Source organism: Bos taurus, chromosome X (assembly GCF_002263795.3).
Source record: "Bos taurus isolate L1 Dominette 01449 registration number 42190680 breed Hereford chromosome X, ARS-UCD2.0, whole genome shotgun sequence".
NCBI lineage: Eukaryota > Metazoa > Chordata > Mammalia > Artiodactyla > Bovidae > Bos > Bos taurus.
The window spans coordinates 117448868-117737225 of record NC_037357.1 but is presented as its reverse complement, the minus strand read 5'-3'; the positions used below and the strand labels follow the sequence as shown (position 1 = coordinate 117737225).

At 38.8% G+C, this 288358-nt stretch overlaps 1 long non-coding RNA gene and 1 other non-coding gene across 2 annotated transcripts; one reads left to right on the top strand and one right to left on the bottom strand.

Moving 5' to 3' along the window:
- Nucleotides 1–105933: 105933 nt before the first annotated feature.
- LOC112445096 (uncharacterized) lies at nucleotides 105934–276519 on the top strand. The gene is made up of 5 exons (XR_003033492.2): nucleotides 105934–106079; nucleotides 187913–188021; nucleotides 188862–188945; nucleotides 189107–189211; nucleotides 273156–276519. It is a non-coding gene; the product is annotated as an uncharacterized lncRNA (long non-coding RNA).
- Nucleotides 153520–153621, bottom strand: LOC112445220 (U6 spliceosomal RNA). The gene has a single exon (XR_003033590.1). It is a non-coding gene; the product is annotated as a U6 spliceosomal RNA (small nuclear RNA).
- Nucleotides 276520–288358: the final 11839 nt, after the last annotated feature.

The window sequence follows — 288358 nt, the reverse complement described above, 5'->3', positions numbered from 1 at the left end:
TGTGAAAGAACAGTAGAAGGATTTTAGTGTTTATTGCATCAATATTTTCTTTTATTTTGCTTTCCTCTAACTCTCTCACCAACCTATTTCCATTCACACATTATGATACATAGGCTTATGTACCCAGTACCCTAAGACTAATGTCAGTTGTAAAAGTATGGCATGGCATTTTACAAAAATTGCAAAACACGTATTATGCAAATCCTCCTCAGCATCTTGAACATTAAAAGAATGAAGAATAGTATCTTTCTTTATAAATTCATTTTCTACTGTCAGAGCCAAGACTCATATGACCTTGCCGCTCACAATTAGGATTGCAAAAGAACTCGCTTTGACAGGCAGCCAACGCCATAAGAGAAAGAAAAGAGCAATTCTAAAAGTCAAAAACAGGCCGTTAGACTGAGGCAGGCCATGAGGCTCTTCTTTTGCAAGCAAAACTCATCATTACAGAATGACACCTTTCAGGACTGAAATTTTCAATCCTAGAAAAAATAATAAGGTGAAGTTGGCAAACAAAGATGGGGCTTTCATGCAAATGTCTTTGGTAATTAAGGGGAGGGTGCTAAATGTGCAATATTCCATCTAAGCAGAATTGTTTCTAAATTCAGGGGTATGTTCACACTGCAGTCTATGAGGCAACAGCTGTTCTTAAGAGCACGCTGTCAATGTTGATAAGTTACTTTTAAAACGAAATCTGTTTGCTGAGCTCATGTTGTTTGGGAAACTATAAAGAACAAAATCTTTAATGCATTTTTTTTCTTTGAAAAAAAGGGAAAAATCCTATCAATTGCAAGCAAAAGCAGTTTTTGCAAAGCCCACAACCTAGAGCGATCCTAGGGTAGGATCATTTCAATGAGGGAAGGAGGGAATTACAAAGCAGATGGAAACTCTGCATCCTTAATCTGTGGGTAACAGTGTAAATTCTGCAAATGCACCAATTGCATTGTTTCATTTTTTTGTTGGGGTGACTTAGTGCAAGACTGAAAGATGTTTTGAATAGCTGCCCTTGTGTTTGTTTTCCAGGACACATGATTTATTGTGGGTCTGCTTGTTGAGAGTGATATTCTGGCCAAAACACTTTGGACATCGTTCTTTATTTCATGTGTTAGTTTGGGCATTGTTTAACTATCCGGGTAGAACAAAGCATGTCATCTAGTGTCTGATGGGACTATACAGTTCTGGCCTTAGGGAAAATGTGTGAGAAATGATTTTCTCTCTTGACTGTGCTATGCTTCTTCATCCTACTCAATTCTATATTTGTTTAATCTTATTCAAGGGCCCAAACCAGGCCAAAGACAGACCCAGTCAATGACATTGTTTTCTTGTAACTTTTGTCTTTTTTAGACACTTACCAGTTTTTTGTCTCATCACCATGGGGGCCTTTGCTGGGTATAGAATCAGAGTGCTAGAGAGAGAGAGTGTGTGTGTGTGTGTGTGTGTATATATATATATATATATATATATATATATATATATATATATTTAATATAAATTTGTTTATTTTAAGTGGAGGCTAATTACTTTACAATATTGTATTGGTTTTGCCATACATCAACCTGAATCAGTTCTAATGAGGTAGAGAGTACATTTTTAAAGTTTCCTTGTCCAGCTTCTATTAAATACACATTTCTGTCTCCTATTTTTGACTGATGATCTAATCTCTGCTCAGACATTACATCTGGGGACAGTTTTAATTGTTAGAAAATACATTTTCTCTCCTATTAAACAAAAAATAGTTTTACCTGGAAATTTTTACCATTTGAGCTACCCAGGAAGCCCCCAAAGTGAAAGTGAAAGTCACTCAGTTGTTACAAGTCTTTGTGACCCCCAAGGAATTCTCCCGGCCAGAATACTGGAGTGGGTAGCCTTTCTCTTCTCCAGGGGATCTTCCCAACCCAGGGATCGAACCCACATCTCCAAAATTGCAGGAGGATTCTTTACCAGCTGAGCCATTACCTAATAGTTACAGTTTTACCCTCTGCACTAACAGAATAATCCCACTTGGTTGCATAATTAAGGACTGTGAACTCAAACCTTAACACCTTGACACAGCAAGCCTATCAAGAACTCAACTCGTGTTGGAGGCATCTGCCAAGATGGTGAATCAGAAACATAAAAAAGAGGGACTTCCCTGGCAGTCCAGTAGTTAAGACTCTGTGCTTCTACTGTAGGAGGCACAAGTTCTATCCCTGGTTGGAGAACTAAGATTGCACATGCTGTGCTGTCAAAAAAAAAAAAAAAATCAAAATCAAAGACCAAACAAAAAACTCCATATGACCAAGGAACCTTTGTAACAGCTCTGAAAGTAGACCTTTGGTTCTCTTCCATATAAGAAAGAAATAAAATTTATATTTTGAAAAACAACAGCAGCAACAACAACAACAACAAAAAGAACTCAACTCAAATTTTGCACTGGAGAGTTAGAGTCTTTTTAGGATGTTCAACTTGAAGATAGTAAGGACTGAGCAAAACATGATCAATTTTGTATCACATGTGTACCCAATGATTATTGGGTAGAAGAGTAATTCAGCTTTTTGAATATGTCCCCAAAAGGCAAAATTGGAACCAATGGCTGGAAACCAGTGGCAGGCAGAGTCTATAGATTAACCAAATGATAAACATGACCTGTTCCTCATTAGGAGAGCATCTCAGATTGAATAGTTGGATTTGGTGACTTCTAAGGAGCTATGGGCTTCCCTGGTGGCTCAGATGGTAAAGAATCTGCTTGCAATGCAGGAGACCCTGGTTTGATCCTTGGGTTGGGAAGATCCCCTGGAGAAGGGAATGGCAACCCATTCCACTATTCTTGCCTGGAGAATCCCATGGAGCCTGGTAGGCTACTGTCCATGAAGTCACAAAGAGTCAGACATGACTGAGTGACTATCAGATCACAAGGAGCTATAGAACTGTTACAAATCTAACAGGAATATTAAAAAATAGTAATATATTTAGAAGATATATAATATTGTATAGATATGAAATATGAGGTGGGAGTATAATGGAGAACTGTTAGAGGAGACTGAGAGAAGAAAAATAAGTTGGTAAATTTAAGATAGATGATCTGGCTCATGAAAGTTAATATAATAGTAATTTTTTAAAAAATCTGTTTTATCATGATATAATTTATGTAAAATAAATAGACCAACTTTGTTTACATGGTGATGAGTTTTGACAGATTTAGGCATTTATGTAACCATCCCCACAAAATACAGGAGATTTCTACACTTGCCCTTTGTTCCCTTTCCCATTCCTTTGTTCCCTTTCCCATTCCCACGCCAGCATTATGTTTTTGAGATCTTCATGTACTTCTGTGTGTATTATAGTACATTCCCTTTTTGGGGGGAGGCCATGTGACCTGCGGGATCTTCCACAACCAGGGATTGAACCAGGCCCTACAGTGAAAGTGCTGAATCTTAACCACTTGTCCACCAGGGAATTCCCTCAATAGTTTATTCCATTTTATCGCTGAATAGTATTCCATTGTATGGATATACTGTAACTTGTTTATCCATTCATCATTTGATGGGCATTTACATTGTTTCCAGTTTTTGGCTATTGTGAGTAAAACTACTATGAACATTCAGGTCTGAATATTTTTGTGGATGTATGTTTTCATTTCTCTTGGGTAAATACTTAGAAGTTGAATTTTTGAGTCATAGAGAAAGTTATGTTTAACTTTATAAGAAAACGCCAAACTAATTTCCAAAGTAGTTGTTCAGTTCAGTTCAGTTGGTTAGTTGTGTCCGACTTTTTACAATCCCATGGACTGCAGCGTGCCAGGCTTCCATCACCAACTTCCATCACCAACTCCTGGAGTTTACTCAAACTCATGTCAGTAATGCCATCCAACCATCTCATCCTCTATTGTCCCCTTCTCCTTCTGCCTTCAATCTTTCAGCATCAGAGTCTTTTCCAATGAGTCAGTTCTTCACATCATGTGGCCAAAGTATTGGAGTTTCAGCTTCAGTATCAGACTTTCCAATGAATATTCAGGACTGATTTCCTTTAGGATGGACTGGTTGGATCTCCTTGCAGTTGAAGGGATTCTCAAGAGTCTTCTCCAACACCACAGTTTAAAAGCATCAATTCTTTGGCACTCAGCTTTCTTTATAGTCCAACTCTCCATACTGGAAAAACCATAGCTTTGACTAGAGGGACCTTTGAAGGCAAAGTAATGTCTCTGCTTTTTAATATGCTGTCTGAGTTCAGTTCAGTTGCTCAGTCATGTCTGACTCTTTGCAACCCCATGAATCACAGCACGCCAAGCCTCCCTGTCCATCACCAACTCCCAGAGTTCACTCAGACTCACGTCCATGGAGTCAGTGATACCATCCAGCCATCTCATCCTCTGTCGTCCCCTTCTCCTCCTGCCCCCAATCCCTCCCAGCATCAGAGTCTTTTCCAATGAGTCAATTCTTCACATGAGGTGGCCAAAGTACTGGAGTTTCAGCTTTAGCATCATTCCTTCCAAAGAAATCCCAGGGCTGATCTCCTTCAGAATGGACTGGTTGGATCTCCTTGCAGTCCAAGGGACTCTCAAGAGTCTTCTCCAACACCACAGTTCAAAAGCATCAATTCTTCAGCGCTCAGCCTTCTTCACAGTCCAACTCTCACATCCATACATGACCACAGGAAAAAACATAGCCTTGACTAGACGAACCTTTGTTGGCAAAGTAATGTCTCTGCTTTTGAATATGCTATCTAGGTTGTTCATAACTTTTCTCTCAAGGAGCAAGCATCTTTTAATTTCATGGCTGCAATCACCATCTGCAGTGATTTTTGAGCCCAGAAAAATAAAGTCAGCCACTGTTTCCATTGTTTCCCCATCTATTTGCCATGAAGTGATGGGACGGGGTGCCATGATCTTAGTTTTCTGAATGTTGAGCTTTAAGCCAACTTTTTAACTCTCCTCTTTCACTTTCATCAAGAGGCTCTTTAGTTCTTCTTTGCTTTCTGCCATAAGTGTGGTGTCATCTCCATATCTGAGGTTATTGATATTACTCCTGGCAATCTTGATTCCAGCTTGTGCTTCATCCAGTCCAGCATTTCTCATGATGTGCCCTGCATATAAGTTAAATAAGCAGGGTAACAATATACAGCCTTGACATACTCCTTTCCAGATATGGAACCAGTCTCTTGTTCCATGTCTAGTTCTAACTGTTGCTTCTTGACATGCATACAGATTTCTCAGGAGGCAGGTCAGGTACCAGTGTATATACCCAGCAGTAGTATATGAGAGTCCAGTTCTCTCATATACCTGTCAACATTTGGTATGGTCAGTCTTATTAATTTCAACCATTCTAATGGGTATGAAGTGCTATATTACTGAAGCTTTAGTTGGCATTTCTCCACTGAATAATGATCTGAATCTTTCCTTGTTGGCTATTTGTATATATTCTTTCATGAAGGTGGACCTGCCTTTTCTAAGGTAACTGCCAGATATAACAATGGTAGGGTATTTTTATATGTAGAGCAGGGCTAGGAGACTTTTTCTGTAAAGGATCAGATGGCAATTATTTCCACCTTTGAGGTCCATATGTGCTGTGTGCTAAGTCACTTCAGTCATGTCTAACACTTTGTGACCCCATGAACTGTAGCCCTCCAGGCTCCTCTGTCCCTGAAATTCTCCAGGCAAGAATACTGGAGTGGGTTGCCCTGCCGTCCTCCAGGGGATCTTTCCAACCCAGGGATGGAATCTGCATCTCTTATTTCCCCTGCATTGGCAGGCAGGTTCTTTACCACTAGCATCACCTGGGTATTCTTGCAGCTACTTAGCTCTGATATGGTAACATGAAAGCAGCCATAGACTGTATACCCGTGTGTTCTGATAAAGCTTTATTTACCAAAAAAAAAAAAAAACCAAAAAAACAACCAAACAAACAAGATGATGGGTCAGGTTTGGCTGAACCCTGGTCTAGACGAATGGTATAAATCCATTTTGTGGGAAATAGCTCCTCTGCTTATACCACCTTTTTCAGAAGTTAAAGACAGCCTTGAGTGGAGATGCTCCTCTGCATTTAGCTATGCTAAGCAAATGAGAATTGGTAATGGTGAGAGCTAAGGAAAAGAAGGCTGGACACCCTCAGAATGACCTTCATATATCCTGAGTAATTTTTTTTTCTTTTCCATTTTATTTTATTTTTTAACTTTACAATATTGTATTGGTTTTGCCATATATCAACATGAATCCACCACAGGTATACATGTGTTCCCCATCCTGAACCCTCCTCCCACCTCCCTCCCTGTACCATCCCTCTGGGTCGTCCCAGTGTACCAGCCCCAAGCATCCAGTATCATGCATCAAACCTGGACTGGCAACTCATTTCATATATGATATTGTACATGTTTCAATGCCATTTCCCCAAATCATCCCACCCTCTCCCTCTCCCACAGAGTCCCAAAGACTGTTCTATACATCTGTGTCTCTTTTGCTGTCTCGTATACAGGGTTATTGTTACCATCTTTCTAAATCCCATATATATGCGTTAGTATACTGTATTGGTGTTTTTCTTTCTGGCTTACTTCACTCTGTATAATAGACTCCAGTTTCATCCACCTCATTAGAACTGATTCACATGTATTCTTTTTAATGGCTGAGTAATACTCCACTGTGTATATGTACCACAGCTTTCTTATCCATTCATCTGCTAATAAATGACCCAATCAAAAAATGGGCCAATCAAAAAATGGGCCAAAGAACTAAATAGACATTTCTCCAAAGAAGACATACAGATGGCTAACAAACACATGAAAAGATGCGCAACATCACTCATTATCAGAGAAATGCAAATCAAAACCACTATGAGGTACCATTTCATGCCAGTCAGAATGGCTGCAATCCAAAAGTCTACCAGCAATAAATGCTGGAGAGGGTGTGGAGAAAAGAGAACCCTCTTACACTGTTGGTGGGAATGCAAACTAGTACAGCCACTATGGAGAACAGTGTGGAGATTCCTTAAAAAACTGGAAATAGAACTGCCTTATGACCCAGCAATCCCACTGCTGGGCATACTCACTGAGGAAACCAGAATTGAAAGACACACATGTACCCCAATGTTCATCAGAGCACTGTTTATAATAGCCAGGACATGGAAGCAACCTGAGTAATTTTTAAAAGTGTTAGTTATTTAAAAATGCAAGGTTTATAGGCAGGAAGAATTAGCATCATCACCAGGAAGTCCTTCTGAGAACAGTCCAGAGGAGTGTGGGTAGCTTTGCCTTTCAGCATTCTGGTGCCAATTTGTACTACAGTGAAAGGAGATTTTTGCTCCAGTGTTCAGGTCATATACATGAGAACTTTGTCTCAGCAGTGATAAGTTGTTGTTAACTTTTTGATGATTCATTTACATATAAACTTTGAATCTTGCTAATAGTAAGTTGGGGTCTGAAATGTTCATCCCAAGAAGAATCTCAGTTCAGTTCAGTTCAGTTCAGTCGCTCAGTCATGTCCGACTCTTTGCGACCCCATGAATCGCAGCATGCCAGGCCTCCCTGTTCATCACCAACTCCCGGAGTTCACTCAGACTCAACATCCATGGAGTCAGTGATGCCATCTAGCCATCTCATCCTCTGTCGTCCCCTTCTCCTCTTGCCCCTAATCCCTCCCAGCATCAGAGTTTTTTTTCCAATGAGTCAACTCTTTGCATGAGGTGGCCAAAGTACTGGAGTTTCAGCTTTAGCATCATTCCTTCCAAAGAAATCCCAGGGCTGATCTCCTTCAGAATGGACTGGTTGGATCTCCTTGCAGTCCAAGGGACTCTCAAGAGTCTTCTCCAACACCACAGTTCAAAAGCATCAATTCTTCGGTGCTCAGCCTTCTTCACAGTCCAACTCTCACATCCATACATGACCACAGGAAAAACCATAGCCTTGACTAGACGAACCTTTGTTGGCAAAGTAATGTCTCTGTTTTTCAATATGCTATCTAGGTTGGACATAACTTTCCTTCCAAGGAGTAAGCGTCTTTTAATTTCATGGCTGCAGTCACCGGTGATCTGTGGTGATTTTGGATCCCCCCAAAATAAAGTCTGACACTATTTCCACTGTTTCCCCATCTATTTCCCATGAAGTATTAGGACTGGATGCCATGATCTTCGTTTTCTGAATGTAGTTACACCTAAATCAGAGTTGGGTAGAAGAGGAGACATTGTTCTCTATGTAGAAAGAAGATCTATTTGATTTCACTTATCCTTCCAGAGATAGACCATGTTTGGCAATCCAAAAAAGAGGGGATATATGTATATGTACAGCTGATTGACTTTTCTGTACAGCAGAAACTAATACAACATTGTAAAGCAATTATACTCCAACAAAAATTTTTGAAAAGAGGAGGCCATGTTTTTCCTAGTTGACTCCTAATAGCTTTTCTCTTATCCATTTGATAGTTTCAACTTTTTAAAAAAGCAAATACAAAGTTTAGATAGAAAAGTCAATAATGTAAAGGAGATGTATGGTCATATAAACAGATTTTATGATAAGCTTAAATGACCCCCAGGAAAATGGAAGCCAAACAATTTTATCTACTCAGACATTTTCAGTGTCTGAAAATCCTGAAATTTCTCCACTGGTTGGCCACACGCCTGCCTATTTGGCCATCCTTTTGTCCCGCCTGCCAGACTCACCATTTTCCTTCTGTAAGGTTTAGAGAATGCTGTTATTTGCTGGCAGAAAGTGCTTCCAGATAGTCCTCTTTCCCTCTGCAACTCCATGATCATTCTTCTCAATTTAGAATTTTTGTCAAGTACTTACTATGTGACCAGCTCTGTACCAGATTCTGTGGGGTATACAAAGATAATAAAACACTTGATTGCTATTTTCCCCGTCTTTAAAATCTCACCAAATATGAAGCAAAATTTTATCTGTTAATTTTCTTTTATATATTGATTAATTTCCTTTAGGCTTGTAATTTTCTGGGCCTCAGAAGCTCTTGAAAGTTTTGTTAGAATTTTGTATTTGACTCACTTATCTATCATGATTAATTTTCTTTTTTCAGTAATCAGAGAAGGTTAGAGACCATGGTCATCTTCAAGGTAGGGACATATCATTTATATCTTTATTCACAAAAAACATGATGCATAGTATATCTCAAGGTAAATTTCTTGAATTAACCTGAATTGGCAGAGAAAAGACAGATTTGTCTTGGGTGAAATTTTGGCTTTGTGCTGTTCTCAGTCATGTCCACTTCTTTGTGACCCCATGGACTGTAGCCCGCTAGGCTCCTCTGTCCATGGGATTCTCCAGGCAAGAATACTGGAGTGGGTTGCCATTTCCTCCTCCAGAGGATCTTCCCAACCCAGGGATTGAACCCTTGTCTCTTACATCTCTTGCATTAGCAGGTGGATTCTTTACCACAGTAACTGATTCATTAGGTAAAAGAGAGGAAGCATATCTAAAATACATATATTTTTTCACGTGCAATAAATCTAGTGGTAAAGCACTTTAGGAATTGTTACTTACCAAAATATTTTGAATGATTTAAAGAGTTAGAAAAGAGTAGCCAAAGTACTAAATATAGAGATCGTGAACACAAATATTGATAGAATATGTAGAGATGGTTAGAATTTAGTTAGAAAATGATTTGTTCAGGTAAAGAAAAAGAGGGTGAGACAAAATGAAATCCTTCATCACATATTCCAGCCTGTGAGGAATAGAGCCAGTAGCTAGTTTTAGGTGCCAGACCCAGAATTAGCCTCTGCTTAGCTTGAACATGTGAACAGATTAGAACATCCCATGAACATTCTGAGTAAGACTTCTTTAAATTTATTGCAACTGACCTTCAGAATTCTGGCATTTTTCTTTTATTCCTACCACTTTGACTCTGAACATTTCAGTTTGTAAAGTAGATTTTACCACATGTTACCTATGGATTCTAGGTTAAAAAATAAATCAGAAATATCTCAGACTTACAGGTGTGCCTGCTTACTCCTTGAAGACATTAATAACTCAGAGAATGGAAGCCTTCCTTGTCCATTCCAATCTCCTCCCTCTCCATCAACCCCCAGTTACTTTAACTGAGGCTAGGAGGGTAGGGGAGAAGCTGTGTGCTCCCTCCTCCTTTCTCATCCCCACCCTGCTTATTCATCTCTGAACTCCTGCATTAGAGGAAAAGGTATACATTTTGCTCTACAAATTTATTTATTCATTTTCTCTTTCAGGTTGTTGGTTTGACATTGGCATTTCAATATACTCTATTTTGCCTTGGTGTATAGAACATAGAGAATCTTTTTCATTATGTTTGGTTCTTCCATCTCTACCTGGGATGTCAGTGTGGTTATAATGCAGATACATACACATGGGATAATGTTAATAATTCCAGAAGCTTGAGATTTCCAGGCCTTGGTAGCAGAATGTCCTTGAAATTGTCATTGAACTTCGGGCAACCTTTCAAGATAAGATTCTGCAGCTAGTGAAATATGATGGGGTTTGTCTCTATGGAACACATGTATACCTGTGGCGGATTCATTTTGATATTTGGCAAAGCTAATACAATGATGTAAAGTTTAAAAAAAAAAAAAACAAGTGTAAGTGATCTCTTCAAATGTGTTATCTTTTTTCTCCAATGAATATACTTGACAGGGGTGGAAAGGGTAGGGGAAAATAGCCTTACTGGCTCTCTGATGAATATATGCAAAAATAAATCTTTTTTCTATATTTCCCTTGAATAAACATGGCTTAGATATTATACCATTTTATATAACCTTCCAATTTAGCTACATTATTATATACATATGCACTGAAAAATTACTATGAGATGTATAGTCAAAAAACACATTTCAAAAGTAGAAATGCATTTAGACTTAATAGATATTTAAGTGACTCGAATTGTGGAAGAATGTTTTGGGGAATAACAACACAAAGTATTTATTCCCCTATTAATAATGCAGGTATTAATGAAGCATGACTGAGTAGATTGTAATATCTGAAAGTACATTAAAAATATTTTTCAAGGTAAAATATGAGATTTTTCTACAACAGTTTATTAGTTTCAGGACTTTGCTTGTGTTGGTTTAAATGAAGCAGTGGAATTGTTCTCAGACTTAAAACATTAAAAATGCTCAGTGAATGAGTGGGGAGCCTAAATTTGATTTATATATTAGAAATCTCATCCCACTGTAGGGATATACTAGGCAAGACACTTGAATCAAGATGAAGAGAGGCTGAAACAACCTGGAGAACAGAAGTGGGTGGCAGATAGGGGCCAAGAAGGCAGACAACATGGAAACTCCACTCTGACATCTAAGGAAGCTGAGGTGGATAGATTAATGTGTAGAGTTAGAGAATATGTCTTGAAACCCAACAGGATGTTGTAGCTCTCAAAGAACCAGAACCCTAAAATAGCTCAGGACTAGGGGGTCTTCCTCCCATGTTATTGTGCGTGAGTCCCCTGAGGATCCAATTAGAATGCAGATTCTGACTCACCATATGCGGGGTAGGACCAGGGGTGCATTTCTATCTAGATCCCAGGAGCTGTTGATGCCACTGATCCCAGGACCAACTATGAGCAGCAGAAGCCCACTTTTTCAGTTCAGTTCAATTTGTCAGTCTGACTCTGTGACCCCATGGACTGCAGCACGCCAGTCTTCCCTGTCCATCACCAATTCCCAGAGCTTTCTCAAACTCATGTCCATCGAGTCGGTGATGCCTAAGCCATTGAATATGGCTGAGGAGAAACCGTTCTCCCATTTCAGACACTCCTATGAATGTTGAAAGAGCACAGGAGCAATGATGGAAGTGCCAACAACCCCTGTAGTGGCAGCATTGGGCTGTCTCACAGGCTTATGGATAATAGTAATGATAATAAAAGTAATGATGGTGATGATAGTGACTTATGTTTACATGAGGGTTGCTGAATCCCAGACATGATGCTAAGTGCTTTACATGCAGTTTTCATCTTTTCCTTTTTAATTAATTTGGCTGTGGCAGGTCTTAGTAGGAAAGAGCTTCCCTTGTAGCTCAGTTGGTAAAGAATCTGCCTGCAATGCAGGAGACCTGGGTTGGATTCCTGGGTTGGGAAGATCCCCTGGAGAAGGGAATTGCAACCTACTCTAGTATTCTTGCCTGGAGAATCCCATGGACAGTGGAGCCTGGCAGACTGCAGTCCATGGGGTCGCAAAGATTCGGACACGACTTAATGACTAAACCATCACCAGGTCTTAGTTGCGGCATGCGGGATCTTCAGTCTTCATTGAGGCATGTGGCATTTAGTTGCTGCATGCGAACTCTTAGTCACAGCATGTGGGATCTAGTTCCCTGACCAGGGATCGAACCCGAGTCCCCTGCATTGGGAGCTTGGAATCTTAGCCACTGGACCACCAGGGAAGTCCCCGAAGGTTTCATCTTAATCCTCACACCCACCCTGTGAAAGAGGGTTATCTACTGTTTACAGATAAGGAAACTAAAATTTAGAGGATAAGTGATGTGTCAAGATCACAAACAACTACTCAGGATTCAAACCAGGGTGATGACTATAGAATTCATGCTTCCAACTATTTTTTAAGTGCTTTCTATGTGCCAGGAATATTTAATTAAACCTAAAATAAGGTTCAGAGAGAGAAAATGATTTACCCAGGTCAGAGTTATTTGTGTTAGGGTAGGGATTCAAAGTTGGACTGTGTGACTCCAAAGGAGAACAAGGTTGGAGTAATAACAGAGAAAAAGCTCCAACAGTCACAATGGAGTATTTTCGAGTTATTTGAGAACCATCAAGAAGGAGAGGATTTGAACTTCCCTGATGGTCTAATGGATAAGACTCTGTGTTCCCAAAACAGGGGGCCTAGGTTCGATCCCTGGTCAGGGAACTAGATCCCACATGCTGCAACTAAGACCTGGCACAGCCAAATAATTAAAAAAAAAAAAAAAGAAGAAGAAGAAGAAGCAGAGAATCTTGGGAACTTGTAGTCTAAGTAGCATTATTTTGAGAGGCTCAGGAACCAAGGACATTTTCATTGTTATCTAAGCCCTTGTGTTTCCTTCTCAGCTCTGGCATCACCTTGGAAAACAAGGTTTTACAGTATTATTTAGAAAAGAATAATGTATTTGAACAACCATACAATTAAATAATTCCACTTGCCACTTACTTGACTGATTGCAAATTAACATTGCCAGTATACTAGGCAATGGAGTTGGTTAGCCAAGGAAGGTTGGATGAATGTAGATGTATGTCTATGTGTGCATACTAAGTTGCTTCAGTTGTGTCTGACTCTGTGCAACCCTGTGGATTGTAGCCCGCCAGACCCCTCTATCCATGGAATTTTCCAGCAAAGAATACTGAAGTGGGTTATAATGACCTCCTCCAGGGGATCTTTCCAACCCAGGGATCAAACCTGTGTTTCCTGCATTGCAAGTGGATTCTTTACCACGGAGCCACTGGGGAAGCCCAATCTCCTAATAAAGAATGGTGCTGAAAATAAATGATTATATTCTACCAAAATGTATGCATCTAAATTAGTTTGTCCCAGGACTTACCTGGTGGCCCAGTGGCTAAGACTCCATGGTCCCTGTACAAGGGCCCTTAGTTCAATCCCTGGTCAGGGAACTAGATCCCACATGCCACAAATAAGAGTTTATATGCTGTAACTAAAACCTGACACAGCCAAATAAATGAATATTTAAAAAAATAAATTAATTAGCTTGTCCCTCTAAAGCATGGAACAGTACAGTGTAGTCATGTATGGATGTGAGAGTTGGACCATAAAAAAAGCTGAGTGCCAAAGAATTGATGCTTTTGAACTGTGGTGTTGGAGAAGACTCTTGAGAGTCCCTTTGACTGAAAGGAGATCTAACCAGTCAATCCTAAAGAAAATCAGTCCTGAATATTCATTGGAAGGACTGATGCTGATGCTGAAATGCCAATACTTTGGCTGCCTGATGCAAAGAACTGACTTATCGGGAAAGACTCTGATGTTGGGCAAGATTGAAAGCAGAGGAGAAGGGGATGACAGAGGGTGAGAGGGTTGGATGGCATCACCAACTCAATGGACATTAGTGTGAGCAAGCTCTGGGAGTTGGTGATGGACAGGGAAGCCTGGCATGCTGCAGTCCACAGGGTCACAAAGAGTCAGACACGACTGAGTGAACTGAACTGAACAGTGTATATAAATACTAAATTCCTAGATTTGGATTCACCTGACTTTTTATTTTATCTTTACCTTGAAATAACTTTAGATTTATAAAAATGTTGCATATATAGTACAAAGTTCCCATATACCCTTCACTTAGTTTCCCATAAGATTAATATCATTGGAGTATGATTAGAAAACCAGAAGGTTAATATTGGTGCACTGCTATTAAGTAATCCAAAGATCTAATTTAAATTTTTATTATGGTCCCACTAATAACCTTTCACTGTTCCCAAAAAACCTTTTGAACTTATTCTCAAAGATTGTTCTTTTTTTTTAATTTAAATTTATTTATTTTAATTGGAGGCTAATTACTTTATAATATTGTATTGGTTCTACCACACATCAACATGAATCCGCCACGGGCGTACATGTGTTCCCCATCCTGAACCCCCCTCCCACCTCCCTCCCCATACCATCCCTCCAGGTCATCCCAGTGCACCAGCCCCAAGCATCCTGTATCAAACCTGGACTGGCGATTCGTTTCTTATATGATATTATACATGTTTCCATGCCATTCCCCCAAATCATCCCACCCTCCCCTCTCTCACAGAGTCCAAAAGACTGTTCTACACATCTGTGTCTCTTCTGCTGTCTCGCATACAGGGTTATCGTTACCATCTTTCTAAATTCCATATATATGCATTAGTATACTGTATTGGTGTTTTTCTTTCTGGCTTACTTCACTCTGTATAATAGACTCCAGTTTTATCCACCTCATTAGAACTGATTCACATGTATTCTTTTTAATGGCTGAGTAATACTCCATTGTGTATATGTACCACAGCTTTCTTATCCATTTGTCTGCTGATGGACGTCTAGGTTGCCTCCATGTCCTGGCTATTATAAACAGTGCTTCGATGAACATTGGGGTACAAGTGTCTCTTTCAGTTCTGGTTTCCTCAGTGTGTATGCCTAGCAGTGGGATTGCTGGGTCATAAGGCAGTTCTATTTCCAGTTTCTTAAGGAATCTCCACACTGTTCTCCATAGTGGCTGTACTAGTTTGCATTCCCACCAACAGTGTAAGAGGGTTCTCTTTTCTCCACACCCTCTCCAGCATTTATTGCTTGTAGACTCTTTGATAGCAGCCATTCTGACTGGCATGATATGGTACCACATTGTGGTTTTGATTTGCATTTCTCTGATAATGAGTGATGTTGCGCATCTTTTCATGTGTTTGTTAGCCATCTGTATGTCTTCTTTGGAGAAATGTCTGTTTATTTCTTTGGCCCATTTTTTGATTGGGTCATTTATTTTTCTGGAATTTAGCTGCAGGAGTTGCTTGTATATTTTTGAGATTAGTTGTTTGTCAGTTGCTTCATTTGCTATTATTTTCTCCCATTCTGAAGGCTGTCTTTTCACCTTGCTTATAGTTTTTTTTGTTGTGCAGAAGCTTTTAATTTTAATTAGGTCCCATTTGTTTACTTTTGCTGTTCTTAACGATGACTGTCAAGGAATAAGGAGAGGAGCAGAGACAGGGAAGAAGGTGTGGATGCAAATTGAGAATGTGTACACCCATGCTTTGCTGGGGTGTATTGAATTGTATTTCTTAAAAGATATTGAAGTATTAGCCCCTAGTAGCTTGAATGTGACCTTTTTGGCAATAGGGTCTTGGCAGATGATCAAATTAAGCTGATGTTATTAGGGTGGGTCCTTATCCAATATAACTATATTCTTATAAAAAGGAAATTTGGACCCAGAAGCAGTCACACACACAGGGAGAATGCCATGGGAAAATGAGAGTTATGCTGCTGTCAGCCAAGGTACTGCCTGGAGCTAGGAGAGGGGCCTGAACAGTTCTGTCTATGGTGCCTTTAGGGAGAGCGTGACTTTGTTGTCACTTTGGTCACAGACTTTTAGCCTCCAAAACTGAGAGACAATAAAAGCCTATTTAAAAACTTCAGTATGTGGTACTTCATTATGGTAGCCCCCACAAACTGTTAATCCCTTTGCTCTGCTCAAGAAACCAGCTGAAGCTTGGATATATCTTCCATATGTGCACTGATCTTACTATAGTGGTTAAAGGAACCTGGAGAAGTAATTGGCCAGGCAGAAGCAAGAGGATGAGGGAATGTGTGCGCAGACACTGTGAGGGATTGCTGACACGTGCAGAGAAGCACAAGGGAGGGGCCCAAGAGAAGATCACAGAGCTGGGGAGGGTCCATGGAGAATCTAGTAGGGATCATGTGCAGGTTGGGTAGAAACCACTTGAGAGGAAATTGAGTTCAGCTGCTCACTGCACTCTGTCACCGCCTCCACTATCACCTTGCTGGGGGCAATATGGGTTCTGGACTATCTTGCCTCATTGTTGTTCAGTTGCTCAGTCCTGTCCAACTCTTTGCGACCCCATGGAGTGCAGCACTCGAGGCTTCCCCGTCCTTCACTATCTCCCAGAGTTTACTCAGACTCATATCTATTGAGTCGATTATGCTATCCAACAATCTCATCCTTGGTTGCCTCCTTCTCCTCCTGCCCTTAATCTTTCCCAGCATCAGGGTCTTTTCTAATGAATCAGCCCTTCGCATTAGGTGGCCAAAGTATTGGAGCTTCAGCTTCAGCATCAGTCCTTCCAAAGAACACCCAGGACTGGGCTCCTTTAGGATGGACTGGTTGGATCTCCTTGCAGTCCAGGGGACTCTCAAGAGTCTTCTCTGGCACCGCAGTTCAAAAGCATCAATTATTTGGTGCTCAGCCTTCTTTATGGTCCAACTCGCACATCTGTATATGACTATGGGAAAAACCATAGCTTTGACTATACAGACCTTTGTTGGCAAAGTGATGTCTCTGCTTTTTAATGTGATATCTAGGTTTATCATTGATTTTATTGCAAGGAGCAAGTCTCTTTTAATTTCATGGCTGAAGTCACCATCCACAATGATTTTGGAAACCAAGAAAATAAAACCTGTCAGTGTTTCCACTTTTTCCCCTTCTATTTTCCAGGAAGTGATGGGACCCGATGTCATGATCTTAGTTTATTGAAAGCTGAGTTTTAAGCCAGCTTTTTCACTCTCCTCTTTCACCATCATCAAGGGGCTTTTTAGTTCCTCTTTGCTTTCTGCCATTAGAGTGGTATCATCTGCATATCTGACATTATTGATATTTCTCCAAGCAATCTTGATTCCAGCTTGTGCTTCATCCTGGCATTTCGCATGATGTACTCTGAATATAAGTTAAATAAGCAGGGTGACAATATCCACCCTTGATGTACTCCTTTCCCAATTTTGAATGAGTCCGTTGTTCCACGTCTGGTTCTAACTGTTGCTTCTTGACCTGCATACATGTTTCTCAGGAGGCAGGTAAAGAGGTCTGGTATTCACATCTTTAAGAATTTTCTAGTTTTTTTGTGATCCACACAGTTAAAGGCTTCAGCATAGTCAATGAAGCAGGACTAGATTTATTATTATTATTTTTTGAATTCTTTTGCTTCTTCTATGATCTAGTGGATGTTGGCAATTCTCTGGTTCCCCTACCTTTTCTAAATCCAGCTGGTACATCTGGAATGTCTTGGTTCATATATTGCTGAAGCCTACCTTGCCATTCTTTGGGATTGGAATGAAAACTGACCTAATCCAGTCCTCTGGCCACTGCTGAGTTTTCCAAATTTGTTGGCATATTGAATGCAGCACTTTAACAGCATCATTTTAAAGAATACTAACTCAGCTGGAATTTCATCACCTCCACTAGCTTTGTTTTTAGTAATGCTTCCTAAGGCCCACTTGACTTCATGCTCCAGGATGTCTGGCTATAGGTGAGTGACCACACTATTGTGGTTATCTCAGTTAGTAACACTTTTTTTTTTTTTGTACAATTATTCTGTGTTTTATTGCCACCTCTTCTTAATGTCTTCTGCTTCTGTTTTAGGTCCTTACCATTTCTGTCCTTTATCGTGCCCATCCTTGCATGAAATGTTCACTTGATATCTCCAGTCTTCTTGAAGAGATCTCTAGTCTTTCCCATTCTATTGTTTTCCTCTATCTCTTTGTTCATTGAAGAAGGCCTTCTTATCTCTCCTTGCTATTTTCTGGAACTCTGCATTCAATTGGGTATATCTTTCCCTTTCTCCTTTGCCTTTCACTTCTCTTTTTCCTCAGCTTCTGTAAAGCCTTTTGGAACAATCACTTTGACTTCTTGCATTTCTTTTACTTTGGGATGCTTTTGGTCACTGCCTCCTATACAATATTATGAACCTCTGTCCATAGTTCTTCAGACACTTTCTACCAGATGTAATCCCTTGAATCCATTCCTCACCTCCATTATATAATCATAAGAAATTTGATTTAGGTCATATCCGAATGGCCTAGTGGTTTTAACTTCTTTACTCAATTAAGTACAAGCTGGGAGTCAGCCAATCAGAGCAAGGTACAGGCTAGAAGTCTGCCAATCAAAGAAAGGTTCAGGCTTGGAGTCAGCCACTCAGAACAAACTACAGGCTAGGAGTCAGCCAATAAGAGTAAAGTACAGCTAGCATTCAGCCAATCAGAGCAAGATACTGGCTACGAGTCGGTGAATCAAAACAGGGTACTTACTAGGTGTCTATCAGTCACATCAATGAACAGGCTAGGATTCAGCCAAGCAGGGCATTGTACAGGCTAGGAGTCAGCCAAACAAGGCAATGAACAGGCTAGGATTCAGTCATTCAGGGCAATGTACAGGCTAGGAGTCAGCCAATAAGAGCAAAGTATAGGCTGCTACTGCTGCTAAGTCGCTTCAGTCGCATCCGACTCTGTGCAACCCCATAGATGGCAGCCCACCAGGTTCCCCCGTCCCTGGGATTCTCCAGGCAAGAACACTGGAGTGGGTTGCAATTTCCTTCTCCAGAGTCAGCAAATTTGAGCAAGGTACAGGTTAGGAGTCAGCCAATCAGAGAAAGATACAGGTTGTAAGTCAGCCAATCAGGAAAAAGTACAGGCTAGGAGTAGGTCAATCAAAGCAAAGTATAGCATAGGTTCAGCCAATCAGAACAAGGTACTGTCTAGAAGTCAGCGAATCAGAGTAAGGTACTGGATAGGAGTCAGCAAATCCAGCAATGTACAAGCTAGGAGTCAGCCAATCAGGGCAATGTACAGTCTGGGAATCAACCAGTCACAGCAAAGTACAGGCTTAGAGCCACTAATCAGGGCAAAGTACAGGCTCAGATCAGATCAGATCAGTCGCTCAGTCGTGTCCGACTCTTTGCGATCCCATGAATCACAGCACTCCAGGCCTCCCTGTCCATCACCAACTCCCGGAGTTCACTGAGACTCATGTCCATCGAGTCAGTGATGCCATCCAGCCATCTCATCCTCTGTCGTCCCCTTCTCCTCCTGCCCCCAATCCCTCCCAGCATCAGAGTCTTTTCCAATGAGTCAACTCTTGGCATGAGGTGGCCAAAGTACTGGAATTTCAGCTTCAGCATCATTCCTTCCAAGGAAATCCCAGGGCTGATCTCCTTCAGAATGGACCGGTTGGATCTCCTTGCAGTCCAAGGGACTCTCAAGAGTCTTCTCCATCACATGAACAGTATGAAAAGTACAGGCTGCTGCTGCTGCTGCTAAGTCGCTTCAGTCGTGTCCGACTCTGTGCGACCCCATAGACGGCAGCCCACCAGGCTTCCCCGTCCCTAGGATTCTCCAGGCAAGAACACTGGAGTGGGTTGCCATTTCCTTCTCCAATGCATGAAAGTGAAAAGTGAAAGTGAAATCGCTCAGTCCTGTCTGACTCTTAGCGACCCCATGGACTGCAGCCTACCAGGCTCCTCCGTCCATGGGATTTTCCAGGCAAGAGTACTGGAGTGGGGTGCCATTGCCTTCTCCAAAAGTACAGGCTAGTAGTCAGCTATTCAGAGCACCAAAGGATAGGAGTCATCCAATTGAGTAAGGTACAGGCTAGGAGTCAGCCAATCGGAACAAGGTACTGGCTAGATGTCAGCCAATCAGGGCACTGTACAGGCTAGGAGTCACAATCAGGGCAACATACAGGCTAGGAGTCAGCCAATCAGAGCATAGTATAGACTAGGAGTTAGCAAATCACAGAAAGGTACAGGCTGAGTGTCAGCCAATCAGGACAAGTACAGACTAGGAGTCAGCCAATCAGAGCAAAGTAGAGCCTAGGAGTCAGCCAGTCATGCAAGATACTGGCTGCTGCTGCTGCTGTTAAGTTGCTTCAGTCATGTCCGACTCTGTGTGACCCCATAGACGGCAGCCAACCAGGCTCCCCCATCCCTGGGATTCTCCAGGCAAGAACACTGGAGTGGGTGAGATATTGGCTAGGAGTCAGCAAATCAGAACAAGGTACTGTCTATGTGTCAACCAATCAGGGCGATGTACAGACTAGGAGCCAGCTAATCAGGGCAAGGTAAGGCTAGGAGTCAGCCAATCAGAGCAAAGTACAGGCTAGGAGTCAGCAAATCAGAACAAGATATTTTCTGTATGTCAGCCAATCAGGGTAATGTGCAGACCAGGAGGCAGCCAATCAGGACAAGGTAAGGCTAGGAGTTAGCCAATTAATGCACTGTACAGGCTAGGAGTCAGCCTATTAAAGGTACAGTTTGGGTATCAGCCAATCAGGGCAGTGCACAGGCTAGGAGTCAGCCAATCAAGACAAAGTATAGGCTAGGAGTCAGCCAATCAGAGCAAGGTACTAGCTACTGCTGCTGCTTCTGAAGCAGTCGTGTCCGACTCTGTGCGACCCCATAGACGGAAGCCCACCAGGCTCCACCGTCCCTGGGATTCTCCAGGCAAGAACACTGGAATGGGTTGCCATTTCCTTCTCCAATGCATGAAAGTGAAAAGTGAAAGTGAAGTCGCTCATCGTGTCTGACTCCTAGCGACCCCATGGACTGCAGCCTACTAGGCTCCTTGGTCCATGGGATTTTCCAGGCAAGAGTACTGGAGTGGGTTGCCATTGAGTTCTCCAAGGTACTAGGTAGGCGTCAGCAAATCAGAACAAGTTACTTTATATGTGTCAACCAATCAGGCTTTGTACAGGCTTGGCACCTTCCAATCAGGGCAAGGCAAGGCTAGGAGTCAGCCAATCAGGGCAATGTACAGGTTAGGAGTTGGCCAATCAGTGCAAAGTACAGGCTAGGAGTCAGCCAATCAGGGCAATGCTGAGACTTGAGTCCAGCCAATTAGTGCAAAGTTCAGGCTAAGAGTCAGCCCATCAGGGTAATGTATAGGCTAGGAGTCAGCCTATCAGATAAAGGTAGAGTCTGGGTGTCAGACAATCAGGACAAAGTATAGGCTAGGACTTCCTGGGTAACTCAAACAGTATAGTAGTATTTGAGAGTTGGGCTTCCCTGGTAGCTCAGCTGGTAAAGAATCCGCCTACAATGCAAGAGACCCCAGTTCGATCCCTGGGTTGGGAAGATCCCCTGGAGGAGGGCATCGCAATCCACTCCAGTATTCTTGCCTGGAGAATTCCATGGACAGAAGAGCCTGGCAGGCTATATAGTCCATGGCTTAGCAAAGATTCGGTGAGTGTTAAGTGAAACAAAGTTGAGTGTTAAGTCACTCACTTTCAGGAGTCAGCCAATCAGAGCAAAGTGCAACCTTGGAGTCAGCCAATCAGAGAAAGTTACTGGCTAGGAGTCAGCAAATCAGGTAAAGTACAAGCTAGGAGTCAGCCAGTCAGGGCAACGTAGAGGCTAAGAGTCAGCCAATCAGAGCAAGTTAGTGGCTGCTGCTAAGTCACTTCAGTTGTGTCCGATTCTGTGCGACCCCACAGATGGCAGCCCACCAGGCTCCGCTGTTCCTGGGATTCTCCAGGGAAGAACACTGGAGTGGGTTGCCGTTTCCTTCTCCAATGCATGAAAGTGAAAAGTGAAAGTGAAGTCGCTCAGTAAGTGTCCGACACTTCGTGACCACATGGACTACAGCCTAGAAGTAAGCAAATCAGAACTAGGTAATGCTGAGTGTCAACAATTCAGGGCAATGTACAGGCTTGGAGCCAGCCAATCAGGACAAGGTAAAGGCTAGGAATTAACCAACCAGAGTAAGGTACAGGTTAGGAGTCAGCCAGTCGTAAAAAGATATTGGCTAGGAGTCAACCAATCAGAACAAGGTACAGGCTAGGGGTCAACCAATCAGGGCAAAGTACAGGCTAGCTTTCAGCCAATCAGGGTAAGGTACAGACTAGGAGTCAGCCAATCAGGGCTAAGTTCAGGCTAGGTTTCAGCCAAAGTACTGCTGCTGCTAAGTCGCTTCAGTTGTGTCCGACTCTGTGCGACCCCATAGACGGCAGCCCACCAGGCTCCCCTGTCCCTGGGATTCTCCAGGCAAGAACACTGGAGTGGCTTGCCATTTCCTTCTCCAATGCATGAAAGTGAAAAGTGAAAGTGAAGTTGCTCAGTCGTGTCCGACTCTTAGCGACCCCATGGACTGCGGCCCACCAGGCTCCTCCGTCCATGGGATTCTCCAGGTTAATGTCTGACTCTTTTTGACTCCATGATATGTGAGTTTTTGCAACAGAAATTTGTTTCTTTCCGGGGAATTCAGTTCAGACTCTCTGACCCCCATGAACCAGCTTCCCTGTCCTTCACTGTCTTCTGTAGTTTGCTCAAATTCTTGTCCATTGAATCACTGATGCTCTCTAACAGTCTCATCTTTTGTCCTCCCCTTCTCCTTCTGCACTCAGTCTTTCCAAGCATCAGGATCTTTTCCAGTGAGTCGGCTCTTCCCATCAGGTGGCCAAAATATTGGAGCCTCAACCTCAGCGTCAGTCCTTCCAATGAATATTCAGGACTGATTTCCTTTAGGATGGACTGGTTTTATCTCCTTGCTGTCCTAGGGATTCTCAGGAGTCTTCTCCAGCACTGCAGTTCAGAAGCATCATTGTTCTGTGCTCAGCTTCTTTGTTCCATGGCTGGTTCTAACTGTTGCTTCTTGATCTACATACAAGTTTTACAGGAGGTAGGTAAGGTGGTCTGGTATTCCCATCTCTTTCAGAATTTTCCACAGTTGGTTGTGATCCACACAGTCAAAGCCTTTAGCTTAGTCAGTGAAGCAGAAACAGATGATTTTTTGGAATTCTCTTTCTTTTTCTATGATCCGATGGATGTTGACAATTTGATCACTGGTTCCTCTGCCTTTTCTAAACTTTTCACATACTGTTGAAGCCTAGCTTGAAGGATTTTGAGCATCATCATGCTAGCATGTGAAATGGGTGCAACTGTACAATAGTTTGAACATTCTTTGGGATTGCTGTTCTTTGTGGTTGGAATGAAAACTGACTTTGTCCAGCTATGTGGCCGCTTTTTCATTAGACATAGCTTTTAATGATGAACCTTCCTTGTATTCTTTCTGCTGTCCTTGAACCCAGAGTAATCAATCATAGGTGTCTCAGTACTCTTAAGTTCAATTTCAAAGGATCTATTACAGATCCAATATCATAATAATAAAAAAATTATAAGATGTTTGGCACAAATGAAATATAACTTGAGTAGAGATATTACCAACATTAACCTGTAGAATCAAACAGCAGAGTTATTTTTTTTTAATTATTAATTTTTTAAGGTGACTGTTGAAGACATAGGTTTCTTTCCAAATTTGGACTTTCCTGGTGGCTCAGATGGTAAAGCGTCTGCCTACAATGTGGGAGACCTGGGTTTGATCTTGGGTCGGGAAGATCCCCTGGAGAATGAAATGGCAGCCCACTCCAGTATTCTTGCCTGGAGAATCCTGTGGATGGAGGAACCTGGTGGGTTACAGTCCATGGAGTTGCAAAGAGTCAGACAGGACTGAATGACTTCACTTTCTTTCACTTTTCCAAATTTGGGTTTTTATGAGTTTTTATCATAAGTCTATTTGAAAAATCATGTGTATTTTTATAGAGCCACACATTGTGTTACTTTATTACCAAATATGTTCTACTGCTTGGCACGTATAAATAGGAGTAGACGTGAGCACTGCAAAAAAAGCAGGAAAAAACGCATGTGCAGAAGACTCAGTAGTGGGCAAAAGTAAGCTATACATGTTAATCTGAACTCATCAATTAATCCAGGGATCAGAAATTTGTCTTTTATGAGCATTGTTTATTTTCACAAAATTAAGCTGATAAAAGGAAGAAATCTTTTTTTTGATTCTGTGTGTGTGTGTGTGTGTGTGTGTGTGTGTGTGTGTGTGTATAGGTTATACATTTTTCTAAATGTAGCTCACAAGGTAAAACCCAAATGGCAAATTGATTTTACACACAAAATTTCAGAACCAGGCAGATGTTCACAGATAGGAACCTAAGGACTAAATGACTGGGTGTGTGTGTGTATGCACACATGTACACATGTGTACAGATTTTCAGAGCCCAGTACTTTTCTGTAAAAATAATCTGTGTTATTACTAGAACCAGCCCTGGGCTTCTGGAGAAGGAAATGGCAACCCACTCCAGCGTTCTTGCCTGGAGAATCCCAGGGATGGTGGAGCCTGGTGGGCTGCCGTCTATGGGGTCGCACAGAGTCGGACACAACTGAAGCGACTTAGCAGCAGCAGCAGCCCTGGCCTGCAATACTTGTGTGATCTTTCTGCCATGCTTGGTAATGGAAGACTTCCTCAGGCCAGAGCTCTTCTTTAGAATGTGAGAGTGGTATACACCTGCACTTCTGCCTCTTCTGGGGTTGGGGAGTTATCTGGGAATAGCCTTTAGCCAATGTTAGTCACTGAATCTTTGGGCATAATCATGGGTATGTTGAAGACTGATTCTGCAACTTGCTAGAAACTTTTAATCAGGCTTATTTTCTGGGGGAGATGGCTGGAGAAATGCAGGCGGCTTAGGGGTTAGGTTGGCTCCAGCAGGTCTTATGATAATGGGGCTTGTTGTCTGGGACAGCCTGGTTTGCTGGAGCCTAATAAGTTCATCTGGAACTGAACCAGTCTGGGGAATGAAGCAAATCTAACAGCTGTTTGATTTCCTGCGTTTAGCTAGCTGTGAAGCTTCCAATTTACCTGGCAGTGTGTGTTGAATAAATAGGAAAATTTTATCCAAAATTTTTATCTCAGAGTTAAAATTCCCAGAGAAATAGTTAGCTTTCCAGGAGTCCTCTCCAAGTTGTAATAAACCACCTGCCTTCAGTTGGCAGAATCCACAGAAGTAGAATATTGGCCAACACAACTGCTCACATTTAATTTAATTTAATTGCTTACTCTTGCCTCCTCTCAGAACTCCATATACAGATTAAGTGGTCATCTTCTTAGTTTTTAAGGTGTTAGTGTTGGGTCTCTTGAGTTATGTTTGTTTTTCTTGAAGAGATGTAGATATAATAACCTTACTTGTGGATAACTGGAAAGAAAGATATCAAAACGCTACTTAGAATCTATCTGATACAAGAAATAACTTTAGAAACCTTGTGATTGAGTGTGAAAATCTGTAACTGATTTTAAGAAAACACAAATTTCATATAGGATTACATAGGTTAATATGCAAAGAGAGATGGAAGGAAATTAGGCAAACTAGAAGGAAATTTTTAGGTATCTGACGTCATCTTCAAGCAGAATGTCATGATTACCTGGCATCTGCATAATATACATCTTTTCTATTATTTCTTCTGTTTTTCCTGCTGTTGATTTTAGAATATGATTGTTCTCTTCTCATGTCTGCTTTATCTATAAATGTAAGTAACCCACTTTATCTATAAATGTATGTAGGGCTACCTATGTAATGGTAGCTTCATGTCTTAAAATGAAGCTTCATGTTTCAAATCATGGTGGTATGGGGATCTTGTTGATCAAAAGGAATACAGGATGGAGTGAGGTTAGGTGGTGGAGTTTATAGGCATATCAGTTAATACTGAAAAAGTTTGTCCTACCACAAAAGATTACCAGAAGAACTCAAGGAGGTCTCAGCTGCTTTGGGGAAGATTCCTGTTACCAGAAACAAAAATAAGTATCAATAGTATAAATAAATGTGTGGATATAGGAGATGTTGGGTAGAGGTGGGTCTTGACTTGGGACGCTGCATAGCGACAGTTCAGGTTCATATGGGCAGAAAGGAGGGGCTGAGCACTCTGCATGGCAATGAAAAATAGGTAAATAGAAGATTGCGGAGCAAAACTGAGGGTGTGTTATTTCTAGACATCACAGACACACAGGTTTAGTTTTTTGCTAGTATAAATGGAATTTTTGCCCATTGTATTTTCCAGCTGGTTACTGCTGGCATGCAGAGAAACTAATTTTTTAGCATGTGTATAATACGAATGACAGCTTATGCAACTCTTTATTTAGTTTTAATAGGTTTTTTTTGGAGTTTTCTGGAAAGACAATTTTGTAAATGATTATAAATTTATGTCCTTTACCTAGCTTACCTAAAATTACTTTGGTTTTTATTTCATCAAAAATAGCTATTAACACTTAACTTTGACCTTTTGGTATTTGTGTGGATACACATGCAGTTTCTGGTGGTAGAAGGTCTTCATATTACATAATCCTTAAATTTCTGGAATAAAACTCTATTTTGGAAGATTTTTCTTTTGAAATGTCTGTTTTCCATAGAGTATATTTTAATTTGATTTGCTGATGACTTACTGGGACTTTTTATTGGATATAGTAATTGTTTGTTTGGTTGTATGTGTGCATGTGCATGTATGCATGTCCATGTGCTTCTTTGCAAAGCTTTAGGATCAGAGATGTATTAGAGTCAAAACGAGTTGAGGAGCTTTGCTTCCTTTAGTCTGATCAGATATAATTGAAAAAAACATAAGAATTTTATGTCCATTTAGTATTGCTTGAAAAAAATATAAGAATTTTATGTCCCATATAGTATTGCATAAACATAAAATTATCTGGTACTGGGCTAGGTTTTTCAAGTAATATTTGGTATAATTAACTTGATTTAAATTGTTTGGTAAGATTTATCTCCTTTATTTTTACAAAACATGTTTTTTGTTGTACTGATACTCTATCTTCTCAGTTACCATTATCAACTTTTTTTTTTTTTTTTTTTTGCCACAGGGCTTGTGGCTCTTGACAGTGAGAGAGTAGAGTCCTAACTACTGGACCACCAGGGAATCCTGACTGCTTCTCTAATTGGGAATCTTTTTTCTTTCATATTTCTTGTTTCTTGAACCTAACATTTGGCCTTTTGCTTTCACTCTTTTGTGTATTAATATGTGAATTTTGATTGCCTTTCATAGTATACTGTGTGCTTGGACCTATGAACTTTCCCAGCTAAAGAGACAGTAATTTCAGTTTTGATCTTTTCATTAACCCCAGGGTTCTTTGGAAGTGTTAAATTTCTAAACAAACAGACTTTGTTTTATACATTTCTTGTTTTACTGATTGCTCTATAAAGAAAGCTGAGCGCCAAAGAATTCATGCTTTTGAACTGTGGTGTTGGAGAAGACTCTTGAGAGTCCCTTGGACTGCAAGGAGATCCAACCAGTCCATTCTAAAGGAAATCAGTTCTGAATATTCATTGGAAGGACTGACGCTGAAGTTGAAACTCCAGTACTTTGGCCGCCTGATGTGAAGAGCTGACTGATTTGAAAAGACCCTGATGCTGGGAAAGATTGAGGGCAGGAGGAGAAGGGGACGACAGAGGATGAGATGGTTGGATGGCATCACCGACTCAATGGACATGGGTTTGGGTGGACTCCAGGAGTTGATGATGGACAGGGAGGCCTGGCGTGCTGCGGTTCATAGGGTCGCAAAGAGTTGGACACAACTGAGCGACTGAACTGAACTGAACTGAACTAAGAGAATGAGGCCTGCATAGTTTCTATTCTTGTAAGACTTTGGTGATCCTTGGTGATTCAATAAAATTTTGTAAACATTCCATGTTAATTTAATAATTGAGTTTCAATTTTGGAGATTCAACATTTTGTGTGTGTGTGTGTGTTATAAAATAACTCACCTATTAAAAACCAGTGAATAATTAATGCTCATCCTTTATGTAAAGGAGGATCAAAAGGGAGTTGTTTTGATTACAATGAGTCTTGATTTTGTACTCTGACAATAATTCAGCTGCCTGTGAGATTTACCCATAGGCCATGCCCCATGAAGTCATAAATTCCAGGTTTGTTTACCATAAGCAGCCAAGACAGATCAGGTGTATCCTGTGAAAACATTCCAAATTCTCTTAGCAAATAATATCAGTGTAGAAGATTTGGCTAGATTGTTTTTCTCCCCAGGAAAGAGGGGATGGAATATGGACAGGCTATTAGTATTTTCCTTCCTAATTGTTAAAGACATAATTCCAAATAAACAAAAGGGAAAGTGTTTAAAATCTGAAAATAAAATTCCAGGTGCTTTCAAAACAAACTCAAAGCAGAAATAAAGGTAATAAAGAGGAAATAAAGGCTAGAGATACTAAGTTAATCCTCAGCAAGGATAGAAAAATGTAAGTTAATATGTCCCTTCTCATCTCATTCTCCCCTTTACTCCTTACCTCCCTGCCTCCATGGTTCACTCTACATTTCTCAGGCTTGCCTAAGTTTTTTTTTTGCCTGAGCCTTTGCATGGCCTGATCCTTCTACTCCAAATATCCTTCTGTCAGTGTTAGTCACGCATTCGTGTCCGACTCTTTGCGACCCCGTGAACTGTAACCCACCAGGATTCTCCATCCATGAGATTCTCCAGGCAAGAATACTGAAGTGGGTAGCCATTCCCTTCTCCAGGGGATCTTCTCGACCCAGGGATTGAACCTGGGTCCCTGTCATTGCAGGCAGATTCTTTACTCTCTGAGCCACCAGGTTATTGGATATCTCATTCCTTCTTGTAAATGACAGCACCATATAATCATTGAGACTGTACATTTTGAATCAGATTCTGTAGATTCAGAGACTGCCTCCACCACTAAATAGCAGGGTTATGTAGCCTCTCTATGCCTCAGTTTTGCCATCTATAAAATGGAGAGAAATACACTTATTTCCTAGAATTATGAGAATTAAATCTATAGTTTGTGATACATAATAGCTATTAGTTATTATGGTCATTCATAAGTTAGTTACTTGTTCACTCTTTGTCTTATCCACTGTATTATTTATGTATTTTTGGCTGTGCTGGGTCTTTGTTACTGCACATGGACTTTCTCTAGTTATGGAGAGCAGAGGTTCCTCTCTAGTTCTGGTGTGCAGGCTTCTCACTGTGGTGGCTTCTCTTGTTCTGGAGCAGGGGTTCTAGGGCACATGGGCTTCAGTACTTGTGGCTCTGGGGCCTGCTTGCCCTATGGCATGTGGGATCTTCCTGGTCCAGGGATCAAACCCATGTCCCCTGCACTGGCAGGCAGATTCTTAACCACTGGACCACCAGGGTGGCCCTCAGTGTGTAATTTAAGTATTTGAAAAGTATTTATTATCTCTGTGAATTCTTTTTTTTTTTTTTTTTCAGCATGGAAGTTAACTAAACTCACCATTGGCAATGCCCACCAAATTGATTATATAGATGTTGGTGTCCACAGTACTCAAACAGTTTCATTATTTTGAGAGTGAAAAAACACTCTAGAACAAGTTAATGATACTATCACTAAGTGCTCCATCAGCACCTCTCTGATTGTACCTAAACAAGTTTTCCACAATTTTCTTTGTGATTTAATGTGAACATTAATAGGCTGTTACCTTAAGCTTTATTTTTAGTCTCAGAGGCAGCGTTCCTTAACAAAAGACGTATTGTTTTGGATACTGTAAGCTTCATTACACTCGACCCTGGCTGCTCTTTACAGTTTGGATCAACATTTATTGACCAACATGATCCAGTTTACTCATTTGGATTCAGTCAATATGATTGACCTGCTATTAATCTCAATGGAAGTCAATAAATTTATATTCAGACATTAATGACTTATTGGATTGAAAGCTTTATGAAGCGATTCAAGGCGATATCTTGTTAGCTACATTAGTTCTGTCATTCATTTGACTTGGTGATTCTGGCCTTGACTGAATAGAAGGTTGAAGCTGAGTTTTAGCAAAGTTATAGAATTAAACTGAATTCAAAGATGTTCTGGAAGAGCTTTTGACATCAAGCATTGCAAGCTGCAGAATGGGTAAGGATACAGATGGCAGCATTTTAAAATGATGAGATTTTTGAAGGGAGCCTCCCCAAGACATGCCACTTCGGCATGTGGATTATTTTGAACTAAAGGCGGTGGAGACCCTGTGAGATCAGGAGAAACCACTGCCCCTCCCTTAACTACCTAGAAGAGTTTAAATTGGGGCGTCTTTTCCAGGATAATTATTAGCAGAGACAAATTTTATCTGAGTTACCCATCTATATAGCAGGGGGAAAAATCTAATTACCAAACATCTGCTCTTGTTCTTCTTGTCCTGCTTTCCTCCCCTTGGAAGCCCCAGGCCCCTTTCCCATTCCTTAGCTCAGGTTGGCATATATACCTCACTTTGTTGTTGTTGTTGTTGTGTAGTCACTAAATTGTGCCTGACACTTTGCAACCCCCTGGTAGCCCACTACGTTCCTCTGTCCATGGGATTTCCCAGGAAAGAATAGTGGAGTGGGTTGCCATTTCCTCCTCCAGGGGATCTTCCCAATCTAGGGATCAAACCTGCGTCTCTCCTGCATTGGCCCACAGATTCTTTGCTGCTGAGCCACCTGGAAAGCCCATCTGTCACTTTACCCTTCTATATTGAAATTTTCGTGTATGTGGGATTTCTGTACATACAAAATTTATCAATTTTTATTTCTCCTGTTACTTGTGTCGATTTGATTATTAGACCAGCAGAAGGACCTTTGAAGGCTAGAGGAAAATCCTTTCTCCCTAGTACTTTCAACCCATACATTTTAGAGACCTGACAGACTAAAGGCATTTGTGTACAATTACATTTTTATGCCTTTTTGTTTACTGCCAATACTTTTTCATCAGAATATTTAATTTCATTCCTCCTGCATCCACCTCCTTTATGCATTGTTTATAATTGTGAATATATATTCTTCACAGCAGGGCTCTGTGATTTGAATAGTTGGCTGCATTCAATACTAATAAAGGGTTGGTCTTTATTAGATTTCTCCACCTTTGTGTCCTAGCACACTATACATAATATAGTATTTGTCAAGAGACTAAAAGAAAAAGTACTATAAGGGGATTTAGATGCTTCTCTGTCATTTTTAAAATGTTTTCTATGATCTGAAATACAATACAGACTTATTTCTGTATTTTTGATTGGGGGTAGAGGCTTGAGGGGGAAGGATGTGACAGTTAACAGTAAATAGTGTTACTTTCCAAGTGTTTTTGGATTTAGGAAAGAAAGCTCATTATACCAGAATCAAATTAGAAGAGTAAATAAAGCCACCATGCCAACCTTACCATATTTTCATAATGTTCTGCCTGCCACTAGACCAGTGGTTCTTCAACCAGGGGTGATTTTTCTTACCTACCGGACATTTGACAATGTGTGGAGACATTTTTGTTTGGCACAACTGGTTAGGGGGCAGAGGGGTCAGGTGCTGCCAGCCTCTGAGGAGTGGTGACCAGAGATGCTGCTAAACATCTTCTAGTGCACAGGACAGCACCCACAGCAGAGTTGCCTGCTCCGAATGGCCAAGTTGAGAAACCCTGCCTTGGGGGAAGCACCAACTTTTGCTTTAGCTCTGGTCATTCAGAAGGAGCATCCAGGATTCATTTTCCCTGCTAACTCACATTATGCAAGCCTGTTTTTAAATTCCAATCTGTCTGTGTCAGACACACAGCAGTCAGTCTGCTTCTCTGTATGAGGAAAATTGTTTTCTACTAACTGATGACCTCAGCTTAGCAGTTTCTTTTTCAGCCCATCAAAGCTCACAGTCAGATTTGCAGCAGCTAGTGCACTTCTGAGGAGCTTTACGACATATAAAGACCCTCTTTGGCATTCATACTGTGCTGCTCTATTGTTTACAAGCTAGCAGTAAATTATTTATGGATATTGCTGGAGATAGGACTCACTTGCTGTCTCTTTTTTAACCCAAAAGCTATTTTTTTTAATCTGGTGGCAAGATTTTATGTGAAAGCTATTTGAGGGGGTTATGTTTTCTTTGCATTTATGTGACAGATTTTACAGCACCCATCCCATTGACTTTTTATTACTTTAAACTTGTTCTGGAAATTATTATTAACTACGTCATGAACTCAACAGATAGTATTTTTTCCCTTAGAACTCCCACTTTAATTTTAGGAAGGTTCTTCCTGAGCCAGCATAGAGAAAAACTGAGAAATATTTCATTTTGGATTCAGTGCAAAGCAAAAGATCTTTAGGTTACTTTGGAGACCAGATCTCTTAAAGGTTTTAGTTTGTCTGAGGCTTTAGTTTGTTTTCTATTCAGTTGATTACCAAAATAATCATTCTAGGGTGTGCAGTTATTTCTGGCAGCATCAGTGTTCTTTAGTTTTTTTTTTCCTTGTTAGTACACATAATATTATTTCTTAATGAGTTTCCACTGACATTTTCAACCACTGCCTCTGATTTTTGGACATTTTTTCTTATCTAAGAATTAAATTGACAAGAGATGGATTAATACAGGAGAATCAAACAAAAGTTTAATAATATGTATACATGAGAGAGGTCTGGGAAAACTGAGTAACGCACTGAAATGGCTTAAGCCCTCATCTTAAATACCATCAGCTAAAGACAAAAGATGTTGAAGGTGGGGAAAGTTAGTTACATAAGGTTCCCAGGAAAAGCACAGTAAACAAGGGTATGGTTGTTACACAGATGCAAGTCATTTGTCTTCTCCAGCGATAAGAATTTCTAGAGATTTGACCGTCTTCCACCCTTTTGGTACAAGAGTAAGACACCCATAAAAATGTAAATTTCTGTCAGAAAAGTAACTCTTGTCTGGCTTTCAGAATCTTTCCCTTGTCTACTGTTTCTTAGCAAGTAACCAGCTTAAAATAATTAATATATCAAAGAGACATATTTTAGACTGGCAAATTCTGCACCCCTAGAGTATGATAAAGCCATGGGCAACAAGAAATAGAAGAATTAAAGAAAAGATAAACATTTTAATGTTTAAATGATTTCTTTGTGTTTCCTAAGCATCATAGTAGAGTCTGGAGATTTCCTAGTTTAAAGGTTTAGTTAAAAACACTATGTGATTCTCTGTGGGTTTCTGCTATAGAGAGGTTTAAGCATCATCTGGCCTACTGGATCTTCCAAGAAGCTTGATCCTTGCATGCAACTAGATTTTACAGAGTGAACTCTTTCTTTGGTGACAAAGTAAAATTTGTAGGTAAGAACTTAAAATTACAGTCTCATGAAAATTTCATTGCTAAAGTTATATAAATCAGCCAGCATGTAAGGTTGGTTTATATATGATTATAGGACTGTACATCTTGGTACTGAGTCCAAGCTTGCTCTAGTCGCCACAGCACAGGCAAATAAAGTGAGAGATGAGGTATTGAGGCAAGGAATACGACTTTATTCAGAAAGCTGGCAGACTGAGAGGATGGCAGACTAGTGTCTCAAAAAAAAAAAAAAAAGTCAAAAGCCATCTTACTGGGATTTGGATGCCAGTTTCTTTTCTAGAACAGAGAAGGAGAGGAGGTGAGGAAGTAAAGTTAAAAAGGTCATTTATCTGGCAAAATAGGAGGGCATGTGTTAATTTCTTCTTTTCTGCAGTCATTCACAGGTGGACAGGGTCACATTGTCTCCCTGTGAGTTGAACAAAGGCGCTTTAGTTTAACATCCTGGCAGAGGGGCAGGGTCCCCTGAGGCAGGACATTATGTATGATTATAATAACAAAAGCCACGAAAAGCAAAGGTTACAGTCAAAGAAACAGATCCAACATGGAGTCAGAATTGGCTCTTTCTTGTTATAATCTGGGTCCTTCAGTAAAAAATAAAACAAAGCAAAGCAGTTAAAATGGGGGAGGGGGGCAGCCTACCAATACAACTATAACAAAAAACCTCAGGTTTAATATTTGTAATATATTGAATAACTCTGGGCTGACCATATATCCTGATTTATGACTGTTGATTTTTTTTAGTGCTGCTTTTCACTTTCAAAAATGTTCCTGTTTGGGTTGGAAAGTATATCATTATCCAAAGAAGCATGGGTGACTGTTTTCTTAAGGTAATTCAGTTCACCACAACAGTTTTTTTATCTTCCTCTCACAAAAATAAACCATCTTTGATGTTTTAAAAGACATTTAAGACCATTTTTTCTTACAATCTTGTTGTGTATAGATGATTTTAATTATTTGAAAGGGTTTTGTTAAATATAAGATTGTAATTTAGTTTTTGATAGATCATTATATCTTCTGTCTTTGCAACGATTTGTACAATTTTCCTATGCTGTAAAAATAGTAACAAATTATTGCTCAATTGATTTTGAGAACTTGTTCTTTTAAAGAGCTTATATAGGAAGATAATATTTAAGATTCCTGACACAACTTGTTACTGAGTTCATAGATGTATTTGAATGTATCTCTTCATTTATTTTGAATCTTGAAGAGGAGCAGAATTTTCCACCTCAAAAATGTTTCCTTGGCATGATGATTGTTTTAAGGTAATTATTTTTAAGAAAAAGCAGACATAGGAGAGACTTCGAAAACTGAGAAGTTACCCATTTATAAGAAATATTTACATGTATATGGAAATCTCCATTTGTAAGGGCATCTGCCTCTCTCTACCAGGAAGAGAAAGATGGCTCTAAGTCTCTAGAAACTCTTATTAATGGAAAAAGCAGAGAATTAATCTGCATTACAACTTTACCCTTGTTTACTGGGCTTTGCCTGAAAACCTCCAATAACTGGCCTTCCCCACCCTCTGATATCTTCTTTTGTCTTTAGCTGGAGATGGTATTTAAGATGGTGGCTTGGGCCACTTCAAGGAGTAACTCAGTTTTCCTGGATATCTCCCGTATATATAGGAGGGATACATGTCATTAAACTTATATTTGTTTTCCTCTGGCTAATCTGTCTTTTATTACAGGGGGCATTTCAGCCAAGAACCTAGAAGAGTAGAAGGAAATTTTTTTTCCTCCCCTACAATCTCATATCATCATACCCCTTGAGAATCTGATAAAGGCTAAGAATATTTTCCCATCTTGATGAAAGTAAAAGAGGAGAGTGAAAAAGCTGGTCTAAAACTCAACATTCAAAAAACAAAGATCATGTCATTTCGTCCCATCACTTCATGGCAAATAGATGAGGAAACGGTAACAGACTTTGTTTTCTTGGGCTCCAAAATCACTGCAGATGGTGACTGCAGCCTTGAAATTAAAAGACACTTGCTCCTTGGAAGAAAAGCTATGACCAACCTAGACAGCATATTAAAAAGCAGAGACATTACTTTGCTGACAAAGGTCCATATAGTTGAAGCTATGGTTTTTCCAGTAGTCATATGTGGATGTGAGAGTTGGACCATAAAGAAGACTGAGCACCAAAGAATTAATGCTTTTGAACTGTGGTGTTGGAGAACCATCTCTCCCCATCATCAAACCAATGTACTTAACTGCTTACACTCTGGCTGGACTGCGCCCTCTTTGTATTCCTTGTCTGTAAACACAGCTCACCATAAATCCTCAATGGATTCAGCTGTAGCTTGCTACAGCATCCATTTCCTGAAATATAATTTCTCTGCTATTCCTGAATAAACTCAAATTACCAGAATTTGAGTTTGCTTCAAGTTTACCTCTTTATTAAGCTTAACAGAATGAAAGAATGCTTTGGGATCTGAGTTAGATACTTCATATCTTGTCACTTTTCTTTTGTCTTTCTTTCTGTGTTTTTTCCTGTTTTTTCTTTCCATCTTCATTTGTTGGGAAATGTTTGCTATTCTGTAAACTTTGTAGCAGATCATATAGCAGAAGTGTTAGCTCCAACATTTACAAGCCGTGTGTCCTGGGGTTATTTGCTTAAGCCTCTTTGAGCCTTGCTTTCCTAATGTGTAAAATAGTATGTATATCATGGATTGATATAACTCTTCAGAATGATTATCTATAAACCTTCTCAACTGCCTGCCCACAGAAAGTGAATTTTCTCAACAAACCATTTTTTTGTGTGTGCTGGTGAAAGTGAGTTTTTCTTATTTGGTCTTATATAGAAATACATAGGCTCGGCAAAAAACTGCTCATTTAGCTCCAATCCACTCATGTGTCCTGATAGGCAGGGTTGGTGTGCTTTAAGAAAAGCTGCACTATCTCTAACCCTATTTGAAACCAAAGTATTTTTCCAACTAACTGTGTTATATTGTCTAAAATTCCCATGCATATGTGCGTGCTAAGTTGCTTCAGTCATGTACAACGCTGCGACCCTATGGACTGTAGTCCACCAGGCTCCTCTGTCCATGGGATTCTCCAGGCAAGAATACTGGAGTGGGTTGCCATGCCGTCCTCCAGGGGACCTTCCCAACCCAGGGATCATACTTGCGTCTCTTTTGTCTCCTGCAGGTGGGTTCCTTACCACTAGCGCCACCTGGGAAGCCACTTATCTGTCCTTACATCAATGATAATATTTGATTATAAAAATGTAAGATGAATCTTGAAATCAAGGAGTGTAAGTTCTTTATTTTTAATATTGTTTGGGCTTCCCTGGTGGCTCAGATGGTAAAATTCCCATAGTTCCCAGTAATTCCCTCTTCCTTCTTTGGGGTAGAAATTAACTAAAATTTTTTAAGCCAGTTACTAAACAAAGGGTTAGGAAATAGACAAAAGACAGATACTAATGATGATGAGGGTGTCAGATGGAATCCAGACCATGTGTGGTGTACCTTGGGGCAAATAATACAGTGAGCATTGGGAAAACACTGGGCAGAGAGCAGTGGGAAGCTCTAGAATATGAGAGGTGCACAATTGTTGGATTATCTATAGAAGGAGATTAAAGACAAATCTTTCACACATCATCATGATACTTCCTGGGCTATTACCCTCTTTCTCCATTTTTGAAGTTTATAAGTCTCAAATTTGGTATGTTAGTTAAATAAGACACTTGTAGATAACAGAGAAACTACATTGCTAATGTGATTTCATTTTAACTGAGACTTCCTAATATAATAGTAATTTCTGAATTGAGCACAAAAGTCTGCAGTGTCCTCAGAACAATGAGGACAGTGGCTCGAAGAGATCTGAGATCATTTTTTACCACCGAACCTTACTTTTCTCATTTCTCAAATGCAAATAACTTAATCTAGTTTGAAGTGATTTCTGCATTAAAAGACATGGTTTTGAAATGTGGCTTGTTCAGGGACTGGCACATAATGGGCACTAGATAATTCCATGAATATGAAATATATTGCCTTTTTAAAAAATTAAAAGTTTTACTCTAAGTCAAAAAGATACATGGACCCCTATGTTCATAGCAGCCCTATTCACGATGGCCAAGATATGGAAACAATCTAAATGTCCACCAAAGATGTGGTATGCATGCATGTTCAATGGCATATTGCTCAGCCATGAAAAGAAAAAAATAATGCCATTTTCAGCAACATGGATGGACCTAGGGATTATCATGCTAAGTAAAATCAGTCAGAAAGAGAATGACAAATACATGTGGAATCTAAAATATGACACAAATGAACCTATCTATGAAAATGAAACAGACTCACAGACATAGAGAACAGACTTCTGGTTGCCCAGGGGGAGGCAGGGTGGGAGATGGATGGATTGGGAGTTTGGGATTAACAGATGAAAACTGTTATGTATAAGATGGATAAACAACAGATAGCCCAGGGAACTATAGTCAATATCCTGTAATAAACCATAATGGAAAAGAATATGAAAAAGAACATATGTGTGTATGTATAACTGAATCACTTTTCTGTACAGCAGAAATTAAAACATTGTAGATCAACTATGCTGCTGCTGCTGCTAAGTCACTTCAGTCGTGTCCGACTCTGTGCGACCCCATAGAGGGCAGCCCACAAGGCTCCCCCGTCCCTGGGATTCTCCAGGCAAGAACCCTGGAGTGGGTTGCCATTTCCTTCTCCAATGCATGAAAGTGAAAAGTGAAAGTGAAGTCGCTCAGTCGTGTCCAACCCTCAGCGACCCCATGGACTGCAGCCTACCAGGCTCCTCCGTCCACGGGACTTTCCAGGCAGACTTGCCATTGCCTTCTCCGAAATCAGCTATACTTCAATAAAATTAATTTTTTTAATTGAAGTTTAATTTTGACTAGGAGGCTTGGCTTTCTATGAGTTAAGTTATTTCTATTTCTTTTTTAACTTGTTTATTTTACAGTAGTTCTCAACCTTGCTAAATATCAGTCACATTTTGAGTTCTGAAAAATTATAGCTATCTATGGCCATTCTTCATCTGTACTTTTATTGATTTATTTTTAAATTCCTGTGCTTCTAAAAGGTTCCCTGATGGTTCTAATTATGTTCTTGTGAATAAATCTAGGTTGCTTGAATATTTTTATCTGTACTGCCTCTTGTTGGTTTTTGAATCCCCAAATAGCCAGGTTAAAATGAGAATGAATCTAACAATTCAAGATAAGTTCACTACCATCTCTATCTCCTGTTACATGTGTATGTAACATGCCTTTGTATCCCCTGTTTCATCTGCTGGTGCTCTTCTAACTTCAGACTCTGCGGGTGATGATGAACTCACATCATCATTCTTCTCTGTTTTTGTTGATGATGTTGAGCTCTGAGAGGTGTCCATATTCGGATATGATTGGCTTTCTGCAGAAAATGTCAATATCTTGAATTTAATAGAAAGATTTCATATATGCTTGCTCATGCAAATTCTTTCTTTAACTGAATGATCAACTAAACAGCCAAAGGATACTCTTCCCCAGGAGATTCAAGGGGAGACCTTTTTTGTTTTCAGAAAGCTGTGGTTGAGCTTCAGGCAGTTGAAGCTGAGATTCCTGTGCTCAAAATGTTGCTTCTTCCTTCATTTATTTTAGTTTTATTTTATTTATTTATTTATTTTTTACCATTTGACCTCTTTATTGTTAAGGTAGCTAAAATATCATAAACAGGTAGATTCAATTACAAAAAAGCCAGCATTAGTCTTCAGTATAGAAACTACAACAATATTAAGTTGTTTTGTGTATGGAACAACTCTGACTTAATGAAGCCAGTTGAAACTAGAATTATGCATAGATCAAAAGATTTTAAATGAACCTTTTGGAAACTTAAGATGTTCTTATTTTCCTTTGCCCTACTTGGACAAGATTATGCTGAATTCATTATTTTTAATTTGTGTTTTATTGTTGTTTATATTATAAATACATAAATAATTTTATTATAATCATTTTAAAAGCACAAGTAAATTTTAAACCATTTTATTGTAGAATGTTTAAAACATACACAAAAGTAAAGAGAATAATATGATAAAATCCAATGAAACTTGCTTCACCATTTTTCAATACTTTGCCTTTTCATTTACTCCCTCCTTTTTTAGGCATATTTTAAATTTCAGATAATGTGTCATTTCACCCTTGACTACCTCAGCATTTATAGTTATTGCCATTTTTCCATTGAATACCTCAGTATTATATTTCTGTTGCAGTTATCGGTTGCTGTGTAACAAGCTGTCCCAATACTGAATGGCTTCGTCTGGCTTCAGCACTGTGGCTTTTCTATATCATGTCATTTGGACTTTGTTGTTGTTCAGCCTCTCAGTCATGTCCGACTCTTTCTGACCTCATGGACTGCAGCACACCAGGCTTCCTTGTCCTTCACCCTTTCCCAGAGTTTGCTCAAATTCATGTCCAATGAGTTGGTGATGCTATCCAACCATTTCATCCTCTGTCATCCCTTTCTCCTCCTGCCTTCAATCTTTGGGCTCACTTCTGCCTTTTCAGCTGGGTGTCAGCTAAATTTGAGCTTTGGGATCCAAATGACATCACTTATATATCTGGTATTTGGCAGTGGCTCAGACGGTAAAGCGTCTGCCTACAATGCAGGAGACCCGGGTTCAATCCCTGGGTTGGGAAGATCTCCTGGAGAAGGAAATGGCAACTCACTCCAGTATTCTTGCCTGGGAAATCCCATGGACAGAGGAGCCTGGTAGACAACAGTCCATGGGGTCGCAAAGAGTTGGACACGACTGAGCGACTTCACTTTCACTTTCACTTTTGTTCACATGGCTTCTCACCTTCTGGTAAGCTAAACCTGGCCTTTTCATTGCAAAGTTGTCTCAGGAGTCCAAAAGAGAGATAAAAGGTCTCTTAATTTCTAGTGTTGGAAATCATACACTACCACTTCCTGCTGGGTTCTATTGATCACAGCATTTTCCAGGGCCAGCCCACAGTCAAGGGGAGGGAAATAGATTCCATCTCTAGATGGGAACTGGGCAGAGTCACATTGCACAGAGGCGTGTGGGGAATGAGAATAGTTGTTGCTGCTATTTTGAAAATTGAGTTTATTCTTTAGAGCAGTTTTAAGTTCACAGCAGTGTTGAGCAAAAGGTGTAGAGTTCCCATGTACCCCCTGCCCCCACACATGCATAGCTTCCCCTATTATCAACATCTGCCACCAAAGTGGTACATGTGTTGAAACCAATGAACCTACATTCACACATCATTATTATCCGGAGTCCATAGTTTACATTAGGGTTCACCCGGGTGCTGTATATTCTATAGGTTTGGACAAATGTATAATGACATGTACCTGCCATTATGCTATCATACAGAGAAGTTTCACTGAGCTAAAAATCCTCTGTGCTCTGCCAGTTCATTCCCTCCACCCAACCCCTGGCAACCCCTGGATTTTTATCAGTTTAAAACATCTCCATCATTTTGCCTTTGCTTAAATGTCATATACTTGAAATCCTATCATATGTAGGCTTTGTAGATTGGTATCTTCACAGCATAATATGTATTTGGAGTTTCTCCATATCTTTTCATGGCTTGAGAGCTCATTTCTTTTTTAGTGCTGAATAATATCCATTGTCTAGATGTGCCACATCTAGATCAAAATTTTGACCAAAAATTTACTAACTGAAGGACATCTTGGTTGCCTCTGCATTTTAGCAGTTATGAACAAAGCTGCTCTAAATATCCACATACAGGTTTTTGTGTGGGTGTAAATTTTCAGCTCTTTTGAGTAAATACCAAGGAACACAATTGCTGGCTTACATGAAAAACTATGTTTAATTTTGTAAAAACTGTCAAACTGGTTCTAATTTTGTGTTCCCACCATAAAAAAATAAGAATTTTTCTTGATGTATGTGTAACTGATCTTTTTGTTTTTAATATCAGTATTCTGGTAAAAGAGTTAACAAATGTAATATTTTCTTTTTCAAACTAATTTTTACAGTAGGTCCTTGTTGGTTATCTATTTTAAATACAACAGTGTGTACGTGTCCATCCCAAACTCCCAATCTGTCACTAACCCCCACTCAACCCTTTCCCCCTGGTAACCATAAGTTCGTTCTCTAGGTCTGTAAGTCTGTTTCTGTTTTGTAAGTAGGTTCATTTGTATCATTTTTTTTTAAGATTCCACATATAAGTGATGTCGTATGGCATTTCTCTGTCTCATTACTTCACTCAATATGATAATCTCCAGGTCCATCCACATTGCTGCAAATGGCAGTACTTCATTTAAGCAACATGTTTGATCAGTGAGTTCAGATGTTATCAGCTTTCTCCAACCATTATAGTTTGCCATCATCTTCTTATCTAACGGCTTTAGTGGCCATTCATGCTATTTCTCTGCTGCTGCTGCTAAATCGCTTCAGTTGTGTCCGACTCTGTGTGACCCCATAGACGGCAGCCCACCAGGCTCCCCCGTCCCTGGGATTATCCAGGCAAGAACACTGGAGTAGGTTGCCATTTCCTTCTCCAATGCATGAAAGTGAAAAGTGAAAGTGAAGTCGCTCAGTCGTGTCCGACTCTTTGCAACCCCACGGACTGCAGCCTACCAGGTTCCTCTGTCCATGGGATTTTCCAGGCAAGAGTACTGGAGTGGGGTGCCATTGCCTTCTCCCTAGATGTATTGTTTTATTAAGAACTGCACAATGGTGATATTCAAATTTTAGAGTTTATTTTGCATTTATTAGATAGAAGGTTTATATACAGAAGGACTTGACTCATCAGCTTTTGGGGTTACCCTGAAATATAGTTAGCATCAGAGAGGCAGGACAAATGTTTCTTTTCTTAATTTATCAAGTTTTAGAGTGATGAATTTACTACCCTGACAACTTCTAATTATTATTTTTAGTATCATTATGAACTTATGAATTTGTATACATGTGTCATATTCAAATCTATTGAAGTCATTATTCTCTTTGATGCTCTAATTATCTCATCTTAGTCCACCACAAGCTCTTTCATCTTGATATTAACTCATTGATTTTTAACAGCTTTCTTGCTTGCTGACACAGTAGTATCCTAAGCTAATTGTGTACATTTCCTGTTCCACTCCTGAATTTAGCCATTTCTCCAAGAATTCCTTAGACCTTTTAATGGAAGATACAATTTAGAGGCTACATTTGGAAACTATGGTAAAATAGGTAAATTTTGAATGTTGGCTGTCTGGTGTTTCTTAGGCTTTTGAGTCTGGTGCACCATAAAAATGCTTAAAGTTCATAATCAAGGTGTCCTCATTATCTATTGTTAAGACTCAATTAAAAGGATTGTCCCTGAGGTAGAAATTTACTGACCACAAGGCCTAAAAGGGCTGCCCTTTATTAGCCATTTATTAGTCTGTCTGTGGCTGGAAAGGGTTCAAGCACTCTGGGATGGGAGGACAGATTCAGTGAGAGATTCCTTTGAGGCCATAATTCAGTACAATGTAAATACAAATGTCTCTGTCAGTAAGGGCTGAAAATGTCTTTACATTGTAAGAAGGGACCACTTCTAACACTATGTCAAGGTTTGGTTTCTATCAATCACCAACTTTCCCCTCACCAGTACCACACTTACTGTCCTATTTACTCACTGGAAATTGGGAGAAAAAAGACATATTCCAGGTTTAAATCTGCTGTGCATATACAAATTTTTATTAAACTAGACAAAGTATGGAGGCAAAGAGTTTCAAGTGACAATTTTTGTGTGGAACTAGCTACACATTTTGATTTCATTACCTTGAATAAAGTTATGCTGTACTTTGCATAAATGTGTTTATTCTCCTATTCGCATTGGAAAATGACCTTTCACTCAGTACTGATGCCAGCTGCAGTGCAGAAAACATTGTATAACTTAGTGGTCCTGTGACAATATTCAGTCAGGTGCAGTATACTGCCTCAGTCTGTCTACTTTCTCATTTTCAAGAAATGAGAAAGGTCAAAGATTGCTGCATTCTGTGATTTAAAATTCAAATGGAGAGCTTTCTCTTGTTCTATGAACCACATCATTATCTGTGATTGGTGTGTCCTTTGCCTACCTAATTTTTTTCCTAGTTTTTTTTTTTTTTTTATCACTTGTGCAAATGACTAGAATAAAGAGAAAGTATCTGTGAGAAATTTTCCAAGTATTGGATTTCCTTCATCTATATCAACATCTGTATCTATATCTACATCTATTTCCACATCTGTGTCTATAGCCAGCTAACTAGACAAGTAAGAATTTGGTGAGGTTTTCATCATGTTTCTTTTTTCATTGTTTGCTAGTGCTTATCAACCAGTGTCCCAGCATACTAATATTGTTTCCTAAACTCCTTATGGAAACCATTCATGCTGCTGCTGCTAAGTCACTTCAGTTGTGTCTGACTCTGTGACCCCATAGACAGCAGCCCACCAGGCTTCCCCATCCCTGGGATTCTCCAGGCAAGAACACTGGAATGGGTTGCCATTTCCTTCTCCAAAACCATTCATAGAAAGTAACTATTTATGGGCTTCTGAATGTTTACCTATATATGTACTTGATGTCCAACCAAACCTGTAATGTGAAAGATACTGGTCTAAATGAAGACTTACATATAGTACATTCTCCATGCAATCCATCATGAACTTGGATCACTGGCCTCTGCCCCCTGTGATTTAACCAGGTTCTTATATTGATGGCAATGTTAACTTAGTACTTTTGTAGGAAGAACAGAACATATCAGTTTATTATCCAGTATGGTGTCAGAGGCCCTTACAAATATTTTGGCTCTACATATATTTCAGCTGAAATAAACTGCCGTTAAGTCTTTAAAAACAGCTCCATTGACTCAGCCTTAAACCACATGACAATCCATTGTGTAGCACCAGGGCGCAACAGTCCCCTTGTCTTTGCATTTTATTTATGAATTTTACATGAAATCATTACCATTTCTGTATTCAGTTTTTCTGCAGTGGCGGAAGCAGGGCTCTAAACAGGCTGTTACATCTCAAAGACACATTCATTAGGCCTGAATTATGAGTTCAGCACATCCTGAAAATAGGAACTTGCTCAGAACCTCCTCACAGCTGTCGTTTTGCTTCTCTCCTGCAACTGCCACTGCCCTGTATAAAGTGATGACTCTCTTCCACACCCACCAGATGTTTGTGCCCCCGTTTTATGGTGTCAGCCTTGAATACCAAAATCTTGGGTTTTGTCAAACCAAAATAGGCGGCTTTTAAGAAAGATGAAGAAAGAAAACACAAGGTTGTTGACATTAATGTAAAGGTGCTAGAAAATTCTGTCTACTGGTTCAGTCTCTATTCAGAAGGTATAAAAAGATGAGTATTTTATATTATGAAGAGATTAAGAGATCTGACTAACATTTTTTAAGAGATGGTGGCATATACCTATAAAATATCATGTGTTTTTGTACTAACTGGAAAGCAATAAATATCACCAATAATCTCTAGAACCAATCATTAAAATAATCTCTCATTGTTGTTTAGTTGCTAAGTCATGTTTGACTCTTTGAAACCCATGGACTATAGCACTCCAGGCTTCCCTGTCCTTCACCTTCTCCCAGAATTTGCCCAAACTCATGTCCATTGAGTTGGTGATACCATCCAACCATCTCATTCTCTGTCGTCCCCTTCTCCTCCTGCCTTCAATCTTTCCCAGCATCAGGGTCTTTCCCAATGAGTCAGCTCTTCACATCAGGTGGCCAAAGTATTGGAGCTTCAAAATAATCTCTTAGGTAAATCCCTAATCATATTTGCATAGTATCTTTCCATTCTTTACTTTTAGTCAATTCATATCTTTTAAGTGGGTTTCTTAAAGAAAGCACATAGATGGTTCTTTCATTTTCTTATCCAGTCTGACAGTTTGTGCCTTTTAATTGGAATATTCAGGTCATTTTAATTTTATGTAATTACATATCCATCTAAGTTTAAATCTGCCATCTTGTTCATTTTTATTTGTCCCATCTGCAATTTGTCCTTTTCCCTCAACTTTCCACATTTGCTTTTAGATAAATAGAGTATGATTTGTTTTTCCATTTTATTTCCACTATCTGTTTCTTAGCTGTGACTCCTTGGTTTATTTTCTCAGTGGTTACTCTAGGGCCTACAGTATGCTTTTTTAATTTGGCTGCAACATGCCCTGCTTGCAAGATCTTAGTTCCTCGACCAGGGATTGAATCCAGGCCCTTGATAGTGAAAGTGTGGAGTCCTAACCACTGGACCACCAGGGAATTCTCCCTCCCCCACTTTTTCTGCATGTTAATTTATCAGCTTATCATAGTTTACTTTCATATAACAATATACCATCTCACAAATAATGTAAAACCATTACAGTAGTACACTTTGATTTGCCCTACTGTCCTTTGTGCTCTTCCTTTCATACTTTTTATTCTATGTATGTTTAAAACTCTATAATAGTACCTTATTTCACTATTTTTTAAGAATTTTTTTCATCTTAAAAATAGAAAAAAAATTCTTTTTTATTTACCCTTATATATGTCTTAATTCCTTTGAGTAGCTCCAAGTTTGTATTATGGTTCTCCAGAGACTGTGGAAAATTCTGAAAGCGATAGGAATACCAGACCACCTGACCTGCCTCTTGAGAAACCTATATGCAGGTCAGGAAGCAACAGTTAGAACTGGACATGGAACAACAGACTGGTTCCAATAGGAAAAGGAGTATGTCAAGGCTGTATATTGTCACCCTGCTTATTTAACTTATATGCAGAGTACATGATGAGAAATGCTAGACTGGAAGAAGCACAAGCTGGGATCAAGATTGCCGGGAGAAATATCAATAACCTCAGATATGCAGATGACACCATCCTTATGGCAGAAAGCGAAGAAAAGCTAAAGAGCCTCTTGATGAAAGTGAAAGAGGAGAGTGAAAAAGTTGGCTTAAATCTCAACATTCAGAAAACTAAGATCATGGCATCTGGTCCATCACTTCATGGGGAATAGGTGGGGAAACAGTGGAAACAGTGGCTGACTTTATTTTTCTGGGCTCCAAAATCACTGCAGATGGTGATTGCAACCATGAAATTAAAAGATACTTACTCTTTGGAAGGAAAGTTATGACCAACCTAGATAGCATATTAAAAAGCAGAGGCATTGCTTTGCCAACAAAGGTCCATCTAGTCAAGGCTGTGGTTTTTCCTGTGGTCATGTATGGATGTGAGAGTTGGACTGTAAAGAAAGCTGAGTGCTGAAGAATTGATGCTTTTGAAGTGTGGTGTTGGAGAAGACTCTTTAGAGTCCCTTGGACTGCAAGGAGATCCAACCAGTCCATCCTAAAGGAGATCAGTCCTGGGTGTTCATTGGAAGGACTGATGTTGAAGTTGAAACTCCAATACTTTGGCCACCTGATGCGAAGAGCTGACTCATTGGAAAAGACCCTGATGCTGGGAAAGATTGAGGGCAGGAGGAGAAGGGGATGACAGAGGATGAGATGGTTGGATGGCATCACTGACTCAATGGACATGACTTTGGGTGAACTCCAGGAGTTGGTGATGGATAGGGAGGCCTGGTGTGCTGCAGTTCATGGGGCTGCAAAGAGTCGGACATGACTGAGTGACTGAACTGAACTGAGAGACACAGAACCACAAGGATATATAAATATAAGAGATTTATTATAGGAATTGACTCATGCATTATGGAGCTGACAAGTCCTGTGATCTGTCGTCTGCTACCTAAAGGCCCAGGAAAGCCTGTGGTTAATTCAGTCCAAGTCCAGGTTAGAAGATGGATTTCTCAGCTGTAGCAGAGATTGCGAATTCCCACTTTCTCTGCCTGTTCGTTCTTTTTAGGCCCTCAACCGATTGTATGCTGCCTATGTGCTCTGGTGAAGGTGATTGTCTTTACTCGGTACTGATTCAAATTCTCATCTCTTCTTCTTCTGGAAACACCCTCACAGACACACCTAAAAATGTTTAGCCAGCTAGATCTGAGCATCTGGTAAGCCTAGTCAAGTTGACATACAAAATTAACCATCACAGAATTAATCTGTTATTCTTTCCCTTCTGCCTTTAAAACTGATATAACGTTTTCCTGTAGTATGGGTTTGTTGGTGATCATTTCTCTCAGGTTTTGTATGTGATGACATTTACTTGTGTGTATGTGTGTGCTTGGTTGCTCAGTTATGTCCCACTCTTTGCGACCCCATGGGCTGTAACCCACCAGGCACCTCTGTCCATGGGATTCTCCAGGCAAGAATACTGAGGTGAGCTGCCATGCCCTCCTCCAAGGAATCTTCCCAGCTTAGGGATTGAACCCAGGTCTCCCGCATTGCAGGCAGATTCTTTGCTGTCTGAACCATCAGGGAAGCCCAAGAATACTGGAGTGGGTAGCCTATTCCTTCTCCAGGGGATCTTTCCAACCCAGGAATTGAACCAGGGTCTCCTGCATTGTAGATGGATTCTTTACCAGCTCAGCTACCTTTCTTATTTCACCTTAAGTTTTGAAGGGTATTTTCATAGTACCTAGAATTCAAAACTGATATTTTTTCTCCCCACATTTAAAAAAATATCTAATTTTCTTCTTCCTTACATAATTTCAGATGAGAAGTCAATGAATTTTGTGATTTTGTTCCTCTAGAGGATTTTTTTACTTTCTCTCTTTTTTTTTTTTTAAGATTTTTTTTGATGTGGACCATTTTAAAAATCTTTTTTGAATTTGTTGCAATATTGTTTCTGTTTTATGTTTTGTTTTTTTTTGGTCACAAGGTCTGTGGGATCTTAGCTCCCTGACCAGGGATCCAATATGCACCCCTTGCATTGGAAGGTGAAGCTTTAACCACTGGACAACCAAGGAAGTCCCTTGACTTGCTCTTTATCAATGGTTTTCCATCAGTTGATGAAATGACTTCATGTTATTTTCTTTGTGTTTTTCTTCGGGCTTGTTAAGCTTCTTGGATATGTGGGTTTATAATTTTAATTAACTGAAAAATTGTTGGTCATCATTACTTCAGATATTGTTTTTGACTTACCAACCCCCCATTCTTCCTAAGGCTATCATTACACAGATGGTAGGTAGTTCTTGATATTGTCCTACAGAGCAATGAAACTATGTTTATTTTTAGTCTTTTTCATTTTGTGCTTCATTTTAAATAGTTTCTGATGCCAGATATTCAAGTTTATTCATCTTGTATTCTGCAGTGTCTAATTTGCTGCTAATTCTTTCCAGTTAAATTTTCATTTCAGATGCTGCAGTTTTAATCTTCTGAATTTCCATCTTGCTCATTATTTTATCTTCTACTTCTCTCAATTATGTTCATATTCTCTTTAAAATTCTTGAGCATGTTTATAATGACTGTTTAAAAGTCCTTGTCTATTAATTTTACCATCTCTTATTTCTAGATCTGCTTATTTTGACTTATTTTTCTCCTGGTTATGTGCCATATTTTTCTGCTTTTTAAACATAAGTACTAATTTTTAAAATAATTCCAGACATTTAAGATTTTATGTTAAGTGTTAGATTTGTCCTGGCAGGCAGTTTTGGCATTTGCATATCTGCTTGATCCTTTAAAGGCTTGTTTTAAGTTTTCCTTTGGACAGGTCTTGAAAGTTGCCTTTTTTCTAGAATTTGTTTAGCCACACTACTAAATCCTTCGGGGTTTATAGGAAATACTTTCATGTGTTTAACAAGGTCTTTCCTCCTGGGCTTGTAGGTAATTGAACAATTCTCAGCCCCTTGTGTGACAGTTCCCATAATTGTTCTTTGGTAGCAATTATTCTTTGCCTGACCTCAGGGAATTCTATCTTGTATGTACTCAGATTAGTATTCACATTAAGAGTCAAGAGGACAAATACAAAGATTTCTAGAATGTGTTATCTGTGTAGCACTTTCTGGTTTGATTGCTATTTAGTCACTGAGTCCAGTCTCTTTGTGACTCCATGGACTATAGCCTGCCAGGCTCCTCTGTCCATGGGATTCTGCAGGTAGAATACTGGAGTGGGTTGCTATTTCCTCCTCCAGGGGATATTCCCAACCCAGGGATCGAACTCACATCTCCTGCATTGGCAGGTGGATACTTCACCACTGCGCTTCCTGGGAATCCCAGTTTGGTACTTTGTTCCCCAAATTCTAGCCACCTCAGCCTCTCCAAATTACATTTTTGTCTCCTCAACTTACTGAGACTAAAAAAAACATTGTTTGGTTTCCCCTCCCCTTATTAGTTTGGAAATTTCCTCCTGGCAGAGAGCTGAGTTAGTCATAGAGCTCATCTCATTTCCGTTTTCACAGGGATCACATTCTTGTGCTGTCTGTTGTTCAGTGTTGTAAAGCAGGTATTTCTTATATTTTTTCTCAGTTTTATCATTGTTGATTATGGGAGAGCAATTGTTACAGCAGCTCTTTTTTTTGTAGGCAGTGGTGGAAATCCATGTAGTTTGTTTTTACACGGAATGATCTTTGTACACATTGATCCCAGGCAACAAAGCCCTGTAAGAAAAATAAATCAGTGTAACTAAGTCATAAAGATTGCCTACATTTATTATTTTTGGAATCATGGGATAGCAAAGCAGACCAACTGGCTAATTAAGGACAACTACAAATAATAAAAATAAATCACAACAAAAACCTCTTAAGTACACTGGAGAGCAAACAAGTTAGTGAAGAACCATCAGGCCCAAATGAGTGAAAGTGGAGAATGCAGAAAGTTAAAAGTGACCTTCAGTTATGTTTTTGCATTGACAGCATTTGCCAGTCTGGAAGAAACAGCTGTGATATTGAAAGCAGGTTTGGTGGTCTTGCTGAATGATCAAATTATATGTCAACAGTTGATAGAAAATGAGCAAATGCTTAGCAGGTATTTCTGAAAAAGGAAATTTAAATAGCTATTACACATATGAAAATGTGCTAAACTTCTTTGATGATTAGAGATAAGTAAGTTAAAACTACAATGCGATAATAGTATACACCTACTAAAATGGCAAAAAGTAAAATGTATAGGGATGTTAAGTATTGGCAAGGATCATGAGCAACGGGGACATGACTGGTTTACTGGTGTGAGTATAATTTGCGTACAACCACTTTGGAAAATTTTACATCTAGTAACTTTGAATATATACATGGTATATGATTTAGTCATTTCTCTCATATATACTTATGTACCTGTGCTTCATGACTCTTAAACCAAAATGTTCATCATCATGCTATTTGTAATAGTAAAAATTAACCCTGAAATAGCAGTTGTGTATCAACAGGAAAATGAATATCAAATATATGAATGTCATTGTTGTTGTTCAGTTGCTGAGTCATATCCAACTCTTTGCAACCACTTGAACTGCAGCACACCAGGCTTCCCTGTCCTTCACTATCTCCCAGAGTTTGATCAAATTCATGTCCATTGAGTTGATGATGTAATCCAACCATCTGGTCCTCTGTTGTCTCCTCCTACTGCCCTCAATTTTTCCCAGCATCAGGGTCTTTTCCAATGAGTCGGCTCTTCGAATCAGGTAGCCTAAGTATTGGAGCTTCAGCTTCAGCATCAGTCCTGCCAATGAATATTCAGGGTTGATTTCCTTTAGGATTGACTGGTTTCTCCTTGCAGTCCAAGGGACTCTTAAGAGTCTTCTCCAGCACCACAATTTGAAAGCATCAATTCTTTGGTGTTCAGCCTTCTTTATGGCCCAAATCTGTCATCCATATATGACTACTGGAAAAACCAGAGCTTTGACTATACAGACTTTTGTTGATGAAAGATGTCTCTGCTTTTTAATAAGCTGTCTAGGTGTGTCATTGCTCTTCTTTCAAGGAGCAAGCATATTTTAATTTCATTGCTGCAGTCACCATCTACAGTGATTTTGGAGCCCAAGAAAATAAAATCTGCCACTGTTTCCATTTTTATCCCCATCTATTTGCCATGAGGTGATGTGACCAAATGCCATGATCTTCGTATTTTGAATGTTGAGTTTTAAGCCAGCTTTTCACTCTCCTCTTTCACCTTCATCAAGAGGCTCTTTAGTTCCTCTTCACTTTCTGCCATTAGGGTGGTATCATCTGCATATCTGAGGTTATTGATATTTCTCCCTGGCAGTCTTGGTTCCAGCTTGTGATTCATCCAGCCTGGCATTTTGTATGATGTATTCTGCATACAAGTTAAATAATCAGGGCAACAACATACAGCCTTGACATACCCCTTTACCAATTTTGAACCAATCCTTTGTTCCATATCCAGTTCTAACTGTTGCTTCTTGATCTGCATACAGGTTTCTCAGGAGGCAGGTAAGGTGGTCAGTTATTCTCATCTCTTTCAGAATTTTCAACAGTTTATTGTGATCTACACAAAGGCTTTAGTGTAATCAATGAAGTAGATGTTTTTCTGGAGAAAACTTAGGTGAAGTTACATTTTTCTGGCTTAGATTTTCTTTAACTTTTCTTTATCAAATCTTCTCTGTCATTTTTCTGTATCAGCTATGTTTTCAGATATCTGTTAAAATTTATCATTCTGTTTGATGTTTGCTAATCTGGATAGACAAAAGTTCCTCATTATTTCTCTGTTTGCTCACAGGTTTTTTTGAAACTTTTTTCATATATTTTATGTCTGTTTATTTTATGAATTACTTGTTTTTTTTTTTTTTTTGGTCCATTCTTCCATTGAAATGTTTATTTTTGCAATTAATTTACAGGAGTTATCTATATAAAAAGGTTCCCCACCTTGGTCTTTTGTATGTATTTTAAGTATGTTTCCCAGATTATCATTTGCCCTTATATATTTGTTTATGTGGTAGCACTTTATATAAAACATTAAAAATTTTCAGGTTATAAAATCTCAATATTTTTCCTTTATTATTTTTGCTTTGGGGCTTATTATTAGAAAGGGCCTTCTTAACCCTGAAGATTACATTAAAATGCATTTCTGATCCTTTGAAACAATTTAAAAATGTTAGTGGTTATATTTTAGAAGTATTTCTGCTCAACTGCTAATATGAAGAGTTTTCTGTTATTTAATTGAATTAAACATATTTATTAAATGCCCACTGGCTATGAGGTATTTTGATGAGGGTATACAACCGAATGGTTTTCCTGGTGGTTCAGTGGTAAAGAATCTGCCTGTCAATGCAGGAGATACAGTTTTGATCCTTGAATGGGGAAGATCCCCTGGAGAAGGAAATGGCAATCCACTCTGGTATTCTTGCCTGGGAAATCCCATGGACAGAGGAGCCTGGCAGGCTACAGTCCATGGGGTTACAAAAGATACACTTCCTGTGCTTGAGAAATTCATGTCTAGTGGGCAATCAAGATATATAGACAATCATCATAATGAGATGTGATGACTGTGTGTTTGGAACTGTTATAGGAACATAAAATTTGGAGGAAATTTTGTTGGATGTCTGAAACGGATATTTGGTCAATAGTGTCTGAGAAGCATATTTTGTCTATAACATTTATAATGGCATATGAAGAAATAGGTCATAAAGGTAACTTATTAATTATAACTTACTGGACTACTCATCTCCAGGTGGCTATATCTCACAAGCCCACAAATTCTACATTTATTTATATATTAAAGATCTGCTGGCTATATCATTGGCCTGTTTATAAGGAGGTTCAGGCAATATCATTCATTCATCTGGCAGGTGGGGAGTAAATTAAAGACCTCATTTTAAACCTTTCCTGCACAGGGCTTTTCCTCTTACATCTTTGAAATTACTTCTTCAGTGGCTCTCTATTGGACTGCAGGAGTTGACAAGATTGCAAGATACTTTCTGTCATTTGAAATTTTGCATTTGAAAGCCTTTCCCTCAACGTGGAATTGATCGTTAATCTTGGAGTTGCCTAATTATATATTTTATTATCCTTGTTCAGTGTTTCCCTTTTCTAAACAAGTATTGTCTGAGAGCCTAATATGTTCCAGGGCCTGTACAAAGTATTTTTCATAAGTTATTTCCGTGTAACATTAAAGACTCAACACTTGAAATTGTAGGGATGGAAATGTTTCCTTTCTTCCCTTCTAGGTTCTTGGGCTGATCTAATAATCTGTTGTTGTTGTTTCTGTTTAGTCGCCAAGCTGTGTCCAACTCTTTGAGACCCCACGGACTGTAGCTCACCAGGCTCCTCTGTCCATGGGATTTCTCAGGCAAGAATGCTAGGATGGGTAGCCATTCCCTTCTTCAGGGGATCTTCCTGAACCCAGGTTTCTTGCATTGCCGGCAGATTCTTTACTGTCTGAGCCACCAGGAAAGCCCTGATAATTATGGGAGCCCCATGAAAATAGGAGACCCAAACAGCAGCAAGGTAATTTGAGGCTCAAATACCATTCGAACTAACAAAGAAGCAGGGGTCTGGGAATACAAAGGGAAGGAAGCCTTTTGGAAAAGGAGATATTTGGAAAACAAAGATTGCCCTGTTACACAAGGAAGTTTCTTAGGTTAAAAGGAATCTGATAATAACTCTCTTCCTGGTACAGGGCCTTTTTCCAATGTAAATTTAGGCAGATGAGGGGGAGGTGAGGAGCTTTTCCTGAATCTTCATGGTTTTGATCATCTAGTTCAAAATCATCCTCATGCCGAAGTGGCATATTTGGGGATGACAGATTCTGCTCCCCTTCACAACCTTTGCTGTGCTGTGCTGTGCTTAGTCGCTCAGTCGTGTCCGACTCTTTGCGACCCCATGGACTGTAGCCCGCCAGGCTCCTCTGTCCATGGGGATTCTCCAGGCAAGAATACTGGAGTGGGTTGCCAATCCCTCCTCCAGAGGATCTTCCCAACCCAGGGATCGAACCCCAGGTCTGCCACATTGCAGGCGGATTCTTTACCATCTGAGCCACCAGGGAAGCCCTTTAAGATAATGGTATTAAAGTCTTCAGAGAAGTGAAAGTAGGTGGCTATAACTTTCACTTGCTACAGTGAATAGAAGTGATTTTTCTTTTCAGCACTTCTACAATAGGCAATAATAGTGACATTGGAAACATAAGAAAACTATTATTTTACATTTATCTAATGCTTTTAAGAAACAAAACTGAAATGGGCTTGTATTAGGTAGAGCTGTGTAAGAAAGCAGCCTAAAACTTACGGTTTTAAGACAACAACCATTAATTTGACTCATGATGCTATAAATTGGTAATCTGGGCCAGGCCAAGCTGGGTAAATATTTTTTCCTTCTGCCCTCTTCAGTTTTTAAAAAAATTATATGTTTATACATATGTTTATAGTGGTAAGTACACTTAATGTAAGATATATCCTCAGCAAAATTTTCAGCATACAATACCACATTGTTTGTTTATGGCTGCGTTGGGTCTTCATTACTGTGTGCAGGCTTCTCTCTAGTTATGGTGAGCAGGGGCTACTCTCTAGCTGTGGTGCATGGGCTTTTCTTTGCCGTAGCTTCTCTTGTAGTGGAGCACAGGGTTTAGAGTTCCCAAGGCATGTGGACTCTTACTGGAGTAGGAATAAAACCCATGTCTCCTGCATTGCCTGGTGTATTCTTAACCACTGGGCCACCGGCAAAGTCCTTCAATACAGTGTTGTTAATTATAGGCTCTGTGCTGTAGAGTAGATCTCTCTGAGTTACTGGTCTTGCATAACTAAAGTTGTGTAAGCTCTGATTAATGCCTCGGCATTGCCTCCTCCTTCCAGCTCCACCTGCCTCCCCACCACCATAGCCGCATTCTCCTCTCTGCTGATACAATTTGACTATTTCAGGTGTATCGTATAACTGGGATCATGTAGCATTTGTCCTTCTGTGTAAGTAATGTTTTTTTTTTTTTTTTTTCTTTTGGTCTTACCTGGGCTTCCAGAAGCATCTGCATTTAGATGCAGGTCCATTGTGTGGCTGCAAGCCTGGTGTGCTGCAGTCCATGGGGTTGAGTGACTGAACAACAGCCATTATGTAGTCCTGCTTTCAGGGCGGGTTGGCCGTCAGTCAGGGTGATAGGGAACAACTGTACTCTGGGTCTCTCATCTCCCAGAAGACTAGCCCAGGCTTGTTCACATGGCAGCAGTTTCCAACAAAACGAAAAGTCTTGATTCACAGGCATTTTTCAAATCTCCCAAGGACCAAAGCAAGTCACGTGATGCAACCCAGAGATTGTGTGAGAGGGGAAGGCCAAAAGATACAGAGGAAGAGGCAACACATTGTGGGCCATTATTGCAACATCCTACCACTAAAATTTCTATTGTTTGGAGAATATTTTCTTTCTGGAATTTTTTTGTTTCCAGGTCCTCAAATTAACATCTCATCTACCTCATCTTCTAAGTCACTCTTGTCCTTTCCAGTACACACACACACACACACACACACACACACACACACATATTTTGTGTCATCTAACAGAAACCCAGTATCCTTGATGAAGAACACACAGACCAGTAGCATGCTTCAGAATGAAGACAGTGATGTTGATTTCTTGCCCCTTGCTCTTTGAAACACCAGTAAGTCTTGGAGACTATGCAACCAGATTGCTCTCAAAAATAAAATCCTTAAATTAGCCTTTTAAAAGGAACAAAAACTGCCTGTGGACTAGCCATCAACAGAGAATTGCTGACCGCAGCAGGCAGAGCAGCGAGGCACTGCTGGGCAAGAGCCGCAGCCCAGACACCCGCTACCCTTGCTTCCGTAGCTGTTCAACAGGGGGCCCAGGCAGCTTTCAAGTTTGAGCTTCTATTTGTGCTCTGCTTCCATGTGAACTTCCAATTTAGGCTTTTTAAATGGAAACTCAATCTCAAAATCAGTTTGGATGCCAGAAAAGCAGTTTTTGAAGAGGCAAGGAAACGAAGACATTATATTTATATTAAAAATGGGCAGATGAGGAACTGTAATAAGAATTTCAAGAGGGACTCTTATTCTGAGGTGCCTTTTTTTTTCTCTCCTGTGGTAGTTTCTTATTTATCACTAGATACCTCAGAAACTTTGATTAAAAAGTTTTCAAGGTTGCTCTGGAAATGTATATTTAGAAAAGCAAGAAAACTATACCATCAGCTCATTTGCCTGAATATGAATTATATCGACTTGATTTCTGTCTTGCTGTTGTTCAGTCGATAAGTCATGTCAAACTCTTTGCAGCTCCATGGACTGCAGCACACCAGGCTTCCCTGTCTGTCCATCACCAACTCCCAGAGCTTGCTCAAACTCATATCCATTGATTTGGTGATGCCATCCACCATCTCATCCTCTGTCGTCCCCTTCTCCTGCCTTCAATCTTTCCCAGAATCAGGGTCTTTTCCAATGAGTCAGCTCTTTGCATCAAGTGGCCAAAGTATTGGAGCTTCAGCTTCAGCATCAGTCCTTCCAATGAAAATTTGGGGTTGATTTCCTTTAAGATTGACTGGTTTAATCTTCTAACAATCCAAGGGATGCTCAAGAGTCTTCTCCAGCACCACAGTTCAAAAGCATCAATACTTTGGCTCTCTGTCTTAGCATGTTGATCTAAAAATATATGTTTAGATTCAGTCCTTCATTTGGTGTCCTCTCATACCACTTTCTTATTCAGGCTGGTGTTCACCAAGCATTGATCTGATAATTCACAAGGGAGCTTTGCAATGGTACATGTTAGTGAAGGAATCCAGCTAGAACTCAGTGGGAGCTAGTTGGCCAGTCTAAACTTCTGAAGGATTCTTCTTCTGAAGACACTAAAAATAATAGTGAAAAAAACCTGCAGATCATATCTACAGATATGAATTTGGAACATAAAGACTTTTTATCCTTATAACAATTAAGTGAATTTGATAATTTCCCCCTATTTTCTAGAAGGAACTGAATCTCAAAGAAAGTAAGCATTCTTTCTGAGCTGGTGGAGTGGTGAGGCTGTGATTTGAACTCGAGACCTGATGATATTCTTTCCATGGCTTACTGCTGCTGCTGCTGCTGTGTCGCTTCAGTTGTGTCCGACTCTGTGTGACCCCATATACGGCAGCCCACCAGGCTCCCCCGTCCCTGGGATTCTCCAGGCAAGAACACTGGAGTGGGTTGCCATTTCCTTCTCCAATGCATGAAAGTGAAAAGTGAAATTGAAGTTGCTGCCCATGGACTGTAGCCTACCAGGATCCTCTGCCCATGGGATTTTCCAGGCAAGAGTATTGGAGTGGGTTGCCATTGCCTTCTCCTGCTTACTTCTAGTTTCCCATAAAAATCAGTAAACATATCCTATCTTCCATATGCAGAAGATGGTAAGCAGTTGTATGTTAAATCGAACTAAATTTTCATTTTAAATATCTATCACCTTGGCTGATTTAATATACTACTTACATTACCTTCAGGCTTCCCTCATAGATCATTCAGTAAAGAATCTGCCTGCAGTGCAGGAGACGTGAGTTCGATTCCTGGGTCGGGAAGATCCTCTGGAGAAGGAAATGGCTACCCACTCCAGTATTCTTGCCTGGAAAATCCAAAGGACACAGGAGCCTTGTGGGCTGAAGTCCACGGGGTCGCAAAGAGTCAGGCACGACTGAGCAACTAACACGTCACACTTCTACATTACTTTCTACTAAAATTACTTCTGGAAGAATATGTAATTTTAAACACTTTTTTCTTCTCTTTTAACACACAGTTCCTCTTAAACAGTAGCAGAAGACGTGTCTTTTTAATTTGAAACTTATCATGGACAGATATTTTTGTAAAATACAATAAAAATGAATCACTAGAAAAATAAAATAACAAAGATAGAAAATACAATCTGAGTTTTAAAAAGGATTATTTGATTCAATAGACATCAAACTGCATTGCTAAATTACTAAGGAAAATTTGTAAGTACACTTACATTCAATTTATACCCTTGTCTCCTTGCGGACTGGTAATAAAGTTACTCAGTCATGTCTGACTCTTTCAACCTCATGGACTGTAGCCCACCAAGCTTCTCTGTTCATGGAATTCTCCAGGCAAGAATACTGGAGTGGGTTGCCATTTTCTTCTCTAGGGGCTCTTCCCAACCCAGGGATTGAACCCAGGTCTCCTGCATTTCAGGCAGATTCTTTATCATCTGAGCCACCAGGGTACCCATATCAATCCACTAGTCCATGAAGCCACTTTAACTAGTACTATCCTATACAATTATTGCCCTCTCATAAAACACCTTGTTTAGTGCTCACTTTGGTGACACTTATTCTAAAATTGAAATGATATGGAAAAAATAAAGCATTTCATATGTTTGTAAATGGATAAGTAGTCTCTAGTGTCTGTTGTGAAATAAAAACAAAGTGTAAAAGAAGTATGGATAGTATGCTGCATTTTGCATAACAAAAAGGGAAATAATAAAATATATAAGTATCTCCTTATTTTTCTGAAAATTTACCTAGGATATATATAAACTGGATATCAATGATCCTGGTGGGAGTTATTAGAATATATGGCAGAAACTGAGGACAGATTCTGTATTATATATTTATGTTATAGATGTATTAAGTTTCCTGAGTTTTATAATTGTGCTGTGGTTGTGTATCAGTATGTTCTCACCTTTAGGAAATACACACTGGAACATTCATGTGTATAGGATCCTGATGTGTACAGCCTACACTCAAATGCTTTAGGGATATAATGTTAGCAATTGATGTATCTGACTGGGGGCTGTGAAGATGTTTTTGGTTTCATTCTTGCATCTCTTCTGTAAGTTTAAAATTCTTTCCAAATAGACAAAGGATACTTTGTGAACTTTAAAGATAGATATTTGGAACTGGAAAAAGAAAGGAAAAGAAAGATGAGCACCTAGGCTTTTCGTCCAGTTACCAACTTCCCACACTTACTACTGCATTATCCTGTTTTGTTTTTTTTTTAATATAGTTGATTTACAGTGTTTCAGGTATATAACAAAGTGATTCAGTTTTACATATATATTCTTTTTCAGATTTTCCTTTCCATTATAGGTTAGTACAAGACACTGAATATAGTTCCTTGTACTATACAGCAGGTTCTTGTTTGTGTTGATATACTTTTAACCTTGTGACCTTGGGAGGAATAATACAATAAATTTTAGACTGTATTTACCCTGGCAGAGTTGTGTGCAGTATTTAAAAATCATGCACTAGATGTTTCATCTAATTAATCTCCTGCCAGACGCTTAATCTCCTGTGAAATTCAGCTGCCATGGAAATAATTTGACAAAGTGGCTTCAACTGTTAATAGTTAGGGTATTTGAAAATGTGGACTGCATTTATAGACTCCCCCAGCCTCTGTAGCTCAGAGGTAGCCTAAAAAGCAAAACCAGTGTCCAAGTGTGGCCAATTTTGAATTTCTTCAGATTTCTTTGGATTTCCCTTTTATTTGTGGAGGTACCAGACAGGGCTTTCTAAATATTATTTCTCTTGTCTACAACTTCTAGGAGTGAGTTTCAGATATTTGAATTCTTTACTATCCTCTGTTTGAATAAAATAACACCATGGAAGATATTAGATACTTTCAGCCACCACATTTGTCAACAGTCAGCTAAAATGAGACATTTTGAGAATGCAAAAATGAAGATGTTTCTAAAAGTGGGGCATGGCCCTGAGGACTACCTGATATTTAATGAGGTTCTGCATAGTCAGGCCACTCAAATGGCTGTTGTCTTGCTCTGTGTACACCCCCTGGCCCACCAGAGCCTGCTTCACCCTGCAAAGAGCTGACCTTCTAGGAAGGTACTTGCCCCAGGTCCCAGCTGGTGATTGTTCTCATCAAAGGGACGGTGAGGGGCGTGCCCTCTACTGGTTTCCCTGGTAACTAGTGAGCCTGCTGCTGCTGCTAAGTCGCTTCAGTCGTGTCCGACTCTGCGACCCCATAGACAGCAGCCCACCAGGATCCCCTATCCCTGGGATTCTCCAGGCAAGATCACTGGAGTGGGTTGCCATTTCCTTCTCCAGTGCATGAAAATGATAAGTGAAAGTGAAGTCGCTCAGTCGTGTCTGACTCTTAGCAACCCCAGGGACTGCAGCCCACCAGGCTCCTCCGTCCATGGGATTTTCCAGGCAAGAGTACTGGAGTGGGGTGCCATTGCCTTCTCCTACTAGTGAGCCTACCTGAGGTCAATTCCCCTCTAACTGCTAACCTCTCCTTCCTCACTTCCAGGAGCGAAGACTGCCTGCGGTCCTGTCCTGCCCGCCGTCTGCTGCAAGCTCTGGGGTGTCCTCCAGGACCTTGCTTCAGACAGGTAGGCTCCCTCATCCATTAAGCCACCGATGTCTCTGTTGCTGACTCCAGACTCTTTCTTTGGTTTCGAAACTGGGCAAGTGCAGGCGTTGCAGGCCTGCAACCTGCAGCCCAGCAGGTTCTTAGGGCCTGGATTAGGCTCAAGACCAGGGTGAAAGTCAGCAGCGGCAGTGCATGCACATGCAAAACCCAGCTCTGACCTGAAAACAGTGTATTTGTGTTGCAGAATAGGGGTAAGGAGTCAGACCCAGAAGGGAAATAGGGCGTGTGTTTTGAGCTGCTGAGTATAGGAGAATCGACTGCAGGGGAAGGGCCTGTGGGGTCAGAAAGTGTAGGTTAAATGGCTCATTGCCTCCCTTTAGCAGTCAGGTGATGGCTCTCAGTCATCTTTTCGTTAGGGAACAGGGTTTCTTCGATGCCGTAGAGGGTGACTTCGCCTGATTCATGCAGTAGGCCGTGCTGTTCCTTTTTTTGTGTGTCTGGATTTATGTTTACTGGGGCTTATTTCGGACCTCTGAAGAGCTTTTCCTACCCAGGTTCCAATCACAAGTGTCTTCCTTTAATGAACTGGTTAATGCCTTTGACATTTTGAACAATATCTGTGCATTCAGTATGAACAACGGAAGCTTAAAGTTTTAATTAGCCTTTGTTGTTTGCCTACTCTAAATTCCCTGGAACTCTCCTGATAGATACTTCCTGTTAATAGCTTGAGTTGGGATACTGGTTTGGAAATGTTGAACCAGTCTGTTTTCTGTCTTGTTCATCCTTAACTCCGAGTCATCCTAGAGCATCAGGGACAAGAGACACCCTGCAAGGACTCCAAGTCATGACATTCTCCCTGTTGGATAGAGATGATCCCCATAGGGCTAGGATGCTGGTTGTCAGGTTCACTGCTTTAGGGCAGGAGTGTACTGTGAATTATGTCTGCTGAGACCTCTGGTTTATGCAGAGAGGTTATGGAGAGACAGTACAGCTGCACTGCAGTTTCTTTCTACTTCCACCCTGCATCATCGAGGGTGTGGAGCCCAGGCCATCACTGAGGCTCTCCTAATGGTTTACAGCCTGCCACATACCCCATCCTGTATCTGGAGTAGATAGCTGAAACTCCTCATGTTTTGAAAACCTGTCTTTCTCTCCATTGCCTCAAATTTAGCTTGAGTTGGGAGGAGAGGCTGGGGTGGGTGTATGTGAGAGATGTTTGTTGCCCAGTCTTTTTCTTCTGCTTCACAATCCATCAAGGCCTGCGAGGTGGTTGATGGGTTTGCTGAGGCTGCTGTAACAAAATTCCACAGAATGAGTGGCCTAAATCACAAAAATTTATTTTCTCATGACTTTGGAGTCCAAGGTCAAGTTGCTGGCAGGGTGGATTTTTTTTCTCTATGTCCACACATGATCTTGTTGCTGTGTGTCCAAATTTCCTCTTCCTATAAGAACACCTGTCAGACTGGATTAGGGCCCACCCTAATGGTGTCATTTTACCTTAATTACATCTTCCAGTTCAGTTCAGTCACTCAGTTATGTTCAACTGTTTGTGACCCCATGGACTGCAGCATGCCAGCTTCCCTGTTCATCACCAACTCCTGGAGCTTGCTCAAACTCATGTCCATTGAGTTGGTGATGCCATCCAACCATCTCATCCTCTGTCGTCCCTTTCTCCTTCTGCCTTCAATCTTTCCCAGCACCAGGGTCTTTTCTAATGAATCAGTTCTTCACATCATGTGGCCAAAGTATTGGAGTTTCAGCATCAGTCCTTCCAATGAATATTCAGGACTGCTTTCCTTTAGGATTGACTGATTTGATCTCCTTGCTGTCCAAGGGACTCTCAGGACTTGGATTACCTGAGAGGAAAATACTTTAATGTCTATCAATATTATCTCCATGCCAGCTTAGGTCCACCTCCCAGGGAGTGCTATTGGCAGCAGATATCAGAAACCTATGACAGAGGAGAGGGAACCAAAGACAGACATTTAAAAAGGGAAGTTAGCTGATTTATTACAGATCAGGGTCACAGAGAAGAAGAAATTACAGTTTCATGCCACGGGGCTCTGTGCTCTCTCTGCTCTATGTCTTGGTCCCACCTGTAATGGAGGCTTAAGCCCAGGTCCTTCTCTGTCTGAGCAGGAAACTGAGATTCATTCTATTTAAAGTCAGCTGACTGGTAAAAGAAAATATCATATCCTTAACATTCAAAGAAACCCAGATCATTGAACTGAATAATCCAAAATTGAGCAGTTGAATATAGTAGCCACTAATACAGGTGTTATTTAAATTTAAACTTTAATAAATAAAAATTAATTAAATGTCAGAATTCAGTTTTTCATTTGCACTAGCACATTTCATATTATTGGACCACATGTGGCTAGTCGTCACCATATTGAGCATCACAGATAAAGAATTTGCTGGTAATTCCATGGCTGTCCAGTGGTTAGGGACTCAGCCCTTTAACTGCCAAGGGCCTGAGTTCAATGCCTGGTTGGGGAACTAAGATCCCACAACCACGTGGCATGGCCAAAGAAAAAGAAACAAGCTAAGATGTTGTTCATGCATGGTGAGACCAATTTCCACATTGATTGGAGTTCTGATGATCTGTGTTCACTTTTGATTTCTGAACTTCCTTCACTGATGATCAGATTTCCCAACAAAGAATTTGCAACAGTCCCCACTCCCATGGGGACCCAAAGTCTTAAGGGAATTTAAAATATTTGAAGAACCATCTCTGCCCATAAAGGAGACTAGGGATCAAATAATGTCCTTCTATCTACAGTGTAGTCTTTCAGGCATAAAATTTAGTGGCTACATCATTGTTTCTGAAAAAGAGAAAACTGTTGTTAAGTTGGTTAAGGCCCCATGTGTGTCTACTTGACACTATGGCGACAATTAATAATAGCACAAATTATTTCCCTTAACTTAAACAATTTCATATTCAGTTTTTTCCTAACTATAAGATGACTAAGTTTGATTGCCATTTGTCCTCTAGCTTTTGAGTCTTGTACTAGAAACTATTTCAGCTCAGCCATCTCATAATCAATTCCATCCAGAGGAGACATATCCCTGCCAATTGGGGATGCTCCAGGAAGAACAAACTAAGTGGAACTCAATGCTCTAGTGCCTTAGAAAGTCATAAAAGTCAGTGCTTGTATATTTCTTGTTTACAGAAAATATATAGTCCTGTCATAACCTTCAGGCTTTCTTAGTCAGATCAGCCAACCCACTGCCCTGCTTGCCTTCTCTCCTCCCAGAAATATTTGTTATAACTTACTGCAGAGATGATACATTACTAATTTATTATAACTTCGTGGGAATGTCATCAGCCATGATCTCTTCCAGGCATGTTAGCAGTTTAATCATTCTCTCTCATTGATGAATAAAAGTGCTGTAGCTCAATGTGTAATGACTTTCAAGCCAAAGAAAATGTGGTGGTGCATTTTTCTTCCGTGTTTTCTTCTAGAAGTTTTATAGTATGAATTGTTCCATTTAGATCCTTGATTTCTTCATAACAGTAAAGGGATTCCTTCTAAGAGTTCATTATTTAGTATGATCTCTTTGGGGCATTCCAAAGATATATCTATAATATGAAGAGATTTCCCTCGTATTTCCTGTTAGCCTGATGGACAACTTTGAATCATCTTCCTTGATGTCTCAGCTGCTTGAATAATTCCTTTCAACCCCCTGGGTTCTTGTTCTCTTTCATCTGTTTTTCCTCTTTTTTCTGACTTCTACCTGTTGCCTGAGCTCTGCCACTCGTCTTCCTCAGTGCTCTGATTTATTCTCTTCTTGTGGCCTTTAGAGTAATGTGGCTGTTTTAGGGGAATAAATAATAACAGATAACGTGGTTTGTTCTAATCTAAAATCAGACTCCTGTTACTTGAACACTGAGGTGTGTGGCAGAGAATAAGTTTGCAGGCCAGTAAAACACTTAGCCAGTCTGTGCTGAGCCCTGCAGACCAACACAGTAGAAGAGCCTGCCCACCTCCTCCTTATAGTCCACCTGGGCCACCCAAGTGGCGTGCAGAACATGCAAGCTCTTCACAGAATCCTGTCCCCATAAAGGGAGCCTTGCAAGGCTTCCAGCTCTGCATGCCCATCTTTGTATCCTAATTTCGTTAAGCGAGAAACTCATCTCACCTCCTTTGTAAAGAAGTGAGGGAGGGAAACTGGGCATGAGCCCAAGTTACTTTCCCAGTATCATTCTCTCCAGGGGAATGGAGCAGAAAGGAAAATACGGGAATATGAGGAGAGGCACTAGGCCTCCCATTATAACCATTTCTCCAGTCATCACTTCCAAGTACGTATCTGTAGCACAGACCTCTCCTCAAATTTTCCACTTCCGTTTCTATGACTGAGATGTATGGCTAGCAGGTCAGGGTCAGCACATGCAGGGTATTAGCATGTGTTTGTCTGCTCGTTACTCTTCACAGGAGTGGTCATCTCCACCTCCCTGATTGTTCAGGCCAGGAATCTAGGAGTCTTCTTTTATTTCTCTCTCCATCCTATGGGTTCCATGTCCAAAATAAGTATTAGTCTCATCCATTCATTGGTGTTCTTTCTGCCACAAGCCTTCACAAAGCAATGATCACATATCATCAGGACTATTACAGTATTTTTATTTTTCCTTCCCTGCCTCTGTCCTTTCCACCAATTCATGACCCATGCAGTAGGCACAGAGAACTTTTAACCATGTAAATCAGAGATGAATGAGTCTCTGTTTTATTTTATTTTTTAATATTTTTGTTTATTTGGCTGTGCTGGGTCTTAGTTGCAGCATGCAGGATTTGGTTCCCCAACCAGGGACCAACTCAGGCCTCCTGCATTGGGAGCTTGGAGTCTCAGCCACTGGACCTCCAAGGAAGTCCCAATGAACCTCTGCTTTGGTAGCTTCCATGGCTTCTGATCTTCCTCAGGATAAAATACACACTTCTCCTGTGATTCCCTGTCTCAGGAGCTTCTTTATTTCCTTTTTTGCCCTCAGTCAGTCATTATTTTTGTTCAAGAAGTGTCTAGTAGCTGTCTTCCCCTCCTCTGCTATGATACCTACCAGCTCTGTGAAGGCAGAAGCTGTATTCCATCTGGTTCATCACTGTGTCCCCAGAACTGTGGACTTTATGTGAGAGAGTGCCAGGCTAGGGGACATGCTCTGGATACATGATTTCATTTGATGTTCATAGCAACCTAAGTGAAGTGAAGTGAAAGTCACTCAGTCATGTCTGACTCTTCGCGACCCCATAGACTGTATATGGACCCCATGGACTGAATTCTCCTGGCCAGAATACTGGAGTGGGTAGCCTTTCCCTTCTCCAGGGGATTTTCCCAACCCAGGGATTGAACCCTTGCAGGTGGATTCTTTACCAGCTGAGCCACCAGGGAAGCCCTAGGAAGGTTGCTAATATGAGGGAAAAGTACCCTGAGACTTAGCATGGCTAAATAACTGGCCCAAGATTACACAGCTTTTAAGTGATAAGTATACACGTGGTATATGAACCCACTTTTGTTCGCCCTAAAGCCTGCATACCCCACCTCTTGCAATTCGGTTATCTGCACATGTAAATTGGGGGTGGGGAGAAGCAAAATATCTACCCAACTCTTTTCTTTCCAAAGGAGTTTACCCAACAAAGAGCTCGGCTCAAAAAAAAAAAAAAAAAGGCAAAGCCAAAAACAGAAAAGAAAAGGAATAATTGTCCTTTCTATAGGTCTATAGGGAATATTTTAGCAGGTCAAATAATTAAAATTTAGGAAACTGTCCCTGCCTGTAAGAGTAGAACATTTGCTGTTTAAGAGAAACAAGCAGAATCACAGTTGAGTACAATGGGGGTATTACCACCATCTGCAGAAATGAGCTCACCCACGGGCAGTGAGAATCAAATCCATTCCTTTATTTTAATGAAGAAATCAGGAAATGATTTGTGGGGCACTTACCGTGCATCAGTCAAGGCAACTTTGTGTTGTAAGAGTTACAAAGACACTGCCTCTGCTCTCAAGGAGTTTACAGTCCAGTAGGAAAGACAACTGGGTAAAGAACTAAATGAAGTACAGGTCAGATTAAAATAAGAGCTGAAACAGAGCAAGAATTCAAGCATCTTTTTGATGCACAATTTGTATTTTGAGTACTGAGTATACTCATGCATAAAATATCTGATAAGCTTGACGGTTTGTGTTTTGTCATTTTGTTTTACTAAGTCAAACGCTTTGCTTCTTACGTTTTTATTTGCCATATATCTCTCTGTATATGAGACTGAGAATGTGTTGCATGGTGAAGAGAGAGACTGGTGTCCTGGTGTCTATGGTGTGTACCAACTCTGTCTCCTGGGGCAAGTTCATTAACTCTGTAAACCTTTCCTTCCTCATTGGTGAAAGAAAATAATAATGGTATCCCCAGGGTTTGAGGGGAAGATTAAATTAGACAGTGTCTATACAGTTTTCAGGGTTTGAGAAGTTACTTTCTCCACAGATAAGCCAAAAGCTGATTAAGTATGTAGACTTAAATCTGTTTATCAAAGATTACAGATCTTGAGAAGTATTTTTTTAAGTCTTTATTTCTAGTGTATATGATTGCTTTAGGGCTTCCCTGGTGGCTCAGTGGTAAAGTATCCTCCTTCCAGTGCAGGAGACATGAGTTCGATCCCTGGTTTGGGAAGATCCCCTGGAGGAAGAAATGACAACCCACTCTAGTATTCTTGCCTGGAGAATTCCATGGACAGAGAAGCCTGGCAGGCCACAGTTCATGCAGTCACAAGGAGTCAGACGTGACTGAGTGATGAAACTGCAACAACATGATTGATTTATTTTCATAAAACTTTTGATGGCCTTCATAAATTTCATGATTGAGATATGTTAAAGGACTAGCCATGCCCTGCCAAGGAAACTTGAATTTCTCTAAGGGATTCGGTCACTGAGTGGTGATGTCTTCCAAGTGGTAAATCTACAGCCAGGATCCCCTTAGGTCCCCTTCATTTTTACTGACAGCTCATCTGTCATACAATCTTCCCACATGCTTTGATCAAAGCAAGCACTCGTTGTTTTGCTACACAAGTCAGTTAGCCTTATGCTACCACATTAGACAATGGTTCTTAATCAGGAGTGATTTTGCCTGCCAGGGGACATTTGACAATGTCTGGAGATATTTTTGGTTGTCACACCCAGGGTAGAGGGGGGTGCTACTGGTTACCTAGTGGGTAGAGGCCAGGGGTGCTCCTTTACTAAACTTCCCATGATGCACAGGACAGTGCCCCCACACCCATAACAGAACTTTCTGGCACCAAATGTCGGTAGTACTGTGATTGAGAAACCCTGATATTTAGGTAATTTCTACCTGGTGACCCAGCCAGAAACATGGGAGGCATCTTTGATTCCCCCTCCAGCCCCATGATATATAGATTTTACATACAGGACAACCCAGCAAGAGAAAACTTTTCATCTACTCATCCTTTCCACTTTCCATGATCATTTCAAGCCAAAATAACTATAGCCTCCAACAGTTACAATCTCCTCTGAAAGAATCTTTGTAACTTGCTCCTTCTAATCCATAATCTTTTCTGTCTTCAGAATTACTTTCCTAAAATGAAAGGTTGTAAATGTATCTACTTATAGTCTTTCAAGATTAAATGAAAACTGCTAAGGACAAACTCTAGAAAGGCCTTCAACATTAGAAACCACAAGGGCATCTCTTGAAGACTACCTCTTCCCAAACTATTTACACTCTAGGCTCCAGGTGTGTTGGAAGGTCTACCTTGCTTGAGTGCTCTTCCTATCCTTGGCTTTCTCAAGTCTTCATTCCTTTGGCACCCTGGGCCCTCTTACATCCGGATATGCACTCCCAGAAACTCCCAGTCATCCTTTTCAGGTCCTGCTCAGACATTGCCTGTTGGGAAGCTTTCTGTAACTGTGTGTAGAGTAAATACCTTTTCTTTGTCAATTCCTCTAAAATAGCAAAAGTACTGGTATCCTAGATTGTGAACTTCTTGAAAGCAGGGCTGTATTTTAGATCTTAGTGTCCCCAGAACCTAGCAGTGTCTGGAACACAGTAATTGTACTTTGTTAAAAGAATAAAATCAAACTAATATTTATTTATCTTTTTAGTTTTACATTTTTATTTTTCTAATTTATTCTTTTGTTTATAATTGGTGAATTCACTGTTTAAAATGGCCCCATTAATTAACAATAAACATGTCTCAGGTATAAAAGATGGAGCTGGGCTGTGAAGGTGGTTCAGTCTTCAAAAGCCCTTTGTCTTCCCAGGACACCAGGCCATCTGCAAACCTGCTGATCATTCTTCTCGTTCCTGCTCAGCCCAATACGCTTTTATTTTTCTAATTAATTTTTATTGAGGTATAGTTGCTTCAGAATGTTGTGCTAGTTTCTACTGTATATCAAAGAATATCAGCTATATGTACATATATCCCCCCCTTTTTTTTATTTACTTCCCGCTCTGATCACCACAGAGCCCTGAGCTATACAGTATGTTCTCATTAGTTATTCATTTTTATAGATTATTACTTAACAAATTGAAAAAAAAGGGGGGGCTATATTGGAGTGTCAGCCAGAACCAGATGCAACACTTGGAGATTAAATAATTTGAAGATAACGTAATGAGAGAACTTTATATGTGGGAATAGAAATCAGGAGAGAAAGTGCAGTGAATCTGGGCAAGCTATATCAGGAGGTGACACCACTGTGGCCTGAATGAGAATGGGGTGGGAGCTGTCACTGGAACCTAGAAACTGGGGGGGGGTGTGGAGTGAGGGGTAGAGAGACAGAGACAGACAGAAGAAGGGAGGATAAATGGGAGAATAAATGAATGAATGGATGAAAGAATGAGAGAGGCAGCTCCTAGACAGTAGTGGTCAGATCTGCAGGGGATCCCTTCAGCTGAACACAATAAAATGTGGAAGTAAATGGAGCATGTTGATGTGGTCCCCACAGATCAGGCTCCAAGGACCAAAATTAGAATGAAGGATGGAAAGTAGATCTGGATAAGGTAACTGGAAAATACCCAGCACCATGACATACCGAAGAGAAGCGTGGCTTTTGAAGTCTCCCAAACCTTAGTTTTAGATCCACTTGTTTGTATTCTCTCTAGGTGTGTGATCGTGGGTAACATGTTTACATGTCTAGACTTCAGTAGTCATTGTAACAATGCTTCTTTGAGATTATCATTAAGATTAAATGATGTACATATATATGTGCCTTATAGATTGTCTAACATAGAGAACTAATAAGATGAAGAGGTCATGTTTCTATATATATATTTTTCAAAGGTTAGATTTTTTTTCTAAACTAGGTAAAGAAAAGAAAACCATGTGCTTTCTCTTTGCCAGTCCTCTCAATCCCTTCCACAGATGATGGAGCCACAGAAGAACTAGTGCCACGAATGGAAAGCTTGTCCCAGATCATCCTGAGTCAGTATTATTGCCACAGGCTTTTGTGTATATGTACATACCAAATGAAGCTGGAAAGCTCCAAACTGCCTGCATCTGTACCTTTACTAGCGGTTTGTTATTTTGTAGTGATGCACAGTTTGCTCAAGAAGTATTTACATTTTCCTCATATAGACTATCTGCTTTCAGAAGTTGTCCAGTTTAAATAGCGGGAATTCATCCACTGAAGACACACAATTTGGTTGAAACATCTGTTTGATATTCTGTGCAACCAACTTCATCTATTCATTATACAAAAAGAACAGAGTCTTATAATAAACTTTTTTTTTTTTCTGGTCACGGCAATCACGCAGCTGCAGGAAACATGGTTTATCATTAGATAATCACATCCTTGGGGATTGGACGCACCCGACTGTGTCTTATGCTTTCTATGTTGGAAATTTAATTTTCTCATAAATGTCAGAACGGTTGCCTTGCCACATATTGCTTAATTAATAATTAAACCATAATTCCATCCTCATAAACTATATTTAAATCTATATGCTATAAGTATGTATACATAATATGAGTGGGACTAAACAGAGATAACAAAATCTTTTGTATCTCAGATAACTGCATTTACATTTCATACCCTAGTATTAACTTGTACTCGTTGGTACATTTATTCCATCAGTGAAAACATCAGCTCATAAAAATGTAATTGAAGAAACATCACCCAATTCTTAATGTCCTCCCCCTGCTTTCTCATATATATCATCAGCCCAAATTTTTTAAGATCTCAAGCTAAGGGTAAGAGTGATTGTGAGTAATAAGGAAAAGTTCTGAAGATCTGTGATAAACTACCTATTATATCACGTGCAATTTAAGTCAGTTTTTGAGCAAGATGGCCCTTGAGCATGTGTCTCCAGGGTGAATCCTTGTCACTAGGAGGCAATAGAGTGTGGGAGTTCTCAAAAAGATGAGTGGGCTTTAGAGGTGGATTGCTAAGGCCACTTCACACTGGAATTAGTTTTAGTTGATAAGAAATCAATTGGTAAGTTACAGTGAAGTTACTATTCTTAACTATTCAGTATTTTTGTTATTCTCATCTCTTCTCTTTATGGAAGAGATACACATGCTAGGCCTAGGAGGAGAATGAGAGCCACACAGAGTAAAGCTATTCCCTGTGGTTGTTCAATTGCTCAGTCATGTCTGACTTTTGTGACCCCATGGACTGCAGCATGCCAGGCTTCCCTCCTTCACTATCTTTCAGAGTTTGCTGAAACTCATGTCCATTGAGTCAAATGATGTCATCCAACCATCTTGTCCTCTGTTGTCCCCTTCTCCTCATGCCTTCTATCTTTCCCAGCATCAGGGGCTTTTCCAATGAGTCAGCTCTTCTCATCAGGTGGCCAAAGTATTGGAGCTTAAGCTTCAGCATCAGCCCTTCTATTGAATATTCAGGGTTGATTTCCTTTAGGATTGACAGGTTTGATCTCCTTGCAGTTCAAGGGACTCTTAAGAGTCTTCTCCAGCACCACAATTCAAAAGCATCAGTTCTTCAGTGCTCAGCCTTCATTATGGTCCAACTCTCACATCCATACATGACTACTGGAAAAACCATAGCTTTGATTAGACGGAACTTTGTCAGCAAAGTAATGTTTCTGCTTTCTTAAGACGCTGTCTAGGTTGGTCATAGCTTTTCTTCCAAGGAGCAAGCGTCTTTTAATTTCATGGCTGCAGTCACCATCCCCAGTAGTTTTGGAGCCTAAGAAAATAAAGTCTGTCACTGTTTCCATTGTTTCTCCATCCGTTTGCCATGAAGTGATGAGACTGGATGCCATGATCTTCATTTCTTGAATGTTAAGTTTTAAGTGAGCTTTTTCTCTCTTGTCTTTCATTTTCATCAAAAGGCTCTTAAGTTCCTCTTCACTTTCTGCCATAAGGGTGGTGTCATCTGCATATCTGAGGTTATTGATATTTCTCCTGGCAGTCTTGATTCCAGCTTGTGCTTCCATACAGATTTCTCAGGAGGCAGGTAAGATGGTCTGGTATTCCTATCTCTTTAAGAATTTTTCACAATTCGTTGTGATCCACGCAGTCAGAGGCTTTACTGTAGTTAGTAAAGCAGAAGTAGATGTCTTTCAGGAATTCTCTTGCTTTTTCTAAGATCCAAGGGATGTTGGCAATTTGGTTCCTTTGCCTTTTCTAAATCCACCTTGAACATATGGAATTTCTTGGTTCATGTACTGTTGAAACTTAGCTTGGAGGATTTTGATGACCTTGCTAGCATGTGAAATGAGTGCAATTGTGCAGTAGTTTTAACATTCTTTGGCATTGCATTACTTAGGGATTGGAATGAAAACTGACTTTTTCCAGTCCTGTGGCCACTGCTGAGTTTTCCAAATTTGCTGGCATATTGAGTGCAGCACTTTCACAGCATCATCTTTTAGGGTTTTCAATACCTCAACTGGAATTTCATCACCTCCACTAGCTTTGTTCGTGATGCTTCCCAAGGCCCACTTGACTTTGTACTCCATGTTACCTGGGTCTAGGTGAGTGGTCACTCCATCATGGTTATCCAGGTCATTAAGATTTTTTTTGTATAATTCTTCTGTGTATTCTTTGCACCTCTTCTTAATAGCTTCTGATTCTGTTAGGTTCATTTCTGAAAGGTTCATTTCTGTCCTTTATTGAGCCCATCTTTGCATGAAATGTTCCCTTGGTATCTCTAATTTTCTTGAAGAGATCTCTAGTCTTTCCCATTCTGTTGTTTTCCTCTATTTCTTCTCATTGTTCATTTGGGAAAGCTTTTTTATCTCTCCTTGCTATTCTTTGGAACTCTGCATTCAAACGGGTATATCTTTTCTTTTTTCTTTGCCTTTTGCTTCCCTTCTTTCCTCAGTTATTTGTAAGGCCTCCTCAGACAACCATTTTGCCATTTTGTATTTCTTTTTCTTGGGGATGGTTTTTATCACTGCCTCCTGTACAATGTTACAAAGCTCCTGCCATAGTTCTTTAGGTATTCTATCAGATCTAATCCCTTGAATCTGTTTGTCACTTCCACTGTATAATCATAAGGGATTTGATTTAGGTCATACCTGAATGGTCTAGTGGTTTTCCCTACTTTCTTCAATTTAAGTCTGAATTTGGCAATAAGGAGTTCATGGTCTGAGCCACAGTCAGCTCTTGGTCTTGTTTTTGCTGACTGTATAGAGCTTCTCCATCTTTGGCTGCAAAGAATATATTACTCGTATTTTGATATTGATCATCTGGTGATGTCTGGTGTAGAGTCTTCTCTTGTGTTGTTGGAAGAGGGTGTTTGCTATGACCATTGTGTTCTCTTGGGAAAACTGTTAGCCTTTGCCCTGCTTCATTTTGTACTCCAAGGCTAAACTTTCCTGTTACTCCAGATATCTCTTGACTTCCTACTTTTGCATTCCAGTCCCCATGATGAAAAGGACATTCCCTGTGGACACCAGCCTAAATCAATTGAATTTCCAGCTGGCAGCAGACATGGGTGAGCCCAGCCTAGACCAACTGACAGTCAGCCATATAAATGTTTCTTGTGCTATGCCACAAGATGATGGTGGTTTGGTTTGTACCATGATTATGACTACAGTGAACTTCCCCTTGCCTTTTTCATCTTAGTCACCCCTTCCAACATTAGTGCATATTTGGTGGGTAGTAATGGTTGATACCATTCACTCTGTTCCCTGCTATGGGCAAGGTTCATTCCGTATGCTACTCTGGTTCTCACATAATTATTACCTAATTTTAGTGATAAGTCAGAAGTTCAGAGACATGATCATTTCATTGCTTGCTTGACATCTCCACCTTGTGTTCTTACAGACATCACAAACATTCATTCAAAAGTGAGTGCCTTATCTCTACCCACCCTCATCCCCTACAACCTTTTTAACCCATAGTCTTCCCACCTGAGTTAATGGCAGTTCTGTCTGTCCGGTTACTCAGCTACATAACCTTGGGACTGTGTTTGACTTTTCTCTCAGACCTCAAATCCAATTTATCAAGAAATCCTATTGAATGTATGTTTGTATTACTTATAGAATCAGATGCTTCTCACCACACCCACTGCCACCACCCTTGTCCAAAGCACCACCTCTTGCCTGGATTACTGCATTAGTCTTTTATGTAACCTGGCCACTTTCACTCATGTCTCTGTGCAGTGTTCACATAGAACCTAGAGTAATCTTCTGAAAAATATTTGTTAAATCATATCACTCTTCTGTGAAAAGCATTCTCAGGATAAAACTTAAGGTTCCTGCAATGGAATACAAGACTCTAAACAATTTTTCTTCAGTGGAATATAAGCTCCACAAGGACGGGAGTTATTATATTTCGCTCAGTGGTATTTCCACAGGGCCTGAACAATGCTAAATACTATTTTAGGTGCTCACTAAATATTTGTTGATTGAATGAAGAAAGGTAACGTTGAGCACAGGTCTTTCATTTAGTAACTGTCTGATTGGAATGTAAATTCAGTTTGATCTAACTGCAGTACCATTCCATGTTTTCATCACTTGTCTAGTGTTCAACTTTTATGTATTGTAGACAGATATTTTAGTCTTTTCCCTAATGACTTGTTTGTCTCCTTTTTTCTTCCATGCTTTAATAAATTTTACTGGGTGAAAAATGGATTGGTGGTTATGGTGAGGACGAGGGTAGTTTGCTAAGATATTTTGTGTGCATGATACTAGGATTGAAGAGGGAAGGATATCACTGTTATCTCCTCTTAGTGGCAAAAAATGAAACTACAAGGTAAGGAAGGACTGGAAGGGGCTCTGTCGGGGAGCTTGCCTCTCTTCTTTGATAGTAATTTTTGTTTTTATGTAACTAAAAAAAATTTCCATTATACGATCTGAAAGCCATGTTTTCTAAGCTTGTGACAGAATGTATTACAGCATTCTGCCAGGAAATAGGAGGTTAACTTATCTTTCATCATTTCCTTTTATTCTGTCAATACCAGAGATGGAGACTCACTCCTTTTGCAATAAGCCTTCATATTTTGGAGATCATGATTAAAACACCTCCTGCTTTTCTTTGATTTTAAATAATGTTAAATCATTCAACTGTTATACCTCAATCCTATCATAAATCTTTAGCCATTTTCATTACTTTACTGTAAGTACTTCAATTCTCCACATACTAAAGGTTAAAGGGCCTCTATTGGTAGTCTTCAGTATGGGATTTTACTATTTTAGTGTTGAATGTATAAACACAGACATGATTAATTACACAGACTCTTCTGAACTGAATGCTTAACCAAAATACAGATACAGATGCATTCATAGTATGTGTGCGTGTGCTAAGGGCTTCCCTGATGGCACTAGTAGTAAAGAACCTGCCTGCCAGTGCAGGAGACATAAAAGACATGGGTTTGATCCCTAGTTGAAAAGATTGCCCTGGAGGAGGAAATGGCAACCCACTCCACTATTGTTGCCTGGAGTATCCCCTTGGACAGAGGAGCCTGGTAGGCTACAGTCCATAGGATCGCAAAGAGTTGGACACAATGGAAGCGATACTCATAGTGTAAATACTATTATAATGCTGCTTTATGTCATAGTGATATTTTTACTTTGGTTTTTATATTATTATTTAATCTTTAGATCACTTAAAAAAACCCTCTCTTTATCTACATACTTAATACTTTTAAAAATAGTTTTAAGTAGATTTTCAGGGCCTTATGTCCTGTGTACCATCATAGTTTTTAGATTTAGAGCACTACTCTTAATTTATGAGTGAGATGACTTTTGTGGTAACATTGCAAAAAAAGAAAGATCCTTGAGTACCACCGTAAAAAAAAAGGTACTTCTATGATATTTACTTTGTTTCCACATATGTTACCTAACTGTTTTCTTTCCACTGGGCTAAGAAACACTATGATCTGGGAACTGAATTCTCAGAGATTCCTTATAAATATAAGCCCTCCCCTCCCCCAATAACATAAAGACAATGAGTCAACAATTTGTTCATGCTTCTTTTCTGATCTTAATGTTTTTAAGAATTGAAGAGATAACCTACATCACTGGTATGAAAGGCCAATTATAGCATAATCGCTTTTATATAAATTTAACCAATAAAAAAAATTCTTGGATTATCCCTAAAATGCAGGATAAAGATGTACTTGGTTCACCTTGATTAGCTGTTAAGACTTGCAGATTTATGTGATGGGAAGAATATAACTTGACTGAATTGTCCATTTTGACATCCATGCTCTCTTGAATAAAAATGAGCTAAGAAACATGTTTTATTGAAAAAAGGAAAGGGACACATTTTTCCTAAATCTCTCTTTGGCTTTGAAGAGATGATTTCTAAGAAAGATACTTTGCCTTTGTTTCTAGAAGAATTATTTTACAACCTGATTTTCTGTAAATTAAATTGTCATAAATCCAGTCAATTTACTTAGATATGCTTGATCTTTTCTTGACATTTCTTCTTCCTTAAGCATTAGTGATTTGCCATCAGAGTCCATCTTGGAAAATTTTGATTAGCCAATGTCTAGCTGATCATATCCATTTTTTAGAAGCAATATATATCATGGAAGTTGATTTTATAGAACAAGGCAGAGGTGCTACATTTTGTTGATTTTGTAAGACAGATTTGGAAGTCACAATCCCATCAAGATTCAAAGGTAGGGGCCATCTATCCGACCTCTTTATGAGTAATGGATGGATGCTCTTGAGTCACCTTGAATTTATAGGCCGATTTTGTTTCTATTTCCTTTTTCCTATGGGTGGCCTCCATAATGTAATAGGATTCTCAAAGTAATTTAGAGATTGAAACAATTTTCATGACCCAATGGAGAGGTGCAGACTTCTTTACCACCCACCTAAGGGCACAGTCTTGGAAATTAAGGACTAGTATGATAGATGATACTGCTTGATGTTACATAGATTGGTATTTCTCGAGCTTTAATGTATGTCAAGATCACCAGAGGATCTTGGTAAAAATGCAGATTCCGAATCACTAGGTCTGGGTGGAGAGCAGGCCTGGAATTGGTCTTGAGGGTCTGTATTTCTAACAAGTTTCTAAGAGATGCTGCTGTTACCAGTCTGAGGTTGGCTTCACTTTGAGCAGCAAGAATATAAGTGTTTTCCCCTATTGTAGCTATGGATCTTTCTCTTGCTAGAGATATTATCATATATTATAATATAGTTATTAATAAATAACAGCTTTAATTGCTAATAGTTGCACACTCGAGTGGTATAACATGAGGAAAGTACCAGCACATAGAAGCTACAAATAATTCATTTATAAATCCTTAATCAACCCAGATATTCTCCTGAAGTGACACACCAGCAAGGTCAGTCCTTATTCATGGCAGCCACACACAGTCTGGGCTGTACATGGCACATTGACAGTCCTGCTGTTTGCATAGACCAGGATGTGAGCATTGCCTTGTGGAGTTGTGAAGTACGGTGGCCCTGACTATTCTAAGGAAACAAAGGAAAAGAAGCAATATTATTCAGAAAAGTCATCCCAATTTTCACTACTGTTATTCCTTCCATTTGTTTTGTCTCGAATCATTGATCCTGAATTGGGCTCTAGTCTTGTTAATTCATTGACTTCTAACATGTAGTGTTGAATAATACTATCGGAAACCCAATTTACCCCCTTCATTCCCAGTTCTTACCCTTTTATCAAGATTCTAGGTCAAGGATACTAGATTCTTAAGTATTGTTTGTATTTATTATTGTTCAGTTGCTAAGTCGTGTCCAACTCTTTGAACCCCATGAACTGAAGCATGCCAGGCTTCCCTGTCCTCCACCATCTCCTGGAGCTTGCTCAAACTCATGTCCAATGAGTCAGTGATGCCATCCAACCATCTCATCCTCTGTCATCTCCTTCTCCTCCTGCCTTCCATCTTTCCCAGCATCAGGGTCTTTTCTAATGAGTCAGCTCTTCTCATCAGGTGCCAAAGTATTGGAGCTTCAGCATCAGTCCTTCCAGTGAATATTCAGGGTTGATTGCCTTTGGGATATAACTGGTTTGATATCCTTGCTGTCCAAGGGACTCTCAAGAATCTTGTTTGTATAAGCAGTAGTAAACACATAGAGGACTATTTTCCAACCCCTACTCTAGGTCACATGGTAGTTGTGGATGAGGACATCTACAGCCTTGTTGATGGGGTTGGAAGCTGCATGATCTTTGCTATAGTCTTGTGAATTGCACACTGTCCTCCCAGAAGTTATCCATTATATATAGAAAGAGCACTCTCACTTTTTAAATTAAGCAATGTGCTTTGGAAGCAACAGTAACAGATTTCATGAAATAATTACATTTTGATTCAGAAACTTTAAGGTCTACCCTGTACTGTGGTCCCAGAAGGGCATAGCTGACTAATGACAACACTGATTTCTCTGAAGCAGTTGCCTGACTAGTATAACTGAAATTATTTTAGCAGGTGTCACCAGTTTGTAATTTACAATTGCATCTCAGATGTGCATGTGACTTTCTTTTGTGCAGAACCTTAGTTCACAAATCCCCATTTCTACTAATTTTTCCAATCGAAAGTAACCTAATTACTTCCAGATTTAAGTGTGGTTAGCTCAGGATTTAAACTTAGTTACCCTAATATTTTCCATGTTCCTATTTTCACCTCTGCTTATGGATATTCTAAGGCCTTGGAGAATTTACAGAGAGTTGTTACATTTTCCTGATTGTATCAGTTAGCTATTGCCACGAGATAAGCCACCCTGGAACTCAGTGTCTGATATGATAAACATGTTGCTCACGAGCCATTAGCTACTTGTTGTTCATGGTCTTGGGGATTCATTTAGGTTTCTGCAGCCCCGCTGGGCTAGGGCTTGCCCACACATTTGTCAGTTGTTTGATCTAGGATGACTTTCGCTGGGCTAACTGGGCCCTCCTGGGAGTGATCTTGCATTCTCCCGCAGGGTAGCCTGGACTTCTTCAGGTGGCAGTGGCAGGGTTCCTCAAGAATACATAGAAGAGTGAATAACTCCTTGAGGTTCAGGCTCAGAATCACTCACTCCTATGCCCTTCATTCAGTGAGCCAATTTCAAGTCTTAGTAGCTCAGTCGTGTCTAACTCTGCAACCCTGTGGACTATAGCCTGCTAGGCTCCTCTGCCCATGGGATTTCCCAGGCAAGAATACTGGAGTGGGTTGCCATTTCCTCCTCAAGGGGATCTTCCTGACCCAGGGGTCGCACCTGAGTCTCCTGCATTGCAAACAGATTTACCACCGAGCCACCAAAAGTCACCAAAAGAAAGTCAGTCACAAAGCCAGACCAGTTTTAAGAGTTGGGGAAATAAATTCCACCTCTGAATGGGAGTTGTTACAAAAGCAGATTGCAAAAAGTGTAAGTACAGGGAGAGGTGAAGTATTGTGACTGTTTTTGCAATCAGTTGACTGCACTTGCCCTAGGGGAGGAGACTCAGGTTTGTTGTGTAACACTCCCATCCTTGCCCACCTCTCTCTAATGTACTTTGCCTGCCCCGCCCCCGCCCCCTGTTATTCCACCTCTGACCATTTGCTTAGATCTGTAGTCGGGGGCTAAATTTCCTATGATACCCTTTGATCATGATGGCTGCACACTCTTGTGTTCTCTTTAGCCTGACACCAAGTTCCTTTTGGATGTCCAACTTACACAGAAGAAAACCCGTTCATTAGCATTTCAAAATAATACTCTGCTTTATGAGTTAAAACTTTGCCATTTCTAGCTGATTCCGATTATGATGATTGCTTGGAAGATTGAAAGTTTAGCTGAGCCAAGCAATTTCACTGAATTAATTTCAATTTTCAGAATTTAAGGCAAAAAGATCATGTCTAAACTCATTTGTAATGGATGAAAGGGTACTAAGTGGAGTGTCAAAAATTACACACTTGTGTTGTCACTGTTCTTATTCCCTTTTGTAAAATTTCATGAACACTAATGGAAGGAAACACCAGTCTGAATTACTGGGTAAATATCAATAGCTATACTAAAACAAGCTACAAGTACACATGAAGAATAGACTAAATTACCTATGTATCCTGTTTCCCCAAATCTAGTCCCACAATCATTGTCATCATCTCTGGTGCTCTACTTACTTTGTTTTTATTTTCTGGTCTATTTTGAAGGATGTTAGATTAACTTCCATCGGTTTTTACATAGTAGCAGGCCACTGGCTAAAAACCAGAAGTACATCAGTTATTACCCATTAAATAATGGGTTAACCAAAAGGTTTATTTGGATTTGCTACAGAATGGTCCAGACACCCTTTTTTTCTTTATATTCTGTTTGACCACCTCCATGTGACAAGTTTACTGTGGGCTGTCATTAAGCTCAGTCTATGATGTGGATGTGAAGTGGCCCAGAGGTAGGTAATATGGTATTGAACCTAGTAAAAGATGTCCCAGAAGCACATGGTGGACTCTAGAATGCACCCTATATTAAAGCCAGCCCTAATAGATACAGAAGGCGAGTATGGATATGACGTTGCTCACAGAATAATCCAGACAAGTGCATTTGGGTGGCTTTTCTTCATTGCCCTGGGCTCGCAACTGCTCACCCTTTCCCAGGATGCCACCAGTCATGTGACTCATGCTAGTTTGTTCACGTGAGCTGGTCAGCCAACAGGATTCTTCTTGTTGTTGTCAGAAGCATTTTTATTTATTCTAACAAGGAAGGAAACGGACATTTATTGAGAACTGACTGAATGACAGTTTCAACCCCATGGATTTGACAGAGTCTATCCTCATTGTGCTTCCTGTTAGTGGTAGGTATCAGGTCCTTCTTTTCTGTCTCTCTTCTAAAAAAATATATTTATTTAGCTGTACCGGGTCTTAGTTCCGGCACACGGGATCTTTGATGCCACGTACTAGATCTAGTTCCCAGACCAGGGTGGAACCTGTGCCCCCTGCATTGGGAGCAGGGAGTCTTTACCTCTCTGGACCCTGAAAGAAGTCCCCCTTCTTTTCTCTTATTCGTGTTTCCTCTTCTGGATGCTCTCAGCACAGATTAGCTATTGATCATAGATGAATGTTACTTAGGATTTAGGTTGTGAAATACCAGTGTACATTCTGAATCATGACAAGCTTCCAAATCTTAGAGGATGTATGTAAATTATCATTCTTGGGAGTGTTTAGGTCTGTATATATAGACCTGGTCAAGTAAATTTTGGCTGTTCATTTTTTAAGAGTGAGGAAAAAGGATTTAGTTAGCTATATCACTCTACATTTCTTTTTTTCTTTTTGCTAGTCTTTATGCATGCTTTGTATTTACTGATGGATAGCAAAGAGTTAATTTCTAGATTTTTTTTCCCCCCCCTGGGAGATGAGCATCTCCTGGAAAGACGATTTTGGTTGCTGTTTTTGTTTTTGGCAAGCTGCAGTGGAAATGACAGAAAAATGTAAGAATGATAGGGGGAAATAATTGTAGTTGTTAGGCACATACAAACAATAGGAAGGACAATACTTATAAAATTGAAATCGCTACTCTCAAAGATGATACTGAGCAGTAAAAGCTAAGAGAAGGCAGTATTTGAGGGAATTATGGACAAAGACAGATCTCCCTGTATATCATTTGAAGCAAGGGAGGCTTGCACAGAGAATATAATGTTGTTGGAGCTGCAATGCGTATGTGCTCTCTTTCAGAAAAAGACAGCTGATTTGTATCATAGCTCCTGAAAGTAAAGTTTTACTTGAAAAGAATTTCACATTTTGGAAACTGGGCATCTGTAAGAATATTTGCCACTTAGGAACAGAAATTGCATCTTTCCCCTAATTCGTCATCAGCCATCTACTGAGTACTTCCTACACGTGAGGGTTGGTGGCTGGTCCTGGTGCTCTTTCAAGGACCCTAGAAAGCCCACCTCCTCTTGAGGGATTTATCGTTGTCTGGAGTGGATTACTTGAGCAAACCTTCCTTTCTTTTCCAGGATGCTCTTATTTTTTAGATTTTCTTTCTGGCTCTCTAGATACTTTGAGCCATTCTCCTCTTTGAGGGGCCCTCCACTTCCACCTTTCTCTTGCTGTTGATATTTCTCAGGTTCAATTAAAATCTCCATTTGCGTGATCCTGCACCCATGGACAGACGACACAAAAAGTCTTATCTCTAAATTGAAAAGTGGCCTAAAATTCCATGCTATAATGACTAGGGTGACCATAGAATTTATTGACACAACTTGGAACATTTGTGGGGGTTGAAAATCAGTGCTGTTAATTTTTTTTCCCTCGGGCAATTACCATAAACAAAAAGCATCCTGGGAAAATCTGTAGCTGTGGTCACCCTACATGTCCCCAGGAGCCCTTTGGATAGCTCTACTTGGATATCTTTCAGGCACTAGATTTGATGAGCTGAGTGAACTCCACTTCCTGCCCTTCCATTTCTGCTCCTTTTGCATTTTCCATCTCAACACAGTCATCTTTCCAGTTGCCCAAGCCAGAAATACAGTCAGTAGCCATAACTTTTCCTGACCCCTCACCTTCTCTTTTATGGGTCACCAAATTCCATCATATGTTTCCCTTAATAAAGACTTCTGAATCTGTCCTCTGGGTCTACGTCTCCATGCCTGTTGCTGCTGATTTAGTTGAGGCTCTCAGTTTCTCAGCTGGCTTAGGAAATAGCCAATTAAAGAGTGTGCTGCAGACCTTCTGACCTGAATTCCTTGAATCCATTCTTTGCATTGCTTATAGATTGTGCATGTAAATATATATATCACTCCTCAGTTTAAAATCTTTCAAACTTCCTCCAGATTTCCTTCAGGATGATGTCTAATTTCCTTAATAGGACATTAAAACCCACCATGACTTGGCTCTTATGTGCCTTTCAGCCTCCTTTCTCATCGTTCCTCACCCGAAGCTTACCTTGCTGTTTGTTCCTCCCTCAGCACCTGGACTAGCCTTCGGTCTTCCTCCTTTCTCTCATTTGGGATCACTCTTCACATCTCTTACTTGTTGCTACTTTTCCAGTAAACTATTCTTAAACCTGTCTTGAACACTGGGTTTTATTCTTCCTTAAAGAGCAATTCTGATCACAATTTTCCCTCAAATGTTCAATTCTTTATTATGTTCTTTTCATCTTTAAAATGTATATACAGTGAAATACACAGGTCTTCACTGAACTATTGGATGAGTTTTGACAAATGTCTGCACTCATTTATCCAGCACCCCATCAAGATATAAGACATTTATGATCACTCCTCAAAGTTCCCTAATGCCTCCTTCCAGTCTGCCTCTGTCAACCATTATTCAGATTTTATTGCCACACATTAATTTTGCCTTTCTCTAATTTCATATAAATTACTTATTTTCATTAAACAATAAACCAATATTAATACTTATGAAAGGCATTGCTTTATCAGATTTTCTAGTACACACATGCCTGTGTGCTAAGTCCCTCAGTTGTGTCTGACTTTTTGTGACCCCAAGGACTGTAGCCCTCCAGGCTCATCTGTCGATGGGATTCTCCAGGCAAGAATACTGGAGTGGGTTGCCATACCCTCCTCCATGGGATCTTCCCAGCCCCCTTAAATGTGTAATGTTGATATAGACAACTTTCAAGGTGTTTCACTGTATACTTGCTATCACCCTCAGAAATTATGGTCATGGTGTAGGCTGGCTTTACATTTTCATAGACTGCTTAGGCCTATGTTTTGGAAATTCAATTGCACCTTCTTTTTCTCTTATAAAAATGATGAAGAGACTGGGTGTCTGCCTCATTCAGCAAGATTCTGCTTAATAAGGCATACTTGTAGTGTTAGAAAAGATGCCAGTTATGAACCAGAATGCATGAAACTTGAGCGAGACTCCTAATGAGCTCTGTAGGGGCAGTTGCACAATGGAATTCCAAATAAGGAGAAACTAATTGTCAGCCAAATTTGCAGTTGAGGGGAAGGATCAGCACCTGTATTAAGGTCTTCTCACGCATCACTTCTTGATTGAGGCCATTTTTGTAACAGGGACTTCTCCCCAAAAGTGGGGCAGGAGAATTCTTCATCAAATTGCAAAGCAAATGGATTCAAATGAGGGCAAGCACTGTATCCAGTTCACCACAATTAATGGTTCCACAGCACTAACAACAGTGTCTGACATAGAACAGACCCTTAATGAATAGTTAATAAATAAATGAACAAATCATTTTGGCTATTCCTAATGCATGGGAGTAGCTGTTGAATTTTTGAGTATGCTATCATATTTCATAATCTTCTGAGGAAATGAAGTACTTTCTTTTCTTAAAACAATATTTGTTCAGCTCCTCAGTGAAATATTGTGTGTAGAAAATGGAATGGTTGAGACGTTTGGAAGGGCTAATGATGAAGAAGTTTTGATAATTTTAGATGGTCTGTATTTGGAGCCAGACTCCTTCCACCTGACAGAAGCTAAAACTGCCAGCAGTTTTCAACTTGTGATCAAGAAACTGAATTGCCACCCAACCACAGTTCAGTCCCCATTCGACAACCATCTCCACGCACACAGCGCCTTTCAATTGTGAACCTCTGAAGGGCTATACTTTTGGAAAAAAATAATAATTTTCATTTTCCTCAATGTAACCTATAAACCATATGTATACCCCATATTTTTATGAAATTGCTATAGAACTGAGAAAATAGGTATTGACCGAGGCAAAGGACCAATTCTAACACTTTTAAGCATGGTGTAGTAGTTTATCAGACTATCTGGAGTTGTAGCTTAGCTGGTGAATGTTGCAGATTGCAAAGTCACTCTGCCTCTGAGGTCTTTTTTGAAAGTAAATTCTACATTAATGGGTGTCATCGCACAATTGTTTATCCTAAAGAGAATGTGTCTACTCAGGCAAGTAGGTATTTTGTGTGTGCTTCCTTGAGGAGCTAAAAGCCATTACTCCTTGATGGTTCAGTGGGTTAAGAATCCACTTGCAATGCAGGAGACACAGGAGATGTGGGTTTGATCCCTGGGTCAGGAAGATCCCCTGGGTTGGGAAGATCCCCTGGAGTAGGAAATGGCAACCCATTCCAGTATTATTGCCTGGGAAGTCCCATGGACAGAGGACCCTGGTGGGCTACAGTCCTTGGGGTCACAAGAGTCAGACACAACTGAGTGACTAAGCAGGCAGGTAAAGTAATAATTACACATGTTCATTAAATATATTAAAAATGTAATTTGGAAATCTGATATGGGATACTGGATGGTGGAATTAAGACAGAAAGATTAATCAGGTGAATGGACCAGAGAAGAAAAGTAAGAGTTGTGGCTTGCGGAATCATCTTGACAAAGCCATTGGACTTCCTCAGATTTTAAGTTCCTGGTTTGTAAAATGAGAGGGTGAAGTTATTCAGTCTTTGAAATCTCTGTATCTCTAGCTGAAATGTAAGCATCCTCACAATGAGAATAAGACAGTTTGTAGCTGGCTTTTTAGAAAGAGTTATGAATCCACTTAAATCAGAAACTAAACACCAGTGAACAGGACCTATATAATGGCTGAAGCACTGCCATTACCAAGCACCATGGGCCCCATGGCTGGGGTAGATGACTCTTAAGCATTAGTTCATATATATACACACACACACATACATATATATATATACATATATATATATATATATATTTGGAGGAAATTTGAAAGTCTACAAAATTGTCAAGGAGGTGAATTCCTTTGGTTCCTGTTAAACTGTACTGTAAGGTATTCTGTTTGTGTCTCAGCAATGGTGAAATTACCCTAACGTTTCTTTGCAATGAGTATTGAGTAATTAAATATGGAAGTGTTCTATTTCTCTAGTGGGAAAGTCATCAGAAGGAGAGAGACCACAGGGAAGAAGATAGGAGAACAGAATCCTGGTGATTAAAACCAAACAAGTTCACATCAAGATTGAAAGGGCTTGTTTTTAGGGCAACACAAGTTCTCAAAGCACTTTAAATACAACACAAGGCAACTTAGTTACTTTATAATTATCAATTAGTTTTGGCCAGGGAAATGAAGTGTTCTTATGGAGACCTTTTCTGCTCAGCAAGTAGAGTTGAAATGTAGGAAAACAGAGCAATGAAAGAAGCTCATGCTGTGTGTGGGGCTGAAACACTGCCATTACCGAGCACCATGGGCCCCATGGGCTGGGGTAGATGACGCTTAAGCATTAGTTCATATTTTTCCAATTAAGCATAAGTTGTGTTTCTTTATGTGTTACAAAAGAGTTAGTCATTTAGTCCCCATAAGGAGTATTTTATCAAAAGCAACGATTATGGCTAGAAACAAAGGAGCCTGTAACTGGATTATAGGCCACCCTGTTTCTAACTGGATTCAATTCCATACATAGCTAATTGTGATGTAATGGTGATAGCTTTTGGAATGAAAATAGTTGTCAATAGAATAGGAAGCTGGCAAGATATTATGAATGAAATGATGAAATGAGCCAATTTATAACATAAGCATTTACTATTTAGCTTGAATTTTGTCTTTGCCTGTTACCTGTTCAGTTTATATGAATTTGTCTTTCTGGTCTTAGTTTATGGTTATAGACTTGAGATTTACTTGGAAGAGATACATTGGTAGGTTGCTGCTGCTGCTGCTAAGTTGCTTTAGTCGTGTCCGACTCTGTGCGACCCCATAGACGGCAGCCCAGCAGGCTCCCTTGTCCCTGGGATTCTCCAGGCAAGAACACTGGAGTGGGTTGCCATTTCCTTCTCCAATGCATGAAAGTGAAAAGTGAAAGTGAAGTCGCTCAGTCATGTCGGACTATTAGCGACCCCACGGACTGCAGCCTACCAGGCTCCTCCGTCCATGGGATTTTCCAGGCAAGAGTACTGGAGTGGGGTGTCATTGCCTTCTCCCTCATCAGGTAGGTTAGATACCTTCAAATTTCAACTTTAGATTTAGGTGAAAGATAATGTATTGTATCACAATGTTATTTTAATATGAATTCTCTATTTTATACCTACTAATATGTACATAATCTATTGCCCTCAAAAGGAGTCTCCCATGTACATCATTCCAAGACAGATCAGGAGCTCCTGGTTGTACAAATGGTAGATGAGGTGATGATGCCTCTGTAAACTTAGAAGGTGTGCTTCCCTGGTGGATTCATACAGACTTTGCTCTTATATGGGCACCAGATCAGATCCAATAGCCCTTTAAATGGGAGTGCAGTCTGCTTGTGGCAGTCATCATTGCCTCATTAGCAACAGAACATGGTGGTTGTGAATTCGAGACCCATCACCTCCACCAACTAGTTATGTTTCTCCTCTGAAAAAGCAGAGGTAAGAATAATGCAATCGAGGTTTGTTGTGGATAAAACAAGGAAACCAAAGGTGGATGGCTCAGTAGACCACCTGATGTGTAGTACATTCATCAGTGCCAAGGGCTAATCTGACCAGCCAGCCAGAGAATTAACCCTTCTCGTCATGTTCCCTATACGGTTTCATGTGCATGTGATGCTCAAATTTGGGTCAAATTAGGAGTTCTTCCTTGTTAGAATCCTGCTTGAGGGAATCACGGGATGTTTTGTCTATTTACTTGTTAATTTTTTTTAACAAATTTTATTTTTTAATTTAAAAAAGCTTTTTTGGGGGGCACACTGTGCAGTGTGCAGGATCCTAGTTCCCTGACCAGGGATTGAACACGTGCCCCCTGCACTGGGAGCATGGAGTCAAAATCCCTGGACTGCCAAGGAAGTCCCTCTGTTTTTCAGAAGTGAAGTTAGTCGTGTCCGACTCTTTGCGACCCCATGGACTGTATCATACCAGGCTCATCAGTCCGTGGGATTTTCCAGGCAAGAGTACTGGAGTGGGTTGCCATTTCCTTCTCCAGAGGATCTTCCCCACCCAGGGATCAAACCCAGGTCTCCCACAGTATAGGCAGACGCTTTACCATCTGAGCCAGGTGAATCTAATATTTTTCAGAAGGCGACTTTAAATCCTGAGAGACATGGTAGAGTTAGTTTGGAGTTGGGGATGCTGCTCAGGAACAAACATAGTCCAGGGACCTGAACCCTGAAGGGTATGCCAGGAATAAAGCTGAACATACAGTCAGATTTAGATTTTATTGTGAGAACAGAAGCAATGACAAAGGAGATCGGAGAGAAGTGTCTTTAGCATGAGCCTCTCCATGGCTGGCGTGTGTGTGAGAAAAGATACACAATGGGCCGAGGCCTGTCTTGGTGGCCTCTGATCATTTGAAAGGCAGATGAAGCTAGTTTCATCCCAGCCTGTGTCACCAAGTAGAACAGGGCAGGTAATGAAGGTCCATGGCAAAAGCCAAATGAGAGCCGGGCTCTGCGTTGCATGGGCCGGCTTCTTAGAACATGTGCGGCAATGGCCTTGGCATTGATAAGAGGACCGCGGTGCTGTCAGCTTGCAGCCACAGCTGCTTCTGAAGAGGGAGCCCTAATTTGGAACACTATTTCTCCAACCTGAGTCATCACAAAAATCCCCTGAGCACTTCTTAACAGTATGAATTTCTAGGCCTGTGTACAGACATCTAGGGTAGAGGCTTTCAATGGATATTTTCTGTATGTGTGTCAGGTGACACTGAAGATAAAGCAAAAATAGGCCAAGCATAATTTGGACTTATATACCAAATATTTCTTAGGCGTATCAGAATGCATGATAGGGGTAGGGCCAAAGACAGTGGCTCTGGAGAAGACTGCCTGGGTTCGAATCTGTGCCTTCGTCCTCATTCCTATACAACGGGAAGAGAAATCACTGACTCTTGGGCTTGTGTAAAACACTGGAAGAGTGTCCAGCACGTGATAAACATTTAATCACTATTTGTGATCATTATGATGTTCTTTGAACTCTCTACCAGGAATGAAACTGTGTGGGCTCACTCAATGAGAAGTAACAAGACCTAACATTTCTTCTGTAGGTCTTTCATGGTTTTAAAATGTGTGATCTTATGTCATATTCATAACTTTGAGACCTGGGCCAGGGGAAGCCCTTTTAGTCTGAGAATTTGAGTTCACATATGCTCCCCAGATCTTCTGAAGTGTCCAGCTGGAAATCCCAGAGTGTGTCTCACTGCTTGGGGTGATGACACAATGGCAGTAAGTACTAAGCTGCGCTTTTCCAACTTGAATGTTCATAAGAATCATCTGGGAGTTTGATAAAATGCAGATTCTGATTCAGTAGGTTTGATGTAGGCCTGAGATCCTGCCTTTCTCACAACTTCCATGTGATGCTGACAGGGCTGCCCTGTTGACTGCACCTTGAAAAGCAAAGCGTTCTTTTAACATCTTAACATCCCAGATGTACATCTGGCATATGAGCTGCACTTAGGCCTATGAGGAGTGCCCTCAGGGCAGTAGACCTTTGCTTCCTGGGAGCAAAGATGAATGATTTTTTTTAGAAAAACAATGTAGCCTCAGTAAACTCTTATCCATATGGTGAAAGACAGGCCAGCTTGTTCTAATTAAGCAAACTGAATGCTATTGTATGCACCTTGCATGATCTTCAGTGTTTGGAGCACCGAAGTTCGGTAATACAAGTGTAGCACAAAAGCTACACTGGATATAATTTACTATTACTGGTACGGAGGCGTTTTTGGGTCTTGTTGATATGTTGTGATCATTACCCTGGCAAAGAGCAAGAGCTGGTTAACAGAGATGTCCAATTGATAGAATGCTACGTAAAGCGGCTTTCAGGGTACTTTGGGTGATGATATCCAGGTGCACCTGGCGAGGTGCCACACCAGGAATACACGGACCAATACCCATTAGCTGTCTTTGAACCATCCAGTTAGATTCACAGTTTATCTATTCCGTGTCATAAAAGCCAAATGAACAAGTACAAGCTATTCCATTAATCTGTAATTGAAACGCTGTGTTGCGTAGAGATTGACTGGGTATCCGCTTCAGTATCAATCATATTACAAATAAATGCTCAACTGCACAATTCTTAAAATGTGTACTACAAAAGAAATCAAACCATGGGGGTGTTTGTGTATGGTAAAGCCTTCAGATATGTAGGGGAATATATCTGAGTGTGAGAGAATTGAACTACAGTTCATTGGCCTTTAATAAAGTTATTTAGCTCTAATCTTTGGATGGATATACAAAAATCAGAAGTGCTTAATTCAGATAGATTCCCACTAAAATGAAAAGGACAAAGAAAGTCTAGAATTCAAGGAAAGTAATGCTGTACAAGCTTTATCAAATCCTCCCTACCAGCATTGTAATTCTCAATAAATCTCAGCATGATAGTTCAAAATAAAAATGGGGATGTGACAAGACAGTAACTCTTGGAGTGGTAGAGTAACCTGGAGCGGTAAATGCAGTAACTTTCTCTTCTCTCAGTGCTTTCCCTGGGATTCTCCAAGGCACCTGAGAGAACCAAGGGGTAATACACTTTATTCTTATGTGTCCAGGAACTGAATTTTTTTTGCTTCCTTTTGTAGCATTTTGATTATTGAACTTCATGTATATATATATGAACTTCACGCATATATATATGATTATTGAACTTCATATATATATATGAATTTATATATATATATATATATATATATATATATATATAAATTTATTTGACTGTTGCCAGGTCTTAGTTGCAGCGTGTGGGATCTAGTTCCCTGACCAGGGATTGAACCCTGGCCCCCTGCACTGGGAGCAGAGTCTTAACCACTGGACCACCAGGGGAGTTCCTACACTTCTCTTTTAACACCTTAACCATGAAGTGAGAAGCTAAGTATGACTGGCTGTGATAGCAACCATGCCGTGTAACAAGCAACCTCAGAATCTCCCCAACAAGTCTGCATTGATTTTTCTCTGAGTTGATGATTCGCTGCAAAGCAGCTAGTCTAGACTGGGCTCAGCGTGGGTAGCAGCCTCCTCCTTCTGGGAATCAAGGTGATGCCGAGGTACAAGTGGACAGGAGAAACGCCCACAGGGTTTGCCACCACTCAAGCTGGGAAATGGCATGCAGTCATGTCTGCCTTGTTCTCCCAGTGAGTGAAGTCCAAGTCCGGGGTGGGGAAGCCGACTCTTTAAGAGAATCATCTGCAGAGTTAGAGTGCCCAGGTACTGGGATGGTTAAGACTGGGGTTGTTTATGTAATATACCTTGGAAGAGATAAGGACCTGAAACTTAGATCTGTTTTAAGTAAAAACTGACCTGTGTGAGGAGGAAGAAGAGGTAAAGATGATAGAGTTGCCCAACAGATTATAGGCTGCTCAGTGCAGTGTGAATTTCAGCCAAACAGTAACTGTTCCTGCCATTTTAAATCTGTCTCTTGTGCTATTTGGTGATTGGCTGGAGGTAAACTGCTTTCTGTGGAGTCCATGCCATATTTTGGACTTACCTACACTATGCTTCTAGAAAGCAATTTTATATAGGGCTTCTCTGGTGACTCAGGGCTCCCCTGGTGGCTCAGTCAGTAAAGAGTCTGCCTGCAATGCAGGAGAGCCATGTTCTATCACCTGGGTCAGGAAGATCCACTGGAGAAGGAAATGGTAACCCTCTCTATTATTCTTGCCTGGGAAATCCCATGGATAGAGGAGACTGGCAGGCTAGTCCATGGGGTCACAAAGAGTTGGACAGGACTGAGTGACTAACGCATTGATCTTATCTGACTCTTAATTTTCTATTGCTAAATAATAAATTGCCAGAGACTTAGTGGCTTGAAAACAGTCCTCATGTATTGTCTCGTGGTGGTCTCAGTCCAGCACAGCATGGCAGGGTTCCCAGCCTAGGGTATCACGGGCCGAGGTCTAGGTGTCCACCAGGCTGTGTTACCAGGAGACTCTGAGGGAAAACCTCCTCCCGAGTGCATTCTTGTCCCCGGCAGAGGATTCAGTTCCACGCAGTTGGAGAGTGGAGATCCCCATCCCAATGCAGACCATCAGCAGGGCCACTCTGTTCTTAAGGGCATGTTCATTCCTTGACACGTGGTCCCCTCCATCCTCAAGCCCAGCAACAGCACCTCAGATCTCTGACTCCTCCACACTCAGTCAAGGAAAACTGCTTTACAAGGGCTCATGTCATTATGTCAGATCCACTTCAGTGCTCTCTGTATCTTTTTTCTTTTTTTTGAGACTTCCCCGTGCCATATCCTAGTTCCCCAGGGATTGAACCTGGGCCCTCAGCGGTCTAAGTGTGGAGTCCTAACCACTGGACTGCCAGGGGATTTCCTGCTCTCTGTATCTTAAGATCAACTAATTACAAAATTACTTTCCGGCAGTGCCTGGGTTAGTGTTTGCTGGAGTAACTGAGTGAAGGCGAGCAAACATCAGCAGCCAGGAATCTGGCACTAGCATCTCCAAATTCTGCCTACCCAGAGTGGCCATGTCCAATAGGCGGCTTCACAGACTTTGTCCCATTGAGCCATGCATAGCACTGTCTCATAAGCATCTCTTGTTTCTTCATCACATTAATCTCCCAGTGCCCTGACTAACCTATCCCAGACAGAACTCTGCTCTATCATTTAGTGACTCTTGGTATGGTCCGCTGCAGTAATTTTCTTTTGTCAGCTGCTTTATTCTATTGCATATGTATTGCACCTGGCAGGCAGGAAGAACATTTAAAACATTTTTGTCCATCTCTGGGACAAATTTGCTGGGATCTTACAATTAACTTTTATTCAGTTAATTTGTGGCACATATTTTCCCCTGTAGTTCTCTCTCCTTTTTGTGTATATCTTATACATTAAAACAATTCCAAAATGGCATGAGCTACACACATAATCTTGCTGCTGGAATAGAGGTTTGCTGCCCTTGTCCATGCGGTTGCTCATTGATGTCAGAAATTGATTCCACGTTAATTTCTTCGTTGATGATTAACAACTCAGATTTATGCAGGCTTCTCATTTTGCTGCGTGCTCTGAGATCTATTTTTCCTAAGGACTCGTGATTTTTACAAACATCATAATTATGTTCTACTCCATTTATTCCAGAAGATGGCGCTGCTGCTGCTTCGCCAGCAAAAGAGCATCATAAAATAGGACACAGAAAGCCTCGGTGGCTATTTTAGCATTTCATAATAATACACCAGGCATCCATATTGGCAAAAATATATTTAAAACATGACATTTGAAAATACGTACTGTATTACTTTTCTTCCTTATGTTTAGTTTTATAGAAGAAATCACAGCTCACTCATTAAAAGAATTGTGTTGAGGCAGAAGGGGTGGAGACCCTCTGTGCTGCTCTGTCACCATCAGGGCTCAGTTGATGACTGGACTGAATAGTTATACTTTTTGAGAAGACGGCAGCAGTGTCTGATATTAGAGACACAGATGCCCCACAGAAGCTGTCTTAACTGCTTTTACTTTTTTCTTAATTATAGTTGATTTACACTGTTGGGTTAGTTTCAGGTATACAGCAAAGCAATCCAGTTATGCATGCATCTATTTTTTTTTTTCAGTTTCTTTCTCCTTATATGTGACTCTGCTTTAAACAGTGATATCACCAATGGTTTCACTTAATGCATGAACTGTGCACACTGTCATTCACTGAAACTTGAGCTTATGCCTTTAAATTATTTACGTTTTAAAGACTTCTTTTTCTTAACTACATTAATACTGTGAAATATTCAATAAATGTCAGAGACTGAACATTCTTTTATGCCTGGAAACGTCACACTGAAATGTAAAATTTGGTATTCAGCTGTCGAGGTGCTGGATGTTTTAGCAGTGGATCAAATCCTCTTAACTAGTGCTGTAATAGTCTTCTCCCATTCTCCTTTCATGTGAGGCCATGAAGAAATAAAATGGAGGGAAATAGGGACTAAACATTTACTACTGACATGAAATCAAGACAAAAAGTGATTTCTACCTAAAATAAGAGGCTTGGAAACAAATGGACAGTGAATGCTTCAGGGAGGTGGTATATTTCCTTTTAAAATATCTTAATTCCAAGAATTACTCAATATACTGGATATTTTTATGAATGTTGATGTTCATATCATGGCACATCTTTTTTTTTAATTTGCTACATTTTAATCTATATCCAGTGAATTTTATGGTATCTTACTAGATATCTTGGTTTCACTAGCTCCTAGTCATTCACTTGTTCTTTCAACAAATATTTATTTCATGTCTATTTCATGACTGGCACTGCTCTAGGTTCTACACAGTATAGAATCCCTGTTCTAATGGAGCATACGGCCTAGTGGAAGAAGGCAGGAATTGTGGGTTGCATTGTGTCCCCTGGGAGATAGGTTGTAGTCCTAAACTGCAGTATCTGTGAATGTGACCTTATTTGGAAATAGTTTCTGAGTAGATGTAATCAAGTTAAAATGAGGTGGTACTGCAATAGGGTGGTCTGCAGTCCAATGATTGGGGAAATTTGGACACAGACACCAACCAGAGGGGAAAAACGCCATGTGAGGACAGAGGTAGAGATTGGAGAGATGAGTCTAGAAGCCAAGGAATGCCAAGAATTGCCAGAAACCCCTGAAGCTTGGAAGAGGCAAGGAAGGATCCACCCTTAGAACCTTCGGTGGGAGTACCTGAGCACCTTGCTTTTGGAATTGTAGCCTCCAAGATGTTGAGAAACTAGACTTCTATTGTTATAAGCTACCCAGTTTGTGGTAATTTGTTACACCAATCCTGGGAAACTAATACAACAGGTAAGAAAAAAGTAGCAAATTAGATAATATATTAAGAGGTAGTTTCCAAAAAATAATGCTAGGAAGGGGGATAGAGAGTATCTGGCAAGTTGCAATTTTATTTTATTTTTGGCTGTGCTGGAGCTTCATTACTGCATGTGGACTTTCTCTAGTACTCTGTCATGGTGCGCAGGCTTCTCATCGCGGTGGCTTTTCTTGTTGTGGAGCACAGGCTCTAGGCATATGAGCTTCAGTAGTTGGAGCACTCAGGCTCAGTAGTTATGATGCATGGGCTTAGTTGCTCCAGGGCGTTTGGAATCTTGCTGGACCAGGGGTTGAACCTGTGTCTCCTGCACTGGCAGGCAGATTCCTATCTACTCTACCACTAGAGAAGTCCCAAGTTGCGATTTTAAATAGAGTAGTCAGAGGAGACCTTGCTGAGAAGGTGACATTTGCACAAAGAATTAAAGGAATTGATGGATACAGCCATATAATTATTTGAAAAGATTGATTGGTCCAGGCAGAGGAAACAGCAGGTGCAAAAGTTCTGAGGCAGGAGAGTTTTGGTGTTGTATTAGTTTCCTAGGGCTGCTGTAAAAATGACCACAAACAGGGTGGCTTAAAACAACAGAAACTTATTCTCTCACAGGTCTGGGAGTCAGAAGTCTGAAAGCAAGACGCCAGCAAGGCCACATGCTCACTGAAGTTTCCATAAGAGAAGCCTTCCTGGCTTCTTCCAGCTTCTGGTGGTTCAAGGTGTTTGTTACCTGTGGTTGCATGAATCTTATCGTTTGTCTTCACATGACTTTCTCCTCTGTGTCTCTGGCTTGGCCTTCTCCTCTGTATATCTGTGTCTCCTCCTCTTCTGTTATTTATAAGGATGTATCATTGGATTTAGGGTCTCCCCATATTATTCAGAATGATCGCACCTCAAGATGCTTGCCTTCATTATATCTGCAAAGAGCCTTTTCCTTTTTTATCTTCCCCCAGATCAGGCTGTATTTACAGGTGATGGGGGATACATCTTTTTGAGGCCACCATTCAACCCACTGCATGTGTGTTTGGGCAGCAGGACGGAGGTCAGCAGGGCTGGACTGGAGAGGTGGAGAGTAAGAGAAGTAGGAGATGGTGTTGGAAAAGAATCCAAGTAGAAAGGGTAAGGATAACATGGGGCCTCAGAGATCGCTGTCCAGGCTCCGGCTGTCACTCTGAGTTAGAAGGAGTACATGGGCTATTCATTAGGAGTTGATTGCTTGACAAGTTTAAGGTTTAAAAAATTGGGGAAAAGCAGCTAGAGTGTTTGGTTGTGTGCCTTTTGTTATTTCTTCATCAAGGCTGAAAAACTGTAGTGTTTTTCATTTGAAGCTCAAGCAAAACTGAGAAGGTAAACAGCTTCCCTAAGTCACTTCCTAGACTAGATCACCACCATTCACCAGCGCATCTTTGGACCGGTCATATCTCAGTTGGAAGAGGGAAGATAAGCACCCCCCGCACCCCGCTCCCTGGAAGGTGCAGGTCAGCTCCCGTGTCTGTCTTCTGCCTTTGAAGGTAGAAGTCTTTTAGCTCAGCATTCCAGGTCACAGTGCCAGGTCAGTGCTTTCATGCAGTCTGTATTTATTGTGTATAGATTCCTTTTCTGCCTGGAGGAGAAACATTCAGAGTCCATCCTCAGTGCAAAGAATGTCCTTATGGCATGGGCTAGTTTTTCTGTCCACACTGACTCTGCATTTATTGCCTGTGATCTTCTGTGCAAGCAGGGATTTTCAACGTGGTCTTACTGAGCATTTCAGGCCTGTTGTACAGTAAGGCTGACATGATAACAAGAGAATAAAATACAGCATCGAAGGCAGCTATTGTTGTTATTATTTTTTTTAATCAAGTCCCTGCCACTACTAGTGGCTTCTATGATCTATTCTCAACCCAGCAGCCAGAAGGATTTTTGTTAAGCATATGTCAGTTGTTAGTCCTTTGCTCAAAATCCTCCTATAGCTCTGCATCTCACTCAGCATCAAAATCAACTTCTTTACCGTGGACTTTGAGACCCTAAGGGATCTGGCCCCTGTTACTCCTTAAACTTCCTCTCCTGCTGCTGTGACATGCACCCCGCCCCCGCCCTTCCTGTTTCTGGATTTTGCCAAGACTGCTCCAGCCTCAGGCCCTTTGCACAGCAGCCAGGAATATGTGTGCCTTATTCAGGTCTCTGCATAAATGTCACCTTACAGAGAGGCCTGCCTGCCTTGATCAACCTGCTTAAAGCAGCCCCCACTCTCTTGCCACCAGCTGCTCCCTCTTTGTGCCCTTACCCCATAGCATCTATCACTGTCAGCTTTATTAATGTATCGCTTTATTCCTTTCTTAAGCTCTGTGACATGACGAAAGTCACTGCTTCATGCTCAGCACTGGAACAGTGCCTGGCACATACTGGGTGTTTAATAAATATTTGTTTAATTAATGAATACAATGTGCCCGACATACTGTGATACAGTATTAATACATTATCTCATTGTATCCTCACAGAGAAAATATCATGTTATTATCCACATTTTACATGTTAGAAAACTGAAGCTATAAGCTAAGTAAATTTCACAAAATTACAAACAGTGGTCGAGATGTAACTGAAATCTGGACATTCTGTCTTGCGAATCTGGGCTGTTAAATGGTCCATTTTATAGATAGTATAATAGGACAGAAAGCTTGGGTCATGTTTTCAAGGTCACAGTGCTAGAATGCAATAGAGCCAGGGTTCAGATCCAGTTTTGATCAATCGTAAAGTCCTTATTTTTTATCACTATAGTAAATGTGGTGAGCCAAATCCATGGTTTATCTTTTTAAAAGATTATAGTAAAAAACTCCATGTAACATACTGTCTTCACCATTTTGAAGGGTACAGTTTAGCAGTGTTAAGTATATTCACATGGTGCACCAGATCTCTGGAACTTCTCATCTTGCAAAACTGAAACTCTATCCCCATGAAGCACCAAGTCCTCATTCTCCCTTCCCCCAACCCCTGGTAGCCACCTTTCTACTTTTTGTTTCTAAGAGTTTGACTACTTCAGATACCTTGTAGGAGTCGAATTATACAGTTTTTGTCTTTTTCAGACTGACTTATTTCTTCATTTCACTTAGCACAATGCCTTTAAGTTTCATCCATGTTGTAACATGAGATGGGATTTCCTTCCTAAGGTTGAATGACATTCTCTTGATGTATGTACCATTTTTCTTTATCTATTGATCCTGGGACAGACATTAGGTTGCTTTCATCTCTTGACTGTTTTGATAATGCTGCATTGGACACGGGTGCATAAAGATCTGTTTGAGATCCTGCTTTGGAAGTCTTTTGGGGCATAAACCCAGACATTGCTGATCATTTTAAAAGTTCTATAACTATTCCAAAGAATATTAGTGAGATTTGTAACCCTTTTTTGGCCCTAGTCTTATAATTTATGAAAAAAATTTTCATCTCTTTGATTCTGTGACTATATTCTTTCAGTATTTGAGGTCAAGTAATCTAACATCCATCTATTCTAAGATGTCAGACAAGTCTGTTAATCATTTATTTTCAAGGAAAAAGGACTCACCCGCAATTTATTTTACATTTTATTTGTCTGCTCAACTCCTTAGTGATAAATTTGATGAAAGATTCTAGTGATAACTTCCATTTGGTCTTACCCTAAACCTTAGATTGCTATTCATAGCCTCAGAAATCTGAACTTCTATAGAATTTCCTAATATTTTCCCCTCTTTCCTGCCTTTGGAAATGTATTTAAAATTAAAAAAAATTTGATTTGATGTAATAAAGGAGAAGGAAATGGCAATCCACTCCAGTATTCTTGCTTGGAGAATCCCAGGGAAAGAGGAGCCTAGTGGGCTGCCGTTTACGGGGTAGCACAGAGTTGGACACAACTGAAGCGACTTAGCAGCAGCAGCATATGTAATATGATTGCCATTGTAATGATAGTTAAAAACCTCTATCATGTCACATAATTATAATTTTTTTGTAGTGAGAATAATTATTATAACATCTAGTCTCTTTCCAAGGTTGATTATAACAGAATGTTTTCTATATTCACCACACTGTGCATCAGACCTCTAGGAGTTACTTGTCTACTAGTTGTAAGTTTGTATCCTTAAACAACATCCATTTTATCCCCTCACCTCACCCCCTGGTAACCACCATTCTACTCCATATTTATGAGTTCAGCTTGTTTAAAGCCAACATATAAGTGAGATCATAGAGTGTTTGCCTTTCTCTGTATGACTTATCTCACTTAGCATAATGTCTTTAAGGTTGATCCATGTTGTTATGGATGGTTGGATTTTCTTCTTCTTCATGACTGAATAGCATGTCCTTGTAGCTATTAACCACATCTTCTTAATCCACTCATCTGTTGATAGGCACTTAGGTAGATTCTGTATCTTGACAATTGTGAATAATGTTGCAGCCATTATGCGAGTACATGTATCTTTTTGATACTCTGTTTTCATTTCCTTTGGATATATACCCAGAAGTGGGATTGCTGGACCAACTGTAGTTCTGTTTTTAATTTTTTGAGGAATCTTCAGACTGTTTTCCATAATATTGGTACCACTTTATCCTCCCAGTGACAGTGCACAAGGGTTCTCTTTTTCTACTCACTTGCCATCACTAACTATTTCTTTCATTTGTCTTTTTGATAATAGTCATCCAATCAAGTTTGTGGTAATAACTCACTGTGGTTTTGATTTTCATTTTCCTGATGGTTAGTGATACTGAGCATCTTTTCATGTACCTGTTGGCCACATGAGAAATGTCTATTCAGATCCTTTGACCATTTTTTTAATTGAGTTACTTGTTTTATGAGTGTATAGTTTGGATCTTGACCCCTTTCAAATATTTTCTCCCATTCTGTAGGCTGCCTTTACACTCTGTTGTTTGTTTCCTTTGCTTTGTAGAAGTTTCTAATACCTCAAATAAAGTGTAAATAGTAAAGGGAATGTGGACATCTTTGTCTTATTCCTTATAGCTTTCATGCTCATAGTGTTTCTTTCTTAAATAAAATGCTGGATTTGGGCCCTGTGTATAATCATATTTAGAAACATAATCATTTAATCATTAATGGGATGCTGAGTATTATTGAGTACCTTTTTGGCCTCTGTAAAGTTTATCACATAATCTTTCTACTGAGCCCTGTTAATACAGTGAACTGTTTTAATAAGTTAAACTTTTTGAGAAAACTCTACTTGTCATATAATGAATTCTGTTTGCTAATATTTCATTTAGAAATTTTGCCTTGGTAGTCAGAAGTGACAGTGATCTATGCGTTTCATTATTGTCCACTTTTTCTTAAGTTTTGGTATCAATGTTTCATTCCCTTTGTAAAAATACTTTGTAAATGTTTCTTTTTCTGTGCTCTGAAACCATTAAATGGCATTGCATTTCTTTAGCCTTTGCTGAGTTGACTGTATTCCCTTGTATCTGGGCCAGATCTTTTGGGGAGGGGGCATTATTTGATGTCTTTCTCTGTTTCTTCTACTTTTGTTGGTCTCTCTAAACTTTCTCTGTTAGGATTAATTTTAGTAAATTATATTTCTTAAAAATTATAAATTTAACCTACATTTCTCAGATATTTGCAAAGAATACCTTAGTTAAGATTTTTCCATCAGTTCTAATCCTGGCAAGAAACAGATGGTATGTTTAACCTGAGTATTTTGAGGAAGGAGAAGGAAACGGCAACCCACTCCACTGTTCTTGCCTGGAAAATTCCATGGACATAGGAGCCTGCCAGGCTCCAATCCATGGGGTCGCAAAGGAGTCGGACATGACTTAGTGACTAAACAAACAATTTGGAAGAAAGTTAAATTGAAGGGCAGTGAACAAATATGTGGGCAAAGTTTAAGAAAATCAAAGAGCAAGAGTATAGAACTCTGGGCTTGTAACAGTGAGGAACTCTCAGTGATCCAGGGATGGGGTACAGAGAAGGTCTGATTACTGGAGCCCAGAGAGGGTGGTTTTCTAGTGCTGGCCACCTGGCAGGAGCAGTAGCTTTTGAGAGGAATGCAGCCTAGTGGGAGGGCCCTTAGGGGAATAAATAGCCCAATGTCATTTCCTTACCATTCTCTGATTCTCCATTTAGCCAAACCCAGATGGAAACCAGGGGGGCCAAAAAGCTTGCAATGGTCATGAGTCAGCCCTCCCTCTACACAGAGCAGGGAACAGAAAGTAGGGAGGGGTGATGGGAGCAGTCTAGCACAATTTTTAAAATTTAGTCTTTTAGTTATTGTTTTATCCATGCCATTTCTTATTTTGTATATTTTGTGCTTTCTTTTCTTTCTTTCTTTTTTTTTTTAAAACTAACTTTATTCATTTATTTCGCAGTACCAGGTCTTAGGTTTGGCACTATGGGATCCTTGATCTTCATGGCTACATGTGGGATCCTGTTCCCTTACCAGGGATAGAACCCCGGCCTCCTGAATTGGGAGCTTGGAGTCTTAGCCACTGAACTACCAGGGAAGGATTATTTTCCTGATGAGGTTAACTAGTGGCTGATCTGTAAATTTCTTTAGAAAAGCTTATTGCTTCCATTTTATCTGTTTTCAACCTAATTGAATTTTGCTTTTTTATCTTTATTATTTTATTTCTATTTTTTCTTTTATTTTTAAAATTTAGATCCCAGTTTTAGTGAAAGGAAGTTAGCAAAGAAGTGGTTCTGTGACAATGAGCTAAGTTCTATAGTCATTTTTCATGAAGTTCATTGTGTGAATTTTCTTCTATTTTCTATGCTTTTCCTGTGATCTACAAGGTGACATACAATTTTGATAAGGAAGAGTTTAATTTTTCATAATTCCAGTGCTCTAAAGAAGAGAGAATATAAAATATAATAGATTTTTTATGACTTGCTTTGAAAAGAGAAGAAAGCTAATATTCTTGCTGTTAAATTCAATAAAGGGAAAATTGTGATCCTTAAAACCAAAAAAGAAAAAGATGATGCTCCGTCATAGTCAGTGATATGTGCACTTAGAGTAGCTTGGAACTAGCTGTGTGCATTTGCTCAGCTCTCCTCGTGACCAAACATATTTTTCTGATTCATTCCATTTAAACATTTGGTTTATATTTTTGACTTATGTTCAATATGTCAATAATGTGAATATAGGCTTGCTACATAAATTTGTTGTTGTTGTTCAGTCACTGTTGCTGCTGCTGCTGCTAAGTCGCTTCAGTCGTGTCTGACTCTGTGCGATCCCATAGAGGGCAGCCCACCAGGCTCCCCTGTCCCTGGGATTCTCCAGGCAAGAACACTGGAGTGGCTTTCCATTTCCTTCTCCAATGGATGAAAGTGAAAAGTGAAAGTGAAGTCGCTCAGTCATGTCGGACTATTATCGACCCCATGGAGTGCAGCCTACCAGGCTCCTGCGTCCATGGGATTTTCCAGGCAAGAGTACTGGAGTGGGGTGCCATTGCCTTCTCCATCAGTCACTGTTATGTCTGACTAAATATTTTCACCAAACTCTGATACTACTCTTGGGGAAAAAAAAAGTTTAAAACTCTCTTAATGTGTTAGAAGCTCCTTCACCAAAGGATGATAATAAACTATGATGTTAACAGTCTGAGCAAATCCTTTGTCATCTGTGAAGTCATTATGCTGAGCAATAGCTGACATAATGAACCACTTACTTGTAATGGCATGTATGTTTTTTAAAGCAAACTCTCCCCAACTAAGGCCAACTAATGGGTATGTGTCCAAAAAAGTATGTTTCAGAAGCAAAATCTCACATGCTTATTTTTTCCTCCTCTGGACCTTGTTTTTACATTGAGGAATGAGCTATTGTGCTAATTATTGTCTGGAAAGTTAATTACTGACAGTTGAATATACTTCCTAATATTGATTAGCTTGAAGGGGTATAGTGAATTCATTAAACACTTTTCTACTTTATTAAGCTTAAGAAATGGTGAAGCAGATTTCAGACTTAGTCAAGAAAAGAACATAGAGAAGGCTGAGATGTCTGATGTATAAAGGTTCCCAGAAACTTACGTAACTACTAAGGAATCAATATATGCTTATTGAATGAAAAAAAAAGTAAATTTTCGTAGTTTGAGTACTGATGGAGGAAAAGAATACAAGAGTGAACAAAGGCAAAGTGGAAAATTAAGAGATAACTCATGCTGAATTTCAATGTGTGATATCAAGAAAACAAATACAATATATTGTGAAGTTCATGGGAATATAATTTAAGGTTGTAATATTAAAAGTTGCTTGAATTAATAAGAAAAACTTACTAATGTTACTCATTTGTGAATAACTCAGGGAAATGAGGGCTATAAAATATGTTTCTAGTCATAGCTCTATATATTGTTATTAAAAATGTTTGTTTCTCAAGTCCAATGGGAAATATGTATTGGAAAGCCTAGTTAGAATAAGGCATACACACACACACACACACACACACACACACACATATGCATGTGTACATATACACACATAAATCATTTCCAACTCTTTGTGACCCCATGGACTGTAGCCTACCAGGTTCCTCTGTCCATGGGATTCTCTGGGCAAGAATACTGAAGTAGGTAGCCATTCCCTTCTCCAGGGGATCTTCCTGATCCAAGGATCAAACCTGGGTCTCCTGCATTGCAGGTGGATTCTTCACCATCTGAGCCACCAGGGAAGCCCGTGTGTGTGTGTGTGTGTGTGTGTGAGTGTGAGATCAAACTATGAACTTTAAAAATAAGTATGGAAATTTCATATAATTAGATATTGGGTGGCCTCTGAGATCATGGTAGTCAAATCTTTAGCACCACTCCAGGGTTTTAGTAGTTTGTTCTATTTTTTTTTTTTCAAAGTTTCACTTAAATTTTCTCTCCACGGTTTTGTTACTGCTAGATTTCATCAATAAATGTTGTCACTAAAAATTATTGTCAAGCTGACTTTTTGCACCAATGGTATAATTTAAAATAAAGTCATTTCCTTTTTTCTAACCTTACGAATGGGCTTTTTAACAATAATATCACCTATCTACTCATAGCTATCTATTCAAAGCTAACTCAAGGATAAGATATTGGATTCATTTTGGTCTGTCTGCCTCGTTTTTAACAAATAATTTGGAACACAAGAATGGAAACTCTTAAGATATGGCGCATACTTCAGAGCCTTAGAGATAGTGATGTATGTTTAAAAGGGGTTGGTACATACAGCCTGGTGGCTTAAGGGAGCTTCCCCAATCCCCAAGGCAATCGAATTTTACTTTATTTCTTATTTTTAAAAACATTTATTTATTTATATTTGGCTGTGTCAGGCCCTGGTTGTGGCAAGTGGACTCTGTAGTTGTGACACATGGGCTTAGTTGCCCCACAGCATGTGGGATGTTAGTGCCCCAGTCAGGGATTGAACCTGTTTCCTCTGCATTGGAAAGTGGATTCTTAACCTCTGGAGCACCAGAGAAGTCCTGACAATTGAGTCTTAAATCACGTCTGACTCATCTAAGACACTTGGAAAAAGATACTCAATTATTAGCTCTTGTGTTCAAACTCTCATTATGGATGCATCCCGGGGAAGACTGAGAGATAGGCAAAGAGGGCAGGACAGGGAGCACGAGATGGCGGTTCCTGGAAAGACTTGATCCATGCCTTCGGTGGGAATATCTGAGTTCTCTTCATACCTTGTCTAGGCAGGACCCTCTTCGAAGGGCTTTTGTGCAGTGATCACAGGGAGAGTCCATGAAAGTGGCTCATCCTGTAATCTGGGTGAGCAAGTGCCATTCCACCCTGTGAAACCAGAGCCAAGGGTTGTGTGGAGCATCCAGCACTCCCTTTCATGATGGATCTGCTACACTGTGGAGCCCAGGACAACGTAAATCACAGATAAAAACTACCATTGAAGATCAGTATCTGAAGAACTTAGGGATAAATCAGCCCAGTGCATTCTTGTCAGAAAAGAAAAAAGCCAAGCTCAGGGTAATTAAAGTAAAAGGTCACATACTGGTATAGTAGAAGATCCAAACCCTAATCCTTATCCCCTGATTCCTCCTCTTGGATCCTTCTTGTATATATCATTCTCTCCATTCCCTGGGACGAAAATCAATGAGTTCTACGCCCCAGTTCATTCACAGCTTCTTCAGTGCTACCATTACTACTATTTACCTCTACTACTAATTCTAACTAACAATGATAAAGCCCCCACTATATGTCAGGTCCTGTTCTCAATTACTTACCTATGTTAGCTAATTTCAGTTTCACACAGATTCCAGGATAGATTCATCATAATCCTCCTGTTATAGGTGAAGGGATTGAAATTTAAAGAGATCGAGTGTCGTGCTTGAGGTCATAGCCCTAGTTGATAATTATTGTAATAAAATAAATCCCTTAAGCATTCAGATAGTCCACTCTGATTGAATCCATGAGATGTAGAATTGCGTGGTAGATGCCGTGAGCTGCATCTGTCTTGCCCCCTACCCACCCAGTCTTCTCTCTCTCTCTATCACACACACATGCATATGTACAATCAATGATGTATGTTTAGAACATGACTGAGGATGTTTAACTAAGATTCTTCTGACAGGACCCTTTGCAGGACATTTGTCTGGTGAGCAGGACCGTGACTCGCACAGCGGTTCTGAGAATACTCTTTTCAACCCTCCATTGTTGCTTCTTTCTTCACCTCTCTCTCCCCCTTTTCCTTCTCTTCTTCCTTCCCTCCGTTACACTCTGGCTTTTCCATTTTTCTCCTTCTGTTTCACCAATTCTTCTTCTTCCAAGTATTTTCATCAGCGTTTCTGTGATCCTCCTTCCTGAACATTCCCTTTATAATTATCTAGGTCATTTGTTCCTTTTCCACAAGAGATAACTCCTTAGTTGTTTTTTTTTTCCTATTACTGGAGACATAACAACTAAAATGCTGAATCAATCTCCCAAATAACTTACTGCTTTTTTTCATTTGGATGTTGACATTAATTACAGTAATCTGGGTCCTGTCTTTACTTGTAACAAACGAGACCCAACCCTTTCATCCTTATCTGCTCGCAGCCATGCATTCTGAAGATCAATAAATTTGTTCACAATGCTGGAAAACAGATGTGATTTTTTTTTTTGCCATTCCTCTGCTGTTTTTTGTCTTACTCTGTTTCAGCATTTTAGAGTGCTGTAGCTTTCAGACATAACTGTGCTTGAGGAAACCAAAACAAGCACCATGAAAAGGATAGAAATGAAAAACTCTTTTAAAATAATATTTTCAAAGGAACAATGACAGGAAAAATAATTGGAAGATAACTCTTTTATTAATAATAACTTATAAATATTTTGATAGATTTGAAGTTTGGCTGGGGAGATATTAACTCGACTGTTCTCATAAGGATATGAAGCAGAGAAAATGAGAGTGGTTTTGAATTAATTGTCATGTGATAGAATTTCTCTAGGAAAAATAATGCATAAATGTTTACAAAGAGGTAAAAGGAGTGGGAAATTAATCAGCTTGTGTCGTCTTTTGCATTCACTTTTCTAAAACTGAAGTATTGAGAAATATCTGAAAGTGGAGATGAGATTCCTCTTCAAATGAATACTATCAATCACTTGAAAAGATTCAAAAATTGGATGAAAATTACTCAAAGGATTATGATAAAGAGAGCAGAGGAAGGGATAGTTTGTTTCGAAGTGATGCTGACTGGGGGAGAGAACGTGGCAGTTAGTGGAAGTAGAAATGGGCTGACCTTTTGGAACAGAGGTGACTAAGGTTGGACGCCCAGAGCTATTTGGGGAGAAATAAGTCAACAGATGTTTCTAGCAGCCTATGGCAAATGAAAAGTTCAAATTGTTACGCAGAACTGAGGTGGGCATCATGATAACAAACAGAGAACAGCAGCATTAGAAGTAGCTATTGGCCGCCCTCATCTGGAATAAATTTGCATAGTCTTCTGCAAGTATTGGGGGAGTAACAGCTATTAAGCTAGTGTTTATAAACAGAGATAACTCACAAGAACTAGCAACTACTGGGGCCGCTGGTGGTGAGAGAAGAAGGTAAGGAAGGTTCAATGTTTCCTGTTGGTCCAAAACAGTTTTCAGACAGTGAAGGTGTTCAGAGGACAATATGTAAAACTCTGCTTTTAAAGTTTATCCATAACTCGGGGACATCTTGTTAGTTAAATGAGAATTTTAAAAGTGTCTTATGAGAGATGTAGACTTTTAGAAAAGAGAAAGCATCAAGTAACATTATGTACAAAAATTTTATGTGTTTATTTTTACTGGGATTTGTTTTAGGGGAAAGAGTCATAAAACATCTTCAGTAATTGTTCAGAATGTCTAATTCATCAGTTGGAAATCAAGAGATTTTATGCCAGGAAATGTCTTGTGGTACTTTACAGTAAGTATCAGTCAATGAAATCTGAAAATCTTTATAGGTATGGAGGTGGCAGTTATCGTATTAATTTTACCCAGGAAGAAAGAAGAAAGGGCTGAATATTACCCCTTAAATCAATGAAACAGTTGTAGTATTGCAGCCCAGAGCTCTGTGTCCATTCTTATATTCATTTCCTGTGCTGTTCTTCAGGAACATGTTTGCATCTCTCCAGTTATAGAGACCTTTGCCAAATTCAAAGGTTCATGGAGGCATGACACAACTGCATTGAATCATTTTAAAATAAGGTGTCTTAACCATTTCCATAGAGGGCTCATTCCAGGAAAATGTGAAAACTTGAGATAAGGTGATTGAACTAAATAATAAACCCATTTTGTTGTTGTTCAGTTGCTAAGTTGTGTCTAACTCTTTGTGACCCCATGGAATGTAGCCCACCAGGCTCCTCTGTCCATGGGATTATTCAGGCAAGAATACTGGAGTGGGTTGCCATTTCCTTCTCCAGGGGATCTTTCTGACCCAGGGATTGAAGCTGGGGCTCCTGCATTGCAGGCAGTTTCTTTACTGCCTGAGCCTTCAGGGAAGCCCAATAAACCTGTTAGATGATTCTTTCTAAGGCTTGGGAGACATGCTTCAGAGAGGACAAGAGTATGTTGATATGAGAAATTAATATATGATTATAGTGTGACTGAAAATCAATGGAGAAAGTATAGATTGGATTGGGTTGTAGATAACATTAAAACTAGCTTATTTTATGTAAAACATCATGAATATATATATAGTCAAGTGGATTAATAATTAAATATGAGAGGTAAAACTATAGAATTAGGAGGAGAAAAATTGAAGACTATTTTGGTAACCTGGGATGAAAAGAGCTTCTTAAATAAAATTCCTAAAGTTCATGTGCCATTCTGAAGAAAAATCTGATAACATTTAGTAAAATGAAGTGTTAACATACCCTATGTCCTTACATCTGTATCCAGGATGTGTAGCTCAGAGAAGTTTCATGCAAGTCCATCAAGAAGATATTTAAATTTGAAATTTGTTACAGGGTTGTTTTTGGTAACAGGCAGTTAGAGATAGCTGCTTATCATGATAATTAATCCTTTTGCAGTATGTATGTGTATCAGATCATCGCATTGTACACTGCAAACTTACCCAGTGTTATACGTCATTTATATCTTGATCAAGCTGGGGAAAAAATAGCTGGAGACTACTAGATGCAGGCCCCAGAGGGAAGTGATAAGTACCATGTGGAAAGATATGTGTAGCAGTTAGATCCAACTAGATAAGCCTACCAAGTGATCAATAGCTCTTGAAAAGGATAGTGCTGAGTTAAAAAGAGAAAACAAACGAACATGCATGCATATAATATAATACAGAGGAAAGAATGAATATCTCACATATTAGGAAATGAGTCAGTGGTAGGAGATGAAAATAGTACATTGGGGATAAAAGAGAATCGATACAAGAAGAAGAGATGGGTCTTCCAGGGAGGAACGATGATGATGTGCAATGAATTATAGAGTATGATTAATTCAAACCCATGCACACCAAAAGCAAACAGCCTAATGATTAATGACTTATAAATGCAGATGAAGTAAGTGTCATTTGAACAAGGGGAGGTTTGTTTGTTTTCATGACCTCAAGTAAAGCACATGGCATGATGGAGAGCGGCATCCTGGTAGGATGGAGAAGCTTTGAAAGATACAGTATACAAAACAGGTTGAGTCTTGGGTTGTGGCAGCACAATGTCAGCTGTGCACATGATTTAAACTGAGTCTCGTGCTCCTGATTTGTATGTGAAAATGATAATAATTTATCACACACACATCAGTGGTGCTTTATGCATTTTTAAAGGTCAGAAAAAATATTATAACTGTTTACAGTTCATAAATGGTTTTTAAAAAATATAAATTTATTTATTTTAATTGAAGGTTAATTACTTTACAATATTGTATTGGTTTTGCCATACATAAACATGAATCTGCCACAGGTATACACGTGTTCCCCATCCTGAACCCCCCTCCCTCCTCCCTCCCCGTACCATTCCTCTGGGTCGTCCCAGTGCACCAGCCCCAAGCATCCAGTATCATGCATCAAACCTGGACTGGTGATTTGTTTCATATATGACATTATACATGTTTCAATGCCATTCTCCCAAATCATCCCACCCACTCCCTCTGCCACTGCTGCTGCTGCTAAGTCACTTCAGTTGTGTCTGACTCTGTGTGACCCCATAGATGGCAGCCCACCAGGCTCCCCTGTCCCTGGGATTCTCCAGGCAAGAACACTGGAGTGGCTTGCCATTTCCTTCTCCAATGCATGAAAGTGAAAAGTGAAAGTGAAGTCTCTCAGTCGTGTCTGACTCTTAGCTACCCCATGGACTGTAGCCCACCAGGCTCCTCCATCCATGGGATTTTCCAGGTAAGAGTACTGGAGTGGGGTGCCATTGCCTTCTCTGCCCTCTACCACAGATGGCTTCAATTTTATTTTGTGTATGCTGCTAGATCCCACATCTGTCCAGCTGTGACTTTCATTTCTCTTCAGAATCAGACTTAACTTCTCACTTGATATCTCTACTTGGATATTCAGCAGATACCTAAATTCAGAATGTCCTAAACTGAATCATTATTCTCAGTTCTTTCTGCCTGTTCTTCTTAATTTTCCCCTCTCTCTGTGAACAATATTACTGTCCACATACTTCCTAAGACAGACTCCTCAGAACTGAACCGCTATCTTTCCTCTCTCATTTAACCCCTCTTCCAAACAGTAATGATGTATGTTAGTTACAGCTTCTTAATTGCTCTTATTCATCCTCAAAATGACTATCTTTTTTTGGTTAATGTATATAAATAATTATTTCTTTATTTTTTAAATATTGATTTATTTATTTTAATTGGAGGATAATTACAATATTATGGTGGTTTTTGCCATGTATCGACATGAATCAGCACATGTGTCCACCCATTCTGAACCCCTCTCCCACCTCCCTCCCCACCCCATCCCTCTGGGTTGTCCCAGAGCACCGACTTTGAGTGCCCTGCTTCATGCATCAAACTTGCAATGGTCCTGTGTTTTACATATGGTAATATATATGTTTCAATGCTATTCTCTCAAATCATCCCACCCTTGCCTTCTCCCACTGAGTCTGAAAGTCTGTTCTTTACATCTATGTCTCCTTTGCTGCCTTGCATATAGGATTGTCGTTACTGTCTTTCTAAATTCCATATATATGCGTTAATATTTGTGTTTCTCTTTCTGTATTTGTGTTTCTCTTTCTGACTTACTTCACTCTGTATAATAGACTCCAGTTTCACCCACCTCATTAGAACTAACTCAAATGCCTTCTTTTTTATAACTGAGTAATACTCCATTGTGTATATGTACCACGACTTCCTTATCCATTCATCTGCCAATGGACATCTAGGTTGCTTCCATGTCCTAGCTATTGTAAAGAGTGCTGCAATGAACATTGGGGTACACGTGTCTCTTTCACTTCTGGTTTCCTCGGGGTATATGCCCAGCAGTGGGATTGCTGGATTGTATGGCAGTTCTATTCCCAGCTGTGTAAGGAATCTCCACACTGTTTTCCATAGAGGCTGTACCAGTTTGCATTCCCACCAACAGTTTGTAAGAGGGTTCCCTTTTCTCCACACCCTCTCTAGCATTTATTGTTTGTAGACTTTTTGATGGCAGCCATTCTGACCAGTGTGAGATGATACCTCATTGTGGTTTCATCCTCAAAACAACTCTTGAATCCGTTACCATTAGCAGTTGCTTAAATAGCCTCAAGGAACTCCTTTAACATTTAAAAAAAATTTTAGTTGAAATATAGTTGATTTACAGTATCATGTAAGTTTCAGGTGTATAGCACAATTCAATTATATATTATACACACACATACATACACCTATATGTATTCAGTTGCATATATATATTTGTTCTTTTTCCTATTCTTTTCCTTTATAGGTTATTACAAAATATTGAGAATAGTTTCTGGTGTTATACAATAGGTACTTATTAATTATCTGTTATATACATAGTAGTGTAAGAAATTCCTGATATTGACCTTCTTTCCTATAACATTTCCAGTCTTTTTTGGAATGGTTTTTTATTTTATTTTATTTTTTTGGCCACACCACACTGCCTGTGGGATCTTAGTTCCATGATTAGGGACTGAACCCATGCTCCCCTGAAGTGGAAGTGTGGAGTCCACTGGACTGCCAGAGAATTTCCCTTTTGAACAATTTAGAGTGATCTTTCTAAATCCAGATAATAATACTTCATTTCCCTGTTTAAAACTCTTCCATGACTCCCCACTCCCTGGTCTATCATGTCTAATCTAAACAGCTGATTGTGATTTGACCTTTGCTTATCACCCTCTCAGCCTTCACATGTCTTTCAAACAGTAAGTCATGACACCATGGTATCTCATGACCTTTGTGTTTTGGGTGTTGACTGACACTTTTAAATGAAAAACCATAGGACAAGAAAAAAGTACATTGCTTGTAGTCTGGCTAAGTATTATGTCATGACCTTTTGATTCACACATCCATACATAGACACACCTGTACATATATTCAATACATACGTAGAGACTCTAGATGGAAAATTTAGTTTTTATCCTGACACCCAGAATCCTCCATCTTTCTGTCATTTCTCTGTGCTGACAACCCAAGTAGACTGCTTGTATCTCCCAAAACATATATGGGTTTTCTTTCCTTTTGTGATTTCTATCTCTGCCTCCCAAAATACCTTGCTTCCCGTGACCTGCACAACTCTTATTCTTTCTATATTGATTGAGCTTCAGAGTCACCTCTTCATGGAGGTTATTTTTGATTCTCACATGGTCCCCAAAGCAAGACATAATGTCATTTCCATGTAATCCTCTAATATTACATGCTTATACCTATTTTCCCTCCTTTATAGTATCTTGTAATTTTCTGTTTAGGGATTCTTTTCTTATGAAACTGATAGCTCCCTGAGAACAGGGAGTGTGTGTTACTATCATCATTTTGATTACATCTTCCACAAAATTGATGGAGCAGAGGAGATGATCTCTAAAATTCCTCCCAGCTCTTAATTTCAAGATAAATGTAATTCTCGACTTGACATTTTAGGCAATATTTAATGATAAAGTGCATAGGTATTGACTGGTCTGATTTGGTTGTCAACGTGGCTGGGCTACTATTTATGATTTGTCAGTTTAGACACGTTTGTGTCTGTTCCTGATTGAATCTCATACAGCTGTGACATGGGACATTTCCCTGTTTGTCCCCAATAGTTACCGATATATAAGATAGAAGAAAAAAATGTTCATCTTCTGTGACAGGACGGGAGCACCTAAGGTCTTTCTGTAGGTTGACAAACATGCTGATTGAAATATGAAAGATTCAGCCATGTGTCCCTAGGTATCCAGTTATATGGTAGAATGAAGATAGCACATCTCATTGCCTTTTGTTAAATGCTTTTTTTTTTTCTGTTTTAATCCAGATGTTCTATGTTTTATATGCACACACTTAACAGTGTCCTTGCACTAGAGATACTTTAAGTGATAAATGATATGTTTCTCAACATCCAGTCATCCAAATACCTAATAAACTATCTTTCCCTTAGTATTTTCAATAAACTAAGGTTACTATGTTTCCCTAAGGGAATTTCGCAACTATGGAATTAATGACAGTGCCAGAACCACCAATTTTGTTATGGCCAAGAGCAAAAGTGGGGGAAAGAGCTTTAGAAAACGAACTACTTACCTAATGAAAACAAATCAATGGTTAGAGAAAGGACATTGTTATAAAAGCCCTGGCTCTGCTGACTAACCATCCCATTTTTCTTTTTAGAAGGAAAAAAAAAATTCCAAGAGGAATTCTTCAGAGCAGACAATTTCTTCTCTGGACTTTGCTCATACATATTTTTATTTATAAACTTAACGTTGCCAGACACTGTTTGAAATTCATTGACTTTTATCACTCAAGTTTTAAAATGCCTTTGTAAGTCCTAGATTTATTCAAAGAACTATTGGAGCTTGGAATGAGAGAGTGTCCTGCCTTGTCTCCTTGCCCTCGCCCTCTGTAGCTGCCAGCTTCGGTCTAGTCCTCTCTGCTGACCACACCCCTTCCTCTTTGCTTCTGCAAGAGTGGCTTCTTATCTCCTTAGGTCAAGACCATTCTCTCTTTCCCTTGAGGAAGCCAGGAGACAACCCAAAATGAACCTAAAAATGCCTCGACCTCCATCCATTCATTCATTCATAAATATTTATTTAGCACCTACTATTTGGAAAACTGTATTCTTGGCACCAGAGATCAGGGGACAGTCTAAAATGCCTGCCCTCATGAATCTTAAACTCAGTAGGCTCCTGCGGCTAGCTTTGCATCATCTAAATAATCTATTAGTAGACTGTCTTAACTGCAAATGCCTGTACTTGTGAGATAAATCCAGAAGGTACTTCGCTCAGGAAGACTGGATTTAATGAAATCTCTAAAAGCTGAATCTGTTAAAGTTGGGTTATGTAATATTAAGATACAGGGAGATACATTAATAATTCCTCTTTGTATTCCTATGACCATGATGTTAAATGTTTTCATATATTGCTGAGACACACACACACAGAGTTTGGTTTTATCATTAAAAAAAATAAACACACACACACACATAGAGAAGTGGCACATATTTGTAGTTCTCTAAGATCTGGATTCCAGTTTCACAGTCCCTATTCATAATCGGACAGTTTCCGGAAAGCTGAGTCTTTGTTACGCTTTTGAAAACTGGAGTTCTGTTTCCTTCTTAATAGAGTGGTAAAATTCCTAGATTGACAAAATAATTAGGGGGCCATGTAGGAAGACTGCCTGTTTACTTGAGGCATCCTTCATGCTATTTTTCTGAGAACTTAGCAGATCATCTCAACTTCCTTTTAAACTGTTCCAATGATGAGAATTTAATTTCTTTATATGTAACTTCATTCTCTATTAAGACTCTTAGTCTTAGTAGTTTTTTCTTTACTAACTTGAAGCCTGTTTTCTAAAATATTCACATATTGGTTCTAATTCTTCCTATCAAGGACCCTATATGCCAGCTTCCCATGGTTTTACCTTGGCTCTTCTTACTTGAGGGGTCACTCCATATCCCTCATGATTGCTAGATCTTCCTCATTTTGTTCACCTTCCAGGATGAGGTGAATTGACTTTCTCTAGTTCAATACTCCTAGTAAACTATAGAGTGCGAAACAGGACACGTGGTCTGGATGTAGTCTGTCTAGTGTAACTCTTTCTTACCATCAAATCCTTGACAGTCTGCATGCACTTATGTCCTGTCTGTATGCTTTATGTTCATAACTTTTTTCCCCAACAGGCCCCAGCATGGTGAACTTGTGGTGAGCTACACATAGAATATATAGAAAATTTAGGGTCACAGTGAAAAGCTAACAATAAGGTGAAATCCACAAGGTCTATCATGACTTTATTTTAATTATTACCACAGGGGTTTGCTGTGCCAATTACCTTTTTGTTTAGCACTGCCCAGTCGTGGCAAGTGCCAATAAGGAAATTTGCACCTCCAAGTACAGTAAAATATGAATTATGGAAAAAAAGAGTGTTTTAGTTGTACATAAGGGGTAATATATTAAAAAAATGTGTATTCTCTAATGATACACTTCAGATGAAGAAACTAGCTATACTCTTGAATATATTAGATGTTTCTGACCATGACATGACTGAGCTACTGAACTGAACTGACCATGTTACTCTTATGTTCCAAAGATAAAGCCAAGTTTTGTAGACTAAAACAGAAGAATCCAGAGAGAACAAGAACTAGTTGAGGAGTTAATTATAAAAAGAAATGGTTCTCCTGAAAGATGTGTGGGTTGTCTTAGTCACTTCAGGCTGCTATAATATAGTGCCATAGACTGGGTGGCTTATAAACAATAGAATTTATTTCTCACAGTCTGGAGGCGGGAAGTCCAGGATCAAGGCACCAGTGGATGTGATATACGGTGAAGGCCTCCTTCCTGGTTCAGAGATGGCTTTCCTCTTGCTGTATCCTCACATGGTGGAGAGAGGGAGAGAGCTCTCGGGGTTTTCTTTTATAAGGGCACTATCCCCATTCCTGAAGAATCCACCTCATGGCCTGATCACTTCCCTAATCAGTACTCCACCTCTTGATACCATCAGGGCTTAGGGGTTTGTTTGTTTGTTTGTTTTGTTTTTTATTGGCTGTGTTGCGTCTGCAAGGGCTTTTCTCTAGTTGCAGTGCACGGACTTCTCATTGTGGTGGCTTCTCCCGTTGTGAAGCTCGGGCTATAGGGTGCATAGGTTCAGTAGTTGTAGCATAGGCTTAGTTGCTGCACAGCATGTGGGATCGTCTGCATTGGCAGGCAGATTCTTACCCACTTTACCACCAGGGAAGTTCCCTGGAGGTTAGGTTTTAACATAGGAATTTGGGAGGTGGGAGCACAGACAGTCTATAAAACATGATGTAGTAAACACCACTAAAGTGTGTTTTTAATGGTCCTGAAAATGACAAAGCCAAGAAGAAAAATGAAGCTTAAAAATGATAAACTGTCATCATTAAGAAGCATCCATGTTGTTGATTGTAGGCAACAGAATAAAAGCTCTGTAACTTTGTGAAATAATTAGGTGGTCATTCATGCATATACTATATTAATCTCCAATTGAACAAAACATACTGAATTATATCAGAGAACTGTTATAATCAGGTATGGGTAAATGGCAAATGTCAGTTTTTAACCTTTTAATCTTTGCATTATACAGTTCGAATATCAAACATGTTCTATGAAGACAGATTTAAACAGATCTGTCCTGTGGGTATAAATTTTTTATAATGTCCTGGTTAGTCCTGAACTAGGTCTCTTTGGGTATCAGCTGGTGATTATATAGAGAGTTTGGTTTTTGTTTTTCCTAAGGGAGAAGAGAGACTCCCTTACATTATATGGGAGGCTGTGAGTGTATTTGCATATATGCAAATTCTGCAACATTATATACTAGGCTTCTCTCATAGCTCAGTCGGTAAAGAATCTACCTGCAATGCAGGAGACCCAGGTTCAATTCCTGCATCAGGAAGATCCCCTGGAGAAGGGAATGGCAACCCACTCCAGTATTCTTGCCTGGAGAATCGCATGGAGAGAGGAACCTGGAGGGCTACCGTCCATGGGGTCACAAGAGTCAGACATGACTGAAGCAACTAAACCAACCAATATACAAGGGACTTGAGCATCCACAAATTTTGATATCTGTGGAGGGGTCCGTGGATACCGAGGCACAATTGTACATGTACAGATAGAAAAATGCATAGAGAGAAATAACTTTATAAAAACTAGATCATATTATATATACTACTTTAAAGAAAACTGTTAAATTTGACTTGATTTATTTAACTGAACACAAGGGAAATGAAGTGAAACTAAAGTTATTGTTTGTATTCTTCAGGACAAGATGTACAAGTTCCTAAATTATCCATTTAAAAAGACCTAGATTAAAGGTTATATAAAGCAAATAATTGACTTTTATTATGCCCTTTTTAGAAGCTAAGTTTCATTTTTAGGTGGTATTAGCTTTACCCTCTTTATTAAAGATAATGTAGTTAACATTCTTAAATTATTCCACCTTTTGATTTTTGTAGTGCATTTATTTTTAAATTTGCAAAGATATACAGTAGAATCTTTAAACACTGATTTTACAGGCTAACCTTTAATCTTTACAATCACAAGCAGATTTACTAATATTTATTATGTTTACAAATGCTGGATATTTAAACAAATTGAAGTAAAATCTGTAGACAAGGAGAAACTCTTTAGAATTCTTGATCTCTTTTCCATCCACGCCTGGATTTTATTGTTTTGAATTCCCAGAGAGCTGTAGAGTGAATCAATGCACAGTATTTAGACAGAATGGAATTGACACTCCAGGAGATCAGAAATAGTTTTGAATTCTCTCCCAATGCCCCATTCACATAAGTATTTGATAACTAGCTTAAAGGCAGAATTGTTAGAATACCGTTATCTGCACATATATTTGCTTTTGTTCCTTCCATGTGTCTAGGGAGTTGTTTTCAAATAAGTGCCAGTATTTAGAATATTTACCATTTTAGGTTGTAGGCACAAAGCTGTATATGTTGAACTCTATTAGGACTTTTAAGGGTAACTTTTACCTTATGGGGCTTCTCTGCTGGCCAGATGGTAAGGAATCTGCCTGCAATGCAGGAGACCTGGGTTGGATCCCTGGGTCAGGAAGATCTCCTGGGGAAGGGAATGGTTACCCACTCCAGCATCCTTGCCTGACAGAGAAGCCTGGTGGGCTACCGTCCATGGGGTTGCAAAGAATTGGATGCAACTGAGTGACTAACTCTTATCTTTCACACATATTAATCTCCAAGTTAAGTCACAGTGCTTTACAACATTTAATGTGCATATACACATATGAATACATGTGTGTGTGTGTGTTGTGGTTGTGCTCAATCATGTCTGATTCTTTGTGACCACAGGGGCTATAGACCGCCAGGCTCCTCTGTCCATGGGATTTCCCAGGCAAGAATACTGCAGTGGGTTGCCATACACTTCGCCAGGGCATCTGCCTGACACAGGGATCGAACCTGCGTCTCTTGCATCTCCTGCACTGGCAGGCAGATTCTTTACCAATGAGCCACCTGGGAAGCCATATATGTGTACATGAATATGCATACATGTATGTATGTATATACGGAGAAGGCCCTGGCACCCCACTCCAGTACTCTTGCCTGGAAACTCCCATGGATGGAGGAGCCTGGTGGGCTACAGTCCATGGGGTCGCAAAGAGTTGGACAAGACCAAGCGACTTCACTTTCACTTTTCACTTTCATGCATTGGAGAAGGAAATGGCAACTCACTCCAGTGTTCTTGCCTGGAGAATCCCAGGGACAGGGGAGCCTAGTGGGCTGCTGTCTATGGGATCGCACAGAGTCGGACACGACTGAAGCGACTTAGCAGCAGCAGCAGCATGTGTGTATATATGTGAGCATGTTTACATATACATATGTATTCATGTGTATTTGTGTGTGTGAGAGAGAGAGACGGTGACAGAGAGTGTGTGTGTAGTAATTGCTCTGATCATTTAAGCTTGATTCTATTTTAGTTTTCATGTTCCCTATCAGTCCTTTTCACTCATAGTGATGCAAATCCCAAATAGAGCAGGGAAGTTTCCATGACTTGAAGAGACAGAAAGGCTGAGGTGTCTGGGGCTTGCAGGGCAAGGCATGAATGAGGAGAAGCTTCATGAGGAAAATGTTTCAGGAACCTGCACCAGAGTCCCCTGGAGTCTCTTCCTGAGAACTGACGTGTGTGGGAGTAGAAATTCCATGAAGCTGGGCAACAATCAACCAGAAAACTGTAAGCTGAACAGCTACTAGAAGTCAGAGAGCACCAACAGTTAGCCTCAGACCACTGTTCTAGTCCCAGCTGTTTTTGTATTCATGGCATCACCCATGAGACATGGGAGTGAGCAAGCCTTAGATGATTCCAGCACCCAGCCTTGGCACCATCCTTGCTTGCTCTGGGCTGGCTGTGGTGTGTGGCGGCTTGAAATGGGGTCTCAATTCCCTAACTGGGAATCAAACCTGGGCCGTGGTGGTGAAAGCACCGAATCCTAACCACTAGACCACCAGGGACTAGCAGCTAGAAGCAGGGCGTTGGCTCTTGTCTTCTTTGTTTTTTTAAAGAATTTCAGCAAAAAGGTGGAAATTGGTAAAGCGGATAAAAGCATTTATTAAGAGCAGAGAATGTGTGGAAAGATACATGGCAGGCTGAAAGGGAGTCGAGTGCTTTAGGGGTGGTTTAAATCATTGATGGCAGAAAGTGAAGAAGAACCAAAGAGCCTCTCGATGAAAGTGAAAGAGGAGAGTGAAAAAGTTGGCTTAAAACTCAACATTCAGAAAACAAAGATCATGGCATCTGGTCCCATCACTTCATGGCAAATAGATGGGGAAACAATGGAAAGAGTGAGAGACTATTATTTTGCGGGGCTCCAAAATCACTGCAGATGGTGACTGAAGACATGAAATTAAAAGACACTTGCTCCTTGGAAGAAAAGCTATGACCAACCTAGACAGCATATTAAAAAGCAGAGACATTACTTTGCTGACAAAGAATCATCTAGTCAAAGCTATGGTCTTACCAGTAGTCATGTATGGATGTGAGAGTTGGACTGTAAAGAAAGCTGAGTGCCAAAAAATTGATGCTTTTGAGCTGTGGTGTTTGGAGAAGACTCTTGAGAGTCTCTTGGACTGCAAGGAGATCCAACCAGTCCATCCCAAAGGAAATTAGTCCTGCATATTCATTGGAAGGACTGATGGTAAAGCTGAAACTCCAATACTTTGGCCACCTGATGAGAAGAGCTGACTCATTGGAAAAGACTCTGATTCTGGGAAGGATTGAAGGCAGGAGGAGAAGGGGACAACAGAAGATAAGATGGTTGGATGTCATCACTGACTCAATGGATATGAGTCTGAGCAAGCTACGGGAGTTAGTGATGGACAGGGAAGCCTGGCATGCTGCAGTCCATGGGGTCACAAAGAGTCAGACACGGCTGAGAGACTGAAATCTCTGATTTCAGTTCACGGCTGAACTGAAATCATGATGGGGCTTCCCTGATGTCTCAGCAGTAAAGAATCAGTCTGCAAATGCAGGAGATACAGGTTCTGTCCCTGGAATGGGGAAGATGCCCTGGAGAAGGAAATGGTAACCCACTCTAGTATTCTTGCCTGGAGAATCCCATGGACAGAGGAGCCTGGTGGGCTACAGTCCATAGGGTGGACTACAGTCCATAGGGTCCCAAAAGAGTTGACATGACTGAGAGACTAAACAACAATAAGAGCAGTTTTCCAAGTTCCCTCTGGCCAGTCATCTTGCTTTTTCTGACTCTGTGTCCATAAGTGGTCTGGCTCAGGGCCCTCCTGGATGTGTTATTGAGCATGAATTCCAGCACAAGGGTCTCTGACTGGTTGGCAGAACATATTATAGGCTAGCACCCTCTCCCTTCTCTGACCCCTCAGGAACCTTTCTGTGCATGCATAGTTTGAGGAGGTTTTGAGATCAAGAATGAGAAATACAGAGCCTCTTGATCTTTTTACCCAAGCAGGGCGCCACTGCTCTCTAATCCAGCCATTATCTTTATCTTGATGTGTGTGTCCTCAAGAGACAGATGCGAGCTGCTCAGCCTGGGGCCCTGGAGAAGGCAATGGCAACCCACTCCAGTACTCTTTCCTGGAAAATCCCATGGATGGAGGAGCCTGGTAGGCTGCAGTCCATGGGGTCATGAACAGTTGGACATGACTGAGCAGCTTCACTTTCACTTTTTACTTTCATGCATTGGAGAAGGAAATGGCAACCCATTCTAGTGTTCTTGCCTGGAGAATCCCAGGGATGGGGGAGCCTGGTGGGCTGCCATCTATGGGGTCGCACAGAGTCACACACGACTGAAGTGACTTAGCAGCAGCAGCCCGGGGCCCATCTGTCTCCTACCTCAGGTGGCTGCTGGGTTGAGCAGAGACAGACTTTCTTGACTGAGTCCTGCCCAGAAAATTCCCGAGCAGAGAAAATGTTTTCAACCACCACCACCACCACCACCACCACCACCAACAAATGCGATCGCCATTTCTCACTCAGCACTAGATACCCAGAACACATCTTCTTTGCTTTCAGTTTGTAATTGCTACATACTTTTCTCACTTACTGTGTTCTTTCCGAATGCCACAGTAAACGTGGTTCTTTGGAGAAGAATTCCTCTTTCACCTTCACCTGTAACTCACACTTTACCTCCAATACTTACCCTTCTAAATCAGGGCAATCTTCTAATTCCAGGAAGTGCTTCTCTACATCAGAATGATGCTAAGTGCCTGCTAAGGAGATGGGTGCCTGTGAAAGTGCTGCTGGAAAGCTTTCTCTTGGGTTAGTCTCCCCCTCTTGAAGAGCCAGTGAGTGAAGTTGTCCTCAGAAGGAAAAAGTGCTGTAATAGAGTCCCCACCTTTCCTCCGTTCCAGGCTCAGACGCCCTGATGGGGTTTTCTGGTCTTCTTTTACTCACTTACTACCTTCCAGCCCTCCTTCTCTTAGCCAGAGTGGCACTGTCCCCAAGTGACTTTTCTCCAAGCTGAAAGTCATGTCATACATTTGAAATTATTTTGGTTCAGCTCCAGAGGAAGAATCTTCCCTACTCTGTTTCCCTTTGGGCACAGAGGTCACTATTCCCTCCTTGTTCTTAGGCTGGCTCATTAGCTAGGATATGCTCGATTTTCCAAATAATCTATTATGACCGCACACACAGTGTATGGGAAAAGTTTTATATACTTCAAAAACCCTCCTACAAAGAGAATTTAAGAGCCAAAGGTAAACTGGGAAGTTATTATCTGCAGATATGATAGAATCAGGGCAGGCCCAACTTAAGGACTATCAACATTTATTTTTAAATAAAGCTCCCAGTTTTATTTATTTTTAATTTATTTTATTAGTTTTGGCTGTTCTGGATCTCTGCTGCTGTGCACAGGCTTTCTCTAGTTGTGACAAGCGGGGACTACACTCTAGTTATGGTGTGTGGGTTTCTCATTGCGGTGGCTTCTCTTGTTACAGAGCACGGGCTCTAAGGTGCATGGGCTTCAGTAGTTGTGGTGCCCGGCTTTAGCTGTCAGACCAGAGATTGAACCCGTGTCCCCTGCATTGGTAGGTGGATTCTTAACCACTGGACCACCTGGGAAGTCCTATCAACATTTTGAGTGGGATAAACTGTGATCGTGGGGCTTGGTTCTGTACATTGTAGGATGCTTTAGTAGCATCCTTGGTCTCTACAATGTAGCATCCTTGGTCTCTACAAGTAGCATCCTTGGTCTCTATGATGCCAGTCATAGACCCCTAGTTGTCACAAATAAAGATGTCAATGCCAGTAGTTCATGTGGTGTGCAATATCCACCTCCAGTTGTGAACCACAGATTTAGAGCTAGTCTCCTATGTTAGCTAGGCTGTGCTATGTTTTATTAGTTAGGTTAACTCTGGGAGAAGGTGATGGACAGGGAGGCCTGGTGTGCTGCGATTCACGGGGTTGCAAAGAGTCAGATATGACTGAGTGACTGAACTGAACTGAACTGACTGATGTAAGGTCTTAGTGCAAAATGTTTATAATTTTTAGTCACATCACAGTCCTTTGCAGGTCAACTCCCTCTTCTCTACCTTTTCCCCAAAGAAGGCTGTCTGGGACAGCTTCCATATTGATTATCTAGGCCTCTGTGTTGCAAATTTGGGTTTCAGTTCAGTTCAGTCACTCAGTCGTGTCCGACTCTTTGCGACCCCATGAATCGCAGCATGCCAGGCCTCCCTGTCCATCACCAACTCCCGGAGTTCACTCAAACTCACATCCATCGAGTCTTACTGCAATTTTACAACCTTAAGTGTTCTTCCCTTCTTGCTGTATGGATGAGAAAGAGAGAAGAGTTCCCACTTTTAATGGCCTCAGATGAGAAGTGATGCATGACTTCTTCTCATGTTACAGTTGATGACCTAGCAGTCATATCACCCCAATCTAAGTGCAATGAAGAAAATAAGTTTCCTGTGTGCAGAGGCAAATAGTGGCGTGGTAAACTAATCTCACAGTCATTGCCAAGCATATCTTATCTGAAAATGGTCCCTTGAAAATAATTTTAAAACTTTTAGCTTTCAGTGTCTAGTGTGAAAATTACAAAACGTATAGAGCAATAACTCACCAAAGAAATACAAATGGATAATAAACATATTAAGTCAACATATTCAATCTGATAATATCAAAGGAGAGATTTTATTTTCTCCTATAATATTGATAGGGGCTTCCCAGGTGGCTCAGTGATAAAGAATCCACCGGCCAGTGCAGGAGATGCAAGTTCAATCTATGCATCAGGAAGATCCCCTGGGGGAGGAAATGGCAACCCACTTCAGTATTCTTGCCTGGAGAATCCCATGGACAAAGGAGCCTGGTGGGCTACAGTCCATAGGGTTGCAAAAGAGTTGGACAAAACTGAGCGACTGACCACATGCATAATATTGACAAATGTTAAAAAATAGTAATAGTGCAGACATGCTGATGAGGATAAAATAAGATAGCATTCCTATATTACTGGTGAGATGGTGAATTAGTAGAAAATTTTGTGGAAAAAAAATTGTCATTATTTATCAAAGACCTTATAATGCTCATACTTTTTAAATGTTAGTTGCTCAGTCATGTCCTACTCTTCGTGACCTCATGGACTGCAGCCCGCCAGGCTCTTCTGTCCATGGGATCCTGCAGCTAAGAATACTGGGGTTGATTGCCATTTCCTTCTCCAGGGGATCTTCTTGACCCAGGGATCAAATTCAGGTCTCCTGCCTCGCAGGCAGATTCTTTACAGTCTGAGCTACCAGGGAAGTCATGCTTTTTAAATTGAGATACAATTAACATATATTAGTTTCGGATATGTAACACAATCATTTGATATTTGCATATATAGTTAAATGATCATCACAGTAAGTCTAGTTTACATCCATCTCCACACATAGTTAAAAATTTTTTTTTCTTGCATTGAAAAATTTGAAGTTTTACTCTCTTAGCAGATTTCAAATATACAACTCACTATTATGAATCATAGTTGCTATGCTGTACATCACATTCCCAGGACTTATTTATTTGATAAGTGAAGTTTTTACCTTTTAATGCTTATACTTTTTTAAGATTTTTTTTTAAAAGTCTTTATGGAATTTATTACAGTATTGTTTCTGTTTTATGTTTTGGATTTTTGGCCATGAGACATATGGGATCTTAGCTTCCTGACCAGGGTTTGATCCCACACCCCATGCATCGAAAGACAAAGTCTTAACCACTGGACCGCCACGGAAGTCCCAGTGCTTATACGTTTTTATTCAGTAATACTACTTATAGAAACTTTTGCTAGGAGAAAATCAAATATCTGAGATATATGAGAAATGATTTTTATTAAAGCAATTTTATAGGAATAAATATGACAAGCAGCAAATATATGCAAGAGTCAGGGAATGAGTGAATATAAATTTCAGACACCCTCTACCCCTCTTAAATTCTGATCAACTGAAAATAGTTATTGGAATCAAAAAGGGTTCACATTTCAACTTTATGACAAGAAAAGCTGGAATGGAGAACAGGCCAGGGCCTATGGCCTCCATTTCCTAGCCTACATCTTGGGACCTTCTTGTCTGTAAACTATTGAATCAATATGTCAGAGAGAAGGGAGAAAGATGTTAACACCTGGGATGGGCCTGCCAGGAGCTTGGGGGTAGGTGGTTTCAGAGAGAGGGGTAGACAGGCAGGCCTGAATGTGGCCCACGGAGTATCAGGCTCTAAACAGGCTCCATTCAGGTGACCCATTCCTCCTCCTAAAAGTGATTAGTGGAGAAGTGGATAAAAGGTCAGAAGTTCCCTGGTGATACTGCCCCCCTCCCCATCCCACTTCCTACCTCTGGACGATGAAGCAGAAATGTTCTGAGTCTGACAGAATTTAAGGGAGGTGAACTTCACTCCTACATGCACATTTTGACTGCAGACAAGTTTCATGCTGGTTAAAGGTGCCATCAGCTTAGGTCTTCAAAGAAGGAGGAAGGGCTGGGGAAATGGTTAGACTGAATTTAAGGGTCTCTTTAGTGGTGGGTCAGCAAGATAAGTAAAATTAAGAAAAAAAAGATGCATATATGTCTGGAGGCTAGGGAGGGTGGGAAGTGTGTGCAGAAATTACTTGCAGGGTTCAGTTCAGGCAGTAAGCACTTGGCAAATGTATAATGGAAACCAGAGCACTGACATTTATTGTGCTGTGTCAGTCACTCAGTTGTGTCCAAATCTTGGCGACACCATGGACTGTAGCCCACCAGGCTCCTCTGTCCATGGGGTTTCCCGGCAAGAATAGTGGAGTGGGTAGCCATTTCCTTTTCAGGGGATCTTTCCAACCCAGGGATTGAACCCACATCCCTTCATAGGCAGACAGATTCTCTATCACTGAGTCACCTGGTAAGCCCAACATTTGTTGAGCAGCTCCTATTCTAGGATTTTGGCAAATATTTGTTTTTATTTGTGCAGATAGACATACAGATGCAAGTTACTAGGGGAAGAGAAGACCCTGTGTACCATCCACCCCTCAACCTTACTGAGTGTCACTCCTGACTAAGCCCCGAGTAGATGTCTACAGGTCGCTGGTAGTTGATGACAATTGGCTACATAGTGAGGCCAAGGAACTGATTTTCTTCTTGGCAGAGACCATTCACTGTCACCTACTTTCTAATATTTCTGCTCCTCTCTCACTGCTGACTTGACAACTGGAACACTGTTCCAGCAGGGTATTTACTTTGTTGCAAATTGAAGCTTTCATTTCCATATCTGTGTGGAAAATCAGATAACTCAACCTGTGCACAATATATTCTGAGCAAGGTAGTGCTATCTATACTTTGTGAGGGCTTCCCCAGTGACTTAGTGGTAAAGAACCCACCTGTTAATGCAGGAGACGTAAGAGATGCGGGTCCGATTCCTGGGGTTGGGAAGATCCTCTGGAGAAGGGAATGGCAACCCACTCCAGTATTCTTGCCTGGAGAATCCCAAGGACAGAGGAGCCTGGCAGGCTACAGTCCATAGGGTTGCAAAGAACCGGACATGACTGAGTGACTAAGCACGCATGCATACTTTCTGAACTATTTTTGTGTTTCATTGACTTTTATTTTTGAGCATGGGAAGATTTACCTATGCCCTCGCATGGTGAGTCTCAACATGTGCTCCCAGACCAGCCTCCCCAGCTGCACCTAAGAATGCACATCTTGGATCCCATCTCAGATCTGATGGACTAGGAACTGTGGAGTGGGATGCAGCACTGTGTTTTAACAAATCATCCAGAGAGCTCTGACACATGTTCAGGTCTGGGAACCGCTGGACTAGAGTCTTGCTTTTTAAAGTGTGAGTGGTGAAACAGTAGGAATTCCATTTATGCCTATTAGAAATCTGGAATCTTGGGCTACGGTCCAGAATTAATCAATCAGACTCTACACTTCAAGATCCCCAGCAGTTTCCTGTGCACATTACATTTGAATAACCACTGAGACACCCCCTGCCGCCCCCCACCCCCGCCCGGATCCAATTACTAGGCTTTCTTAGGTTTCAGTTTCTGTGAGATGGAACCCATGCCTTGGTTATGTTTTCTTAATGCTTTACTGAAGCATACTATACATGCAATATACAGTCTAAGCACCATCTTATAGTCATGGTGTTAATATTTTTAAAAAGTCCCTTAGGTGATTGTCACGTGGAGCCAGGGTTGAGTACCCATACTGAGCAGGAAAAGCATTAAAAACCTCTTATTCTTATTAACCTTTTTCCTTTATCCATGGAACTCACATTTTAATTTCTCTGTTCTTTTTAAGAGTCTGTCTGCAATTTATGGTAAAGTAATTACACTTGTCTTTCCTCAATAATGTGGACACTAAGCACAGACACAATTAGGATGCTCTAAGTGTGTTAACTTTTCATAATATTCTTTGAGGAGTCCTTTCTCAAGGATGCCAAGGATTTGAAAAATTTTGCCCGCTCGACTTCATGAATATTTAGTGAAGAGCTGGATTAAACTGGGCTGATCACCGAACAGGTGCAAAGGGACCTGCTTAATAAATGAAGTATTTCTGTGGCACCAACCTAGTTTTACTCGTTCGCATGCATGTAGCACAATTTCTCTGTTGGCCCAGATGTTGATAAGCAGCATGAGAAGTGAGGGGGCCAATCTGAAAATCTGGATAGGAAGCATTTGTTCACAGTCACAAATATTTGTGACTTAAGTGACTCAAAGGGTAAAATACACTAGGCCATGTAGCCTCTTTCCCACACGTAATAGGCACCAGAAACACAGTCTAGATTATGCAGCCTCGGCAGAGTGAACCAAGAGCAGCACTGATCCAGTTTATGTGGTTACAACTGTGCCACTGACACCCCCGCTCTTGCTGCCTGTTGGGCTGAAAGTGAACAGAAATATGAAGCCACAAAATGAATATTCGCCTTTGAATGTGCCCACCTTCACTATTAAAAGGGAAGCAACCGAACAAGCAGCAGTTATAGCTTTGAGTAGCATTCTTTTTACAAGAGTGAGAAACAAGCTACTTTAAACAACAGGAACAATTGTTACAGAGGTCTGGGTTCTGAGACCTCATATTAAATGTGAACAGAAGCATCCATAAACAAGACATATTGACAGAATATAATTTAAACTATGGCTCCCTGTTTGTAGTCCCAGTGATTTGAAATTCATCACTAACTAAAACATTCAATATTTCTATCTCATAATTCATGGAGGTTCTAAAAGCCTGACATTGCTGAGAGTCACGAGCCTCCTAGTTCTTTATTACTTTAAGACAGCGAGCGATAGTAATGAAATGGAAAAAGGAGGGTGGAAAGCTTGCTGGGGCTAAGGAAGGACTGGGGGCATGAGAGGGACCTAAAAGTCTGGAAGGGCATGTTAAGCTTTATTATGCATTAAAATCTGGGGTTTATTTTCATGCTATAAAAACCTGAAAAGGGCATGGAGGAAATAAAAGCCCCAGACAATGTAAAAAAAAAATGGAAGCAGTATTTTGATTTTAATGAAATCCACATTTATCAATGAGAAAATAATTAGTGTTTTATGGTAATTAAAGATGAACCAAGTATTGGGAGACTCATGCATTGCTGGTGGAATTGTAAAATGGTGCAGCTCCTTTGGAAAATTTGATAGGTCCTGAAAATGTTAGATACAGTCACCATATGACTCAGTGATTCCACTACTAGGTATATACGCAAGAGGAATGAAAATCTATGACCACACAAAAATATGTTCGTGCATGCTCATAACAGCCTTATTCATAATAGCCAAAAAAAGAAAGTAACCAAAATGTTCATCACCTGATTAATATATAAATAAAATGTGTTATAGCCACAGTATAGAATATTATTATGCCCTAAAAAGTAATGAAGTACTGATAAATGCTACATGGATGAACCTCGAAAACATTTTGCTAAATGAAAGAAGCCAGTCACAAAAGATCACATGTTATGATTTCTTTTATATTAGTATTAAATATCCAGAGTAGGCAAATCTATAGAGACATAAAGTAGATTAGTGGTTCTCCAGGGCTGTGGTGGAAGGGGGGGTGGTGCTTAAGGGGGAACAGGGTGTGGGATGACTGCTAGGGTCAATAGGGCTTCATTTGAGGAGTGATGAAAATGTTCTTAAATTCAGTAGTGGATTTATTTACATAACTCTGTGAATATAGGAAATGGTACTGAATTATATACTTTAAAAGGGTGAAGTTTATGATAAGTTAATTATAGTATCAATAAAGCTATTAAACAAAAAAAGATGAATTAAGTAATGATGCCAAAACACTGATTACTTCAAAGAAGCTGTGACATGGATAGCAGCCAAAGTACTACAGAATCTATCATCTAAAATAAAGGCAATAATGAAGATGAATGGGCAGTATGTAATTCTATCAGCTGGCAGAAATACGAACCTTTTCAGCCAAAGTTTAAACAGTGTAGAAAAAGAAGAATGCATATCATGTCTATAAAGTTCAACCTCAGCTAACCAAATTGGACTCACTGAAATCAACAAAATAACTTCTCTTTGAGGCTATTAATTAGTACTATCTCTCTTACATTGATCCAACCAGTCCATTCTGAAGGAGATCAGCCCTGGGATTTCTTTGGAAGGAATGATGCTAAAGCTGAAACTCCAGTACTTTGGCCACCTCATGCGAAGAGTTGACTCATTGGAAAAGACTCTGATGCTGGGAGGGATTGGGGGCAGGAGAAGGGGACAACAGAGGATGAAATGGCTGGATGGCATCACTGACTCGATGGACATGAGTCTGGGTGAACTCCGGGAGTTGGTGATGGACAGGGAGGCCTGGCGTGCTGTGATTCATGGGGTCGCAAAGAGTCGGACACGACTGAGCAACTGAACTGAACTGAACTCTTACATTGTCTAATTTTCTGAGGCAATTCTTGTTTCTTTAATCATTATTATTATTGGTATACCTAAGTAACGTCCCAGATAAGACAGAATTTGTGAGGTATTAGTTGACTACATGGCTTACTTTATGTATTACCACAGACAAGATTACTTAATGAAGTAGTTAATGATGATTACATAAAACCATTATCTTTCCCAGGGAATCCTAACTATATTTTCTCCAAGAATTTTGGACTTAAAAGAGGTTTTGAATTTTAGAGTTGAGATTTCTTATAATATCCTTTCTGTCACAGTAGTTATATGAAGCTAAAACTTGAGTCTTGTGAAAAGAGAAGAACAGTAACTCCCCTGTACCTGAACCTTTGGGCTTCCTGGTGGCTCAGATGATAAAGAATCTGCCTGCAACGTAGGAGACCTGGGTTCAGTCCCTGGGTTGGGAAGATCCCCTGGAGAATGGAATGACTTTTAAAGATGTGAACGTGCATCTGTAACCAATCATGTCGGTTAGTTTACATGTCTGGTGTGCAGTGTCTCGTGCGTGCGTCCTCTACAAGTGGTTGTGCTTTTGTGTATTTTACTGTACTCTGTAAAGTACAATAGCACAGTATCTTTACTTCAAGAACAGGGTGTCCAGAAGCAAATGTAAAAGGAAGGGTGATGTAGCTGGTACTGCTAAGAAACGCTAGCTATTCTACTGTACTACTGTACTTTTCAAAGTACTCTACTATAAAAAGTGGGGTTTTTTGCATGTTTTTTTATGTATCATTTGTGTGAAAAGTATTACAAATACTTTTTCATGGGACCACATCATATGGGGATGGAAATATAAACAATCATACACAGATGAAGTAAAGATTAACTAGAGGCAGGAACACACATTTAGGTAATTTCACTCAGGTGGGTAAGTCTCCAGAGAAATTTGGAAGGGGTTTACAAGACAAAAAAAATGATGAGGAATATGCTCAGGAATATAATTTGGATCATATATTTAAAAATTTGCTTCCTCCTTGCCTCAGTGGTAAAGAATCTGCCTGACAATGCAGGAGATACAGGTTTGATCCCTAGGTCGAGTAGATACCCTGGAGAAGGAAATGGCACCCCACTCCAGTATTCTTGCCTGGGAAATCCCATGGACAGAGGAGCCTGGTGGACTATAGTCCACGGGGTTGCAAAGAGTCAGACATGACTCAGCAACTAAGCAACAACTACAACAAACATTAAAGGATTTACGTGGACTGGTGTTCAGTTCAGTTCATTCTCTGAGTCATGTCGAACTCTTTGTGACTCCGTGGACTGCAGCATGCCAGGCTTCCCTGTCTATCACCATGTCCTGAAGCTTGCTCAAACTCATGTCCATCGACTCAGTGATGCCATCCAACCATCTCATCTGTTGTCCCCTTCTCCTCCTCCTATAGTAGTACAGTACCAGCATCAGGGTCTCATGAGTTGACTCTTCGTATCGGGTGGACAAAGTATTGGAGTTTCAGCTTCAGCATCAGTCCTTCCAATGAATATTCAGGACTGATTTCCTTTAGAATGGGCTGGTTGGATCTCCTTGCAGTCCAAGGGACTCTCAAGAGTCTTCTCCAACACCACAGTTCAGAAGCATCAATTCTTTGGTGCTTAGCTTTCTGTATGGTCCAACTCTCATATCCATACATAACTACTGGAAAAACCATAGCTTTGACTAGATGAACCTTTGTCGGCAAAGTAACGTGTCTGCTTTTTAATATGCCATCTAGTTTGGTCATAGCTTTTCTTCCAAAGAGCAAGTGCCTTTTAATTTCATGGCTGCAGTCACCATCTGTCGTGATTTTGCAGTCCAAGAAAATAAAGTCTGTCATTGTTTCCCCAACTATTTGCCATGAAGTGATGGGACCGGATGCCATGATCTTAATTTTTTGAATGTTGAGTTTTAAGCCAGCTTTTTCACTCTCCTCTTTCAGTTTCATCAAGAGGCTGTTTAATTCCTTTTCACTTTCTGCCATACTTATGACAGTTCTGGACACTGCAGATCTCCTAATTCTCCAACTTACTTTGGTCAGTTGTTGTAAGAAATAAACAATGTAGATTTTCTACATTTTCTCACAGATTCTAATATTCCTTCTCATCTCTAATTGAAGGAAACCTAGGAACACAGAGCTGGGCAATCAATTAGCTTTCCTTCAGATGTAGCTTTTTCAATGCTTGACATTTGTTTTATGGAGACTAAAACAATTTGGAAATGGGTCAGTGGAATTGGGAGTTATCAGGGAATTCTAACTGAAATGTGTTATAATTATTTGTACTTTTGTATTTTATGAGCTAAATCTTGTGGGATATAATATACTCATTATGAAAGTATTTTGGATAGCTAATATGTCAACTTTCTAATCAGAATAATGTTGTTCAGTCACTAAGTCATGTCCGACTCTTTGCAACCCTATGGACTGCAGCTCGCCAGGTTTCCTTGTCCTTCAGTATCTCCTGGAGTTTGCTCAGATTCATGTCCATTGAGTCGGTGATGCCATCCAACCATCTCATCCTCTGTCATCCCCTTCTCTGGCCCTTAGTTTTCCCCAATATCAGGGTCTTTTCCATGAGTTGGCTCTTCACATCAGGTGGCTAAAGTATTGGAGCTTTTATATTTATTTGATAATTCTGAGTATTAATTTGGATTTTTCTGCAGGTATCTTGTCTGGGTTGGGACAACTTTGAGTGGAAAGTATATAACTAAGGTTGTCTGTAAAACTCAGAGTTCACTAGAATTCTTGTGCTCTGTATGAACATTGATGAAAGGACAGGAAATTAGAAAGTAGTTAAAATAACAGATCTCAAAAATGGGGTTTCATGTACATATTTTGGTTCTTGAGAATGAAAACTGGAAGATTTTATGCAAGAACATTGGAACTCTTTCATTTTTTTCCCCACTGAGTGCATGAGTTTTGTTTGTTGATCTAAGTGCCGTCTGTCTTTAATATTTTTGTGTTCCTCTGGGACTAGTTTGAATCTCTCTTTTTAGAGAGGCTGGCTCAGGTGGAGCTGATACAACAGGTTACCTTAACCTGTGCAGTTTCAGGCCAGCTTCAGGATAGTCTGGCCACAGATCCAAATAAACAAAAAGAAATACTTAGGAAAGGAGATATGAAGTCTTTCATGGGGCAGGGGAAAAAATCACTGTAATTTTAATCACATACATACTATATAGCATGGCATTTTTAAGAGTGGGTAACTCTAAAAGACTTACCACTCAAAGGACATAAAAAGACTGACATAATAAACTCTCATCGTAGAATCTAAAGATAAGTAAAGGCAGAGTTAAGTTTGAAAAATCAGTATGAACTCTTGACCTTCTGACTCTCCCTTTTTAAGGGAGCTCTTTCTTTTTCAATAAAGTTACCTCGGTCATCTCTGATGCCATCCTGGCTACTCAGGTCATTAAATGCAACATTCTCCTGTGCACTCTATTTCCCCCTGTTTTTGAACCCACCTTTATATCCTACTAAAAGGAAAAAATTCTCACTTGGGGAAGAAAAAGTAAAGATGAGCTTCAGTTCAGTTCAGTCGCTCAGTTGTGTCCAACTCTTTGCAACCCCATGAATCGCAGCACGCCAGGCCTCCCTGTCCATCACCAACTCCCAGGGTTCACCCAAACCCATGTCCATTGAGTTGGTGATGCCATCCAACCATCTCATCCTCTGTCATCCCCTTCTCTTCCTGCCCTCAATCTTTCCCAGCATCAGGGTCTTTTCTTTTCTTTTTCTTGATTTCTTTATCTTTATTTTCAACTTAGTTGACTTTGCAGGGTCTTTTCAAATGAGTCAGCTCTTCACATTAGGTGGCCAAAGTATTGGAGTTTCAGCTTCAACATCAGTCCTTCCGATGAACACCCAGGACTGATCTCCTTTAATATGGACTGGTTGGATCTCCTTGCAGTCCAAGGGACTCTCAAAAGTTTCCTCCAACACCACAGTTCAAAAGCATCAATTCTTCGGTGCTCAGCTTTCTTTATAGTCCAACTCTCACATCCATACATGACCACTGGAAAAACCATAGCCTTGACTAGACGGACCTTTGAATACTTTATTATCATCAGAAAGCTAGGATTCATCTAGAGCAGTGGTCCCCAACCTTTTTGGCACAAGGGAAGTGTTTCATGGAAGAAAATTTTTCCATGCACCAGGGAGGGGGTATGGCTTTAAAATGATTCAAGCACATTAATTTATTGTGTACCTTATTTATATTATTATTATTGCATAAGCTCCATCTCAGATCATCAGGCATTAGATCCCAGATGTTGGGGACCCCTGATCTAGAGTGTTTAGAAGACAAAGTGGTCATCATAGAAAGAGCTGCAGTTTGCAAAGTAGTGAAAATTTGACATTAAAAATGGATAGAATGATTAAAGTCAAATAGAATGAGTTTATAAGTCCTGGTTTCATGTTGATACTGTAAAGAATAAGAGAATTCAACATGTGTTGAATGTAATTGTTATGCATTTTCAATAGTGTATATAAACTGTTATATGCCAATTAATATAAACTATATAATTCCTACACTGGACTAATAGACTATTAGGCTGTAAAACACAGACTTTAAAAAATAGAGGAATAAAAACTTTAAAATGAGAATGCTGAGTGGGAAGTAGAATGGGAAGTAACAAAGGGGATTTAAAAGGGCAAGCTAGTGTACCAGAGAAGAGAAGAGCATACATATTACCTAAGAGAAGTAGAAGGAGTGACTTTATACATTTAAAATAAATTTTAGAGATTAGGCTGACCTTTGGGAGGAGAGAGAGAAGAAAACAAGCATAGCTGTGGAATGGTTTGCATTTTTTTTGGCCACAGGAATGAAGGCAGTGAAAAACATATTAACAGTAAAGGTCAAATGAAATGGAGTTCTTAACCAGATAGGAGGTGAACTGTGTATGTTCCAGTTTTGTGACAGTGGCAGTGGGTCCCCATCCTCATGCTAATGGAAACATGATTAAAGGAAAAAAATCACATTTAAGTGGTATTTGTTGGGAAGGATAGATGTCTCTCTTTGGAGATCTAGATGTAAGGTTTAGGACCAAATTTGGCAAAGATTTGTATGGGAGACAGAGGAGTAATGTCATTTGGTGAATATGAGTTATGTACAAAAACATGAACATAAGCTTAATGAGGTTTCTAGGTACTACAGTCCTGCATCTCCTATTCTCTCTGCTCAAATTAGTGGGATTTTCAAATAATGTAGTATATCGTCCTAGACATTACACTTGTTGGCTTCACTGCTTGAAGAATCCCTTAGGAACTCAGCCTGGAAAAAACCTGGGTCATGTGCCTTGAATTCAAAGTAATACAAGCAAGCAGGGGAGTTTCATTCTGTCAGTCAAGATAGGGTCAAGTAGAACAGGGGAAGAAGAATCACAAGTCTTTTAGTAAATGCTCAGTTTGTTGTTGTTCAGTCGCTCAGTTGTGTCCGACTCTCTGCGACCCCATGGACTGCAGCATGCCAGGCTTCCCTGTCCATTACCAACTTCTGGAACTTGCTCAAACTCAAGTCCATTGAGTCGGTGATGCCATCCAACCATCTCATCCTCTGCCCGCCCTCTTCTCCTTTTGCTTTCAGTCTTTCCCAGTATTCTCACTATCCTCATTATCAAATAGCAAAAGGCAAAACCAGAATAGATGTGTAGGCTCCTTAAACACTAGCAGGTCAGAGTTCATTTCTTTAACATGCATGGCCACCAGGCCTGATGTGGTGAAATGATTCACCCAAGATCACCCATGTGTTCAGGGCAGAGCACACCGCTTGGCTTTCAGTTCAGTGTTCTGTCCCCTCTAATGTTAACAAAGAACAAGTGACTTCATGTGTGATCTAAAGATGACATTTTAAATGTTAACAGTTTCCCACATAGAAATGATGTACACACAAAGACAACCAAAGACTTAGAAAAGAGAGAGTAAATCAGAAGAGAAATATTAATATGACTTATGTCAGAATTGCATAGACAGACCAATTTGTCTGAATTTTACCAAAGTTGGTTCCATTCACCACGTTAATGATGTGTAGAAATACCCAAATGCATCAAAATTTAGTCCTGGCAAATGAGAGAGGCCAGCTTGATTTAATGGAAAATCTGATTTCTAAAATATAATTAAAATTAATGGACTTTATTACTTTCAGAAAAACATAGTAACTAGTCATCATATACAGTGTTTTTATTTTTTGTTGTGCCAAATTGCTCACATCAGAATATTTACTAATTAGCATTTTATTCCATATAGGGACTGCAAACATTTTAAAAAACAGTTTGTTCTTTTTAGTATGTTGAATACCTCTCTTGCTCTTTTTTGTAACAAATTGCTGTGAAAATTGCTGTAATAATTGCAAAGGTAAACACCTACCTCAAAACCATAATTTTAATTTTTATGAATTATATTTTAATAAGCTTTTATTGAATTATAATGTGCAAAAAGAAAGTAGGTGCCCTGGTGGTCCACTGGTTAAGACTCCATGCTTCCACTGCAGAGAGCATGTGTTTGAATCCTGGTTGGGGAGCTAGATGTCACATGCCAAGCAGCACCGCCAAAGAGAAGAAAGAAAGCAAGTGTCTAGCTCAGTGTATTATCACAAGTTGGGCACACACATGTAAACACTACCAAAGTCAATAATATGTACTAGCACCTCTGAAACCCTCCTTCAGCCTTTTCTTATTTGTTAGCTCTACCATCGTTGTTGTTTAGTTGCTAAGTCATGTCTGTGTAACTTTTGCCTGTTTTTGAACTTTATGTTATAAAGGGGATGGTATGGTGTGTATGTTCTGGAAGCTGCTCCGTTCAACCATCTTCCTTCCGTCCTTTCTTCCTCCCTCCTTTCTGTCCTCTCTCTCACTTTGGAGGCCCTTACCTTTTACCTAAATAGTTATTTGCTCATTGAATCCAGACCTGGATACTGGATGTGCTAAGTTGCTCAGCTGTGTCTGACTTATGACCCCCATGGACTGTAGCCCAGCAGGCTCCTCTGTTCATGGAATTTTCCAGGCAAGAATACTGGAGTGGGTTGCCATTTCCTTCTCCAGGGATATATATACATATATATTTCTGTTTGGCCTTGTTTGCTCAACTTTGTGAGAGTCATCCATGATGTTGCATGTGGAAGTAGTTCATTCATTTTCTTTGCTATTCAGTTTTCCATTAAATGATTACACCAGATTCCTGGTCACTTTTACTGTTAAAGGACATTTGGATTGTCCCATCTTTGGGTATTTTGAATATTGCTGTTGCACATGCTCTTGAGTGTGACTTTTCAGGGGCTTATGTATCTATTTCTCTAGGTTATAGTAATAAGAGCGTGACTGCTAGATCAAAGTGTGTGAGTATGGTCAGCTGTAGTAGATATTAAAAACTGTACCAATTTATACTCCCACCTGTAGTGCATTATAGTTAGCACATATGTATGTCTTAGAGTTGTCAAACTTTGTAATTTTAGCATTTCTAGTGAGTGTGTAATAGTATGCCACTGAAGTCTGAATTTGCACTTCAATCATTACAAATGAAGGTAGGAAATATTTATGTTTATTTACTACTCTGGGATCATTTTAAAAGGGCCTCTTCATTTCTCTTTCCCTTTTTAACATCAGCTTCTAGGTCTATATCTTTTTTATATGTAGGAATTATTTTTATATTACAATGATTCTGTATCTATTACATATTATGGTATGAGTTCCTTGTCAGTTATGTGGTTGCGAATATTTTCCCCTATCCATGTGTTTAACAAATTGACACAGTATCGTTTATTATTATAAAATGATCTTTTCTCCACTTCAGTTTCATCTTTTTGACTATGCAGGTGTCCATTTATGTTTTGTTCTTAGGTACTTTCTATTATGTTCTAGAGTTTTATAGGCTATCCTTGGGAGAATAACATAGTCTCTTAATTACTGAAACTTCATAACAAGTCTTCATAGCAAGTAGAGTAATTCCTTCAACTTATTTGACTTCCCAAGGATTTTCTTGACTCTTTACATTTTGATGTGAAATGTAGAGCACGTTTATTAATTTCCACAAATAAATTTCCACAGATGCTAGGTTTATAATAACTCGGATACAGATTATTTTGAAGGAGAATTGATATCTTTCAACATTTAGTGTTCCAGTTGATGACCACAATGTATTCCTTCATTTATTTAGGTCTTCTTTAACTTCTAGTAATAGTATTTTTGTGTAGGGGTCTTACATTATTTTAATTTATCTCTATTTTATTGTCATATTACAAGCAGTATTGGTTCAAAACAGCTTTTAAAACTGTTTGTACAAGTAAAACATACATACATAAAGTTGAATATATATGTACAGCTAGAGGAACTTTCACAAACTGAACACACCTGTGTAGCCAGCACCCATGCCAAGCAACAGAACTTTACCAAAAGACCTTACTGTTCTCCCAATCAGCACCTATATCCCTAGGTATATCCCTTACCCTGATTTTTACCAGCAGAAATTAGTTTTGCCATAAAACTAGAATCATATAGTATGTCCTCCTCTTGGTGGTTACTCTTTTGCCCAATATACTATTAATAACTCGTGCATATAAGTACATGTAATTGTAGATCATTTGTGCTAATAGTTGTATAGTGCTTCTTTATGAAATTTATTGCAATTTAATTATCCATTTTACTCTTGATGGGCATTTGGTAGTTTTCAGCTTGGTGTATGTGCTGGTATTGTCCCTTCTATTTTAGCCAACCTAGCTGATCTGAAGTAGTAGTTCATTGTGGGTTTAATTTCCATTTTGTCAGTAATGATATTCAGTATTTTCACATGCTTATTTGCTATATACCTTTGTAAATATCTTTGTAAATTGTCTTTTCTCAGTTTTTTCATTGATTTTTAGGATTGTAGAATGCTTTGTATATTCTGCATACAAATTCTATTTGATATGTGCTTTGTGAATATTTTCTCCCAGTCTGTGTATATTTTCTTATGATGTTTTCTGATGAAGAAAATTATTTTAAAAATGATGCCCATTTCATAAATTCCTTGTGTTATAGTTAATGCTTGTGTTGTCCTATTTAATAAGCACTGTGTCCCTCAGATGTATGAAGATAGTTTTTAGTAGTTTCTTCTAGAAGTTATATTTGTAGCCTATATATCTAGGTCTATGATCAATAGTGAATTAGTTGTTGTGTTTTAGGTTAGAACAAAGCTTCATGATATTTTTTTCAATATATACATATTCAGTTATTCTACGGTTGTTGGTCAAAATGATATATTTTTTGTATTGAATTGTTTTAATGCCTTTGTCCAAAATCATTGCACTGTATATAACATCAACAAAATCTACAAAATAGCAAACAGAGCAAATAAACGAATTCAGCAGTGTTTCAGAATAATGAGTCAATGTGTAACAATTTATTTTTATAGACTGAACAATTGAAAATTAATAATTTATAGAAATAGATGATAGCACCAAGGACTCAGTGGACATGAGTTTGAGCAGATTCCAGGAGTTGGTGAAGGATAAGAAAGTCTGTTATGCTGCAGCCCATGGGGTCACAGAGTCAGACATGACTTAGCGACTGAACAAAAATAAAATAGCATCAAGAAATATAAAATACTTATGGTCGATTTTAACACAAGATGTAAAATGTTTCTGCTGCTGCTGCTGCTGCTAAGTCGCTTCAGTCGTGTCCGACTCTGTGCGACCCCATAGACGGCAGCCCACCAGGCTCCCCCGTCCCTGGGATTCTCCAGGCAAGAACACTGGAGTGGGTTGCCATTTCCTTCTCCAATGCATGAAAGTGAAAAGTGAAAGTGAAGTCGCTCAGTCATGTCCGACTCTTAGCGACCCCATGGACTGCAGCCAACCAGGCTCCTCCATCCATGGGATTCTCCAGGCAAGAGTACTGGAGTGGGGTGCCATTAATACCTCTATAAAACAGGATATTTTTATAGTAATAATAATAAATTACTTTAAACATTTAAGAATTGCTGAATTAATGTAAATAAGTCCCATGTTCATGGAATCGAAAACTTACTAGAAAATGTCTTCAAACTCATATATAGATTCAATACAATCCCAATCAAAATCCCAAGAAATTGAAAAGGTTACTCTAAATTTTATGTGGAAATGCAAAAAGTATTGGCTTTATTATTATTTTTTATTTATTTGTTTGGCTGCACTGCATGACATGTGGGGTCTTAGTTCCTCAACCAGGGATCAAACCCATGCCCCCTGCAATGGAAGCTTGGAGTCTTAACCACTGGACCACCAGGGAAGTCCCTATTGTTAAAGTTGACAAAGTTTGTAGAAATTGACAAGATTACTCCAAGTTTTACACTTAAGTGCAAACAATATTGGCTTTAAAATGTTCTTTTATACTTATTGTCCTGGTTTATAGAAATTCAAATGACTTTTAAATATTAATCTTACATTTGAGATCTTGCTAAATTATTATATATGTGTGTGTGTGTGTACACACACACTCCTTCTCATTTGGAGTTCCTAAAGAAACATATAGCAAATATTTTATTTATTTATTTCCAGTTCTTATAATATGTGTTTCTTTTTCTTTCCTTGTTAGCACTGACTAAAATTTCCAGTATAATACTGACTAGATGAGATGCTAACAGGTATTCTTATTTTATCCCTTTATCAGAGGAAAATCATCCATCATTGTATCACTAAATATAATGACTGTTCCCCCAATAACTTATCTAATTAGGTATTTGTCCCTCTATTTCTGGAGAAGGCAATGGCAACCCACTCCAGTACTCTTGCCTGGAGAATCCCATGGATGGAGGAGCCTGGTGGACTACAGTCCATGGGGTCGCTAAGAGTCGGACATGACTGAGTGACTTCACTTTCACTTTTCACTTTCATGCATTGGAGAAGGAAATGGCAACCCACTCCAGTGTTCTTGCCTGGAGAATCCCAGGGACCGGGGAGCCTGGTGGGCTGCCGTCTTTGGGGTTGCACAGAGTCGGACACAACTGAAGCGACTTAGCAGCAGCAGCATTTCTGGGTTATAAGTTTTTTTTCTTCACTGCATGTATTGAGAAGCTGTGTAGTTACTTTTTTAATATAGTAGCTTATGTTGATCAATTTTCAAAGTTAAACCAACTTGGCATTCTTCTAATGTGCACTTAATAGTTTATCCTCTTTATATATTACTGGGTTTGATTTATTAATGCATTGTTTAATATTTTTGTGTTCATATTTATGAGAAGAATTGGCCTTTAATTTTCCTTTCTTGTAAAATCTCTGTTCTGTTAAGGTATCTGGATTATGATGGTCATAAAATGAGTTAAATAAATTCCTTTTCCCCCTGTTCTTTGAAATACTTGGTTTGAAATGCATGTTATTTCTTCTTAAATGTATGGTATAATTACTGATCAAATTTATCTGAGCCAGAAGTTTTCCTAATGATGGGAAATACTCATATTTTCTATTTCTTGTGGCAGTTTCAGTAAATTCTGTTTTACAAGGAAATTGAGTCCATACCATATAGTTTTAAAATGCACTGACTTAAAATGTTTCATAATAACCTCTTATTTTTTGAATGTCTCTTTCCCTCTTATTGCATCTTTGAGATTTCCATTGGCATCATTTTTATTATGCCGGAAAAAAAAAAAAAAATCCCCTTGGTAATTCTTTCTGTAGGAGGGAAGACCTGTTTATGATGAATAGTGTTTTCTTTGTCTGAAAATGGTTTTATCTTTTATTTTTGAGGAACATTTTACTGGAAATAGAAATACAAATTGGCAGTCATTTCTTTCAGTCCTTTGGTCCCATCATCCCATTGTTCTTTGATTTCTCTCATTTTGTTGGGAAGTCAGCTTTCAGTCTTGTTTTTACTCCTTAGAAGATAATATATTATTTTCTCTCTGGACACTTAGTAGATTTGCTTTTTTGTCTTGACTTTAATCAGTTTTATTACAATATTTCTATAGATAATTTTATTTGAATTTGTCTTGTTAGAAATTCATATTCTTTAATCTGTGGCTAATGATTTTCATCAAATTAGGAAAATTATCAGGAATTATGTCTTCAAACAGAGATTCAATCCACTTTACCTCTCTGTGAGGCATCAAATTCTAAGCTGACACACTTTCTGGATCTTAGTTTTACAAATGCTCACTGCCTTGGTAGTGTTCTAATGCCTATAAATAGCTGTGTACTTTTGTTAAGTATTTTATCCATTTTGTTGTTCAGTTGCTTAGTCATGTCTGACTCTTTGTGACTCCATGGACTGCAGCATGCCAGGCTTCCCTGTCCTTCACCATCTCCCAGAGTTTTCTCAAACTCATGTCCACTGAGTCAATGATGCCATCCAACCATCTTGTCCTCTGTCATCCCCTTTTCCTCTTGCCTTCAGTCTTTTCCAGCGTCAGGGTCTTTTCTAATGAGTTAGCTCAGTTTCAGCATCAGTCCTTCCAATGAATATTCGGGACTGATTTCCTTGAGGATTGACTGGTTTGATCTCCTTGCAGTCCAAGGAACTCTCAAGAGTCTTCTCCAACACCACAGCTCAAAAGCATCAATTCTTCGGTGTTTAGTCTTCTACATGGTCCAAATCTCACACCCATACATGACTACTAGAAAAATCATAGCTTAGACTATACAGACCTTTGTTGGCAAAGTAATGTCTCTGCTTTTCAATACGCTGTCTAGATTTATCATAGCTTTTCTTCCAAGTAGCAAGCATCTTTTAATTTCATGGCTGCAGAAACCATCTGCAGTGATTTTATCCACATTTTCTGGTTATTCTTGGTAGAAAAGTTGCTCTGAATCAACCTATTCTCTCATTGTTAGAAGTCAAGATCTATGGAATACAACTTAAATAGAACCCAAATTAATGGGGTTATTCAAGGAAAATCTAGGAACACAGTAATTTGTTAGTTTCTTCATCTGTCAAAAGTTATAAGTATAAATTTTGTTCTTTCAATGTTTTATGATATACTAATTTCTGTATATTATACTATATATTACATATTTTACTAAAAATGTGTTGTTTTAATGTAGTCTTTATTGTTTCTATTAGGAGAGTGTACTTTCGCTCCTCTAATTTCTCCCTAGGGTTTTCTTAGATAAATGTTGCAGTACAAGCATGGGAACTTAAAGGGAAAAATCCTTCCTTACTTCTCTCCCTAATAAAGTTATTTGGATTTATTTCTAAGCTAACCAAAGAGTGTCATCGAAGTACGTAGACTGTGAAACCACAGTGTCATATTGTATCAAAATGTGATATCATATGGAAGTGATTTCTTCCCATAAAAATCTCTTGACTACTATTGAAGTGATAACTGAAATTGACTTATTACATTTTTATTTCAAATGTGTTTTGCATTGCTCCTCCTTAGACTCAGGCACCAGCCACTTGTATGCTCAAGTATATATGGGCTTGTATGACAATGAACTTAAAGCTTTAAGGATTGGTTTTTGCTTAAAGGTTAGACAGTTTGAATCACAATTTGTACAGAGAGGATAGAGAATTGAGAGCCATGATTTAATCGCTGCTCATTGATTTCTCAGGTCCAGACTCTGAACTGATGATTAAGTCATAGGAAGAGAGTGCTGAACTCAAATTAGAAGTGGTGAGCATCAGAGGCTATGGTCTTTCTTCCTCTGGTGTTGCAGGAAACAAAGAGCATTTCATTTAATAAGGGATTGGAACAGGAGAGGAAGATCATGACAGTTTCCACTGTGATAGGCAAGTTTCTTCTATGTGCACATATGGGTGAATCCTTAGTGAATTGTGTCTTCAAGATGTAATGTATTTGCTTCTTTATTTAAAGCATACTGATGGTAGACAGTAATCAGAATATCAGATGAGAAATCAGAACTCAAACTGTCATTCTGTCTTTATTGTTGACACTCTTTAATGAAGCTTTCTGTGACATTCTGCCCCCGCCCTGCCCTACCAGTTGATGATGCTGTCAATAGGGTAATTTACCAGCTGTTTCTATTCCTGGTAAGTTGAGAACCCTTGTGGGGATTTCCATATTGCACAAAGAATAATTATTTAACACTACTCTCCTAACCTGGGTAATAATAATAGCTGGAAGCTCAATTCTTTCCTTCATTATTCATTCACCAACTCATTTGATACTCAGGTCCTGAGCACTTTTGGGGCTCCAGAGACTCTGTAGCTCCCTAGAACTTCCTTTTACCTAGATCTCTACTCATGTCCAAAATAGTCATCATTGCTTTGATGGTTCTCTCATGCCTTCGACCAGATAATTTTTAAATGTATCCATTTGTTTTAATGCAAAATTTCTAGTTCTTAGCAGAGTATTGATTTTTGACCCCTAAAAACTACTCTGTACTCACTTTGTGTCTTTTCAGAGTACAGAACCATAAAAATGACTGTGTAGTGCAAAATCATGAAAAATGATCTTAATAATCAGTTGAGAAAATTGTGATTATTCTCACACCTTTGAAAATTCTTATCAAAATATTCAGTTCAGTTCAGTCACTCAGTCGTGTCCGACTCTTTGCGACCCCATGAATTGCAGCACACCAGGCCTCCCTGTCCATCACCAGCTCCCGGAGTTCACTCAGACTCAGGTCCATCGAGTCAATGATGCCATCCAGCCATCTCATCCTCTGTCGTCCCCTTCTCCTCCTGCCCCCAATCCCTCCCAGCATCAGAGTCTTTTCCAATGAGTCAACTCTTCGCATGAGGTGGCCAAAGTATTGGAGTTTAAGCTTTAGCATCAGTCCTTCCAAAGAACACCCAGGACCGATCTCCTTTAGAATGGACTGGTTGGATCTCCTTAAAACTGTCTTATTTTCAGTTTAAATGTATATGGAGATAAAATAATAATTGTGTAGTACTGTTACTTAAAATGGAGACATTGAGAATTAAGTGTTGCATTTCTCTTGAACAGATTATCAAAAGCAATTTGAATAGTCCTTGCTTTCTTCTTATCATGTAACTTGTATCACAGAACAAGTCTTTTCTATGCTTTGGTGAATTATCATACTTTTCTTCTAAGAGTGGATCAACTTCCAGTGTTTTATTCTTTTTTCATTCAGTGTCATGAAATATCTCCAAGAGTTCCCTAGAACTCTTGTAAAGATTTTGTTGTTGGCATCACTTCCCGTGGACCTTAGCATCCTTTTTGTCACAACCACTGCTCTTGATTATATCAAAGTTCACCTTCCCAAACTTCCTCTGACTGCATCTTGAGAGTCCCTTCAGTGGTGGTGATACCATTCCCACAGTCAACTATTTCTTTCATAAATCTATGTATGTTCTATTTGAATTTCACTTCTAGGATGATCACTTTGTGGGTTTTTTGTTTGTTTGTTTATACTAATGGGTTTATTTTTACTGCAACTCTGTATGATAGGACATATTTTGTGCATTTTATAAGAAAATTGAGGCAGGGAGGGGTTAAGTAACTTGCTCACGTGTATGTACGGAGTTAAGGGGGGAGGTGAGGCTTAAACCACAAGGCTTCTTCTTACCTCTTCATTGGTCAAAGGCTTTGTGTGTGATGGGAACCATGCTCTAATATCACTTTCATTTTTTAAAAAAATTTATTGGAGTATAGTTGATTTGCAATGTTGTGTTAGTTTCAGGTGTACAACAAACTTTCTATTTCTTTGTTGCACTTACATTTTGTTGCCCAATTCCCTATTTGGATAATCCATTAAAGCAATGTCACATGGATTTATCATGGGGAAACAAGAGGCAACACAACTATATACTTTGCTATGTGTGTGAACTGAATAATAGATGCTCAGTGACTAATCACTGACAGATTTAAAAGAAGGGACTTGATTTGTCCTTAATCATTATATAAAGCTGTTTTCCAGAATCATCTGTGAACTGAAGAGCTAGCATCTTGGTTTGTACTTTAGTCAATTTCTCACAGTTAATATACTGTGGTAACTGAAATTTGAATTGTTTTGTCTAGGACTGGTATTTTTTTTAACTAAACTGGGATAATGGAAATTTTTGTGTAAGAGGACCATGTGAAGGGAAAATTTTATGTATAATACAAGTATTTTCTGCTGAGTGTAAATCTCTTACCATGAGTGAAACAGGCTGGTGAAGTCACCATGAAGTGACACTTTTCTCAGGCTTTTGAGCAGGCATTTCAATAGATGACAAATTCAGTTGCTTGACTTTTATGGCCTGCTGGCATCTCAGTATTTCTAGTTCCTCTTTGCATAATAAGAGATTCCTTTATTCAAATAACATTTAATGAGGTACTAAGTTTAGAATGCCGTGTTGGCCAAATAGAATATGAAACAATTCAGATACTTGACAGTTCACAAATGCAGAATGACTCATGAGTGTTAATGGAACCAAGAAATTTCACTTAACCTGACTGTGGACCAGGTCTAAAAGGGAAGCGAGCCAGGTGGAAGATTGTGAATAAAATGAGACAGAGCAATTGCAGGCGGCTGTAACTGTGCACTGAAGGAGAGAATGGTGCTGCTGGACACCAGCTGTGGTGCTGCTATGCAGATGAGCCAAACTGAACTGCCAGTGTTTTATCATTTTCATCTGGTTCATTCATTACTTATAATCACCAAATTATTTTTAATATTTTCACTTAGGTAGAGTAGTGTTGGAGGGATATCAGTTATTATATGAAAGCCAAACAAAATATGTCCCCTGATGTGACATTGTGAAGTTGACTGTATGGCACAAAATAAATAATGTTCTGTAACTCTGGCTGTTACTATCACCACTGACTCATGGAAAGAGCTGAAAGCCACTTACATTTTTTCATGATTTGGCTTCTAAGCTGTTTAAGAATAATTATAAGCGCCTGCCCACATCACAGAGATCTGGGATTTATGTATTGGTTTTTAAATACTTTGAAATTTTGGGGTAAAATGTAAGATTATTTTAAATATCATTACTAAGTTACTACTTGAATCAAATCATTTTAGTAATAGATACTATCTGAATTTTAAATAGTTTTTAATATTCTGTGCATGCCCAAATGAATAATTTAGATATCAATGCAAATTAGTAATTTCACAGAAAGTGGTAATATGGGTAATAGGACTTCTAATATTCAGGGGTGTAATTGTGCTTGTAAGTGCTTTGTAGAGGATATATTAGATTAAGTCATATGAGGACCATTTTTGTAGGTCAAAATGTTAAAGTACTAGGAATTTCATGTAGTTTAGCCTAAATTAAGGCCAAAGATTAATTCTATTTCCATTCTTTACCCTAGCTAATTATTTTAATCTCTAAATCCTACCTAATTTCTCAATTTTAAGTTGGGTGTGATATAGTCTGCCATTTAAAAGGTGTAAGAATGAGTGGGAATATTTTTGTCTATACATCCCTCTGTATGTATCTCCTACTTGTCTGTCTATAAAGACTGATAAATCCTTTATTTACTGGCTCTGTGAAGTTGACCAAGTTATTCAAGACTTTTAACCTTATTTTCAACTGTAGAATAATAATAGTAAATACTAAATCAAACCACTATTCAGATTAAAGGAGGCAACTTGTATTAAGTATATAAAATAGTACCTGGCACTTGCTGCTGCTGCTGAGTCACTTCAGTCGTGTTCGACTCCGTGCGACCCCATAGACGGCAGCCCACCAGGCTCCCCCGTCCCTGGGATTCTCCAGGCAAGAACACTGGAGTGGGTTGCCATTTCCTTCTCCAGTGCATGAAAGTGAAAAGTGAAAGTGAAGTCGCTCAGTCATGTCTGACCCTCAGCAACCCCATGGACTGCAGCCTATGAGGCTCCTCCGTCCATGGGATTCTCCAGGCAAGAGTACTGGAGTGGGGTGCCATTGCCTTCTCTGACCTGGCTGTTTAACAAATGTCGAGTATTACTTTTATACCTTCAGAGCAGAAATAAAGCATTATTCCTCATGTTTAGTCCTATCTTTACTTTTCTGTCTAATCAGAAAACTTTCTGTCGTATGGTATTGGTGTGATGAATAAAATACTCTGATTAAGAAAAGTACCATATCTATCATTCAGTTGTACATAATAAGTAGGCAGCTAAAATGTTTAATTAACTTAGTTTCTCATTTAAGAAAATAGATTACAGTTCACTTCCAGATTATTTGAAATATAATTTGTTTATCAATTACTATGAAAGTATTTCAGAATGCTGTAAAGCCTGAGGGTCTTATAACCATATGTTATGATTGCATTATGGATTTGTAGGTGAGTCAATGTTATCAATGGAGTCATGGATACAGCAGAGTGTATTGTGTGGTCTGATTCATCTTTAATTCCTTAACAAAATTTCTTTCATTATTGGAAGGAACAGTTTCCTTTTTCTTTTAGTAACCTTTTCTCCATAAGTGGTCATCTAAATGGAGTGTCTCATATTAGAAGCTACTGCTGTGGTGCCTTTTCTGCAAATATCAATGATAGCTATTGGAAGAGCACTGGTATCCATGTTGATCTTGCCCTGTTTGAAAAGCAGTTGTGCCAAGGCTGTCTTGTTTGCCTCTATTTGGTCACACTCAAATTCACTATCTATCTGGCTTCTGACTCTTGGCTCTTTCTCTGCCATTATGACCCTGCTTCTCTCTCTGGACTTGGTGCCTCTTTCTGGTCTACCTGGCTTTGACTCTTGGCTTTTCCTCAAAGACTTTGGCCTGGCTTTTGACAGGAAGCTCTTCAGAGCATCCTGAATGTACTGCTTTCTTCAGAGTCTATTTCCTTGCCTCTAATAAGCTGGACCAACAACAAGCTGGCTTGACTGGCCAGTGGATTCAGTGATGCCAAAAAGCATTGAGAAATGGTCATGTTCACCCGGGCTCTATGAGGAGCTTTGAACTGATGCAGAATCATTTCCCTTAACAACCGTCAATTACTCTTGGGGGAAAACAGACTTTGTAAGTCAAAATAAATGCTTGACATTTTAGGAAAAACGTTATTTGAAGAATAGAGTTTTATGTAAAATTCTAGGGGTTACATGGCTGTCATTTGTCCCTTTCTCTATTCTGCATTACTATCAAATACCACATTTTTATAGACATAAAAAATGTAGCTATATACTTATGCTGTAAAAAAGCTTGGCACTAATGCCATCTTCTATCAATGTTGATGGTTATTAGAAAAGTCTTGCTATTTCTGCCACACAGAAGAAAATGCAAGCAACATAAACTTCAAAGTGTCAGATTAGAGAGCTTTCATGATACTTGAAAGGTATCTTTCAAGGGGCTTCCCAGGTGGCAGAGTGACAAAGAATTTGCCTGCCAACATAGGAGATGCTGGAGATGTGGGTTTGATCCCTGGGTCAGAAAGCTGCCCTAGACAAGAAAATGGCAACCTGCTCAAGTATTCTTGCCTGAAAAATCCCTTGGCCAGAGGAGCCTGGCAGGCTACAGTTCATGAGGTCACAAAGAGTCAGACGTGACTGAGCACAGACTATGATATTTGAGGTCAGCTTTCCAACAAGCATTTTTGTAGGCATGATTAAATTCTGTGTGATTTTCAAGTATCACCATAGAAATGAAAAGTTTCTCATTGTTTTATTTATATGTTTGACATAAAACACACTCTCAAATAATAAAATACAATGGAAAGTGTTGACATTTTCAGTTTTCAATTAGCAATGTTGTTTTTTTTTTTCTTTTTCAAAAATAGACTTTATTCTTTAGAGTAGTTTTAGATTCACAGAAAAATTGAGTGGAAAGCACAGAGGGTTCCCATCTATCCACCATCCCCCACAACACACACAACCTCCCCCACTCTCAGCATCCTGCACTGAGTGGTACATTTGTCACCATCAATGAACCTTCATTGACACATCATAATCACCCAAAGGCCATAGTTTATATCAGGGTTCACTCTTGGTGTCTTACATCCCATGCTGTGCTGTGCTTAGTCACTCAGTCACGTTCGACTCTTTTCGACTCCCATGGACTGTAGACCACCAGGCTCCTCTGTCCATGGGGATTTGCAGTATTGTTTTAAGCACTTCCTTTGAAGTAAAAATTTGCACAGTTTTAACATTTATAAATGAAAGCATTTGTACTCCCGTGGCAGATGCATGTTGATGTATGGCAAAACCAATACAATATTGTAAAGTAAAAAAATAATAATAATAAATTAACAAAAAATAAAAATAAAAAAAATTAATGAAAACATTTGGCTGATTGATTCTCATGGTTGAATCATGAGAGATGCTTATTTCAGGAAACTGAAAACTGCATTTTTTTTTTCTATTACTGAATCTGGTTAGTGTCCCTGTGTAGCCATTTGTTTTAAACATGTCAGCTTCTTTACAGATTTATGGTCATGGTAGGGGAGGGAGAGAGTGAGGTGACTTAAGAGAGTAGTATTGAAACATACATATTACCCACCAGTGGATAGCTGGTGGGAATTTGCTGTGTAATGTAAGGAACCCAAAGCTGGTGCTCTGTGATGACTTAGAGGAGTGGGATGGGGAGAGAGATGGGAAGGAGTTTTAGGAGGAGAAGGAGACATATGAATACCTATGACTGATTCATGTTAGTGTATGGTGGAAACTGTCACAACATTGTAGAGTAATTATCCTCCAATTAAAAATAAAATAACATTTAAAAAATTAATGAAATTTTGCCTTGAAATTAAGGATTCTAAGTTCAAAGCCAGTCTTTAAATATTGGTAAGGCTGGTCAAAAAGTGAGAAGCAGTGTACAAAAGTTTACATAGAGCATCAATTGTTTCTGCCATGCAAGAAGTTACTCTTTCAACACAGGTAAAACACTGAGTTGCCTTGGGGAAAAAAAAAAAGTGAGGTTTCTTTCTTTATTTTAAGCAATCACTGATTGCTGATGTTATAATATTTAAGTGCTCTGGGAACATCCGTAGGTAAAGCCAAGGTCAGTGTTTTGAATATGGGACCAGGATTGAGACATTTTTCTAAGGTCAAAGACTGACGTGAAACTGGGGCCAGTTATGTTACAGAAGAATCCAAACCAGTTCTAAGATCATAGTTGACTGGTCCTTGGCAGAGGCTGAAGCCTTTCAGAGACAGCAGAAGCTCAAGCAGTTGTGTTCAGTGGGGAGCTCTGGTGGGGCGTTGTGGGGACCCAGACTCTAGGAAACTAGGCTGCAGGCAGTCAGTGAAGTTAGAAGAGTGGCTGCAGGAACAGTGGTAGAAAGTAATCAGATATGATCAGGGAACAGTGAAGGGAATCCAGCTACTGAGGATTCAGAAAAAACAAATGGTCAAGCCAAGTTTTTGTTGCTGCACGTGGGCTTTCTCTAGTTGCAGTGAGCAGGGGGCTACTCTCTAGTACAACATTAGTACTCAGCCCGGAAAACAAGCATCAGAATTGGCTTCTCATTGTGGTGACTTCTCTTGTTGCAGAGCACAGGCTCTAGGTGCATGGGCTTCAATAGTGGTGGCGCACAAGGCTTAGTTGCCCCGTGGCATGTGTGATCTTCCCAGACCAGGGATCCAACCCGTGCCACCTACATTGGCAGGCAGATTCTTAGCCACTGAACCACTGGGGAAGTCCTGTGTTAGAGTATTATGATAAAAGAAGCCAGATTATTGTAACATGAGCCTTGTCTAGGATGCTGGCAGCAAAAGAGAAAATTCAAAGGTAGGTTTGAAATGGATCATGAGGGAAGAATTGATTGAATTTGTGGGTTTGTTGGAGGTTGGGAAGGGGCCTGTGAGCTTTTTAAATTTAGTGTGCCTGAGACCAGTGAATAGAAAAAGATAGGCTGATAGGAGTGGCTATTTGCGATGAGGAGGATGTGTTTAATGTGATTGTAGAAATGGTGATATAAACCAGTGTGCCATATGAGAAATGTTACTGCATGTCTCTCTGCTGTGAACGTTCTTTCCTTTTCTACATAACCATTTTGTTGGCAACAGTAACATTTCTGTAGCTTGCAGTCCTGAGCGAACTACTGAGATGAAAATGAAGAAGGCAAAACATTTAAACTTAGAAAGAATAATTGCCCTTCTTAATAATACTCATTTAAAATTAAAAATAAAGGATGTTGAAGTATACAATCTTTAAGCTAGAAAACTGAATTCAATTAAGTATATTAAAATACTGAGGCTGTAGACAGCTCCAGGGCATAACATATATGTGGCTGTGTGTATGAAATCAGTACATTAGAACGTTACATTATACAATCTGAGCAGCTTTCCTTGATGATATCAAAAAAGCATTCAGAAACAAATTTTAAAATAACACGATTTGAAAGTCAACAAATATGACTAATTAGAAGTAAAATGAAACCAAATATTCTATTCCCATCAAACAAATGTAAAGCCAAAGAACAAAATGACGAATGTACAAGACTTACATGAAGAAAATTATGAAACTTTAAGCAGAGTCTTAGAATTGTTAAATGGAGATACATACTATTTTTCCAATGGATGCCTTAGAATTATAAAGATGATAATTATACCTCATCAGTTTATACATGTAACACAATTCCTATAAAAATCCCAATAGTATGTTATTTTTTCCTGATCTTGACAATAGGGATTCTTTAGTTTGTTGTTAAGTCGCTAAGTCGTGTCTGAATCTTTGCCATCCCACGGACTGCAGCACATCAGGATTCCCTGTCCTTCACTCTCTATAGTTTATCTGAACAAATATACACATGAGAATAGCATGGGCAAAATTTTAAAAGAAATGTATAGAGAAATATGTAACATTGCCATAATATTTAATCTAAAGCATATTATAATGTATTAGAAAACTACAGCGATTAAAGTATTAGTTTACATATAGATAGAAAATTGAGAAGATGTCAAAGTATAAAAGTAATCATAATTTGAATATAAATTTATCATACTATGAAGTTAGCATTTCAAATCAGGCTTTAAATGTTGGACTCCAATAAATGATATAGAAGCAACAGGTTAAGTATATAAGATACAATTTAGATGGTTATATGTTACCTTAGAGAAATTGCAGATATGTTTAAAAATGTTGTTGTTATTTAGTTGCTAAGTCGTGTCCAACTCTTTTGCAGCTCCATAAACTGTAGCCTGCCAGGTTCCTGTCCATGGGATTTCCCATGCAAGCATACTGGAGTGGGTTGCCATTTCCTTCTCCAGGGGATCTTCCCAACCTGGGGACTGAACCCACATCTCCAGCATTGGCAGGTGGATTCTTTACCACTGAGCCATCACAGAGGCCCACGTTAAAGATACAGATACAAAAATTAAGCAATGAAATGTGTAGTGAAAGTCGTATTGAAAATGTTATAATTTTGACACAAGGGGGCGTTTCATTAGGAGGGACATGACAGTAAACAACAGATACCATGAAGAGAATTATAAACGTGAATACCTATGTTTTAATAATGTCTATTTACCTAAATACAGGTAAAGTCTCCTGGAAAAATACAGCATAGTGCAATAGACAGAAAGACTGACAATAAAAATTCTTACCAGGTAATAAGAAAAATATGTATCCTCAAAGCAAAAGATATGAGACATGAAGAAGTAATCCACAAAATACAAAAACATGTAAAAATCCCAAATCATTGTGGTAATCAGAAAAATTTGAATTTGCAAATATAAATTAGTATAACCTTAATATTAAGATAAAGACAAGGGAATATTACAGTAAAATCTCTCATGAAAACTGACAGACAAATTCTAAACAAAATATGTTTATATATCTGTTATGGGTTAATTACTGTCCATTTCACCTTCCCACCTCCCTTGGCAACCCACATTCCTATGTTAACCTCTTAACCCCTGGTACCTCAGAATGTGACCTTATTTGAAAATACGGTTTTTACAGAGGTTAAGAGGAAGACAATAGAATGGGCCCTAATCTGACTGATATTCTTATATAAAGAGGAAATTTGGAGACAAGTATACAGGGAGAGTGCCCTGTGAACACATGGATGGCTATCTGCAAGCCAAAGAGACGGGCCTGGAACATATCCTTCCTTCAAAGTCCTAGGAAAGAAGCACCTCTGCACACACCTTGATTTCACACTTCCAGTCTCCAAAACTGGGAGATAATAGATTTCTATTGCATCACCTAGTTTCTGGTACTTTGTTATGGCAGCTGTAGCAAATGAATACAACTGCTAATCTGGCAATGAAGAAAAAGGATAATAGATTAAAATGGAGGATTTATTATTGGGGTGAAAAAGTAATTTATATCTAAAAGTCAATGTGATTCAATACATTAACAGAAAAGGGGAGAGAAATCATGTGATTATAAAATATGTTAGTAGATCAGGAACAGTAGGAAATTCCATAATTTTATAAAGCATATCTAAAAAAATTCTATAGTAATCCATATAATTGATTGCAAAATATTGAAACCTTTCCCCCAGAGACTGGGAATGAGACAGGATACCTGCTCTGACCACTTATTTTCAACATTATAAAAGAAGTTTGAACCCGTGTAATAAGTAAAGAAAAAGAAATAGTAGGCATATAGATTAGAAGAAATAAAAATATGGGTTGTAACTGAAGAAATAAAAGTGGAGTATAAATGAGAAAAACTCAGAAGCATCTTCAAACAAACATAATTACTTAGGAACTTACAACATTTACAAAAGTCAGTTATAGCAGAAGCAAACACATAGGAAATGAAATGTTAAAATATACTACTTCCAATAGCATAAAATACCTAGGAATAAAGTTAACAAAATATGCCAAAATATGTGCAACTAACTATGTACAACATAAAGTACAAAACATTCTCAAAATAAAATCAAGACCCAAATAAATGGAGGGCTATAATAAATTTATGGGTTGGAAAATGCAATGTTAAGAGATGGCAGTTTTCCCAGTTTTTTTCTGTGGACTCAATGGAATCACAGTCAAAACCAGAGCAGATTATTTCTTTACTTCTGAAGAATCTAACAAAATGATTCTAAAATGTATATGGACATCAAAGGGCCAAAAACTAGCCAAGACAGTCTTTAGGGAGAACTAAGTGGGAAGATGTTCTTCCGAGATACCAAGTCCTATTATAAAGCTATGATGATTAAAACAGTCTGGTGTTGGTACATGGTGTGTGTGCTTAAAAGTTCGACTCTTTGTGACACCATGGACTGTAGCTCACCAGGCTCCTCTGTCCGTGGGGATTCTCCAGGCAAGAATACTGGAGTGGGTTGCCATGCCCTCCTCCAGGGGATCTTCCCACCCCAGGGATCAAACCCAGGTCTCCCGCCTTGCAGGTGGATTCTTTACCATTGAGCCATCAGGGAAGCCCCCAAATATGGAATGTTTCATGGATATGTGTGTCATCCTTGCACAGGGGCCATGCTAATCTTCTCTGCTTCATTCCCATTTTGGTATATGTGCTCAATTCCAGATTGATTTCAGTACTAATAACAAAATTAAAGCCACCAAATTTTTAGGGGAAATAGAAAATATCTTCATGATTCTGGAGTCAGTAGAGATTTTCTGGACAAGATTTGAAAAATATTACCCATAAAGGAAAGAAAAATGACAAATTAGAGTACACTAGGATTAGGAACTTTTGTTCATTGAAGGACACTGGTAAGAAAGTGAAAAAGCAAGCCAGAGACTATAATAGAATATTTTCAAGATCTATATCCAACAGGGACTTGTTTTCGAATACAGACAGATTCCTACCAATCAATTAAAAGCTGTGCCATAATAGAAAAATAAGGAAAAGAGTTGAACAGACAAATCACAAAAGAGGACATCTAAAAGGCTGAGAAATATGTGAAAAGGCTCTAAACTATCACCAGGCATTAGAAAAAAGAAGACGGGGAGGAGGGCGGGGAACAAACAACAGAGTTTGCTTTCCCAGAAGTCTTTGCATAAAACTACTATTTGTATCTCATCGGCCAGAACTTGTCACTTGGAAAACTCTAGTTGCAAGAGAGGATAAAGTACCTGGCTTCTCTAATTTCTCTTGTGTTACTGGCCAAAGAGAAGGAGGCTGAATATTAGTGGTGAATAGCAGGTGTCACCATCTGTGATTGAGTCAAGTGAAGTGTCTAAGAGATGTATCGAATATATGGATCTGGAGGGCAACAGAGAGGTCTGGAAATAGTAAGCAAGGTTCATAATTATGCAGCTGCTGCTAAGTCACTTCAGTCGTGTCCGACTCTGTGCAACCCCATAGATGGCAGCCCACCAGGCTCCCCTGTCCCTGGGATTCTCCAGGCAAGAACGCTGGAGTGGGTTGCCATTTCCTTCTCCAATGCTTGAAAGCGAAAAGTGAAAGTGAAGTCACTCAGTCGTATCCGACCCTCAGTGATCCCATGGACTGCAGCCTTCGAGGCTCCTCTGTCCATGGGATTTTCCAGGCAATAGTACTGGAGTGGGGTGCCATTGCCTTCTCCATAATTATGCAGAGGGTATTTCAAAGCTGTCACTAAATAACTAAAGAAAATAAAGGTGAAGATAGAATGCCAGTGCAGAGAAAATTTTAAGAATCTGTCAGAGGGAGTCACAGTGGAGTTTGAAAGACTGCAGGAGAAAAGCCAAGTGAGAGCAGTGTTTGGGGAGTGAAGGGAAGTGAGTTGCAGGGAGAAATTAGGCAAAACTTGAAATACTAAGGCTGAATCTGAATAGGCAAAGTCTGAAAGAGTGCTATTGGAAGTCAAGAACAGGTGAAAGTGTGAACTTAGGCTAATCAGAGAATATTTAGGAGGTTGAGGGCATTTTCTCTCCAGTTCTCTAAGTATTTTATGTCAAGCATATGGAATTTGGGGGTTCAGCATGATTTGAAGGTATTTATTCAGACGATAATAGTTGGAACAAATTTCTGAATTTAACACCCTCCGCAGTAGTTACACTGTCTGGTCATGGGCCCCAGGATTGAGTGTCACATCTTAAGCTCACAATGGTCACTTGCGCAAGTCCTTGAGACAAACTGGAGAGTTTCTGAGTTTGTGGTCTCAGTGCTGCTTTATTAGCCTGATGGGAACCGGGATTGATATTAGCATGGTTCTCATTGTCTTCACTGAAGGTGATAATCATTTATTTCTCCCAAGTTTCCTAATAGCCATAAATGGCCTTGCTCCTGCTGTGCTGAGTTTAGTTGTGAAAAAAAAAAAATCAGTCATTTGTCTTTTAGCACATTCATCAATCCATTCTCATATCCCTGCTAATGGTACTGATTTTCACATGTACTATATAAACTACTGCTAAGTCACTTCAGTCGTGTCCGACTCTGTGCAACCCCATAGACGGCAGCCCACCAGGCTCCCCCATCCCTGGGATTCTCCAGGCAAGAACACTGGAGTGGGTTGCCATTTCCTTCTCCAGTGCATGAAAGTGAAAAGTGAAAGTGAAGTCGCTCAGTTGTGTCCGACTCTTAGCGACCCCGTGGACTGCAGCCCACCAGGCTCCTCCATCCATGGGATTTCCCAGGCAAGAGTACTGGAGTGGGGTGCCACAGCCTTCTCCGACTATATAAACTACCTGAATAGAAATGGGAAAAAAAATAATCTGCTGGTTGAACAAAATTGTTATTTTCAGTGAGATTTTGTGCTACTCATGTCATTTTAAAAAACTTCCATGGCTTTGGATTAAAATAACAAGTTTACAAACACCATAAAGCGAGTTCCTAGTAAAGAAGGTAACTGGTAGAGTGTACATTGAATATTCTTTCCAAAATACATTGAGGAAAAAGGGGTATATAAGATAATTTGTCTCAATGAGAATTTTTCACTTTATTGTGTTGTGTTTTAAGTGGCATTTTGCTTCAGGTTGATTTCTTTCAGCTATCAAAGTTGTAACCATTCTCTTCCAGCTTATCAGATGGTATATGCTTGGCAAATATTACATGATTATAAAGAAACTGAAGAGTTGACATGGAGAATTGCATTTCTAAGAGCATATACAAGTCTGCAGAAATCTAGTCTACCATCTCCCTGCTCACAAATTTAGTTCCTGGTTCCTATAGTTTTATCTCTTCATATATTCTCTCTACCTCTGGGAATATTTACATTTTTTAAATATTCTATTTAAATTAATATTTGTGATTTTTGGTAAATAAAAATTTCTCCCAATTAAGATGACCCCTTCTACATGCAGATCCCTTAGACATTGTGACAGCCTGGAACCAGAAAGACAAGACTGAGTCTCTACAGTTTGTTTACAAGTTGCATTATAACATGTGGCATTTGGATGGGTCGATGAAGTTATTTTTATTTAGACTTGATTTATTTTTCAGTATGGAGACATAGTGAAACATTTGCTTCAGGGTCTTCATTGGCAGTACTGAGGTTTCCTATAAGGATGACACAACTTGGAGAAGTAGCAAGCCCCAGAAATTCTGTACTTAGGATTTATCCACTGCAGTATCAGCTTCCCACTTTATACAGCCCTGTAATTGATGTAGTTCATCCTGCTTTCCTCTCATTGTATCAGTTTGTATTTAGATGTATGTAAATAAGACATCATTTTTGAGCAGTTCTCAGAAGAAATTGAACATGATTTTGCTCTTCAGATTCCTTAATTTCCTTCTTTCCCTTCCTTTCTTTTTTCCTTCCCTCCTCCTTCTTTCCCTCCCTGCTTTCCATCTTTACTTCCTTATTTTGGTCTTCCTTTGATAAAGATTTAAAAATGTCTACTATGGGTACGAAACTCAAAAAGCAGGCACAGGCTTGGCCTGAAGGTACTTAGAGTCTGACCACTTTCTTCAACAGGTGCCTGAGGCTTACACAATGAAAGTTTCAGGCAATCCAACTGGATTTGTTTGGAAGACTCTTTTAAAAACATATTTATTTATTTGGCTGTGTCAGGTCTTAATTACAGTGCATGGGATCTTTGTTGCCTCATGTGGGATCTTTCATTGCGTCATTCAGACTCCAAAGCCTGTGGGCTCAGTAGTTGTGGTGCAAGGGCTTAGTTACTCTACGGTATGTGGGATCTTAGTTCCCTGACCAGGGATCAAACCTATGTCCCCTGCATTGCAAAGTGAAAGTCCCTCAGTCGTGTCTGACTCTTTGCAACTCCATGGACTATACAATCCATGAAATTCTCCAGGCCAGAATACTAGAGTGGGTAGCCTTTCCCTTCTCCAAGAGATCTTCCCAACCCAGGGATCGAACCCAGGCCTCCCGCATTGCAGGCAGATTCTTTACCAGGTGAACCACCGTGCAAGGTGGATTCTTAACCACTGGACCACCAGGGAAATCCCTGCTTAGCAGATTCTTGACTGTGATTGAGATTTTGAGAATTGTGAGGACTGTGTTAAAAGTCCTTCATAGCTTTCTAAAGCATTTTTGGAAGGATACATTTACATGTAATTAGTATACTTCTCATAAATCATGCCTAACCAAGACCAGCTGGATGGCAGAAAGAGTTAAATCTACTAGCTTGCTTTGCATTTTTTACTACACTCATTTAAAAATAAGTAAAATTTGGAGACTATTCTTCATACTTTAACAGCCAGAATCATCTTTGCCCTCATCCTAATGAGTGCATTTTTCTACATTTTTGTCTCATATTTACACTGTGCCTCTGTTTCTTGTCATTGCAGCTTGGCAAGGGATAAGTGGGAAAATGTAAAGATTAAACATTCTATCTAGAAGAGTTTTACTTTTCCATTCATAGTCTAAGATCTTTTTTTATTAATGATTTTTAAATACATGAGTAAATTTGATGTTAATTCTATGCTTACATGAAGATCTTCTAACATCAAAATAAATTTTTGTAGCTACATCTTGGCTTTAGTGAGATGGAGTTTAGTGATGTTGTCAAACAGTTGTTTGATTAATTTTATAAAGTCTAGTGGTTTTCATCTTTGCAAAATTTGTTTGCTGCCAGTCGTGCTGATTTTTCCCTCAGAAATTTGAAATGGCAGCTGAATGTTTTACTAGGTTTCTTAAGAACTTTTTACTGCTAGGATAGCTGCTGGGCCATAAAACTAGAAAGAGAACTAGCATTTGGCAAGATGGTTACTGCATGAGGTTAGGGAGTTGGAAAGTTCCATTCTCACTCTGCTCCAGGCAATTGTGCAATCGAAATAGATTTTTACCCGTTTAACATGCTGTTCATCTTCAAGAAAACATATACTGCTAATGTGTTAATAGCTTCATTTGACCGAGGAAGGGATAATTTGTTGTCTGAGAATATAGTCAAAGGGCAAGTGGTCTTTGCTGGACCACAGGAGTGGATGAGCTATAAGCTTGCCCACTGTCCTAGCCATCTATGGTTTAGACGTCTTCTCCTGCCATGCTGTTTAGATTTGGATTCAGTGGAAGCTCATGGAGTTACTCACAAATCAGTAGAAGTGGAATTTCCTTCTGCTTTTCTTTCTTTCTTTCTTTCTTTTTTTTATCTGCACACTTGCTGGTCTTTCTCACATAACAGTATGGATGACAATGAGAAGACCTGGAGGGATGGTATGGGGAGGCAGGAGGGAGGAGGGTTCAGGAGGGGGAGCACATGTATACCTGTGATGGATTCATTTTGATGTTTGGCAAAACTAATACAATTATGTAAAGTTTAAAAATAAAATAAAATTTAAAAAAAAGAATAAGTTTAATCAGGGAAATGAGAACATACGAAAACAGAGGCAAACAGTCAAGGAGACCAAATAATAATAATGTAGTCATTAAGCATAGTCAAGGACGTTTAGGAAAAAAAAAAAAAAAGAGTATCTCATTTTATTCCATTTCTCTCATAGTGATCACTTTCAGTTGTCAAATTCTGTTAAGTTAACTTCAGGATTTTCCATTTTCTTCTGATTTTACTTTATTCTTATTTTTTAACAATAAATCTATATCCTGTCAGTGTTCTAAGGAATATTAAAATATATCCTTCACAAATCTTAAGTATCACAGTGGATTAAAAGAGTCATTGTGACCATAACTTAGATTACTTTTTGCAAAGAAATTAGCAGGTATTAGAAAATTATGATAAAATGGTGGGTATATTTAGAAATAACGTTTAGGTACCATTAACATCTTCATCATTTTTAAGAATGGAAATATTTTCTGTACTATGCATAACATCTCACATCTCCGTTTTTAACAATAATCACTTTCTTTTTAAATTAATGGTGTACAATTACACAATGGAGTATTACTCAGCCATTAAAAAGAATACATTTGAATCAGTTCTAATGAGTTGGATAAAACTGGAACCTATTATACAGAGTGAAGTAAGCCAGAAAGAAAAACACCAATACAGTATACTAACACATATATATGGAATTTAGAAAGATGGTAACAATAACCCTGTGTACAAGACTGCAAAAGAGACACCGATGTATAGATCAGTCTTATGGACTCTGTGGGAGAGGGAGAGGGTGGGAAGATTTGGGAGAATAGCATTGAAACATGTATAATATCATCTATGAAACGAGTCGCCAGTCCAGGTTCAATGCACCGTACTGGATGCTTGGGGCTGGTGCACTGGGACGACCCAGAGGGAGGGTAGGGGAGGGAGGAGGGAGGAGGGTTCAGGATGGGGAACACGGGTGTACCTGTGGCGGATTCATTTCGATATTTGGCAAAACTAATACAATATTGTAAAGTTTAAAAATAAAATTAAAAAAATAAATTAATGGTGTACAATTAAAATAGAACAGTCTTTTGGACTCTGTGGGAGAAGGAGAGGGTGGGATGATTTGGGAGAATGGCATTGAAACATGTATAATATCATATATGAAACGAATCACCAGTCCATTTTCGATGCAGGATACAGGATGCTTGGGGCTGGTGCACTGGGATGACCCAGAGAGATGGTATTGGGAGGGAGGTGGGAGGGGGGTTCAGGATTGGGAACATGTGTACACCCGTGGCAGATTCATGTTGATGTATGGCAAAACCAATACAATATTGTAAAGTAATTAGCCTCCAATTAAAATAAATAAATTTAAATTTAAAAAAATAAATAAAATTTTAAAAAAAGTAAATGCAGAAAAGTAACAACAAAGTAAAACTCCCTGAAAACATATAGAAGAGCCAAAACAAATCAAAACATCTTTCAAATAAATTTTAAGCATGAAGATAATTGTTTAAAATAAAGTGTTGTCTATGCCTTTTATATTAATGATGTTAATTTTTAAATAAATTATACATGCTCAAAATTAGAACAAAAGTACAAAAAAGGACTCATCCAAAATAGAAATAAAAATTTTCTTAATAAATGGAATTAAACTATAACATTTTTCATTCCAAATATCTTATTAATAGATATGGAGAGAAGGATATCTGGAAGGATAGAGAATATTCTTATAAAAATAAACTTATACTGTGCATGCAAATTTGAAATCATTAAATTTTATCTGAATTCAACAGGAATAAAAGAGGTAAAGGTGTTGGCTAAACTTCCTTCCTCAAAGGTTATGACTTCCCCCAACAACTTGATTGAGATACAGTTGACATAGAACATTATGTAAATTTAAGATGTACATGTTGATTTGATACACTTATGTATTATAAAATGATTACCACCGTAGGTTATCTAGCACCTGCATGATGTCATGTAATTACCATTTTTTTAAGGTTAGAATATTTAAGATTTATGAGATTACCAACTTTCAAGTACATATATCAGTATTATTAATTATACTCACCCTGCTGTACATTGCCTTGATTCATGGACCTGACATTCCAGGTTCCTATGCAATATTGCTCTTTACAGCATCGGACCTTGCTTCCATCACCAGTCACACACACAACTGGGTGTTGTTTCTGCTTTGGCTCCATCTCTTCATTCTTTCTGGAGTTATTTCTCCACTGATCTCCAGTAGCATATTGGGCACCTACCGACCTGGGGAGTTCATCTTTCGGTGTCCTATCTTTTTGCCTTTTCATACTGTTCATGGGGTTCTCAAGGCAGGGATACTGAAATGGTTTGCCGTTCCCTTCTCCAGTGGACCACATTTTCTCAGAACTCTCCACCATGACCCATCCGTCTTGGGTGGCCCTACACAGCATGGCACATAGTTTGACTGAGTTAGACAAGGCTGTGATCCATGTAATTAGATTGGTTAGTTTGCTGTGATGGTGGTTTTCAGTCTGTCTGCCCTCTGATGGAGAAGGATAAGAGGTTATGAAAGCTTCCTGATGGGATAGACTGACTGAGGGGGATACTAGGTCTTGTTCTGATGGGTACTCCTGCTCAGTAAATCTTTAATCCAATTTTCTGTTGATGGGTGGAGCTGTGTTCCCTCCCTGCTATTTACCTGGGGCCAAACTATGGTGGAGGTAATGAAGATAGTGGTGACCTCCCTCAAAAGATCCCATGCATGTACTGCTACAGTCCGTGCCCCCAACCTTGCAGCAGGCCACCACCAATGCACACCTTTGCTAGAGGCTCCCGGACACCCACAGGCAAGTTTCCTGTGGGGTCACTGTTCCTTTCTCCTGGGTCCTGGTGCACAAGGTTCTGTTATGCCCTCCAAGAGTCTATTTCCCAGTCCTATGTAAGTGGGTTTAATGGTGACTTCCTCCAAGAGCACTTATGCCATACCCACACCCAGAGCCTCTGTCCCTGCGGCAGACCACTGCCGACCTGTACCTCCACAGGAGATGCTCGAACACAGTTCTGTCTCTGTCTCTCTGGGGTCCCTGGGTCCTGGTGTGCAGGGTTTGTTTGAACCCTCAGAGCGTCTCTGAAGGGAACAGGGTTTGATTCTAAACGTGAATTCCCCCTCCTACCGTCTTGCTGGGGCTTCTCCTTTGCCCTTGGACGTGGGGTAGCTCCTCACAGCCGCTCCAGAAATTGGAAGTGATCGAACAAGAGATGGCAAGAGTGAATGTCGACATTTTAGGAATCAGCGAACTAAAATAGACTGGAATGGCTGAATTTAACTCAGATGACCATTATATCTACTACTGTGGGCAAGACTCCCTTAGAAGAAATGGAGTAGCCATCAGAGTCAACAAAAGAGTCCGAAATGCAGTACTTGGATGCAATCTCAAAAATGACAGAATAATCTCTGTTCATCTCCAAGGCAAACCATTCAGTATCATAGTAATCCAAATCTATGCCCTGACCAGTGATGCTGAAGAAGCTGAAGTTAAATGGTTCTATGAAGATCTACAAGACCTTTTAGAAATAACACCCCAGAAAGATGTCCTTTTCATTATAGGCGACTGGAATGCAAAAGTAGGAAGTCAAGAAACACCTGGAGTAACAGGCAAATTTGGCCTTGGAGTACAGAATGAAACAGGGCAAAGGCTAATAGAGTTCTGCCAAGAGAATGCACTGGTCATAGCAAACACCCTCTTCCAACAACACAAGAGAAGACTCTACACATGGACATCACCAGATGGTCAACACCAAAATCAGATTGATTATATTCTTTGCAGCCAAAGATGGAGAAGCTCTATACAGTCAGCAAAAATAAGACCAGGAGCTGACTGTGGCTCAGATCATGAACTCCTTATTCCCAAATTCAGACTGAAATTGAAGAAAGTAGGGAAAACCACTAGACCATTCAGGTATGACCTAAATCAAATCCCTTGTGATTATACACTGGAAGTGAGAAATAGATTTAAGGGACTAGATGTGATAGAGTGCCTGATGAACTATGGATGGAGGCTTGTGACATTGTAGAGGAGAGAGGGAGCAAGACCATCCCCAAGAAAAAGAAATGCAAAAAGGCAAAATGGCTGTCTAAGGAGGCCTCACAAATAGCTGTGAAAAGAAGAGAAGCAAAAAGCAAAGGAGAAAAGGAAAGATATAAGCATCTGAATGCAGAATTCCAAAGAATAGCAAGGAGAGATAAGAAAGCCTTCCTCAGCAATCAATGCAAAGAAATAGAGGAAAACAACAGAATGGGAAAGACTAGAGATCTCGTCAAGGAAATCAGAGATACCAAGGGAACATTTCATGCAAAGATGGGCTCGAAAAAGGACAGAAATGGTATGGACCTAACAGAAGCAGAAGATATTAAGAAGAGGTGGCAAGAATACACAGAAGAACTGTACAAAAAAAGATCTTCATGACGCATATAATCAGGATGGTATGATCACTCACCTAGAGCCAGACATCCTGGAATGTGAAGTCAAGTTGACCTTAGGAAGCATCACTACAAACAAAGCTAGTGGAGGTGATTGAGTTCAAGTTGAGCTATTTCAAATCCTGAAAGATGATGCTGTGAAAGTGCTGCACTCAATATGCCAGCAAGTTTGGAAAACTCAGCTGTGTCCACAGGACTGGAAAAGGTCAGTTTTCATTCCAGTCCCTAAGAAAGGCAATGCCAAAGAATGCTCAAACTACCGCACAGTTGCACTCATCTCACACACTAGCAAAGTAATGTTCAAAATTCTCAAAGCCAGATTTTAACAATACATGATCCATGAACTTCCAGACGTTCAAGCTGGTTTTAGAAAAGGCAGAGGCACAAGAGATCAAATTGCCAACATCCGCTGGCTCATCGAAAATGGAAGAGAGTTCCAGAAAAACATCTATTTCTGCTTTATTGACTATGCCAAAGTCTTTGACTGTGTGGATCACAAGAAACTGTGGAAAATTCTGAAAGAGATGGTAATACCAGACCACCTGACCTGCCTCTTGAGAAACCTATATGCAGGTCAGGAAGCAACAGTTAGAACTGGACGTGGAACAACAGATTGGTTCCAAATAGGAAAAAGAGTATGTCAAGGTTGTATATTGTCACCCTGCTTATTTAACTTATGTGTAGAATACATCATGATAAATGCTGCACTGGAGAGAGCACAAACTGAAATCAATATTGCTGGGAAAAATATCAATAACCTTAGATATGCAGATGAGACCACCCTTATGGCAGAAAGTGAAGAAGAACTAAAGAGCCTCTTGATGAAAGTGAAAGAGGAGAGTATAAAAGTTGGCTTAAAGCTCAACATTCAGAAAACGAAGATCATGGCATCTGGTCCCATCACTTCATGGCAAATAGATGGAGAAACAGTGAAAACAGTGGCAGACTTTATTTTTCTGGGCTCCAAAATCACTGCAGATGGTGATTGCAGCCATGAAATTAAAAGACACTTACTCCTTGGAAGAAAATTTATGACCAACCTAGACAGCATATTAACAAGCAGAGACATTACTTTGCCAACAAAGGTCTGTCTAGTCAAGACTATGGTTTTTCCAGTAGTCATGTGAGAGTTGGACTATAAAGAAAGTTGAGCACTGAAGAATTGATGCTTTTGAACTGTGGTGTTGGAGAAGACTCTTGAGAGTCCCTTGGACTGCAAGGAGATCCATCCAGTTCATCCTAAAGGAAATCAGTCCTGAATGTTCATTGGAAGGGCTGATGTTGAAGCTGAAACTCCAATACTTTGGCCACCTGATGCAAAGAGCTGACTCATTGGAAAAGACCCTGATGCTGGGAAAGATTGAAGGCAGGAGGAGAAGGGGACAACAGAGGATGAGATGGTTGGATGGCATCACCAACTCAATGGACATGAATTTGAGTAAACTGGGAGTTGGTGATGGACAGGGAGACCTGGTGTGCTGCAGTCCATGGAGTCTCAAAGAGTCAGACAGAACTGAGCAACTGAATTGGTGTGGGGGAAAGGAGATGTTGGTCAAAGGGGTACCAACTTCCAGTTATCTAACGTACAGCAGTTCAGTCATTCCCCACATCAGGGTCTTTCCAATGAGTTGGCCCTTCCCATCGGGTGGCCAAAGGATGGGAGCTTTAGCAGCAATCCTTCCAATGAATATTCAGGACTGATTTCCTTTAGGATTGACTGGTTTGATCTCCTTGCTGTTCAATGGACTCTCAAGAGTCTTCTCCAACATTAGAGTTCAAAAGCATCAGTTCTTTGGTGCTCAGCCTTCTTTATGTTCCAACTTTCACATCCATACATGACGACTATTAAAACCATAGCTTTGACTGTACAGACCTTTGTTGGCAAAATGTTGCTGCTTTTGAATACATTGTCTAGGTTTGTCATAGCTTTTCTTCCAAGGAGCAAGCATCTTTTAATTTCATGGCTGCAGTCACAATCTTCAGTGACTTTGGAGCCCAAGAAAATAGTCTGTCACTGTTTCCACTTGTTCTTCATCTATTTGCCACGAAGTGATAGGACCAGATGCCATGATCTTAGTTTTTGAACATTGAGTTGTAAGCCAGCTTTTGCACTCTCCTCTTTCACCTTCATCAAGAGACTCTTTAGTTCCTCTTTACTTTTGCCATTAGGGTGGTGTCATCTGCATATCTCAGGTTGTTGATTTTGTCCTAGCAATCTTGATTCCAGTTTGAGGTTCATCCAGCCCAGAATTTCGGACGAGGTACTCTGCATATAAGCTAAATATGTAGGGTGACAATGCTAAATATGACAGGTGACATACTCCTGTCCCAATTTTGAACCAGTCCCTTGTTTCATGTCCAGTTCTAACTGTTGCTTCTTGACTTAAAAGTTTCCCAGAAGGCAGGTAAGGTGGTCTGGTATTCCCATCTCTTTCAGATTTTTCCACAGTTGGTTTTGATCCACACAGTCAAAGGCTTTGGTGTAGTCAATGTAGCAGATGTTTTTCTGGAATTCTTTTGCTTTTTCCATGATCCAGTTGATGTTGGTGATTTGATCTCTGGTTCCTCTGCCTTTTCTAAATCCAGCTTGTACATCTGGAAGCTCTTGATTCATGTACTGTTAAAGCTTAGCTTGAAGGATTTGATCATGACCTTACTAGCATGTGAAATGATTTCAATTGTGCAGTAGTTTGAATATTCTTTTGCCTTGCCCTTCTTTGCTATTGTAATGAAAGCTGACTTTTTCCAGTCCTGTGACCACTGCTGTGTTTTCCAAATTTTCTGGCATATTGAGTGTAGCACTTTGACAGCATCATCTTTTAGGAATTGAAATACCTCAGCAGGAATTCTATCACCTCCATTAGCTTTATTTGTAGTAATTCTTCCTAAGGCCCACTTGACTTCACACTCCAGGATGTCTGGCTCTAGGTGAGTGACCATACCATTGTGGTTATATCAGTCATTAACACTTTTTTGGTACAGTTCTTCTGTGTATTCTTGCCACCTTTTTTTAATATCTTCTACTTCTATTAGGTCCATACCATTTCTGTCCTTTATTGTGCCCATCTTTGCATGAAATGTTCCCTTGGTATCTCTAATTTTCTTGAAGAGATCTCTAGTCTTTCTCATTCATTGTTTTCCTCTATTTCTTTGCATTGTTCACTTAAGAAGGCTTTCTTATCTCTCCTTGCTATTCTTTGGAACTCTGCATTCAGATGGGTATATCTTTCCTTTTCTCCTTTGTCGTACGCTTCTCTTCTTTTCTCAGGTAAGTGTAAGGCCTCCTCAGACAACCATTTTGCCTTTTTGCATTTCATTTTCTTAGGGAGTTATAAGCATTATTAAAATATTTGCCTGAGAATAGCTTTGTAATTAAACAAGTTAGATTTAAATATTTTACTATGGAATTTCTTCCTTAGGTTTAAAATTTTTTCTTGATGTATTAAAATTCAGTGTGAAAATTCAAGGATCATAATTAATAATTATGAAATTAGTGAGAAAATAACTATATGATTGGAGTCTTATTTAATATATCATCATTCAGTGCATTCACATCCTATTTACTTTGACAAAACTCCTTCCCATTGCTTATGAACCAGGACAATTGGAGTGGATTTTATTTGCTCTTATATCATTAAGGAAAATGAACTGACTGGCCTTTGAATTCAGGTTCTAGTTCTTTAAGTGTTAAGGTAAGCATTAAACAGACTATAAAGTATAAAAATCTCAAGTGTAATTTCTCAGGATACAGACATTATGGGTCTTTTATGGGTATTTGAGAGTCAAAACTAACAAGCAGAGGATTGTAACATATGTAATAACAGTATCACGTGCGTATAATACAGAATTCTTTAAAATACGTTAAGTCACTGTTAGATTTTATGAAAACCAGTTTCATATAGATGCTTTAAAAAGTCACAAAAAATTGATGAGGAGATGGATTTCAAATAGGTACTGTTTGCCATTAACCTATTCTGTGGTTTCTGACCCTGTGATTGTTCTCCTTTCTGTACTTTATATTTCCAAGACGAATATCACATTCCCACGACCTGCATTATTCCCCTGCACTCTGGTTTGTTTCCTTGTCTATTCTTGAATTAAAAATGATGCCACTATCATTTAAGAAAGGACACTGTTGACTTGGAAAAGGAGTTTTATGGCTTCTGACGGTGTTGCGCTTGAACATCTCTATAGCTTGTTTCATAATCTGCCATATGGTTTAGTTCTTCATAATTTCCTCACCCTCATTACTAAATTGTAAATTAATTTAAGGAAGATCCTGTGCTTTAAATCATTTTCTATCACCTGCCAAAAATGGCACTCTGATTTGCCTGTAATAGATGTTTGAATAGGATTTTCTTGACTTGTACGGCTGTAGATGGGGCTTCTGGATGGCTGAGTGGTCAAGAATCCTCCTGCTAATTCAGGAGACATGGGTTTGATTCCTTGGTTGGGAAGATCCCCTGATGAAGGAGATGGCAACCCACTCCAGTATTCTTGCCTGGGAAATCTCATGGACAGAGAAGCCTGGTGGGCTACAGTTCATGAGGCTGCAAAAGAATCCATCATGACTTAGCAAGTAAACAACAGCAATGGCTGTAGATGCATTCAGCTGGCTGATGTTATTGTGGAGTGATTTCCTTTCTGGCCGATCATTTTTGTTAGAATTCTAATCAGCAATACACTTGCCATAGTGTGGGGCCCAAACCTCAGGCAATCATTACTTGTAAAAGAGGCTGTTCGACAATTTCATGTGTGTGCTTTGTAAACTTCCTCTTTATTCCCTGCCTTATTCTGAGATGTTAAGGAGTGAAATATATAAAAACTGAAAACAATGTGGGTTTTGCGTATATTTGTAATAAGAACAGGTAATGGCATTTTTATATCTACAAATTGGATAATTAATTTCCAAGTTAGGCACAGTCTATTGCTTTCTTCCTTCTGTTCTTTCCCTCTTTCTCTTTTTCCTTCCTCCTTTCTTTCTCCTGCCCCTTCCTTTTTCTTTCCACACCTTAGAATAGAACTTAAAGGGATAGGCAAATAAGCTAATATGAATCACGTATTTGAAAATTGAGAAATTTTCTGTGCAAGTCATCAATAGGAACATGTGATGTGTACTGAGTTGGGAGGTAACGGTTTCTGAACGTGATTACAAAAGGCCTGACTTAGATGATGTTCAGCCAATACTGGAAGGATGAAAAGGCCTGGAGGCCTGTGTAGGCAGGATCGTCTAGGTGAAGGGAATAGCATGTGCAAATATATAGTAGGGAAGAATCAGTTTTGAAACTGAAAAGAGACCAAATATTTCTCTTCAGGTTTTATTTACATATATTCAATTGCTTAATGACAATTACTCTTGTTTCAAAAGGAAAGTGAACCATAATTTCTTGACCATCTACTATGTGCCAGGCTCTTTTCCTGATGCTTTGCATTTCTAAATGAATATCTTATGAAGCCCTCATATTCTGGAGGCTTATCAGCAAACTCATCATCTTCCCATTTCTACATGCTTCTTTTGAAATTCCTTATATTGGTGAGCAACAGCTACCATCCACTCAGTTATGCAAGTTCCAATTGTAAAACTTCTTGTAGATCTTCATCTCCCACACGCAATTTGTCTGCATATTTATTCACTGTGCTCCACAATAAATTCTTGACATATCGATCTCCATCCCTTCTGCTACCATTCTCAGCAGACCCTACCCACAGTATTGAATATCCTATTCACTGTTCTCTCCTCCTTAATTTTACCCTTTTTCAATCCATCCTCCAGCATCTCTCAAGAATGACCTTTTGAGAACAAATATGACATCAGCTCTTTGTTCAAACTATGTCATTGGCTTCTCATCACCTTTAGAGAAAAAAAAGTTGCTTGGCATGACATACTGTTCTTTTCATCCTCCGGCCTTCACCTACCTGATCAACCAAATTTTCTGTAACTGCTCTTTCATATCCTCTCACAAACCTCTTGCCCAAGAGCATTCTTATACCTTCATGTCATGTACACCATTATTCTTTCCACCTAAGATGTCATCCTTACGTTAGTATCTCTAATATAAAGACTTATCTAAGTCCTAAAAGTCTCAGCCCAAGGTTACCTTCCTTATGATGAGTTCCTTGTTTTTTCTCTAGGCATTTCTGAACATCTTCCTCCTCTCTTCCCTCTACATATTATAATTACACTGATTACTATTCTACTGTAATGGTTTACAGGTCTGTGTCCCTACCACCCGATAGACCCCTTGTTTGCAGGGTCTGTCTTTTTATCTTCATCTTCTCAGCCCTTGTGTCATACCTGAAGTACAGTAAATATAAATATTCATGGAATAACAGTCTGACCTTCTGACCCAACAAAATACCTCTCAGTCTTCTCAGCAGCTCCTCTCTATTTTACTAATGATAATCTGCGGCTTAGATGTCTTCAATTATTAGTAACTTGTAGACTTAGCATTTAGTATCAGGATTGTTTGCTGGTGGGGTAATGACATCCTCCTTATCAGGGGCTGTTCCTTTATTGGTTGACTACACTTAACTAACAGATCCATGAAGACATTCTTTAGCTTAGCTTCAGGAGTTCCTGAACTTTGCTTGACCAAATCCGTCAGGCACATCAGGATGGAAGCATATGGAATCAATAAGCAAATTCCCACTCATGTCTTCAATCCTGTCCACCTAGCCTTAGTTCTGCCAGATTCTCACTCCTCCTGGATCCCAGGAGGCCACTGCAGGGAGGAAAACATCTTTTTAACTACTTGTCCCCCCTGCTCTTGCCCTTATTTATGAACAAGCAAAGCTATGGTGAAGTGCAGGCTGACAATAGAGACTCTAAATAAATAATTGTTAAAATGTTACAGTGATATTTGAACCAAGTTTACAACATAGTGCTTTCCCACCATTATATTTCATGTTTTCTAGGGTTATCACCTCAGTAGAAAGAGAAGAATTTTTCAAGATTTTTTATTTTTGGCTGTGCTGAGTCTTTGCTGCTGCACGCAGGCTTTCTTCAGTTGCTTTAGTGGGGGCTACTCTCTCGTGGTGCACGGGCTTTTTATTGTGGTGGCTTCTCTTGTTGAGCACGGGCTCTAGGGCATGCAGGCTTCAGGAGTTGTGGTTCACGGGCTCCAGAGCACTGACTTAGTAGTTGTGGTGCATGGGCTTAGTTGTCTAGTGGCATGTGGGATCCTTCCAGACCAGGGATCAAACCTGTGTCCCCTGTATTGGCAGGCAGATTCTTTACCACTGAGCTACTAGGGAAGCCCTGAGGAATTTCTTAACACAAGTAATAATACATCTATCTTAACTGAAGGAAATACTGAAGTCTTTAACTGGTCTTCAACCAGTGTCATTAAAGAATGTACAGTCTTGTCAAATGTCCACCAGCTAAGAAAGTCCTCACTTTGCTTATTGAGAGGTGAAAATTAACTGCTAATTAATTCAAAAGTCCTCTAGTCTCAGAGATCTGAGAGCCTATCAATGAAATAGCTATAATATTGGAAGCAGAGGGATCCTTGAAAGAACTTATATGGCTATTGGCTATAAAACAGGACATCTACACGAAATCTGTCTAGTAAAGCTGCTACATGGGTGGTATTAACATTCACTGATTCCCTGTTCTTTTCTAAATGTCCAGAGGGATGTGTGTGTGTGTGTGTGTGTGTGTGTGTGTGTGTTTACAGCTTTCTTGTTGATACATCTGTCCATCCCATTACCATACAGCATCTGTCAGATTAATGTTTTGAAGTTGCTTAAAATATATGAAGTGAATAAAGTTGACTAGTATTAAATAAAAAAGAGGCAAATAGAATTTAAGTAAAACAAAATCTGGTTGTGCCAAAATGTGAGAGATGACAGTAAAACACACATGCACACACACACATTTAAAGGTACATTGTAAGCTGTAGAAGGCTTGAAGGGAAACGGACTTAATTTATTTCATTTTATTAGAACCACGGAAATAACAGGGATTTCTAACAGTTTCAAATTCTTTCTCAAATCCTGACCTGAAACTTATTTTGTGATCCCAGGCAGGAAAATACCTCTTACTTCTGTGTATCATGATAACGACAGATTTAATAGACAGGATCTGTGTTGGAACTGGAACTTTTAGATAACATTTACTTCAAAAATAATATTTTTAAACTTAAAAAACAGTTTCTATACGTGAACAAATTTTAGCCAATGTAGACATTAACAAACCTAACTATTAGGATTCAGGAAGTAACAGAAGGACTAGCTATGGTCTTAGAATCTCTGTAGGAAAAGGACTCCATAAAGACATCTAAACTTTATTCCTAGAAAGTCCATAGCAGTATCAGCTGAGGGGTGCTTCAGTCTCTACTTCAATAGTTTAAATGTAATTCCTACATGAATATTTCACTAGACTTAATGAATTGAAGCATCATGTTACTGGTTTAAATCAACAAATACTCTTGAACAGTCACAGTGTTTGTCTGGAAAGTGTAACCCTTCAGTGTTCTGTAAATCATTTTGTGCGTGTGTACTCAGTCGCTTAGTCATATCCAACTCTTGGCAACCCCATGGACTGTAACCCACAAGGCTCCTCTGTCCATGGGGTTTTCCAGGCCAGGAATACTGGAGTGGGTTGCAATTCCCTTCTCCAGAGGATCTTCCCAACCGAGGGATTGAACCCGTGCATTGGCAGGTGGCAATTGGCAATTGGCAGCCCGTGCAGTGGCTTTTTACCACTGAGCCACCATTACTATTGGATAAAATAGTGGTTCTCAACTAGAATCTCTTAGATAACTTATAAAAACTTTCAATGCCCAGACCATATGTAATGTAATACAAATTCCTGGGGCTGAAACCCAGGCATCAGTGGTTCCTTGAGGTCCTTGGGTGATTTCTATGTGCATCCAAGTGTTGACAACCCCTTCTCTTTCCTTTATAATTTCTGCATATACTAATCTGACACCTCACTTTGGAATTTAACACTTACTGGGCATTGATGACTTGGTTTACACTTTAATTTTAACACATTGTTATATAAGGGATCTAAATTGGGTTTTATTTTTCTTCTCTAATCTTGCCTCTGAAATAAGGAGAATAAAACATAGGAGGAAAAAAACCTTATTCTGAAAGTTTACAGGCTGAATCTAAAATATGTACTAGATTGAGTTTAACTGTTATTCATTTGAAGTCTAAATTTCCTGCCCTGAAAATTCTGAAAAAAAAAAGAAGAATGAAAATAGTGTTAGAGGCAAAGTTGGAATGAGAACCCATAGTTTATACAGTTTGACATTATACTGCAGAAAAATAAACTAATGCATTTATTTATCTCATCCATTTGTCAGTATGTGATAGAGGGATGAATCAGAAAAAAACTATGAAAAAGGGAAGTGGAAATATAGCTAGACTTAGTGGAATTGAAATAGGAGGCTTAAAAACCTCAGAAAGAAATGTTTACACTCAAAGTGCAGTGCTTTCCTCATCAATTTATGATCGCATGTTCCTAGCTTGCACTTAATGTAAAGAATGGGTGCAAATTCATGTCATAACCATTAAGTTTTCAGAACTTAGAAAATAGAATGATCTAGGGGTTACCTACTACTCTGATGGAGCATTGGTTTCTTTCAGTCTTCATCAATGAATCTAGCTTTGCTAGTGTCCTTTTTAAAAGTTTAAACCTTGGAATATCTAAGTCAATTTTAGGGTGAATCCTACTAATTGTTTACAGAAAGGGTATATATCTTCATGGTAAAATGACTAAGGAGCATAATTTTTTCCCTTATGTCTATGAATAATTTATTATTGTTCAAGATGACTCATATAAAATAAGATTGAATTCATTATTGTGTTCAGTTGGCCTGATTAAGCCTCTGCATGAGGAAAAATGAAATATGTGAGTCAGAATCTGGGTTAGTAACTTTAGTTTTCTTTCTTTGACATTTAGCATGTGAACTAAGTATATGTGATGTTTAGCACTGCCCTAGAACATGGAAGTCATGTTTTTACAATTCATATCATCTCCCCATCAGGATCATAACTATCCTAATATTAAAAAAGAATGTCTTTCCCACAAAATAGCATTTTATTTTGAATAGTTATAGGAGAAGTCTGTGTGTTTGGAGAAAGGGCTTATATAATTCTGAGATTATCAGCAATAGAATCCACACACACACACACACACACATACTTGAAATGATACTGTGTAAACAATTTAGGTCAAGTTGACATCAATATTTCAGTCATTTTGATCATTCTTCTTCTTCACATGTGAGATACAAGAGATACATGTGAAATTATTTTAACTCAATACTTTCAATAAGTTGATTTCTCGTTAAAATGTATTTGTTACTATAAAGTCAAAAAACTATGAAAATTGACCACCTGGCCCTTGCCGACCTGGTCTCTGCCCTTGTCCCTGGGAGACTGACTGACATGCCTGCCATTCTAGCTCTCATTTACTCTTCGCCAATCTTAGTTTGATTTGCAAAGCTCCACAAACCATTCTGCCTCAGGCTTTGGCAAATGTTCCCCATGGGAAACATTCTTCTCCACCTCTAGTTTCTTTTCTCACTTTTAAGAAACAAATTTGATCATAGGAGGAAGTCACTTTGGAAAAGCATCCTTTGATCCCCAGAGTGGGTTTCTTTCCATTGTGTATGCTCTCCCTGCTGCCAATACTTCTTCATAGCACTTGTCCAAGTGAAATATTCATGTGCTTACTTAACATCTTCTCCCACCTGGACTGAAGGTTCCATGAGGGAAGGGCTGTGCTACACAGGACATTTGTAAATAACGATATTATTGTTCTCTAGTTGGTTTCAACTCCTCCCGCCCTAAATGCGGGATCTATGGAGATAAGACCCTGATCTTTGTTATTCACTCCTCTATTCTTAGCCCCTTGATATAGCATCTGGCTTATGGTATTTGTTCAATAAATGATGGTTGAATGAATGAGTGAATTTATGACTGAAACTCATCAACTTTTAATACGCAGAATTGTCTATCTGTTTTGTCAAGGTTTAAAACTTTCATATAGCAGGTTTTTAAAAAAATTTCTAGTTGTTTGGATATTTGCATATTAGGTATATTGAAGAGTTAAATCCCTTATGACTATACAGTGGAAGTGAGAAATAGATTTAAGGGCCTAGATCTGATAGACAGAGTACCTGATGAACTAAGGACGGAGGTTCGTGACGTTGTACAGGAGACAGGGATCAAGACTATCCCCATGGAAAAGAAATGCAAAAAAGCAAAATGGCTGTCTGAGGAGGCCTTACAAATAGCGGTGAAAAGAAGGGAAGCAAAAAGCAAAGGAGAAAAGGAAAGATATACCCATTTGAATGCAGAGTTCCAAAGAATAGCAAGGAGAGATAAGAAAGACTTCCTCAGTGATCAGTGCAAAGAAATAGAGGAAAACAACAGAATGGGAAAGACTAGAGATCTCTTCAAGAAAATTAGAGATACCAAGGAACATTTCATGCAAAGATGGGCTCGAAAAAGGACAGAAATGGTATGGACCTAACAGAAGCAGAAGATATTAAGAAGAGGTGGCAAGAATACACAGAAGAACTGTATAAAAAAAATCCTCATAACCCAGATAATCAGGATGGTGTGATCACTCACCTAGAGCCAGACATCCTAGAATGTGAAGTCAAGTGGGCCTTAGAAAGCATCACTACAAACAAAGCTAGTGGAGGTGATGGAATTCCAGTTGAGCTATTTCAAATCCTGGAAGATGATGCTGTGAAAGTGTTGCACTCAATATGCCAGCAAATCTGGAAAACTCAGCAGTGGCCACCAGACTGGAAAAGGTCATTTTCATTATAATCCCAAAGAAAGGCAATGCCAAAGAATGTTCAAACTACCACACAATTGCACTCATCTCACATGCTAGTAAAGTAATGCTTAAAATTCTCCAAGCCAGGCTTCAGCAATACGTGAATCATGAACTTCCAGATGTTCAAGCTGGTTTTAGAAAAGGCAGAGGAGCCAGAGATCAAATTGCCAACATCTGCTGGATCATGGAAAAAGGAAGAGAGTTCCAGAAAAACATCTATTTCTGCTTTATTGACTATGCCAAAGACTTTGACTGTGTGGATCACAATAAACTGTGGAAAAGTCTGAAAGAGATGGGAATACCAGACCACCTGACCTGCCTCTTGAGAAACCTGTATGCAGGTCAGGAAGCAACAGTTAGAACTGGACATGGAACAACAGACTGGTTCCAAATAGGAAAAGGAGTTCATCAAGGCTGTATATTGTCACCCTGCTTATTTGACTTCTATGCAGAGTCCATCATGAGAAACGCTGGGCTGGAAGAAGCACAAGCTGGAATCAAGATTGCCAGGAGAAATATCAATAACCTCAGATATGCAGATGATACCACTCTATGGTAGAAAGTGAAGAGGAACTAAAGAGGCTCCTGATGAAAGTGAAAGAGGAGAGTGAAAAAATTGGCTTAAAGCTCAACATTCAGAAAACTAAGATCACGGCATTTGGTCCCATCACTTCATGGAAAATAGATGGGAAACAGTGGAAACAGTGGCTGACTTTATTTTTGGGGGCTCCAAAATCACTGCAGATGGTGATTACAGCCATAAAATTAAAAGACACTTACTCCTTGGAAGCAAAGTTATAACCAACCTAGACAGCATATTGAAAAGCAGAGACATTACTTTGCCGGCAAAGGTCCATCTAGTCAAGGCTATGGTTTTTCCAATGGTCATGTATGAATGTGAGAGTTGGACTATAAAGAAAGCTGAGCCCCGAAGGACTGATGCTTTTGAACTATGGTATTGAAGAAGACTCTTGAGAGTCCCATGGACTGCCAGGAGATCCAACCAGTCCATCCTAAATGAGATCAGTCCTGGGTAGGACTGATGTTGCAGCTGAAACTCCAATACTTTGGCCACCTGATGTGAAGAGCTGACTCATTTGAAAAGACCCTGATGCTGGGAAAGATTGGGGGCAGGAGAAGGGGATGACAGAGGATGAGTTGGTTGGATGGCATCACCAACTCAATGTACATGGTTTTGGGTGGACTCCAGGAGTGGTGATGGGCAGGGAGGCCTGGTGTGCTGCGATTCATGGGGTCTCAAAGAGCCAGACACCACTAGCAACTGAACTGAACTGATATTGAAGAGATGCTTGCAATTCATGTCAACTTTCAATCTATGAATATCTTTTGTAAAACTGAGACTGCATAACATAATTTATAAGCATGAATGCCTCATTAATTATGAATTGTGATTATAACAGCAGCTCAGTAGAAAGATATGGTTGTAAATTTGTTCAATAATTAGTAGAACTAAAAAGTGAGGATTTCAGAGCTGGAACATCCATCAGTTGAATTTAGCACAACCAAGAGACGTTAAAATAAATACTTGCAAATGATAAGTGATTTACCCAAAGTCATAAAAGTAAGTTAATAGTAGAAGAAAATTTTAAGTCCAATTCTTCACTTCTTTTTATATTGGACAATACTACATTGTCATGCCCTTCTCCAGGGGATCTTCCCAACCCAGGGATTGAACCCGAGTCTCCTGTGTCTCCTGCATTGTCAGGCGGATTCTTTACCACTGAGTACCCAGGAAGCAATAACCATGCTCAGTAGGGGCCAAAATCATAATATTTGAGGAGGTTTGAGGAAATACTAAGATAATTGAAAAATTAGTACAAGTGGTTTGGAATAAAATACCTCAAAATCTCTTGGACATGGATTGTAACATAATACATTCTAACACATTTGCCTCTGATGTTCTTCCTACTGAGAAAAAGGAACTTATGCAGACAGCACATAAACTGTAGTGTTGAGGGGGACAAATAAAATCTCTAACAAGGTTTGGTTGGGCACTGGGTCAGACAATCTGAAGATGCCCAAGATCACTAACCTTAAAGGAAATCTAAGTTATTGGGAGAATGCCATAATCTGAAACACTGAGACACAGTTCCGAGAGAACTATTGATTCTTGGCTTTCAGGCAATGCATTTGTTTAAGACTAAATGTGCAGGCTATACCACAGAACACCAAATCACCTTGGAGTTGCTGCCTCGGCACTGGCCCGACAGCTAATAGAGACAAGCTTGCATTTTCTCCTGAAGTCTTCTATCTTCCTTTAGTGTCGTTGAATGAGGGCCGCTGGAGTGTCAGAGAAAATATTTATTGCTCTTCCATATGTCACCGCTCTCCTGCCAGTGACATGTGTACTCATCAGTCAAACGGAAACTACCCACCATATTTGATTTACTGCAGTTGAAGGAGATCTGTTTTTGGGTTCCTATAACATAAACCATTTTGCTAGAGATTAATGCTCTGATTTGCATGCAGCTCATGGGCGTTACATCATTAGTTTTCATGATATATCAGGACTAAATGTAAGAAATGCAACTCTTTTTCCTCTGTGGGGTCCTGCTCTTTTCCTTTCCCCACCCTCACCTTTTCATTAACTTTCCTCTTGTTGTTCAGTAAAGCATTATTTACTTTGTGTTTTCTCGGGACCTGGTAGAAGATTAAATGATTAAGTTTTAGTGATATGGAAACCATGAATAAAGTCCCTCTTGAGAAGATAGAAAATGAATAGCAACAAACTTCTAATCTTGCCAATGGACTTTAAGCAAACATATGCTGATGAATCTGCAGAAAAAGAAAATTGACTTTTCTTACTGACATCTCTGTTCCATTTATATTCTGTGAGACATGTGGAGTAGGAAGGTTTTCACAGCTTTCAGAGTTGCTCAGTTTGAAGAAAGTTTTCTAATATACTATAATTCTACTGCATAGATTTTAAAATCTGTACTAAGTGACGTTTCTGTGCTCTGAGTCAAGAAAGTTCTATAGGTGCATAATTGAATCTACTTTGATGGCCACACCTGATGGCCACATTGCTCTCTGGGATGATGGTAAGATAAATGACTACAGCTCCTTGCATTTAGGTGCAGCTTTAGAAGTGGGAAAAAAGCCATTGAGCTATTTCTTCCATATCCCCACATCTTCAAGAAAGCCCCTGAAACATATAAAAATCTCCAAAGAGAATATTTTTCTAAGTAAAATAAGAAAGAATTTTGTTGTAATATACAAAAGGGGACTCTTGCATTTTTCAAAATATAGCTAATATAAAGATGTCACAGAGTTTAAAGTTAGGCGAGGGAATGATGCGGATCTTGAACTTGTATCTATAGGAAACACTCTAAGTACTTAGACATGAGAGCAGATATCCATGATCAGAATGTCTCCAGTGGTCTAACAATATTTCACTGCCTGACTTCACACAGATATATATTGAACTTATGACTGACACCGGACTAAGGGCCACCATCATATGTCCAATGAACCATGTTCTGAACAAGCTGTCTGTTAGGGCTCCACAAATGTTATTCTTGTTGACATAGGTCTTTACCTGAATTTTTTACCCCTTGCATGTGCCACCTATGGAAGCTTAAGTAACCTTGCTTGAAATCTCTGGTAATGAATTAGGTCCTAGGGTGTTGTGTGTGATTCTAGAAGTCTTCTGAGTCATCTTCAGTATATTCTGTTTTGCCTTAGGCCATCAGGAATTGGCTTACATCCACTATATTGTTTGGACAATAGGCAGTGAAGGAGTATTTAAGTGCTTGTTATCTTGAGTAGGACATACACAGAGTTCAAATTCCAGCTTCATGGTTATTATCGCAGTGATTTTGAATAAAGTATTCAATCTTTCTAATCCTCTGTTTCTTCTAAGATTTGGTTGATAAAATATGTGAAACGGCAAAGTCTCTGGCAGCTAGAAATTGCTAATAAACAGTAGCTATTGTTATTAATAATATTTAGCTCTCTAGAAATTTCCCAGTGGCAGACCGTAACTGCTGTTTGAGCCCCCTCTGAACTATTTAAATGCAAATGGGAAGTGAGAGACTTGAGGGCAAGATGGAGAGACTATTTACTTGGTGAATCAGAGTGTAGATACTTCTTCAAATTTGTTGGGAGCAATCCACATAGGCCAGAAAGGAAGCTTAGGGAACATCTACTAGGAAGCCTGAGGTACAGACTAGAATACTGGGCGTGTAAAATTTCACTACTGTGTGTTGGAAATGGAGATACGTTAATCAAAATGACCTGAGCGAGGCACCGTCCTGCTGGGAGACCTACCACTACTATTGCAAGGAGTTTGGGCTAGACTGTATGTAGCTGGGTGTGTCTTGAGGGTGGGCACTGTATCATTCTGCTTTTTGGCCTTCTGTGATATTGATTCTACCAAGAGTTCATTAAGAATAAAGTAGCTAATCCCACTTGAACAGTGCTCTAAGTGGGAAATTCACTCCCTCTCAAATTTTTCCATTTATGACAATGTATAAAACAAAGAAGAATGATGATATTGATAAAAAATGATATTGATAAAAATTTGATATTGATAAAAAAATTTCCCCACAATTTTCTACTGGAAAAGTGAATAATTTTGTATTAGCTCAGTTATTTATTCTGGAGAATGTGCAATAGCTTCTTCTTTTAAAGCTTTCTATGTATATTACCTTTTCAATCATGATAATTATGGAATCATTGAATACATATTTCATTTATAGTGGTGACACATTTCAGAGTTTCATGTGTGATCCTATTTATTCTGTTTGTTTTATACTTTCTTTCACAGCTGTGAAACAAATATGTGTACAATGATAATAGTTTGTCACCCTCTTATAGATATTTTACCAAGAAACAAACAAAAAATGCCACTGGAAATATCATAGAGAATCATAGCAAGCATTTTAATATAAGCAGCAGGAATTCCTTTGGACCACACAATCCTTTTCATAAGAATGTCCACTGAATAATTTAAATATATATGGAAACTAACCTTCAGCCTAAAACTTAGGTGATCAAGATTGCAATCTTAGAGTAAGTTTTATATCTCATGTCCACTTTCTAAGGTACACATACACAAGGTCACACAGTCATACACACAGCTGGGGCTTATATTCTAATTTCCCCCTCTTTTCTCTGCTGTTTTTGAGAGATTATCCTCTTCTATTTTGGAGAGATTAAACTATTAGGGTTAAATAGGCATCTTAGAAATAGACTATCTCACTAATCATGATAAAAATCTTTAACCATTCCAACTCTGAAGGCTTTATTTAGTTTGATCTCTTTTTCTGTTTCACTAGCTTTTATGTTAAGAGTTTCTCATGATTCCAGGGGTATGCTTAATGCTCTTGTGAACCAATGAATTAAATTCTCCTGTAGCTTCTGACTACATTTAGGTATTTCCTTCAGAACAGCATGCTGTGGTCACTAGGGGGACTGTGTACCAGAGAGATGGACTGGGTTTCATTACCTGTATAAATGTTCCTTACCATTTGAATAACTCAGAGGGAAATGTAGCACCGCAATTGCTAGGGGTTTTGGTGGGATGTACAGTGGTACATGGGTGTGTATGTCTTGAGATTGGTTTGATGTGTGTCCTAGCAGTGGTGACAGTGCCATTTTTCATTTTACATGGTTTAAACCTAAACCCATATGAAATACAGCTATTTATCCAGTGCTGCCTTGATGAAGGAAAGGAAGTTCCTTACTTCATGAGCCACCTCTCTTTTGTATTGTATTCTGAACAAATTGGCTCTCTTAAACCATTAAGAAGTTCTTGTTGAAAAAAATAAAAATGAAGTAAAATGAATTTTCCACCTATGACTTATGACTTAGGCTTATAAGATTTAAAATATTTTAACAAACTTCCAGTTATAAAATAAATAGAGATGTATTGTATACCATGATGATTATAGTTAATAATGTTGTATTGTATATTTGAAAATAGATGAGAGAAATAGACCTTAAATTTTCTCATAATGTAACTGTATGGTGACAGATGTTAATTAGACTTAGTGTAGTGATCATTTTGCAATATATAGATAAATCAAATCATTATATTGTGTACCTGAAACTAATATAATATTAGTCAATTATAACTCAATAAAAAAGGCAAGATAAGCATATAAAATATTGTAAGTGTTTTCCAGTTAGTCTTTCTTGATTCTTGGCAGAACTGCTTTCAGATCAGTTCAAGTAAATGGATATCCCTGATTTCAATACTATCTTCATGAAAGGGTTTGTTTTTCCAAGGGTCTCACCATGATTCTCTGGGGAATTGAATTTTACACATTTCCCTCAAGTGTCCTTCTCATTATTCCCTGTCTATTAATACTATAGGATTCCAACATGTAATTTTAGGCTCTTTTTGATTTCTTATTTCCCTAATTTCAAACTTGTTTTGACACCCAGCCAGGTCTTAATTCTTTCTTTGTTTCCAGAATCCAGATCATGTTAATAGATTCAGTGTTTGTCAGGCCTGTTCCTTGGCCACTTACCTCCCTTATTCTAGCCTCCCAAAGGTGAGAATTTACCGTTTCAATCAATAGTAAGTGAAGTGAAAGTCGCTCAGTCATGTTCGACTCTTTGTGACCCTATGGACTACACAGTCCATGGAATTCTTCAGGCCAGAATACTGGAGTGGGTAGCCTTTCTCTTCTCCAGGAGATCCTTCCAACCCAGGGATTGAACCCAGGTCTCCCACACTGCATGTGGATTCTTTACCAACTGAGCTATCAGAGAAGCCCCCAGTAGTAAAGACTGTGGTAAAAACAGGATTTGCTGTGAATCTGGCTTGCTGTAAATCTATACAAAGTTTTCTGTGTAGTGCCTTTTGTAATAGAGAAAGTTACGGCCTTTTTGAGTGCCATCCATTCATTGATCCATCTACCCATCAAAAAGAAAAGATCTTCTTATAATGATTTTATTTACTCTGTAAATAATAGCCAAGATGCACATACATATATACACATGCAAGCATATCATCTAAAAGCTTATATAGTATGAACCTGGGATGAATAACTCTTCCTGATTGTTCTGTACACTCTGACATTAAGTGTGCTTTAAGTTGATGTTTATTGATAATACTCTTAAAAACTGAAAAGTGAAAAAGATTTTTGTCATGAAAGATGGTGCATTATCTTCCTAAATTGAAAGCATTGACTTCTCAGTTGGAAGTCAGTGACGCTTGGACCAGTTTTTTTTTTTAACAGATTGTAGGATTAAATCTTACAAGTAGATTTATTTCTCTGTGGATAAAACAAATAAGAATGTGCTATTCAGTCTCTCACTTTTCAATTTTATGGGCCTGCTAGGCAATTATTAATGGATTAGGGAAAAGGCAAGCTAAATAAAATAAATTCTTCAATTGTTACCAGTACTTTACTTGATACCAAGTATATTCAAAGGTAACCAGTGATGGGAAAATAAGTTTGAAGTGCTAAAGGAGACAGGGATGATACAAGTAAAGTAAATCTTTTTTCAAATGCAAAGGAAAGTTAAAGGGCTAAAAGATAAACAGGAATCAAAACCGAGAAGAACAGGACCCACAACAGGACCAGATCAAATTTCTAAATTATATTACTACAGGTGAATTGATCTATTTCACATGGGAGGTGGAAGTGCTCAATATGCACACAGGGCTGGGAAATGTGGCTGTCTGCACCAAAGAGGCTGGGAAACCTTGTGACTCACGGGGAATTAGGTAGAAAACAGAGAAGTCTTATCTTAATAAAGAGGAATAAGAAAACCTAGCTGGAGCTCTGCTCTGGTCCTGCCAAACAAGTCTTAAAAAGAAAATCTGAAAAAAATCAAACTATTCCAAGAACTTAATGGCATCCTATAGCACAGATGAAAAATATTATAGGTATAGAAGAATATCCAGCACCAAAAAGGTAAAACTCGAAATATCTATAATACAATCAAAATTTACCAAGCATGCAAAGTGGTAGGAAAATAAGACCCATGATGAGGAGATAAATCAAAACTGACCCTGAATTGACACAGATATCTGCCATATTAGTATGCACATATATGTGATTGGTAGATGTCCTTTTAGATGACATTCTGTGCCTTTCAGTGAGTCAGTTCAGTCACTCAGTCATGTTCAACTCTTTGCGACCCCATGGACTGCAGCACACCAGGCTTCTCTGTCCATCACCAATTCCCGGAGCTTACTCAAATTCATGTTCATTGAATCAGTGATGCCATCCAACCATCTCATTCTCTGTCATCCCCTTCTCCTCCTGCCTTCAATCTTTCCCAGCATCAGGGTCTTTTGCAAATAGTCCGTTCTTCGCATCAGGTGGCCAAAGTATTTGAGTTTCAGTTTCAGCACCAGTCCTTCCAATGAATATTCAGGACTGGTTTCCTTTAGGATGGACTGGTTTTGATTTCCTTGCAGTCCAAGAGACTCTCAAGAGTCTTCTCCAACACCACAGTTCAAAAGCATCAATTCTTTGGTGCTCAGGTTTCTTTATATTCCAACTCTCACAACCATACATGACTACTGGAAAAACCATAGCTTTGACTAGACAGACCTTTGTCAGCAAAGTAATGTCTCTGCTTTTTAATATGCTATCTAGGTTTGTCATAGCCTTTTCTTCCAAGGAGCAAGTGTTTTTTAATTTCATGGCTGCAATCACCATCTGCAGTGATTTTGGAGCCCAGAAAAATAAAGTCAGCCACTATTTCCACTGTTTCCCCCTCTATTTGCCGTGAAGTGATGGAACCAGATGCCATGATCTTAGTTTTTGGAATGTTGAGTTTCAAGCCAACTTTTTCATTCTCCTCTTTCACTTTCATCAAGAGGCTCTTTAATTCTTCACTTTCTGCCATAAGGGTGGTATCATCTGCATATCTGAGGTTACTGATATTTCTTCTGGCAGTCTTGATTCCAGCTTTTGATTCCAATCTTGATTCTATGCCTTTCAGTTCAGTTCAGTCGCTCAGTTGTGTCTGACTCTTTGCGACCCCATGAATTGCGGCATACCAGGCCTCCCTGTCCATCACCAACTCCTGGAATTCACTCAAACTCATGTCCATCGAGTCGGTGATGCCATTCTGCCATCTCATCCTCTGTCGTCCCCTTCTCCTCCTGCCCTCAATCCTTCCCAGCATCAGAGTCTTTTCCAATGAGTCAACTGTTTGCACGAGGTGGCCAAAACAGTGGAGTTTCAGTTTTAGCATCAGTACTTCCAATGAACACCTAGGACTGATCTCCTTTAGGATGGACTGGTTGGACCTCCTTGCAGTCCAAGGGACTCTCAAGAGTCTTCTTCAACACCACAGTTCAAAATCATCAATTCTCGGTGCTCAGCTTTCTTCACAGTCCAACTCTCTCATCCATACATGACCACTGGAAAAACCATAGCCTTGACTAGACGGAACTTTGTTGGCAAAGTAATGACTCTGCTTTTGAATATGCTATCTAGGTTGGTCATAACTTTCCTTCCAAGGAGTAAGTGTCTTTTAATTTCATGGCTGCAATCACCATCTGCAGTGATTTTGGAGCCCCCCAAAATAAAGTCTGACACTGTTTCCACTGTTTCCCCATCTATTTCTCATGAAGTGATGGGACCAGATGCCATGATCTTAGTTTTCTGAATGTTAAACATTACGCCAACTTTTTCACTCTCCTTTTTCACTTTCATCAAGAGGCTTTTTAGTTCCTCTTCACTTTCTGCCATAAGGGTGGTCTCATCTGCATATCTGAGGTTATTGATATTTCTCCCGGCAATCTTAATTCCAGCTTGTGCTTCTTCCAACCCAGCATTTCTCATGATGTACTCTGCATAAAGGTAAATAAGCAGGGTGACAATATATAGCCTTGATGTACTCCTTTTCCTTTTGGAACCAGTCTGTTTTTCCATGTCCAGTTCTAACTGTTGCTTCCTGACCTACATACAGGTTTCTCAAGAGGCAGGTCAGGTGGTCTGGTATTCCCATCTCTTTCAGAATTTTCCACAGTTTATTGTGATCCACACAGTCAAAGGCTTTGGCATAGTCAGTAAAGCACAAGCATATACATGTGCCAACAGTAACTGAATATACTGAGTCTTAGTTATCTGAGGGCTGATCATCAAAGGCTCCTCTTTAGGTATTCTATAGAAAAACGAAAGTCATTACAATATTAAAGTATCTGCGAATGGATAAAGAATTACACATATATGGCCTTCATTATGTTGAAGTATATTCTTTCTATATCAATTGTTGAGAGATTTTATCACAAGTAGCTGTTGAGTTTTGTCAAATGCCTTTTCTGCATTAGATGATCATATGATTTTTATCTCATTCTATTAATGTGTTAGAGCACATATACTTATGTGCATATATTACACCATCCTTGCATCCCAGGATGACTCCTACTTGATCATAATATACAATCTTTTAAATATATTTTTAAATTAGATATGCTAGTAGTTTGTTGACAGTCTTTGCATCTGTATGCACCAGGGATATTGGCTTGTCAGGTTTTTCTTGTTGTTGCTTGTGATGTTTTCCTGTAGTGTTCTTATGTGGCTTTGGTATCAGGGTACGATACATTGGGGAGTATTCCCTCCTCTTCAGTTATTTTTTTTTTGAAGAGTTTGAGAAGGATAGACAGTCCTAATAATTTAGAAATGTATACATCTATTAAATTGTTATGTTTTATATCTTCAACTTGCATAGTGCAATATGACAATTATATCTCAAAACTGGTGAAAAGAGAGTTATGCCATTGTCTCTTACCCCACAAATCCTTCTCTGCTTAACAGTAGTGTCTCTTAGGTTAGTCTTCCCCTCACTGTCATAAACTTCAAAAATATACTGAAATCACAATTCAAAACAACTGTAAAAAATCTTTAGAAATGAATGACTTGAATAATTAAGGATTAATAAAGTATACTGAAAATAAGGATAAAGCTCTCAAATATTTCTATATATTATGAGGAGTCAAGGGGCAGTTTTGAACCTTCCACATATTCTATGATTTTAATTGAATTTTGACAACTTCTGTTATTTTTGTGTGTGTCATGGTATATTTTCTATATTTTCTCCTTTATCTCTTTTTGGATTTTTGTTGGATTTACTGAATTTGTCTGTTTCTTTCCTTCTCCTGGGTTTTCAAATTTTAATTTTTTATTCTATCCCAATTTTCTAATATTCTAATTTTTATATTTCTGTGATTTGCTCTTAAGTTTTCAAATATTTAACTTATGATTTTCCAATAAATCTGTACTTAAAACTTTACAGCAAACAAGACAAAAAGAACATGGTTAAATTATTGTCTACTTTTCTCCCTTATCATTTAAAATTCTAATGCAGTCATTATTTAGAATTTAAGTTCTAGATTTTTATAAGCATGATATTTTGCAATAAATTCTTAAATTTAACAGTTCCTGATTTTTTTTTTTTACTTTGTTTACCATTACTTCTTGTCCTCATCCCTTATTTCTAATTTTCTTTTCTTTTTTGTTGGAATACATCTTTTATTTGCTCTTTCAGAATGTGTTCTTTAATCGTAATAATTTTGAGTTCTTTATTTTTTTGTAACTTAAAACTTTTTATTTTGTGTTGGGGTGTAGCTGATTAACAATGTTGTGGTAGTTTCAGGTTGACAGTGAAGGGACTCAGCCATACATATATGTGTATCCATTCTCCCCCCAATCCCCCAAACCCTGTCCCATCCAGGCTGGGACATAACACTGAGCAGAGTTTGATGTGCTATACAATAGGTCTTTGTTGGTTGGTTATCCATTATAAATATAGCAGTGTGTATATGACCTTCCCCAAATCCCTAACTATCCCTTCTCCCCAGCAACCATAAGTTCATTTTCTAAGTTTGTGAGTTCTTTCTGTTTTGTAAGTAAGGTGATTTGTATAATTTCTTTTTAGATTCCACATATAAGGGATGTTATATGATATTTCTCCTTATCTGACTCTTACTTCACTCAGTATCACATTCTCTAGGTCCGTCCATGTTGCTGCAAATGGCATTATTTCATTCTTTTTAATGTCTGAGTTAATATTCCATTGTATATATGTACCACATCTTCATCCATTCCTCGATGGACATTTAAGTTGCTTTCATATCTTGGCTATTGTAAACAGTGCTGCAATGAACATTGGGATGCATGTATCATTTTGGATCATGTTTTTCTCTGGGTATATGCCCAGGAATGGGATTGTAGGATCATATGATAGCTCTCTTTTTAGTTTTTTAAGGCACCTCCAGACTGTTCAATTTTGACTTCTTGCATGTATTAAAATGTTTTTCTTTCTCTCACTCTTTAATGGCCATGTTCAAAGTTTTTCTCTTTTTATCTCTTAAAATTTTAAGCTTTCTTCACAGACTTTTTGTTTCAAATACTTCTGATTAGAAGCTTGATGTCCATTTTTTAAACATTTTTATAAGTAATCTGGCTTTTCCTTGTAACTTCTGTCTGAAGTTACACTCTAATGTGCCTAAGAATGGGTTTTAAAATCCTGCTTTACAGTGCAAGTTTTGGTTGTTTCAATGCCAAGTATAGTAAATATTTTCAGCTCAGAGAAATTCCTAAGCATTGTATTTTCTCTCACAATTCTTTCTTGTCTTTTTGGAAGTCCCACTAGATGGACATTGAAGGCTCTGAATTCATTCTGTGTTCTACTTAGCATTTTTTCCCCCATACTTGTTAGTACATTATCACTTGCTGTATATTTCTGGATGACTCTGAGTGTTGTTTTCTAGAGTTTAAATTCAATATTTAACCATGTAAAATCCTTAATTCTGTATATATAATCATTGCATATTAGTGAATATTCTTATTTCAACGTAATTGAATATGGGTGAAGATATTTGATTAACTCTGGACATTTCTAGGCCTGTGCTCTTAAGTTTCCTTACCATTTTGCATGTTCTTTCTCTTTGTTTATCAGCCAGCCAGATGAACAGCCATTAGATGGTTGGAGACTGGATCCATGAGTCACCACCTGTAGGAGAACCTCCTGACCAGGACTTTGCATGAGAGAAATAAACATTGATTGGGTGAGCTACTGAGATTTGGGGGTTACTTCCTAAAGCAATTGGTGTTCATTAACTAATGCAGATATTATACCAAAATATCTACTATAATGCTGACATTTAATAGTACTAGATAAAAAATCTCGTAAAAATCTAACATAGTCTTACTTGCATCTCATTTCTTCTCATCTCATGGTTTCAAACTTCACTGTTATCAAGAACGATGCAAAGTTTGTCTACTTATCTATGCCTTTACTATAATTATCATTGTTATCATTCAGCACCCAAAACAATTCATTACTCATTATAAGTTTTCAGTAGCTACTTTAAAAATTAAGTAAGTTTATTCTGTATCTTAGGAATAGATTCCTAGACATATATATATCTATATATCTATCTATCTATATATATATATAATCAGTATTTCAAAAGATTTCCTTCATTTGGAATTTGAGCTTTTGTCATATTGTACATGTCACATACTTTTTAAAGGTACTCAAATTTTTAAAAAAAATTAACTCTCACCTCTTGAATTGTCCATAGTATGAAATTTCAATGTCCCGTAAGTTAGGTCAAGGTGACAAAACATTTAAACATACTTATTGTTGATCAAAATCATACTTATTCTAGTTCACATTTAATATGCTGCAAAATATAGAGCAAAATTCATAACATAAAATATACTAAGTACAGTGATAGATATCATGAAAATGCTAATGAACAGTACAATGATATTGGGTGATTATAATAATACCTGTATTGGACAGGATAGACTGCCACAGCAGAGGGAGGGAGAGCTGGGAGGTCACACTTTCTCTTACTAAGTAACTTACCTCTTGTCACCTTACACTTCATTGGTTGGAGCTATTTCCCTGGCCACACCTACTTCAAGACAGCTGGGAAGTCAGCCTCCCAGGAGTCAAAGGAGGAGAGGAGAACCAGTTATGGGTGAGTACTAACAATGTGTCCAAAATAACTAAATTTATTGAATACACAGCATGTACATTATTACATGTAATTTTCAAAGCTACTTATATTGTACCTACTTTTTAAAAATTACATATTTATTTTTTTATTGAGTTGGGACATGTGGTATCTTTTTGTTGCAGCATGTGAACTCTTAGTTGCAATATGTGGGATCTAGTTCCCTGACCAAGGATTGAACCCAGGTCCCCTGCATTGGGAGCATGGAGTTTTAGCTGCTGGACCAGCAGGTAAGTCTCTGTACCTGCTTTTAATATCGCCACTTTCCAGATGATAAAACTGAACAGTAAAATGTTAAATGACTCACATATAGTTTGAATTATTAAGACGATGTCTGTATTAATTTAAGGACCGGGTTTTTATTCTACCTCCCAACAATAAATAGTTATGTTGGTATTTTCCCAACTGATGGATTTCCCAATTATCAGAGACATTTTAGGGAGATTGAAATGACCAAACTAACTCCCTATTTATACCTTTCCCAGCCCCCATGGTTGAGTCAGGGACCAGAGCCCTCAGGTTCAAGCCACCCTTCTGCTGACTGTGAGACTAATCTTTATGTTAGGACAGAGTGGAGCAAGAGAATACACACCACCAACAGGGTCAGCCCTGTGCAAACTCTCCTCTTCTAAGGAGTACTGTTTTGTTTTGTTCATGTGTCCAAACATCTTGCTTTCACTGTAAGTCTAAACAATATGGCCTGTGCTGGCTGTCCAACCTGGGCTTAATTCCAGGTTCTAACACTTACTAGCTATATGACTTTGGAAAAATTACTTTATGTTTCCAGATTTTTCACCTGTAAAATGAAAGTAACAATGATAATTATTATTGTTGTTAAAGCTGACATTTATTGGGTACTTGCTATATTGCTTCCACTGTGCTAAGTGCTTTAGGATGAATTATCTCATTTAATCCCCTAATCATTTCCCTGAAATAGGTACTGTTAACCTGCATATATTGTACATAAGAAATTACATAATATGCCCACAATTAAATAGCTAATAAGTGACATAAGAGTCAAACCTAGAATTCACTAACTCCAGAAGCACAGTCATTGCTTCTAAAAATTTTTATTAACATTAAAATTATATATGTTTACTTACTTCCTCCCATTGCCCCCAGTAACTTGATTTTGTTCAGAATTTTTTTTTGTTTAAATTTGTACTAGTTCAACTGTACTCAAGTCACAAGCTTAAGACCCAGTCTGGTATCCCACTGTAGCATCTTGCTTGCTTCCCATGAGCACAGTCCATTTTCTGAGTCCCTCCATCACTTATAAGGATTTTCTAGCTCTTTATCCACTGGATTGAATGTTTAGATATCTCCTGCCTTGAACATCTCCCTTTCCAACCCTTTTTTTGTTTTTATTGAAGAATAGTTGAACTACAATGTTGTATAACTTACCGTGGTACAGCAAAGTGACTCAATTATACACGTATATACATTCTTTTTCATATTCTTTTCCAATATGGCTTATCACAGGATATTAAATATAGTTCCCTGTGGTATACAGTAGGACCTTGCTGTTTATCTATTCTGTATATACTAGATTGCATTTTCTCAACCCCAACTTCAAATCCAACCTGCTGCACTTTGCTTCCCCCTGGCAATCGCTTATTTGTTCTCTATGTCTCTACTTTTGTTGGAGAAGGAAATGGCAATCCACTCCAGCATTCTTGCCTGGAAAATCCCATGGACAGAGGAGCATGCCGGGCTATAGTTCATGGGGTCACAAGAGTTGGACATGACTTAGCGCCTAAACCACCACCACCGCTTCTGTTTCATAGATAGGTTCATTTTATCATATTTTATATTCTACATATAAGTGATATCATATGGTATTTATCTTTCTGACTTAATTCACTTGGTATTATAATCTCTAGATCCACCAATGTTGCTGAAAATGGCATTGTTTCATTCTTTTTTATGGTGGAGTAGTATTCCATTTTATACGTGCACCACATCTTCTTTGTCTGTTTATCTTTGTCTGTTTATGGGCATTTAGGTTGCTTCCATGGCTTGTTATTATGAATAGTGCTGCTGTGAACATAGGGGTGCAGGTATCTCTTTGAATTATAGTTTTGTCTGGATATATGTCCAGGGGTGGGATTGCTTGATCATTTTATAATTCTATTTTTAGTTTTGTGAGAAACCTCCATGCTGTTTTCCACAGTGGCTGCACCAACTTACATTCCTACGAACAGTGTAGGAGGGTTCACTTTTCCCCACACCCTCCCCAGCATTTGTTATTTGTAGATTTTTTTTAATGATGACCATTCTAACTGGTGTGAGATGGTACCTCACTGTAGTTTTGATTTGCATTTCTCTATAATAATTAGTGATGGTGAGCATCTTTTCCCTTGTCTATTGGCCATCTGTATCTTCTTTGGTAAAATGTGTCATTAGGTCTCCTGCCCACTTTACTATTGGGTTGTTGTTGTTGTTCTTGTTGTGTTTTATGAGCTGTTTATATATTTTGGAAATTGAGCCCTTCTTGGTCACATTGTTGGCAAGTATTTTCTCCCATTCTGTTGGTTGTCTTTTCATTTTACTTATGGTTCCTTTGTTGTGCAAACACTTGTAAGTTTAATTAGGTCCCATTTGTTGTCACTTTTATTTCTATTGCCTTGGAAGACAGCCCTAAGAAAACATTGGTACGGTTTATGTCAGAGAATGCTTTGCCTATTTTCTTTTCTAGGAGTTTTATAGTGTTATGTGTTATGTTTAAGTCTTTAAGCCATTTTGAGTTTATTTTTGTGTATGGTTCAAAGGTATGTTCTGACTTCATTGATTAACATTCAGCTGTTCAGCTTACCCAATGCCACTGACTGAGAGATTGTCTTTTTCCCATTGTACTATATATTCCTGCCTCCTTTGTCAAGGATTAATTGACTGTAGGTATGTGGCTTTATTTCTGGGTTTTCTTTTCTGTTCCATTGATCTCTATGTCTGTTTTTGTGCCAGTACCACACTGTTTTGATTACTGTAGCTTTGTATTTTTGTCTGAAGTCTGGGATGGTTATGTTTCCTTCTTTGTTTTTCTTCAGGATTCCTCTGGAAACTCTGAGTCTTTTATGGTCCCATATGAATTTTAGGATTATTTGTTCTAGTTCTGTGAATGGGCAATTTGACAGGTTCTATTCCCAATCTTTACTTGGCTGATTATTATGCACTCTATTGTCATTCAGTGATCTTTTCTGTTTTAAACATATCCATCCAAATAAACATTTACTAAATTCCAACTAAGAAAGATACTCGTAAATCAGAGACATATCCTGCTGTCAGTGAGCTCACACACTAGTTCAAGAGATAGGATGTGTGTAGAAATAACTATAGTGCAAGTAGGAAGTAAATTAATGCCTTAAGAGAGGCATAGATATCTGTGTGGTTGTTCAGAGAAAGAATAGTGGAGTTCTTTGAGTGCCTAAGATATACCAGATACTGTCACATGTCTTACTTCAATTCCTCATAACCCCATGAAGAAAGCATTGTCATACCTATTTTTCCAACTAAGGAAATTGAGGCACACAATTATGAAGTCATTTGCCCTAGAACATTGCACAGCTTGGACACAGTGCTTAATTGGTCTGAATACACCCCTTTTATTGAGTGCACATGTCTAATCTCCATACCCTCATCCTCTTCCATTCTGCCATTTGGTTGAAGCTATTCTAGACTTCCCAAGGAATTCAGTCTCTCCAACTTTACACCTCTTTACTTACCTTTCTCTGTTGATTTCTGATTGGAAAAGGAGAGGGAAAAAGCAGTGGGGATATGAGGGTAAGCAAGTTAATTAGAGATATGCATCCCTAGACTGTGTGAAATCCTGTTAATATTGTGATCCCATTAATTCTGAGTATTCCCCAGGGCTGGCCCAATATGAAACTAGTAAGTAGGGAAAGTTTACCTGTGGAGACTCTGATACCTGATATTTTACCCTTTTCCCACTGAAAGTGTATTACAGTGTTTGATTTGTCACTGCCTGTTTTCCAGGGCTCCCATGCTAGCTTGCCATGAGGAAAACTTATTCTTAAATGATGTTGGCCTCCTGCCCATGCAGACTATGAGTATGTGATTACCTCCCACCAGCCTTCACACAGGCTTATTTGGCATTGACTCTAGGGGGTTGAGTAGGAAAGGTAGAAATAAGGGGATGGTCTTGTAGGTTCAAAGACATCCTTTCTAAGCTTTAAGTGCTGATGATATGTTCTGTACCTTATTTGCTTCCCATGCTCCAACTTCTAGTTTTCTTGTACCTGCTTTCCCTGAATCTTAGACATATTTTGTTCTTCCTTTGTAACTACCACACATCTCCAAGTTACTGATTTTTTCCTTGGACTTTGCATGCCTAAACTGTTCCATCTTCCTTTGGAATATGCCCATGGACCATTAGTCTTAAGATGTTCGGTTGATGTCAATGATGTCAACTTAGTTTTTTGACAGACCAGGCTTTAGAGAAGTTGGAGCTTCCTAAAAGTAATTACTCTAGATTGTGGGTGTTGAAGAAAGTTCTTATTATTCTTGAGAGTCCTGTGATGGAGCAGTGAATAAATTATAAGTATTTGGAATATGCAGGCAGGTGTACAAATCTGGAAAACAACAGGGCATGGTGGTTAAGTAGGTGAACTTCTTTGTCACTCTGCATGGGATCAGATCTTGGCCCCAACATTTGATAGTGCATGGTCTTTGGAAAGTTACTTAACCTCACTATATTTTATTTATTAAACAAGAATATCAACCACAATACTGATATAATTTATCTTAGAGTGTTTCTTCCCTTTTTGAGGTGAGGAATAAATGAGATGATACATACAAACTTCTTGGGTTAGATATGGTATATGTAAGCACTCAATAAATTTTGGATATAAAGGAAAATATACTTTTCTTAAAAATATTTTTCAATTTGGTTTCCATGGGAATTGTTTTTAAAGCTCTTAAGATGTTAATTTTACTTTAGAGTTGCATGTATTGGTAACTTCAGGAAAAAGAGACAGGGATCTTAGACACTTAGACACCTTTTAAGGGTACTTTGGAGGAATTAACCATCTTCACAGCACAGCGACCCTTGAACAATGTATAATCCATGTATAACTTACAGTTGGCTTACGACATCAGGGTTCCTCGGCATCCACAGTTCAAACAACTATGGACCATGTAGTACTGTAGTATTTACTATTGAAAAATATCCATGTATAAGTGGACCCTGGGCAGTTCAAACCCACATTGTTCTAAGGTGAACTGTATCAATACAGTTGTTTATCTGAAAGCACAAAGATGCTTGAAAATATCTGCAATTTTAGTCTAAAATTGAAAAGTAAGATACTGTCTTCTGTTTTCTTGTGATATTTCAAAATATTTAGAAAACTTCAAAGTAGAGAAAAAGAGAATAGAGAAGAATAAGAGAATCAAGTGAGGTTCAACAAAGACCTATTATTTATTCAAGATTTAAATAGTGGGAAAAAAGAGAACTGCAAGAAACCAGGATGAGAATGATGAGGTCATTGCAAATTTAAAGTGGTAGGAATATTTCAAAATACTTGTGTATCAGGAAAGGAAGTGGGTTTTTTTTTTTTTTTTTTTTTTTGAGGGAAGGGTATTTAAGGATCTCAGTGTTCATATAGATATATTTTCTTTATATGAAGAGATAGTGCCAAATACTTCGATTTAAATATTAAAAATGATGAATTAAAGTTTATTTTTTCTGGTAATGTGTGTCTTAGAATTTGAGCTGGAAGTGCTGTCATTCAGATGCTTGTACAATACCCATAAACTCTAAAACTTTGCTCTAGCCATCAGAGATCATAGTTGAGTGCAATTCAAATTATGAGATCACTGAAAGCACTTTAAAATGTCACTAAACTCATTTCTTGAGCTGTTGGCTATCTACTGATGAAGACAACAATAGCCTCTCAATCTTATGGTGTATGCTTCTTAGCTCAGTTATTATGATATGGTCAGAAATATTGCCTGTTATTTTGGTGATGAGGTTTTTTGAAACATGAATTAGTATTCTCACTTAATACATGGTAGAATTTCACTCCTGACTGTTTGGAATGCAATTTATTTAAACAATATCTTGAACTTTTTATTTTGTATTGGAGTATAGCTGATTACGGAGTAGGCAATAGCACCCCACTCCAGTACTTTTGCCTAGAAAATCCCATGGGCGGAGGAGCCTGGTAGGCTGTAGTCCCTGGGGTCGCTAGAGTTGGACACGACTGAGCGACTTCACTTTCACTTTTCACTTTCATGCACTGGAGAAGGAAATGGCAACCCACTCCAGTGTTCTTGCCTGGAGAATCCCAGGGACGGGAAGCCTGGTGGGCTGCCGTCTATGGGGTTGCACAGAGTCGGACACGACTGAAGCGACTTAGCAGCAGCAGCAGCATAGCTGATTAACAATGTTGTGATAGTTTCAGGTGAACAGGGAAGGGACTCAGCCATACATATACATGTATCCATTCTCCCCCTAACCGCCATCCCCTCCTGGATGCCACATAACATGGAGCAGAGTTCTATGTGCCATACAGTAAGTAGGTCCTTATTGGTTATCCAATTTACTATGTCTATCCAAAACTCCTTATCTATCCCTTCCCCTTAGGAACTGTGAGTTTGTTCTCTAAGTCTGTGCTGTCCCTTTTCATAATTGTTCTGCCTTTATTAATTACAGATATGTAATTATTAATAAAAAGGACAGCACAGAGTCAGAGAATGAACTTGAGTTTCATAGGCTTCCCTGGTGGCTCAGATGGTAAAGAATCTGTCTGCAATGTGGGGAACCTGGGTTCGATCCTTGGGTCGAAAAGTTTCCCTGGAGAAGGGATAGGCTACTCACTCCAGTATTCTTGGGCTTCCCCAGTGACTCAGATAGTAAAGAATCCGCCTGCAATGTGGGAGACCTGGGTTCAATTCCTGAGTCAGAAAGATCCCCTGGAGGAGGGCATGGCAACCCTTTCCAGTATACTTGCCTGGAGAATTCTATGGACAGAGGAGCCCAGTGGGCTACAGTCCATGGGGTCACAAAGAGTCGGACACGACTAAACACAACACAGCAAACTTATGAAATGTGTCCTTTTACATATTATAATATACTTCAGTATAAATTTTAGGAAGGAGAAAATCTCTTGATCACCAGTTTACAAATTTTTTTGATATCCTAAAACATAATGAAGAACTTCCTGTTCAGAGGAAAACAAAACAAATTTTAGAATTGAGATCTAGAACAGACTTTGATGGTACCTTACACATTATACATAGTTGCTGAATAAATGTGTGTTGTTGAATCAATATGCTTTATTCTATTGTTGCGATTGCTTTAAAGCATAATGTTAACACTTCATAAGAAGTATTCACATTAAAACTAGGCATACCAAATCATGCTTAATAAAACTTAAAGGTTTTCCCTTGGACCATTGAGTGGTGCCTAATGTATCATTCTTTAAAACATGGAAGGCTGATAATGCCTGTTAAAATGCGTATGTTCAATTTCAAAGGACATTGCTAACTCCCTGCTTTATCTCTATTAGTACTTTCTATTTGGCTTCAGTCCTCCTTTTAAATGGTATTCATTGAATTTATCAAAGACAGTAATTTGTTTATCATTACAATAATGCATTGCCCGAACAGATTGGTAGCTTGATATTGTTGTGTTTTATTTAACCATGAGGTATATGTCTTTTATAGTGAATGAATAATTTATTTCACTTAGGAAATATTTATTTTAGCAAATGTTATTTAAGGATGAGAGAGATTAATTTTAAATGCTGCAGATTTTGTTCTAAACAAATGGCTAAGTTTTTGAGCGAGGCCTGAGGGTAAAAATAGTATCTTATACGTACAGAAAGTTTTTAAAAAATTTAAAGTTTATATACAAATAAAGCACCCAATCACTGGAATACAATTTGATTGTCAGCTTTCAATTTAAGGATTAGTTAAGGGTTTTTTGAGGTTTAGCAGACTCTGTGTAGGTGTGTCCTTGGATGGATTCCATCAAAGTCTCATAATTGTGAAATGTTTGTGTTTTGATACTTTTTGTGGCTAACAGCACTAATCTATTTTATATTTATAATATTTTATATGGAAATATTTTATGCCTCATTTAAATACTAACCATAGATAAAGGTATTTGTGTGTGTGTGTGTATGATATATATATAAGTACACACATATGTATACAAAAATACAGTTTTTCTCATATTGACCAAGTAAATGTTTTTACTGAATGTTTTGTTTTCAACCCTTATTTCAGCATTGCATAGAAAAACATTTTTTTATTGGTGTATAATTGCTTCACAATGTTCTGTTGGTTTCTGCTATACAACATGAATCAGCTATTGTTTTTGTTGTTCAGTTGCTCAGTCGTGTCCAACTCTTTGCAACCCCATGAACTGCAGCTCGCCAGCCTTCCTTGTTGTTCACTATCTCCCAGAGTTTGCTCAGACTCATGTCCATTGAGTTGATGATGCCATCCAACCATCTCATCCTCTGTCGCCCCCTTCTCCTACTCTCAATCTTTCCCAGTATCAGGGTCTTTTCCAATGAGTCGGCTCCTCACATCAGGTGGCTAAAGTATTGGACCTTCAGCATCAGTCCTTCCAATGAATATTCAGAGTTGATTTCCTTCAGGATTGACTGGTTGGATCTCCTTGCAGTCCAAGGGACTCTAAAGAGTCTTCTCTAATGCCACAGTTTGAAAGCATCAGTTTGTCAGCGCTCAGCCTACTTTATGGTCCAACTCTCACATCCTACATGACTACTGGGAAAGCCATAGCTTTGACTATCAGCTATATGTGTACATATATCCCCTCCCTCTCAGACCTCCCTCCCACTCCCTCCCCACCCACCCTCTAGGTCATCACAGAGCACAGAGCTGAGCTCCCTGTGCTATATAGCAACTTCCCACTAGCTCTCTATCTTATACATGGTAGTAAATATACGTCAGTGCTACTCTCTTAATTCCCTTCCTCAAGTCCCACCCTTCCCTTCCCCCCACCCCACGTCTAAAGTCTGTCACTACATCTGCATCTCTATTCCTGAAATTGAAAAAAGTATTTTCTGCCATCTTTTATGTTCAAATATAATTTATGTATTTTCTTCAAATCTAACTTACATGTGTCACCCTTTTGAATATTTTCTATTTCCCTGACTTGGAGGGGGCTCAGTTTTTTCCCCTTTTTTCTTAGAACTCTAACTCCATTTTCCCCATGAGCATCTCTCTGATAAAGGCTCATAGGCCCTCTTTAGATGCAGCCCCAGTGAAAAGTCTTGAGTTTGTTCTATATTATGAGAATGTCTTCTGTACCAATCCCAGGTGGCTCTAGAAGTCTTTGCTGAGGGAGGCTCTGGAGGGATGAGCTAGGGTTAAAAATCTAGTTGCACTTTAAAGACATGAAGCACCAGCATCAGAAAAAGTACACCAGGGAAAGCAGAATAAATGAGGGTTGCAAGGAAGTAAAAGTTACAGGGGTTGAGACTTGGGCTACTGAGGTTTTCAAATGCAAACCTAGAAGTATTGGAACTCAGAGGATTGGGGCATTTTGGCAGAAAGGAATGAAGAAAAATGAATTTGAAACAACTCATGACTGATGACTATTTTTTGAAGGCACATTATAAGGAATATATAAAAGAAAGGGGTGTTGAATTATGTAAAAATTAGATTTTAGAAAGTACTGCTGTTTTAGTAACATGGAAACTTACATGACCATATGTAAAATAGATAGCCAATGGGAATTTGCTGTATGGCTCAGGAAACTCGAACAGGGGCTCTGTATCAACCTAGAGGGGTGGGATGAGGAGGGAGATGGGAGGGAGGTCCAAAAGGGAGGGAATATATGTACACCTATGACTGATTCATGTTGAGGTTTGGCAGAAAACAACAAAATTCTGTAAAGCAATTATCCTTCAATTAAAATATAAATTAAAAATAATATTTATAAAAAAGTACTACTCTTTTTAGTAATAGAAATCAAGTCAATCAAGTTCAGCAGAGAAGCTGGCATGTTTTTCAGTGCATCATGGATCAGAAACAATTTTAAAAAGTAAGTTGGATAGCTGTACATGGTCTTCATCATGGTCATCTTATATAGGGTCCAAGCAACAGGCAGTTTTCAAGTATTAGAGAATATCTAAATTAAATATAGACTAGCTCCTCATGTTGCATTTATAATGATGATTAGTTAAAATGCGTAGGTATTTTGAAACATCACTTTAGAACTTAACCTGCTCTAACCTGTCCTCCATCTTGTCATGAGAAGACTCACTCAGTTCTTCATATCCTCTTCCCACAAGCAGGTGGGACTTTTGGTTACAATTTATGATCAGTTCTTACAATGATATGCATCTTAATGCTTGCTCTCTATTAATGTACAGGAAATGAAGGGAACTGCTTTCTCCAGGTTCAGCACTTTGATATGTTTCCAAAGAAAATAGCACATTTCCAAGATCTCCTTTCAGAGTGATCCTTAGTGCTGTAGTTAAATGAAAATTATGATCACGATGCTTAGTAAAAACCAAGCAATAATAATAATACCTATAATGAAATTTACATACTTGATACTTGATTTTTAAATTTACTTCTGTTTCTTGCTTCAGTTGTGTCCAACTCTTTGTGATCCCATAGACTGTAGCCCACCAGGCTCCTCTGTCCATGGGACTCTCTCTAGGCAAGAATACTGGAGTGGGTTGCCATTTCCTTCTCCAGGGGATCTTCCTGACCCAGAGATCGAACCTGCATCTCTTATGTCTCTTGCATTGGCAGGTGGGTTCTTTGCCACTAGCGGCACCTGGGAAGCCCCAATAATGAAATTTACATACTTGATATTTGATTTTTAAATTTCCTTCTGTTTCTCCTATGTTTTTTGTTTAAGAATTATACTTTGGCAGATCTTCCATTATCCCTCATCAAGGTCACCAATTGTTTATGTTTTATTTTGCCCCCCTTTACTTTATCGTTCCCTCTTTCTGTAAGTGTATGCGTATATGTATAGGTATGCGTTATTTTCTGAATTTGGTTAAAGTGCTATCTCCCAGAATTCATAAATATAAAGTAACTGCATTTTTCTTTGTAATTCATAAGTAATTTGTGGAGTGATGCATTGAAGCTATAGAAATATCCTCTCTTTCATCACATTATATCCATTAATTTCATTTCTCATTGATGACATTCTAACTGCATTATTCCTTTACATCTATTAGTTGGCATTCTATTGTACTATGAGGAAGAGCTTTTCCTTCTCCATTTGTTTATTTGCTCGTTCATTATATTAATTTGCAAACATAGATTCTTATTTTCTTCAATGGGTTATAATCTTTTACTGTTATTGTTTATTTTAATGCTCAAATTTCCTCAGATTTGGCTTGTGTGAGTACCTTCTGGTTGGCTATTGCGTGCTTTAATGTGTTCTCATGATTTTTTAAGCATTTCATTATTCTGGGGGGCTCTTTGGTGGCTCAGTGATAAAAAACAACAACAACAACAACATCTGCCTGCCAATGCAGGAAACACGGGTTTGATCCCTGGGTCAGGAAGATCCCCTGGAGGAGGAAACGGCTAACCACTCCAGTATTCTTGCCTGGGAAATCCCATGGACAGAGGAGCCTGATGGGCTACAGTCTATAGGGTCACAAAGAGTCTGACATGACTTAGTGACTAAACAACAAGAATTATTTTTTGGCATAATCTCAGTGCTGGTGTCAGCCAGTTTTCTAAGGAGTTATATTTCCTTTTAGTGGAAAACAGTATTCAGAAACCAAGATCTAGGTGCTAGATGGTCCTGTTGCTGGAGAGCTATTTTCTTTTTCAGTGGCCTGAACTAGGAAAGACACACATTTACCTGACAACTTCAATTCCCTATAACAGTCTTCTCTTTCCATCTTTGTATCTCTCTTCTCAACAATGAAAAATCTTTCACCTAATATCTTTAATATACTTATTTGTTCACACCTGAGATTCAAAAGTTGTTTCAGAATTGCTAACCCATGCCATCTATGGGGTCGCACAGAGTCGGACACGACTGAAGTGATTTAGCAGCAGCAGCAGCCAGTACAAAAAGAAAACCTACTAACTAGAGTTCAGCACTTGTTTACAGTTCCTCATTGAGGCTATATTTACACACAGTGAAATGTTCAGTTATGAAGGGTATAGTTCAGTTATGAAGGGTAAGTTTGGATGAATATATACAATTCTGTAATGATTCACCTATTCAATAAATAGGAGAGTTCCTTGATCCCAGAGAGTTTCCTCGTACCCACTTATAGTCAACCCACAATACTTCAGCTCAGTTCAGTTCAGTTCAGTTGCTCAGTTGGGTCTGACTCTTTGTGACCCCATGGACTGCAGCACACCAGGCTTCCTTGTCCATCAACAACTGCCAGAGCTTGCTCAAACTCATGTCCATTGAGTCGGTGATGCCATCCAACCATCTCATCCTCTGTTGTCCCCTTCTCCTGCCTTCAATCTTTCCCAGCATCAGGGTCTTTTCCAATGAGTCAGTTCTTTACATCAGGTGACCAAAGTCGCACAATACTTCATTGGCAACTTATTTTTTTAATTCTGTCACCATACATTACTTTTACTTATTCCTTGAACATCCTAGAAATGGAATCATTTAGAATATACTCTGTTGTGCCTGACTTCTTTCACTTAACATAGACTACTTGAGATTCATTATTGTTATTGTATATCCCTAGTTCACTGTTTTGTAATTACATACCTCCATTTCATGGATATGTCATAATTTGTTTTTCTTGTTGATGGACATTTTGGTTTTATCTCAATTTTACCTATCATAGATAAGGTGTATAGACATTCTTGTTCAAATATACAGTATGTCTTTAGCTATTTTAGTGGCTGATCTAGAGATTACAGTATACATCTTTAAGTTACCACAGGCAAAATTCAAATAGTATTTTAGTACTTCACAAGAAGTCTAAGGACCGTACTACACCTTTGCAACTCCATTTACACCTACTAATATTTTGTTGTCTTATATTTTTCTGATACTTCTATGAAACTCACAATTACTTTTTCTATTTTGATTTAAACACTCATAGGTCTATTAAATAAATTTAAGAAAAATGGCACGAACAAGTTATCATTTGTATTTGCCCAGATATTAACCTCTGATGCTACCTTTATTTCCTTTACATTTCGGTTTTTATGATATACTTTCTCTTTAGGTTGAAGAAATACTGTTGAGCATTTTTTTAAAATAATTCAGGTCTTTAAAAAATTTTTTAAAAGAATGATTTTATTTCACCTTCATTTTAAAGGGTATTTTCAGTGTATACAAAATTGTGGAATAAAAGTTATTTTGTTTTCCTCCTAGGGCAATTTAAATATGACATCTAGCCTCCATTAATGAGAACTTAGTCATCATTCATATTAATTGTGCCCCTGTATGTGTAATGTTTTGGCTCCTTTTCTGTCTGCATTAAAATTTTCTGTTGATGTTTGGTTTTCAGAAGTTTGACTGGCATGTTTTTCTTTGTGTTATCCTGCTTTGGGTTTTCTGGGCCTCTTGAGTTTATAAGTGAATATTTCTCATAAAATTCATAAAAAATTGACCATTTTAAACTTTTTTTCTGCCTCATTCTCTCATAATATTCTTTTCTAAGATACTAATTGCATATATCTTAGACCATTTACTACTGTCCCACAAATCACTGAGTCTCTTTTGGTTTTTCAGTGTATTTTCTTCCTGTTTACTTGACTAGGTGATTGCTATTGATCTAACTTCAAATTTACGGAATCCTTCTTTGCTTTTCCAATCTCTTTTTAAGCCCATCCACTGAATTTTTCATTTAAGATATTGTTTTCCCTTACAGACTTTCTATTTGGTCCTTTAAAAAGAAAGCAAACTTCAATTTCTCTCCTGACATTTCTCATCAGTGTGCTCATTATGACCATAGTTTTTCTTTAAGTATTTGAATGTATTTCTAATAGCTGATCTTTGCTTGCTAATTCCATTACCTGGGTCATTTCCAGGGTGATTTCTGTTGACTGCCTCTCTTCTTGAACACGAGTCACATTTCAGTGTTTCGCATCTAATAAATTTTGATTCTTTAGTAGACCTGTTCAGACATGTCTGACTCTTTGTGACCTCATAGACTAGCCTTCCAGGTGCCTCTGTCCATGGGACTTCCCACGCAAGAATACTGGAGTGGGTTGTCATTTCCTCCTCCAGGGGATCTTCCCAACCCAGGGACCGAACCTGCATCTTTTGTGTTTCCTGGAAGCTAGTGCCAGCTGGAAAGCCTGTATTAGTAGACAGCATGAGTTATATGTTAGAGACTCTGAAGGGTGTTTTCTTTCCCAGAACAGTGTCAATTTTCTTGTAGCAGGCAGTTACCTTTGTTGGACTCAAACACTGTCTTGCCTGAAATGGACAGCAGCTGAAGTCTTTGTTCAATTAGTTTAGCCTTCCATATGTTGCTCCTCGAGTCTCCCATGCACATGATAGTCTGAAGGTCAGCCAAGTATTTGAATGGCATTTCCATGCAGATTTTGGAGCTCCCTTCTATTTGGCTTTCTTTTCTGGAAATTTTCTCTTTAATTTCCAGCCATCCAGGCAGCCTCAAACTTTGTCTTGTGACTCCTCAAGCCAGTTAAGACTATTTTCATTGTACAGACTGAAAAGTGCCCTTAGGTAGAAAGGTGCTTAATTGTTCACAAAGTGAGATGTGAGAGTCCCTTGTTTCAAGATCAAAACTATCATCACTTTCTGCCTGGTGCATACTTGCTTTCCCTATGATCCTTTAAAAGGGAGTATTTGCAATGCTAATGGAAAAAAAATAGAGGTGGTGAGATTAGTTATCTGTTAACTTATATGCCAGTCAAATGAAGTTTGTGATAAAGTTTCCAAGACACTGAAAATGATATTTGAACTTAGAAAATCAAACTGTGAGTTATCTGTGGCAGTAAATCAGAGGCTGTCATTACAGGTGAAATTTTAGGTTAGAAAAATACAAAATTAATATTCTGTTATTCTGTTTATTTTTAAAGATGGAAATTATTATGTACATGAGATTAGTACCTGTGAATGGTGTACATTTGAACACATTTCAGTTGTACTGATTGAACTATTAAATTAACAACAGAGATCAGTAATCTTTATTATTTTTTTGAACTGTTTCTGCTGAATATAAATTGTACACAATATCTAATAATTATCTATAGTACTTGCTGTGTCCAAACAAAAATACAAATTACATTTCTCCAGCGATATGGTTTCCATCTAATTCAAATTGATGTGTAAAGTAGCACAACACATATATCAGGAACAGGTAAAGCTCAGAGATTCATGGCTCTACTATGGGGTTTTAAGAAACATATTTTATTCCTTTAATTGACATGGATAAAGGGAGAAACATTCAGATTTATTCATTATTAATTGCATATCTGAGAGGCATTTGAAAACTTACCATCGAATTTAACCTTAGAGCCCCTGCCTTTTATTATCATTTTTTCCTAATTAGAGAGAATGCCGAGTCCTGACTAGGAAAGTGAAACAAAATTGGCATGATCCAAGTTGTGGTTCAAATATAGTTGTATTAATTCACATAACCATTTACCAAACACAGTTATTGGGAGAATTTATGCTTGTAAATACTCTGTATTAGTCAGCAGATGGCATGCATTGTACATTAACCATTCCACCCTGTTATCGCACGTACTACAGAAGAGAAAGCATCTGGTTTTCTCAAAAAGACACATTATTCCCTCATTTGCAGTTTAGTGTTAATTTGTGAACTATTTACTGATAATCAAAGAAGGTGATATTTCATCTTCATTTAGTTTGTGTAGCAGATTCAGTCGAGTCTAAGATGGGGTAAAAATACACAAGCAGTTCTGTAGCAAGCTTCAGCATCTAGAAAAAAACGATCCTGAGCAGTTGTTTTCCTGCTTTGGCTGGAGGCTTGCACAGGAGGAAGAAGCCTTTTGGATGCAGTTTCTGAGTGCCTTCCATGAATTTCAGAAATATAAAAACCATTCCCTGCTGTGTATGAATAACCACATAAATTCAAAATCCAGGAAACAAGTAAATCCACAAAAACAGACAACTAAATTTACTTCTAAGTCCTCTATTTAAGCTAACACTAGAATAGCCTAATTGGAAAATCTCTGTGTATAAAAGTATGCACGTGTTCACAGGCTTCCCTTTGAGTGGTTTCAAAGAAGAATTTGGCTGGTAATGCTCTAACCTAGCATATTTCTTGTTGAACTGATAGCCATCTGTCAGCCTGGTCTGATGCCAATTCCCAAGGCATTGGGTCACTCTTTGCAGGGTCTGAATTATGTCTGTTAAAGTTCAGGGAGATAAGGTCCACAATATATAAGAGATTGAACAAGGAGAGAAACAGAAACAGGAAATGCACACACCTCACCAGGCAAAATGGGAGAACAGACATTTGCCTCTCTTCATACTAGTTTTTTTCTGTGTTAAATATAGAATGACTCTCAGGTTGGGATTGATGCCCTTTTAACCTTGAACTTGCTTGAAGTCCTGTTATATTGGGGAAACACGAATAACTACATAATGTTGAAGTCCCTCATTCCTAAAGATATATACTAATAAAGAACCATTGAGAAGGGAGTCAAAACCAAAAGTAAAATGAAACTTAACATTTTTCTTTGGATTACAGAAAAAAAGTGAAATATATTCTCCTGAGGAAATAGCACATCTCTCTCTCTCTCTATTAGTAATTGTAACCCTTAGCAGTTTAGATCTGTGTTTCATTTCAAGAGATATTTCCATTTTCAAAGAAGAGTAAGATATTTCAAATGAAAAACATTACTTTGGTGCTAAAGGACTTTGGGGTTTGATTTATTCAGTGTCTGTGTTTAGAGTTGTAGATCAAGGACATTAATGAAAATGTTACTTATTCAACTTTTTGATAGGCTTCAGAAGACTTTAGAAATGTTAAATGATCAGCCGAGGAGAAAAAGTGTCTTGATTTTACTGTGTAGGTAGGAGCCTGGCTCTGCACGTGGGAGTTCTGAGTGGGATTCGCTGCTGGCTTCCAAATAAGCTAAAAGTAGCTCAGTGGTGGCTGTTAGTGATAGATGACTGTATTTTGCTGCCCATTTCTTCCATACTGTGGACTGTGGGGAGCATTTTGTTGGGATGGGTATTCCCCTTTTATCAATTTCTTAAGGAAAACTGGGGACTATAGAGATGAGACGATATATATGAAATGGGCAAAACTGTAGCTGTTCCACATACTTAAAAGAACTGGGAGAAGTCTATGTTGTACAATGAGATCTCTACACTGCAGGGTTGTGTCCTGAGTCTGTCTTTGGTGATTGGCTTGCATTCCAAGTTTCCTCTGGCCTGAGGCTGCACTGATTCAACAGCTTGAGAAGAAAGTATGTCCGTATTTTGAACGAATTTGTCCCATACAGGTGCCTTGAGGTTATTGGCTCTTTCAGGAAAACCTGTTTTCATTGGCAAGTAAACTGACATGGGAGAAAAAAGGCACCATTTCCTTTTCTGAATGACAGGAAATGGATGCCATAAGCGATGTGAGTCTGCTTTATTGTAATGACAAGAGATATACAAATCAGATTGTCACTCGTGCTTGGTGGATGGAGGTGACCTGAGGCCACAGGCAGTCATTAGACCCAGAGGTGCCTCATACTCCAGGCTTTGGCATCAGGCCATATTATACTCTGAAGCCAGCTGGCTGGCCATTAGGGAAAACCAAGGCAACTTCAGCTAATTAGGGGTTAAAATATGGCCATGTAAAAAATGCAGAAAAACACAGCAGCGTCTTTTCTAACTAAATATAATCTTTCTGATTATTAGAGAATCAACAAACACCAGATGCATGAACTCACTCCTCATTTCTCACATTCTCCCTTATCTCCACTGGCCTTGGTACCCCCGCCTGCTCAGCAAGGCACGAGGCAGCATATAATCATGTCACTCTTGTCACCAAGTCTCCTTCTCAATGAAATTCAGGTGTCTAAATAGAAAGGAGTGATGGCAGATTTTTCCCCTTCTTTCAGCAGAAAGCCAAGGAAATGCTTTCAGAAGATGAAAACTACACTTTTGTGTCATCACAAATCATCTGTATAACACTTGGTGCACAAATATTGAACCTCTTTGTGTCAGCTGTTTATTGCTTGGGTTAGGACAGGAATACATTTTCTATGTCAATACTTGATTAGGTGAAAAATTCCCTGCAAGTAGAAGCTGAGTTACTTGTGCAGAAATGGGCTGTACTGAAGACAAAACAGAAGCCCTTGTGAGATAATTAATATTATTTGTTTGAGAAAAATTGGTATTTCATAACAAAATGATATTAACAGACTTGAAGTTCATATTTAATAGGCTTTCCAAAAACTTCAAATCATTTAAATCATCACTTAGACAATAGGCCTGTGGATCAAAGGTGGATCAAGAAATATTAACAGATGAAAATACAAATGTTACAATAAAATTAATGCTCACCTACTGTGCATGCACCAGGCATATTTCCCTGCTGTGAAAACTCTGTCTGAACTATCCCAATCATGCAACTTATTCCCATTTTAGAGATGATTAACCCGAAAGCAGAATCGGATTCAAATTTGGGAATCCCTAGTTCGACCCCAGGTACTGTCTTTAGTATCCAAACCAGGTATATGTTTGTCCACATTTATGTCTGTCTTTACCATGCAGGCTTTGCTAGTATCCTAAATCCAATTTATGTGTTTATATGATTTAAAAGTTGAGGTCAGTGTGCAGCCTTGATTGAATTTTCCATCTCTGTGATCACTGTCATTGCTTAATTTACTGCTAGAGCTGGTAAAATATCTACCAGGACACCTGCTGGAATGTTGCCATTGGAATGTACTAGTATTGTTCCCAACTGCTCAGAAAAATATATTGTTTGCTTTACTCTGGAACCTTAAGGCAATGGTGTGAGTTTATTTACACATAAATAAAACTGCCATACTGCATTCCACATTTGGTCTTAAGAAGGCTGGCAGGTGACAGCATCTTGACAATAAGGGAATTAGTATTGATGGGTGACTGTCTTTGAAATATGGGACTTTTACTGAATTTTTTACTTAAAATCAACAAAATGCACACCATTAAAAATTGATAATTAGGTCATACAAACGTCAAATACCATAGTTTCCATCCTGTTTTCACAGCTCTGCCTGCCGGGCTGACATCTGTTCCACATCAGAACACCTACACTCTGAAGTGATGTGTCACAGAAGACCCGTGGCATATTAAGAAATGAGTAATGAAAACCTTTAGAGTGTGTGGGAAGTTTTGGATCACTGACCTGGAGGGCCAGATATAGTATAGAGGTGTGAAGCTTCCTTTAAATTAAAGGATCCATGAAGTGTGAGAATTTGCAAGAATGTCTTCATAGTGACATTCTTCTTCCCTCTTGGATTGGTTGAGTTCAGGTAGAGACAGACTTTAAAATTACCAAGGCAGTCTCTACATAAAAACCAAAGGTCAATATGAAGTGTGCTTTAGCTTGGCATTCACATTCTCCTATCTTTTGCTAATGTTATTGTTAGCAGGAAGAGCATAATGCAGGGGTCCCCAGCCTCCAGGATCTAATGCCTGAAGGTCTGAGGTGGAGCTGATGTAATAATAATAAATGCACAATAAATGTAATGTGCCTGAATCATCCTGAAACCACTCCCTCCACCCCCATCCATGGAAAAATTGTCTTCCACGAAACCCATCCTGGGTGCCAGAAAGGTTGGGGGCCTCTGGCATAATATACCCACTTAAAAAGTGGTAAGTTTTTAGGCACCAGATTTCCTTTCTGTTCTACCATATTTATACCATTTATTTTTTCCAAACCTAACAAGGACAGTCTTGCTGCCTTCTCTGTCGTGCTGCTCCCATTTGTCTGACGTGCCCCACCCACTGTCCCACTCCCTCCTCCTTTCCATCTGTTAAAATGTCCCCAATCTTCAAAAGCCATTTCTCCTAAAGAGCCTTTGCGGATGTCTGTACAGGCTATGTATGTTCACTTTTTCCTACTTTGATCTCTCATATGGACAAATGATCTGTGTATCTGTATAATGACGCACCTAGTATTTTTGCCTTTGTCACTATGGTTCCTAGATTCTATGATCTCTATCTCTTTTTTTTCCTGCAAATTAAGGTGATTTTCTTTTTCTTAACTAATACAATATTGTAAAGTTTAAAAATAAAATAAAATTTAAAAAAAAAAGGTCTCAAAAAGTTCCATTTGCGGGGTTTGCTAGTTCTTTCTGTGCTCTGCGAATTTTTTATGTATCCTGTGTGAATTGAACTCATTCTCTCTTATCTTATCACCTCTTGTGTACTTCAAATATCTCTGGACCATGTTTGTTTTATTCTTTTTAGTTTGAAAATCATGGCCCTTGATAGCAAAGATTCAATCAAAATAAATGTTGAGAGGTTCCACATTCTCAGATAAAACCACTGACTTCCAGACACCATGCTTTTTTTCTGGATTCATAGAGTCCTCTTTCTTGCCCCAGGTATTATAAGTTGAACAAATTTTGAGCTTTAACTTTCCCAGATAGCTTTTATCCTTTAGGATGAACCTTCTGTTTGTAATCTCCAGCCAACACATCACAGTGCCTTTTACACTGAATTTTCTAGAAACTATTCTCGTGTCCTATAGCCCATTTCCCAGGTGGTGCTAGTGGTCAAGAACCCCGCTGCCAATGCAGGAGATGTAAGAGACTCAGGCTCAATCCCTGGGTTGGGAATCAGCTGGAGGAGGGCATGGCAACCTACTCCGGTATTCTTGCCTAGAGAATCCCATGGACAGAAGAGCCTGGTGGGCTACAGTCCAGAGAGTCAGACACAACAGAAGTGACTTAGCACACAGCACACATAGCCCATTTCAGGCTCAGTACATTCCTTTAATTTCAGTTGGAAATTTTCATCTGATCCATCGCTTTCTCCCAGTTTTATCTCTTCTACTTTACCCTCAATTTTCTAGTGAATGGAAATGAGCATGTTTGCATGCTGTCTCTTCAATTGGCAGAGCAATGGAATTATCAACACTGAAAGTCATGAATTTATTGTATAATCTCCACTTAACAGAATGTGACTTCTAGCAGATGACCAGATGCTGCTGCTGTGTTGGGTCTCTTGACAGTTTCAAATTGGGCATTAATGACAGACTGTCTTTGTTCCCACTTGGAGGTCAAGGGAAATCACATTAAGGATTAGATTTCAGTCCATTCCTTCTCTTCAGGAATCATCTCCGTTCCTCTGTCAGATCTGGTCTCCTCTGCCTTGTCTACTTTTTTTCTCTGCACTAAATGTTTCCTCGGCCTAAAACATACTCAGAAACTATTACATCTGGAGCACATGTCCCATGATAAGCAGTGTCCAACTTCTCTCCTCCCTTCTCAACCAAGCTTCCTCATGAAATATTTTACATTTACTATCTTTGCAGTTTCTCAGTTACTAATTTGTTCCTCACTCAAAGAAGGGTGGCTTTTGTTCTTAGGTTTCTTAGAAATATGTCCCAACACATCACTGAATCCAATGACTTTTCTACTGTTTCCTCTTTAAAAGTTTCCTTCTCAGATTTCTGTGAGAGTACTCATCTTGGTTTTCTTTGTATATATCTGCCAGTGATTGTATTTCCCAATGTGAGTTTTTTTCCTCTGAGTAAGCTCAATTTTAAGTATCCCTCCGGCCAAATCCTATCTTGTAGATACTGCCTAAATCCTCTGTATTCATCCTGTGTTTTTTTCCTGGGTTACCTCCCCCTGACACATGGCTTCAGCGCCTTCCTAAATGCTGTTGAATTCCTCATGAATCTTCTAATCTAGAATTCATCCCTGAGCTCCAGATATCCATAGCCACTGTCTATTGGCTTTGCCTCTTCCAGAGGTTCCACAGATTGCTAAAGACAGAATCCGAAGAGTTTGGTTATTCACTGCCCTGAAGGTCCCCTTTCCCAGTCGTACCTCTTGACTGTCATGCTGTCTGGTTTTAGATCTTTGCCTCCCCTCCAGCCAAATCCTAATTTTATTTCTCTTTTGAAGATACTGGCGTTGCCTTTAAATGGGAACCGGGTGCCTTCTGATAGTGTGGAGGCCGTGGTGGTACATGGAACAGTCGAGGATGGAGAGCATATAATATTGAATTGATGCTTGTAAAAATAATTATTTTCTCAGATACTGGTTATTACCTAATACTAAGTATTTCCCTTCCTTTGTCTCTTGTAGCTATGTAATAGATTTAAATAATTTTTCTGAGGTTACAGCCAAAACTGGCAGTTAGCTTTAGTCACTACCTATCACATATGTAACAGGCAATTATTTAATTTTTTCAACAACCATGAAACAGAAGGTAAGATCACTGTTATAAAGATTACCCCCTACACACAATAAAAAAAAACCAAAGGAAAGAAAATAGATTCAGAGAGGTCAGTTAGCTTTCCTAAAGACAAACAGGATTCAGCCATGGGTGTATGTGGGTGTACCTGTACACCCATGGCTGATTCATGTCTATGTATGGCAAAACCCACCACAATACTGTAAAGTAATTAGCCTCCAATTAAAATAAGTAAATTAATTTTTTTTTAAAAGACAAAATACATAGGATTCAAACCTAGGTATTTGGATTCCAGTGTCGAACCTTCTTTCCTTTTGAGCATAGAGCTTATTTATAGGTTTTGACCACAAAAAAATCTTGTAGGTAACTCTTTTTTGTTAATGGATTCTACTATTTGCATAATTATGATATACACAGTCATTAACCTAAAAATTTTTAAAGAATCTACATCCTCAGACAAATGTCAATATCTGTGATTATGTTCAGAATCACCTAGTGGTATAAACTACAGAGTAACTGTACTTTGAGCTGTGTGATGCGATAATCTTTAAGGAGATGGTCCCCCGCGTAAAGCTTTTGTTTGAGGATATGTTTGATTTACTCTGGGAAGGTTAATGATTTTTTCACTGTAACTGCACGACAGTAAGTATTACCTGAGATTGACTAGAATTAAATGCTGACAGAAATGGACCTTGGGAATCCCTTTCAGATTATCAGATATCTCAAACATTTTTGGAAATCAGCAGGTTTCTTAAAGAGGGACAAGACAATCATTTGGAGAAAAGACAGAAATTAAAACAGCATTTTAAAATGTAGTTTAAAAAAATTCAGAGTAAAAAGAAACCCACATATTTTGAAAACAGACACAGTGACTTTGTACTCAACATTTCACTGAAACAGAATAGTTAAGCAGATATTACAATTTGAAACCAAAAAGGATGGTTTTCTTTATTTTTGTGGCAGACAGTTACTGTGTGTGTATTCTCCTTAACACTTAGAGCCAGTTAATGATTAATAGTGTCAATCACTGCAGTGAATAGTTCAGTTTATGTCTAAAATCAAATAGTGATTGTGAAATAATTTGCAGCTTGGTGAAGAGGGAGTATTTCCTGCTGCTTCGAGGGAGCTGGTATGGTTATTTCTCTACCAAAGATTTTAGCATCCCACAAATTGAATTAGAGTCTTGTTTGACCTGCTATGAAGGAAAGATGCTCTTGATGGCAGTAGAATTCTTGTCATAGACTTTCCAAGTGCATGGCATTATCTCAGTTCAGCTTTTTATAGTATATACCTCTGCCGTGTGGGCAGCCTAGCCAAACAGCACCTATAAGCTGAGTCCATGTTAGGAGAACATCTAGATTTAAGCTGCAGCCTAGAACAGTAACAATTGATAAACTTCAGTTGTACGAAGCTGAGTCAGTATATCTGTACTTTCATAATGTTGACAGGGTGGCATTCACATTTCTATTTCTGGGTGTACTCACTCCAGGCCCACCCTCACACATGGAATTCCTCTAAATAAACTCAATGCTGCTAATCATCTGACTCATTAGCAAGTGTTTCTTCCTGCCTGAACCTAAGTGGGTGCAATGGACGATGGACTACTCTTTAAATCCTGTGGAGTACACATCTGCTCTCTTTGCTTTCAGATTTTTTTTTGATGTCAGTAGCATAATTAAAAATAAAAATGTACAGCTTTGTCAGTAGAGACAAGCTGGTTAATATCCCTGAAATATAATCATCCAATAGTTAATAACCATACTAGTGAAATATTTAGATATTTATGGATAATGTATGCTTTAGATAGAAGGAAGAACATCTACCAAGAAACTCAGAAAAGTTCCTTAAATTTTGATCTTTTCTCTCTGCCTGGAATGCATCCTCCCCTTTTTACTGCTTCTTTATTGCTTTGTCAAGACACCTCTTGACCCAGGCCACAGTTATGTATCTCTCCTCTGAACTTGAAGTTTTTAAAATATACCACCTGTGTGGTACTTGTTTAAATAAATATAGCCGTATATGAATTGTATTGTTTTTCATTTTTATAAAATAGTAGGTTATAGAAATTCTCAGTTATTTGGCTTAAATCCCCAACTAAATTAAGATTTCATGGAAGGTGAGAATTTATGTTTTGTTATTCTTATCCCTAGCATTCAATTTTTCACATGGTTCATCCTCAAGGGTTCTTTTTTTAAAATTTTTTTAAAATTTATTTTAATTGGAGGCTAATTACTTACAATATTGTATTGGTTTTGCCATACATCAACATGAATCCGCCACGGGTGCACATGTGTTCCCCATCCTGAACCCCCCTCCCACCTCCCTCCCCATACCATCCCTCTGGGTCAAGGGTTCTTTGGAAATTTATTTATGTTTCAAAAACCATAATATATTATATTTGAATTGAATGATATCCTAATATCAATTACCAAAATATTAGATAGATAGGATTACTAAATGATGCCATTTATTTTCATTATATCAGTGACTGACTTCCTTACCCTGACTCTCATCCCCACATGAGTCTGCACACCCTCAGTCTGTCCCCATGTCCCAAAACCCACTGCCCCAATCCCTTCCACTGATCTCCAGAACTCCTGTTATTCTTGAACCAGAAAAAATTCCATATGTCATAACTCCATATAGCCTAATTCTCTTTTTTTAATTACTTTTTATTGGAGTATAGTTCATTTACAATGTTGTGTTATTTTCTGCTGAATAGCAAAGTGAATCATTTATACTAATTTTCTTTCCAAAACCGTCCATTTACCTTCTTACTCTATCCCAAGCCTGAATTTCCACTGAGAAAATACTTCCTCTGCAGCTTCCTTCTTTACTACTCCATTATTTCATAGCCTCCCCCCTCCACCTGCTTGTGCCATGGTCCTAGGGATGGGGACCCTCCTTGTTCCTTACCAGCACTTCCAGGCTACCCTTCTACCAACTTCCCCTCCCCCAACATGTGTTCCTCCCAATCTCTAGTTGCTTTGGCCTCAAACTTGAGAGGGAGCTTTGATTTTTTGGTCTTTCTCTCCCAACTCCTCAGCAAATACTTTTTGTTCTACTTTCAAAATATGTCCAGAATTCAACCTTTTCCCACCCTTCCATGGCTGCCATCCTGGTCTAGTCATCATTGTCACTCACTTTGATTATTACATTTTCAGAAATGGTCTCTCTGCTAAGTTCTCTATCCTCAGATGACTATGACTCAACAGGCCAGAGTCATACTTTTAAAACATGTCCATCCTTTTCAGTTATGTCACTTATTGTCTCTTTATCCTCCAGTGGCTTTGCCATTTCATTCAGAGCTAAATACAGACCTCTTCCAGTGGCTGAAGGCTTGCTCTTGATCTAGTCTTCTGCTGCCTGTTACTGTCTTACTAGTACCAACCTTGCTGCCTCCACTTCTTCCACTGGCATCCTTGCTGTTACTGGAACACATCATGCAGGGAGTTTGTCCTGCATTTCCCTCTGCCTGGAACAGCCAGCCAGCTCATGGCTTTCTGCTGCACTTCTTGCAGTCACTGTTCAACTCATTTCATCAGTCAGGGTTTTGCTGATCATCTTTGATGAATAGTCGCCTTCACTAGCATTCTTTAGCCAGTGCATCCTAATATAGGTATCTCCCTAGCTAGCATTTATCACATTTGACACATCATGTATTTATTGTTTTGTCATTTCCACCAGAAAGGAGTCCAACAAGTCCCTGACATACAATAAACATTCAGTACATATTGTGATTAAGTGAAAAGTATATTCAACTCTGTTATTTTGTTTTTTTTAGCTAAGCACATTGTGGCCTATGTCCATTTTAATGAGCTAGTTATATTTGTATAGAATTTGCTTCTGAATTGATCTTGGAACTTCAGAAACTTACTAGTCAGAACTCTCTAGCTTCACTTTGTCAAAGTAAGTGTGATTTTTTAAAATGGAGAAATTTCAGTTGGAAATTCACTTGATATATCTACTTCCAAATAAAGCATATGTAGAGTATAAATCTCCCAATTGTTTTATCAGACCCTAATGCTAGCAAAATGGTTTAGAGCATCTCAATATATGTATATCTATTTCATTATGTTTAATATATACATATAATATAATAATATATGCATTTTTAAAACACCAAAATAGACACAGAAAAGAAGATAATTATTGAGTTAACATTTAACATTATTTTCTCATTAATATACATATAAAACTTTTTACTTCCAATTATTGAGATTTATTTTCATGTTCTAGAAGCTTAGTTTTTAGAGTCTTACAGTGTTTTATGGCTTGAAAGATGGTCAAAGGTCAAACTCAGTTTTCTAATAGTATTCTCCAGGATTTGTATTTTTTAAACTTTGAGCAGAAATAATTAGGTTGACATAGTTTTCCTTCCTGTCCCAGCTGAGAAATCCTTGCTAGAAGTGCCAGTGCACTCTCTTTATTGCTCTTCTCTTGTGCTGGAATTTTTCATAGTATCTTCACTCTAATGTTACTTTTCAGAAATCTTATTAGGTCACATCCATTTTCAAAGGGTTTGATTGGTTAAAACTAGACAAATAATCAAAGAATCTTAACTAGGCATACAAAGTCTACAAATCATCTCATGATGCTATAGATGGATGGAGATGGGGGTTGGGGCATAGGGCCTATAAGCCCTCTCATGGAACTCTAAACATTGCCCTCAAAGTAGTTCACATAGCAACTATGACATGTGACCAATATGGGGTAGACAAAGTTATTCATCTTAATGTAAAAATATCAATAAATCTTCATTTCTCTTTTATTTTTACAATTAAATAGCAATATATAAGTTGCATCTTCACAAACTGAGTATCTTGCAAACCTCTTGGATTAAACACAATACACTCTGGAGAACAAAAGTATAATTTCACATGGTTGAATTAAGGTGTTGTGTGACAATCCAAGCGGAGCAGGCTATTTGAGCAGCTATTTAACAAAAATATAACTTAGGAAAAATCAGTATTTATCAGTGTGTGCCTAATTGTTGTGTATTTAAAATGCCACAAAGAGTAAGATGTCTGGGATGGGACTGTAAAAATATAGCCAACACTTTTGAGGTGGGTATGAGGTATATTCTGGGCACGGGGAGTGGTAAATGTCATTCATCAAACAACTGAACTAATTCATATCTTTTGTTCTTTGAAAATGATATTAACTGATGTTCACTAATACTTAGGGGCTCTTCACTGATCCTTCCTAAGATTTTGAAATCTTTCCTATGTGTGCAACTCAGAATTGAACACAAATAAAACATCCTTAAGGTGATTCACTGCTGCTGATAGCAGATTCTGCTCATACTCAAGTATAACAGGAATTATATATCTCTATTAACATTTTTATGTTTCTAAAAACATTTTCTGTTGCCTTGTAAAGCATTCCAAACACATTTGACTTTCAAACCACGACGATAATGATAAACACTGTGTTATAGATTGAATTGTGCCCCACCACAAATTTATATGTTGAAGTCCTAACCTCTAGTGCCTCACACTGTGACCTAATTTAGAGATATGGTCTTTACAAAGCTTCTTGTCGTTATGTTGCTAAGTTATGTCTTACTCTGAGCCCATGGACTGAAGCACGCCAGGCTTCCCTGTCCTTCACTATCTCCTGGAGCTTGCTCAAATTCATGTCCATTGAGTCAGTGATGCTATCTAACCATCTCATCCTCTGTCTCTCCCTTCTCCTGCTCCCCTCCATCTTTCCCAGCATCAGGGTCTTTTCAAATGAGTTGGCTCTTCACATCAAGTGGCCAAAGTATTAGGCCTTCAGCTTTAGTCCTTCTAATGAATACTCAGGGTTGATTTCCTTTAGGATTGACTGGGGTTTTATCTCCCTGCAGTCCAAGGGACTCTCAAGAGTCTTTTCCAGCACCACAATTCGAAAGCATCAGTTCTTTAGCACTCAGCCTTTTTTATGATCCAACTCTCACATCTGTACCTGAGTACTGGAAAAAAAATGCTGGGCTGGATGAAGTACAAACTGGAATCAAGATCACTGGGAGAAATTTCAATAACCTCAGGTACACAGATGACACCACCCTTATGGCAGAAAGTGAAGAACTAAAGAGCCTCTTGATGAAATTAAAAGAGGGGAGTGAAAAAGCTGTCTTAAAACTCAAAATTCAAAAATCGAAGATCCTGGCAACCAGTCCTATTACTTCACAGCAATAGCTGGGGAAACAATGGAAAGCATGACAGACTTTATTTTCTTGGCTCCAAAATCACTGCAGATGGTGACTGCAGCCATGAAATTAAAAGACGCTTACTCCTTGGAAGAAAAGCTACGACCAACCTAGACAGCATATTAAAAAGCAGAGACATTACTGACAAAGATCCATCTAGTCAAAGCTATTGTTTTTCCAGTAGTCATGTACAGATGTGAGAATTGGACCATAAAGCAAGCTGAGCACTGAAGAATTAATGCTTTTGAACTGTGGTGTTAGAGAAGACTCTTGAGAATCCCTTGGTCTGCAAGGAGATCCAACCAATCCATCCTAAAGGAAATCAGTCCTGAATATTCATTGGAAGGACTTATGCTGAAACTGAAACTCCAGTACTTTGGCCACCTGATGCAAAGAGCTGATTCATTGGAAAAGACCCTGATGCTGGGAAAGATTGAAGGCAGGAGGAGAAGGGGACAACAGAGAGTGAGATGGTTGGATTGCATTCCCAGCTCAATGGACATGAGTTTGAGCAAACTCAGGGAGTTGGTGATGGACAGAGAAGCTTGGCGTGCTTGCAGTCCTGGACACGACTGAGCAACTGAACTGAACTGAACTGAACTGGAAAAAAAGTAGCTTTGACTATACACACCTTTGCTGGCAAAGTGATGTCTCTGCTTTTTCATATGCTGTCTAGGTTTCTCATAGCTTTTCTTCCAAGGAGCAAGCGTCTTTTAATTTTATGGTTGCAGTCATCATATGCAGTGATTTTGGACCCCAAGAAAAGAAAATCAGCCACAGCTTCCACTTTTTCCCCTTCTGTTTTTTTCCTCTATTTCTTTGCATTGTTCAATTAAGAAGGGTTTCTTACCTCTCCATGCTATTCTTTGGAACTCTGGATTCAGTTTGGTATCTGTTTCCCTTTTTCCTTTGCCTTTCACTTCTCTTCCTTTCTCAGCTATTTGTAAGGCCTCCTCAGACAACCATTTTGCCTTCTTGCATATCTTTTTCTTGGGGATAGTTTTGATCATTGCCTCCTGTACAGTGTTATGAACCTCCGTCCATAGTTCTTCAGGCATTCTGTCTATTAGATTGAATCCCTTGAATCTATTTGTCACCTCCACTGTATAATTGTAAGGGATTTGATTTAGGTCATACCTGAATGGCCTAGTGGTTTTCCCTACTTTCTGCAATTTAAGTTTGAATTTTGCAATAAGGAGTTCATGATCTGAGCCAGTCAGCACCCAGTCTTGTTTTTGTTGACTGTATAGAGCTTCTCCATCTTTGGCTACAAAGAATATAATCAATCTGATTTCAGTGTTGACCATCTGGTGATGTCCATGTGTAGAGTCTGCTCTTGTGTTGTTGGAAGAGGGTGTTTGCAATGACCAGTGCATACTTTTGGCAAAACTCTATCTGCCTTTGCCCTGCTTCATTCTGTACTTCAAGGCCAAATTTGCCTGTTACTCCAGGTATTTCTTGACTTCCTACTTGTGCATTCTAATCCCCTATGATGAAAAGGATATCTATTTTTTGGTGTCAGTTCTAGAAGGTCTTGTAGGTCATCATAGAACTTGCCAACTTGAGCTTCTTCAGCCTCACTGGATGGGGCATAGACTTGGATTCTGTGATGTTGAATGGTTTGCCTTGGAAATAAACCGAGATCATTCTGTTGTTTTTGAGAGTGCACCCACATATTGTATTTTGGACTCTTTTGTTTACTGTGATGGCTACTCCATTTCTTCTAGGGAGTCTTGCCTACAGTAGTAGATATAATGGTCATCTGAATTAAATTCACTCATTCCCGTCCATTTTAGTTCACTGATTCCTAAGATGTTGATGCTCACTCTTGCCATCTCCTGTTTGACCACATCCAATTTATCTTGATTCATGGACCTAACATTCCAGGTTCCTATTTAATATTGTTCTTTCCACCACTGGACTTTTCTTTCACCACCAGACACATCCACAACTGGGCATTGTTTCTGCTTTCGCCCAGAATGCTGGAGTGAGTTGCCATTTCCTCCTACCGTGGACCACATTTTATCAGAACTCTCCACTATGACCCTTCCATCTTGGGTGTCCCTGCAGCATATGGTTCATAGCTTCATTGAGTTATGCCAGCTCCTTTGCCATGCACAAGGCTGTGATCCATGAAGTGGCTTTACAAAAATAAGCAAGTTAAAATGAGGATATTCTGGTGGATTGTAGTCAGAGATGACTGTGTCCTTTATAGTAAGAGGCAATTTGGACACAGACATGCATAGAGGGAAATGATGTGAAAAAAGACAGGTAGAAGACAGCCATTGACAAACTAATAAGAAGGGCTTGGAGCAGAATCTTCCCTCAAAGTTTCAGAAGGAACAAACCCTGCTGATTCCCTGATTTCAACTTCCAGCCTCCAGAATGGTGCTGTAATAAATTTCAGTTGTTTAAGCCACCCAGTCTGTGGTACTTGATTATGGCAGCCCAAGCAGACTAATGTACAATCTTAAAGTAGTTTAAACGTCTTATAGCTACTTTATGTTCTTGCCATCCTCTCCCCAGCCAGCCATACAAATCTTCATTTGCCTAACTGATTTGTTTTCTGCTTTACATCTCAGAACTGTCTCTTCCTTAGTATTTTCTGCCATCATGGTATACTGTCTCTCTCTGTATACCATCACAGTTGGTCCTTGCTTCCAAACTTGATTCAAACCTGACCCACATTCACTCACTCACTATATTTAATGTCATTACTGATATATTTGCACTTGAATCAGCTACCAAACAATGTAATTTCTAATTCCCCCCACCTTTTTTTCATTCATTTCTTCTTCTTTCGATTTTTAGAATATAGCCTGTTTTCCCTGTGTCAGCATATACATTATTTTAAACTCTCTTGAGTATTAATTTTAGTGATTACCATATTGATCACTGAGTCATGAGTCTATTATAAATTAGTACGTTAACCACTTCCAGAATGACACAAACACCATACAATACTCTAACTCCTTTCACTATCCTATCATGTTTTTGTTAACTTTTTATGTAACTTTATAATTTATATATATATTTAGACCACACATCACAGTATTTTATTTTTTAAATGGCCACTATTCATCCACATTCATGTATTGTTTTGGTGACTATTTCTTTCTGCTTCTGTATGAGTTCATTTTTATCTACCTAAGTACTTCCCCGGACATTTTTATCATTGCATATCTGCTACAGATGATTCCACTCACTTTTTGTTTCTTGAGTATTAATTACAGTCATTTTAAAGTCAACCTCTGACAACCTCAGTACCTGGATCTCTTTGGTTCTACTTCATATGTCCTCTTACTTTTTTGTTCATTTGGTCTAATTTTCATATGCTTGTTTCTTTTTTATTGATGGCTGAACATTACATAGAAAATGCAGTAGCAATGATTTGAATGGCTGGATGATATACTTCTGAGAGAACTTGCTTTAGGTTCTAGCACATGTAATGTTTGAGGCAAGTAAACAAGCAACTGTGAATTGAGCTGATTCATCACAGGGCTTTAATGTTTGTATAGGCTACTCTATTTCTGTTTCACTCTGAGTTCTCTGGCCATCACAACTGTATATCGAGTGATTATCAGGGCCACAACCTCACTTTTTGCCCAGTTGGCTATCTAAGACCACTAGAAGCTCTGCTCATCTGCTCATCCTCTCACTCACTGCTTCCTGCTTGGCTTCTCAGCTAGGAAATGCAGCATGGGATTTGAGGCTTCTTACTCAGAATTTTCTTCTCTCTGGTGTCTTAACCCTTGGGGTCTTAACTGCCTTGGTATCTCCCCAGTGTCTTCAGGAGTGACCTAGAGATGTGTTTGCCTCCATATGTTTATTATTGTCATTCTAAAATAATACAGCTAATTACCTTCGGGCGTAAGTACAATTCCTGTTTTGCAAGTAAGATTAAAAACCTCACCTAGAAATAAAGGAAATGGTATTTATGTCTCATATTTACTTTCACTCAAAGTTCTAAAGAATAATATGGCAAGTTAAGGGGTAATATTAGATCTTGAGTGGCTTTTTAAAATACTCCTTATGTGTGTGAAAATTACAATCACTATTGTGGAAAAAAAACATTTTGAATCTAGCTGACACAAATGTTAAATTGCAGCCATTTTAGTATGGTAATCAGAATTGCATAGAATGGATGAATTTAGAGGGCTTAAGTTTTATTTGGTATCAGTCTTTTCTAATGTTAGTATTTTTCACTACTAAATGGATAAGATATTTCATACTGTCTTAAAAGATGATTTTAGTTCATGTATGCTTGATTGGAAAAATATGTCATGATTTTGTAGCAGGAAAAACAAACCAAACAGAAAATGAAATGAGAAAGAAATGGTTTGATAATAAAAGGCTTGATAAATATAAATAATGTTAAAGAGAGAATTCAGAGCTATTTCAGCAGTAATTTTTATAGGTATATTGTAAGATACTTATCTGATCTTCTTAACATTAAGTCCCTTTATTTAGTTCACCTTCTAATTTTCTCCCAAATTAATCATCTAAAAACTTCTAATCTTATCTTCAAATGGCTATCAGTTTCCTGGTTAAAAAAAAAAAAAATACACTCCTCCACTTCCTTCTAATTTTCTCCCAAATTAATCATCTAAAAACTTCTAATCTTATCTCCAAATGGCTATCAGTTTCCTGGTTAAAAAAAAAAAAATACACTCCTCCACTTCCACACTGAAATGCATTTCTTCACAGTGTAATTCTCTCCTATCTTTATCTGTAACCCTCTCTACTACCATTTTCATCTGAAACCCTATGTTCTAGCTTCTCCCCAAGTTTCTACATTTCATATTGCTGTTGCTACCTTTAAATCGTCTTTATCCTACTCTTTACTCAGGAACCTCCTACTCATTTGTATGCCCCAACACACAGATTACCTTGCCTAATTTTCCAAGAAAAGTTTAGTTATCCACCTCTCTTTTATATTCACAACACTTGGTATAAATTAGAATGATAGAATTAGAATTGCTAATATTTTTAGCATTTCCTATATGGTTAAGTCAGTGGCAAATGATTTACACTGCAATCATAGGATCTGCAATATTGTCTTGTGATAGATTTATATCTGTTCACATCACTAGATTTTTATAAGTTTTTGTGTTATTTTCTGTGCATGCTTGGTGAAGAGAAAGACAATTCCACAGACACAAAGATGTATTAATTTCAGAAATATTACTGCCAAGATTTAAAATTTTTAATCTTGTGTGATAGGATTAGAAATCATTTTCTTTTTTTCCCCTAAACTTTCTGCTATGGACCTTAATGTTTAAAAAATGTAAGCAGGAAGCCAATGATTTTTTAAAAATAAATTGTTCACAGAAAAGACTATAATACTATAATATCAGTTATTTGGAATTAAAAGACGCTTACTCCTTGGAAGGAAAGTTATGACCAACCTAGATAGCATATTGAAAAGCAGAGACATTACTTTGCCAACAAAGGTCCGTCTAGTCAAGGCTATGGTTTTTCCTGTGGTCATGTATGGATGTGAGAGTTGGACTGTGAAGAAGGCTGAGCGCCAAAGAATTGATGCTTTTGAACTGTGGTGTTGGAGAAGACTCTCAAGAGTCCCTTGGACTGCAAGGAGATCCAACCAGTCCATTCTGAAGGAGATAAGCTCTGGGATTTCTTTGGAAGGAATGATGCTAAAGCTGAAACTCCAGTACTTTGGCCACCTCATGTAAAGAGTTGACTCATTGGAAAAGACTCTGATGCTGGGAGGGATTGGGGGCAGGAGGAGAAGGGGACGACAGAGGATGAGATGGCTAGATGGCATCACTGACTTGATGGACATGAGTCTGAGTGAACTCTGGGAGTTGGTGATGGACAGGGAGGCCTGGCATGCTGCGATTCATGGGGTTGCAAAGAGTCGGACACAACTGAGCGACTGAACTGAACTGAACTGTGAATTTATATGAACTTGTAACAATCTTTAGGAGCAGAGAACTTTACCTATTAATATGTAATTAAAGGCTTTCATCCTTTTAGAAGAATGTGAGGTGTCAGTAAGCAAGTGGGTTTTTGTTGTCTGTGTTAATAGACTGCTTGAAATGATCACATTCTATTTTTACTCTTCTATAGATCAAGTTCCTTGTAAACATATGTATCTCATGTTGATTTTTCCACTAGCAACTAGAAACCATCCAAAGAACAATGCTGATGACAAACTTGTCTATTTTATTACCTATTTTGTGTCTGAATGCTTTACGATTTGATATTGTTCCCTAAGGATCCTCCTTATTCTTGCACTTTTAACTCTTAGGAGAATTATGGATAACTTTTAAGGTCTACAGGACCCTTGCAATTCTAATTGCTTCTCTAAACCAGTAAGACTCTCCAGTGTACCATCAAAAGCTATTCTGAAGCTTGACACCTGCGTGGTATTCTTTTCTGTGTTAAGTCATTTGTCAGAGATCATTTGTGAATTTCATTTGAAGTCATTCAACTCAGTGGTCGTAATAGTACACCCTCAAAATGTAAAGAGGGCAGATATTGAAACACATAATCAATCCACTTAGGATCTGTTTATGTAAATAATGCAACAGAATCCAGGAAATCCCAACCTGCCCTGGAGGTTGGCTGTGTATGATTGTTCTAATTTAAGAGAGGCATGAATCATTAGATTGAGCAATTATGAGTGACTTGTGTGGACAATTTATTGACCTGTGTTCATGTTCTTCTTTTGAGAAAAATGATGCAGACAATCATGTAGATAGGAACTGGACATGTTGAAAGCTTTTTTTCATTATGATTAGAGAGTAGCATAGCATAGATATGAATATAAATGTTTAAAGGCAGAATGAGTTTATATATATGTACTGTAGGTATCAGGAATACAACCTCAAAGACACAGACCTTCATTTCTGTTCCTCAGGGAGTTCACACTCTAGACAGAGAGACCAACAGGGAAAGAAGATATCCTGAATGACCCAAGAAGTAACATGATAGACATATACAAAGAAAACAAGTGAAGTAGGGGGTGTGGCCTCTAAAACCCCGATGGGGAAGGCAGCAAGGCTTCTAGGCAGAGGCCAGACCCGAGGCTACAACTCTTCCAGGATAAATTTGATTTTTAGTTTGTTTGATTCCAAAATTATGAAAGCACAATAAATAATAGAGTCTGGAAGATGCAGAAAACATGAATAATAAAATATGAACAACCCATGATTTTACCAGGTAAATCCACATATTAGTATTAGTTTTAGATGTTTCTTTGCATATTTTGCATAGATTTTCAATCCACTCCAGTATTCTTGCCTGTAGAATCCAAAGGAGCCTGGGAGGCTATAGTCCATGGTATCGCAAAGAGTCGGACATGATTGAGCGACTAAGCAAGGCATGGCATGGCAGGGATTTTAAATGGTGTTGTGCTTATTGTGAACAAATAGTTTTGAATTATTTTGTAAATTTAACTTTAAAATGCAAAATAAACAAGTACAAATAAGAAAATAGCATATAGTGCTGTTTATGGAGAGAATTAGATCATGGTGATATGATGGAAAGTCACTGAATGGAAATTTATCTTGAGGTTTATTTAATTTTTGTAAGTGAAGTGAAAGTCGCTCAGTCATGTCCAACTCTTTGCGACCCCATAGACTATACAGTCCATGGAATTCTCCAGGCCAGAATAATGGAGTGGGTAGCCTATCCCTTCTCCAGGGGATCTCCCCAATGCAGGAATCGAACTGGGGTCTCCTGCATTGCAGGCGGATTCTTTACCCTGAGCTATCAGGGAAGCCCTGATACAATTTTTTTATACATTTTTTAAAGGTTCCTTTCCATTTTGTTATTACAAAATCACTGGCTGTATTCCCCACGGTGTACAATACATTTTTGACCCTATCTTACACCCACAGATTGTACCTCCCACTCCCTTAATAGCCCCTTCCCCCATCACTGGAAACCAGTAGTTTGTTCTTTGTATCTGTGAGTCTGCTTCTTTTTTTTATTATATTCACTAGTTTGTTGTATTTCTTAGATTCCACGTATAGGTGATCTTCCCGACCCAGGGATCGAACCCAGGTCTCCTGCAATGCAGGCAGGTGCTTTAACCTCTGAGCCACCAGGGAAGACATATATAGGTGATAGTGCACAGTATTTGTCTCTGACTTATCTGAATATCTCTGTCTTAACTGTCCTTGGTGGCTCAATGGTAAAGAATCTGCCTGCAGTGCAGGAGACCTGGGTTCGATCCCTGGGTTGGGAAGATCCCCTGGAAAAGTGAATGACAACACACTCCAGTATTCTTGCCTGGGGAATCCCATGGACAGAGGATCCTGGTGGGCTACAGTCCATGGGGTTGCAAAGAGTTGGACATGACTGAGTGACTGACACAACACTATCTGATTGGAATTTTAGACAGGGTGGTCAAAGAAGGCTCTCTGTGGAGGTGCTATGTACTGTTAGAATATATGGCAAGTGCTATGATCAGCTGCATAAAGAGCAGGGGGAAAAAACCACTGGAAGCAATGAGAACAGCAGCACACAGACCTCCTGATGGAACTAAGCTTGGTATGTTTAAGGAGAAGGAGAAAAGCCAGAAGGCTGAATCATAGTGAAAGTTTCAAGAGAAGCAGGAGATGAGAGTGGAGAAGTAGGTGGAAACAAGATCATGCCTGGCCTTAATTCAGAGCTAGGGAGTTTTGTAAATGGGCAGCGCTGGAAAGGGAACACTTCAGTAGCCATCACAGTACACTAGGTGCGGGGCCATGCTGGTTTGGCTTGTTATTGCTACAGGTGACAGCTAAGAAGTGTTGAGCCCAGGGGATGTTTTCATGGTAGAGGTTTCAAGATATACTGAAAATTTTGACCTGGAAAATTAAGGGTAAGGAAGACTCAAGGTTGACTCTTAGGGGGTAGTTTCACCAATTACATGGATGATGGGTTAAGGTGCCTGTTCTGGTAGGCCTAGGACTTTCTTGGTTTTAACACTGAAAGTTCTGTGTCCTGGGAGGCTCCTGAGTCCTAGGCAAACTGGGAGAATCAAACTCAAACTGAGTTGGTCAAACTCAGTACGATTTGGTGGGTAGTCGGCTTTATTATTACAGGTGGGCACAGCAAGAATCAGAAGTTATATTTTGCTCTTTTAATGGCTGTGATGCCTTTCTTTATACACCAGTGTTGAAGAGGGAGCATTAATGGGACTGGTATAATGGAGTGTCATTTAAATATTATAATATCAGCAAACGATCATAGAGGGAAGAATCCAGTTCAATTATCTTGTATTTCAGTGGTTTTATACTGCGGGACCTATCCTATCATTGTAATCTGCTTAAGAAATTCAGATGTGTAGTGTTAACTTATGGATATTGGTATATTATACCAACTCCTCTGCTTCCTGCATAATATATTTAAATAGCCAAATTGTTACTGAATAACTCAAAATATTTCTGTTTAAACTAAGTGCTAATGGTATCAGAGTCAGAGAACCAGAGTTACTGATTCAATGAAAAAATTGTATATGTTCATCTGCATAAGTATTACATATTCATTAAATGTCAAGATGTTCAAGTATCTCTCTTAGTTATGGCTACTTTTCCTCTAAATCTCGTATGGGTTCTTGTCTTCACTGTTCACTCATCTTTTCCTCACAAAATCCTCAAGCAGTCTGGATGTCTATTTAAATAACTTATTCTAAGATAGACAACTGAAGCAAGAGCTACTTTATGTTTAGTTTCAGCACTAAATACTCTAAAATGTGAAATAGGTACCTTAAAAGGAAGGGGGGAAATAAACTAGGGATTTTGTGATAGCAAAATTCTTCAAAGAGCAAATCTGACCTTACGGAATATTGTTACACTTCCATTTTTTTGTTGTTGTTTACGGGAGAAGAGAGAAACAAAACTTTGCAAAATCGGTGAAAATATTTAGAAGTATAGGGTACAGATGAATATTTATCTCAATTGATACATATATACACATTCATACTGAAAAAACTGCATATATAATTATTCAGTCTTCTCTATCTACATCCCAAATATTTCTTCCCTGCCAGTCCTTCAGCTGAATTTATGATTTTCACACGGTTGTGTATTTGGATTCTTTTAGTATAGTCATTGGATATTGTTTAAAAATTAAATACTAGTATGGACAGCACAGTAATGAGTAATCTTTAGCATATTATCTAAAAAAAGGTTAGTGATTATATTTAAAGAGACCTAAATAGTCAAGGCAGAGGATAGACATCCTTTTGATTAGGGCTGGAAATCACTAAGAAACAGTTTCATAAAGTGCTGCTCCCCCAATGAGTAAAAGTTTGAATATCCTACTACAGTGGGGTTTGCTAGTCACTGAGAACAGCAAGAAAGAAAGGAAACATGTTGATGTATGGCAAAACCAATACAATATTGTAAAGTAATTAGCCTCCAATTAAAATAAATAAATTTATATTTTAAAAAAAAGAAACGAAACAGATTTTTCCAGGACAAGCCTGGTACCAAGGCTTAGGGATTTGAAAGGAATGACAAATCATGCAGAGACTACCACAGGATCATATGTGGTAGGGCATGTTATTTACCTCCTATCCTCTTTCCTGAAATGGGATATTAACATACATCACTGTAGCTCTTCTTAGATTGTAATCAAAACAAAGATGGGACCACAGTAGACTGGTAAGATGGGAAAAAGAGACAGACACTATTAGAATGACAACATATTGGCGTTATATCCTTATCAGTTTTACTAAGATAAATATTTGTGATTTTTTTCATTATATCATTTTTGTTCATCCATCCCTCCTCATTCACATCTGAAGCCCCTTACCCCAGTTGGGAAATCAGATTGAACCAAGAGATTAACAAGAAAAGGAAGCTGGGCTTGTGAGGATGGAAGGGATCTGAGAAGACCCAAGGAATATGATGGAATAAAGTAGAGGGAATAAGACCACTGGATGGTTCAATCTGATGGGCATTCATGAGGACAAGAGGAAGAGACTTGGGGAATGAAGTCAGTTAATGGTCTGGGTTACATATGACCTTAGTAAACAAGGAAAAAGTGTTTGCTCTCAAGTAATGGCAGCGCTTTCTATGATATTCCCATTACATACATACATACATACACACACATATATATATATATATATATATCTTTAAAAATATCTTGTTCAAGCTTTTCACTTTAGAGATGAGTAAATTGAGGTTCAGGGAATTTAAGAAGCCTGCCAACAATAACTCGCTAATTAAATTTGCATTCCTTAAGAACTGATTTTTTTCCCATCTGAGCTATAGTGTTGTAGTAACTGTCACTCAGAAAGATAACTGTAAGAGATGAGAGCAGCTTTCTGAGACAGGGACAAATCTGGAAACACTAATCAAGTCTTAGATAGGTCTCTATCCTGTAACATGCTTAGACATGTATCTAGGGACTAGATGGCCCCCAAATCCAACATTACCATCATCCAAGAATTAAAGTGTAGGAAGTTGTTTAGGGTATTTCATAAGATATCTTGTTTCAGACAGAGATTCTGAGGAACTTTTTTCTGAAAAGAAAAAAATACAAAGGGATAGAATATGATTTTCTGTAACAGGAGATGAGAGAATGAGACCCACTCTTCTGTCTTTATGAGTGCCTATTTCATTTACTAGGTTTATGTGATGGTAGGAGTAGGGTAGGTACTTTGTACCACTGTTTGGATGGACATCCCATTTTAAAGGGATAACTAATTTGTATTCCTAGTGTGAATCAAAGCCAACTCAGTGACCGCTCCTCAGAAGTGAGAACATACTAGATAAAGTTCATGTCCATTTAAAGATATTTTTCTCTGAGCAGCAATAAATATCTCTTTATTAGGGGAGGTTGCCTGAATTTTGTCTACTAGAATCAAAATAGGTCAAGAATATGGTAAAATACAGTAATTGTGAAAAGGGGAAAGCTAGGCAACAGCTGAAAAATATATAATAGTTAATCGACCAAGACTGGAAATAAAAGGTGAGTATAAGGAGAATATGTAAAAGGAATGAAAACAAGGCATTTACAGAAGAAAGCAGGTAGTGTTTAAAGAATATTTGACCAAAAGACACATGTGTATGCATACACTTAGTATCTTTACTCTTTAAGAGAGGAAAGGTGAAAGTGAAAATCACTTAGTCATGTCTGACTCTTTGTGACCCCATGGACTATACAATAATTGGAATTCTCCAGGCCAGAATACTGGAGTGGGCAGCCTATCCCTTCTCCAGAGGATCTTCCCGACCCAGGAATCGAACCAGGGTCTCCTGCGTTGCAGGCGGATTCTTTACCAACTGAGCTATTAGGAAGTAAATGCTATCACCGAATACAAAGACAAAAACAAACAAGAAAGAAAAATAAGACACTTTGGTTCCCTAGGAATAAACTCCAGTCTGGTTCTGGTTAAGATAAATTTAAACTTGTGGTAAAAAGTTGTTATTCATACTTCAACCATGTTTAGAAAGAAGTAACAAATACACCATGGACAATAGCTTTCTTTTCATTGTTTAAATCAATTTGGCAAATTTGTGGTTTGAGGATAAACCAGATTTGCATTTCACTCATTATTCAAATGAGGTGTGTAATAGACATACTGTGTGTTTACTTAAAAAGAATTATTGGAGTTGATTTATAATATTGTATTAGTTTCAGGTAACATAGTAATACAAAAGTTTTATACTTTATACTCCATTTAAATGTAATACACAATAATTGCCGTATTTCCCTGTGCTGTACCATATACCCTTGCTGCTTATGTACTTTATAGATAGCAGTTTGCACCTCTTAATTACATACCCCTTTCTTGATACACCCTCTTTCCCCTCCTCACTGGTAGCCACTAGATTGTTCTCCTTACCTGTGAGTCTGTTTCTCTTTTGTTACATACACACAGGGAAATATAGCAATTGTTTTGTATTAAGTTTAATTGGAGTACAATGTATAAAAGTTTTGCATCTCTATGTTATACTCTTATTGTTCATATTATTTGCAAATATTTCCTTCCATTTGATAGGCTCTTTTCATTTTGTCTGTGGTTTCCTTCAATGTGCAAAAAGTCTTAAGTTTACTTAGGTCCTATTTGTGTTTTTTTTTTTCCATTACTCTAGGACTTGGATCAAAAAAGGTCTTGCAGTGATCTATGTTAGAAAGTGTTCTGCCTATGTTTTCCTCTAAGAATTTTATAGTATCTGGTCTTACATTGAGGTATTAAATCCATTTTCAGTTTATTTTTGCAAATGGTATTAGAGAATGCTAATTCTCTAATTAGCTAATTTTCAGAAAACTAATTCATCTCTCCCCACCTCTAAAATGCTTTATCAATTGTGTCGGTTACAAGTTTGGTACTTAGTTTAGAAAAACAAGGAAGGCTGGAGGAAGCACAAGCTGGAATCAAGATTGCCTGGAGAAATATCAATAACCTCAGATATGCAGATGACACCACCCTTATGGCAGAAAGTGAAGAACTAAAGAGCCTCTATCAAGAGGAGTGAAAGTGAAAGAGGAGAGTGAAAAAGTTGGCTTAAAGCTCAACATTCAGAAAACTAAGATCATGGCATCTGGTCCCATCACTTCATGGCAAATAGATGGGGAAACAGTGGAAACAGTGACTGACTTTATTTTTCTGGGCTCCAAAATCACTGCAGATGGTGATTGCAGCCATGAAATTAAAAGACGCTTACTCCTTGGAAGGAAAGTTATGACCAACCTAGACAGCATATTGAAAAGCAGAGACATTACTTTGCCAACAAAGGTCCATCTAGTCAAGGCTATAGTTTTTCTAGTGGTCATGTATGGATGTGAGAAGTGGACTATAAAGAAACTGAGTGCCGAAGAATTGATGCTTTTGAACTGTTGTGTTGGAGAAGACTCGTGAAATTCTCTTGGACTGCAAGGAGATCCAACCAGTCCATCCTAAAGGAGATCAGTCCTGGGTGTTCATTGGAAGGACTGATGTTGAAGCTGAAACTCCAATATTTTGGCCCCCTGATACGAAGAACTGACGCATTTGAAAAGACCGTGATGCTGGGAAAGATTGAGGGCAAGAGGAGAAGGGGACGACAGAGGATAAGATGGTTGGATGGCATCACTGACTCAATGGACATGGGTCTGGGTGGACTCCGGGAGTTGGTGATGGACAGGGAGGCCTGGCGTGCTGCAGTTCCTGGGGTCACAAAGAGTCGGACACGACTGAGCGACTGAACTGAACTGAACTTAGAAAAACATTATGCATTTTTTACCTGAATGTCTCCTTCATAAGATGGAAACTACTTGAGGGCAAGGGCTTTGTGTTAGCTATTTTGTAACCCTCCCACAGTCATCACACAGCCAAAAATCCTACCAGCTCCTTCTTTGTTTACTCTCAGTGAAATCCATAATTGGTGATTCAGAAGTAATCATATCTCCCTTTTATTTGTACATCACAACCTGGAAATTTTCCTCTTGTGTTATCAAGCATCAGGTACATTAGTAACAATCCAGAAATATTTTGAGATTTTTTAAAAACATCAGTAATTTGATGCTCACAGCCCAAGTATAGAAGCAGAAAAGTTAATCTTGAGTTGTTTGGATTGGTACCCACAGAAATCTTGGCTAAATTTCCTCCAAAAACCAAATAATCTTTAGGTCACATGAAGTCACTTAAAAAGTGGTAACCAACAGGCTGTTGAAAGAGGCTTTCCGGCAATGCATGGGTCACTTATTTGTGGCAAAATGTGGAGACAAGCCTCTAGTTCCATTCTTGACCACAGGCACTGAAGTAAACATTTATATGTGTCAGAAAAATGATGTGCTGTATTTTAAGGTATAGTTTCACACACTGTCTTACTGTCTATGAATAGCTGGCTACTTATAAGGGTTTTTTTAAAAAAGGCAGGGAAATATGTACCCTGGGAACCAAAGTCAAAATGCAAACTCAGCTTCCAATTTCCTCAGTGAGACTGGGGTTTAGCATGAGTGACAGTGGAATCCCCGGCCAGCCAATTAGAAGGTGGTTGAATTGGAGGAAGGCTGCAAGATGGAAGAAGAAAAAGTCACGCTAGAATGTACGGGAGGGTGAGAAGTGCTGGGAAGTGCACTACAGCTGGCAGAAGTGATTAGGTTTGATTTTAAATGAGTTTTCTAACACTGGTACTGGAGCAGGGAGCAGCCAGATTTACATGGAATGGATGGACTTTTTTCTGAACAGTAGCTGCCATAAAGGCAGAGTCAGAAATGCGTATGATGCAAAAAAGCTCTTCCAGAAGAGCTCTGAAAGAACAATTTCCCCCTCATAGCTGTTTCTGCCAAGAACAGGGGTTTCTACCTTCCTGGCCAGAAGGACGACTACCTTTTCTTACTCAGGAAGGAAGTCGGATCTGTAGTGATGGACAGTGGGTGCCCTGTCAAAATGAACCAACCAATACCCACTTTTTATATCAGTAGTTGAGGTTCTTGGAAGGAAATGAAATCATAAATTTTATCTCATAAAAGGTGACTTAAAATATGTTTTATCTTAAAAAGAGTGAAAATTTGCCATTTACAACAACATGGATAGACTTGGAGGGCATTCTGCTAGGTGAAATAAGTCAGTCAAAGAAAAGAAAAGAAGTTGCTCAGTCATGTCTGACTCTTTGCAACCCCATGGACTATAGCTTACCAGGCAAGAATACTGGGGTGGGTTGCCATTTCCTTCTCCAGGGGATCTTCCCAACCCAGAGATCAAACCTGGGTTTGCTGCATTGTAAACAGATTCTTTACCACCTGAGCCACCAGGGAAGCCCACTATATTGGATATTTGTAATATTGTACATCAATTTTACTTCAAGTTAAAAAATAACAAACGTTTTCTCTTGATTTTTAAAGCTGTTATTGTTTTAAGTCTAAAACAACAAAACATATTTTCAATTGAAACATTTTTAAACTCACTTAAAAACAATCAAAATCTTAATTTATGCTCAAAAATATAGTTAGGCCCTTTTGTACCAGCCAGAACAAATTTCTTCCATTGACGTGAGTCTCAGTGAACTCCGGGAGTTGGTGATGGACAGGGAGGCCTGGCGTGCTGCGATTCATGGGGTCGCAAAGAGTCGGACACGACTGAGCGACTGATCTGATCTGATCTGATCTGATGTTTTTCAAAGCCACCTACCTACCCCACCCACCGCCATAAAGTAAATGTTATCTTGAAAAGACCTCTGATTAAGAAGTACAGAACAGGGGCTTTAACTGTTAACTCAGCCACTGATAGCTGGGGAATTCTGGACAGGTGATTCAGTCTCCCAGCTCCCAGTAAGTTGCTGGTAGGACCTGCTCTTTCAACTTCACAGGACTGCTTTGATGTAAATGTTGAACACGTATGTATAAGGTATTTAGAACTTCATCTCCCTCCAATTCTTAAGTCATTTGTCACTCTCCTATACTAAGGCTGTTCAAGATTTCTAAATCCTATAGTAAAATGTTAAGTTTTAAACATTTTGATTCTACAGGAGTAAGTCCTATGGTTTTCTTGTTTAAATATGATGAATAATGTAGATCTAGAGTCATTTAACCATTGTTGTTCAGTCGGTCAGTTGTGTCTGACTCTTTGCAGCCCCATGAACTGTAGCACACCAGGCTTCCCGGTCCTTCACAATCTCCTGGAGTTTGCTCAAACTCATGTCCATTGAGTTGGTGATGCCATCCAGCCATCTCATCCTCTGTCATCCCCTTCTCATCCTGCCTTCAATTTTTCTCCTCTTTCACCTTCACTAAGAGGCTCTTTAATTCCTCTTTGCTTTCTGCCATAAGGGTGTTGTAATCTGCCTATGTGAGGTTATCATTATTTCTCCTCGTAATCTTGATTCCAGCTTGTGCTTCATCCAGCCTTGCATTTTGCATACTGTAGTCTGCATATAAGTTAAATGATCAGGGTGACAATATACAACCTTGAAATACTCCTTTCCCAATTTGGAACCAGTCCATTGTTCCATGTCCAGTTTGAACTGTTGTTTCTTGACTGGCATACAGGTTTCGCAGGAGGCAGGTAAGATGGTCTAGTAGTCCCATCTCTTGAAGAATTTTCCACAGTTTGTTGTGATCCACACAGTCAAAGGCTTTAGCATAGTCAATGAAGCAGAAGTAGATGTTTTTCTGGAACTCTCTAGCTTTTTCTATGTTCCAAAGGATGTTGGCTTGTACTCCTGGAAGTTCTTGGTTCACATACTGTTGAAGCCTAGCTTGAAGGATATTGAGCATTACTTTTCTACCATGTGAAATGAGTGCAATTGTGTGGTAGTTTGAACATTCTTTGGCATCGCCTTTCTTTGGAATTGGAATAAAAACTGACCTTTTCCTCCTGTGGCCACTGCTGTATTTTCCAAATTTGCTGACATATTGAGTGCAGCACATCTTTCAGGATTTGAAATAGTTCAGCTGGAATTCCATCGCCTCCACTACCTTTGTTCATAGTGACGCTTCCTAAGGCCCACTTGACTTTGCACTCCAGGATGTCTGGCTCTAGGTGAGTGATCACACTATCATGTTTATTGTTTTCATTAATATCTTTTTCATGCAGTTCTTCTGTATATTTGGCACCTCTTTCTTAATTTCTTTTGCTTCTGTTAGGTTCATACTGTTTCTGTTCTTTATTGTGCCCATCTTTGCATGAAATCCCTTGGTATCTCTAATTTTCTTAAAGAGATCTCTAGCCTTTCCCATTCTATTGTTTTCCTCCATTTCTTTGCATTGATCACTGAGGAAGGCTTTCTTGTCTCTCCTTTCTATTTTTTTAGAACTCTGCATTATAATGGGTATATCTTTCCTTTTCTCCTTTGCCTGTTGCCTCTCTTCTTTTCTCAGCCATTTGTAAGGCCCCCTGAAACAGCCATTTTGCCTTTTTTGCATTTCTTTTTCTTGGGGATGGTTTTGATCACTGCCTCCTATACAATGTTACAAACCTCTGTCCATAGTTCTTCAGGCACTCTGTCTATCAAATCTGATCCCTTGAATCTATTTGTCACTTCTAGTGTATAATCATTTGACCATTAATCAGTGGATTAACTTTTCTTCTAAGCATTCAGCAGTTCTTAGATTTCAAAAGTGGATTCAGATTAGTTTGGATGAATGAGCTTGAATTTCCATTATTTTTATTTTAAATTTACAATTGGCATTCAGTTACATAGAAACAATATCTCCTTGCTTATTAGACTAAAATGTATAGACATACACTTTTACAGAAAGGCTATCCTATTATGTGATGTCAGAAATTACAATTAAATTTCCATTAACCATTTTGTTTAGATTGAGGAGACATTTCTATTCTATAATTTAAAAATAAAATACTCATTTTGTTAGGTCAAATGTTGGGGTTTAAATTATTTTAATTTTTATATAATGAAGTGTTGAAATAATTTTTAAATTCCTCAATTGTAACATTAAAATTATTTATGCTGGTGGAATTTTGTTTGTTTAAATAAACTTATTTTAGAATATATTTATGTTCACAAAAATGTTGCAAAGATGTTAGAGTTCCCAATACCACAGAACCTAACTCCTGGTTAATATATTATTGTGTTATATAGTCTCATGATTAATGAATCAGTATCAACGCATTATTTTTTCAAAAATTAAAAAAATTTTATTGAGGGAAAAACACTTAAAATGGAGCTAACCTCATAATAAACTTTTAAGTGCACAATAAAGTAGCATTCACTATAGGTTCAGTCTTGTACAGCAGATTGAACTTATTCTGTACATCAAAGTTCACATACATTGAATAGCAACTCCCAATTTCCCACTGCTGCCACTCCCTGGCAACCAGCATTCCACTCTGTTTCTATGAGTTTGATCATGTTAGATATCTTATATAAGTGGAACTATTCACTATTTGTCCTTCTATGACTATCTTATTTCACCATGATGTCTTTTAGTTTCCTCCATGTTGCCACATATGGCAGGATTGCATTTTTTAGGAGTGATTAATACTTAATTGTATGACTATAACTAGGTTTAAATAAAACCTTCATCCATCAATGGACATTTAAGGTATTCCTACCTCTATGTTATTGTTAATAGTGTGATGAACATGGAAGTGCAGATATTTTTTTGAGATATGGAGTTCAAGACTTTTGGATACATACCCAGAAGTGGAAATGCTGAGTCATATATTAGTTGTATTTTTAATTTTGAGAAATTTCCATTCTGTTTTTCAGAGTGGCCTCAAGATTTTACGTTCCCACAGTGAAAGGATTGTAGTTTTTCCACATCATCACCAACACTTATTATCATCATTTTAAATAATAGCCATACTAACAGGTGTGAGATAATATCTCATTCTGATTTGATTTACATTTCTGGGATAGTGATGCTGAGCATTTTTCCATGGACCCAATGGCCATCTTGTATGTCTTCTTTGGAAAATGTCTATTCAAGTTCTTTAACCTTTTTCTAATCAGGTTGGTTTTTTGCTATTGAGTTTTAGGAGGTACTTGAATATTTTGGATATTGTTTTTGCTCAGAAAAGTGATCCAGCTATAAACGTATAGGTATCCATTCTTTTCAAAATTCTTTACCCATTTACCTGTGCTTTACACCCAACCCTTCCCCTCTCATAACCACAAGTTCATTCTCAAAGTCTGTGAGTCTGTGTTGTAAATAAGTTTATTTTTATCATTTCTTTAAAATTTGCATATAAACAATATCATTATATTTTTCTTTCTCTTATTTCACTCAGTATGGCAATCTCTCGGTCTACCCATGTTGTTGCAAATAGCATTTCATTCTTTTTAATGGCTGAGTAATATTCTGTTGCATGTATACACACCACATCTTCTTTATCCATTGCTCTGCTGATGGACATTAAGGCTAGTTCCATGTCTTGGCTATTGTAAACAGTGGAGCAACGAACACTGGGGTGCATGCAGCTTTTAGGTAAGGATTTTAAGGAGCCTCCATACTGTTCTCTATAGTGGCTGTACCCAATTACATTCCCACCCACAATGTAGGAGGGTTCTCTTTTGTCCACACCTCTCCAGAAATGTGGATTTTTTTTTTCATAATGGCCATTTGGACTGGTGTGAGGTGATAGTTTTGGGTTGTTTGTTGTGATGACATGAAGCCACATGAGCTGCTTGGAAGTTCTGGAGACTAATCCCTTGTCAGTCATGTCATTGAGAAAGAGTTTCTCACATTCTGTGGTCTCTTTTCGTGTTGTGTACGGTTTCCTTTGCTATGCAGAAGCTTTTGAATTTAATGAGGTTCCCTTTGTTTATTTGTTTTTATTTCCATTCTTTTTTCATTACTCTGGGAAATGGATCCACAAAGATATTGCTGCAGTGTATGTCAGGCTGCTCTGCCTGTGTTTTCCTCTAGCAGTCTTGTGTTTTCCTTAAAGTAGCTAAGGGTTTATCCATTTTGTGTGTCTCTCAAGAAACCAGCTCTGAGTTCTGTTGTTTCTGTTTTCTGTTACATACTGTTGTAATGAAGCACAGAACAACAGAATGATTCAATATGTTTACAGATTACAGAGCATGACAGGTTATGACAAGACAGTGGCTTTAATTCCTGTGCTGTACAATACACACTTGTTGCTCTTTTATACATAGTTTCTCTCTTAATACCCAAGCTTTTGTAGTTCTTCTTTCTTTGTGGTTTGATTTTCTTCAGTAGTATGCTCATGATGTTCCTTGGCTTTCCACTTCTGAGTTGGAGATGTTTGATTTGTGCTTACCAGGGGGTTCATATATGTTGACGTGTAACCATCTACTTCTCCTAAACTGGTAGTCATTTAAGCTTACACTCACTTTAAAAGATCTACACTTGTACCCCCTCCATTTTGTGTTTCTGATGTCCTATTGTATGGCTGATTTTTTTATCTTTTAAGGTAGATATTAGCTAATGAAGTGGGTGATCCTCAGTCCTTACTACATCTGCATTTCCTAGTGGGAGTTTCCCTTTTCCATGGATTCTTACTTTTCCACTTAAAGACCCTTCACCCTTTACTTTAGGGTAATTTTAGCAGTGATAGACTTTAGTTGTTTGCTTCTTTGTTAAGTTCTTTCTCCTTCCATTCTAAATGGTAATCTCACTGTGCAGATCATCTTGGTGTGTCCATTTCAGCACTTAGAATATCCATCCTGCCACTCCATTCTGCCCTGTAAAATTTCCACAGCAAATTGAGTTGAAAATCTTAAGGAAATTATCTTGTATGTGACTTTTTCTCTTGCTGCCTGTAGAATTGTGACTTTGGCCATTTCAATTATGACACGTACTGGTGTGGGTCAGTTTGGGACCCTCTGTGCTTGCTGGGTATTTTAGGTAAGTTTTGGAGAATGGTTCAAGGTAAGCAAGAAACATCAATTTTTCCCTCTGCAGTTGTTTCTGCCAAGCACAGGAGTTTGTACCGTTCTGGCCAGAAGGAGCTCACTGTATGGAAAATGGCTGAACAGGTTTCCATAGCTGGGTTTGATTGTGATGAGTTTCAAATTTAGAATATGAAAATAATTGAGCTGTGCTCAATATGCTTTGCTCTCACAAATTGTCCTCTAAAGCTGTATGTGTATAAGTCTGTCTTGTTTATGACTCTACTGTCTTGTTTATGACTCAGCATGATTTCTACTTTTCACGGAACCATTCCTATGCTCTGTAAAGTCAGGGTATTTGTCAGAGTAAGGAGGGAAGCAAAAGCTAAGCGTTTGAGAGTTCCTAGTAGTGATTAGGCCATTGCTTGGCAATACAGGGATAATAAGTTTGATTCCAGAGCTAAGAAGAGCTACAGAGACTTACTTACTTTACTCTCCTTAGAACATGATAGGTCAGAGTCAGTAAGTCTCCTTACCTCTCCTTAGCTCTCCATACCTCTCCTTAGAACACTTTACTTCAGAGAAAGTAAGTCTCCTTAGCTCTCATTAGAACACTATGGGTCAAAGTGATTCTGAGAGGAGAGCTAAGGAGGGCTAAGGAGATTTACTCAGAGTTATAGTGTTATAAGAGAGCTAAGGAGAGCTAAGGAGACTTACTTTCTTGGGTTAAGTAAGTCTCCTTAGCTCTCCTTAGAACACTATAGTTCAGAGAAAGTAGGTCTCCTTAGCTCTCCTTACCTCTCGTAGAACACTATAGAACACTACAGTTCAGAGTAAGGGAGATTTACTTACTCTGACCTATAGTGTTCTAAGGAGAGCTAACAAGAGTTAAGGAGGGCTAAGGAGAGCTAAGGAGACTTACTTACTCTGAACTATAGTGTTCTAAGGAGACTTAAGGAGAGAGAACAAGAGCTAAGGAGGGCTAAGGAGAACTAATGAGACCTACTTACCCTGACCTGTAGTTTTCTAAGGAGAGCTAGGAGACTTACTCTGACTTGTAGTATGCTAAGGAGAGCTAATGAGATGTACTTACTCTGAACTATAGAGTTCTAAAGAGAGCAAAGGAGAGCTAAGGAGATATACTTACTCTGAACTATAGTGTTCTAAGGAGAGGGAAGGAGACTTTCTTACTCTGAACTGTAGTGTTCTAAGGAGAACTAAAGTGGGCTAAGGAGACTTACTTACTCTGACATATATTGTTCTAAGGACAGCTAAAGAGAGATAAGGAGACTTACTTACCCCAGGCAAGTGTTCTAAGGAGAGCTGAGAAGAACACTACACGTTCAGGCCAAGTAAGTCTCCTTAGCTCTGCTTTTCTTAACAACACTCAATTGTCTTTATTTATTCCTGGTTTTTTAGAACCTCCATCCTTTTCTCCAAAGAGTAATACTTACTCATGGGTGAGGTGCTTCAGGGAAGATTTACTGTAGCAGTGGCTGTCACTGCTGTGTTCAGCGCAAGGTCAGAGCCCAAGTTGCTAGAGCAGAAATCCTGAGGGGTAAGTGGCAGCTGCCTCTGTTCCTGCTCACTATACAGCTTCACCTGCAACACTGTTTGGTCCCTCACAGCCTCTGCTACCCCCGTTTCTCCCCCACCGCCCCCCGTTGTGGATTGACACAGCTGGGCAGCCCTTAGCCCCATGCACATTTGGCTCCTCTAGGCGGGTGGGGGGTGAGCCAGGATACCAGCTGCTGTCTGTGTTCTCAGCTGCTTCTGACAGATCACACTTGAGTCAACACTAACAATGGCCACCACTCCACTCAGACTCTGCCCCGGGAGGAAGGCACCACTGAGTCCCACCGTTGAACTCTTTCTCTGCTCCTGGAGGTTCTAGATCCAGTGCTAGAAGCGGGGCTGGGACAGCCACTCACCTCAGGAAATCTGGCCGCTGCTGGACCAGTCCTCAGGGTGCCCTCTCTCCTGGCACTTGTGCTCCTCACGACTCAATTTCAGGCTCCCCACGGCCCTCCTGTGAATCCCAGGGGCACTCTATATTTTAAGATGTCATGGAGACTAACCTTTCTTCTATGACATATTTTTCCCATTATCCTGAATACACATTTCAGTTTTCAAATTCTGATAGAGACAATACTGTAGTTGTAGTCACACTTTGAAATGTACAACAAAAAGTTTAAAGATGAGTTTTCCCTCTCCCTTATCAATTCAGTGAAACATGGAATTTGCCACTTATTCCATCTCATTTCCCTAATACAAAAACTTTACAATTCTATCCCTAGGAATATATAAGCATGCTTTACTACAATGAAATCACTTAGTAATTGTTACAATTCATTTTTAAAAAGCATTAATGTTCCTTTGAAATATTTGACTGCTTTCAATATTATAACTACCCATGGGTAGAATTAATCCAAAAACAAAGTAATAACTTTATTGAATGTTTGCTGAATGGTTGGTTTTGGATCATCTCCTGTACTCCATTATTAAACATTGAAAAAGGGTTAAAATTTTATATTAAATCTTAATAGAAGAAATAAATTTTCAATTATGATTATTGTTATCTTTTTAGTAACATCCGATTGGAGCTCATGCTCACTGGACTCTCACTCTATTGTGACCCCATGGACTATAGCCCACCAGGCTCCTTTGTCTATGGGATTCTCCAAGCAAAAACATTGGAGTGGGTTACCATCTCCTCCTCCAGGTGAATCTTCCTGACCCAGGGATTGAACCCAGGTCTCCTGCATTGCAGGCAGATTCTTTACCACTGAGCTTCCAGGGAAGCCCACTCCAATTAAAATATTAAATATAAAATAAATTATATTTTATATTTATTAAATTATATAAATTTATATAATATATAATTTATATAAAATTATATAAAATAAATTTATATAAATTATATAAAATAAAAAATAAATGTTTACAAACAATAAATGCTAATGGTGGAGACGTTGTGGAGAAAAGGGAGCCCTCCTACACTTCCGGTGGGAATGTAAATTGGTACAGCCACTATGGAGAACAGTACAGAGGTTCTTTAAAAAACTAAATACAGAGCTACCATATGATCTAGCAATCCCACTCCTGGGCATATATCGAGAGAAAGACATGGGTAGAAAGGATACAACACTCCAAAGTTCATTACAGTGCTGTTTACAGTATCTAAGACATAGAAGCAACCGAAATGTCCCTCATTAGAAGAATGCATAAAGAAGATGTGGTACATGTACACAATGGAATATTACTCAGGCATGAAAAAAGAACAAAATAATGCTATTTTTGGCAACATGGATACACCTGGAGATTATCATACTGAGTAAAGTCAGACAGAGAAGGACAAGTGTCATAATACTGCTTACATATGGAATCTAAAAACATTATACAGATGAATTTATTTATAAAGCAGTAACACATTCACAAAGAGAAGGAACTTATGGTTATGAGGTGGGGTAGAATGTTTGGGAGAACAGATAGATTGGGAGGTTGGCATTGACATGTATACATTGCTAATATTTAAAACAGACAATGATCTAGTTATAGCACAAGGAACTCTACTCAATATTCTACTCTATAGCACAGGGAACTCTACTCAATATTTCCTAAATGGGAAAAGAATTTAAAAAAGAATAGATACATATATATGTGTAACTGAATCACTTTGCTGTACACCTATAACAAAACATTGTTAATCAACTATCAGTTCAGTTCATTCAGTCGCTCAGTCGTGTCCGACTCTTTGCAACCCCATGAATAGCAGCACACCAGGCCTCCCTGTCCATCACCAACTCCCAGAGTTCACTCAGACTCACATCCATCAAGTCAGTGATGCCATCCAGCCATCTCATCCTCTGTCATCCCCTTCTCCTCCTGCCCCCAATCCCTCCCAGCATCAGAGTCTTTTCCAATGAGTCAACTCTTTGCATGAGGTGGCCAAAGTACTGGAGTTTCAGCTTTAGCATCATTCCCTCCAAAGAAATCCCAGGGCTGATCTCCTTCAGAATGGACTGGTTGGATCTCCTTGCAGTCCAAGGGACTCTCAAGAGTCTTCTCCAACACCACAGTTCAAAAGCATCAATTCTTTGGCGCTCAGCTTTCTTCACAGTCCAACTCTCACATCCATACATGACTACTGGGAAAACCATAGCCTTGACTAGACGGACCTTTGTTGGCAAAGTAATGTCTCTGCTTTTCAATATGCTATCTAGGTTGGTCATAACTTTTCTTCCAAGGAGTAAGCGTCTTTTAATTTCATGGCTGCAGTCACCATCTGCAGTGATTTTGGAGCCCCCCAAAATAAAGTCTGACACTGTTTCCACTGTCTTCCCATCTATTTCCCATGAAGTGATGGGACCAGATGCCATGATCTTCGTTTTGTGAATGTTGAGCTTTAAGCCAAATTTTTCACTCTCCACTTTCACTTTCATCAAGAGGCTCTTTAGTTCCTCTTTACTTTCTGCCATAAGGGTGGTGTCATCTGTATATCTGAGGTTATTGATATTTCTCCCGGCAATCTTGATTCCAGCTTGTGCTTCTTCCAGCCCAGCGTTTCTCATGATGTACTCTGCATAGAAGTCAAATAAGCAGGGTGACAATATACAGCCTTGACGTACTCCTTTTCCTATTTGGAACCAGTCTGTTGTTCCATGTCCAGTTCTAACTGTTGCTTCCTGACCTGCATATAGGTTTCTCAAGAGGCAGGTCAGGTGGTCTGGTATTCCCATCTCTTTCAGAATTTTCCACAGTTTATTGTGATCCACACAGTCAAAGGCTTTGGCATAGTCAATAAAGCAGAAATAGATGTTTTTCTGGAACTCTCTTGCTTTTTCGATGATCCAGTGGATTTTGGCAATTTGATCTCTGGTTCCTCTGCCTTTTCTAAAACCAACTTGAACATCTGGATGTTCACGGTTCACGTATTGCAGAAGCCTGGCTTGGAGAATTTTGAGCATTACTTTACTAGCGTGTGAGATGAGTGCAATTGTGCGGTAGTTTGAGCATTCTTTGGCATTGCCTTTCTTTGGGATTGGAATGAACACTGACATTTTCCAGTCCTGTGGCCACTGCTGAGTTTTCCAAATTTGCTGGCATATTGAGTGCAGCACTTTCACAGCATCATCTTTCAGGATTTGAAATAGCTCAACTGGAATTCCATCACCTCCACTAGCTTTGTTTGTAGTGATGCTTTCTAAGGCCCACTTGACTTCACATTCCAGGATGTCTGGCTCTAGGTGAGTGATCACACCATTGTGATTATCTTGGTTGTGAAGATCTTTTTTGTACAGTTCTTCTGTGTATTCTTGCCATCTCTTCTTAATATCTTCTGCTTCTGTTAGGTACATACCGTTTCTGACCTTTATCGAGCCCATCTTTGCATGAAATGTTCCCTTGGTATCTCTAATACTCCAATATAAAATAAAAAGTTAAAAAATGTATCAGGCCTTACACTTGTTGAAAGAATAAAAAGCCTTTATTTATTTGTGTTATATCTATTTATATGTTCACTATTAAAACTGAAACTGAGATAGTGTTTAATAAATTGTTTAGAACTGTGATACATCTGAGATTTTACAAGTTAGCCTGCCACAGTTTTGTGGATGCTGGCAAAAAGAAATGAGAAAGGAAATAACTTACATTAATAGTGGTCAGAGTATTGTAATTGTCTTTCACCAATTCTGAATGCCACTTCCCACAGGGAAAAATGAAGAGTACCAGGTTACATGGGCACATGCAGTCAGTCGTATTCTAGGAGAGGAACCTTAGTTTAGGATCCTGACATTTTTTAATAATCTTTTTATAATTATAAAAATGTATAACTTCTCTTTGCAGTTGAGAAAGACACTATCTCTGTCTCCCAGGCTGTTCAGTAAATAAACTGAAAAAGTAGCCCAGAACAAAGGGCGTGAGTGCCTCCTCTCACCAGAAAGTGTACAAACATGAGAGACCCCTAGTTAATTGTCTTCCAACCCATTCACATTAACATAAATAACACATTTTATGAAAAATAATTTTTCTGAAACAAAATAAAAATTAGTGAGAAGAGGGTTTTACAACTTGATTTATAATTTTTCACATCTATTTAACACTGGTTTAATAAAAGGAGCAACCTTGATGTCAAATAAGAGATGGGAAGTTAAATAAAGATACATGCTAGAAGGAAATAAATTCTTTTAAGACTAGATGTAGATATATATGTACTGATATGAAAAAATACTCAAAATATATCAAGTATATATGTGTGTGTATACATATATAATGCATGGTTTTACATGTGCATAAAGGAAACTAATGCACATATGTGTCTGTCTATGTGTCTATTTGTAAGGAAATAAAATACCAACAGTAGTAGTTTTGTGGTTGAAGACCAGAACAGGAGGGGATCTTTTTTACTTTAACCTTCTTTGATTTGATTTCTTTTACAATGATCATGTAGAGTTTTTATAACTGAAAAATGCAAATCCTTTCCCTCATTGTTCAAATCCTTTCAGTGCATGTTTTTTGTCCATAAGATAAAGTTCTTATTCCTTATCCAAGGTCCACCATGATGCTACTATCCCAGTCTGCATCCTTGGCTGTACCACTTTCTGTCCCTATTTTTTATCCTTCTATCAGAACTACTTTTCAAACCCATGTCTTTTGCATCTTTTGCAATGGCAGGCAGATTCTTTATCATTGCGCCACTTGGGAAGCCAAAGCAATCTTGAGAAAGAAAAATGGAGTTGGAGGAATCAGGTTCCCTGACTCCAGACTATACTACAAAGCTGTAGTCATCAAACAATATGGTACTTGAGCACAAAACCAGAAATACAGATCAATGTAATGAATGGCATAGAAAGCCCGGAAATAAACCCATGGAGACTTCCCTGGCAGTTCAGTGGTTAAGACTCTATACTTCCACTGCAAGGGTTGCATGTAAAAACCCTGGTTAGGGAACTAAGATCCCACATGTCATACCATGTAGCGAAATTAAAAAAAAAATACCTATGGTTAATTAATCTACAACAAAGGAGGCAAGACTACAAAGGAAAGACAGTTGCTTCAATAAAAGGTGCTGAAAAAGCCACATGTAGAAAAATGAAATTAGAACACTCTTTAATACCATACACAAAGAATAAACTCATAATGAATTACAGACCTAAATGTAAGATCAGATACTATAACATTCTTAGAGGAAAACATTGGCTGAACAGTCTCTGACATAAATTGCAGAAATATCTTTTTAATCTATCTCCCAGAGTAATGGAAAACAAAAATAAACAATGGGACCTAATTAAATTCAAAAGATTTTGCACAGCAAAGGAAACCATAAACAAAACAAAAAGACAACCCACAGAATGGGAGAAAATATTTGCAAACAATGCTACCAGCAAGGGATTAGTCTCCAAAATTTATAAACAGCTCTTGTGGCTTAATATCATAAAAACAAATAACCCAATCACAAAAAAAAAAGGCAGAAGACCTAAACAGATACTTGTCCAAAGAAGACATACAGATGGCCAAGAGGCATATGAAAAGATGATCAACACTGCTAATTATTAGAGAAATGCAAATCAAAACTACAATGAATATCACCTCACACTAGTCAGAATAGCAATCATTAAAGTCTACAAATGACATATGTTGATGAGGCTGCAGAGAAAAAGGAACCCTTCTACAGTGTTCATGGGAATGTAAATTGGTATAGGCACTGTGAAGAATAGCATAGAGGTTCCTTAAAAAATTAAAAATAGAGCTCCATATGACCTTGCAATCCCACTCCTGAGCCTATATCCAGAGGAAAAACAAGGCCTGTAAAGATACATGTATCCCAGTGTTCATTGCAGCACTGTTTACAATAGTTAAGACATGGAAGCAACCTAAATGTCCATCAACAAAGGAATGGATAAAGAAGATGTGGTACGTATACACAATGGAATATTACTCAGCTATTCAAAAGAATAAAATGATGCCATTTGCAGCAATATGGATGGACCTAGGGATTGTCATACTGAGTGAAGTTAAGACAGATAAAGACAAACATCATTTAATATGCAGAATCTAAAAAAAACAACACACACAAACTTATTCACAAAACAGAAACAGACTCACTGATTTAGAGAAGGAATTTAGGATTACCAGAGGGGAAGGATTGGGGGTGGTGGTATAGAGATAGATTGGTAGTTTGAGACTGACACATATACACTGCTCTATTTATTTATTTATTTATTTTTGTTATTCTTTTTTTTTAAAATTTTTTTTATTTTTTAACTTTACAATATTGTATTGGTTTTGCCATATATCAACATGAATCCGCCACAGGTATACATGTGTTCCCCATCCTGGATCCTCACATAAAACCATCAAGGACCTACTGTATAGCACGGGAAACTCTAGGCAGTATTCTGTAATAACATAAATGGGAAAGAACTTGCAAAAGAACAGATATATCTGAATCTCATTGCTGTACATCTGAAACTAACACAACATTGTAAATCAACTATATTCCAATATAAAATAAAAATCTAAACATAAGAATTGAGTCCTTATATAGCCTGTGACTTAGCCACATGAAATTACTCGGAGTTCCCAGAACATCTCAAACTCTTTTCCACTCTGGTGCTTTTGCACATGGGCCTCTTGTCTAATATGACTTTTTCTGCCTTCTTTATTTTCTTTATTCTTTGTTTTATATTGTTGATACTACTGCTACTTTGTTTTTTTACTTTTTCCGTATTAGCATGGATTGTACTTATTCCAGTATTTGTTTTCATTCTGGAAAATTTGGGAACTTTTAAAAATTATAAAGAATAAAACAAAAATCTCACCACCCTATTATATCTAGAACTTTTTGTTTTATTCTATATAACTCTAGTCATTTATTTAAACTTCATAATTTATTATAGATTACTGTGGATGTTATTTTATGTTTAACCACTTGTAATACTGTAAGGCTTTCCTCATTATTCTTTGACAATCTAATTGTTGCTCAATATTCATTGCAATTATAATTAATAATGCAACTGATCTATTCCCTACCATTATTGTATATTCTACCAGTTTCATGATGTACACCTTTCTGTAGTTTTCAACCTTATGATTACATCTTTCTGAGTATTTCTGATTTCTAAAAAATAACTTTCCAAAGTTAAATAGCCGAGTTAGGCTCTGAGCATTTTTGATATATTCTAGAAATCAGTTTTATGGAATGGTTGTGTGCCAACACACTCATTGTCATTATAGTACAAATAAATGAACAAAAATTTTGGTCAGTGGAGTTTCATTGTTGCTTTAATTTACTTTCTTGGATATTGTATGAATCTGTAGGTTTATTAATGTTTCTTGTTTACTTTTCACTTAAAGTTCCTAGTTCATGTTCTTTTATTAGTTTTAAGAGTGTTTTTATGTAACAATATTAAGACCTACTTTGCTATATAATTTCAGAGTATTTTTCCCAATTTATCTACTTGTCTCATGTTTATTTTTATGATAAAATTTTAAGTCTTTACATAGTCACAAATACTATTTAAAAATATATTTATAAGGACCTTCATTGACCAGGGATCAAATTAATATTTACCCTCATGTTATTATAATTATGTTGTGTGTGTTGTTTTTTAACTGCATTTCTGTATTTAATCTACTTGGAATTGATACTGTTGCATGGGTTAATCTATATACCAAGTCCCTAAAGGCTTGATTCTTAGCTCAAGCCACCTCAGAAGAAAGTCTGTAAAGGGTCCCAACTTTACTGTCTTGAGCCAGGGAAGATTTAAGACAATAATTCCCCAACACAGCTATATTCCGTCAACTCTGATTACCTGGCACTACGTTTTGACGCTTCCTTATCTCAGTAATATCTTTCAACCACGGAGATCGAAATGACCAGAGAGAAATAAAAGCTTCACTTAAGATTCTTCCTTCAAAACTAAACTGTTTACTGCACATGAACAGATTAAGCCTTGTGTTTACTCTCACTTTTGGAGAAATGATGGCTGCCTTCCTGTGGTTGTTTGTAATGGGTTTTCTGAACAGCTATGAAAGAATTGCTGCCACTGAAATTCCTTTATCTAAAATAATATACCTGAGAGGTGAGAATCGAATCAGTTAACAATTTTTGAATGATAGAAAAGTGCCAAAATTACTTTCTTTAGATGTTTCAGAGATTTCTTATAGTAGGAAATTCTTTTGAATACTAGACCTAAATGCCTGATGGTCCACAGGTTGTAAAAAAAAAATGCTCTGTGTGTCAAGGTACCCTATATTTGGTGGAGAAGGAAAAAGGCAAAGGTGCAGATAAGGCTCCGCATTCAAGGGATAGTAGTGGTTTCCATAATTTTGGAATACAATGCAGAACTCTTTTAACTCATACTTTACAATCTTAAGAAGTAGGTGCACTCGAAAAGAGGAAGCACTCTTATGCTTTCTAAGGGTTCACTTTCCTCACAGCACTTTGCCAGAAGCCTGTTTTGATTGGACCAGTAGTTCCATCCACTTGCCACTTTCACCCCGCCCCCATTACCTGATGCCCCACCCCCTTTCAGGTTCAGCCCAATTCTGATTCCGAGGACTGTAGCTCTTAACCTCGTAGTTCCTATGAATTGCTTGAGCAATTTTAAAATGCACAGTTGTCCAGGATTCTCATTAGATGGTTCTTGGATCTATACCAACAAAATAACAACAAGGAAGAAGCTCTGAAGATGATTCTGACAGGCAGCCTAGGTGAGACCCCACTTAACTAGAAGCAGGAGGGATTGAGGAGGCTCCAGCCCATCAAGTCACCCTTTCTCCTAGAAGGTGCTATGATATGTTCCCACATCATAAACCAAAGTGAGGCTCCCTGTTTGTGAATTCCTGATTTGGTAACTTTCCTAAGAGATAAAAACTAAAAGAAAAATACTACCTTTACTCCAACAGGGTGAAATTTTGCCCTTAAACCAAAGACTAATATCTGGAGCACTGTTATACCCAAATCTGTCAATCCTGACTTCCCAGTATGGACTGTTGTTTCCTCCACTGACATTGCCATTCATTAGGAAATCAGCACAGTTTGATTTTGGATCTCCCAATAAAGAATTCTCTTATGGAGTAACATCCCTGCATTTCCATTGTGGTTCCCCTTTTCCCTGGGCTTAGATTTGCTATCTAGGCTACTACTTGAGATCAGAGTATCGTCTTGAACATCCCTGTCCAAATATGTATGTCTACTTTGTGAAGTTTCTTAATCTTCTCTCATTACTGTCAGACCATAAGGCTGAGATTTTAAGAACACACACACACACACACACACACACACACACACACACAAAAGGCTAGAAATATTTCATCACTTTCCTACCTCAGACTGCAAAGGAAGAATATATAGAAGTTCATAATAAGCTAGTGGAGGCCATAGGAATCACTGAGATTTAGGATCAGAATTGAGCAGAGGGATTACTGATGGTCAAAGCACATGGGAGTCTGAGATGGTGACCCTGATTCTGGGAAGGGACCAAACATGGTCAGCTGGACCAGGGGGGATTTCTGTCTAGTGAGGACGGGATACCTGGTGCCATGCAGGTACACCTGAGGATGCTGGTATCCAATCTGCTTAGCATCCAACTTCTTGATTTTAGGAAACACTGGGTTTGAAAGTAACCTGAGGAGTAGTCTTTAAACTTCACTGCTTGGATGGCCTATACAAATTCAGATTCATAGATTCTGCACACCACATATTCTGTTTCTATAAGTCTCTGGTAGGACTGAGGAATAACATTTTGAGGGAAAGAAGCCTACAAGATTTTAATACAGATGGTGTAGGATCATACCTTGAGGAACTATGCCACATAAACCATGTCCTACAATTTGAAGCATAAGATAGGAGGCAAAATGCCCAATATGTTGGGAGAGGGGAATATAATCCTGGGGTACTGGCCAGGGTCTGACAGCTACTACCAAGTTGGTTACAAGTGTTAAAAAATAAATAAACTAAGCTGTATTAAATGTTCAAGTGTTTATTTGAGCAAACATCATTTTGAATCAGGCAGCACCAAACCAGAAATGGTTAAGAGCACTCCGCAAACAGGAGCCAGGGCATGGATTTTAGAGAGAAGAGGAAGAAGCGAAGCAAAGCAATTATTTGATTTGGTATAGCTTAGGTGGTTGCCTTATTTGAGAAAGCCCAGAGGGTCGTTTGTGATTGGTTGTTCTAAAGTTTCCATTCAACACATGTTAAGAGTGCGTTGGCTCTTGCTTAGGTTTAGGTTTGCTTACGTTTGGCTACCAAGGTGCTAGGGCCACCACAATCTGATGGTCTCCTGCACTAACGAATTTTAGTTTCTTATATTTAGAGTAGAAATACCTCAACTGAATGACCTCAACTGTCCATCCTGTACCTTCATGGTTCCTACATAGAACCTACCGTCAACTGCACGTCCTCAGCCATGGTAACAAGCACCATCATATCCAGTTGCCTGGCATGGTTGGCAGACTTTACGCCAACCCCTGCCCCAACAACAGAGGGTGAATTAAACTGAGAAAGTATGTTACTGAAGTGGTGCTGCAACAATGTCCTATTTTATTGACTGGATCCTCGAGTGCATCCGTAAAAACCTAAATAAAATAGTTTTAAAAGCAGTGAGTTCATGGTTGTAAACTCTTCTCACGTGATCACTCACACGTACCCTCTTGTGAGGCTTGCTTGTAGGTTAAGTGGTAAACCGAACCAAGACAACCTGAACTCTAAATCTTCATTCTTACCACTCTTTAACTGGAGACTAACAGTGGTGGTCTGACCTAGCTCTTCAGATAATGTAAACTCAGAGTAGCAAATAGTAGCTAACTAATGATCCCACATGCAGTTTCTTTAATGTCAGAGTAATTACTTCATTTTTGTAGCTAAAAATGCCTGTTAGGGAGAAACAGAAATAAAGCTCCCTGGAGTTGATTCTTTCCAAGATACACCAGATTAACTACCTCACTTTGCTATTATTCATGTTCTCTTTCAGGCATGGTTTTCATCATGCCACTGCTATCTGCAGATACCTATGGTGGCTCTCAACTGGCTCTCAAGCTGAATTCAATTTTCTGATCCAGGGTCTAAAGTTCTCCACTTCTTCATTCTCCTTTACCTAAAAGTTCCTATTTTCCACTCTGCCATGTTCACAGCCCTCTGAATTCCAAACCTAATTATTTTTGAGCGTTCATGTCTTGGGGTTGCCTCTGAGTTTTCATATGTACTATCATTTCCCCTAGAAAAGCATTCCCAATTTCTTTTTACTATACTGATGAACACTTTCTTCACAGTTCTCCTAAGAGAAATGCTTTGAAAACACTTTTGTAGGCATTTTCATGAAACACTATGATAGTTCCCTGGCCTAGGTGGGGTTCAACCTTGGCTGTGCACTAGAATCACTTGGGGAGTAGTACCTAGACTGCACCCCAGACCAATTATGTCAGAATCTCCAGGGCTAGGATCCAGGCAACACTGCTTATTAATCCTCCCCAGGGGATCCCGATATCCTGCAGAGGTTGGTGACAACTGCCTCAAATCGTTTCTCAAATCTCACTGTGCATAAATATTAAGGATGCTGATCCTTCGGCAAGCAGTCCTTTGTGGATGCATGACTGTTCCTCATCTTGCCCTTGCCAGCTTTCCCATACTAAAAAGCATAGCCATTTTAATATATCATTTAAGGCCTTAAATTTCTTAAGAATAGAAACAATCTCTTCTTTTTCTTTTGGCTTTTAACTTTATATTCAATCACACTGGTAGCTGAGGAGCCTCCTAAGTATGGTGACTTTAAGAGGTGGCCATGCCGACGCTAATGACATACTGCTTCTGTGTTGTATTCACTCTGACGTGAAACTACTGCTGTGTTTGGTTCAGCACAGAAAAACATAAGCACCGCTGACATTTCTTTCTGGAAATACCCTGGCTAGAAGGTTGGGTCAAATATAGGGAATCTGAGCCATAGAATTGGCAGCACCTCAGAACGTAGCACTCCACTGATGGCTCACTAAATCCCTGATAAGACATAGCTGTCTGTTCTTTTTGTGCAAGTTGGTGTGAACAAAAATGCACATATCTGGTTGAATGGAAACTCATTATAGCAGGGAAGCCAATGTTTTATCAGACGGTTCACCCTTCTGGACTATACCAATGACAATGGACCAGTACAAGCCAAAGCAGGCATGGGAGGAAACCCCGAAGATCCTGCTTTAAGAGTTCAGAAGTGAACCCCAAATGTGCTTTTCTGACTTCTTCAAAGTTGTATTTTCTCTTGATGTGCCTGAATAATTATAGCTAGGAATGCTGTTTTGAAATGTGAAAACACATTATAATTAGGAAAGGAGAGTCTGGCCAAAGGAACATAGGAATTGGAGCAGTGAGACCCAATTTTCAACCCTCTTTGTGATGAGCTAAGGGAAGAATTTAAACCGTCATTCCTACTTCTGAGGTTCTGAATTATCTGGACATACTCTGTGATACCAAAATCAAATTGATTACATTCTTTGTAACCGAAGATGGAGAAGCTGTATACAGTCAGCAAAAGCAAGACCTGGAGCTGACTGTGGATCAGATCATCAGCTTGTCATAGAAAAAAATTCAGGCTTAAACTAAAGAAAGCAGAGGAAACCATTAGGCCAGACAGGTATGACTTAAATCAAATCCCCTATGAATATGCTGGCTTCCCTGGTGGCTCAGCTGGGAAAGAACCTGCCTGCCAATGCAGGAGACACAAGAGACCCAGGTTTGATCCCTGGGTTGGGAAGATTCCCTGGAGAAAGTAATGACAACCCGCTCCAGTATTCTTGCCTGGGAAATCCCATGAACAGAGGAACCATGGGATTGCAAACAGTCAGACATGACTGAGTGTGCTCACACACACATGAATATGCAGTGGAGGTGCTGAACAGGTTCAAGGGATTAGATCTAGTAAAGAGTATACCTGAAGAACTATGGATGGAGGTCCATAATACTGTACAGGAGGCAGCAAACAAATCCATCCCCCAAAAAAAGAAAAGCAAGAAAAGCAAAGTGGTTATCTGAGGAGGCTTTACAAAAAATGAAGAAAGAAGAGAAGTGACAAGCAAGGGAGAAAGGGAAAGGTACACCCAACTAAACACAGAGTTCCAGAGAATAGCAAGGAGACACAAGAAGGCCCTTTTTCAATGAACAGTGCATAAAAGTAGGGGATAGCAGAAGGGGAAAGACTAGGATCTCTTCAGGAAAATTGGAAATATCAAGGGAACATTTCACCCAAAGATGGGCACAATAAAGGACAGAAATGATAGAGACCTAGAAGAAGCAGAAGAGATCAAGAAGAGATGGAAAGAATACACAGAAGAACTGTACAAAAAAGATCTTAATGAACAGGATAACCATGATGGTGTGGTCAGCCACCCAGAGCCAAACATTCTAGAGTGTGAAGTCAACTGGGCCTTAGGAAGCACTGCTATCAATAAAGCTAGTGGATGTGATGGAATTCCAGTAGAGCTTTTTAAAACCCTAAAAGATGATGCTATCAAAGTGTTGCACTCAATATGTCAGCAAATCTGGAAGACCCAGCAGTGGCCACAGGACTGGAAAAGGTCATCCTCATCCCAATTCTCAAGAAGTGTAGTACTAAAGAATGTGCTAACCATTGGACAATTGCACTCATCTCCCATGCTAGTAAGATCATGCTCAAAATCTACACGACTGAGCAACTTCACTATTATGTGAACCAAGAACTTCCAGATGTCCAAGTTGGGTTTAGAAAAGGCAGAGGAACCAGAGATCAAATTGCCAACATTTGCTGAATCATGGAGAAAGCAAGGGGATTCCAGAAAAACTTCTACTTCTGTTACATCCACACTATGCTAAAGCCTTTGAATGTGTGGATCATAACCAACTGTGCGTGTGTGCTAAGTCACTTCAGTCATGTCCGACTCTTTGTGACCCTATGGACTGTAGCCTGCCAAGCTCCTCTGTCCATGGGATTCTCCAAGCAAAATACTAGAATGGGTTGCCATGCCCTTCTCCAGGGCACCTTCCCAACCCAACGATTGAACCCATGTACCCTGCATTGGCAGGCAGGTTCTTTACCACTAGTACTTCCTGGGAAGCAAACTGTGGAAAACTCGTAAAGAGATGGGAATACCAGACCATCTTATCTGTCTCCTGAGAAACCTGTACGCAGGTCAAGAAGCAACAGTTAGAACCCTGTATGGAACGGCTGACTGGTTCAGGAAGAGTATGACAAGGCTGTTTGTTGTCACCCTGTTTATTTAACTTATACACTGAGCACATCATAAGAAATTCCAGGCCAGATGAATCACAAGCAGGAATCAAGATTGGCAGGAGAAATATTAACAACCTCAGATATGCAGATGATACCACTCTAATGGTAAAAAGCAAAGAGGAACTAAAGAACCTCTTGATGAGGGTGAAGGAGGAGTGAAAAAACTGGCTTAAAACTAAATGTTAAAAAAAACTAAGATCATGGCATCTGGCCCCATCACTTCATGGCAAATAGAAGGGGAAAAGGCAGAAGCAGTGACAGATTTCCTCTTCTTGGCATCTAAAATCATTGTGAACAGTGACTGCATCCATGAAAGCAGAAGACAACTGCTTCTTGGCAGGAAAGCTATGACAAACCTAGACAATGTGTTGAAAAGCAAAATCACTGCCGACCAAAGTATGTGTAGTGAAGACTACGGTCTTTCCAGGGGTCATGCACAGTTGTGAGAGCTGAACCATAAAGAAGGCAGAACGCCATAGAATGGATGCCTTTGAACTGTGGTGTTGGAGAAAACTCCTGAGAGTCCCTTGGGCAGCAGGGAGATCAAACCAGTCAATCTTAAAGGAAATCAACCCTGAATACTCATTGGAAGGACTGATGCTGAAGCTGAAGCTCCAATATTTTGGTCACCTGATGTAAAGTTGGTCACCAGCCAACTCCTTGGAAAAGACCCTGATGCTGGGAAAGATTCAGGGCATAAGGAGAAGAGGGCGTCAGTGGATGAGATGGCTGGATGGGATCACTGATGCAATGGACATGAACTTCGGCAAACGCGGGGAAATGGTGAGGGACAGGGAGGCCTGGGGTACTGCAGTCCATGGGGTCGTGAAGAGTTGGACAAAACTGGGTGACTGAACAACAACACTATTTTGTGATCAGATTGGCCCTGCAGATATCTGTTGAGAGCAGGGGTCTAGTAGATGACTGTGACTGCCCAGCTTATTTTTCTTCTTGGTAAACTATCCCCCACCTAACTCATAGAGATGTTAATTACATGGCTTTCCCTGCCTAGTAACAAGAGTTGGCAATCAGCATACTCTGTCTCCCTGGCCACAGTGGCTGGCTAAGGTGTGGGCCCAGTTACTCAACTTGGAGCCATCAAATTCATCCCAATGACATTTTCTGGAACCAAGAATAAAGAAGTACTATCTTGCTATCATTTTCCCCCCCTTCTGGCTTGCCTGAGACAGGGCCAATACAAAGAACAACAGAGAGATGGAAAAAAAAAAGAGAGATAAACCTTGAATATATCATTGAAGTCCTTGGACAAAGCTGTGTCTAAAGATAAAACCACGCTTGGAACGTAATGTAATATCTCCATTATCCCTATATTTACAAGTGACAAGTGTTAGTCACTCAATTGTGTCTGACTCTTTGTGGCCCCATGGACTATAGCCTGCCAGACTCCTCTGTCCATGAAATTCTCCAGGCAAGAATATTGGAGTGGGTTGCCGTTTCCTTCTCCAATGGATCTTCCCAACCCAGGGATCAAACCCGGGTCTCCTGCATTGCAGGCAGATTCCTTACCATCTGAGCCATGGGATATCCAAAAAAGAAGAAATATATTTATATGTATGGCTGATTCACTTTGCTATACAGCAGAAAGTAACACAACACTGTAAAGCAATTTGAGTATACTCAAAATTTTAAAAAAACTAAAAAAAATTTCAAAAATAAAGATTCTGGCCCGAGCAACCAGGAAAAAAAAAGTTCTGATTTAGGGGATGAGAGGGCTTTTAGTAGAGCTAATTCTGAGGGAAAGTGAAAGTGAAGTCGCTTGGTCGTGTCCGACTCTTTGCAACCCCATGGACGGTAACCTACCAGGCTCCGCGGTCGATGGGATTTTCCAGGCAAGAATACTGGAGTGGGTTGCCATTTCCTTCTCCAGGGAATCTTCCCAACCCAGGGATCAAACCCGGTTCTCCTGCACTGCAGACAGACGCTTTACTGTCTGAGCCACTAGGGTAGGAGCTAAGTAAGATGAACTTGATACAGTAAAGCCTTGGTTACTAGAAAGAACAGTTGATCCTAAATTAAACACGCCATCCCTTTTTGATATTTGTCATCTGATTTCATCTCCCCACCCTGCCTCCCCTCTCCCTGTAGAAGTCTTGTGGAATATCAGGATAAAAATATCGGGGGTAGGGGATTACAGGTAAAAACAAAAACCAGAAAGATCACTTCCATTAGAAATTGTGTACAGCATGGCGACACACTAGGACACTTGGGGACAGAAGAAGAGGAAAGCACTTGGCATACCACTCACTCCACCACACCACCTCCGGACAGCTCTGCCAGCAGAAGGGGGCCCATGCTTCATCTGCAGTGCTCAGCAACGACTCTAAGTGTCTGCTTTCACAGGAGGACATGTTGGCACTTAGGGTATGACTATCAGAGACTGAGAGGTCTCTGGATGTCTGGAGGAGTAACGAAGTGTCCAGCGATGACTGGAAATTAATTGCAGTTTCTAATGTATATCCACTGTCTGTGGATATGGCGGTACTCAGCAAGTATAGGCACATATGTGAGCACACACCAATTAATACCTGCAGACTCTCAGATCTGAGTGAGATTTCTGCAGGCAAGTAGATATCCTTTATCAGTACCTGGGGTAAGAGTCACTGAACTTGAGGCTTTTACTTCTAATATGATACCATTTGAACTCACGGTGTGCTGGGCTCTGAGGAAAGTCTGATAATAAGAAAGCATATGTGAAACCACTTGATATATTGATAGTAAGCACCCATTAAATATTGTATGCTTATTATTAACATCATGTAGTAAATTGTGAAGAAGTTACAGTAGGCTGCTAAAGCACATGGCTTCATGTTTAAGTATTCAAATGACTAAATATGCAGCTTTCAATCTTCTACAATTCTTAAGGATGATGTTCTATATATTGACACTTTTGCATATACACTTTTCACCTTACCTAATTTATAGAAAAAACTCTACCCAGAATGCATCACATAACTCTATAATGTTTGCTTGTATTAGTCTAACCATGATTAACCATCTCCAGAGTATTTCATCTCATTAATATTATTCTATTAACCAGAAAAATGAGAAATATTTTAATATCACATATAATGCTGCTGCTTTGAATTCTTTTTCCATGCAAATATCTAATGCCACATGACAAGTCCCAAATAATAAGATTTTCACCTACTAATAAGAGAAATTATTCCATTTTTACCATTCTTTAGAAGTTTATATCATTTGAATGACAAGCATTATGAAAAATGGTCTGTACTGACCTTTTTTCTTAGACAGTAGTTTGGGAAAAGCATATGAGTAGTTCTCTTGTATTTTCCTAACAACATTAAATGGCAAAACCTGACCTCTATCATCCCAGATATAGACCATGGTCCTCCTCCATCTCCAGGCTGCTCAGACTGGATCCAAGGAGAACTTTTCAGCACAATCAGGAAATAGTCTTTTTAAACATCAGTTTCATCTTCCATGTGATCTCTGATCTCCTTTGGCTTCTGGCTCTTGGATAACAGGTGGTTTCTCCATCCCCACTGGGTTTTTAATGCCCCAGAGCAGCCAAGCCCACATCTCAGCCAGCAGACTGGAATATGTTCTGAGCTCAAAAGTTCTGCCAATCTTTTCCAAGAATACAGCCTGATGCAGTTCATCTTTACTTACCATAGACTGTTTGTATGTGCCAGGGACATCGTAAATCCTTTAGACCAGCTCTCCCAGCCATTAATCCACTTTCGGCATTGGTTCACCTTGGCATATGCTTCTCAGGACTATTTGTTGTGGATTTTGCTCTTTCTGGTTAAGCAGCCTGTCTTTTCATTTGCATCTCCCCTCTCAATTCATTTCCTATATTGGTCTGGAATCTTACAGACTGCAATTAATAGACAACCGGAGACTTCATTTTCACCCTCTTTTCATCTTTCGTCATTACATTTTTATGTGCATCCTTTGTTCTCAGGCAGACTTTATCCATTTGGTACCAGGCCACTGACACTCAACCTTAAGTGTGATAAACTGATGGCTGAGCAAATACTTCTCTGTTGTCGTTAACTCTGGTAAAAAATCCAAGGTCACCTTCATTGGCCTAAGCCGAGTTACATATTCCTCTTGAATTAAACATGAGTGCACAAGCCTGCAAAGTAAATCCCACCCTTAGATAGAAAGGTGAGTTATTCCCATCTGAAGTGCATGAGTCCGAGGAAGGAATCAGTTCAGTTCAGTCGCTCAGTCGTGTCTGACTCTTTGAGACACCATGGACTACAGCATGCCAGGCTTCTCTGTCCATCACCAACTCCCAGAGCTTGTTCAAACTCAGTCCATCGAGTTGGTGATGCCATCCAACCATCTCAGCCTCTGTGAACCCCTTCTCCTCCTGCCTTCAATCTTTCCAAGCATTAGGGTCTTTTCCAATGAGTCTGTTCTTCACATCTGGTGGCCAAAGTATTTGAATTTCAGCTTCACCATCAGTCCTTTCAATGAATATTCAGGACTGATTTCCATTAGGATTGACTGGTTTAATCTCCTTGCAGTCCAAGGGACTCTCAAGAGTCTTCTCCAACACCACAGTTCAAAAGCATCAATTCTTCAGTGCTCAGATTTCTTTACAGTCCAACTCACACATGCATGCATCACTACTGGAAAAACAATAGCTTTGACTAGACGGACCTTTGTTGGCAAAGTAATGTCTCTGCTTTTTAATATGCTATCCAGGTTGGTTATAATTTTTCTTCCAAGGAGCAAGTGTCTTTTAATTTCATGGCTGCAGTTATCATCTGCAGTGATTTTGGAGCCCAAGAAAATAAAGTCTGTCACTGTTTCCATTGTTTCCCCATCTATTTGCTATGAAGTGATAGGACCAGATGCCATGATCTTCATTTTTTGAAGGCTGAGTTTTAAGCCAGCTTTTTCACTCTCCTATTTCACTTTCATCAAGGGACTCTTTAGTTCCTCTTCCCTTTCTGCCATAAGGGTGGTGTCATCTGCGTATGTGAGGTTATTGATATTTCTCCCAGCAATCTTGATTCCAGCTTGTGCTTCATCCAGCCCAGCATTTCCCATGACGTACTCTGCATATAAGTTAAATAAGTAGGGTGACAATATACAGCCTTGACATATTCCTTTCTCAATTTGAAACCAGTCTGTTGTTCCATGTCCAGTTCTAACTGTTGCTTCTTGACCTGCATACAGATTTCTCAGGAGGCAGGTCAGGTGGTCTAGTATTCCCATCTCTTGAAGAATTTTCCGGTTGGTTGTGATCCACACAGTCAAAGGCTTTGGCATCATCAATAAAGCAGAAGTAGATGTTTTTATGGAATTCTCTTGCTTTTTCTATGATCCAACGGAAGTAAAGTCCAATGCTGTAAAGAGCAATATTGAATAGGAACCTGGAATGTTAGGTCTATGAATCAAGGTAAATTAGAATTGGTCAAACAGGAGATAGCAAGAGTGAACACTGACATTTTAGGAATCAGTGAACTAAAATGGACTGGAATGGGAGATTTTAATTCAGATGACCATTATATCTACTACTGTGGGCAAGAATCTCTTAGAAGAAATGGAGTAGCTCTCATAGTCAACAAAAGAGTCTGAAATCCAGTATTGGGTGCAATCTCAAAAGCGACAGAATGATCTCTGTTGGTTTCCAAGGCAAACCATTCAATATCACGGTAATCCAAGTCTATGCCCCAACCAGTAATGTTGAAGAAGCTGAAGTTGAATGGTTCTGTGAAGACCTACAAGACCTTTTAGAACTAACACCCCCAAAAGATGTCGTTTTCATCATAGGGCACTGGAATGCAAAAGTAGGCATTCAAGAGATGCCTGGAGTAACAGGCAAATTTGGCTGAATAGACCTCCCAAGAAAAACTGCAATACATTTTACTAGAATAAGGGGGAACTGGATAACTTATCAGGCAAAAATAGCATTCTTAGTAGTCTCAACATAGTTACTGTCTCAGTGGATAATTTAGATTCTTCTGGCAGTCTTCACTTTCATGTATTAACAACGTACCTTCCTTGGTGGTGAGGGTACACACTCACTCACATATAATATTACCTATTTGCTAACTGGAACAGTAACAGGTAACATCTATTAAGCTATGAAAATGCAGCATCAGCTTGAAGCCAGTGTTTCTCTTATGAATCTTGTTGCCATCTCAAACCTGCACCTCCAACTGTCCTGTAGCACAGACACCATTGCAAGAGCTTTCCCTACTTTTTGTGTCCTCCTTTTGGAGAGTTCTATTTGGTATGATTTAGAGATGAGCAAGCTGAGACCTGAAAGGCCGAACCATTTACTCACAGATATAAAGGTAAATGTAAAAAAAAAAAAAAAACAGGATCACATCCAGACAATCCAATCCAAGATTCTATACCCTCAGCCAATATGCTTTGCTGGCTTAGTTGCCCCAGATCCCCTTTAATCTCTTTTATGGGATGATCTCATGTTGTTACCAAGTTTTTCTCACTTATGTATGAGAAAAGAGTATCATGTCATCCTGAGGTTTGAATTTTACTAACAGGTCACATCAATGGGAGCTGTTAGTAAAAAGGTGTTTCCTTACTGACTCTTTGCTAGGAGGCCTGTTCACCCTATAATCTGGTGACATGCATTTGTTTATGCCAAATTTTGGGAAGGTGCTCTATCTCTACTTCCTACAGCATTACTTAAAATGTGTTCCTCTCTATAATATCTTTCTCATGAGATACTTTTTCCCTCTTGACTGAAATTTCTACCCACATAGACTTAGCTAGAATCCTTTGTCAGGCCCTATTCTTACTACCTACGAAAGTACTGTGTGCTCCCCAGTTGGAAACCATCCACTTGGAAGTTTGAAAGTTGAGTATTTTCATGGTGAAAGCTCTTTTTTTTACAATGTAAGTGTGTCAAGTGTGTCTTTGCTGATATAGATGGTGCCTATTTCAGGCACTGATGATTCAAAAAGCAAGAGGTGGACATAACATTCAAACTTTTAAAATAGTACTTTTACCTAACATTCAAATTGTACTTAGGAGTTCTAACGGTATATTGTAATTAAGGTGAAACAAACATTTTGTGATTTTTAAGTTAAAAAAAAGTAATGTTTATAAACATGAAGATCCAAATATTAGGGGTCTAAATAGAAGGTCTAAGAGTAAAAGACACTTACTCCTTGGAAGGAAAGTTATAACCAACCTAGATAGCATATTCAAAAGCAGAGACATTACTTTGCCGACAAAGGTCCATCTAGTCAAGGCTATGGTTTTTCCAGTAGTCATGTAGGGATGTGAGAGTTGGACTGTGAAGAAAGCTGAGCGCCACAGAATTGATGCTTTTGAACTGTGGTGTTGGAGAAGACTCTTGAGAGTCCCTTGGACTGCAAGGAGATCCAACCAGTCCATCCTAAAGGAGATCAGTCCTGGGTGTTCTTCGGAAGGACTGATGCTGAAGCTGAAGCTCCAATACTTTGGCCACCTCATGCGAAGAGTTGACTCACTGGAAAAGACTCTGATGCTGGGAAGGATTGGAGGCAGGAGGAGAAGGGGATGACAGAGGATGAGATGGCTGGATGGCATCAGTGACTCGAAGGACCTGAGTTTGAGTGGACTCCAGGAGTTGGTGATGGACAGGGAGGCCTGGCGTGCTGCAATTCATGGGGTCACAGAGTCGGACACGACTCAGCGACTGAACTGAACTGAACTGAAGAGTAAAATAAAAAATACATTATTCAACCTACATTTATGGGGATATAACCAACACCCTGTTTGTTTACCTCAGAACTTTATCACCTATGTTAATCTGAATCAGACTCCAGCTACATGTGATAGCCTTAAAGCTATTACAGGACCTGTGTAATCCACTGAAAGTTCTGGGTTGCATCAAAATTGCCTCAAATAAAATCAGAGCTTAAGCTGGATTGAAATTTTCCTTCTGGATGTCAATTTGACCCATCAGGAAAGTGGTCATGGAGGGTGTGCAAAAACTAATTTGGTTTTGTTTTTGTGTGTGTGATGCTATTCATTATTCAACAAATATTTATTGAGTAGTTATAGGTACTCAAATAGTAGGGGGGTAACATCAGAGCAAAGTTCAAAAACAGACCTGAGAAAGGGAGAAAACGGAGAATAGCCAGCCCCATCTTTGCATCAGAATGAGCCCTGAGTACTAAGAATTTAATAAAAAACACAGAAAAATGTAGAACCACATCTATCTCCAGGTGTAAGGAAAACACAAAGATTCAGTCTTTCCTAAGTAATTGGCAAGATAACCCCTGTATTCATTCTTTTCAGGGGTTCCAGAAATGCCGGTCCTAAAGATGCTAAACCATAATAGACAATGATGCCTCCAATAAACTGTAGTTAGAATGTGGGTTCAGGAAGCAATTGTATGCTTGAGATATTCATGATTAGAATGATTATCAGTATTTTCAGATTTTTATCTGGACTTTAATAAAACAGTTATGATACTATAAAGGGTGCTTTTGTTTTTTACTCATAAAACCTTTACTGATGAATTGTTAGTGATAAGGAATTATGCCTTGCCTTGGAAGCTACTTCTGCAGCCGATAATCCATCTAAGGAACATTATTTTGCTGATTGGTGCATTATTTCCTCAGGTAGTGTTAGATGAAAAAATGCTTTTAAAGGTTTTTCTTTTTTTCCATTATTATTTCATGTTCAATCATATTGCTTTGGGAATATATTTCACAAAAGGGTAGTTGATATTCAGAATCTCATTCATGCATATAAGAATTCTTATTCCTAGCTGGGCAAAAAGGAAAATCATTTGTATAGATTTCACTTATTAGTGTCATATACCTGGCACTAGGTCTATGACAGAGAGGTTATATATACAGTCTCTTCTTGGATTCAAATTCTAGCACTGACTAGCTATATGACATTAGAAAAGTTACTTATCTTCTCATGACATTTTTCTCATCTATACAATCGGGATAAGAATAGTACCTGCCTCATAGGCTTGTTTTAAGCAGTCAATACCTGTTAGCATTATATAGTACTATGGTATTTTCTAAGTCAATCCTTAAAATTCAATAGATTAAATAAGAAAAGATTTATTTCTCATCAGATTAGATCACCTCTGTGTTATGGCTGTTGTATCATATTACTTTCCCTGTTTTGTTTTTCAGGTAGGATACTCTGACTTTACATTTATTTGGAATAATATAAAAGTATTCATATTGCAAACAAAGCTAATTGATCTCTAAAATATGCAAGCGGCTTATGCAGCTCTGCTGCTAAGTCACTTCAGTCGTGTCCGACTCTGTGTGACCCCATAGACGGAAGCCCACCAGGCTCCCCCGTCCCTGGGATTCTCCAGGCAAGAACACTGGAGTGGGTTGCCATTTCCTTCTCCAATGTGTGAAAGTGAAAAGTGAAAGGGAAGTCGCTCACTCATGTCCGATTCTTAGCGACCCCATGGACTGCAGCCTCCCAGGCGCCTTGTCCATGGGATTTTCCAGGCAAAAGTACTGGAGTGGGGTGCCATCGCCTTCTCCGTTAGGCAGCTCAGTAAATATCAAAAAATACCCCAGATAACCCAAACAGACATTTCTCCAAAGAAGGCATACATACAGATGGCCAACAAACACATGAAAAGATGGTCAACATCACTCATTATTAGAGAAATGCAAATCAAAACTACAATGAGATATCACCCCACACTGGTCAGACTGGTCATCATCAAAAAATCTACAAACAATAAATGCTGGAGCGAATGTGGAGAAAAGGGAACCCTCTTGCACTGTTAGTGGGAATGTAAATTGATACAGCCACTATGGAGAACAGTACGGAGATTCCTTAAAAAATGTGGAATAAAACTACCATATGACCCAGAAATCTCACTACTGGTCATATACCCTGAGAAAACTGTAATTCAAAAAGACACATGCATCCCAATGTTAATGGCAAAACTACTTACAATAGCAAGGACATGGTAGCAATTTGATGTGCATTGACAGATGAATGAATAAAGAAGTTGTGGCACACATATGCAATGGAATATTAACCACAAAAAGGAATGAAATTGAGTCATCTTAGTGATGTGGATGAACCTAGAGTCAGTAATACAGTGTGAAGTAAGTCAGAAAGAGAAAAACAAATATCATATATTAACACATACAAATGGAATCTGGCAAAAATGGTACTGATGAACATATTTGCAAGGCAAGAATAGAAGCACAGATGCAGAGAACAGACTTGTGGACACAGGGAGGGAAGGAGAGGGTGGGACAAATTGAGAGAGTAGCGCTGACATATATACACTACTCTGTATAAAATAGTTAGCTGGTGGGAAGCTGCTGTATAGCACAGGGAGCTCAGCTTGATGCTCTGTGATGACCTACAGGGGGTGGGATGGCGGGGTGGGAAGGAGGCTTAAGAAGGAGGGAATATATGTATACTTATAACTGATTCACATTGTTGTACAGCAGAAACCAATGCAACATTGTAAAGCAATTATACGCCATTAAAAAAAAAGTATTCATATTGACAAATGTCACTTATCTGTTTGCATGTAGTGTCCTTTTGGATGTCAATATGATCCAGTAGGAAAGCAGTCATGGATGGTGTCTGAATTAAGATATTCATTCATCTATAAGACTGTGCAGTGAAATGTGCTAACACTCAGAGTGAAGCAAAGAGAGAAAAATGTCCAGAATCCTACTAGCTAAAAAGAGATAACATTAGGCAAATGACTAAATTATTTTACAGATGATAAATAGTAAAGCTATGATTTGTGTATATTAGTAGCGACACTTGATAAATATTTCAGTTTGAGTTCAGTCACTCAGTCATGTCTGACTGTGACCCCATGGACTGCAGCATGCCAGGCCTCCCCATCCATCACCAACTCCCAGAGTTTACTCAAACTCATGTCCATTGAGTCAGTGATGCCACCCAACCATCTCATCCTCTGTCATCCCCTTCTCCTGCCTTCAATCTTTCCCAACATCAGGGTCTTTTCCAGTGAGTCAGCTCTTCACATCAGGTGGCCAAAGTATTGGAGTTTCAGTTCAGCATCAGTCCTTCCAATGAATATTCAGGACTGATTTCCTTTAGGATGGACTGGTTGGATCTCCTTGCAGTCCAAGGGACTCTCAAGAGTCTTCTCCAACACCACAGTTCAAAAGCGTCAGTTCTTCGGTGCTCAGCTTTCTTTATAGTCCAACTCTCACATCCATACATGACTACTGGAAAAACCATAGCTTTGACTAGACGGACCTAAGTCTTATTTCCATGACAGACTGGAGATTCCATGATTCAGTTTGGGAGACAGAGGTTTTATTCTCATCTCAGGGGGCTGAAATCAATTTAACATGAGGGTTAGATTTTTAAACTGTGCACATGATATCATTTGAAGTGAAAATTTCCTTTGATCAAGCTTCGGATTGTAAGGGTTGGTTTTCTCTAAACACCCCATCTCAGTGACAGTTCCTCATCCAGTTTCAGAAGAGCTCTCTCTTTCCTCAGTTTGACAACAGATTAAGCAGTTGGCTTATATTTAAAAGTCATATTGTATGAATAATATGTGTTTTTAAACACTGGAAATCACTCCCATAACAAAAAGAAGCTTACATAGGTAAAAGAAATCAGAGGTGGGGTGGGTGGATCCAAAAAGTCAGTTCAGTTCAGTCACTCAGTCATGTCTGACTCTTTGCGACCCCATGAATCGCAGCACGCCAGGCCTCCCTGTCCATCACCAACTCCCGGAGTTCACTCAGACTCACGTCCATCGAGTCAGTGATGCCATCCAGCCATCTCATCCTCTGTCGTCCCCTTCTCCTTCTGCCCCCAATCCCTCCCAGCATCAGAGTCTTTTCCAATGAGTCAACTCTTCGCATGAGGTGGCCAAAGTACTGGAGTTTCAGCTTTAGCATCATTCCTTCCAAAGAAATCCCAGGGCTGATCTCCTTCAGAATGGACTGGTTGGATCTCCTTGCAGTCCAAGGGACTCTCAAGAGTCTTCTCCAACACCACAGTTCAAAAGCATCAATTCTTCGATACTCAGCCTTCTTCACAGTCCAACTCTCACATCCATACGTGACCACAGGAAAAAGCATAGCCTTGACTAGACAGACCTTTGTTGGCAAAGTAATGTCTCTGCTTTTGAATATGCTATCTAGGTTGGACATAACTTTCCTTCCAAGGAGTAAGCGTCTTTTAATTTCATGGCTGCAGTCACCACTGCAGTGATTTTTATAACTCCCACTGTACCTTTTACCTGGGGAACATCTGATGAACAGAATTACTAGCAGAAGCACTGGCAATATTTTTTCTCTCTCTCTCATCCCTCAATTGTCCTGAATGTTCATATTTGAATTAGTATGAGTTAAATGCATGTTTTTTTATGCTCCAACAGTATAAGGACAAATACACATAGCATGGAAGAGATGTACACAGTGCTGAGGGATTGTACTGCCCCAGCTTCATAAGTGAAAGTGAAAGCAAAAGCGAAAGTGAAGTTGTTCAGTCATGTCCAACTCTTTGTGACCCTATGGACTGCAGACCACCAGGCTCCTCCATCCATGGGATTTTCTAGGCAAGAGTACAGGAGTGGATTGCCATTTCCTTCTCCAACCCCAGCTTAATAGTCATTTAATTTGCTTTCTACACGTGAAGGTCTGTATTTACTACTAAATCTGTCTATTGGGTGAAGTGGTAAGCTCTGAAATGTAAATAGCATTTTCCCCTTCATCACAGCCCCGCTAAGTTCTAGTGCAGGCCAGAAAGAGACCCTAAATCTCTTTCTGGGAAGCCCAGAAAAGGCTGGACTAGCCCAGTTCCACTCCATTGAAGAGAATCCCCTCCTCCTTGTATTAAAATGATTAATTTGGGCATTTCTTAAACTATGCCAGGGACAGATAGTGAATGACAGAAACTATCCTTACCAATCTGTACACTTAACTGAATCATGTATATGAGAAACAGGTATGGAGTTTGTCTTAGGCATTGCAATTAATCTCCCTAAAATCTTGATAGAGATATATGGAGCAGTGATCCTTCAGCACACTAGCCTTGATCTATTTCCTTTCTGAAATATTGATATAACAAACAAATGATGAAACTTGATTCTTTAGTTTAACTAGTTTCAGTTAATTACTATAAATGCCATCTGAAAGTTCATGTTGAGTTTGCAAATTCAGATGATGGGTATATGGATGTTCCCCATGCAATTCTTTCAACTTATCTTTCACTTTTCATAATAAAGTACTGAGAAGAAAAGTACTCAAAGATTGGGCTTTTGAAAATAGGTCTTTTCATATATTCATTCCATAATCTTTTGTAGACTACTTACTACATGTACTTGGATAGGTACTATGGACAAACTTGAATTCAACATGGTACCTGCCTTTAAGAATTGTATCACTTATTTACTGCTACAACAATGCTTCCTAGACAACTTGGTGTCATGCAACCACAGGCATTTATTTTCACATTCATGGGTATACAGGTTGATTGCTAAGTGGGTAATCTCTCTTCACTGTTTCAAACTGCAAGTTCTGCTAGATATTGTTCCTTGCCCCATTTTACTTAACATGTGTTCATTCTGAGACCCAGTCTCTTCTCGTTATTATGGCAGAACTGCAAGAGTGTAAGCCCTATCAAAGATGTAGATTACATGCCTGTTTATATCACCTCTACTAAAACATACTGACCAAAACGAGTCACATGGTTGAGCCCAAAGTCAAAGAGAAAGTAAACTCTGTCTTTAGTGGCAGAAATTACAATGTCAACAGGGAAAAAGACATGATACAAGGAGAAAAGTGGTGACCAAACCTAAGTCTACACCAAGAACTTTGGAGCTTAGATCTGGACAAAGCAGACAAAATATTGCACTTCTGGCAAATTGCTCCATTTGTTCAAAGGATAAATGAATATGACTGGGTACTAATCTGTGGGTCCATTTTCCATACTCAGTGGTTCTAACCTTAGACCCTTTCAGGGCTGCATAGATTAGCCTACCTTATTATCAGACTACATCATAACAAAGAATAAAAACAACACAAGAAGCCCTTGTTATTATTTCTAAGATTCTTTTCTAGATATATGCAAACAGTGATAATTAATGTCTATCGCTCTTCCCTCAGGGGCTTCCCTCGTGGCTCAGATGATAAAGAATCCACCTGCATGCAGGAGAACTGGGTTCAATCCCTGGGTTGGGAAGATCCCCTGGAGAAGAGAATGGCAACCCACTCCACTATTCTTGCCTGAACAATTCCATGGACAAAGGAGCCTGGCAGACCCCAGTCCATGGGGTTGCAAAGAGTCAGACACGATTGAGCAACTAACACTAACACTTTCCCTTCCCTCTAGGAAGGCTCGATATAGTGAAATATGCATGCTAAGTCACTTTAATCATGTCCGACTCTGTGTGACCCTATGGACTATAGCCTACCAGGCTCCTCTGTCCATGGAATTCTCCAGGAAGAATACTTGAGTGGGTTGCCATGCCTTCCTCCAGGGGATCTTCCCAATCCAGGGATCGAACAAGTGTCTCTTATGTCTCCTGCATTGGCAGGTGGATTCTTTACCACTAGCACCACCTGGGAAGCCCTATAGTAAAATAAAGGACATTTTTATTTTTATATCAATTACTTCTTTAGCAGTATACCTGTGGGTCTTAAATGACAGACTTTATATAATTGCTGAACAATGGGAATGAGCTGAATTTTTTGAGCTTTAATGAAGGGTTTACATCTATTTAAAATTAAACCCTTGTTGTATAGATAAACACTGAATGAAATCAACTGTAACATTTTATAATTAAGAATAATGCAGCAGTGTGAGATCATTATTGCAAAACTTTAAAAATGTATTTATTTCCCATTAGTTGCAGCATAATGATCCAACTCTTTAAATGAAAAAGAAAATAAACTTCTTGAATCAAACTTTGTGATAGAGACCCAGCATGTGTTATTAATTTAAACTGTTTTTCTCAATGATTTTATTTTATGATATAACCAATCATTGGATTGTAAATGTAGAAAATGTTTCATTTGGCTCCTAAATAAAGGATAATGAAAGTCATTAAATGTTTACTAAAACCAATTGCTATTAAGATAAAGTATATAAATAAGTCACCAACCAAAATCAATCTTTATTCCTATATATCAAAAGAGAGAGAGGAAAATATGTGTATATATAGATTTCTCTCTTTCACTTTTGCACTCTCTCTATATACACATGAACCGTGTGAAATTTGCAATGATTGATATTTATACAATTAATTTACTGCCCCTAAATCATATACAGATTAACCTATTCTTATGTCCTTATGTTTAAATCATATTTAAATATACATTTATAAATAAATAATATCTATTATTATATCTTTAAATGCAAGTTTACAGGAAAAAGCCTGTAAACAGGCTTTTTAACAGGCTTATAACAGGAGTTATAAGCCTATGGAAATCAGAATGCAGAAAACTAAAATGCCTGACAATTTAAAGGATTGTTGAGGCTGTAGAGTAACTGGAACCTTCGTATCCTGCCAGTGGGAGTTTACTTTGGCATAACTGCTTTGCAAATCTCCTTGGCAGTAGCTTCTAAATCTGAACACAGGTACACTCTGTGACACAGGAACTCAACTACTAAGTATATAACTCTAATGTTTGTAGGTACATCCATCAAAAGATGTATACAAAGGCATTCAGAGAAGTATTATTCATATGATCTCCAAATTGGAAGCAATCTAAATGCATATCAACTCTAGAGAATAAACAAAATGAGGAATATTCACAACTGAACTCTATATGGCAATGAGAAGGATTAAATTACTGCCATGTTCCATAACACAGATGAGCATCAACATAATATTCAACAAAAGAAGCCAAGCAAAAGACATGGAAGCAACCTATGTGTTGATTGACAGAGGAATGGATAAAGAAGATGCGGTACATATATACAAAAAATATTACTAGCCATTAAAAAGAATGAAATAATGCCATCTGTGGCAACATGGATGGACCTAGAGATAGTAATGCTGAGTGAAGTTAGAAAAGGAAAAATATTGTATTACATCCCTTATATGTGGAATCTAAAAAGAAACAGTACAGATGAACTTATTTACAAAATAGACTTAGAGAACAAACTTATGGTTGCTGGGGGGAGGGATGGTGGGAAGGATAGGCGGAAGGGATAGGGAGTTTGGGATGGACATGTACACACCACTATATTTACAATGGATAACCAACAAGGTCCTACTGTATAGCACATAGAACCCTGGTCAATGTTATGTGACAAGATGGGGGGGAAATCTAGGGGAGAATGGATACAGGTATATGTATAGCTGAGTCCCTTTGCTGTCCACCTGAAAATATCACAACATTGTTAACTTACTATACTCCAATATAAAAAAAAGTTTTAAAAAATAACTGGGCAGAGTATACAGCATATAATTACATTTATATAAAGTCCAAGACAAGGCGACACTAATATAAGTGTTAGAAATCAGGATGGTTACTTCATGATGGTACTTAGTGGAAGTGAGCATGAGTGGGGCCTCAAAGGTATTGGTAATGCTATATTTTTTTATCAGATTGGTGGGTATATGTAGGTATTTACTCTCTGAAAATGTACCATGCTGTTCCATTAAGTTTTGGGCACTTTTCTGCACATCTTATATTTTCAATAGCATACTGAAGTATAATTGATGTACAAACTACACATACTTCATGTGTATAATTCAATACACACAAGTCTGGACATAGGGAAATACTTGTTTGGAAGAAAAGCCATGACCAACCTAGACAGCATATTAAAAAGCAGAGATGTTACTTTGCCAACAAAGGTCCGTCTAGTCAAAACTACTGTTTTTCCAGTAGTTGTGTATGGATGTCACAGTTGGACTATAAAGAAAGCTGAGTGCAGAAGAATTGATGCTTTTGAACTGTGGGGTTGGAGAAAACTCTTGAGAGTCCCTTGAACTGCAAAGAAATCAAACCAGTCCATCCTAAAGGAAATCAGTCCTGAATATTCATTGGAAGGACTGATATGAAGCTGAAACTCCAATATTTTGGCCACCTGATGCAAAGAACTGACTCCTTGGAAAAGACCCTGATGCTGGGAAAGACTGAAGGCAGGAGGATAAGGGGAAGACAGAGGATGAGATGGTTGGATGGCATCACTGACTAGATGGACATGAGTTTGAGCAAACTCCAGGAGTTGGTGATGGACAGGGAAGGCTGGTGTGCTGCAGTCCATGGGGCTGCAAAGAGTCAGACACGACTGAGTGACAGAACTGAACTGAACTGAAACACTTGTGATACCATCACCAGTCAAGGTAATAGACCTATGTAACACCTCCCAATGTTTTCTTGTGTCTGTTTTTTGAATGCTATATTTTTGTAAAAGACTTACTTTCAGAAAAGTACATCTGCTTTCTCAATATGATGACTTCCTGCCATCCTTCTTTTTCACAATTTCTGAAAGAGTTGCTTAATGACTCTGACACAGTCTTACAACTTCCCATTATTTTTCATACTTCAAATCATGAAGGAATTATTGTAATCTTTTCGGGTCTGTCATCCAGTTCACTTACTATTAATTCCTTTTTGGGGCTCAGAGAGAAGACCTTAGGGAATTTATAGAGCCTTTTCTCATTCTTGTATCTGCTAAAAAAAACTTTATGTCACAAATCTTGATTATTGATTCCCTCCATGACATTTAAAATTATGTATTTCACAGGAACTTTGTCTGCTACCACCTTTCTGCCCAAAGTAATTTATAGCAGCCATGGACATTTTGAAATTAGATTGAAGACCTTCTGTTGCAAACCACATGCTTCTTGAAACAGATGGAATTTTCAGTAGTGTGAGGTTATTCCTAATCCTGGCAATATTACCAAACAACAAGGAAAGGCTTAATGGGTTGACCTGTTAAGTCCATTTTTCAAATCAAAGGTGAAGTTGTTTTTTTTTTGGGAAATCAAGGTTATGTCTGTCTCCAGGCATGCATTAAGCAATTAACATGAGTTCTAGAGGAATGGAAGGCCTCTGAAGGTAAGCACAGGGCATACTCATTCACTTGGAAAGCCCTTTAACAAAGGAATTGCTTCCTCATGAGCAGTATTAAAGCAACCTCCCATTACTAAAGCATATTAAGCTACCTTGTGGGCATTTTGCCAAATCTTTAAGTTGTATTATAGGCTTTCTGTACAAAATATGTTTTTCTCTGAAACAGTTCAAACACTCTCCTCTCTCTTTTTTTCCCCACTATTCCTTACAGACACCATCAAAGTTACCTAACTTCAAACATTAACTACTTCTATAGCTCTTGTGAAGTTTCACACAGGGAGCTATTGACAAGCAAGACATCTGATGATGAAGCAGAGTTCTTTTGTGACTAGAAGAGATGAAATCCCTGTACAATGCAGAAAACTTGCCACAACTGTTCTTTTTGTCTTATACTAAAGTATAGTTTTTAGAATAAAGAACACCTACTGCAAAGAGATCCAACTAGTCCATTCTGAAGGAGATCAGCCCTGGGATTTCTTTGGAAGGAATGATGCTAAAGCTGAAACTCCAGTACTTTGGCCACCTCATGTGAAGAGTTGACTCACTGAAAAAGACTCTGATGCTGGGAGGGATTGGAGGCAGGAGGAGAAGGGGACGACAGAGGATGAGATGGCTAGATGGCATCACCGACTTGATGGACATGAGTCTGAGTGAACTCCGGGAGTTGGTGATGGACAGGGAGGCCTGGTGTGCTGCGATTCATGGGGTTGCAAAGAGTTGGACACGACTGAGCGACTGAACTGAACTGAAGTGAACACATAGAAAGAGATAAACAACATGACTTTGATACAAAGCAAATTTAATCATGAATTCTAGGAAATTACTTCAAGTATTATTGCTACATCAAGTGGTTCCAAGTGACCAGATGTCTTGTGTAGGGTGTACATTTGACTGTTACTTGTGCCCTCTAAATCTATTGTACTTTTCTCCCTGGTTACTCAGGGCAACCCAACTGGGGACCACAGTACCCAGTCTCCTTTGTAGTTACATGTGGTCGCTCAACTAAATTCTTGCTAATAAAATATGAGCACAAGCAATTTTTGCTTCATCTGGATTCCTCTGTCTCCTCTTCACATAAGCTAGAAGCCAATCAAGGCAGGGGACAGCTATGAGCATGCAGAGGAGGGCTGTATACTAGGGGATGGCAAAGCACCAATGTTGACAGCACCTTCACCACTGAATATCTTGTTGGCATTAAGCCACACCTCCAGTCTGGATGTCGAACTTGCATGCGAAGGAAATATACTTCCATTCACTTTTACTCATTGTATGCTTTTATCTTTGTTATTGAAGCTACTATTTACCAGATAGGGTTATTGATTAATAATTTTTAGTATGCTTTCAACTTATTAAAAGAATGTGAAACAAATATTTGATGATTTCTAAAATAAAAATATTTTATATTTCCATAGGATATTTCTTTTATCAGGACCTTTCTCCATATTTTATTATATGAGAGTCAAAAGAATCCTGTGGTGGCAGTTAAGATGATTCATTATGCCTATTTCACTAAAAAGGAAACAACAACATTGGCAACTGGATCTTGATCTTTCCAAATTATCTCAGGAAACTATACAACTTCAGAGGAAATATGGTTTGCTTACTATATATTAAAGTCAACTCACAATACCATATTGAATGAAAATTCACAACTTTAAGAAGGTGACTTAGTCTTTTGGAGAATTTAATAAATATGGCTTCTTTTTTTTTACTGCATTCATTAACCACTAATTTATCTCTTTAATGAAATAAGAAGATAATTTTTCAATTAAATGCATTTTCAAGTTAAATGTTTGAAATATCAAGAAATTTTATATTTACTATTGAATTCTATTTATAAATGTAGCAAATTTGAAAATACATAGATGTTAAAAATTACTTTGTTTATTGTAAAATTGAGTAACAGAGGAAAGAAGAATATGACAATTATGTGTAAGTCCAAGACTCAGAGTTAACTACTGTTAATATATGTGTATACTTTTTTAATGAAAATAAACAATATTGTTTTAAGCATTTTCACTTGATGATAATAGGTGACATTCATGATCCCTACTAGGGCCAGGCAGTAGACTACAAATATTCTACCAATTATGTTAAATATAATATTCAGTAGAAGCCTGTAGATAAGTGCTATAATTATCACTATCTTTACATAATGAGCAACTGAGACTTGGGTATGCTAACCAACTGATGCCTCATAATGAAGATTGAAAGTAGTAAGTGATGTCACAGATTGTCTGTATTCAAAACTTGCACTCCAAACATTTTGCTATTATTTGAGGATCAAGAAACACAAGGCAGCAATGTATTCCATCTTATGGGTCACAACGAGATCAGAGAAGCACCACAGATGTCCCAATCAATCTTTTACTTTTGGATATATAACTTGTTTCCTAATATTAACAGCATGTATTTGTTATTAAATCTTTGTACCTTGACATATTCATATGACTTTATTTTAGTAATTTTATAGAACTAGAGTTGCTGATCAGGACCTGTTTTAAGGATTTTGAATATATTGACAATTGGAGCTTAGGAGTTTGCCCTAATTTCCTCACAATATGTGGGAGCAACCAAGTATTCTTTGTGGAGACAAGATTTGGTATTAACATTGTTTTCTATATGTTTGACAGTTTTGAGAAATGATTTATTTTTTATGTATGGATTTTTAAAACTATTAATGTACAGTTGTAAAATATGCTTATTGATGATTTCTGCTTTATTTCTACTGATTTGCACACTTATACATTTTTATCAGATTTACATACTTTAAACACTTTTCTTATGTTATAGACCTTAACACACTGTGTGAAATAAATATCTCAAATACTTCTGATCACACTGCTAATAACCTTCAACTCTTTTGCAAGTGTATTTTCAGATGTACACATTCTTATGTTTCTGTAACCAAATGTATGAAGTAAATTCATTTGTTATTTTGGCCTCAGAAATCACCTATCTTTCCAGTACCTTTGATGACTAAATCTGCAGTTTCAATACCTTTGCTGTGGTATAACTTAGCATACAACAAACACGACATATTTAAATTATAAAATTTGAATGAGTTTTGATATAAGTATATGCCTATAAAACCATCACCATAAATAAGATAATGAACATCACCTCTAAAAGTTACTTAATGTTTCTTTGTACTTCCTCCCTTCTGCCCCTCACTTCCTATGCCCTCATTGCCAGGCAAGTACTGATCTGCTTTCTGTCATTGTAGATAAGTTTGCCTTTTCCAGAATTTTTCTATAAATGGAATCAGAGTACTATTTTTGGTCTACTTCTTCTAACTCATCATAAATATTTTGAAAATCATCAACATATCTGAATGTTTACTGCTTTTTATTGTTGAGTAGTATTCTATTGGGTGATACGTCCCAATTTGTTTATTCACTCACCTAGTAAAGGAGATTTGGATTATTTCCAGTCTGAGGGTGATACAGTTAAAAGCTGTTATGAACATTAATGTTTAAGTCTTTATATGTATATTTAATTTCTCTTCTAGAAGTGGAATGGTTGGATCATATGGTATGTGTATTTGTAACTTTCTATAAACCTTCCAAACAGTTTTCCTACGTGGTTGTACTGTTTTATGCTCCTATCAGCAGTCAATTCAAGTTCCAGTAGTTCCAGTCCAGAGGTAAGATGACAGAGTAGAAGGACATGAGCTCACCTCTTCTTATGCAAACACCAAAATAACAACTACCTTCTAAATAACCAGTGACAAAAATAAAACAAAATGCTAGAACCTACCAAAAATCATAGCCTACATCCAAAGACAAAGAAGTCACAATGAGATGGAAGGAGGGATGCAATCGTGATAAACTTAAGTCCCATATAGGCCAGGTAAAAAGTAAAACTGTTAGTTGCTCAGTCATGCCCAACCCTTTGTGACTCCATGGACTGTAGCCCACTAGGCTCCTCTGTCCATAGAGCTCTCCAGGCAAGAATATTGGAGTGGGCTGCCATTTCCTTCTCCCTTCTCAGGGGATCCTCATGATCTAGGGATCAAACCCAGGTCTCCTGCACTGCAGGCAGATTTTTTTTTTTTTTTTAACCACTGAGCCACCTAGGGAGCCCACGTGCCTGGTAGGCAACCCACAAACTAGAAAATGATTATACCACAGAGGTTCCCCCACAGCAGTGAAAGTTCTGAACCCCACGTCAGGCTCCCCAGCCTGGGGGGGTCTGGCAATGGGAGGAGGAATACCCGGAGAATATGGCTCTGAAAGCCAATGGAGTTTCACTACAGGAATTCCACTCTTGAAGGGAGCACACAGGGTCTGGTGTGCACTGGGACCCAGAGGTGAAAGCAATAATCTCATAAGAGACTGGGCCAAACTTATCTGCAGGTATCAGAAGGTCTCCTGTGGAGGGAGGGGATGGGTGTGGCTCATTATGTGGACTAGGACACTGGCAGAAGCAGCTCTGGGGAGTACTCACTGGCAAAAATAAATGAAATAGAGATGAAGAACAGAATAGAAAAAAGATCAATGAAACTAAAATTTAATTCTTTGAAAATATAACCAAAATTGATAAGCCTTTAGCCAGACTCATCAAGAAAAAGAGGGAGAGAGCTCAAATCAATAAAATCGGAAATGGAAAAGGAGAAGTTACAACAGACACCAGAGAAATACAAAGGATCATAAGAGACTACTACAAGCAACTATATGCCAATAAAATGGACAATTTAGAAGAAATGGACAAATTCTTAGAAAAGCACAATCTCCCAAGAATGAACCAGAAGAAATAGAAAATAGGAACAGACCAAGTACTGACATTGAAACTGTGACTTAAAACCTCCCAACAAACAAAATTTCAGGAAGAGATGGCTTCATAGATGAATTATTATTATATCAAACATTTACAGAAGAATTAACACCTGAAACTGTTTCAAAAAATTGCAGAGGAAGGAATATTCCCAAACTCATTCTACAAGGCTACCATAGCCCTGATACCCAAACCAGAAAAAGATACTACGAAAAAACAAAATTATAGGCCAATATCACTGATGAACAAAGATGCAAAAATCCTCAAAATACTAGCAAACTGAATCCAACAATATTACATTAAAAGGATCATACACCATAATCAAGTGGGATTTATTCCAGAGATGCAAGGATTTTTCAATATCTGCAAATCAATCAGTGTGATATATAACATCAACAAATTGAAGAAAACCTTATGATTATGTCAATAGATGCAGAAAAAGCTTTCAACAAAATTCAACACCCATTTACAATAAAAACTCTCCAGAAAGTGAGCTTAGAGGGAACATACCTCAACATAATAAAGGCCACATATGACAAACTTACAGCTAGCATCATCCACAATGGTGAAAAGTTGAAAGTATTTGCTCTAAGATCAGGAACAAGACAAGGATGTCCACTCTCACCACTCTTATTCAACATAGTTTTGGAAGTCCCAACTACAGCAATCAGCAAAGAAAGAACTAAAGGGACTCTAAATTGGAAAGCAAGTAAAACTGTCACTGTTTGCAGATGATGTGATACTATACATAGAAGATCCTAAAGATGTTACCAGAAAACCACTAGGGCAACAAACGGGACCTAGTTAAACTGAAAAGCTTTTTGCACAGCAAAGAAAACCTAAAAAAGACAAAAAGACAACCCTCAGAATGGGAGAAAATATTTGCAAATTAAGCAACTGACAAAGGATTAATCTCCAAAATATACAAGCAGCTCATGCAGCTCATACCAAATGACCCAATCAAAAACTGGGCAGAAGACCTTTTAAATAGACATTTCTCCAAAGAAGATGTACAGATGGCCAAACACATGAAAAGATGCTCAACATCACTAATAAAGAAATGCAAATCAAAACTACAATAAGGTATCACCTCACACCAGTCAGAATGGCCATCATCAAAAAATCTATAAACAATAAATACCAGAGAGTGTGTGGATAAAAGGGAACCATCTTGCACTGTTGGTGGGAATGTAACTTGGTGCAGCCACTGCTGCTGCTAAGTCGCTTCAGTCGTGTCCGACTCTGTGCGACCCCATAGATGGCAGCCCACAAGGCTCCCCCGTCCCTGGGATTCTCCAGGCAAGAACACTGGAGTGAGTTGCCATTTCCTTCTCCAATGCATGAAAGTGAAAAGTGAAAGTCAAGTCGCTCAGTCGTATCCGACTCTTAGCGACCCCATGGACTGCAGCCCACCAGGCTTCTCCATCCATAGGATTTTCCAGGCAAAAGTACTGGAGTGGGGTGCCATTGCCTTCTCCGGGTGCAGCCACTATGGAAATAAAAAATAAAAATAGAACTACCATATGATCTAGAAATACCACCAGGGGCATATACCCTGAGAAAACCAGAATTCAAAAAGACACATGTACTCCAATGTTCATTGAAGCACTATTTACAATAGCAAGGACATGGAAGCAACCTCAATGTCCATCAACAGATGAGTGGATAAAGAAGATGTGGACACACACACACATATACATACACATGCACAAGGGAATATTACTCACCCATAACAAGAAAGGTAAATAATGATGTGGATGGACCTAGCATCTGTCATATAGAGTGAAGTCAGAAAGAGAAAAATATCATATATTAATGCATATATATGAAATCTAAAAAAATAGTGCAGATGAACCTATGTAAGGAGGAATAAATGTAGACATACAGAGTTTACATGTGGGCACACAAGGGGAAGGGAGGGTGGGACAAACTGGGAGATTAGCATTAACATATATACACTACTGTATATAAAACAGATCACTAGTGTATAGCACAGGGAGTTCTGTGCTGTATAGTTGCAATAAAGCACAGGGAGCTCAACTTGGTCCTGTGATGACCTAGAGGAATGGGATGTGGGGGGAGGTGTGGGAGGGAGGCTCAAGAGAGGGGATTTAGGTATACATATAGCTGATTCACTTTGTTGTACAACAGAAACTAATACTGTAAGTATATTCCAATAATAAAATATACGTCTTGAAAAGCTCAAATGCATTCTGATTCATACTAACTTCTTTGTTTTGTGACACTGACATTTTGTCTTATAATATTATGTGTGCTAATCTCCTGTGCTAATCTCCTGAGACTTACTGCTTTAATAAATTGCCAACCAACTGGGAAAAAAGAGAACTACTATAGTTCATCAATGAATTCAGTAAAGCTGCAGGATACAAAATTAATACAAAGAAATCTGTTGCATTTCCATACACTAACAACGAAACATGAGAAAGAGAAATTAAAGAAACAATCCCATTTACCACTGCATCAAAAAGAATAAACTACCTAGAAATAAACCTACTTAATGAGGCAAAGACCTGGACTCCCAAAACACAAATAGCACAATACTCATATCAGATAAAATAGACTTTAAAACAAAGGCTGTGAAAAGAGACAAAGAAGGACAATACATAATGATCAAAGGATCAATTCAAGAAGAAGATATAACAATTATAAATATATATGCACCCAACATAGGAGCATCACAATATGTAAGACAAATGCTAAGAAGTATGAAAGGGGAAATTAACAATAACACAATAATAGTGGGAGACTTTAATACCCCACTTACATCTATGGATAGAAAAACTAAACAGAAAATTAACAAGTAAACACAAACTTTAAATGATACAATAGACCAGTTAGACCTAATTGATATCTATAGGACATTTCACCCCAAGACAATGAATTTCACCTTTTTTCTCAAGTGTGCATGGAACCTTCTCCAGGATAGATCACATCCTGGGCCATAAATCTAGCCTTGGTAAATTCAAAAAAAATTGAAATCATTCCAAGCATCTTTTCTGACCACAATACAGTAAGATTAGATGTCAATTACAGGAGAAAAACTATTAAAAAATTCCAACATATGGAGGCTGAACAACACACTTCTGAATAACCAATAAATCACAGAAGAAATCAAAAAAGAAATCAAAATATGCACATAAACGAATGAAAATGAAAACACAACAACCCAAAACCTATGGGACACTGTAAAAGCAGTGCTAAGGGGTAGGTTCATAGCAATACAGGCTTACCTCAAGAAACAAGAAAAAAGTCAAATAAATAACCTAACTCTACACCTAAAGCAACTAGAAAAGGAAGAAATGAAGAACCCCAGGGTTAGTACAAGGAAAGAAATCTTAAAAATTAGGGCAGAAATAAATGCAAAAGAAACAAAAGAGACCATAGCAAAAATCAACAAAGCCAAAAGCTGGTTCTTTGAGAAGATAAATAAAATTGGCAAATCATTAGCCAGACTCATCAAGAAACAAAAGGAGAAAAATCAAATCACAAAATTAGAAATGAAAATGGAGAGATCACAACAGACAACACAGAGATACAAAGGATCATAAGAGACTACTATCAGCAACTATATGCCAATAAAATGACATCTTGGAATAAATGGACAAATTCTTAGAAATGTACAACTTTCCAGAACTGAACCAGGAAGAAATAGAAAATCTTAACAGACCCATCACAAGCACGGAAATTGAAACTGTAATCAGAAATCTTCCAGCAAACAAAAGTCCAGGACCAGACGGCTTCACAGCTGATTCTACCAAAAATGTAGAGAAGAGCTAACACCTATCCTACTCAAACTCTTCCAGAAAAGTGCAGAGGAAGTAAACTTCCAAACTCATTCTATGAGGCCACCATCACCCTAATCCCAAAACCAGACAAAGATGTCACAAAAAAAGAAAACTACAGGCCAATATCACTGATGAACATAGATGCAAAAGTCCTTAACAAAATTCTAGCAAACAGAATCCAACAACATATTAGAAAGATCATACATCATGACCAAGTGGGCTTTACCCCAGGGATGCAAAGATTCTTCAATATCCACAAATCAATCAACATAATATACCACATTAACAAATTGAAAAATAAAAACCATATGATTATCTCAATAGATGCAGAGAAAGCCTTTGACAAAATTCAACATCCATTTATGATAAAAACCCTCCAGAAAGCAGGACTAGAAAGAACATACCTCAACATAATAAAAGCTATATATGACAAACCCACAACAAACATTATCCTCAGTGGTGAAAAATTGAAAGCATTTCCCCTAAAGTCAGGAACAATACAAGGGTGCCCACTCTTACCACTACTATTCAACATAGTTTTGGAAGTTTTAGCCACAGCAATCAGAGCAGAAAAAGAAATAAAAGGAATCCAGATTGGAAAAGAAGAAGTAAAACTCTCACTGTTTGCAGATGACATGATCCTCTACATAGAAAACCCTAAAGACTCCACCAGAAAATTACTAGAGCTAATCAATGAATATAGTAAGGTTGCAGGATATAAAATCAACACACAAAAATCCCTTGCATTCCTATACACTAACAATGAGAAAACAGAAAGAGAAATTAAGGAAGAAATTCCATTCACCATTGAAATGAAAAGAATAAAAATAGGAATATATATCTACCTAAAAAAACTAAAGACCTATATATAGAAAACTATAAAACACTGATGAAAGAAATCAAAGAGGACACAAATAGATGGAGAAATATACCATGTTCACACATAAGAAGAATCAATATAGTGAATGAGTATGCTACCCAAAGCAATCTATAGATTCAATGCAATCCCTATCAAGCTACCAACAGTATTTTTCACAGAACTAGAACAAATAATTTCACAATTTGTGTGGAAATACAAAAAAAAAAAACCTCGAATAGCCAAAGCAATCTTGAGAAAGAAGAATGGATAAGAAAGCAGTGGTACATATACACAATGGAATATTACTCACCCATTAAAAAAGAATACATTTGAATCAATTTTAATGACTTGGATGAAACTTGAGCCTATTATACAGAGTGAAGTAAGCCAGAAAGAAAAACACCAATACAGTATACTAACGCATATATATGGAATTTAGAAAGATGGTAACGATAACTCTGTATGCGAAACAGCAAAAGAGACAGATGTATAGAACAGTCTTTTGGACTCTGTGGGAGAAGGCGAGGGTGGGATGATTTGGGAGAATGGCATTGAAACATGTATATTATCATATGTGAAATGAATCGCCAGTCCAGGTTTGATGCATGATACAGGGTGCTTGGGGCTGGTGCACTGGGATCACCCAGAGGGATGAGATGGGGAGGGAGGTGGGAGGGGGGTTCAGGATGGAGAACACATGTACACCCATGGTGGATTCATGTCAATGTATGGCAAAACCAATACAATATTGTAAAGTAATTAGCCTCCAATTAAAATAAATAAATTTATATTTAAAAAATAAATAAAAGTTAAGGAAAAAAAAAAAAAGAATTACAACATCTTATTTTGAAATTTTATAGTTGTGCCTAGAAATCTAGGTGTTTTGGAAGAGCGTTTTGATGGCACTCATATTTCTAATTGAAAAAACTTATATTGTCCTGAAAAGGAGAGAAGTTGAAAGAACATGATTGTGTAGCATCTCAATCCAATGAAATACTTTAAAAACACCATCTATACCACAAGCTGCAACTGAACAATGAAGATTCTATGTGCTGAAACAAAGACCCGGCAGAGTCAAATAAATTTTTTTTTATATGAATGTGCAAAAAAAAAAAAAGCAACTTATTTGTTAAGTTTTGCCCTGGGACAGTATTTGTTCACAAAAGTTACTCAGTATGAGAGAAAAAATAAAATATTTGGAATTATATATTAACACCTTTCAATATGAAAAATAGGCCTAAGAATGTCTGCCATTTAGTAGGATTGTGCAGTTTACCAGGTATCTTGGCACCTGTACAGATACACTTTTCTCAATTAAAATGATTAAAGTCTAGAGTAAAGAGACATTAGAAGATGTCAACAACTTAGTTTGTCAGTCATCAAATGCAATTTTGAGGAAGGTGCAAGTTTTTTTTTGTTTTGGAAATTTTTTTTTGGTTTGTTTGTTTTGACTGCACCCTGCAGCATGTGGGGTCTCAGTTTCCCGACCAGGGATTGAACCCACAGCCCCTGCAATGGAAGTGTGAAATCTTAATCGCTGGACCACGAGGGAAGTCCCACGAATTATTTTTTAATAGAAAGGAAGATACATTGGAAAAATATATTCTTTAGAGAAATACAAGTGATACAGTATTAAAAACATATATAGTTAAAACCTGACAGAAGTATATGGACACGTAACCAGAATACTTATCACCATTAAGTTTTATATTCAGAATATGAATACAGAAATTGTTTAAAAGGGTGTAACATACATGATTTTTCACAAATTATTTTGGAAAATAACTTTTGAATAAAACTATTTTTAGGTTCATAAACACTAATCAAATATTTTTAAACGTATATATTTTACTATTTTAGTATGCCCTTTGATTTTATCATCTTCCTAGTTTGGACAATAAATCATATGGCCACCCTGCTCGTAAACATCTCCACCTGTGAGTGATGAATGCTCTTCTATTATCTCAGTCACTATCCTTTAATGATATCCTCTAACATTTCAATTAATAAGGTAAGTCACCAAATACATACTTTATATATAAAACTGTAGAAGATAAACATTTATTTAATAAATAGAATGCATAATAACTATAGTTTTTCTTTCTACAACTAGTCATGTGCTTGCATACAGTATTTATAAATTCCTGCTTCTGTTACACATTTTATATTCCCTTTACTTTCAGATAAAACCTCAACTGGTCACAGTACTTCTCCTGGTGGGATGACTCAAAACTTCATTTTTCAAGTTTCTGAGCCTAGTGGTCCACCATTTTACCATTAGAATGACAACAGGTGCCCTTCTGGCTTTAATTTTATCAGGAAGATTACTGTCACAGCATCAGTGAAGGACTCAGTACCTGGTCCTGAAACTAATCCTCACCCAACTCCTAGAAGTGGATTTCCAGTCCTATTCAATCTCTGGCCCTTTCCTCCATCTTGGGTGGTCTCTTAGCCTCGTCTCTACCCAGTTTCTAGCTCCTTCCACTTCACTGTATTTCTGTGCCAGTGTTTTTCTAGCCAGCGTCATGTTTAAAGCTTCTTGGATTATGGAAGTTAACAGCAATTTTAGTTCTTTAGAATAATTTTTTTTAATACTTATAGTTCCTTTTTTATTGATTTACAGTCTCCAGTCAAAGTATTGATTCCCAAAGTAACTTAGGTTAGGTTAGTTCTTGTCTTCCCTACTCACCTCAGTGCAGATATTTTATTCATTTGTAGAATAAATTGACATGCCCAACACATTTATTTTCCTCGATGAACGCTGAAAAAAGTATGTTAAATTTTAAGTTAAAGGTAGGTATATTATCAAATTGATTAATATTTAGTTTTTAAAAGGTGCTTTTATGCCATAATATAATTTACTACTTGATTTTTGCCTTATATGAATTACCAGGGAAAATCATTTAAATTCTTTATTCATTTATATCTAACTCATCAAAAAGCTGTATTTTTAAATCTGTAACCAAGAGAATTGCATCTTAAAATAAAGTCCAATCTTGTAAGATATGTTTTTTTTTAATGAAAATTCATCACACTGTAATGACTTTTTACGAAATAACAAAAAGCTATCGTTCCTAATTTAAACTGCAGTTGGAAGGAGTTTTCAGTATCTTTCTTAATTGACCCAATGAAAAGGAAGAAAACCCATCATTATCTATCTTCCTCTTGCTCTACACATGATAAGCAACATTTCAAGAAAAGACTAAAACGTTTTTTTGGGAAATTATTAGTTTTCTCTTTGCCTTACAGTGCGTTCTTTTAAAATTTTTTTTCTTTTCATTTCTAAAGGAACAACAAAATAAAACCTACAATACCTTCAGAAGCAAACAACAAAAGACTGAAGTTGAAAGAACAATCTGTTCTTCCGTTATGTGTTTGCTAGCTCTATCTTGTCACTGTAACAATCTATTGAATTTATTTAGTGCTTTGTGGTTTGTTAAGTACTTTCACAATGTGTAATTGTACATTTGATCCTTAAATAACTCTGAGGTATCTACTGTGGGTAATTTTTCCTGAAACAGAGATGTACTAGCTTACACATATTTTTTCCATCTCTCTTCAAGACCAATGATAAATACAGCTAAGATTATTCACTAGGTCCCAAAATTGACCCAGAGAGGTATTAAACCCATAAATTCAATTTAATCTCATTAAAGCCACTGTTGACTACTAATTTGTTCAATGTTGTTCTTTCAAAATGTTATAAAAACACCATTGAGCTGAATGCCTAATTTAACAACCAACATCTCACAGAATTCAGTTACTCTGATTAAAATGCTTTAAAGTAAATCAAAGAATTTTGCCATATTTATGCTATAATCCTCAACAGAAAAATAAAGAAGTACCCAAAAACATGATATTTGTCTACTGGTAATTTTGGTGCTGCCTAGGACCATTTTCGCACATGACATTTTCAGTCAGACATAACTGAAGCGACTTAGCAGCAGTAGCAGCAGCAGGACCATTTTGGAACCCTTAATGTTGTATAGTTATATTGTATTTTGTAGGATTTGTCAGGTTTAACACACTACCTGTTTCCTTTCTTTAAAATACATCATCAGTTATTCTAGCTTTTTCCTGTCATGTGCAACGTAAGAGACTCAGCCAAAATAAAGTATTTAACAAAAGCATAGACAAATATATTTTGCATGCTTCTATTTGTATTGGGCTACCCTGATAGCTCAGTTGGTAAAGAATCTGCCTGCAATGCAGGAGACCCTCGTTTGATTCCTGGATCAGGAAGATCCGCTGGAAAAGGGATAGGCTACCGACTCCAGTATTCTTGGGCTTCCTTTGTGGCTCAGCTGGTAAAGAATCTGCCCGCATTGCAGGAGACCTGGGTTTGATCCCTGAGTTGGGAAAATCGCCTGGAGAAGGGAAAGGCTACCCATTCCAATATTCTGGCCTGGAGAATTCCATGGACTGTATAGTCCATGGGGTTGCAAAGAATGACTTTCACTTCATAGACAAATAGATTTTGCATGCTTCTATTTTTATAGTGTTCATATCTATATGTATATATTAAGCTGATATGTTAAATTATTATTTTTGTAGATCAAAGTGAATAGCAATAGTTTCACATGGTATACACTAATATATATCTAAATATATGTAGACAAACACACAATTTGGAAACTTATACATTGAGAATTTGATAATGGTTATCACCTTTGGAAAGATTAGATGACAGTGATTTTTGGTTTTCTTTTATACGTCTGTATATTTTATTATTGAGGAATGAGAAGGCATGATTTGTAATATGGACAAAAATACCAGACAACACTATACAACAACAAAATGGGTGATTATATTTAAAAGAGTGACCTGAGGTATATGTTTTTAAACTTCCCACCTGAATTGATGGAACCAACAATTTATGACCTTTTACTTGATTGACAGTTGCTATCTCAAATAACGTATCCAAAGCTAAACTCATTTTCCCCAACTTTGGCCCCTATCCCTACAAAATGGTTTTCCCTTTCTCAGTTAAGTTCAGTTGCTCAGTCGTGTCCAATTCTTTGCTATCCCATGGGCTACAGCACGCCAGGCTTCCCTGTCCATTCAAATTCCCAGAGCATGCTTAAACTCATGTCCATCAAGTCAGTAATGCCATCCAACCATCTTATCCTTTGTTGTCCCCTTCTCCTCCTGCCTTCAATCTTTCCCAGTATCACGGCCTTTTCCAATGAGTCAGCTCTTCGTATCAGGTGGCCAAAGTATTGGAGTTTCAGCTTCAATATCAGTCCTTCCAATGAACACCCAGGACTGATCTCCTTTAGGACGGACTGTTTGGATCTCCTTGCAGTCCAAGGGACTCTCAAGAGTCTTCTCCAACACCACAGTTCAAAGGCATCAATTCTCTGGTGCTCAGCTTTCTTTATAGTCCAACTCTCACATCCATACATGACTACTGGAAAAACCATAGCTTTGACTAGATGGATCTTTGTTGGCAAAGTAATATCTCTGCTTTTTAATATGCTGTCTAGGTTGCTCACAGCTTTTCTTCCAAGGAGCAAGTGTCTTTTAATTTCATGGCTTCAGTCACCATGTGCAATGCTTTTGGAGCCCCCCAAAATAAAAGTCTGTCACTGTTTCCATTGTTTCCCCATCTATTTGCCATGAAGTGATGGGACCAGATGCCAAGATCTTAGTTTTCTGAATGTTGAGTTTTAAGCCAGCTTTTTCACTCTCCTCTTTCACTTTCATCAAGAGGCTCTTTAGTTGTTCTTCACTTTCTGCCATAAGGCTGATGTCTTCTGCGTATCTGAGTTTATTGATATTTCTCCTGGCAATGTTGATTCCAGCTTGTGCTTCATCCAGTCCATCATTTCTCATGATGTACTCTGCATATAAGTTAAATAAGCAGGGTGACAATATACAGCCTTGACGTACTCCTTTCCTGACTTGGAACCAGTCTGTTGTTCCATGTCCAGTTCTAACTGTTGTTTCTTGACTTGCATACAGGTTTCTCAG